This window comes from Stegodyphus dumicola, chromosome X1 (genome assembly GCF_044657685.1).
Source record: "Stegodyphus dumicola isolate Sdum_Otavi_A_Nest chromosome X1, ASM4465768v1".
Lineage (NCBI taxonomy): Eukaryota > Metazoa > Arthropoda > Arachnida > Araneae > Eresidae > Stegodyphus > Stegodyphus dumicola.
The window spans coordinates 186,439,367-186,723,418 of NC_140780.1; the positions used below are offsets into that span (position 1 = coordinate 186,439,367).

General features: G+C 34.8%; 1 protein-coding gene and 1 long non-coding RNA gene across 3 annotated transcripts; one reads left to right on the plus strand and one right to left on the minus strand.

The window, feature by feature from the left end:
- Positions 1–42,670: 42,670 nt before the first annotated feature.
- Positions 42,671–48,448, minus strand: LOC146993366 (uncharacterized). The gene is made up of 4 exons (XR_015038505.1): positions 48,321–48,448; positions 47,195–47,304; positions 45,095–45,126; positions 42,671–42,956 (listed from the first exon to the last, which is right to left on the minus strand). It is a non-coding gene; the product is annotated as an uncharacterized LOC146993366 (long non-coding RNA).
- Positions 48,449–52,457: 4,009 nt separating this feature from the next.
- On the plus strand, positions 52,458–135,701 carry LOC118201354 (eukaryotic translation initiation factor 2 subunit gamma). 2 transcript variants are annotated; one of them, XM_085808515.1, is made up of 13 exons: positions 52,462–52,708; positions 61,339–61,402; positions 66,040–66,101; positions 79,218–79,283; positions 80,783–80,904; positions 103,756–103,850; positions 109,052–109,210; positions 114,504–114,638; positions 120,610–120,704; positions 122,485–122,629; positions 129,651–129,820; positions 135,259–135,431; positions 135,545–135,701. In XM_085808515.1, the coding sequence occupies exons 1-13, from the start codon at positions 52,640–52,642 to the stop codon at positions 135,597–135,599; spliced, it is 1,410 nt and encodes a 469-aa protein (XP_085664641.1). In that variant the 5' UTR covers positions 52,462–52,639; the 3' UTR covers positions 135,600–135,701. The 2 variants fall into 2 exon arrangements, with proteins under 2 accessions (XP_085664642.1, XP_085664641.1); XM_085808516.1 differs by lacking the exon at positions 79,218–79,283 and having other exon boundaries at positions 52,458–52,708.
- The last annotated feature ends 148,351 nt before the right edge of the window (positions 135,702–284,052 follow it).

Genomic DNA, 284,052 nt, shown 5'->3' on the forward strand with positions numbered 1-284,052 from the left:
CTTTTACGGATCCGGTTTTTCTCTTTAATACTATTTCTTATATCGGCAGGCAGAGGGGAGAAACGCTTGTTCACATAAAAAGTATTGGTGGCTTCCTTTAAAGCAGAATTGATGCAGTTGGTAAATTTTGAGACTTCGTGTTCTAAATCTTCTTTGTTGTTGATGCATGGGTTTCCTTGTATGGAGTTATTCAGAATTTCGGAGTATTTGATTCAATTTGTAACTCCTATACTTCTGTCAAGTGAGGGGAGGTATTTATAAATGGGGATATCAAATACAATGGCGTTGTGGTTGGAAGAGAGGGCTGGAATTACAGAGATATTGCATCTGTTAATAATGTTATTTGAGATGAAGAAGTCAATTGTGGTGGCACTATTGTACAGTCGGTCACAAAAGTATTCGAACACCGGTACCCTATCAGAAAATGACAAGATGGCGTTTTTTTCTCTCTTTCCTTCGTGTTATTCCATCCTAGGTGTTTCTTCTTTCCCCATCTTGGAGAACGGCCATGACCGCTCACCACGCCTCTTACTCTGTTTGAATGGGACGCCATTTTGAGAAAAGCGAACGACCCCATCTTGGAAGAACAAGAAATGACCGCTTACCCCGCCTCTCACTCTATTTAAATGGGGACGCTATTTTGGGAAAAAGCGGACGACCCTGTCTTGGAAGAACGGGAAATGACCGCTTACCACGCCTCTCACTCTCTCTCTCTCTTTGAAACGGGAAGTCATTTTGGGGGACTTTGGAATCTTGCACCCGGACCCTCTGATCTTGGAGAATTGGGAAATGAACGCTCTACACGATCTCTCTCTCTTTTTGAATTTAGAAGGTCTCTTTTTGAATTTTTCGGACCTTCTAACCTTGGAGAATGGAAATGAACATTCTATGTACCCTCTCTCTCTCTCTTTAAATTGGGTCACCATTTTGAGACTCCCTAACCTTGGAAAACTGGAAATGAACACTCTACACGATCTCTCTCTCTCTTTGAAATGGGTCGGCATTTTGAGACTCCCTAACTTTGGAAAAAATTAAAAAAATGAACGCTCTACACGATCTCTCTTTCTCTTTGAAATGCGTCGCCATTTTGAGATTCCCTAACTTTGGAAAAAATTGAAAATGAACGCTTTACACGATCTCTCTTTCTCTTTGAAATGGGTCGCCATTTTGAGACTCCCTAACTTTGGAAAAAATTGAAAATGAACGCTCTACACAATTTCTCTTTGAAATGGGTCATCATTTTACGACTCCTCCCCCCAAACTTGTTGAAAAAACTGAAATGAACGCTCTACACAAGCTCTCTTTTGAAATGGGTCATCATTTTGCCACTCCTCCCCCCCCCAAACTTGGAAAAAAACTGAAATGAAAGCTCTACACAATCTCTCTTTTGAAATGGGTAAGCCATTTTAGGATCCTCCCCCTTCTAACCTAGGAGAATGGAAATGAACGGTCTACACCCTCTTTTCTTTGAAATGAGTAGCCATTGTGAGATTCTCCCATCTTGGAAAACTGAAAATGAACGCTCTACACCCTCTCTCTTTAAATTGGGTAGTCATTTTGGGATTCTCCCATCTTGAAAAATGAACGCTCTACATCTTCTCTCTCTCTGAATTGAGAAGCCACCAAGATTGGTATGTATATAATATTTTTATTGTTATTATGACCCTCTTACAATGTGTTACAAAATTTTTTTACAACATTTCAGTTTATTTCAGAAACGCAATCCCATAACAGTTCAATTTCATCCGATGATAATTGATCTAAACAATTTTTGACCCACCCATCCGTATTATTTTCTTCTTCTTCAGGATTCATCAAACTTTGTAAGTCCATATAATCCTTCCATACGGGAAGGGCTGGATCCTCCCCAGATTGTCTTGAAACTCTTGGAGTCTCTTTGGGATGAATGGGGGGATCCACGATGTCTGTACCCGGCTGAGATTTTATCTCCATGACCTCTGGACACGATGGAATTTCTGGACCCGGCTGAGATTCTATCTCCATGACCTTTGGACATGTTGGAACTTCTGGACCCGGCTGAAGTTTTACTTCCTCCATGATCTCTGGACACGTTGGAGAAGAAGAGGATGTTGGAAGAGGTTCTCGACACGTCTGAGAGAAGTTCGAAAGAGGCTGCTTGTCTGAACCCGTCTGCGAAGAAGAAGAAGAAGAGGATTCCAAGTTCCTGAATGAATCTTCCCCGCCAGGCATGTTGCGATAAGTCGACCGTTTTTTAATCGGTAATTTTTTCTCTTCTTCCTCCTCCTCTTCATCTTCGATGGTGATGACTTATCATCTAAAGAGGGGATGGGAGAAAGTGGCCATGGGTTCTTCTCCTCTTGAAACATCATCGGCGTTTGGAAAGGAATCTCCTTTTCTATTTGTTTCTAAAGCGTCCACCGGCATCGATTGACGAGAAAGAGGCTCTTCTGGATCGTGAGGATGAGGTAGCATGTTTTTTGGAGGGATGACATAGTTTTGGAAAAGTCTTAGAATATCTTTCTTAAATTTTGTCCTGTCGGCGATAAAACTTCTTTCCCGGAGAAGGGGCGACGAGGATACGTAATAGAGGAGGGGGAAGCCGTGGTCTGAACAATATGCACTTCGTCCAAAGCCGTCGTTCTCACTCCAAACGTAAAGTATCTTTTAGTGAGGAAAATATTCCTCCATCGAAAACTCGTGCGCGGATCCGTATATCTCCGATCTGTTTGAATAGGCCGTCTCAAAGCTCGATCCACCCGGTTCCAAGTTGGAGATTCCTCTTTCGTTTGTTGAGATTCGAATAAATTCCTATACAGGTTCTGAACGAGCAGGTCGGAGGATTCGACATCCTGGTTGAAAGCGACGATGGCTCGATAAGTTGGTAAATGTGGAAGAAATTTCGCACAATGACATGGCAGAAAGATTTTCAGGTTTGTGATTTGCGTGAGCGACTTCAAATCCTCTACACCCGAAATCGGTTGAGTTGAAAAAGCATCGAATAGCGACATGACTCCTAATGGAATATAAAAATAAATCTCTCTCAGTGCTCTCGCCTTTTTATATACACACAGAGTCTCTATGACGTCATAGTTTCATTCATTTTTTTTGTTTATATATATCTATCTTTTACAAGAAAATCTTATCTCCCTGACCTATTTTTTTTGAGTGGGTTGGAATGCTGAAGTGAAAGTCATCATGAACCAACCATGAACTTCCCATTTTTTTTCAGTTACCCTTTCTATCCCAAGGACATCCAGAGATATAGAGAGGAAAAAGGAGGGGAACTCTCTCTCTATATATATATATATAATAGAAAAAGAGAGCCAAACAGTCGTACTTTTTTAAGGGAAAGTCGATCATCATGAGGAATCCCCAGCTCACCCCATATATCCCTTTCAAATATAAAAATTTATAACTTTCCTTTTATATCATTCAGGGAGTCATTTACTTGAAAGCCTCCGATTTTTCAAAATGTGCGGGGTATCATATCGTGGGGAGCTACCACAAGATGCGGGACCACTTTCTGGTCGACGAAAAAGTTTTCACAGCTCGTGAAATTTCAACTTTCGATTCACAAATTTTGTCGATGAAAGGAGCCAAATATGATTACACGTCTACTTTTCTAACTCTCCCGCAAATGAACCATATCATGAATCGTCTTGAGAAGAAAAAGGGGATTCTCGTTCATTTTAGCGACTGGTTGCACAAATTTCTGCACGAAACTCTCTCGATCGTGAGGACTGGGAATAATCCATATTATATTCTCGAGGCAATCATCTGAACGAGACCACGACTTTTCAAAAAATTATCGAGCCAGAAAAGATAGAATTCTTGAAAAGCTATCCCATCTCTCTCACTGATGATGAGGAGTAGGAGGAGCCTGTTCAGAAGAAGAAAAAGTCTTTCCGAAAAAAGTCTATCCTCATCCATGAGGACGAGGAGACGAAGGAGTCTGTTCGGATTCCTCTCCTCCCTTTTTCAAAACCCCTCGAGGACGAAAAATCAATCCCTTTGTCAAAACCTCTCGAGGGTGAAAAACCTCTTCATTTATCAAGACCCCTCGAGAATGAGAAAAGACCTGTCCTCCCTTTGTCAAGATCTCTCGAAGAGGAAGAACCTCTTGATTTGTCAAGACTCTCCGAGGATACGGGAACCGAAACTTCTCTCCCTTTGTCAAGACACCTCGAGGAGGAGGGACCGCTCAATATCTCAAAACAGGATTCTCCTATATCTCTTGAGGATCCGAGAAAAACAATTCCTACTGAAAAACAATGTAGGGACGATCCTCAGAAAAGACCCTCTGATGAGATTAGGCTTCCTCTTCAAAAAACGACTCTGCAATATGACATCCTCTCCTTCTCAACAGGATCCTAGAGAATTTGCAGATAAATGCATTCAAACCAATCCCTTTATAGCAACCCTTTTGATTGGAGAATCTTTGCATTAGCTTCGGAAAAAATGAGATTCCACAATGTTTCTATGACAGTTTAGGAAAAAGGGAGGAGTTGGGGAGTAAAAAAACTTGTGAAAGTCAATGGGTATGTCTGGCTCAGAATGAAAAAAATAAATAATAAATAACCGAAAGACTGTTATTAAAAAAATGGCGCTGTCTTGTCAATCGAAAATCGAGTCGGCTGGGAAACATTTCTGAGAGCTGGAAAAAAATTTTCTCTGGCTCATATTAAAAAAAAAACTTTTTGTTAATTTTTATAATGTCTTTAGACATTATAAAAATTAACTCTACCACCCTTTTTCTCTGGGGATGACGCCTCATCCTTTCTAAAAATAGATTTCTGAGAATAAAATGAGTCATATCTTTCTTGGAAATCTGATTTAGAAACATGTTGAAACGTGTTGAGGTCTGATTCGAACCAAATAAGAGGGGTTAGTTAATTTTTATGATGTCTAAAGACATCATAAAAATTAACAAAATGTTCTTTTTTTTTTAATCTGAGCTAGAGAAATTTTTTTCCATCTCTCAGAAATGTTTCCCAGCCGACTCGATTTTCGACTGATAAGACAGCGCCCTTTTTTTTTTGAATGGGCTCTTCCTGATCTATTTAAGAATTCCAAGTTTCGCTTCCAAACCATCCATGCTGTTGAAGAGGTCATGTTATATTTTTTTAGGATTTCTGTCAAAATTGAATTGTGCAGGATCCATCTTGCGAATTTCTTCTCTGTGTCTTTAAATAATAATGATACCGAACCGCTTTTTGTAAAGCGCAATGGAAAAAACCTTTTGTGTGGTTAGGACAATTCATGCGTTCGATCCCATTGTATTTGAGAATCTCTTGCGTCGATCCCGAAATGCGACAAATGGATCTTTGCAACCATTTCTCTAGAAACCGTCGTTTCGTTTCTCCTCTCACCCAAATCACTGAAAAGGGTTCCGTCAACATCCTTAACACCCATGGAAAATAACTATATCGTTTTTCTTCTTCGGTGAGCATTTTCCATGGAAACGGGGGTTTAAAAACAAATACCCCTCGAGAAAAGGCCGTCCAACGTGAGTAAGCCAATTCTTTCACAATAAAGGATCCTTGAGAATCGTAGAAACCTTCAAAGTCGAGCACGAATTCCATGTTGTTTTTTCTTTCCAAGGTGACCTTTATTATTTATTTATTTATTGAGATGCGCACGATAACATATTGAAAAAATGTGACCTTTTCCCAGAATTCATGAGACCTGTCACGTGCTCCCTTGCTTATGTCTCTCTATGAAAGAGGAGATCGCAGAGAGAGAGAGCTATCCTTTTTTCTTCAGAACACACACACAGAGAGAGAGAGAGAATTTTCTTTTGTTCAATTGAATATGGACAACCTAAGTGCCAAACCTCTCAAAGGTTCTTACATTGTTTTGGATATGGAGTCCTTTCTCTGCCATGATCCAAAGACTGGAGATATATGTTTCATCTTGAAAGAGCTGGGCTACATCACCTATGATTTAACTTTATGCGGATCCATGATTTTCCTCCCTCCTGTCCATTACGATGACTTATCGTCCCGCAATCGAGCTGCCGTCAACCAGACCAAGCGGAACCGACACGCCCTGCAATGGAAAGAGGGTCGTCTTTCCTACGAGCATCTTCCTACGATCCTGAAAATGCTGACCGAAAATATGGAGGCAATCTACGTCAATGGATACGATAAAGCCGAATTCTTCAGCAAGCTCTGCCAGCGGCCCGTTTGCGAGTTTTACGTCCCGGGGAAAACCGAGTGGCGATACAAGACGAAATGCACGCGACACCAATTTTTCCCTAAGCAGCAGTTGATTCATTGTGCCGAGAACAAGATGAAGAATTATCGAACCCATTTGAAAGAGGGTAGTTACGTTCTCCGGAAACTACACTCTTACCCCCCCGAGAGCAAAACCGTCGAAAAAGAAGAAGAAGAGGAGGAGGAGGAGGAGTCGGCAGTGGAGGAGGAAAACGTATTCGAGGTCGAGGCTCCCCAGGAGAATCCATGTGATGACGAGGAGGAGGAGGATGAACTTTCTACGAAATGTTTAAATTGGGACGCTTTAGAAACCGAAGAATATTGGTCTCAACCTCTATCCCACCTAGATGTGAAAGAGAATTCTCAAGAGTACTCTTTGTGGTCCTCTTCTAAAATTTGGTCTTGGAAAGATCCCCTGAATGTTCATTAATGGAAGAGTAGGGGCGTTTTTATTTTATATATATATGTGAATCTCTAGAAAATAATAAAAAAAGAGTTCCTTTTTCGTGATGTGTTGATTTCTTTTTCAATAACTCCACCAAAGTCTATACGAGAAGAAGAAGAAGAAAAAAATCTTCCAAGTTACACAAAACATATATATATATAGAGAGAAAAGATTTCACAACAATTCATGAATTCCAATCTCTCACACGCTCTGTTCTCTAGCTAATCCCTTTTCCCTAAACTAAGAGAGACGATAAGTACCGAGGAAACCTTAGCAGAACAAGTGGAAAGTCTTTCAAAGAGATTAGAGGAAGTAAGACGGGACTGGTTGACAGTTCCGCCGGCTAAAGAGGAAACTGTCATCGATTTCAACAAACCGCTGTTCTTTCATCCCCTACCCCAAAGAACGAGACAAGTGGACTCGCCATGGAATAGTTCCAATGAAAATCAGAATGCAACTCATTTGAGTAGTTCATTTCAACACATGAATATTTCATAAGTATTTTTTTCCCTAAAGTGTAGGGAAATGGGATCAGTCTTTTCCCCTTTCCATCGTCGGAAAAGAATGGAAAGCAATCTCTCTGAGCTCTTTCAGAAAAAAATTCTCTAACCTATTAACAAAACGCTCGACAATGTCCACACAAGGGGGTGAGAGGAAAACCTATCTGAATGGTCAACACAACATGTAGACTCCTAAAACCATTTCTATCCCAAGTGACAGGATGTTTCTTCTACAACGGCGTATATTCATCTAAAGCCAAACTGGCAATGTTTAAATAGATAAGGGAAAAGCTATCGTTGAAAAAAAATGGCGCCGTCTTGTCAATCGAAAATCGAGTCGGCTGGGAAAAAATTTCTGAGCTGGTAAAAAAATTTCTCTGGCTCAGAGTTATTAAAAAAACCGTTTTTGTTAATTTTTATAATGTCTTCAGACATTATAAAAATTAACTATATATCCTTTTTGTCTGGGAATGAGGTCTCCCCCCTTTCTAGAAATAGACCCTGACTCATTCTTTCTAAGAATAGAATTCCAAGAATGGGGTCATGATCTATTTTTAGAAAGAGGGAGACTTCATTCCCAGAAAAAAGGAGGAAGATAGTTAATTAAGTTCTTAGAATTATATTCTTAGAAATTGGAATTATTCCAAGAATGGTTCATGGAATGATTCCAAGAATGGGGTCTTGATCTATTTTTAGAAAGAGGGAGATTTCATTCCCCGAGAAAAGAGGGGAACATAATTAATTAAGTTCTTGGAATTCTATTCTTAGAAATTGGAATGATTCCAAGAATGGGTAATATCAGTATTTTTTTCCCTTTTCATCGTCGGAGATGAATGGAAATATGTTTTAGAAACATGTTGAGACCTGATTTGAAGCAAATATGGGGAGGTAGAGTTAATTTTTATAATGTCTAAAGACATTATAAAAATTAACAAAAAGGGTTATTTTGTTTGTTTTTAAATTTGAGCCAGAGAAATTTTATTCTCGGCTCTCAGAAATTTTTCCCAGCCGACTCGATCGACCAGACGTCACCATTTTTTTAAAAATGAACTCTCCCTGATTTCTTTCACTATTCAAAGTTTCGCTTCAGTTCAGTCTGTGCTAAATACAACTACTATGTATGGAACTACTTGTGTATGGAAACAGATTCTATCCATCGATCCCCATTTTGTGAAGAGTGGATTTTCTGTTAACGCATTTTTCGCTGTAGAGCCCATTTCTCTCTATTGCTCTTCATGAAAGATATGTATCCATTGACTTCCCATGACCACCCTCCTATAGCCAAGATTGGATTCAAGAGGTTATCGAAAAAAACTGGGTTGAGCAAAGGAAAAAGTACATTGGATAAGACCATTTTTTTATTTCTTTTCCAATGTACAATTTCCTTCACTCAACGCAATTTTTTTCGCCTCCTCCCTGACAGAACGGGAAAAAAACGAATAGGAGGAGGTTCTGTATATAGATATCATCCAAAAATACCATCCCTTTTATATAGATCGTGTGATGCCACCTCTTTTCATCATGATTTCTTTTTTAGGGGAGGGAGGGAGAGGAGTTCGATGATGAAACTCCAATACAGAGGAGAGTTCATGATGAGCTTAAAAAAAGTTTTTTTTCCGGTGTAAAAAATAGCTCTGCTCCAAAGAATTTCAAATAAGAATATAAAAAAGGGAAAAGGGGGGGGAACGAATGAGTCCTTTTCAATATTTCTCTCGTTTTGGAAATGTTCCAAGCCGACCCATTCTTTCTTTCGTAAAGTTCAACCAGATTAGGATTTTTTCCCCTCCGAGGTGACCTTTAACGGACAATCCCTTCGGGGTCCATAAATCATCTGATGTGAAACGGTGACCCTGACGAAATCGAGATAAACCAGTCCTGTGAGTTGTTTTGTGACTTTAACGCGATCCAAGAAAGATTTTTTTATTTTTTTGGAATAGGGGGGAGGATCATGAGGGATTTATAAAAAACACAAAAACATTCTCACGACCCTTACATATCATATCATTTTCATAAACATATTTTTTATATCAAAGTGTTTCTTTCATCACGATCTTTTTAAGAAAAAGGTTGGAATGACCCTGACATTTGGATGGGGTCGCGAGCACGATAGATGTCGCGCGAGTATAAAAGTGTGTGTCCTCCGCGAGATTTATTCAGAACAGAAGAAGACGTGAACTGAGCTGATAAGTCCATTTTGTCCTATGCATATGTATATATAAAATCGATTTCATTCATTTTAAATCATCATCAAAATTCATTTAAAGAACTATATGACTAAAAAGTTTTATTTTTTTTTCTTTCTAGATCTTCCCTGTTATTTTTTGAGATTCTTTTCCTCTTTGTGGGAGAAATAACCGTATTCATTTTTTCATCGCCATGGATTGTCCAAATAACTTTATCGTGCTCGATCTAGAGGGTTTCCAGTCCTACAACCACAAGGCGGGCAAATATACCTACATTTTAAAAGAATTGGGTTATGCGACAAAAGATCTTTTGACCGTGGGATTGTTGACGTTCGGACCTCCTCAACCCTTCAACCAACTCAGTGCCAAAAACCAAAAGACGAATGCCTGGCTGACCAGAAACCGACACGGACTTCGTTGGAGTGAGGGCCATATTCCCTACAACCATTTAGCGCCGATTCTCCAATCGCTCACTCACACCTACTCCACTATTTATGTGGTAGGATGCCAGAAAGCTAAATTTTTCGCTAAAGTCTTCGACTATCAGAAACGCGTAACGGAAATTTATGTGCCAGGTGGAATCATTTGGAGGTATCGAGGAAAATGTGCCCGACATCATCGAATGCGGAGATCGTTGCATTGTGCCGAAAACAAAGTGCGCAATTATCGGTGGCACATTATGGAAGGGGATTTTTATATTAATCACATCTATCCAGACGGAACAGAGGAAGAAGAAGAGAAGGAGCCCGAAGAGAAGGAAGATCCTCTGCAAGCTTTTGATAAGGCCTACGATGAGTTGGAGAAGAATCCGTCTCCGGAAACGTACAACAACCTCCTCCAGAAATGAGAAAATCTGACAGGTTCCCAAGAGCCTCCGGATGAGCCTACGCCTTTCCACTTGATGAAAGCTCCTTCGTGTTCTTCATCTTCTTCTTCTCCTATTTCTACCGAGACGGAGGGTTGGGGAGACTTACCTGAAAATATTCCTCATTACGATCCAGCAGCCTGTTGGGACGACGAACGTCCCAAAGAATCTCCTGAGACTTTAAAATTATCTTTAGAGGATCCAAAAGCTACGCAAGCCAAGGGTCCGACCTCTGCTGAGACTTTGTCAGAGTGTTGGTATGACGAACGAACGACCCATGCTCCAAAATCCACTGCGACTCTGTCAGATTGTTGGGATGACGAAATAGAAGAGACGACCCAACCCAATGGCCCGATATCCACTGAGACTCTGTCAGAGTGTTGGAATGATGAAATAGAAGAGACGACAGAGAATTGGGATGACCGTTCTCAAAAATATTTGAATTCGTAAATTCAGGAAAAAAAACAAGTAGGGGAAGTTTCTCCGCTTTCCCTATAGGATGTAATGGAGTAAGAGACATGAATCAGGAAACCAAAAAAATGTGTCTTGGAAGGAATGAGTGCCAATGCATTCTATTCCTTCCGAGACCCATTTTTGGGGTCACTCTCTCATCCAATCTTGGAAAAGAACTTTGTCATATTTTTCCCCCCTCTATAGATCCATCCAAAAAGAATGAATCATTTAACCTATTAAAAAAAAGCAGATGACTCACCTCTTGATGAGTCCAAAGTTGGAAGAAAATCTTAAAAATGTCCTCCCCTTTAAACAAATTCAAGCCGCTCTCCAGAAAATCTTGTATGTGGATCTGCATTCTTAAACAGCTCACAGTCATCTGATGCGAAACTGGGAATGTTGAAAAAGATAAAGAAGAGTCTATTCTTAAAATAAAATGGTGCTGTCATGCCAATCGAAAATCGAGTCGGCTGGGAAACATTTCTGACAGCCGAGAAAAAAATTTCTCTGGCTTTAATAAAAAAAAAAACTTTTTGTTAACTTTTATAATGTCTTTAGACATTATAAAAATTAACTACCTTCTCCCGTTTCTCTGGAAATAATGTCTCATCCTTTCTAAAAATAGATTTCTGAGAGAAGAATGAGTCATATCTTTCTTGGAAATCTGGTTTAGAAGCATGTTGAAACATGTTAAGACCTGATTCGAACCAAAATAGGGGATGTAAAGTTAATTTTTATTATGTCTAAAGACATAATAAAAATTAACAAAAAGTTTTTTTTTGTTTTTTTTTTAAGCCAGAGAAATTTTTTCCCGGCTCTCAGAAATTTTCCCAGCCGACTCGATTCATCAGACAAGACATGATTCAACTCTTTCTAGAATGAGCTTTCATTTACCTATTTAAACCATTCAAGTTTCGCTTCAAATCACTCTATGTTCTGGAAGCAGTAAGTTATCCATTTCGCAAGTCATTCCCCCCTCCCTCTTTCACTCTTCATAAGGGGTTTATCTAAAGGATTCTGTGTAGGAAATGTTATCGCTTTAAAATTCGGCTAGGAAACATGATTGTTTTCATAAAATCCAGTCTTGAGAGAAATGAACTTTATGCAAAATATATTGTGTTCATCTTCCAATATTGGCTTGATCAAAAAAATGGGTCTGGAAGGAAAAGAGTGCATTGGGAAAAAAAAGACAATCTTTTTTTTTCAATGCACCCGTTTCCTTCCAGACCCATTTCTTTTTTGCCTCCTCAGAACACTCTTTTCTCTTTCCTCTCTTGAGAGGGATTGAAGGAAGAGGCTAGATGTTAAAAGTTCTTTTTTTTTCTGGGAATAAAATTTGGAGGAATAACAAATTTTTTGTTGTTCTTGTTGTGGATGCTTTAGAAGGTGATGACTTACGAGATATTCAATGACACCACCATGGGATCCGTTTGAGTCTCGGCGACCTTTTCTTCACGAGGGTCTGTTTGCGAGGGAGCCGTTGCATATTGCTTCGTATAAGCAGAAGGTTCCGTCATGCCTGGATGCGGCGGTATATAGCGAACTCCCAGGTTTCACAAGGTGATGAAGGGAAAATTCTCCCCGGGATAGAGCAGTCGGTAAACGGGCAGGTTCGGAACGACTCGAATCAGCGGCTGAGTCAACACACTGTACACCCAGGCTAGAAGCTGATTATTCTTAGGATTCTTTTCGGCCAGGTAAAGCATCTCTTCGCTGGAGAGGACATATCCTTCTTGAGAACTGCCAAGACTTTCAAGATCTTTTATTTTTCGGAAGACGTGGTGCTCATAAAAAAACACGGAGAGAATGTCCCAGGTTCTTTTGCTAGAAGTATGAAGGAGCGGCAAAATGTCCGTCGCGTTCCAAAACAATCTTCCGTCATCCACATAACAGCGAACACACACAAACTCATTATATAAGACACGGATCATCATCTTGAATAGAGAAATACGGATAATAGCTACGCACAGCAGTCTCTCTCTGGAAAATAGAGTATGAAGCGCTGTCTTCCACTCGCCTCTATATATACGAGAAGACCACGTGATGTGGGACGTGACTGTTGACTTCTAGAAAAAATTTATCAACTTTGTCTACGTCTCTCTATGACCTTTTAATTTTTTTCTAAATGACTCCCTTCTCAAAGGTCATGAGATAACGTTTGAGAGGAACGGAAAACAACCATCCTTTGTATACATATGACATTTTCCTAAGGACCCCTGTCACCTTCTCGAAAGCTACGTGATGACTGTTTTGTTGTTGTTCTAGAGTTTATCAATTTTGTAGACACTTGACCCCCCCCGTCACCTTCTCAAAGACCATGTTGTATGGAATGTGAAACTTTTGATTTTCTTTTTTAGAAAAAAAAATTTAAAAAGAAAAAACAATTTTATATTCACTTCCCTATTACCTTCACAAATACTCATGTTTTTATACAATTTTATTTTAGGATTCATCAACCTTGTTCTTCCCCTGTTCTACGCTCCGCCCACTCTCTCTGAAGAGTCTATATAAACGGATCGCCAGCGAGCTCTTGTTCATATCAGACGAGTTTTTTTCGTCTTGAGAACGAGAGAAAAAAAACCATGCTGATCAAACTGGAGTATAACGATGACTATTACGCGCATGTGTATGTGGATCTGGGATTCCTGTGCTGTAGTGCTAAAGATATTTTGACTCTCTTGCCTACGAACGGCTCGCATACGACGAGTATTCTCCAAGTATTTTTCTCCTATCGAGACTATTTTCTTCGACTAGGCGAATTGGACAATTACTCCAAAGAATGGAGTCATCCGAACCAGATTGTCCTGACTTCGGATGAAGCGGCCTACGTCGCCTCTAGATCCCTGCATAACAAGTTTCTCTTCTCTTGGAAGTGTAAGATTTTCATGAGACATCTGACGAAAATCGTGGAGGACGGGGAAACTTACATCACTCTCCAAGACACGGTGCAAGACGAAGAAGAAAGAAAAAAGAGCCCTCTTTACTTCCTCACTCAATTCGTAGTCCATCACCTCCCCAAAATCATCCAGAGGCAACGAGCCTTAGTGGAAAGGTACGAGGATAATGATGATGATGATGATGCGCTCTGGTCTCCAGTGTATGGGTGAAAGGGAAAGGTTCTCCGCTTTCCTAATTGAACAGACTGGAGAGTTGAATCGGGAGACCAAAAAAATGGGTCTTGGAAGGAATGAGTGCATGTCAAGATGCATTCGATTCCCTCCAAGACCCATTTTTTGGGCTCCTCTCTCATCCAATCTTGGGAGAGAGAACTTTATATCTTGTCTATCCAAAAAGACATTCTATATTTTTTTGTTTCTAGATGCGGCTGAATTTGTATAGAAATAGTCTAGAAATCAACCCTCAAGATCATTTTCAGTTCATTTCTATATATACAAATTCGGTTGTAATAGATAATAATTAAATACTCGAGATGCGGAATAATTAGATTGTCCGGGGACAACTCTGTCCGGGGTCGACTGTGTTTGGACTCAAGGATGACGTCATTTTATACGGTGGAATTTGTATAGAAATAGTCTAGAAACTGACTCAAACGCCCGTTTTCAGTGGGTTCACAGCATAGATTCAATGGAAACAAAACTCGAGATGCGGAAATCCATCAAGGAAATCTCACTCTTAAAAAAATGGTCATGTCTCGCCAATCGAGTCGGCTGGGAAAAATTCTTGAGAGCTCGGGAAAAAAAATTTCTCTGGCTCAGAGTTGTTAAAAAAAAACTTTTTGTCAATTTTTATAATGTCTGTAGACATTATAAAAGTTAACTCTACCTCCCCTTATTTGGTTCGAATCAGGTCTCAACACGTTTCAACATGTTTGTAAATCAAATTTTCAATAAAGATATGACTCATTCTATTCTTAGAAATCTATTTTTAGAAAAGATGAGGCGTCATTCCTAGAGAAAAAGGGTGGTAGACATTTAGACATTTTTATAATGTCTAAAGACATTATAAAAATTAACAAAAAAAATTTTTTTTTAATACTCTGAGCCAGAAAAAAAATTTTACAAGCTCTGATAATTTTTCCCAGGCCACTCGATTTCCAAGCCAAGACATTTCAAATTATTTCTAGAAGGGACTCACCGTTATCTATTTAAAGATTCCAAGTTTCACTTCAAATGCGTACTAACTCTGATGGAGGCAACACGCCTTTCCTCTTTATCATGGGGAAAACCTTTCTTTTCTTCGTGCAACTACAAACCTGAATGAGGAGGATGGACCCTATTTTAGAACGGTCGATGACTTGAATTTTCATTCTGTTCCGTTCACAACTCGTTGTTTGCCCATATAGACTTAACATGGGAAACGATTTGCTTTCTCCACTTTGTTTTTTTTCCTAGGGTAGAACAACGGGTTGTCCACTGAATATCATGGTAACTCATTGTTCTTCTCTTAAACAAAAAACATGGGTCACGATATGGATGCTCTCTGTGCTTTTTCTTACGGGCGAACAACGGGTTTTTCATTCTGTTCTGTTCGCAACCCGTTGTTCGCCCATAGAGGAAACATGAAGGCTCAGCACTTTTTTCCCACGTGAGCGGTATAGTTTAAAATAAATAGGGTCAACTCATTCAACAGGTATGAATTGAAACGCAAAAATGAGTGGACCCTTTCCAGAAGGACAATACTTGTGCCCAATTGGGGTCGCACCACGGGAAATGATGAAATGGATAACAGAAAATCCGTTCTTAAAAAAATGAGTGATATCTCGTCGATCGAGTCGGCTGGGAAAAATTCCTGAGAGCTGGAAAAAAAAATTTCTCAGACTCAGATTTAAAAAAAATCGTTTCTCTCCAGAAAATCTTGTATGCGGATCTGCATTCTTGAACAGCTAGCAGTCATCTGATGCGAAACTGGGAATGTTGAAAAAGATAAAGAAGAGTCCATTCTTAAAACAAAATGGTGCTGTCTTGTCAATCAAAAATCGAGTCGGGTGGGAAACATTTCTGACAGCCGGGAAAAAAATTTCTCTGGCTCAGATAAAAAAATAAATAAATAAATAAACTTTTTGTTAATTTTTATAATGTCTTTAAGACATTATAAAAATTAACGACAATCCCCCTTTTCGTTGGAAATATGTCCTAATATGCCGTGATGTTTCTCAAAAATCAAACATTCCTATCTTGAAAATCTATGTTTAGAAACATGACAACAGGTTGAGACTTCCTTCTAACAAAAAAAAAAAAAAAAAAAAAAAAAAAGAATACAATTCATTTTTTATGCGGTCTAAGAAACAAAACACAGGTAGCGATCTTCATTCTATGCTTTTCTCTACGGGCGAACAACGGGTTTTCATTCTGTTCTGTTCGCGACCCGTTGTTCGCCCGTAGAGAAAAACGCGAAGGCTCGGAACTTTTTTCCAACTTCAGCTGTATAGTTTAAGATGAATAGGGTACATTCATAGTGACAGGTATGAAATGAAAAGTAAAAAACCTTTCCAGAAGCAGGACCCAGGTAGGGTCACACCACGGAAAATGCTGAAATAAATAATAGAAAAGCCATTCTTGAAAAACGAGTCATGTCTCGTCGATCGAGTCGGCTGGCAAAAATTCCTGAGAGCTGGGAAAAAAATTTCTCTGGCTCAGGGTTAAAAAAAAAATGTTAATTTTTATAATGTTTTTAGACATTATGAAAATTAACGACAACCCCTCTTTTCGTTGGAAATATGTCCCAATATGCCGTAATGTTTCTAAAAAATCAAATATTCCTTTCTTGAAAATCTATTTTTAGAAACATGACAACAGGTTGACACCTCCTTCAAACAAAAAAAAAAAGGAGGGTACAATTCATTTTTATAAGGTCTAAGAGACCAAATGCGGGTAACGATCTTCGTTCTCTGTGCTTTTTCCTAAGAGCGAACAACGGGTTTTCATTCTATTCCTTTCGCGACCCGTTGTTCGCCCATAGACTTAACATGGAGTATTTCTCGATCCGTTTCCTAGGGGGCGAACAACGGGTTGTCGCTGTATTCAATTCACGACCCGTTGTTCGCCCATCGACAAAACACGGGCACCGATCTTCCTTCCCTCTATGCTTTTTCTATGGGGGAACAACGGGTTTTTGTTCTGTTGTGTTCGCAACCCGTTGTTCGCCCATAGACTTAACATGGAGATGAATCATTTGTTTCTGGATATGTTTCTTAGAACATTTGGGTTGTCCACTGAAAAACCACGCTAACCCGTTTTTATCTTAGACAAAAACACGGGCAGCAATCTTCCTTCCCTCTATGCTTTTCCGATGGGCGAATAACGTATTTTCATTCTGTTGTGTTCGCGATCCGTTGTTCGCCCATAGACTTAACATGGGAAGCGATCTTCATTTTCTCTCTACTTTTCCTATGGTAGAACAATGGGTTTTCATTCTGTTTCTTTCGCGACCCGTTGTTCGCCCATAGACTTAACATGGGGAGTGATTTTCGTTCTCTCTATGTTATTCCTATGAGCGAACAACGGGTTGTCATTCTGTTCTGTTCACGACCCATTGTTCGTTCATAGGAAAAGCATGGGGAAATGATTTTCATTTAATTTAGGCACAGAAAGGTAGAAGAACGGGTCGTCCCACTCGATCCAGAGATTTCACCGGCTCCCGTAGGCTGTTCACGAACAGTGGTGTTGAGGGCCCTTCCCCGTCCCCCTCCAAATGTTCTTTCGGAAAAGGGAAAGATTTTTTTTCCCCAGCCTTCGAGATCCCTTTTCCGACTCGAGACCCAAACTCATCGGGAAGAAATATAAATTTTTTAAAGAACTTTCTGCTCTTAAAAACTAATATAAGATACATATTAATTCTAATATTTTTAATGAATTGTGTAAGACGTATATAAATTCCCATGTATTTTACGAGTTGATCTATTATTTCCTACAATGTTTTGTGAATCTTAATGTAACATGAAAGAACTGTATTATTACTTGTTTCTTCTAACCTCTTACAACTATATTGCTTAAAATTAAAAAAAAAAAAAAAAAAAAAAACTTCTAATACATTATGTACACAACTTAGCTAAAACCTGTAATAAGAGAATATGAACTTAATTCATCAAAAGAGTGTATAGCTAGTTTGAGTTAGCTGGATCCGGGAAAATAATTGGATAATATTCATATCACGTAAATATTTGCTAAAATGTGTTTCCTTCTTATCGTGCTACTTCAACCCTTTTGTTTGAAAACTATCCATCTCAAATAATAAGAATATGAGAAGAGATAAATAATACTTAAAAGATTAATAAAAAAACACTGAAATCTCCTGTCGCTGGAATCGTTTAAGAAATTTAGAGTTTTTTAGATCAGTTTGTCCGATAAGCGTATTTCCAAATCCTACCCCACTTTTCGAATTTTTGACGTCACGGAAATATCGACTAGTTTCACCTGGCAAGACGGCCTACCCCACTTTTGACTACTACGGCGCGCTTTCGAAAGAATTGTGCTGCTGAATAGTGTGTTTAGGTGCTAATTGTGAGATTTTAGCAATTTAAATTATTATGTGTGGGAATTCAAGCAAAATCTTTAGTGAATGGTTATTGTTTATCGCCGTAGTGTATTTGAGGAAAGAGGAGAATAATTCACTGCTGATGTACACATTAACAGTATGAAAAATCTGGAAGGTGACACTCGGCAATAAATGTGCTGCATTTCATCGCAAAATTCAGCTCGCCAGTTTTCAAGGAACTTACTTGAGCTATTTTTCTTCTTTTTCCTCCCTCTCCCTGCTCCCTCCATGGGATTCATCCAGGAACCTTTCACCACCATGCCCATTGTGGATTTCCTTCAGGTTTACAGGGAAGTACTGCGAATGCAGTAGAACCCCTGTATAAATGCCTCTGTATCAACGTATCAAAATTCAGCGACGCCAGTAAAACAAACGAGAGTGTTCGAAAAACTTATCCACATCTGAAGCCACTATACAAAAACTGTATGTGTGCCAAACAGCAATTTAAATAAAAAATAAAAAAAAAACAATTGCAGAAAACTTCAGATCAAGGAATAAGAAAGAATTGCAGTGCCTCTATGTGTTTAAAAACTACGAAGCATTCTGCAGACTTTCGTGCCAAAATCAAAGTTGACAAATGGATTAATACATTTTAATGTTTCTTTTAGTGTATATATTTCAAAATTATTAAAATAACTTGAACAGTTGTTTAATTGCTTAAAACAACAATAAAGTTCATTTATAAAGATATGCAAGGAACTTCATAATTCATTGCTTTGGTGAACAAGTGAAATTTACTAAATTACCTAACTTTATAACATTAAATATCTTCGTAACTGTGGTATTATGCTCTGTTTTATAAAAGCTTAACTACTTTATTCATTTGTTATACATTAAAATATTTTCTGACTTATTTACTAAATGCGTAATCAGTTATCAGGATTACCGAATGTATTGAGAATTTCCATACATGCTTGTGCAGTGTAAATGCATGTTTGTGTAATGAACTTTGATTTTCATGAAAGAAAAAGAAATACAATCTCCGAATAAGTACTTTTTTGTTTTCCAGTTCCTATGTTTAGCTGTAAAAGTAAATTCACTTTTAAGTATGTGTCTGTACACTTTTGACGATGTAAATGCTGAAATGTGTGTACAGTAAAAACTCAACAAAAAAAATATCCGGAAAGCTCTTGAAATTTTGAATAGCCGAGCATATAAAAAATGAAATATTGTAATAAGTGAATGGAAGAATAAACTATTAGTCTAAAATCATAAAAACAGTTTATCTTATTTGTATCAACTTGACTATCAAAAGCCAATATTTAATATTATGCACGATTTTGAAAAAAATATATGCTGCTGATCTTTGGAATATGATAACGGGTGATTTTTACAATGGTTGTTATGTGGATTAAGACTGCAAGTTGAGACTTTAAATATGAACAATAGTAATCTGAAAATTTGAAGTAGTAATTTTATATCCAACAATCTCTGCCAAATAAATTCCATGTTTTAAGTAATTAAAAAATACAGAGGCTGTTTGCACACTTTTTAGATGATTTTGGTAAGCGGTAATAAAAAATCGTTTGCTGCAAAAGAAATAATTGCAATTGCACTATGTTTTAAAAAGTCAAAATTATCGTCTGTGGCTTGAAAGTTTTGTTTTTATTCAAAATGGCGAATTTAACAAAGCAGTGGTTCGAAGGCTACATTTACGCTCTTTCCGAAGAGAAATATGCATACTCCGTTATCCAAAAACGATGTGAGAGTCATGGTTTTGTGATATCTAAATCGTCGATAGGTGATATCATCAACAAGAAAGGAATAAAACGTCAAATTGGAGCCTCAAGTGGGACAAAAATTCCAAACAAGTATCCAAGGAAAAAACGGACATCTTCGACTATTGCAAAGGTACGTTGTTTAATGTTAAAAGAAAATCCTCCTAGTCAAAGGACAGTTGCAAAATCATTAAAATGCATTGTAAGCAAAATGATAAACGTTGATTTAAATCTTAAGAAAGCGAAAAAACGCAATGTACATCGTCTTCTTCCAAAGCATATCGCTCAACGCAAGACACGCTGCAGAATCTCATATGAGAGACACTTATCCAAAGAAAAATGGAAAACAATTGTCACAATAGATGAAGCATGGGTATATTTAAATGATTGTAACCAAAAAAGAGTCATTTATTATCATAAAAGGGGAGAAAAAAATTTAAGTACATGGTTCAAAGAATCGAAAGAAAGTTTTTCTAAGGGATTCATGATTGTTGCTGGTTTTTTTTATAATGGCAAGTTAAAAATAAAGAGAGTGCAAAAAAATGTCAAAATTAACTCCAAATACTATCAGGAACATATTTTATCGCCAATTTTTCTGAATGAAGTACCATCGCTTTACCCACAGTGCCATCAATCTGTGAGACTCCATCAGGGCAAAGCTAGCAGTCACACATCAAAATCCACTGTCAATTTCCTAAAAGAAATGGAACAAAAACCTGGTATCAAGGCTATACCCTTCACTGATATCCCTACTAAATCTCCCGATGTGTCACCTGTGGAATTTTGTGCTTTCGGACTTTTAAAAACTGCATTATCCAAACGTTGTCCCAAAACCCTAACAGGACTCTGGAAAGCTGTTCGGGAGGAATGGGATAGAATACCTCTTCTGCCACTTCAAAAAGCATTATTATCCTAGAAATTGCGGTGTCGAAAGATAGTTCAGAATAAGCGATGTCAAATAGAACATTTAAAACACAAGAATTTTATGTAATTTAGTTCTGTGAATACAATATACATCGTCTATAAAATGCGTGAACAGCCTCTGTATATTTTAACCACTTATTATTAATTTTATAAAGTACATTCTATAATTTAAATTTTATTTATTTTCATCTATTTTTAATGTTTGCCATTATAAATTTCATACTATGTACTTTTTTAAGATTTCATAGTTGCTAATTAAACTTCCTTTACAATTCATTTAGTTATTTTATACATACATTTATATTTTATGTAAGAAAGGGATTTATATGCAACAGATATACAGTGAAAATCATTTAACACAAAACAGAGGGGACTGAAATATTTTTTCTTGTTAAAGAATATTGAAAAGGAAAAAAAAATGCATATATTCAAAAAAATTGAGCTTATTAGAGTACATTTTATTTACATAGATATGTATATATGCATGTATTTAATAAAAACTAATGAAACGAAAACATCCACAAGAACTTAATGGAATTTACTACAACATTTTCAAGTTTTTGAAAAACAAAACATTTATTGAGTTTTGGGAAAATTGTAAGGATCTTAAGTTTTACTAACGTTTATTTTATTTTAAATCTTTACTATCACTTCTTATTTTCTACTTTAGGCCATAATTAAAAGCGTTAACTTATTTATGCAAAATTTGTCTGGCGAACGCCAAGTACTTAAGTTGTGGCTTTTTGCCAAGCGAGAGAGAGGAAGGAGTTAGTCGAAGCAGGCCGCTTACCTTAGAAGTTTTACTCAGTTGCTGGTTGCCTTCCAGGCCAGAGGTTTAATCCTCTTGATAATTTTAAACGTATTGTAGTATTAACAGTTCTCTGTACTACATACGGCTTCCTGTTAATATAAGGCCAATCTTCCACGTTTATTATTTCAAAGTTAAGTTAGAGTTTAGTTATATTTTTATATTCTTACGTTTAGACCACAAGTAGTGGGTCTTTGTATTCCGAAGTACGGAAATTATCGTGAAGAGAGAAAAATAAAGGGTTTTGTATACCCTTCTTGTGTATCCTGTCTACTTCTCACAGTTATTGAACATAGCTTTAGTAAGCCCTCTGTTCCGAGTCAGGTCCTTGCATGTTCCCAAAGAAAGTAAGACGGAACATTGAACCTGATAGTGGCGCCCAACGAAGAAGAATAACCATGGCCGAGTTTCAAGAAGAACCTGTGCTGCCTGCAGAAGCGGCTCAGAATCCAGAAATGCCAGCTGCCGCCCTGGAAGGATTTGGTTACATCGTCCAGACCATGCGCGCATCGATGAAACCAGAAGCAACATTTAATGGAAACTCACCGGTAACCAGTTTTTTGAAAAAATTGGATGACCACTTCATGCTCTACCCCGTGCACGAATTTCAAAAAGTTACCTTAGCTACCAGCGCTTTGAGGGGCCAAGCGCTTAATTGGTTCAAATGTATAGGCAGAAGTCTCTTGGGTCAAGCAGGAAGTCCCACCTATACTTACGAAAACTTCAAGACTGCCCTACTAAAAGCTTTCCCTGTTGTAAGGGATCGTGCGAAATTAGAAACGGAACTTTTCAGCATATATCAGCATAGAATCGAAAATCTCTCAAGCTTTATTTTAAGAAAAATTCACGTCTTTAAACTCTTGTATGGAAACCGTCCGGATCCTGAGATAATTCAAGTGATTTTGCCGAGGTTACTGCCCCAAGTGCAAGACTTTATTGAATTAAGAAATCCGACTACACTGGAAAAGTTATTTGAGCTAGCAATCCAGTTTGAAAGTAGAAGAACGGCGCACATTGAAAGAAGACGCCAATATCAACAGCGAAACCAATTTGGTGCGCCAAGACTACAGCAAACTCAAGCACACGGCTGCGGAAGCAAAGCGAATCAGTGGGCAAGTAAACCCGAGCATTCAAAAACAGCCGGCGAACGTCGACAGTTCAATAGCAATCCAGGAAAAAAGTCTCAAGGCCAGTGGAAAAAAAAGGAAAGCACGGAAATGAAAAATAATTTAAACTAAAACGGATTTCTGCTGACGGGAGGGTGCGGAAATCCGAAGGCCACGAAAACCCCTGTTCCTTCAAGTTAAATACAGTAATGGTGAAAAATTTGACTCTTCCGAAGATTGAAGTGTTGGTGAATAATATCCCAGCCACCGCACTCCTGGATACAGGCGCGCAGTGTTCCTGTGTGGCAGAAGATTTTTTTAGGAAGTATTTTCGTAAATATCGTATATATAATTCGGATAATACGACAGTGTTAGCTGCGCAAGGAGAAAGATGTAAGTGTATAGGTAAATTACCGCTGTATGTCCGTATCAAGGACGAACAAGTAAAGGTTATGTTTTTCATAGTAAAGAATCTGCAAACACATATTATCTTAGGAATAGATTTTCTTTCAGAGGCACAAGCAACGCTAGATTTTAATGAAGCGTCCCTTAAGCTGACAATGAAACCAGTTCGAGAAGATAAGGCTGAACCGCCGATGTTAAACCTTGACCACCTGCCTAATGACGAGCAACGAAGAATCCGACAAGTGGTAAGTGAATTTGCTTCGTTATTTAGTGATATTCCAGGATTTACTCAGGTTACTAACCATAGTATTGACACCGGAGATTCAATGCCAGTTCGCCACAAAACATACCGGTATGATAAGAATAAGGAAAAAATTATAGAATGGCATATCACCGATATGCTACGTAAAAAGATCATAACGCCCATCTCAAGTAGTTATGCTAGCCCGGTGGTTTTATGTAAGAAAAATAATGACTATCCTTTGACACATCCAAAAAGGTGGAGATTCGCAATTGACTACCGTAAATTAAACTCCATAACTAAATATCCGGTATATCCGTTACCTATTATTGAAGAAATTCTAAGGAACATAACATCCACAAATATAAGACGACTTTAGACTTAACGACTGGTTATTTTCAAATAGGGGTTAGGCCTGAGGACGTGCCTAAGACTGCTTTTATAACCAAGTCTGGCACTTATGCATTTCTGCGTATGCCGTTTGGCCTTTCAGGGGCACCGGCAACATTTCAGCGATGTATGGACATTGTGTTAAGACCTGTTCTTGGAAAATCCACATTTATCTATTTAGACGATATCATTATTACTAGTGATAATCTCGACCAACATGTACATGATTTAAGACAGGTGTTTTCTTTATTAAATGAGGCCGGTCTAAAAGTTAATGTCGAAAAGTGCAAATTTGCAGCCCCTGAATTAAAATATTTAGGTTACAAAATATCTCAGAAAGGAATCGAGACAGACGAATCAAAAATAATCGCTGTACAAAAGTATCCGACTCCAAACACGGCGAAGAAGCTTTCTTCTTTTCTAGGACTTTGTTCATATTATAGGTCCTTTATAAAAGATTTTGCAGCTATTGCTGAACCATTGTTAAAATTAAAAAGGAAAAAGGCCAAATTCTCGTGGACGGCCGAAGCCAATAGTGCTTTCGAAAAATTAAAACAAACATTAACGCAAGCCCCTGTGTTGAAATTTCCTGAAAAGTATGAGAATTTAGAAATTTCAGCGGATGCTTCGGATTATGCGGTAGGAGCGGTACTTTCGCAAAATCAGCAGCCCGTGTCATTTTTTAGCCGAACTTTAAATCAAACACAAAGAAACTATTCCGCGACCGAGAGAGAGGCACTTGCAGTTCTGTTAGCAGTGCAAATGTTCCGAGTCTATTTTGGAAAGGCGCCAATAACAGTGTACTCTGATCATGCGGCGGTAACTAGCAACGAGATATATACTGGTAGAGAGCTTATAGCAACCTCCGACTGGTTCCAACATTAGTGTCACGTGACTGCTGGTCGAATTCCGAAAGTCCGGAAATACTTTACATTCATTTCTATGGGACGAAAGACGCCTGCTCTGCTTGGTCACATAAAATTTAATAAAAAATGGTTATCCGCTGCAGCGCCTATGTATGTAAAGAAAGTTTTGTAAAAGGGGGACCTGTAACCTTTCATAGCTAAGTTAAAACTGCATGATTTATTATTTTATTTCCAGTATTTTTGTCATTTTACTATCTCTGTTGAATTGGTTGGAAAGTTTCAGCCATATTGTATAAGAAAATTGCCGCTGTATATGACATTTTCAGCATGTATTAATAGCATCAAAATGTAATAAATACTGTGACATTATTTACTGGAATCACCTTTTACAAATAATTGCATTTTATGTTCTTTTTCCGTGTACTCCGTTGAAATAAAAAGCTGCGCCAATTGGCGCTAACTTTTTTTCGCCAAATCGTACGCGTTTTGGTTTCATAAACAAGTACTGCCTGCAATTAAAAAAAAAAAGAGAGAGAGAGAGAGAGAGAAAGAAAGAAAGAAAGGAAAATGCTATTATTATTAAATTATTGAGATAAGATTGTGCAATATGTTTACTTTGTTAAAAAAAGAAAAACTAATTCAAACTCTATAAATGAGCTAAAAATTTGTATATTAGTATATCTTAGCTAATAATGCATGAATAAATCCTAATTTTTTTAAATTTAGCTAATGCATAAGAATGATCTGGTAAAGCAGGAATAAAGTGGCAGTGAATTCGAACTTACCAAACATTATAAGGAATAAAATGGTATTAACTCGTTAATGTCAACAGATTGCGTATACTTAAAAGTGCCACCTATTTATAAATTAATCACTTCAATATTTGATTGCAGAGTTTTTGCTTTCATAGTAATATTTGTTTAATTTAAGATTTTTTAAAAACCTTTTCCTTTAAAACTATTTTTTAGCAACATAAATATATCATAACTATAGAATTTTCTTTAATTTATAATGAGGATTACGTGTGTATTAAGATATTTAGTAGGAGTTAAATTTAAAAAAAAAAAAAATTCTTGAAAACAGGCCTTAACTTTTTGTTGCATACAAACAGTATATATATAGTTTGTCAAAAAAAAAAAAAAAAAAAAACTATATCTGAGTGAACTTTTGCAGGTTTGAATGAGGCTTTCATCATTATATCTTTACTAGTTTTTACTTTCTATTCATAAAAGCTTTTTTTTTTTTTTTTTTCCTTTTCTGTGAAACAGTCAGTTTTATTAAAGCCCTGTATTTGTTAAAATAAAAGCATGTATTTTTAATTTGTAGTTTGTATTTTATTTACACTGTTTTATGTATTGATTTTTTAAAAGTAAATATCACATTCTTTATATATCTATAAAGATTTCCATGGTTTTACAAGCTAACTTTTTTTAAAAAAATTTATATTATCTCAAAAAAAAAAAAAAAAAAAAAAAAAGGTCAAATTTCTCATATCAGAGCCTTATATAGGGTATTGTATTTCATAAAGTTCTTCATGTAGTATATAATAATGTGTAGTTTCTATATTTCAGCCAAATTGTGTGTTTTTGTTTTAAAAAGCTCATTACTTATTCACATATCAAAAATAGGAAATTTGGAATATACTTGACTACCAGTTTGAGTAGGTGATTTTTGGTATTTGTTCCCGATATATTTATAGTAAATACTATATTTAAGTGCACATTTTCGTAATATGTTTATTTAATTGGGATAGAGGAATAAAATATAATATGTATTGTCATGTTTGAATTTATAATTCTGTAATAAAATTTTATTTTGGAAATGTACATTTTACAGCTGATGTGCAAAATATGAAATCTTACTAAATTTAATGTATAGCAGCATACAGTTAAGGCAGTAGCTTCCAAGTTTGCATGAAATTATTTTCTAGACATTGCTAAGTTTATAAGCACTTCAATATGCAAATAACTGGAAAAAAAAAATGGGCATTTACAATCAGTGAAAGATTTTTTTAAAACTAAACATTTTATTTACTATCGTAAATTTCCAAAATGCAAGTACTATTGGTAACACTGAAAGGTCAAAGTTAAATGAAATTGTTCCGAAAACTATTTCTGACTTTAAATTAAGTAAAATTATGTTTACTTAAATATAAGAAAGTAAAATATTTTTCTGTAATAAGATTTCAGTATAATTTATCTTTTTGTATCATAAACTATATTATAACTTTGGATAGTAATAGTTTATAGTTCCAGCTGAAAGTTAACAGTCTGTAAGTATATATTTCATGAATAGCATAAATACATACAATGTGATTTTCTTTTCTCTTTAGGATGCAATGCATTAAAAATAAACGAGATTTTTTTACCTTCTCAAATATTATAACAATAGTGCAATTAATTTTTAAACATTATTCAAAATTAAAGTTTCCTCTCAATTTTTTATTATTTATTTTAGATTTTCTTCCTAAAATTATTTAACCTAAACATCTTAAATAATGGCGCAAATAATTTAAAGCGATTATTAAAAATATAGATAAAATATTCAGGAAAAAAGGGGTTAAGTTATATTTAAAAATAATTGTAAAAAATCGAATAACCTAATTCGAGGCCGTTGTCTGCCGACTGCCAGCAAACGGAAATAAAAAGCACTACTAGCCATATCAGAAGCGCGCCAAACTGGCGATAAACAGCCTAAGCTATCACTCCCCAAGAGCGCCAAGAGCTTAAGTCACGTGGTATATGTTGGAGACATTCTAGCAGACGAATTCTCTGTGGGTGAGCCGTCTACCTGTTACATGAAGTCGTTGGTAACTAGATTGTACTCAGGGAAAAACTTATCCCCAAGGTTAATAAGATGGGCACTCAAGCTACAAGAATATAATCTGGTAATCAAGCATACCCCCGGAAAGGAAAATATCGTAGCAGATGCCCTATCCAGAATTAAAATAGATGAAGAAGGTAATACTGTAAAGGTGGCAATGCTCACAGCATGTACAATAAATTCCCGAGAAACTGTAATAACCGAACTGGGTAAGGATCCTGAGTTTGGAAGCATTTATGAGTATTTAAAGGATCCTGAAAATTTTAGCCACCAAGATATTGTGGCGATAAGAAATAGGGCGGCCCATTACGAACTAATAGATTGTCTATTATTCTATACAAAAACTACGAATTCCAACAACAAATTTCGACCTGTTATCCCAGCTAGTCTTAGATTAAATATCCTGCAGAAGCTCCATGACAGCCCTTTAGCTTCTCATGCTGGTATTCGAAAAACTATCCAACGCGTACGCGAGGCAGTCTATTTTCCTGAACTGCAAAAGTTAACAAGGGCGTATGTCCAGTCCTGCCCAACATGTCAAGCAGTTAATTATATTAATTTCCGCCCGGCCGGGTTTCTAAATAGTATTAAATCCGAATTTCCAAATGAAATAATTGGCATCGATTTATTGGGCCCTTTCCCAAAAAGTCAGTTAAATAAAAGTCGCTATCTCCTTGTTATGGTTGATCATTTTAGTAAGTGGACCGAAATTGTTCCCTTAAAACGAGCCTCCGCGAAATTAGTTACTGATTCTATTTTAAATAAATATATTTTAAAATACGGGACGCCCCTAAAAGTTATATCGGATAATGGTCCTCAATTTGTAAGTAATGTATTTGAAGACATGTGCCAAAAACAGGGCATACGTCATTTAAAAATGGTCCCGTATCGGCCGCAATCAAATATAGCGGAACGGGTCAATAGAAATATAGTGAAAATTATCCGTAGTTATGTTAAAAATTTTCATAAAAGCTGGGATAACTATGTCAATGAATTTGCTTTCGCCCTTAGGACCGCAAAACATGATACAACGGGCAAAACTCCTGCTGAGTTATTTTTAGGCAGAAAGATTATAACGCCGTTAGATAAATTATTTTATGTGCAACAAAGAGCCCCAGAATTTAAAATGGGTGATATAGAAAAACTAATTAAAGAAGCAAAAAAGAATACTGAAGTAGCACAGAGAAAACAAAAGCTGTATTATGACTTGAAACGACGGGGAGTAACTTATAAAGTAGGGGATGAAGTATTAAAAATTAAGCATTCACTTTCTTCAGCACCAGAAGATAAAACTGCCAAATTTTTTCCACGATTTGAAGGACCATATGTCATAGAAAAAATAACTCACGCTGTAGTAGTGTTAAAAGCCAGGAATGGTGAAACCTGCTCCGCAAACATTGATCAAATCAAACCCTACTATGATCGTAATAAAATGCAAATATTTACAGATCTTTTGCAGGATCCGGCACGGCAGACACGGCAGGCACAAGCTCCAGAGGTGGAACATCGACAAGTACAAGGGCAAGCCATTAAGAGGCAGGAGCAAGTGAAAAGAAAGTTTCCCCGCGGGAAAATTAAAGGTAACAAGAAAAAGAAGCCGTTCCACCGTCCAGAAAAGAGAGCTCACGAACACCCCCAGAATGAAGAAGGGAGAAGGACGACGTATGCAAAGAGAGCCAGGAGAAATGACGGCAACTATAACCCGGCTCTAAAACGGAAGATCTACTCATCCGACAGGACTCTCCGCAGCAAATGTCGCCGAACTGCGGAAGGGCCACCAGCGGCGGAGGAAAAGTTACAAGGAAAATTTGAACGGACAGCAACGAGGTCCAAGCAGGAACACGAAAGAAGTCTCCCGGTTCCGCCAAGACCAGCTGCCATCAAACGGCCAAGACCACAGGCAGAGGCGAAAAAGAAGGTATTCAAGGGTGACCGAACTGGAGAAAAAAGAAAGCTTCTAGAGGAAGGCACTGAAGGGCGAGCCCGTACAAGAAGGAGGATAAATCACACAACTATCTGCAATACCTTTAAAGACTGGGCCCAGAAAAGGATGTCCGAATATCACAAAGATAAGTAAAATTTTATGTTACTTTGCAAACTTAAGTTAATCTTTCATTCTTACTGCAAGTGGCAGATTTCAAGAAGTTTTACCTCATGCGAGGTCTACCTTTATCGCCAAAAGGGCGAGAAATGAGTTGTTACCAATTTTGGTATTATGTTTTTCAATTACTCGCGCGTAAAACTAAAGTTGATGTATAATAGGAATATGTAAAGACTTAAATATTGTAAAAGTTATTGTATAAATTTTATTTAAAACATTCTGGCAAGAAAGAAGTTTTAGTCTGAAAGACTTTTTGAAATGTAGTATTTCAATGTAGAAGAATTGGCACTTGCTTTGAAAAGAATAGAAGTTAACAATGTACTACTAATGTATGTTTTCAAATGTGTAAAATTAACGGCATGTTAATATGTTCTTATATACAATGTGAACTGTTATTTTAAATGTTAAGAAATACCGTGATATGGTAAAAGTGAAAGTAATGTTAAAAATTTTTTTTATTCGTGTGACTGTAAAAAGACCAAATCATGGTGAATATGTGTTAAAGTTTGAATGAATGTAGTTAGGCTCTCTGACGCTACACTTCAGAGTTAGCCACTTTCAGAATAGTACCTCAGGGTTTAGAGTTGAAGTTAGGGTGTGTTACGAGGTCTTGGTATGTTGAATTTTAACACGTTAGTGTTTTGATTGTAGGAGGAAGTGTTGAACACGTATACATAAACACATTGGTGTTTGGTGTTCTTTTACAACACATGTCACAGAGCATGGGGAGAGATAATTAAAATAGTCATGAATGAAATAAGAATGTTAAGAGAAATATAAATATGCATGTTACTTGCCATATCATTGTGTAACATTTCATTAAACTAGTTTTCCTTCCCGATCTCTGGAAGGAACCAGATTTGAATAAAAGCTCCTGTTTAGATGCAGTACAGATGAAAAATTGCGTATCCTTGGAGCTGCTATTGTAAAAAGAAATTTCTTTTTTTTAAATTTCTAGTTTCTAGTGAGAAATGTTTGTAAAAGATTGGCCTCGCGTTAGATTCTAGAGCTAAAAGTTTCAACAAGGTCGTTTTAGACCTCAGTTTCAAACTAATTAACTCTGGCGGGAAGTATGTAAGGATCTTAAGTATTACTAACGTTTATTTTATTTTAAATTTTTACTATCACTTCTTATTTTCTACTTTAGGCCAGAATTAAAAGCGTTAACTTATTTATGCAAAATTTGTCTGGCGAACGCCAAGTACTTAAGTTGTGGCTTTTTGCCAAGCGAGAGAGAGGAAGGAGTTAGTCGAAGCAGGCCGCTTACCTTAGAAGTTTTACTCAGTTGCTGGTTGCCTTCCAGGCCAGAGGTTTAATCCTCTTGATAATTTTAAACGTATTGTAGTGTTAACAGTTCTCTGTACTACATACGGCTTCCTGTTAATATAAGGCCAATCCTCCACGTTTATTATTTCAAAGTTAAGTTAGAGTTTAGTTATATTTTTATATTCTTACGTTTAGACCACAAGTAGTAGGTCTTTGTATTCCGAAGTACGGAAATTATTGTAAAGAGAGAAAAATAAAGGGTTTTGTATACCCTTCTTGTGTATCCTGTCTACTTCCCACAGTTATTGAACATGGGTTTAGTAAGCTCTCTGTTCCGAGTCAGGTCCTTGCATGTTCCCAAAGAAAGTAAGACGGAACATTGAACCTGACAAAATAATCTGATATTTTTCTTTGCATTGTCTTTTTTAGCATCAAATTGTTCAACGTGGAACATTTTGTTATTCATTTCACCATTGGAATGTGCGTTTAAATAACTGTCTATACTTTTTATGATATTCCTCATTTGGATGACGTGGGAACAGGAACTGCATTTATTTTATTTTCGTCATCAGAATCTGCATCAATGATATCTTTTTAGCTTTGAACAAACTCCAAAATAACTTTGTCTGCCATAATTGGGGCTGTACACACATTATCATAAACTACTGCAATGAATTCTTCCGATAGTACAGTAGGACAGTTCATTAATACAGAAACTTTCTCAAACATTTCATTAAGTGTCAGCTCAGTTTCAATACACTACTTCTGCTTTTCTTTCGTCGCCAAAGAATCTGATACTTTTGAGAATCGTGTGTAATGAAAATAATTTTCATTCATCCTTGGAGTCGCTGAATTCTATGCAGTGCAACATATGAGCCAAACTCACTAATTTTTACTCACACTGCCATGTACTCATCACTGAATTCCAAAGCTAACTTATGAGAGATGAGATATTTGTGTGGCGTTTGTAGACATGGAAGGCGAAAGTAGCGTAGATAAACAAAACTGGTTCGTGTCACAGGCTATTCTGAGGGTATTTCAAAGCCAAATTAGCCTCTTTTCTACGAAACATGTGAGACCACATCTCTTTCATTTCACAACCCGCTTAAATCTCGCCTGCGATGCCAGTGTTTTCTGTATTTTGTTCATTGCCAGAAAAGATATCTTTTCGCGTTAAGCGATTTTTGTTTCGTGTTAAGAGAAACAAAATGCATGAAAATACATAGTAGTTTGTCGGAACCGTTGCATTATTTAGTGTTAACCGATATTTCGCGTTAAACGTATTCCACTGTATACAGATATGTTTGGACTATGTGTATACAAATAATTTTTTAAAAGGAAAATTTATAATCCTTCCAAAACGTTTTGTGCATTATGCTGCTAAAAATTGATCAGTAAATATATAAAGAAAGAAATTTAGAACCAACTTTTCAGAAAGAATAAAAATTCAAATTCAAATTAACTTGATAAAATCCTGTTTAGACTAGTAAAATCTTTTTAAATTGGAAGATATTTTTAATGATTTTACTCCCCCCCCTCCATTTTCTTTTGCTACTGCTGTTTGATAAGAGGTTCTAGTAAAGTTTTGTGTTAAAATTATTTTGAGCTTTCAAAGATTTTTCACTGCAGGATTTAAATTTTTTCTACATTTTTAACGGCATGTTTTCTTTTTTTTTTCCAAGATTTTTTTTAGATTAGAAAAATATTTTAAATGATTTTCCTTCGCTTTGAGGAGGACTAGAATTTTCGAGTGAACTATTAAGATAAAAAATATATTGAAACGGTTCATCAGCTGATTCTGAATACAGAAAAGCAAGGATTTTGTTTTAGAAGGGGAAATGTAATTAAATTCGACATACCTCCTCTTGACGATATAATGTTAAAGTTGGTTGGATTCCTCACCGTTCTTGTTCACCGTTCTTGTTGTACTACCTTTTTGGTTTTTCTTGTGATGGTTTATTTTAACATGTTAACTGCTGTGGGGGTCACCGGTGACCTGCACTCGACTTGGCTACAGCGACGTGGGTTCCACCGGCAACGCGACCAATAGTAAAATACATAATTAGAATAAATATCGATACTGATAAATTTTTAAATAGTACCATTGTTACTATAATGGTTTGAAGAATAATAAATCGTAAAAATTTAAATTATAAATCACGAAAATGGTCTACAGATGTTTGGAGGTCGCTGGTGACCCCCAGCATGAAGCACAATTATATAGCACTATGTTCTGTAGATAATATTTCGACATAACATATATCGCATAATAAAAATTTCAAGTTGACGTCATGGTCAAATCAAGTAAAATGCACACGGCAGTCAACGTGTTAATTTTTACATTTTAAATTATTCTTGTTCTACATTTATAGGATTTTATGAAGATCATTTGAACTTCAATTGTTTTAGTCTTTGTGAAAAGTTGGTTCTAAATTTCTTTATATACTATATATAAGAACTTCTACACTCCTAGAAAAAATTAATTTATATATTTATTTATCCCAAATTTTCATTTTGAAACATTTTAGTACATGCTTTTCCTCAATATTTTAAAAGTTGATTTTTTGTTGAACTGAAAATATGTAATAGGGAAAAATTCTATCAAAAAACATAACTCAGAATCGAAATAGGGGATAAATAGAGATAATACTAATGTGGGATATTTGATTCTCTTCCCCTAATAGTCATTTGAAACATTTTAGCGAGTTTTTCCATTCAGCTGAAACAGTAAAAATATAGAAAAATTCCCACAGAAACATAATTCGGCTGAGAAACAAAAGAGGCAAAAAAATAGGTTGGCGTCAGGAAACCGATTGGTCTAAAACAGGGCTTCTTAAACTTTTTTTGCAGTCGTGACCCTTTTTTATCATCGATTTTTTTCACGACCCCAAAATATTTACGAAAATTTTGTGGGACACCATAAGCATTGCGAAAATCTGACACACGCGCGAGTGAAACTGTCAATTTTTTCACTTGTATTGATTGTAAGATAGTATTGCAGTTTTAGGTCATTATCTTTAATTTCTCATTTTAAGGCATAGAACAATGTGAAAATTTTAATTAAGTGACAGACGAAATGACAGTGTCACGTGCAAAGCAAGTAAAATGAACATTTATATTATAAACAGAATGCGTTGAAACATTTTTGCTTTTCTCTTTGTCTGTATTGTCTTATCTTTATCTATTTTCAGATACATTGTGTAAAAATATTGGGTAATTGTAAAATTATTATATTAAGTTTAAGAATACCAAAACTACTAAAATTTTTTGCGACCCCCTGCTGTAGATGGGGGTTGCGATCTACAGCTTAAGAAAGTCTGGTCTAAAACAACGTTACAATATTTGATTTTGTTGGAACATTGGATAACTGAGGCCACAGCCAGTGCAGTTATGGCAGGTGTGCAAAATTGTGGAATTTACAGAAATATCAAGTAGCAAAATTTTTGGAATTTAGGAGTGGAAAAGTTTTTAGAATTTAGGACCCACAGAGATTGCATAGCACAACAAAATGTACCTGCTGAAGCTAGGACTCCAGTGTATGATTATATTCTTATAAGGAGTATATGCCTGAATGCAGAGATGCATTTTGAATCATCATGGCTCGGTCGCCAGCCTACACAGCATTGTGTGACACATCATTCATGTAAATAAGAAAATTGACTGCACTTTAGTTAAATAACCTAACTCATTCCTTGTAAGTATTATGCAAGAGTATTCTAATTGTTGAATAAGAATACAACACTTGCTTTCTGTTCATCTGAAATGGGATAGATATTCTAGCAGTTATTTCAGCAGAAAATTGAAAGAACGGATCATTCTGTATTTAGTGTGTAGGGTTTATATTTATTTTAACTAACATTTATTTTAAGTTTAAGCTATCTTTCCTGTCAAGCTTTTACTTTCCCCTGGAATTGCCAAAGCCAGAGTATGTAAATTTTAGTAGAACGCGCAGAGTATTCAAATTTTTAGCAGAAGTAAATTGAGTTAAATAGAAGGGAAACGAGTTTGTAGATGTACTTTCTTGATTCACGAGCGTGAAGGTTGCTTGGTAGAAGTTTAAGAACTGCGCGTTTCGGCCTGTGTGCCTACTTCGGCAGTTAGTTGAATCTTTCAACTTCTTATTCAGAAAGTTTGCTGAAATCACAGCTGTATCTTAGAACGCGGTTAAGCTAGTCACGTTTATAGAGCCTCGTAGATAGTGACTTCGTTAGTTATGCATCTTGTTATTTATTTTTAGTTGTACTTTTCTATTTTTATTCAACCGCCGGGTCGGCGTAGTTTGTGAGCGTCAAGTGAACGCATCTGTAACTTCTAAAGTGGATTAAAAAGGGAGTTAAACCCTTCTTAAAAGTTTGTGTAATTTTCAGTTCTTAGTAGTCACTACTACTGTTGCGGGTAAGTTGGGGCCACGCAACATCACATTGGCACCTGAACACTTTTCGAACTGAAATGGCCGAAAACTGGATGGAAGCTCCTGTACAATTCCAACAAGAAGAAATGGCGAACCAATTAGAAGGATTTGGATACCTGGTCCAGACGATGAGAGCATCAATCAAGCCAAACGTCAATTTCGACGGAAAAAATTCGGTGGCGATATTCTTAGAAGGCCTAGAAAATCATTTCCAGCTATACCCTGTGCCTGAAAGACAAAAAGTTGCCATTGCCACGTCTGCACTAAGAGGACAGGCCTCCCTAAGGTGGAAGAATATAGGCAAATTTTAATTAGGGGAATTCGGAGGCCAAACATATACCTTTGAAAATTTCAAAAGATCATTATTAAAGGCCTTCCCCATAGTGAAAGACCGAGCAAAGCTAGAAGCCGAACTGTATAGTTTTTATCAACGTAATATAGAAGATTTGACGGACTTCATTCTGCGAAAAGTTAAACTGATAAACATGCTGTATGGGAAGAAACCCGACGCAGAGATTATCGAAATAATCTTACCAAGATTGCTACCTGCTGTCCAAAATTACGTCGAAATTCTAAACCCAAGCACCTTGCAGGAACTCTTCGAGTTCAAAATACACAAGCTATGAACATAACATATTAAACCGTAATTCACTTTTCACATTGGACAGCCAATGCTTATCAATTTTCACATAAGTCGTACTTTCCCTTAAATTTGAAAATACTCTATTGTATGCTGGTCTGTTGAAGACAAGCCTGAAATCATTTTTTTTTTTTTTTTCAAAATGCAATTGATAACTTGTATTGGTTTTTTACAAAAGTTTAACCTGGGAGTCATGAACAAATTTGTGGGGGTTCACCAAATTCAAAGAAATTTACTTGACAATAAAAGATATACGGAATTTGAAGAGAATTTCGGATGTTTTTAAAATTTGCTAGGAATTTTAAATTAAACATTTCCATATATTAATTCTCATTTTATTGCTTTTCACTTGATTTATGTGTTATGTTTGATGATTTCCAAACAGCTGGAATCAAATTTCAAAGCAATTGCATACGCGCAGCTAAGATTTAGTTTTTTCGGCTATCTTAGTAGTAATTTGTAATTGTAATACGCATCATTTATAAACTATGTTCTTATTTCTAATCAAATTTGTTGTCAAGTAAGCACATAACATTTTCTAAGCATTGGAAAATTCAGTAGTGTCTCAAAGGATAATAAAAACAATTTTGTTTCAGTTGCAATTTTGTTCATGGTGGTTAAATGGCCCAAAATCCCTTGTAAGAGAAACGGGATGGATGCACCAACATAAAATAAACTTAGAGAAAAACTATTAATGAAAATGCAAACAAAAAGGAAACCATTGACTCTCTTTCTACTTCTAAAAAAATTGAGTAAATGTCAAGAAGAGTTTATTTTATACTGTTTTACATGTTGCATTATCAATGGAAAATGAATATCCATTGTGTGTTAAATGCAGTGAAAACTTGGCACATGGAAAGCATGAAACCTGCGAAATTAAAAACACATTTAGAAACGGTACTTTTCCCATTTTGCCGGAGCAACCAATAAAGTCGCCAAGAATGGTACAACTGATGCGAAACGGAATATCTTCGCTGCCAACCTTTTACACCTCATTTTCAAAACAAGTCGCAGCCATTTCTTATCAGATTGTTTCTTTCAATACTGACATACAACTACATAGAATTTTTACAAGATAAATAAATTTTATGCCTCAAGACCATTCGCGGTAATTAAGACAATTAGACTGCAATCACACCACTCACCCGAAGGCAAAATCAAGGGTTAAATTCATCAATTCTAATGAGAATGCAGTAGCGAAGTAAAGCACTGCGGTTTTACATAATTTCTGAGTAAGCTATTTGTACGAATTGAAATAATTCTTGCATTTAAACTTGTATTCCAAATTAAGATTTAACTTGAAATTAATGTAGATAATTACTGAGAGAATAAGATTTTTGTAGCGTAGTTTACGTGAGATGAGATCACGTGGTGTCACGTGATACGAACAGGCGAATCAGGATGTTGAACTATGAAAACATAGTAAATTCTTAATGTCTTTTTACAAATTTATTATCTTTATTTATTGGCTTTTTACAAAATTTTAAAAGATATTAAAATGTTTATGCCTTAAAAATAAAAAATTCTTAGAACTAACGTTTGTTAACATTTTTTATATGTATGTTGTTGCCAACAAAGTCTGCTTGGCGAGATTTGCGCCAGTGAAACTGAAAATTACCTCAGAAACTAAACATAAAGATTAAGTAAATAAATCAGAAGAATTTTTTTAAGGAATGAACTGAGAAAATGAAAAATTAAAATGTATTTTTGAAAAAATATACAACAGTTCCTGAGAAGGATTTACAGGCATCCTTAAAAGTTTCATAATTAATTGCAAAAAATTTATAACCTCATACAATTGGAGAATCGCTCATTCTTCCTTCAGCAATTAAAATGACATCATTTATGCATGCAGAAAAATATAGTAACTATTTAAAAACAATAGCATTAAAAAGATACCGTTTCTCACCAAATTTTTGGCATATCAGACACTATAGAATACAAAATCCAGTCTTTACTATAAAACTTGATGAAACTACTGATATTACTAAAATGTTTCAATTCATCGTTTATGTGAGATGATATGTTTTTGAAGACGACGCAGTAGAATATTTTTTATGTTGTAATATTTGGGAAGGAAAAGAAACTGGAGAGAAAATATTTGAAATTATTAACAGACACTTTGAAATGAATAATCTTACCTAGACACACTGTGTCGCAGTTTGTACTAACGTAAGCTTTTAAAACTAAGCCAATACTTTGGCAAGGATAATTGAAAAAAAAAAAAAAAAAACAGAAGCATGCTTTTCAGAATTTACAAAAGAAATAATACAGATTTCTTGTTTAAAACAACATATGATAAAATTGACAGAATTTTTTTTGAAAAATTTCCAAATAAGGAATTAGGTTGGATCTGTGACCCATTTTGCCTTTGGTATTTTCAATTCCAATGTATCTCTAAATGAAAAAGAACAATTAATTGGTATTTTAAGTGACGGAATATTGTGTGTTAAGTCTCTAACTTGCCAAAAATTTTAGTTGATTGGAAACTAATATGCCGATTTAAAAGGAATGAATATAAATTATTACGTTTCTTACATCAAATTGTAAACTTTTAGCTTATATTTAAAACTTGTAAAATGCTTATGTTACATTTTTCTGTTATATAAGCATTGAAAGTGGATTTCTCACTGAAATAGAAATAATTTTGCTATTGAATTAACATGGAGAACTTTTTTATTGAAATATTTTTTCTCTGTGACATTAGTTGCATCTACTACACAATAAAGATTAAAGAACTGTTTTTAAAACATTTTGAATTCGTTGTTTTCTTGATCTATGAAGCACTAGATTAGTGGGCTTTTATTACATTATTGACAAATATAGTTTTAAAACAATCAAAAAATTTTCAGCGGAGATAATTATTTGTCAAATATGAATGTGTTTTCAAAGAGGAAATAAGTAATAAGTGATAAAAAAAATTCAGTTAGAACATTCACATCTCTAACAAAGTAATTTGCTTTGATTTAATCTTTATAATACAATATATTTCACAATGATAAGGCAAAATCCAATGCGAAAGGTTATGCGAAGATTACGATGGTACCTAGAGTATTCAGCATTTCGTAGAATCCTATAACAAGATAATAATAATACTAAAATAAATTTTATCTGAATGAAGTTTTCTTATTACAGAAACAATAAAATTATGCAATTACATAAACGAACGCACTTTCAGACAATATACTTAATATTGTTTACATGTGCAAGCCAAAGTTATGTTTATGTTACTTCTCGCCCTTCAGCGCATGCTCAAGAATTACCATCCAGGCGAAACTAGTCGATTTGTCCATGACGTCAAAAATTCGAAAAGTGGGGTAGGGTTTGGAAATACGCGGTCCCGCATCTTGTGGTAGCTCCCCACGATATGATACCCCGCACATTTTGAAACATCGGAGGCTTTCAAGTAAATGATTCCTTGGATGATATAAACGGAAAGTTTAAAATTTTTATATTTTAAAGTGATATATGTAATGAGCTGGGGATTCCTCATGATGATCGACTTCTCCCTTAAAAAAATACGACTGTTTGGCTCTCTTTTTCTATTATATATATATAGAGAGAGAGAGAGAGTTCCCCTCCTTCTTCCTCTCTATATCTCTAGACGTCCTTGGGATAGAAAGGGTAACTGAAAAAAATGGAAAGTTCATGGTTGGTTCATGATGACTTTCACTTCCGCATTCCAACCCACTCAAAAAAAAAAAAAAAAAAAAAAAAAAAAAGGTCAGAGCGATAAGATTTTCTTGGAAAAGATAGATATATATAAACAAAAAAAAAAAAAAATGAATGAAACTATGACGTCATAGACTCTGTGTGTATATAAAAAGGCGAGAGCACTGAGCGAGATTTATTTTTATATTCCATTAGGAGCCATGTCGATGTTTTTCCGACTCAACCGATTTCGGGTGTAGAGAATTTGAAGTCGCTCACGCAAATCACAAACCTGAAAATCTTTCTGGCATGTCATTGTGCGAAATTTCTTCCACATTTACCAACTTATCGAGCCATCGACTCTTTCAAGCAGGATGTCGAATCATCCGACCTGTTCGTTCAGAACCTGTATAGGAATTTATTCGAATCTCAACAAGCGAAAGAGGAATCTCCAATCTCTTGGAACCGGGTGGATCGAGCTTTGAGACGGCCTATTCAAACAGATCGGAGATATACGGATCCGCGCACAAGTTTTAGATGGAGGAAAATTTTTCTCACGAAAAGATACTTTACGTTTGGAGTGAGAACGACGGCTTTGGACGAAGTGCATATTGTTCAAACCACAGCTTCCCGCCTCCTCTATTACGAATCCTCGTCGCCCCATCTCTAGGAAAGAAGTTTTAACGTCGCCGACAGGACGAAATTTAAGAAAGATGTTCTAAGACCTTTCCAAAACTACCCCAGGCCGCATGCATTCGTAAATTGCACGAGAAAAATACGTGCAATTTACGAATGGCCTTTCGTATAAAAAACGTTCAAGTTGAACGTAAAAATATCATAAAAAGTGTCCAGTGGCAATTACTAAATATTTACGTATATTTTTACGTTATACTATACGTAACTTTTACGTAAAATTTAGGTATATTTACGCGAGAGACTACCGTTCATTCGCAACTATAACTATATTTTACGTATAATATACGTAAATTTCAGGGATTTACGTATATTTATCGCATATACGTAAATCTCAATTTTTTGCTTCACGTATGCGTATATATTTAGTAAAAATTTACGTACATTTCCCCGATTTTTTACTGTATATAAACGTATATATTAGGTAAAAATTAAGGTAGATATCCCCGTATTTTACGGTACAAAAACGTATATATTTGATAGTAATTGACCTAAATCTTCCCTATGTTTTCTTTGCATATGCTAATGACTGGTAAAAATTTAATCCGATGTATTCTCCACTTTACTGTGTATAAATGCACATTTTTTGGTAAAAAATTTGCATAAATCTCCAATTACCTTTTCACTGCATTTTTCATAAAATGTACTTATTTTAATCTCATATTTTTTATTTAAATCTATGCAAAAACTTTCTGTATGCTATGATTAAAAGGTAAAATAATTTTTATATCAAATTCTTACATATCTGCCTTTTAGTTATGTACAGCAATATGGAATATATATAACTGGAAAATTTAAATGCACTAGTAAATGAAAAAAAAAAAAAAAAAATTCTATTAAAAAATTACGTAACACTTAAAGGCTGAAAATGACTTTTAATATTTCATTTCAAAGTGACTACAAAATATGCAATAAATTTAGTAAACATCAATTCTGTGTTTTAAATCAATTAATGCCATCGTTCATTTGCATTTTTGTTTACTAAATTCATTTCATAAATTTAAATTTAGTAAAAAACTGTAGCAAACAGTTATTTTCTTATGCCATGTAAATGAATGATAGCATTGATTTAAAACATAGAACTCAAGTTTACAAAATTTATTGCATATTTTGTAGTCACTTTGAAATGAAATATTAAAAGTGATTTTCAGCCTTTTAGTGTTATGTAATTTTTGAATAGAAATTAATTTTTTTGCATTTAAATTTTCCAGTTATATATATTCCATATTGCTGTACATACCTAAAAGGTGGATATGTAAAAATTTGATATTAATTTTATCTTTTAATCATAATATGCAGAACATTTTTGCATAGATTTATATAAAAAATAAGAGATTAAAATAAGCACATTTTACGAAAAATGCAGTAAATAGGTAATTGGAGATGTATGCAAATTTTTTACCAAAAATGTGCACTTATACACAGTAAAGAGGAGAAGACATCGGACTAAATTTTTACCAAAGTCATTCGTATATGCAAAGAAAACATAGGGAAGATTTAGGTCAATTATTATCAAATATATAAGTTTTTGTACCGTAAAATACAGGGAATATCTACGTTAATTTCTATCTAAAGTACAATATAGTTAATTAACAAATTCAGTAAACGATTGTAGCACAAAAGAAAACATCATACGTTTAGATTATTTGAATGAGTGTGCTAAATTTTAAAATTGTTAAATATAGACCAGGAAATTGTTGAAAACTTACCTTTTCCAATAGTTTGCCAAGTTGACTTTGTTATTTTCCTTGAAGATGAATGTTTAATGTCACAAATATTTCATTCATATCTTCAGATAATACACAAATCTATACATATTTATTTATTAAAATTCTTTTTATCCCAAACATGTTAAAGAAAATATTAATTTGCATGCAAGTTAATTGAGTAACTTCTGTTTTAATTACACACATAATTATGATATGTAAAAATTTTACATTTATCAGCCAATCTTGCAATGTATTGTAATCTATTATTGTTGTCTTTTTCAGTTTAAAATCTTATAAATATATTAGATCAGTACTAAAAGTTCACCTCTACAAAAGAAATGCTTTATTGAGGTATTTTTAAAAAGTTCCCTTTTACAATGTAACTGTTAATTTCATAAATAAGTTCATAAAATTATGCAAATTCAAAATTACCTAAATATGTTCTTTATCTTATCTTATATACCAGATAAAATTTTAAAAAGTTAATTTGTTTAGGAATATTTAAGTTTTTAAATATTTATCTCGTGTGACTTTTTCTATAACATCATTATAAATGTACATGTTGATGTGGACATACCAATTATTTTTTTTCATCAAATAGCTTTATGGTATTAAATGATTTAAAAAGAGACAACTGGACAAAAGAAAGCAATTAGAAGTTTTCTAATTTTTTATTAATTTGTTGTCAAATGCTGTGCATTTTAGATTATGCTCATATGATAACGAGTTATTTAAATTATAAAATTATTATGAACATATCCCACATAAATTAACAAGTATAAAATTTCAAGTTGTTTGAAGTATTATGAACTGTAAAACTTGCAAAAGAAATACACATGAAATTAATTTAAGAGTTAGGTTTATTTTACAGGTATTTGAAAACTGCAATTACTGTTAAACAATAAAAACTAACATTAAATCTGAAGAGCATATTTTTTTCAATAATAAAATTCAACATAGACTTCATGCAGCTTCGCCATATTTGTTCTATAGTTCGCTGTCTTTAATATCCTGCTCGATTTTTTTAAAAGTGAATTCTTTGTCACCCAATGTTTTGAGAACAGCTCCTAAACAAGAAAAAGAAAAATTTGTAATAATTTCACACTTCAGATGTTTTCAGTTTTTAAATATAGTTGAAGTATTAAAAGATGCATATAAAATGCACTGAGTATTTCATATTTAAAAATTTACATTTCAGTAATTAAAAATTTAATTTCATACTATCACACAGTAAGCTTCAATTATATACCTTACACAATGCCTATAATTTCAAGTAAAAAATACTTAAGATTTGTTTAGAACTGCAAGGTTGAGAAAGTCTTTAATGGCTATGTTTGTATTTAAGTACACGAGAAAAAACTTAATTTTGTATGAATTATATTGCATTAGCCTTTTCAATTTTACTCCTACATATAGTAAAGAATATTCGCTTTCTTACAGATAACTTTTTCCTAAATAAAGAGTATGCAGAAAACTAATCACAACACTATATACATATAACAGAATACTTCATAAACATATACATGTCATTAACATACATATATGCATTAACAGGCTATTTTACACATTTCAATAAACCAGAAACCAATACACAATCAAAAGTATTATCAGTAAATTCCTCCAAAATCAGAGCAAAAATCTTTAATTATGATAACAATGGCATCTCAGTTTGCAATATAAAATATTTCAAGTCTACATTCATGTGCATTCTAAGCAAACAGAAAGCTGAATAACAATAAAATTATAAATACCATAAAAAAAAGTTAAGAGCCATGTAGAATGATAGCAAGACTAAATGAAGTCTTCCTTCAAAAATCAATTGAAATTCAAAAATTTGCCTTCCTGTTTAACATCTCAAGATAGAGTTACTGCTTACACTAACTAAATATCCTGTCTTGGCAAAATAAAAATTGTCACTTCTGCTGCAGGAAATATTTGCTGCAAACTTTGTATGCAAATAATCCAGTGAAAAAATTTTAATTGTGGCTTGAATATTTTCTTTATTAAATAAATGAAAAATTCCCACATAATATTAATTTATGAGCCACATGAAGCTTTTTACCTCTACCATATCATGCAGCTATTTTAAAATATATACTCTCATATAAAAGCCACAGAATTTTTTTACCAATATTAATATGGTATAAATCATTAATAAATCTTCTAAAAACAGTCCCAAAATTTCTGAATTTGATACCCAAAACATAATTCTACATAACTGTTAATGTATGCATTTGCTTGCACCTACTTAAAATGAATTATACACACAAAAACTTAACATATTAACTTTTATAAATTCTTAATTAGCAGGATGACTCAATTAAGGCAAAATATGAAAGAAATCTACCTGATGGAATAGCTGTAAAAGATATATTTAAAAAAAGCTAATATTGTTTACCTCACACATGGCAGAAATTGAGTAAACTGTATGCAGCTGGATTATTTATTAGGAATAGAAGTTAGATCAAAGTACCAAAGTCACACTAGGGCTTTAACCATTTGGGTGCAAAGAAGCATCTCAATTTAAAAAAGAATAATTTAAAAAAGCTAATAGAATTTTATAACTTTTACAATCTAGTACAAATATTAGACACATAAACAACACTTAATGCCATTATTTACTTGCATATTTTCCTTCTTTGTGTACTTTACTCCTTAATTTTTCAGGATATGATTTAGAATCAGAGTTATGGTAAAAATGTATACTGGTAAAAAAAAATATTGCTGAAACTGATAAGTCCTTTGAATTATATACTATAGTGCAAAGAGGGATGGAATATGTGACTAAATATGATAAATCAGATTACAATAACATTAAACAAATAACATGAAAAACTGAAAAAAGAATTTTTATTTGAAATTATTTTTTAACTCATGGAAAGACAGACAGTATTTCCAACTTATTAAATTCAATTATATTTTACCTTCGTCAAACCAATATTGGTAAGAGAGTTGTATTTAAAATCGGTGCTAAGCTAAAGCTGCTTTCTTGCCTAATTTTATACTATTGAAAATACCGGTAATTGTCAAAGTTATTCGTACTCAATATGTGTAAGATTATTAATGAGCTGCCAAACCGCAGTTAACCATCTAATATACTACATTCAACGTTATTATTTTTCTTTTTGAATGTCAGATTTTCATTATTTCTGCCAATATATCTGTAACAGGACAAAGATTGAGTTAATGTAGAATAGAAAATTACCTTGCAAGTTAGCAGTGGCAGTACTTCATTCTCTAGAAAAAACATTTAAAATTATTATACTTGAACAAAAAATTCATATTTGTTACAGCAAAACATCATTAACACAATAAACCAGAGTTGAATGCAAATCTAGTTTAACTTCATTCTTGAAAACTAGTTTATTACTTTCAATTTAATTTAAAAACAATAAAAAATAAGGTACATATTATGATGACTACCTAGATATCTTGCCTAAACTGGGAATCCTTGTAGGTTATACAGGTTAACCCTAACATAGGTTATAGAGGGCACTAAGATAGAGAGTATTAATCCCACACTAGGGACTCTAACATTTGGTAGGAACAGTTTGAAAAGTGAAACAGATATTTATAGTGAACCAATGCAAAACAAAAACAATAGTTCTTTAGGGACAAAGCCCCTTTGGACTAATAACTACGAGTAAATTAACAGCTTTTAGTTATTTTTTCTTCTTGTAAAAAATAGACATACAGAATATTTTTAGAAAATAACAGTACTTTAAGCATGCATTTTCCACATATTTAACACAATAATTCATTCTAGCTCTGTTGCAATACTGGCAAAGGTTATTAGGACGGGATTCAGAAATGTACAATGAAACCTCGAGATACGAGGAAAGTATGAGAAAAATACGAGCATTAATTTGAGTAACGAGCAATGAGCCAGGCTGTTGGTACGGGTGGTGCCATTTTCCTATCCGGCTCAACTCGGGGAATCCCCTTGACAGATCACTCAGTGTTCTTTTATATACGTGTTTGTGCACTTGTAAGTTAATTGTTTTGACATTTAACGTGAAAATAATTATTTCAAGATGCCTCGCAAGAAGATTGTTGCCTCAGATAGTGCTGCAAAGAAAAATAAGGAGGCCATGGCCGTCGATATCAAGAAAGAAATCATAGATAAACATAAGCACGGTGACGGAATTGGCGAAGACTTGCGGCCTTTCATCATCGAAAATCTATACTATTCTGAAGAAGCAGGAAGAAATTAAGAAACCTGATGTAGCCAAAGGAATTATCGTTTCTTCCAAGCACCATAAAAGTACTCCTAGATGTTGAGAAGCTGTTGTTGGTGTGGATTAATGAGGAGTTAAAATGTTGGTAACAAAGTTAAACTATTGTTATATTATTTACCAGTGTTATTTATTAGGAAAAATTGACTTGATATTAAAATGTTGATATTTTTTGGGGTGTGGAACGGGTTAACTGAATTTCCATTATTTTCAATGGGGAAGCTTGTTTCTAGATACGAGAAATTCGCTATACCAGTTGAATGCTGGAACGAATTAAACTCGTATCTCAGAGTTCCACTGTAGATATGTAAGCATGTGTATATGCATGTATGCGCATATATGTGTATAAGTATACACATACATACATAAAGAATATACACATGCACACATGAGCACCTACATTTAAAAATGCATGCACATAAACACACATTTCTGAATCTGGTCCTGATAACTGAAGAATACCTACATGAATCATAGGATTTACATTAATCAGTTTTATTAGAATTCTTAAATGCAGAGGATTTACATTAATCAGTTTTATTAGAATTCTTAAATGAAATCTTCACTATCCGAAAATTCAGTTTCATTTCCAGCTGAAACTGTATCAGGACAATCTCATTTATATTATTTCCCTCTAACAACTGAACATTTTGAAAACCTTTTCTATTCCATGGAAAACTAATGCTACATTAAACATACATTTTCTAAATCTGAAAATTTTAAGTTAGCTTAGAAACTGTAATCATTCTTAAAAAAGTTTGATTTATGCAGATGTTACATCAATAAAATTACTTTGCTGTGAAAAAGTAATATGGCATTGAACAACACGATTTTACACATCAAGATATACTGAGTGAAAATTCCTAAAATGTTTTATTTCTTGGTATCTCTGCAAGAATTGTATAAATAAGACTACCTCCCTTTTAAAAAAAAAAATGTTTAGTAAATACTATGAAGAAAATTGGTTACATTATTTACAGTTCATAATTAATAGAAAATAAATCATTTCTTAGCTTATCAGAATTTATTTTTATCACGTTCATAAACAGTACTAATTTAAACAAACATACCATTATGATTTCAATAACTATGAAATAGAAAATCCAAATCTGCATCTTTGATGGTCTAGTAGATTGGACGTCTCGTTTACTACAATTCAGCAGGGTGCTGACTCCCCAGACTGTAATATATATATATAATTAATTTACAAGGGAAAAAGCAACAAAAATATAAACAATTTCTTGGTTTTATATAAGCATTTCTGCACATTTACAATTTTAATTTTTTTAACTATCTAGTTATATCAAAATACATGATTTAGTAAAATATAATTTAAATACTTTAAGGTATTTTAGATCAAATACTAATTTTTAAATAAATTTTTTCATGCAAGTCTAATAATCAACATAACTATCAAGTTTTGACTTCGAAAATTACGTTTAGAGAAACTTGAAGCTGCAGTAAATAGTAAATTTATTCAAAACTGAAAGTAAAGCATTCTTACTTTATTTTCTTTCTTTAACTATGGCAGATTTTTAAAACAATAAAATCAAACAAACAAAAAAGAAATGCATTCATGAAAGGACTTATTTATTACTCATGAAAGGATATATTTCAGTAATTACAAGTGCATAAAAATTCAGTACATATATAAAAAAAAATGAACACAGATTTGGAACAAAGTACCTGTGTTTCTATGGCATAAAATTTCCTTTTTTAATAGCACAATATCTTTGAGTTAAAGATTATATATTAAAGCAAATTTATAAAACTAAATTCAAAAATAAGAAATTAAATTATTTTTAGTGAAAACACTAAGCAAATAAAAAATTTTGAATTTCATAAATAAATGAAATATACATGCTTTATTTTTTGGCATAAGGTAGATAACATTTCCATTAAAAGCTATTTCCTGCTTAATTACAATATGCTTTAAGATAAATATTAAAACGTTTGAGTAAAAATAATATAATTATAAAAAGGTGATACACATACAAAGAGGAGTGACACAAACAGTAAGAAACAGACTAGTGCAAAATTTAATAGTACCAAATCGTAAAAATCAATCATTAGGCACGTACACAAAAGAACAACACATGGAAAATCACATTTCCTACACAGACGCTATTTATAAAGTTTTATATAGGTGAAGAAAGTACGAGTATTAAACACTGAAAATATAAAATATTCACTTACTTTCTTCTTCAAATATAACTTCCATGGATTCAGTCACAAACGTCAATCCACGAACAAACAGTATTCTTTACGACTTTACCATTCTTTTCGACCGCCATTGCTGAGTGCTGACTTCACAAATATCCCGCCACAACCGGAAGTAGAAAGTGTCTGCTTTGCCATTGGTCAGTGAACAAGAATTGCAACACTTTTTTTTTTCTTTATAATTAAACATATTAAGAAAGCCTCTAAATTAGCATATGAAATAAACTTACTTTTGCATTACATAAATTTATATTCACAGCATCTCTGTATTAAGGTAATAATTAATTTTTTCTACGAAAAATAGAAATGTCCTTGTATGCGCATGCTCAGTGTATAATCGTAAATCCAGTTAATTTTTATAAGTTAGCGTAAAATTAACTATGCAAATTTTGAGTTCATTTAACTGGACCCTTGTACTTATTCTGTAGATCTCCATATTAAGAATGTCTTTAACTGTTTCAGGAAAAATATAAAATATAATATAATTATTTATTTACATTATTTATTAATTTTTTCCTCATATAAAAATTACTAAAATCGCTATATCATTTTTTCCGTACATTAAACAAAATAAAAAAAATTAGCCTCATATGATTTTTATAACAAAGATTAAAGGAACTAAAATATATGTAAAATATCAGGATTCAGCTTGCAATTTCGTAGAGTTAATATTATTATTATTAAATAAAAATATTAGTATATCTTTGATTATAATTAATAATCCTTTGGTCTACATTAAACTATTGTTCAAGAAGTTACAGGTTTTCGAGCATCTTCTCCTGTATTTATTATTCTATTCCTCGACATGAAAGATTTACTAGTCTTATTCCAATTTAATTGCCCACATTTGCTAAATAAAATAAGGCGAGTATTGTACCAAACTCAGTAAGTACACAAATTTAATATACAGCTTATTCCAGTTAAATGGGTAATAGGATTTTCATAAAAGAAATTAAATTGTGCAAATTAATGTAAGTGTTGATATGAATAAAAATAACAAATTTGATATAAGAAAATAAATAAGTTATTTTGAAGATGTTTGAATTAAGAAAATATAATTTTTTGTAAAAATGCACGTAAAGATTTAGCTCACATGTTAAAATTTATAGAAAAGTTTTAGCCTCATATATGAATGCCCCTTTTTTCATGTTCGTAGACAAGGAAAACAAAGTGAAATGCCAGAAATACACTAAATATTTTGAATTAATAAACTTCATTTTCAACCTTTTTAGACTTCGTATAATATCCGTAAAAGTGGCGAATGAAATATACCATAAAGGCAGTAGTTTCTTTCAGAACATTCGGATTCGTATAATATGCGTAAAAGTGACAAATAAAATATACCATCATGGCGGTAGTTTTATCAGTACATTCGGATTCGTATAATTTTCGTAAAAATGACGTGTGGAAAATAACGATCAAGAGTCAACAGTAACTTCAGCCGTTTTCATTCGTATAAATTTCGTAAAAGTAACGTGCAAAAAATACCATACCCTTATTTCACCAAAATTATACGTATATTTTTGGAGACGTGCTCCCTCCAAAAACGTGCTACCTCATCTTCACGATCCAGAAGAGGTCCTTTCTCGTCGATCGATGTCCGTGGACGCTTTGGAAACAAATAGAAAAGGAGATTCCTATACAAACTCCGATGATGTTTCAAGAGGAGAACGACCCACGGCCACTTTCTCCCATCCCTTCTTTAGATGATAAGTGGAGATGGATCAAACCGTCCTGGCCCGGAACGAGTCAACTAAACGAAATCGAAGTCATCACCATCGAAGATGAAGAGGAGGAGAAAGAAGAGGAAAAATTACCGATTAAAAAAACGGTCGACTTATCGCAACATGCCTGGCGGGGAAGATTCATTCAAGAACCTGGAATCTTCTTCTTCTTCTTCTTCGCAGACGGGTTCAGACAAGCAGCCTCTTTCGGACTTCTCTCAGACGTGTCCAGAACCTCTTCCAACATCCTCGTCTTCTCCAACGTGTCCAGAGATCATGGAGGAAGTAAAACTTCAGCCGGGTCCAGAAATTCCAACGTGTCCAGAGGTCATGGAGATAGAATCTCAGCCGGGTCCAGACATCGTGGATCCCCCCACTTATCCCAAAGAGATACAAGAGTTTCAAGACAATCTGGGGAGGATCCAGCCCTTCCCGTATGGAAGGATTATATGGACTTACAAAGTTTGTGAATCCTGAAGAAGAAAATAATACGGATGGGTGGGTCGAAAATTGCTTAGATGAAATATCCTTGGATGAAATTGAACTGTTATGGGATTGCATTTCTAAAATAACATCGGGAATGTTGTAAAAAAATTTTTTTTGGTAACAAATTGTAAGATGGTCGTAATAACAATAAAAAAATATTATATATATACCAATCTTGGTGGCTTCTCAATTCAGAGAGGGAGAAGATGTAGAGCGTTCATTTTTCAAGATGGGAGAATCCCAAAATGAGTACCCAATTCAAAGACAGAGGGTGTAGAGCGTTCATTTTCAGTTTTCCAAGATGGGAGAATCTCACAATGGCTACTCATTTCAAAGAAAGAGGGTGTAGAGCGTTCATTTCCATTCTCCAAGGTTAGAAGGGGGAGGATCCTAAAATGGCTTACCCATTTCAAAAGAGAGATTGTGTAGAGCGTTCTTTTCAGTTTTTTTCCAAGTTTGGGGGGGGGAGGAGTGGCAAAATGATGACCCATTTCAAAAGAGAGCTTGTGTAGAGCGTTCATTTCAGTTTTTTCAACAAGTTTGGGGGGAGGAGTCGTAAAATGATGACCCATTTCAAAGAGAAATTGTGTAGAGCGTTCATTTTCAATTTTTTCCAAAGTTAGGGAGTCTCAAATTGGCGACCCATTTCAAAGAGAGAGAGAGATCGTGTAGAGTGTTCATTTCCAGTTTTCCAAGGTTAGGGAGTCTCAAAATGGCTACCCAATTTAAAGAGAGATAGAGAGGGTATATAGAGTGTTCATTTCCATTCTCCAAGGTTAGAAGGTCCCGAAATACCTTCTAAATTCAAAGAGAGAGAGAGATCGTGTGGAGCGTTCATTTCCCAATTCTCCAAGATCAGAGGGTCCGTATGCAAGCTTCAAAGTCCTCCAAAATGGCTTCCCGTTTCAAATAGAGAGAGAGAGAGAGAGTGAGAGGGGTGGTAAGTGGTCATTTCCCGTTCTTCCAAGATAGGGTCGGCCGCTTTTTCCCAAAATGGCGTCCCCATTCAAATAGAGTGAGAGGCGGCTTAAGCGGTCATGGCCTTTCTCCAAGATGGGGAAAGAAGAAACACCTAGGATGGAATAACACGAAGGAAAGAGAGAAAAAAACGCCATCTTGTCATTTTCTGTTAGGGTACCGGTGTTCGAATACTTTTGTGACCGACTGTACTAATATTTCAAAGTTCTTTGAAACACTTATTGTCCTGAAAATGCCAAGTATTTCCATAAAAAAATAAGCAGTCATACAGAATAATTCATTTTATAGTTGATATAATCGCTTTTAACTGATTTCATGTCTAAATTTTCTACACAGAAATCCTCTGTCTAAATTTAAGTATCTTTCATCGGACGAAATTTTTCAAAGAGGAATGAATTAAAGTCTTGATTGCGCAAAACACATCTTTAAAGCTAAATGTATTGTAAGAAGTACAAAAAATTTAAACAAGATTCCTCCCCCCCAAATCAGACATTTAAAGTATTTAAACCGTTCAGGAAAAGGATAAACATTGCGAACATAAAAATCTGCTCTTTTTTATATATACTTTAATAAAAGGAAATGTGTTCCTTCTTTTTATAAGAAAAGGAACCCATTTTCTTTCTAAACTTTTGAAGTCGCCAACGCTTAAAAAATGATGAACTACGCCAAGGTAGAAACTCGCCTTTTTTTTTAAAAAAAAGATTTACTACAAGAGTTCACGTACGTAGAATCCGTTCCTTTCGAGAGGGTTTAATTGACGGATCTGAGACTCAATGCGCATGCGTGGTTAATGTTGTTGCGAATAGCTTAAGCGACTAATCGCACCGGTGGTGCGAATAGCATCGGCCGAATTGCTCAGGAGGGAGTGCGTTGACATGGTACTGTAATCTTGTGAGGATGATTCTTTCAAAAATTTTACTGAGAATTGGGAGCAGGCATATTGGTCTATATCCGTCTGTTTGAGTATGGTTTTTGTCCGGTTTCTGGATTGTTATAATCTTTGCTGTTCTAATCTCCTTGAATTTCACCTTCTTTATACTCCTTGCCGGAAATTGACACTTCTTTTTCCTTTAATGGCAACATGCGATTATTTTCATTTGTGTCAAAATGGCCCCCGCCGAAAGCAGCTTCGTGCAAGGTCAACCTCAATTAAGGAAGCAGGATCTTTCAAAATTGGTTTGTATAGTTTACATTTTTGTCAGTTTGGTACCTTGTTTGTTTTAAGAAAACTCTACTATGAAAATGTCATTCTCTATACTGTTACTAAATTCTTTTTAAATTCCTGCAGTAGCCACGTTTTATGAAAATAGCCCGGTTGAGTATTACTCTCACTGTTAATTTTTGTATTTAAGGTGCTGATGCATTAGTTTTACTGTGCTGATCATAGAATAAAACTCAGTTTTTTTTTTATTTAAAAAGTTCGAATCAGATAATATATATGTATGTTTATTCAAAGTGTAGCTGGAAAATGGAGCTAAAAATTTTCGTTTTTAAAGCGTGTTATTATTTGTTATACCTCGAAACACAAGTTTTAGAACACGTGGCTATTTATATTTTATTAACTCCAACTGACAGTAGTATGAATGCTTGAATTGCAAGTACGAAAGTATTCAATAATGTATGTCTTTTACTTAGGTATTAAACGTTAAGCAAAAGTAAAAGAAAGTGTATTGTATGTAATGCATTGTCATATGTTGTTATTGAGCAGGAAGTTCATATCTCTTCTGCTAAAATGATGATGTTTATTTCAAGTATTTGCAAAAATAAATGGGAGTTTTACAAATAATGAAAGTATGTAAACAATTGTTTGTACTTACTGTTATTGTAATATGGGTGGATTGATTCACATTTAAAGAACATTTAAGAAACGATATAATTATTGGGTTTAATCCTAGTATATGGTATGCACGAGATTTGACGACATTATGATCAGTAAACACGGTGTTTATGAGGAGCAGTAAATGAGTCATTTTGGTGTTGGCAACAATTTTCAAAATCACACAGTTTAATCCTAGTATCCGGTGCACACGGGATTTGGCTACTTTTGGGGACTTTATGATGAGCAGTAAAAATGTGACATATACAGTGAGTAGTAAACAGGTCATTCAAAGAATGTATATGGTTATACATAGTATATACTATATATATAGTGTATATAGTATGTTATATACACACATAGTATATAGTGTATAGTATATATATAGACGTTCTTTGGATCATTTTTGGTGTTGGCGATAATTTTCAAAATCGCGCCAAGGCTGCACCGTATACTAGGATTTTACCAATCACACCAAGGCTGTACCGTGCACTAGGATTTTACCAATTATTGTTTAAAATTCAAATAATTGTTCAGCATTGAGAATATGTACATAATAAGACTGAAATGGGGTACATTTGTGAACTTTTAGGTTGATCTTTGGATTATGGTAACTTGGCGAACATTTGGCGACCAACTCTGCTACAGCAACCTTCTACTTTTTTTTTCGGCGCCATTTTCTCTTCACGAAGTAAAGACATGTTTCTTTTCTTTTTCTTTACTGAACACTTTTTCCAACAATCTGCTAGACGAATTACACTTATGCTAGAAATTTTATGGAACAAAACTGCTTAATCATGACAAATATTAACTGCAAAATTGGGAAAAAGTGCAGAATCGCAAACTCCTTGCTGCATTTTTCAGAATCGCACATACACAGTAACCATGTACATGTCGACATATTTTTACTTTAAAAAAAAAATCCCAGAATTGCACAAAAATGGCATTGCGCACACTCCTGACTTTATCCATGTACACTACTTTTTTCTCATAAATTAGAAAAATTTGCACGAAAAAAGCAAGAAAATTTTGTGAATCTTTAAACTCGGTAAAAAGCAGCACATATATGAAATTACCTGATCGTGAAAAAGTATATACCCTTTCCAAGGATGAACATTTCCACGTATAAAATAATTAAAATATCCAAAAGCTTTTACCTCTAAATTATCTATTATATTATAAACGTCAGCAACAAATTTATACGCAAACATTAAAAATAGTTACAAATACTTAGAGTCAAATATTTAAATTATTTCCATGCACGTTTACTTCTACTGGAACGTATTCCAAATTGCTACAAACATAAAATTCACAAAATAACTATCATTTAATTAAAATATAATTAAATTCAAAAACACTACTTAAAATATAAATGAGCACATACATTAAATTAATACATACATAAATACCCGTTTCGAATTCACTTTAGTTACGGCCATGGGATCCAAAAATACACGAACACTGTTTCACACAACACAGAATAAAGCCAAATACAAAATTTCCAGATTTTTTCCCAATTTCCCCCCTTTTCCGATTAAAGAACCGTAATTCGTCCATTAATATCACATGACATATCCCATGATCTCTCGTTTCCCTCACACAAAATAATGCGTAATCGGAACTGAGTACTGCTCACGTTATTACCAAAGTCCCAGGTAGTAACCTTTATCGCCTCCAAAATGTCGCCAAACTACCAGTTACCATATTGTAAAGATCAACCAAATTTTTTGTCTACATTTCAAACTTTAAGCCTAAAATGTCTCCAAAAACGCAGTTTTCGCACATGCAGAAACTACGTTTTGAACACACAATTTAAGCTAAAAATCCAAAACAAAAACAAAAGATTTAGATAGCAAAACCGTTAAGTTTCTAACCAAAACTATTTGACAAGAATCCATGTACACAGCGATATGTTTTAACTTTAAAAAAATCTACGAATGGCGCAATCTATGAATTACACACACCCCTCTTTAATAAATTAACAATAAATTTCAAAGAATAACCATGTACACAGCATCCTGTTTAAACTTAAAAAAAAATCTACGAATTTCACTATTTAGGCTACGAAACAATGCACACCTCGCTTTAATAAATTAACATAACAATAAATTTCAAAGAATACCATGTACACAGCGTTCTGTTTCAACTTTAAAAAACATCGGTGAATCTTCGGATTATGGTAACTTGGTGAAAATTTGGCGACCAACCCTGCTACAGCAACCTGCTAGTTTTTTTTTTTTTTTTGGATGCCATTTTGTTTTCACAAAGTAAAGGCTTTTTTTTTTTTTTTACTCAACATTTTTTCCAACAATCTGTTAGCCGAATTACGCTTATGCTAGAACTTTTATGGAACAAAAGTGCTTAATCATGATGAAGATTAGGTGCGAAATTGGGAGAAAGTGCAGATTCGCCCACTGCTTCTCGCGTTTTTAAGAATTGCACATACACAGTATCCATGTACACATCGACCTATTTTCACTTAAAAGAACACCCCAGAATTGCACAAAAATGGCATTGCGCACATGCTTGACTTTATCCATGTACACATCGACCTATTTTCACTTTAAAAGTCAAAGAAAATGGACAAAAATCCAATTCTTCTTACTCTTGTAAAAAGCGGCAAACAAATAAGTGGGCGATTCTGCACTTCAGCAGCGAAATTGTTTCTAAGTTCTTATTAGCTAAAATCACGATCGGAATTTTCCAGACAATGTCACATGACATGTCTCATGATCTCTCATTTCTCTGAGACAAAATAATCTGTGATTCAAACTGTGTACTTCTCAGATTATTGCTAAAGTCCTACCTAGTAACCTTTATCGCCTTACCAAAATGTCGCCAAACTACCTGTTACCATATTCCAAAGATTAGCCAAAACATCTACTAATTGTTCAGTCTAAACACTACGCACTAATCAACAAAATAAACTAAAATAACTAAAATAAATTTCAAACAATTAAAAAAACAATAATGATTGCAGAAATTCATACTAAAAAAACAATGAACATAACATTCTACAAAATAAGAATAAAATAAAATGCACTAATTAATGCTTTTTCGAACAGCAGAAATACCAATTTCATACCACCACGTAATCACTATCGTATTTATATAACAGACACACACACTATCCAGAAAATTCATACTATGGTTCACAAATCCCTACTTCTATCATGCACAGCCACTAAAAATAATCTCCCAGACCCTCTTTCCACACCTCCAAATACCCACTGCCCCTCAATAGGATGGCCACAATGATATTTCTTTTTGCCGAACTTCAATTCAACAACTTCCACCATTTTACCTTTCCCCTCTATCTTCTCAGACACAGACACGAACCAACGAGCTCCAGCAAAAGATTTTTCAACGTCAACAGAGTTGCCATACAACATGCAATCGCGCCAAAAACTAGCGCAGAACATATATCGCCACATTTGGTGAAATTAGGGCATATATCAGTGTTGTACCAAAATTTTATTTGTGTTTAACTAGATGAAATGATATTAAATTATTTCCATTTCCTCCCTACTTGCTAGTGTAAGATTTCAGTTAGCATTTTGGCAATTGCAGAAATTGTTTTTTAAAGGTATAGTTGATTGCTTCTGAAATTAGGTTAATATATAGATGATGGTAATTGTTGAAAATTCTAAAGAAACTGATTTTCTATAATCGTGTGAAAAAATGATATGAAAGTTAATAAAATCGAAGCAGGTATTAAAATGTCCATTAGCTATTTGAAATCATTGTGTAGTATTTTTTAATAAAAGAAATTACCAATTTTGTTAAACTGTTAGCTGCAATTTTTGAAACGCATCTCAAATGGTGTGGTCATTTACAGAGGCTGATTATATATATACTATTGAACTCTGGGTTTTAATCCCAAACAGGATGTGGACATTTGTGATTGCAGTTGCTGTGTGGAAATGTGGACATTTGTGATTGCAGTTACTGTGTGGAATAAGGCCTCTTATCTGTAAATTTAAAAGGTATTTGTAAGGAAGGAGGGGATGCAGACTCTGGATTCTGTTCTGTCAGACAGTTTAATCAGACCGCCCTTTCGAATTTTGTGCAAATTGATTAATACAGTCCATGAGTGTATATAATAATAATAAAAAAAACACTTTGAGAGTGGGGCTGGAACACTGTCACTTTGCTTTTTGTAAGTGATATCAATGTCCTACCCACTAGTTTTTCAAAACTTATCGTGAACACAGAGGTCACAAGTTCTTTCTGAATCAGTAGCAGAGTAGCAATGAATATGAATGTACCATCTGGGCAAACAGCAACAAAAGTCACTGGATTCTGTAATACAGCTTCTATTTAGCAATTATAGGTAGTGCTTCTGTAGGAATGGTTATGTCTCTGATAACTTCTTTAACTATAGTTATACCATTTGATCGAAATTAAAAGCTAAATCGTAAATAAAAAATTCATTGTTGAAAATGTAATGGAATATAATGAAGATTGGTTACCGTATATTTAAAGGTGCCCCTTTAATTATCGCTAAGTTGTTTCATTTATATTTAGTTGTTTCACCTGAGTAGTTGAATGTAATGGAAACCCTATTATGATGTGATTGGTTGCGTGATTGTGGTGAATTTGACCGATGGGAAAATATTTGTTGGATGTCAGTTAGGAAGTATGTCACGTATTGGGTGCTATGCATAGTAAAATGGCTGCTGGCAGTAAAGTGGGTATTTGGTAGTATAGAGCAGGAGAGTGGAAGTTTTTTTTTTTCAAATAGTTGAGGACAGAAGAAAAGAAATTTTGTTAGATGTAATTAAATGGAATTATAAGTGTCCTGTATGTACGAATGCATAAGGTCGAACATGAAGATCATTCAGATGGCTTTGAATGGGCTTGTCACAGGAAGGGTTCAAATGCTCACTGTATAAATTGTTCCATTAAAAAGGGAACCTTGTTTGAGGAAACTTTCTGGATGCTGTTAAGGAATTTTGAGTGCCGCAGACTGAAAACACAGAAATTTCTAAATAAGGTAAGTGGATATTTCCTTTGTGTAGTGCTTAGGTGCTATAAGATGAATTTCCTTTTTCATGTTATTTCATTGTTTGCTTTAAAATGTAGTTTATTGAGATTATATATTTTTTGTTTGCTCTAGTGTAGAATTTGGTGCTTCTTTGACTTTTAAGTGAAAATATATCAATGTGTACAGGGCAAAGTTAAGGCAGTGCACAATGCCGAGTTTGTGCAATTCCCTGACTTGTTATTTTTGCTTTGCGAAGCGGCAATTTTTGCACAAAAATCACAGCTACACAAAGCCAAAATAACAAGTCAAAGAATTTTACAACCATGTACTGCCAAAAATTGCCAGTTTTTGCCAAGAGGCACCTGTAACTATACTTTTACCTGAAGATTAGCAAATCAACGTGGCTGCTAGTCAGAATGACTGCTACTTTCAGTAAATGCTTTCATGACATTGCCGATGTATATTGCTGGCCACTGTAAATGCACACCCTGAAGGAAGCATGCAAATAACATGAAATTTACAACATGCATTAGCAGAGATGAGATATGCAAATGATTAGAATTTCAGTGCAGACGCACATAACGCGTGCCTGTGGTGCCACTTCAAAGCGCTATTTAAGGCTTAAAGTTTTCAACGATTTCAAGTTTGGCAATTGTGATTTTCTTGTGGTTATAAAAAAAAACACAATAAATTATGCCTTGTAGTAAACAGCGATCATCGTTTGATCAAGTATCCGAATTCGACAGAGGAAGGATAGTGTCCTACCGAGAGTGTGGATTATCTTTCAGAGAAATCAGTAGTCATGTTGAACGAAACCAAACTGTAACGTGGATATGTGACCGCTGGATGCAGAAGGGTACGACGGACTGACGTGTTTGATTGCATCCACCTCAGTGAACCACTTCACGTGATGACAGGAACATTGTGCGCATGGCAGTAACAGATTGCTCAGTCACATCACGAACCATAGCACACCACGTTCAGTTTGTAATGCATCATCCAGTGTCTGCTCGCACCAGTCGACGCAGTTTACAGCAGAGTGGTCTGTCCGCAAGACGTCCGTTGCTTCGTCTACCCTTGACGCAGAACCACAGACATTTCTGCTGCCAATAGTGTGATGAAGGAAGGATGTAGATGGCAGAATGGAATGAAATTGTCTCTACTGACGAGTCACGCTTCTGTCTGCAACACCACGATGGTTGGATTCGAGTCTGGAGACACCATGGAGAGAGGATGCTGAACAGCTGCATTATGCACTGCCATACTGGTCCTGCACCAGGTATTATGGTATGGGGGTAGTATTGGATATCACTCTCGCACTCCTCTAGTACGCATTGCCGGTACATTAAACAACCAGCGCTACATCTCCGAGTTGTTGGAGCCAGTTGTCCTTCCTTACCTTCAGGGCTTGCCCACAGTCATATTTCAACAAGATAATGCGCTACCATACATGGCAGGTATTGTGCAAGGATTCTTCGTCAATCGCCAGATTAAATTGCTTCCCTGGCTGGCTCGCTCTCCGGCTCTTTCGCTGATAGAAAACATGTGGTCTATGGTTGCTGAACAATTGACCCAGATTACATCCCAAGCGGCCACACCAGATTAACTTTGGCAACATGTGGAAGCTGCTTGGTCTGCTGTACCCCAAGAACACATCCAAAGTCTCTTTGAATCAATGCCGAGGCTTTTGGCAGCGGTGATCTCCAACAATGGCGGCTACTCTGGCTACTGTGGCTACTGATTCTGAAAGGAACCACACTTCACACATAAGTCTATAAATTTAATCATTTGATACTTGGTCAACATGTCATCCACTAAATAAATTTTGTTGTGATATCTCTTGTTTTTCTTGGTGTTGTAATTTGGGTGGCCAGCAGTGTAGTACTATTATTTCCATTTAGTGAATTCTTTGTGGAAATTTTTCCAAAATAAATTTATGTGGCCTGAAACTTATGTGATTGAAATCTAATTTTTGAAGTACAGTCAAAAGTCTTTAATCCTGACCTCAAAGCTACAAACTTTCTGCGCATATGCACCTACGCATGCGCATAATACATTTACGCATGCGCGTTTAATGTATAACGGACGGTGTAAGCTAAGTTAAAATTATCTATTTCAGTTATGTTACAGATTGCGTTGTTCTTTAATCTTCGAATTGGATCCGGCTAATTATTTTTTGCAGACTGTTAGAGCAATTTTATAAAAGTAAGCTTGAACTTTCAATTATGTCAAAAAGAATTTCCGATTCTGGAGCTGCCAAAGGACCTACAATGCGAAAGCATGTTTCGATGTCCATCAAACAAAAAGTGGAATTGCTGCAAAAAATGGATAAAGGCATATCCTTTGTTTCTCTAACCATTCCGAAATCTGTTTATCAATTTCATGCTGCTCTGTGGGGAGGGGGGGGGGGGGAACGTCGTGGCGCGCAATGAACTGGAAGTTGATCTGTCAGCCTTATTCTTATCTTCAGGGCAGATGTTTTTATTTTATTTGGCTTATAATTCCTTACTAAATGTTGTATTTCATCTCGATGTACTCAGTCTTTGGTATGATTTAAATCAAATTCCTCGTCATTATAAATATCACGAATACACATCAAATAGTTTTCTGGTTGCAATTTTCTAATTTCGACTATGCGTAATGTATACTTTACGCATGCGCGCGTTGAAAGAAATGTTTAATAAAGTAAACAAATAAATATTAAGCTTTTTTTTTTTTTTTGTAAATTTTGATACCCTTTAGATCATAATTTCTCTTTATTTCATAAATTACGGTTTCATATTTTTAATTTTATAATTTCTGCATGCCATCTTACCAGATTTAAACTGATGATCTATAATCCGGAATCGCCGAAGTCCCGATGAGTCTGGATTAAAGACTTTTGACTGTAATATTATAATTTTTCTTGTAATTTCTTCAGTTATAAGAAAATGCATCTATAATGTGTACTGAATATTGCAGTTTTATTTTCTCATAGTTTTAATTTAAAATTGTGTATTACAGGATGTTAGTCAGTTGTCACCATTAACTGATGAAGTTATCAGCCGGCAAGCAACAATAAACATAGGTGATTATCAAAAAATTTGTATTATTAGTTTTAGCATAATTTCACTAGAATTACTGATTACATTAAATTGTTTTATTTCTGTGTAAAATACTTTTTGTAACTATATATGCGCACATGTACACAGCGCAAAAAAAAAGGGACAGTGTCATATCTCCCATTCTACTGGGCCAATTGAAGAAAGTGAAGTTGCATTTTTCAGGTCCTGAAAGCGCGACTTGGGATATGTATTATATTTATATATAGCATTGTTACAATATAGATAATTTGACACAAAATGGGACTTTTTCTGAAATACATGTCTAAGAATACGAATAGCATTTGGGGGGGGGGGGCTCGAGACCAGTTTGAGCCTGTCTGTGCTCTTATTTTTCAAAAAGGAAAATTTATTTAAAATCGTTTAAAGTCACAAACTGTCTAAAGGAACAAAACATGTAATTTGTAACTCATTATTCAACCAGGTTTAGTGTTTCAAATACTTCACCTTGACAAGTTTTGTTTGAAACAGTAAATGGTGAAGATTAACTGCTTAATGACATTAAAAATGATGCTGAAAATCCCTGATTTTTTTACTATCTACAGATATCACTAGATGTTCCTTTATAAGCCAAAGAAAAAAAAAAAATCTAGGAAAAAACAAGATATTATGGTTTATGATGCATTACCCAAGTTGACTCTGGCTTCAATGAAGCAGCCAGAAGGCAAAAAAACTCTAGCCAAAAGTAATACAGAACTGTAGTCTAGGTAATAAGAGGTAAAGCAAAAATTAAGTAAATACATTTTACAATCTATAAATGTCATTGACAATAGGGTGTAGTCTGAAAGATAGTGTAACACATAGCGGCACATCATAGTCTGGATAATAATACCACCATTGCCACTTGAGGGTAATCACAAAAGCCGCTCGGACACCTACTACAGTTAAGAAAACGTGCATGGCAGAATGTCGATGAACCAAAAATGAAAGTCGCTTGGACCCCTCCCACAGCTAAGAAAACGTGCATGGCAGAGTGTCGATTTGCATGTGATGTTACGAGTGATGGCATTGAATATTTGTAAAATTTTCAGAGCCCGAGGTAACTCGTTCACATGAAAATCGAAACGGCATTTATTCCCGAGTCGTCAAGTGGTTAATATTTTGTTTTTACCTTTATTATTGCTATTTATTTTTCTTCTTGTGTTTTTCAGTATTAATTTTATGATTAAACTATTGTTCTTGTTTCATATTCTCATATAAACATATTCTTGTTTCATAAACTCATACAAGCTTAACTTGACATTTTGTCTACTTTATAATTTTATGCATATATTGCCTTCCTCCTTTTCACTCAGAAAGGATGATAAGGATTTCTTTTACCAGTATACTCTTACTGTATATATTGGTATGCAGATTCAAAATGCAGGTTATTCCAGTTACCAAATTATTGCAAAAGAACTAACAATCTACCTTTACAATCTTTCTTCATCTACCTTTACATAATCAGAAGAAACATTATCGTGTTAAAATTGTTTGAATTTAAGAAAAGCTGTATCAGTATCATCACATTTTTCGATGTGACTGTTGTCTTTGGTGTGCATGCTATTATCACGATGAAAGCAGTTACTAATTGTGCTTTTTTTAACAGCATCTGTGACATATAGCTGTCAGCAGAGTTGTCATAATGTTCATTACAATCTTAAAAAAAAAAAAAAAAATTTGCTGCAAGAGTTTCAGGTTATTATGGCAGGTTGTGCTGTCCACAAATAAGAGAATTTTAAGCTTTTCCCTCAAAAACTGCTTATCTATTTCTTTTAACCAGTTACTGACGACGTCTCGTGCCGTTCATGCTTATGTATTGGATACATAATCAACTGGCAATGTTCAAATTCTTTTAAAACACAGTGGAGTCCTTTAACTTTCCAATTACTTGTAGAATTCCTCACTTTGTAATTCTAAGTTAATGTTGGAAGTGAAGAATCTTAAGAACTGATAAGCAAATAATCGCTCAAGTTCGGGTGACAAGAAACAACAAGATAGAAGGGTAACTAACCCTTTATTATTCCAATAAGAATTAACAAAACTCCGCCTGGGAGTGTACAAACAAGCCGACACTTGGGCTTGAACTTAAGAGACTAAGATTAACTAAAGAAATATAGCCGAAGCTATCAAGATTCAAAACGAGTTGGCCCCTTAACTTATTTGACTACAAAGCTTAGCAAGGGCCTGAGTACGGCCAAGCATAATAACAGCTTTGAGAGAGAGAAAGGCCAAAAAGGCAGATGCACGTAAATCAGAAACTCGGATTCTCTCTCACTCTGTAAGTAACTTCGTGGTTTAAATACCGCTCCTCCTCATTAAATATTCAGCAAGATTCCAAAACTACGTTCTGGCCGGAAGTAGTAAGTTAAGAATTTGAAAGGAAAGGAACTTTAACTTAAAATTTAACTATTAATAAAATTAACAATCCTTACACACTAATAATTTAAGCTTTTTGCTTCTATCCATATCAGCACAGGGTAAAAACTGTAATCCTCTGTTTACTGCTTTTTAATCTCATATGTAAACATCCCCTTCAAAATATAAAGTCTTGTTTGACAAGAGTTTATAAAAAAAATGCAAGGTTAGAGTAGACTGAAGGGTAGGTACCCTTGTATTAATGCAAAGTTGTTGTTTCATTTATAGTAACCTGAGTAGTTGAATGTTCCGTAAATATACTTTTATCTAGAATTGGGTGCTCTTTTGACATTTTAAGTGAAAATATATCGATGTGTGCATATACAAAGTCAAGGGAGTGCACAATGCCAAATTTGTGCAATTCACTTTTTTTTTTTTTTTTTTTTTTTAAGTGAAAATAGGTCGATGTGTATGTGGATAAAGTCAAGGGAGTGTGCAATGCCTAGTTTGTGCAATTCTGTTATTTTTTAAGTGGAGCTAAATCAATGTGTACATGGATACTGAGTTTGTGCAATTCTTTGACTTTGTTATTTTGTCTTTGTGTAGCTTTAACAAGTCAAAGAATTGCACAAACTCGATATCACTGTTCCGCCAAAAATTGCCAATTTTCACAAAGGCGTACCCCTTAAATATACTTTTACCAAATGCAGTTTCTTTTGCATTAGAGATATCTTTCGGTATGTAATTAGAGAAAGGCCCTGGCAGTTTTGTACTGAAATTTGTGCATTTGTCTTTGTACATACGTCATGTTTTATATGTAGTCAGTAACTGAGTATTTTAACTGGTTGATGCCTAATATAGATAGGGTAAATAATTTAGCATCACTAAAAAGTTTGATACTTTTTTTATCATTTTTTAAAGTAAATTAGTTTCTTATAATGTTAAATCATAGTTATTTTGTACAAATTGAAGAAACAATACAAATTAATTTTAAAATAGATAAAGTTTGAACAAATTTATGCTGTTAATTGGTATATAGAAAATTATGTTTGATGAAATCGTTGGTACTTATTGAGTATCCTTTTTTATTTGGTCTCGGGTGTAATTTTTTTGTGTTAAGCATTGCCAGTCACATTTTGATAAATCTTTTCTGTGTAGTTATTAGCTTCTGGCACCATCAGTGGCAAATTAACTTTTCTAGATTATTTGGATAATTTAAATAGGTAATCATATATGTTATTTAATTTCAGGATTTCTTCCTAACTAATGAAATATATGCATAGCTTTTAATGTTAATAAATGTACTTGAATATGATTTATCACAGAAAATTATGATCCAAAAACATTTTTATAAATCTTTTGCTGTTGTAAAAAAAGAAGATTCAAACTTCAATTGCAGTAATGAGTGAAATGAAGTAAAATTTTAACTTTCCTTTAATTTTTTATGCAGTCTAAAATTATTGCCTCTTATTACAGAAATATTTAGATGTACAGCATTTACATTATAAAATTTAACTTAGGAAACTCTGTCCAACCATTTTCAGAAATTCTTTTTTGAAATACTGTGGTATTTCATCTACTGATAAGCTCAGGGGGGGGAGGCAAAAACCTCTGTGTGTTAATATTTCTCACAGATTCAGGTGCCGACATTGTGTCGGGTGATATTTTTTTCTATTTAGTCTTGTAAGTTTTTTGAAATCATCTTAATGAAGAGTAGTTGATGCCTTAGAATAAGTTTACTTTTTATAACAAGTATGTTACTATCATGAAGTAGAATGTATAAAATAGAAATTTGCAAAATGTATATGAAATACAAATTAATTCTGAATTTTCAATGGCGTTTTGGCCAAACTGATTTTTTGACAATCCAGGCAAATGTCCATTTGATTTGTCTCTTAATCTGGCACTGGTTCTGATGTTCTTCAGTTGTCAGTCAGCAAGTGATCAAGTTATCCAGTCAACATGTTTAAATTTTTAAAGTGAATTCTGTTTGAGATGACAGATTCAAGTTCTGTCCATTATGTGGTGACACTTCAATTTCTTTCTGTTTCAACTATGTTTCAAGCTTTCTGAAATTGTCTTAGCAGAGGCAGTAGCTGTGTTCTTTATTTGGATTCTTTTTGTAACTTAGATAGTTTGTGTAATAAATGTTAATTGTTACATTTTTCACCTCATTTTTACTACTCGAATTCTTAAGATCGTGTCATTATTTAATGCTAGAATAACTACATAATTACATTTTTAAAGTTATTTTCATTACTTTTAGGTACTATAGGACATGTAGCGCATGGAAAATCTACTGTAGTGAAAGCAATATCTGGTGTTCAGGTGAATATATTTGTGTAGCTATGGCTTATTTCAGTACATGTACAAGTTGCTTGCAAATTTAATATTTTTTGGTGATTTGGTGTAATGTATGAATGCATATGTTATATGTATTCAGTAACCGAATATTTTAACTGGTTGATGCCTAGTATAGATTGGGTAAATAATTTAGCATCACTTTAAATGTTAGATTCTTTTTATCATTTTCAAAATAGCTTTTTTTTCGTATAATAGTAAATCATTGTTATTTTATACAAATTGAAAAAAATAGTAATAGAAATTAATAATAGAAACTTTTTGGTACTTATCAGTTATACTGGTTAATTTGGTTTTGGTTGTAATTATTTTGGTTTTAAGCATTTCCAGTAATATTTTGATAAATCTTTTCTGTTCAGCTATAGCTTTTGGCCCCATCAGTATCAAATTCTATATACTTACTTTTTTAATTATTAAGTAAGTTCTTAGCTGCTAAAGCGAAGAAAAAGTAGTGAGCAAAATTGATATGCTGACAAATCAGACGAAAAGTGTGAAGCCAGGAAAACATAAATTGCATTTCATCTCAAATGTTATATTTTCTTATAAATGTATTTATACAATACTTTATTACATTCATTGTAAAATAGAACATTTAAATGTTGCTTTTTCTGTAATCACTTTTTTCCTGTGTTTGTTCTTTTTATGTATTGATCTACTATATTTTTAGTCTGCTTTATCTTGATTGCCTTAAAATTAGATTAATGATGAATTTCATCATCTAAAACTTGGTACTAAAGAATACACATGAAAATTGACTGGCACTTCTACTTTTAGTTTCAAATTTAAAGAAAGCAGTATGAAAATTTTATTGTTTTAATCCATTAGTTTAAAGCTGAATTGAAAGTTTATTGAAATGTTTCTGTGATAGACTATTAAGTCTTTTTTTTTTCTTTTCTTTTTTAACTCTTTCCTAATTTTTTTCCTTCATAGAATTTGTTTTAAAAAACATTTAATTTAAAGAAGTTCACAATAATTTTAAAACAGTGTTCTCGAAATGCATTTTTTAAAAATCTAGCTTGATTTTTCTTTATGTATGGTAATTTTTTTCTTTGTCTTTGGAGCCTGTTTTGGACAATATTTAATAATAATTGTATAATATTCAATTTTAATGAAGTGTATATAAATTAAAATTAAATTAATAGACAGATCTGTATTTGTTTATATAAGTTATTACATTTGGTTACTATTTGATAAATATTGCAAAATGATGCTAGGTTATATTTTGGAATAGATCTAAAAAATATTGAAAGCCAGCTGGGGATTATAAAATTCTTTAAAATGGTTAAGTTATACATTGTGGCATTTAGTTGCTCAGTTCTGAACCATGGATGCAGTGCCTCTTCTTAAGTGCTGTACTGGAAATTTAACAACTGATTCAAGGCTATGAATTTTTCTATTTATTTATAGTTTTAAGCAGAAAAATGCATTTGCAGGCTTAGGCTGTGAAATAACATTTATAGTCCTTTTTTAAGCTTGTGTTATGTTATTTAGTGAAAAATAAAGTTTATTAGCAGAAAAATTTGCTTCTTAAGTATTTTTAAATGAAGGCTTTAGTTAGTATCAGAGAAATAGTCCTTAAGTATTTCAGCTTGAATTTTTTTCTGCATGTACACTGAATTTTCTCTTGATTTGTTAGATATAGATGATGTGTAGTGTGTTTCCAGAGTTCTAGAAATTGAGCTTTAGCTTGAGTCTTAGAATGTATAGTCAAAGACCAGTCTTAACATGTCTGTGCTGAAACTACCTATGCATTATTGTTTAGTTCGTTTCAGTTGTTCAACTGATACAGGTGTATTGTAGTGTTGTTTTTGAAACCATGGAAGAACAAAGAGCTTTTTTTTTTTGAGGGAAAGAAGATGTGGGGAATAAAACTTATTAGACGTGTGTGAGGAGTATACTGTTTCCATATTTAAAAAAAACTATCATATGTTCGATTTGAGAATTTCACCATGCCATGAGGAGAGAGAGGAGATAGCAAAAATGTTCTTTGAGGATGGCTTAAAAAATTTATTGTATTAAATGGGGACTATATCAAAAAACTGCATTGTAATTTTAGTGAAATAAAAACATTATACCTTTCCTTGGAAAAATCCTTCATAGATTACAGAATATACTTTAGTGTGTAAAATTAATTGGGACAAAGTGTTTCCCCCTCCCACAAAATTTGAAGGTGGTTACCAGCTGGCACCAGCAGGTTCCTCAAAGCAACTTTATCTGAATTAATATCATCTAGGTGTCTGCCTTGGATTACTTACAGGTTTAGACAATAAATTAGGATTATTGAACCATTTTTAAGTTCATTTTTGTGAGAAGAGAACTTACTTGTGCATATGCTTAACCCTTTGACGCGCGGTGGTCGCGCCTTGAAACCACCAATTTTTGATTTTTTTTCCCTTCTCTTTCCGAAATTTTTGAGTGATAATCAGTTGATTACTGATCTTTTACCTCTAAATAACTACAGAATCATACATGTTTTAAGTCTTAGTTCTTTAAACGGCTGCCTTTTAAAATTTGAATTTCCAAAGTTATTCATCTCACATCATTATTTCTATCATGAACAATAAAAAATTGCAATAATTAAACTGCATATATATATATAAAAAAAACCTATCTATATTTATGACATTTGCTTTGTGGTTTCAGAATGCGACCACTGTGCCGCTAGATTATTGTGTCACAGTGCTCACAATTCTCTAGAGGTTCGGTGGTAACGCCTTGAAACCACTGCTCTTCACAATGGTGTTTGCTTGCTTTTCAAATAGGAATGTTTATTTTTACCTGGATATAGATAAGGGGTTTTGAAACTATAGAGTTATTTTATTACTAAACAGTACATACACTTGCCCAGTGAAAAGATCTTTCTTTTCCAGAAATTTTTCTCTGACCTCAACACACTCAAGGACTGAGGACCTCAACACTTGCTTCCTAAGCTAGTATTGGGATTTTTATAAACTACTTGGTGTGGGTTAAATTTAGTGTAAACATACTTTGCAATAATTAAAAATAGAAATCGCGTAAAAGTTTTATTTAAATTTAAAGTATTTTCTAAATATTTTGGGACGAAATTCAAATAAAATAAGTATCAATGGGAAATGAAGGATCCGTACGGAAAACTAAATAACGCTGGACATATACCAGTGAAATTTAGAAGATCAGGCAGTGTATATTTTGTAGCACAAGAAAGAAACCTCATAGAACAAGATACATATGCAAAATGTGCGTCTATGCATGTACCAAAAAGACAAAACATGCTTTGAACAGTGTCACAAAAAATGTTTTCTTTGAAATTAAAAAAAACAACATAGTTTTTTTTATCCTTACTTTACTAAGTTTTTTATCCATTTATCCGAACGTCATTATGTAGGTACTTATATTTTCACTGCTATAGAAAAATTACGTAAATGTTTACTTTTAATTTTTTTGACGATTTATTTTGTTAAAATGATATAAAAAATTTACATATAATGCAATTCTTACATACATTTTTTTTTAAATTTGTAAATTTCATTGTTTATTGGAAATGCGCATGGAAAAATGTAGGTTTTTTTCCCCGTACTACCTCAGTAAGTTTCAAAGTCCTAGATGCACGCTACTTTCACAGTGCAACCACCACCCACAGAACAATGGGCAAGAGTAGATTTTTTTTAAATTCAGATATTACTTTTCTCTAGAATCATAATATTCAACTTCTAGAGTTTTTAGTTAAAAAAAACTATAAAAATAATATAGCACGCGTCAAAGGGTTAAAGTACATTTTCCATTCATTCATTTTACAGTAGTGAACAAGAATATACACCTAGAAAAAGAGCAAAGATTATTGTGCTTAACAGCTGCACATCCGTAATTGTCGCAAATATTGCTTTCTCAGTTGCTGTTTGAAAATTGACCATTTCACAAATTCTGAGGAGACTGAATGAAGCAAGATGTTTTTCTCCAGAAAAGAAGGGCAAGTTTGGAAGGAGAAGGAAAGCAAATGCAAAACTAACAAAGACCTTAAAAGAGATCTACTGTCTATTGGTATTGATATTCATCCTTCAAATGTGCAGCATAAACTTCTCACTGGTAGCCAGAAGGTGAGAAATCCTGTTAAAAAAACAATTTTTGATATGTCAGATAAAGCAAAGTGATTATTGTGGGCCAAAATTAAAAGTGTGGGATCACAGTTGACTAGAAAACTGTCATTTTTAGTGATGAGACTCATTTATTTGTTCATGATTACACATCTAATGTTGTTAGACGAAGCATAGGTAAATTGATAACACATCAACATATCTGACAAACCTTAAAATACCCTTAAAAACAAGTATTTTGGGATTTTTTCGCTGCAAATGGCAGTGGAGATCTAGTTCCTGTTGACAAAATGAAGAATTCATTGAAGTATGTAGGAATTGTGAAACATAGGATACTACCATTCTTGGAAACCTCTGCAGAGACATTTCAACATAATTTGGCTCCATGCCACAGTTCAAAAATCTGTTATAAGAGTTGTTTTGAAAAATAAAATTATCACACTAGATTGACTTGAAAATTCACCAGACTAAAATCTAATTGAAAACTTCTGGCACATTCTTAAACAACATATTTTCAAAATGGATTGTACGACAACAGAGCGACTTTCTATTATTAAAGTGTGGATTCTTGATAAAGAAGTAAAAAATATATGCATAAGACTAGTATAGTCAATCCAACCACATTAAAAAGTTTATTTGCACTAAAGAGGACATATTTCCTATTAATTTTATTATCACTGTATATGAAGATATGTACACTGGGGGGAATAGTTCTATGTTTCTCCTTCTACTGGGGCAATTGGTGAAATTCAAATTGTGTTTTTCATGTCTTGAACGCACGACTAACATAGGTATTTTGACACAAAAATTTCGACTTTTTCTGAAATGACTTGTCAATTTTTCCCATATTTTGATTCGACGACTCAAATTATGCCTAAATATTAAATTTTTTAAAATTTAGTTCGAAATTTATGGAGAAATTCAAAATTTTATCTTGGCATATTTTTTCAGGTTGCGCCAAGAATAATTTGCTTGGCGAACTTCTTAATTTATTGTAACCTAATTTTCCTTTCCTTTTTTGCATTGCAGACGAGTGGAAAAAAAGTCATCGTTCATACTTTCAAATGATTTTAACAAAGTGTGTAAACCACATTTGGCGTTATTATTGCTCAAAAAGAAGATGCCAAGTTTTAAAATGCTCCAATATGTAAATTCATGTGTATCTTAGAAAATTTTGACTAAAAAACTCTTAATTTTTTGCAAGTGTGCCTAGAAATACATCTGTTTTAAGACAATGTTAAAACTTTTATAGTTTATAATACAAAATGTTTTTGAAAAATTTATTAAAAATATTTAAAAATACAAATTTAAAAAATAAATCATAAAACATATGTAAAATGTATTTTGATTAAACCTCAATTTCGAATTCTAGAAGAACGAATCAAGTAAGTTTAAGAAAAAAAAAAAAAAAAAGAGAGATTAATATATATCAAATTCATTAAACATTGAGGAGCTAAAAGTTTGAGAGCTAAATTTTTTTTTTAAATTTCTCATGCGATTTTTAGAAAACTTGGCAGTTTGGCATAATTTGAGTCGTAGAATCGAAATAGGGAAAAAAACTGGCATATCATTTCAGATAAAGTGATTTTGTGTCAAAATACCTATGTTAAAATATTGCTATATATAAATCTAATATATATCCTAGGTCGTGCTTTCGAGACATGAGAAATGCAAGTTGAATTTTGTCAGCAGGCCCAGTAGAATGGGAGATATAGGACTGTCCCTTTTTTCACAGTGTATATAAATTATCAAAAAAAGTCAATTTGTCCCAATTAATTTACACACTAGTATGTATTGTGCACATATTTCTAGGTGTTATTCAATGTTTCCCTGTCTTGCTTTTTAGAAGGTAATCTTTTTTAACCTTCTTTTTTTTTCTATCGTCAAAATCAGTTTCAAATTTTGAGGATTGTTCATTATTTTTAGGAAATGACAATGACCTGTCTGGTAGCATATTGCATAAATTTAAGAGTAAAAATGCTATTAATTCAGTTTTTATGCGTATTATTTATATTTTCTGAAAGGTTACTGTCTTGGGTTTAACACCAGTTGTAAAATACATGTTTTCTTGATATGTTCTCTGTGATTTTGTTGTCCCTTTGGTTCCTTATGCAGAGTTGCCATCTCTCCCGATTTAGGCGGGAGACTCCCGATTTTCCACTGCTCTCCCGCCAACCCGATTTACAATATATTTCTCCCGACTTTTTCTTATTCTTAAAATTTCTCACGATTTTTATGCAACTTGGCTTAATGCTTTGTTATACAGTCAAAAGTCGTTAATCCGGACTCATCGGGACTTCCGCGATTCTGGATTATCGATTTTTCTGGATTATAGATCATCGGTTTAAATCTGGTAAAATGGCATGCAGAAATTATAAAATTAAAAATATGAAACTGTAATTTATGAAATAAAGAGCAATTATGATCTAAAGGGTATCAAAATTTACAAAAAAAAGCTTAATATTTATTTGTTTACTTTATTAAACATTTTTTTTAATGTAAGTTATTTAGGTTGCTTCGTTTTATGTGATAATACTTTCTCTTTAATTCTATAAACAGACATAATTTCTTGTTCAGTTACAAAGTTCCGCTGTTCAAGTCCTATAATTGCTGTGTCCAGAATACCGACTAATTTGTCAATCGAAATTTTTTCGTTTACAGTAACCTCTGTGTCACTTTGTTCTTTATCGGAAGCGAATTATAAGGACGAAGAATTTGATTTAAATCATATCAAAGACGGAGTACATCGAGATGAAAAACTACATTTAGTAAGGAATTATGAGCCAAATAAAATAAAAACATCTGCCCTGAAGATAAGGATAGTGCTGACAGATCAACTTCCAATTCATTGCCCCCCCCGGGCCGAAACAGATTTCGGAATGGTTAGAGAAACGAAGAATATTCCTTTATCCATTTTTTGCAGCAATTCCACTTTTTGTTTAATGGACTTCAAAACATACTTTCGCTTTGTAGATCCTTTACATATTAGTAAATATATATCGGAAATTCTCTTTGACATAATCGAAAGTTCAAGCTGACTTTTATAAAATTGCTCTAACAGTCTGCAAAAAATAATAAGCCGGATCCAATTCAAAGATTAAGGAACAACGCAATCTGCAACATTAACTGAATTAGATAATTTTAGCTTAGCTTATGCCGTCCATTATACATTAAACGCGCAAGCTTAAACTTATTATACGCATGCGCACACGCATATTCCCAGCCGTAAAGGCCTTACGCGCATGCGTCAAAGGGACGCATGTGCAGAAAGTTTGTAGCTTTGAGGTCCGGATTATAGATCATTCCGGATTATGGGTTTCCGAATTAACGACTTTTGACTGTATGAACAACAACAATAACAAAAAATAAATAAATAAATAAATAAATAAATAAATAAAAATAAAAAAAAGTGATTTTGGATGTCTGAAAGCAATTGAATTTTCTCTAGCTTATATCTAAAACAAAACCTTGCGAATTAGATAACTTCTGCTTTGTGAGTGAGAGCATATATGTATCCGGAAAGGTCGTTCTCCAGTTCTCCAATGAGCATTGTGCTCCACTGCGTGTCATCTGGCATATGTTAGTCAACGAGGACAACGCAAACTGTTATTTGGATGTTCTTTAGTTATTTCGGTCATTTTGTCCTGAGTTGTGTGAGTACACATGCCTTCAGGAAATAGTTTTAGAAATTATCATCTTTTGTTATGTCTGTGAGAAAGGTGAAATACTCGTGTACGTTTCAAAAATCCTACACAGTTGACTTTCCTTCCATTATTTCCTCAAGGAAATGTAATAAATTTGCGATGTGTACCGCCTGTCGTTGCGATTTTTTTATTTCGCATGGTGGAAGGGCAGATGTTCTCAAACATCTGCGTACACAAAAACACAAGGACAACATGAGTTGTTTTGGGAAAAAAAAAAAAAAAACGGAAAATTAAATTTTTCTTCAGAAACAGAGGACCAAAAAGTTTTTAATGCAGAATGTCTGTTCTCTGCCTTTTTGCTGGAGTACAACCTGCCACTAAATGCATTGGATCACGCTGCAGCTTTATTTAGAAAAATGTTTCCCGATAGTGAGATCGCTAAGAAATATTCAAGTGCAAGAACCAAAACAGGTGCAATTGTTAAAGAAATGGGTTTGAAAAATAAATCATCAGTTATTGATTGCAATAAAACAGCTCTGTTCTGCCTCTCTATGGATGGAAGCAATAATACCAATTCAAAACTGTATCCAATTGTTTTTTCTTTTTATAATCCAGAGTCTTCAGAAATTGAGTGCAGTTTACTTTCTGTCCCCACTTTAGAAGGACATTTGACAGGCTTTAGTATACCACAGCTAATTATTAAAACTTTAAAAGAAAATGTAGTCCCTCTGGATAATTGCTTAGCACTTGGTGCTGATAATACACCAGTATTGGTAGGCTTGAATACTGGTGTTGCAGGCATCTTAGGAAAATTCAGATTTGCAGATTATGAGGTGCATCTGTCACCCCTTAAATTTAGCAGCTGAAAAAAGGGCAGCTTCTTTACCAATAAATGTGGATGAACACACTGTTGATATTTATTATTATCTTGAAAGGAGTTCTAAAAAGAATTAAAAATTAAAATAGTTCCAACAGCTGCATAACAGCAGTTTACAATTAGAGAACTTGAATGAAGTTATAAAATCAGCTAAGATTGACACCCAGTGGAGTTTAATTAGAAAACTGAAAGATGCTGATGGAATTTTGAAATATAGTGAACTGTCTAGAATTATGTTGGCCATATTGACAGTTCCCCATAGTAATGCAGAGTGTGAGAGGATTTTCAGTGTTGTTGCGAAAACGAGGACTAAATTTAGATCTAATATTCGTGATGACACATTAGAAAAACTTTTATTAGCGAAAGCAGGCCTACATGGCAATTGCTATGAACAAAATTATGACGTTTCTTTCTTAAAGAAAGAAAAATCTGCCACTGTTTATAACATTTGTACGAAAACTGATTAAAGTTTTTTTTTTTTTCGTTTTCTTAAACGATGCAAGTAATAAAAATGTTTTTTATGTGTAAGGTATTTTTGTGTTGCTTGCATTTAAGAATTAGTTACTATTTAAAATTAATTCATTATTAAAAACTATATTTTCATCATTTAAAGTCTTTTTAACATTGGGAAAAATCTCCCAATTTCTTAAAAAAATCTCCTGATTTTTGAGTGTCATACGTTGGCAAGTATGCTTATGTGTTCATGCTCCGTAAAAGTCACCTTTAGGAACAAGCAACCTTTTTTAGAAAATGCTTCACAGAAGAGTTGCCTCTTAAGCAGCTAAACTCTAAGTGTTTAATAACATGTTTATTTTTTTATTTATTATTTTAAATTAATAACAAATTTATTTAATAATTTTTTATTTACTCATATTTTTATGGAAAGAAGTTAACATCACTCTCATCAAGACTCAAGTGTAGGCAGTGTCTTGTACTTTTGTATCTTTTTAAACAGCAGTCCCTTTTTTCATAACTGAATCTAACTTGAGAATGAGACTGATTAACTGTCCTGCTAAAGAAATATGTTTTCAATAACATATTTACTGACAAATAATTTTTTACCATTCTGGGAAGGTGTTGGCTTAAGTTTCCATTCCATTTTATCATTTCCATCCAGTTCTTTATCAGGGATTGTAACTAGCTCTTGCAGTGTTGACCCTTGATGATCATTCCATACAATCCTTTTTTTTATATTTGTTTTGTTTACTGCATCAAAACATTTTTCTGCATTTTATGCTATGCCTGCTATAATATTATATCTAGGGTTCTGACACAAGTTTTAGAAGTTGATAATTTGTGTCAACAATCATTTACTGTGTAATGTTGCATTATTTATTATAGAATAAATGAAATGGAGCAAACCCTACACTTGTCTCACAAAATCTGACTTATCCCTATATATAGGGTTGGCACTTTTCCTTTAAGTCTGGTTGAGAAACAGGAAAATCTGTCGTACTATTGTGAGCAAGATTGTCTTACTATTGTGAGCAAGATTATTGAGAAAATAAGTCATTCTTTATCACCCAAATTAATTTTAATAGAAAATTGTAAGCTAGCAATATGTTAGTGTTATTAATGACAAGAAATAATTTCCACATTTGCAGCTTTTAAAAATACCTTTGCCTTATTCAGCTCAGAATGTCCCAGAAATATTCTGTTTTCATTTCATATCATCCTTCAGCATTTCGGAAATTTATGCTAATGATTGGAATATTCCAATCATGTCAGTAGGAAATATTTTATGATTTTCAAATGATATTCGTAGAATATTTTTGTAATCTACTGATAGAATATGCCTGAAACATTTCATGGAAGTATTCCTCTACATTAAGAAAAAAATCTAGTGTATTCTTGAAAAGGAATGAGTTAGATTGTTTCTATAATACAACCCTTAAGGAAATTTTTAGATATTAACAAAGTAACTGATTTGTCTTTCTGCTTATAGTCTAAATTTCTAAAACATGTAAAGACTTTTTTTTTGGGATATTTTTAGAAATATTCTTGTCATAGAAAACAGGTGGTCTTATGGACATTTATTTATGCTCTAGTACATGGTTGGAAGATTTTGGAATTTTTCTTTAGTATTCTCATAGTCTTTGTGAAATAGCTCAGGCATATTCATGTATTCCATTATCTCATCTAAACTTCAAAGAGCCGTACTTAAAATCTACTCATATATAAAGATTGCCACTAACAAATACAAAAGAAAATCCCATGAATAGGAAAGTTAGGATGTCTGCCAACCTTAGCTGTGCTGTATTCAAAGGATAATCGAATATCAGAAATTGAATTCTTAAATGCTGTATATGCAGGCAATCAAAATATGAAATTAAACAATAAGCTAGTAAGAATTTTACCACTTTGGGGGGGGGATCTGCTAAATGTTTAATGCTAAACTTTATTTCATTTCATATTTACTTTGTGGATAATTTTTAAGGGCTTAAAAGAGCCATAGGTAATGAGGGATTACTTTAATACTTTGAAGCTTGGAGAAATATTTTTGTTATAAAATTACTATGAATTGTTTCCTCTTTCCATGTGGAGTAGAGATGGGAGTGTTGTGCTTAAATTATGGATGTTATAATATTCTGTAAATGTTATAGTAGCTGTTATTTTAATTAAACATAAATTACCTATATGAAAGCTAATTAGAAAATATTTGGTAAAAATTTCTCTTTAATGCAATTATATATAAAGTAATACTCTTCGCTGTAAATTGTCTTATCTTTTGGTACAATAAATATTTCATTTATAGTTGATTTTATTCTATGTTGACTGAAGTAGTCTTGTGTAACTGTGGCACATCTGTGATGCTCTTGATGTGGTAAACAGTAATTTTTTTAAGCCCTCTAGGAAACAGATTCTATTATTAAATTTGCTATCAAGGAGGCTCAGATGTCTCTAGCTCTTTAAGAGACTTTTATGTGGTCATACCCAGGTGAATGGCTGGCTGCATGGGTGTTTTTTTTTTTTTTTTTTTTTTTTTTTTTTTTTTTTTGTAGTGTTTGCCATGTTTAATGTGAATACAAACCAATCTCCCATAGAATGCCTTCCTAAAAGGCATCTCTACCCTTAAGAAGGTAGCCTTCATGTGTCTTCCCAAATAATCTAACGTAACCACATGGCCTTTTAGTTTATTGTTCCAGAAGCAAATACTTTTTTTTTGTGTGTGTTGGAGATTATAAGAATAATATATCTTAATTTGGCTGACTACAGCTTGCATGCAATATTCTGCAGCAGTGCCAGCATATTTATTAGTGTTATGTATGGTTATTGATTAAGGTTTGTTCATGAAATAGATAGCAGTATATATTAGTTAAAATTGGAGTGTCCATATCACATAGGGAAAATTTTGAAACATTTCTTTGAAACAGCATTAACTAAACTCAAGGCAAAGCTAGTTTTAAAGCTTTGAGAAAGTTTCAAATGGTGGAAAGCAAAAAAAATAAATATTTTGTAAAATATTCTGCCAGAAGATCACTAAAAATCATTTTAACCTAATATATGAAGTCGTGGGGACAACCAAATCTTTGAATTTTTTTTATTTGTTTGGTTTTAATTTTTTTTTTTTTAAATCTCAGATAGTAATTAACAATTGATACATTAGAACTACTCCTCGAATGAAGTATACAAATTTGAACCTTCAGTATTTGGAACTTTTTATGAGAAAATTGCACTTTCAACAGTAATTTTATTTTTTGTAATTCATTCAAAACCGAAGTATGAAGCAAAAGCTAACAGCTAACATGGTAGATGGATTGCATGTGCCTGTCTTCCATACCTGAAGAGACAGATGATGCTGAAAAAAGTAGATTGTAAGTTTTATATTGGACAGCAAAAAATGTACAATGACTACTATTAAAATGACATACAGCATGAACAAATGTATGAAAAGTATAAAAAAATCGTTTGCTTAGCTTTTCTAGAGGATTGTATGAGCAGTATAATACAATTTTGGGTTCTTTTCATATGAACTTTTTTTTTTATATTGAACTGATGAACTTTAATTTTTAAGTTTCGTCTGTGCTTGGCATATTTTTAAAATAATCTTCAGGTAATTTGTAGTTGTTGAATTTTTATGAAAGTTATATGTTCTTCAAGTAATGCATTTTAATTAATTTAATTTCAGGTAATAAAATGCTTTTACATTGTATCTGAATTTATGCATTAATATTTAATATTTTGCAGCTGTAATGTGCTGAATTGTGCAGACAAATGATCCACAGTATTAAAAGAATTGCATGCTTTTTTATTCTGAAAACAAATATTTTATTGATAGCAAACTATTTGTAATTATTAGAACCTTTTAATTAAAATATGCAACATATTATTTAATATTCACATTTATTATCTTTCTTCAAACTATTTCTAAAATTTAAAAAAATCTTTTTTTTTTTTTTTCTAAAACCTTTCTAAAATTTTTTGCTGTTTTGTGTATAATTTTTAATGCTTTTATAATTTCAAATATAGACTGTTTTTATTTCAAATATAGACTGTAAGGTTTAAGAATGAACTTGAAAGGAACATCACAATCAAATTGGGTTATGCAAATGCTAAAGTAAGTATTATTTTAAGATCCAGGGGAAAAACATTTATGTCCATTTTTTAAAACCTGAAGTAATAATGCCATTTAGTTGGCAACAGGAATAGCTTCCACATTAATGATCATTTCAGGAGAAACATATTCATGTCCGTAACTATAACTGAGAAATAACCAAGGAATGCATAGTAGAGAAAAGCAATTTTTTTCCACATGCCAAAAGGGAAGATGCATTTATGTCCAAATTCCTTAATCAGTTTTACTCATGTTCATCCGTGTCTCTTGTAATGAAGACCTGTTGGTTTTGTCCATCATTTCTTCAGTAGTGCTTGTGAGCATGGAAAGTGACAATTCCAATGAAGGCTCCGACTTGAAAACTGGATGAATCAGAGATGTTTTAAGAGCAGTCACATCTGAGTTTAGGATCTGACTGTAAGTGCAAACTTTACCAATGTTTTTCTTTGAGTTGTCATTCTGAAAAACAATGAATTCTTAAAGTGTTTAATAAACTTGGGAATTATAATACCCAAATCATTACTTCCACTGGTCTTGCAATGCTTTTGCCTGTGATTCACTAGTGTCCTCATTAGTGAAATGAGGGATCATCACACAATGTGTTTTTCTCTTACTGAGTATGTTGTTTCCAAGACAACTCAATGATGCACAAGTTTGCATTCCTTTGTTTCATTCCACATCATTAAAAAATAACAGAAGTTTTGCTAATGACAAAAAAGCACAAGTTGACCACAGCAGAAAGCATACAAACTGGAAAATTCAATTTCTGAAAAAACTATTTTTAAAGTAATTAATTTTATTAGCTCTCTCAAGGGAAGGTAATCAGTTTTATTAGCTCACTCAAGGCGAGAAAGTCTCATTATTCCTAATAAAAGAGTAAGAAAACGCACCTGCTTGTAGGGTTAAATGTCACAAAATTGTGAATGTACAAAATTAACAATTTAATATTCTATGATGGATTCAGAGATATTTTTAGTTCCAAGTTTGACATCATATTCAGTTGTTCAAGAAAGGAGACTTGTGATCTTCGTGAAACACTAAATGCAGATATTGATACGCTTGCCAGAACATCAGAAAAACTAGCAGAAGGGCGACAAAGAGCAAAGCTGATTCCTTAAAATTAAAATAATGGGAAAATAATTTCATTTGTGAAAGATCCAATTATGAAAGAAGCAAAGATTTGTGTTTTCATTATAAACAGCAGAAACACAGGAAGGGGGCGATTTTAGTCACCTAAAATATTGAAAGTTCATTTCTCTATTATTTTGTGTATATATATATATATATATATATATATATATATTGTTCATGATACAAATTTCATCAAATAAAGGCTGAAAGAACTTTTTGTATGATTTTATAAAAGTATATTAGTTACATTTTTCTCAAAGTTCTGGTCAGTGGACATGAGTGGTTTCCCCCTCATGGGTCTTCATTTGTATTTTTACCAAATTGTATTATTTATTTTAAAGTATCTGGCTAAACAAAAAACATTCTTTCAGATTTACAAGTGTGATTATGAAAGTTGTCCTCGCCCTGCATGTTATAAATCAGCCCGAAGTAGCAAAGAAGATGATTTCCCATGTGATAGGCTTGGTTGTACTGGACGATTTAGACTCTTAAGGTTTTGACATTTTTATTTTAGCAAAAATTAAGTCTGTACAGTGTTGAAGTGCTTCTCATCTGATATCAAACTAGAATAATTTAAAATTTTTATGTTTCTGTTAAAAAAAGTGCATTTTGTCAGTTTTATTTCAGTAACTACGGTAAACTTTTTACATGCTTAATATTTTGGGCTTTGTCGCTTTTATAATTTAATCCTTAACCTTTACTCTATAGATGTGGCCGAAAGTTATGTTAGTGTGATTATTTCTTTATATTCTAGAATAATTTTGTCATTTTACGTAATGACATCATGTAAACTAAATTGTGACTATTAAAATGTTAATGTACACTTGTGGAGCATTGGAAGCATTGCTTACGAAAGACACATTATTTACAGCTCACTCCAGAGATACTTATTTCCTCCCTTTTTTTTTAAATGATCAATAGAACTCTCATGTTAAAGCAGATCACAGGTTCTGTCCTCACCGACAGTGCTAGTGAGATGAATACATACTTCACCGTCATCATTTTTTGGCAGACATCACCATTAAAAATATTCAATGGAAAAGAACAGAAGCAGGGCTCCTAATACCAACTGTAGGTGCTGCCACAAGACTGAAGAGGTGGAAATCAACTAGTTGTGATATGATGCAAAACATCATCTGCAGCATTGGTGATGCTATGATGCAATTAACCACCTCTTGCAAGCAGACGGAAAAACTACATTATAGTAGTACCGAACAAATGCTCATGTAGCCATACCCAGCTAACCAGTAGTATCACAGCAGCTGAAAACTGCACTCATGGCTGACCAAGCAACTTAACAGCATGTGCCAACAGATCGGGTCACTTTAACCACACCCATTGGTTTGCTTGTGACACTGTACGGGCTGTCTACCAAAATGTCACCACTGTCATATTAAGGTGCTGCAGATGCCACTGACAAAAGACATAGTATTTATGGCTTGCTCCAAAGACAGCTGTTTTTGGAGTGATTGGTAAAACTGTAATGCTACAGAGCAGAAGATAACAGGTTCTGTCCTCACTTAGCAAAGTGATCAATAGAACTCTAGCAAGATGAACATGCACTTTACAATTGTTCTTTTGGTAAATATCACCATTAAAAGCATTGAACATAAATATTAGGAGCAGTTGGTTCATAATACTAATTATAGATGGCACTATAAGAGTAGAGATGTCAAAATAAACAAGTGGCTGCAAAATAAAATGAACTTTTGCTACACTGTATCAGAGTTGCCAACTCTCCCGATTTTCCACCGCTCTCCCGCCAACCCGATTTACAATATATTTCTCCCGACTTTCTGAGTTGTGTGGGTACATATGCCTTCAGGAAATAGTTTTAGAAATTATCATCTTTTGTTATGTCTGCGAGAAAGGTGAAATACTCATGTATGTTTCAAAAATTGTACACAATTGACTTTCCTTCCATTATTTCCTCAAGGAAATGTAATAAATTTGCGATGTGTACCGCCTGTCCTTACGATTTTTCAATTTCGCATGGTGGAAGGGCGGATGTTCTCAAACATGTGCATATACAAAACCACAAGGACAACATGAGTTGTTTTGAAAAAAAAAAACGGAAAATTAAATTTTTCTTCGAAAACAGAAGACCAAAAAGTTATTAATGCAGAATGTCTGTTCTCTGCCTTTTTACTTGAGCACAACGTACCACTGAATGCATAGGATAACGCTGCAGCTTTATTTAGAAAAATGTTTCCCGCTAGTGAAATTGCTAAGAAATACTCAAGTGTAAGAACCAAAACAGGTGCAATTGTTAAAGAAATGGGCTTGAAAAATAAATCTTCAGTTGTTGATTGCATTAAAACAACTCCGTTCTGCCTCTCTACGGATGGAAGCAATAATACCGATTCAAAACTGTATCCAATTGTTGTTTCTTTTTTTAATCTAGAGTCTTCAGAAATTGAGTGCAGTTTATTTTCTGTCCCCACTTTAGAAGGACATTTGACAAGTTTTAATATAGCACAGCTAATTATTAAAACTTGATAATGCACCAGTGTTGGTAGGCTTAAAAGACTGGTGTTGCAGGCATCTTAAGAAAGGAAAATTCAGATTTGCAGATTATGAGGTGCACCTGTCACCTTTAGATTTAGCAGCTGAAAAAGGGGTAGCTTCTTTACCAATAAATGTGGATGAACTCATTGTTGATATTTATTATTATCTTGAAAGGAGTTGTAAAAGGAAGGAAAAATTGAAACAGTTCCAAAAGCAGCATAACAGCAGTTTATAATTAGAAAACTCGAATGAAGTTATAAAATCAGTTAGGTTGATACCCAGTGGAGTTTAATTAGAAAACTGAAAGGTGCTGATGGAATTTTAAAGTATAGTGAACTGTCTAGAATTATGTTGGCCATCTTGACAGTTCCCCATAGTAATGTGGAGTATGAGAGGATTTTCAGTGTTGCAAAAATGAGGACTAAATTTAGATCTAATATTAATGATGACACATTAGAAAAACTTTTATTAGCAAAAGCAGGCCTACATGGCAATTGCTATGAACAAAATTATGACGTTTCTTTCTTAAAGAAAGAAAAATCTGCCACTGTTTATAGCATTTGTACAAAAACTGATTAAAGTTTTTTTTTTTTTCGTTTTCTTAAACGATGCAAGTAATAAAAATGTTTTTTATGTGTAAGGTATTTTTGTGTTGCTTGCATTTAAGAATTACTTACTATTTAAAGTTAATTCATTATTAAAACTATATTTTTGTCATTTAAAAAGTCTTTTTAACATTGAGAAAAATCTCCTGATTTTTTAGTGTCAAAGGTTGGCAAGTATGCTGTATGTAGAAATCTGCTGAATAAGAAAAGCAGTCAAATAGTCAATATTTTAAGAATTAAATTGTTCAGAATGGGCATGGGAAGGGCATGGGAGGCAGACATCCTGAAACACCTTAACGATTGATTGCTTGTCTGAGTGTGACAATATGAATTTTATGTTGAGTGTTGTTTTGAATGAGTAATAAGAATGCTACCAACTGCTGCAAGGTACAGCAAGTACTCTAAGTTAATTAAACTTGTTGTACTTGGTACAGCATGTTAAATTAATTGACCTAGTTCCCATTAGCCTTAAGACAAGTGAACTAATTGTACTCACAAATCACCTGACATGAGCTGAGTGATAATGCAGTTGAGAGAAGTAATTAGTAACTCCAACAGGGCATTGTTTAACTCAGTGATTGTGGGAGCTGACCTATAATCATAGCTTTTTAGTAGAGTTGAGAAATGCTCTAGGGTACACCAAGCTATCTGCCACTCGAAACCATTGAAAGTTTTATTGCACATTTCCTTGTTACTGTGCAACTGTTTGAACATTTTTTACTTTTGAAGGAAAGCTGAGAAGTTTGTTCTGTGGAAACCTGCAAATTGTTCTTTCAGCTGTCATCTCTGTAGTTATTATGGATTATCTGTTTTCCTTTACATTGTAACCCTAGTGGTGTGCAGTGGTTGGCTGTGTTTTATATTTCATGATAAAGTATAAAAATTATACAGGAAAGTTTCCAGATATTTTCATGTGTGATAGTTTACCTGTATCTCTTGGACCTAGAGTCATGATGTTTAGTTGTAAGAGGGCTGTTGTTAGTGTCTGTTAGAATGCCAAACTGAAGAACATTGACAGCAGTGCATAAACTTAGATTATTGGAAAATTTACGTGTTGAAGAAGGGCTGCTTACCCCTTGTCTGCAGCGTCTATCGAACCAGGAGTTACTGTTTGGGGAAGTCATTTTTAGACCCATTGAAGCATCTATGCTATTCTGTGACTTGTTATATTGATAAAACTGTTGAATTTTGGGGCTGCGTTTCATCAACATAATGCCCATTCACATGTGACAGATATTTCTAGGTGATGTCTACATAGCATCATTCTTCTCCTTTTGCCTGCCAGAACTTAAAACCTTCTCTAAACAAACGTGTGGAATATTTTAGGATGTTGTTTACAGCCATCTTACAGTATGTGTGAAAATGTGCAGCTGCTGCAGAATATCTGACAGCCAATTTTGACATGAAAGCATTTGGTATTTGTGTGAGTCACTGTCAAAACAAATATCCTCATATATTGGTTGTGGTTGTGGACCTAAGTTTGCTCAACAAAGTACTAAACAGTTTTAATCACTTCATCTGTATTTCGTGACCAAACAATATATCTGGATGCTTAGGATTTTTTGATGCAAAGTGTATTTATGATTAGTATGAGTCTGGTGTAATCCAGCATTTTATTTTTAGTAATAATCTAAATATCATCATATTAATTTGAATGCTGTTAAGACAGTGTTTTTCCAATCAGGATTCATAAAAGCTTTGAGGACGTCTTCCACTAGAAAATTTTTTTGGGGTGTATTTAATTATAAACTAGGGTTTCATGATAAAGTATTAATAGCATAATTTAATAATAATAATAAAATAAAATGTCATAGAAAAAGTCCAGAAATCGATACTCTTAGCTACTCTAGAAATGGTTAATCAATCAGGGGTAGTCTTTTCTTTCTATACAGTGAGTAATTGGTGTCTTTGTGGTGAAATTTAATGTTATAGTTCTCGTGAACTATGTTTCCATAAGTACCTACAAGAAATAGCGGCTCATGGGGTGAGCAATAGGGCAACTGAAAACCTCCCAGTAAATAAAATTAAAAATACTAATTTTCAATCCATTTAATATTTGTATTGATTTATATTTTAAAGTTTATTTTTCAGTATTCAACCTTTAATGTGTAAAATTACACAAATAGTATATATTAAGATTACTTGTGGAGTTTTAGATATGCCTTTCCCTGAAGTATAGAGGAGACCAAAGAAATGTAAAATGTAGTGCTAGGAGAGGCATTACATTTTATTTAATATTGTTACATGCATACAGGTTTGTAATGGACTGAACACACTTAGAACTGATAAGAGCTTGATAAAATTTGTTTTTCCAAAAGAAACACTTCACAGTTGTGGAACTTTTTTCACAAATATTTGTACAGCTCTTCTCAGTATGACAGAGTACAGCCAGTAGTTATCACTTCAAACTAATGAGAACATTGAATACAATGCAATGAAAAGTGCGTCTAAAGAACGGAGATTCCTTAATACTCTGAACTAATCTGGGGACTGATGCTTTCTCTGGTCTTGTATAATTTCCCCCTGGCTGCCGAGAAATTTCTAGTGCTTCCTATTTCTCAAAAATTACTGGAAGGCATATATGGTTACAGTTGTATATCAGTGTCCTATACAGTTAAAATTACAGTGGCATTTAGGCCAATTAGAGTTATATGGGGACCGGACCAAAATGTCAACAAAAATTAGTCACCAAAATTACCACCAGCTTGGTGATAGCTTGCCAGTTTAGCAAGATAGCTGTTTGCCTCATAGTCTTCCCTGTAACTTTATTTTCCAGCAAAGCTTCACTTTTTAAATTTTTCATGTAACGTTATACAAAATTTGTAATATTGCCCCTTTCTCAAGCACTGCACGTCGTAGGCAGTACCTTAAAAAGCCAATAAATGAAATATAGAAAGCCAATAAATGTAATACTAAAACAATAATTTCAGTGAATAACATACATCAAATACTTTATTCAGTGAATAAATGTTATTCACTGAATAACATTTTGGTGTAATGTTTACATTATGTATAGTATGGGGACTATGTATCAAGGCCATTGTAAGGGACTGATGACTTTAGGCTTTGAATTAGATGGTTTACAGATCTAAACTACGTCATCATTCAGCCAGTTTAGGACTGTGTAATGACCATCCCAGATGATTGTAGCTCAGGAGAAAGCACTTTCTATCGAATCAAGTTCCATAGCCAAACCTTGGCACCTTCGTTGAATCGTTGTCCTGTAGCTCTCGTGTCGTATAGGGTCTTCATCTTCTCTGTTGTCAGGTTGAATCTTGTGCAAAGCTTTACGTCACTTCGTATTGTGCTGGAGATCTTGAATGTACTCTTGAAGTGATAAAGACACATCTGAAAGGCAAGCAAACAAAAGATCACAGGGCATATGAAAGTCATGAGAGAAGAGCATTTTTGATGGGGAATACCCGGTAGCCTTGTGGACAGCACTGCGGTAAGCCAGTAAGAACAGAAGTAACTTCTGATCCCAGTCCAGTTGGTTTCTAGAAACCATCACGGCTGGTTTCAATGCAATGTTTTGATTAAACCCCTCTACCATGCTGTCTGACTGTGATTGTGAAGGTGCTATTTGCATTTTGTCTGTGCCAAGTAGTTTGCAGAATTCTTTAGTTACATCCAAGATAAAATTCGTTCCTTGATGGGAATGTAACTGAAGGGGCACTCCAAACCTGGAATTCCGTTGCTTTGTCATTACCTCTACCTCCGTATAAGCCTCTTGATCAGTGATAGGATACGCTTCAGGCTAATTTGTAATCTATGATAACGAGGACATATTTATTGCCATGAGTAGTTTGTGACAAGATGTCAAATACAATGTGTTTGAACGACGCTCCAATGCTTTCACCAGCTGCATTTCTTCACGCCTTTCCGATGCGCACAGGCATTGCAAGTTTGGCACCACTTTTGCACATCAGCCCTTGCATTAATCCACCGGATTTGCTCTCAAACTCTATGGAAAGTCTTAATTGTTTCATAGTGGCCTCTTGTTGGAGTGCTGTGTAATGTTTAAGAATGTCTGGGATCTTGGAAGTATCAGCTGCCATTGGAATGTTTTTCCATCGTCGTATTCGAACTTATGGTACACAATGCTGTTTTGAGTATGGAGTGAGTCCCAGAGACCAATATATCGTTTTGCCTTGGCACAGTGGTTGGCAAACTTATTAGCCAAAGAGCCAAATATGAACATTACAACAATTAAAAAAAAAATTGGGAGCCAAATCTGCTTGTTTAGTAAACTTATATTACACTAAATAAAGCTAAATTTAATACTTAATAAATATTGATTAATGCGAACAATGTGCTTGCATCTCCTTGAAAAGTTTGAGTAAGTCAGGTTTGTATGTTGTTTTTAATTTTAGGCATGATTCCAAGTTCTCATCAATAAGACGACTTCTCAGTTTACTCTTGATAATGTTCATGCTTGAAAAAGATTGTTCGCATATATATGTGGAACCTAAAAGGGAAACAACAGCAAACGCGAGCTTTTTCACCTGATCGTAAGAGTCGGGAATACTATTCCAAGCGTTGAAAATTAACATGTCTTCCTTCTCCAGGTTATTCAAAGCAGACCACTTGTGTTGTGAACCAAGATCACATTTTTTCTTCTCCAATATTTCCACTGCAACACAAAGCCGTTCGAATTTAGAGCGCCATATCTCCTTGTTTTTTAAATCCAGCAATTGTATTTCAAAGCTACCAATGTCAATTTCAAAAGGAGAAAATTTCAGCTCTGTTATCGTAGCATTAAGAGGATTTTTGACAAATGCTAATGTTGCTCTGCTGTTTTTAAATTCTTGAAACCTGTTGAGAAATGCTTCCCTCATATTTAAAATTATAGTTTTAAAATGGTGTTTATCAATAGAGGAATTATTTTCTTGGCGATGCTTCAGCAGGCTCGAAAAGTGAAACAATGTTTCCCTTTCAAAATCCTGTGCAAAAATGGATAATTTGTTTTCGAATGTTATTACTTCTTTTAACATAAAAAAATTAAGTTTCCTTTCCCTTGTAGTTTACAATTAAGCTGATTTAGATGAGACGTAACGTCTACGATGAAGTAAAAGTTTTGGATTCACTGATCCTCTGTTAGTTCTGGATAGTGAACGCCCTTCTCAAGGCGAAATGCTTTAATTTCCGGAAAAAGGGACGCAAAACGCTTAAAAACTTTCTCTCTTGATAACCAACGTACCTTGTTATGAAGCAGAAGATCAGCGTACTCACTCTCCATTTCAAATAAAAATTCTTTGACTTGGCGATGATTAAGAGCTTTAGCTAAAATGGAGTTGATAATGGTAATCACTAATTCCATAACTTTACAAATTTCTTCCGGGAATGTTTGCACACAAAGCGCTTCTTGGTGACTGATTCAATAGTAAACAAGTATCTCGTGATTAATTTTTCTTTCAAAATAGCAACAACCTCTTTTCTTAGGCCGTTAATTTTTTTGGCCCCATCTGTTGAAATCGACACAATTTTATCGAGGGGAATATGGTGTTTATCCATACACTCGATTACAGCATTGGCGATGTCTTCTCCACGCGTCTGACCTTAGAGTGGCAATAATCCTTAAAAGTTCTTCTTTAGGACCTGAATGAGACATAAATCTTACAAAAAGTGAAACTTGCACTGTATCATTTATGTCACATGACTCGTCAAATGCTATTGATAAATTTCGAATTTTCGATATGCTGGGTGGTTATATACGAACACATTTTAATTGTTCTATCTTTAATGGGTTTGGAAGACAATGGTAACTCTTTAATTCTTTTCAGAATATCTGCTTTGTTCTTAAAATCCCGAAATAGCTCTTCACATGCATTTATAAAACAATTTTTTATGTATTTGCCGTCTCTGTACGGTTTCCCTCTCTTAGCAATTTCTTGGCTACAAACAAAACTTGCCATATTAATATTGCTGGAAGATTGTATCCAGTTACTAAACACAGAAGTTGACGACTCTTGACTCTTCTGAAGTTCCTCAACTGCTTTCTTCCTTGTATCATCGGTAGGATATGTAATGCTAAATGACGCGTGCTTTTTTGTAAAGTGTTTTTCTAAATTTGACTTCTTGTTATGTGCGAATTTCTCCTTACAAATAAGACATGTCAGAAGTCTATTCAAGTTTTGAATAAACGCAAAATTCTCGGTCCACTCAACTTTAAATTTGCAGTTTTCATCTTCCGTTTTTCTTTGCTTTTTTTTTTTTTTTTTTTTTTGGTAGCCATGTTAATTGGGGTGCCTATAAAAATATTCCAAATATATTTTTTCTTATTAAATTGAAGAAAATAAAAATAAAAAAATCTTTTTAAATAATACAATTTTATTAATATATGTAACTGCACTAAAAAGAAAAAAAAAATTTTTTCCATCATCAGAATAACAAAACTTTTAATATGACCAAAAATGGAAGAAATCTTCCAACGTTTGGACAAATAGAAGTTATCGAGAACTCGATTACAAATTTTGTACAGGAACCACAAACATACATAGCATTTGTAATAAAGTCATATAAAAATACCTGTAAGATGTGCAGCTAGATTAAAAAATACAACAACTTTTTAATAAGACAGGACAACAGCAGACACGGTAGATAAGACAAAACTGTTCACACTGCAACTGCTGCTCTGTGATGCCAATTTGTACCTTCACTACTTTATAAAAAGCATGCACGCGCATGCCGGTAGCTTGTACATGGTTTATGTTTACGAAAACTAATAAAATTAAACTCTATGTTCGTTACGTATTTTTACAATGTAAAATTTTAATTACCTATCTATCTTTTTACTCAAACAAAAAATTATACATGTTCTCGATTTATAGAAGAATTTTAATTTATTAAAATAAAATGTAATTTTTTTTATTACCAAGTATTTTTAAATGAAAATATTATTATTCCTTCCGTGGATATTTGTACTAAAGCCACACTTAAGGAGCCAAAGAGCTATGTGCGGCTCTGGAGCTGCACTTTGCTGACCACTGCCTTAGGACTATACATCGAAATGTTCTGCCAGCTATGTTTCCTATTTAACGATTCCATTAAGTTGGGATGGGTTTAATGTTTTCGTCTGCCAACTGGGCTTTCCTGACTTGTTTGTCACTCCGTGGTTCTTGTGTTCATTTATAACTTGATGAACGGCTGAATTTTGCGGCTCATAGTTCAGTTTGACCATAGAACAATATTGGCAGCTTTCTGGGCAGGGTCTTTTAGACGGGGTGTCATCATTTCCATGTGACAGTCCTTTCCTATGACAGATAGTTATGCCATATTCCTGGAATTTTTATCTGTGTGACTATTTGGCCTTCAATATTTTGGAAATTTCTAGCCTGGTTAACAGTGCATGGCCTGTACAGAGCAGGAATTTACTACTGTAGAAGTAATAGTGGAAATGGTGTACTGGTTTAATTATGGTGAGCAACTGTTTCCTGGTGACACAGTAATCCCTATCTGGTGTAGGTAGACATTTGCTCGAGTATGTTATAACATGTTCTTGACCGTTTATTTCTTGGAACAAAACAGCACCAACACTCATTGCTTGCATCCATGTCAAGAAGCATGAAGCTGAGGATATGTCGGAATTGTCACAGATGTTACAGTTTCTTTCAGTTCGTTTAATGTATCCTCACATCCTAGTCTTTTCCCTCTAGAACTTTTGTTTGTTCTCTGTCAGTTTCTGGTCTTGTAGTAGGTGCAGAGCCCCAGAGAACTTTTCAGCTGATGGACATTTTTTGGGCGTTCCCAATCTTTAAATGCAGACACTTTTTCTATATTTGTACACTCACCTTTCCCCAAAATAACTTTCTGTTACAACAGTTGATATTGGCAGGACTTATTATACATTGATTTCCTTCAATTTCTAAAGCACGTTCTTAATATTTTCTAAATGCTCTTCAAACTTTTCCCAACGATGATGTCAAACAGGCTTCATAGAATGGTCACTGTCTCCATGAGGCTTTGAGTTTTGCCAGCTCATTGCATAATTCAAAAGGAATCGTCTGAAATTTCCGAAGTCCTTGTCCAGTAGTAAATGCAGTCTTTTCTCAGTCAACAGGGTGTATCTTTACCTGGCTAGAAGACTTCATTGCCTCTAAATCAACCTTTGAAAATCCCTTGCTTCCAGAAAAAGTGTCTAGAATGTCGTCAGTTCTAGGAAGAAGGTAGTAATCTTTCTTTGTGATCTTCACCCGGCAACAGTCAATGCAAAATCTATTGAACTATTTTTCTTTCTGACTGGCATGATGGGAGAGGTCGAAGAGCTTGATGAAGGCTCTATAATGTTTCTTTCTTGCATGGTTCTTTTGAAGTTTTCCTAATTCTTGGTTAGCAGTCGGTAGATGTCTTAGATATTGCTTGATTGGTGATACCGCATATAATTTTTATGCTGCACCAAACTCATTTTACCTACATCAAAAGATGAGCAGGAGAAAACATCCTAAAATTTTGAATAGTACATTCTGCAGCAGCTTTCTTCATCACTTAGTTCTGCATTTTGCAATAACTTCAGTGTGGGCTTTCTGAAAATACAGACTGGAGGACTGCTGGTTTTCGTTTAATGCAGGTCACGGGGGTACATGCTTGCAACCATTTTGCTTTTCCTAATGACATTGGCCTTATCACTTATGCTGGCAGCTCTCAGTTGGATGATGGTTCTCGATAGGTTGACAAGTGTCAAGGCTTCTACTATTCTTTTTGGGTTTCAAAGGGCCGTTTCAGACTGGAGTTCTGACCTAATGGAGTCAGATCCATGTGTTAACTAGCTCGACTATTCATGCAGCTCATATTTTGAACTCGCTGCACTATGGGGGAAAACTGGATTTGGAGATGGGTTGGCTAAGTCAGTTGTCTTCATTGGCTCAGATAAACCCCAGTCTGAACAGCCCTTTACAGTTCTTAGGATATTCTGTTATGCTGTACCAGCAATTTTTGTTTTCAGCTATGGATCCAGGAAGTGAAAATTCTGTTCTTGCTGGTACCGTGATATTGTCTTGAGTTTTGATTCAGTGCATGGATTTAACTCCTTCATCTTTAGTTCAGAACAGGTTTATGCACTCTGATGCAGAATGCAGATTATATTTCCTTAAAAAGTCTAATCTGAGTATGCATTGGTCTGTAACATTTCCCACATATGCTATGTGATGGGAGGTGGTGCTTCCAAATGTGATGTTAACATTTAACTGTCCATCGATGCTGTAGTCTGGAGGATATGTGGGGTGGCATCCAGATGAGCTTTACCTTCCAGTCATGGAGCCAGATCTTTCCAAATGATGGTAACATTTGTTGTTGTATCAGTGGTCATATTGCAAAGAATTGCATTCATATTTCTCTTGATAACGAGACCATTAGTATCACCAGTCATTTCAGAAACCTGAAGTACTTTAAAATGGTCTTCTCAGTGTCTGGCAACCTACTCTCTATAAGTTGGCCACTCATCTGTTTCCTGCCTCCTTGCAAGCGAGCAGTCTTAGTTTCCATGTCTTGAGGTGTTCTGCATTTACTTTGTAGATGGCCTTCACCAGCACATTTCGGTTATTAGGATCATTTGTTGCTACTCATATTCTGCTTTAGGGCATTTAAATGTCTGATTAACTTCTAGATGAGCAGTCACTCGATTCACTGGCTTCTGGACTCGAGCAGCTGTGACTGGGGGATGGTTTTTCATGGTGTATGGTTCATAATGGTTTCAGTTTCTCCAGCTTTATTTTCAACCTTGTTTATGGCTTACCAGCGGCCAAGCGATAACCTCGCTGAACACTGGTAGTTCGGTCCGAGGTTCGAATCCTGCGAACGGGCTGGCTGCATGGGTGTTTCTGTGGTTTTTCCCTATGTGCAAAGTGTATACGAGCCAGTTTTCCTTAAAAAGTCCTCCACAAAGGCATCCCTCCCTTAAGGCAGATAGCCCTTGAGTGCTTTGCCATAATCTAATAAACCAACCATCAACCTTGTTTATTCTGCCTTCCAATGCCTCACTTATTTTCTATTAAGGTAGTAATTTGTCTTTTAGTTTCCTCTTGACCTGCCTCAATTTGCTTGAACAACTTTCATTTTTTTTCAACGGAATCTTAGCCTGCTCTAGTGTCTTCTTTAGCAGACTTGATGGCTTTTTCCATCTTTTTTTTTTTTTTTTTTTTTTTTTTTGAAATTAGCAAAATCTGTCATCAGCTTGTTACTGCCTTCAGTCCCACATCTGACACCAAAATTTGTTTTGTATGTGCTAGTTCATAATGGAGTGAATGCTCGGAGAGCAGGTAAATTTTAATTTTACAGAAACATTTTACAGTTAGGTACCAGTTCAAACTACTAATTAATGTTAAACACAATACAGTACTAAGTGCATCCAAAGAGCGAAACTTGTACAATCTGTCAATACTCTGAAGTCAACTCTGAACTAAAAACTGAGAGCAGATGTTCTCTGCAGTCATACATAGTTATCACCTAGCTGCCAAGGCTTATCTAGTATATTCTATTTCTCAAAATTACTGGAAGACATCAAAGAGCTGGATGGTTAGTTACATCAAAGGGCTGGATGCATTATATGGGAATGAATTAGTTTTGCAGGGACCTCACAAAAGTGTTGTCAAGTTTTGCGATTTCCTGCCAAATTTGGCAGGCAATTTTTCTTCAAATGTGGCAACAAAAACTAGTCACCCAAACCATCACCAGCTTGGCGATATACTACCAGTTCAGCAAGATAGCCATTTACCATAGTTATAAGTAGACTTGTCCCTGTAATGTTATTTTTCTGGCAGAACTTCATTCACTTCAAAGTTTTCATTTTACATTATACAAATTTCATAACAACATTATTACATATCTGTGTATGCAGGTGTACATCCTTAAATTTAACACCCAGGGGGTGCCTGAGCAAATAAAGTTTGGAAATGCTTAATTTAGGAGACCCGCTGTGATGAAACAGTTACAGTACAAACTTCAGCATCTGGAATACTCGGGACTTTCACGATTCTGGGTTTTAGCTCATTTAAAATTTAATAAAATGAAATCAGGTACTTTGCATAAAATAAAAAAATTCTGAATCATTCTCGCCTGAAATAAAAATGACCTAACACTCAAATGGCGATTTTTTTTTTCTTTTTTCTGGATTTAAAACCATGCTACTGATATTCATTGTGCCATTGATTGATAACACTGGGGAGCAATTTGTAACTCAATTTATGTTGAGTTCGATTTTTAACTTGGCATACTGGATACTTGCATACTTGGATTTCAGAACTATAGTTATTTCACTTTTGCCATGTCAAGTTTTCTGTACGTGATGTGAATGTGACCATTCTCTGTGACACTGAGCGTGAGTCGTGGGAATTACTACTGCTGTCATGTAAACCATCCAATTAGTACCATGTAATGGTGCCTTAGGAGACCAAATTCAAATGTGAAGTCCGAGTTTTTGTTTGTGTACGAGGTTAGCAGTGTTTAGATTTAATTTATGTATGAACTGAAACCTTACCTTTGTCTGCCTGTGCTAGTTTGCATTGTGCTTTAACAGCTGTGATTTGTTTTGTTATATGTATGTCAGTTTTACCATTCCCAGTCAAAGGACAAACATCAGTACATTTCTCAGGCAAGCCTGTTTTGCCTATTTTAAAGTAAAAATATATGCTCAAGACAAATCATGGCCTCCTCATAAAGTGTGCAAGCAGTATGTTTGAGTTTGTGGATGTGGATGAAGTGAACACGATCTGAATTTCCATTTTGTATATGTATGATTTGGCAAGAAACCAAAGATCTCTCAAATGATTTTTACTTTTGTATAGAGAAAACATCACGATATGAAAAGAAAAACAAATGTAAAATACAGTATCCTAGTTAACCATAAACTATACAGCTAGTGCCAGTTTCAAAGCAATACCCTTTTTGAAAACACAGGAATATGATTCTGGTGAATGTCAAATTGGCCATAACGGTTTAACCATAATGATTTGGCACCAAAAAGCCATAATGATTTGAGACTATCCGAAAAAGCTTCAGAGCTGTTCAGCGTCAAGACTGCACGAGAAAAATTGTGTTTGAGGGTTTACTAAGATATAAAGATGTTCTGTTGCTCTTGGCTCTAGTCTGGACAGAGATTTGGTATCTGACGAAGATTAGGGAAGGATTCCCCCACACCCTCAGTGGTTCCTGTTTGTAACTACACTGGGAAATGTCTGCTAAACCAATTTTATTGAAGCACTACAAAACTGTAGATTTCTTTTGTCAGCCACAGACAGTTCATTCTGGATCTGAAGAATTATCTTTTGCCTGTTTGAGTATTATAAGCAGAGGTGAATTTAATAAATGATGATTTTTCTATTGGGTATTGTATATTTGTTTTAGATTGTGGAAATTTGAACATAATAAGTGGCTGGATTTGTTAACTAATGAAATTGATAAGCCTGAGTATTGTATATGCAATGTGAGAAAGAGATAAGATGTTTTGCTTTTGCAATAGAAGTAATGGCTTTTACTTTAAATTCTTCAAGTTCAAAAGAGATTTTGCATTATTTTTCTGTGATGATTTTTTTTGATAGGTTATATGACATTAAAAAAAATCTGTTATTATAAGCAGTCATGTCCCTTGCTTTACAATATGTGATTAAATGATTGGTTGAAAGTGTGAGGCAGACAGTTTTAGAATTATTTTCAAGTATTAAATTCAGATATCTTAAAATATGCTGCCAAAAAATCTTAAGTAAATTATTAAACATTGTGGAGATAAAATAAATGTTTCTACAGTCAAAAGTCGTTAATCCGGACTCGTCGGGACTTCGATGATTCCGGATTATTGATTTTTCCAGATTATAGATCATCAGTTAAAATCTCGTAAGATTGCATGCAGAAATTCTAAAATTAAAAATATGAAACCCTAATTTATGAAATAAAGAACAATTATGATCTAAAGGGTATCAAAATTTACAAAAAAAAAAAAAAAAAAAAAAAAAGCTTAATATTTGTTTACTTTATTAAACATTTCTTTCAATGGTCGTTTTATGTGATAATACTTTCTCTTTAATTCTATAAACAGACATAATTTCTTGTTCAGTTACAAAGTTCCGCTGTTCAAGTCCCGTTAATTGCTATGCCGAGAATACCGACTAACTTGTTAATCGAAATTTTTTCGTTTTCACTAACCTCTCTGTCACATTCTTCATGTCTTTATCCATTTTTTTCAGCAATTCCACTTTTTGTTTGTTGGACATCGAAACACACTTTCGTTTTGTACGATCCTTTGGGAGCTCCAGAATCGGAAATTCTATTTGACATAATCGAAAGTTCAAGTTTACTTTTATAGTATTGATCTTACAGTCTGCAAAAAATAATAAGCCGGATCCAATTCAAAAATTAAGGAACAATGCAATCATCAACATTAACTGAAATCGATAATTAGATAATTTTAGCTTATACCGTCCGTTATACATAAAACGTACACGCGAAAAGGTATTCTTCGCTTGCGCACACTCACATGCGCAGTCGTAAAAGGTCTTACGTGCACGCGTAAACGTGTTGGAAAATATAGCTTATTTTAAACCTTTTACTGCATCATCTCTCCTTGAAATGTTTATTTAGTTTAGTTCTTATTTTAATGTAATATAGTAGTTACTTCTACTTTTTCTTGCTGCCACTGTTTGCATTGAGAACAGACTGTTTCAACCTAATTGAGATGCAAAAATGAAACTTGGTGTTACGTCATCAGAAAAGCCGATTCGTGCCGATAGCTGATTGGTTGCCATGAGTTGACGTCATTCCTACTTCTGCTATAAGTGACTGCTGTGGGCGGCATCCGTGTTCTTCAATGAAGGCGGCAATTAAAACATGTGAGCGGCAATTCCTAGTGCAAATGGAGTTAGGCCGGTTTTAAGTGTTTTCAAGAACTTGATTTAAATTTCAGGTGTTTTTCTCGGCCATTGATTATGGACTTACTGAATGTGTAGCCAGCTTCATTTTTAGGCCGCATAATTACTGTTTAGGACATTTTGTTTGTATAGAATGCCAGTGTTTTGGAGACCAGGTAAAAATATTATTTGATGAATGATGGTTATATTATATTTTTCCTAAGACTCTGATATTGTTGAAATTTATTTTGTGTGTTTTTATTCTTTATTATATTGTTAATAAATTGGTTAAGTTCAAAATCTTTTATTGTCTTCAATGTCTGCACAACATATCTCAGGGAGCTTTTATTGCTACTACTGCTAAATGTTTAATTTCTTTAAACTTTGCATTAGCATCATTTTGGTTATGGGCCACCAGCCCCTGAGTTATTTTTAGTGCAGACTTTTGAAGTTTAAAGTTAAATTGGGGTGCGGTTTTTGTTAAAATTCAAATATGGCTACTGTTAGTGTCATGCATAATATTGCTAAACTTGAGGCATGTAATTACTTTACATGGCCCAAAGATATGAAATTTGTTTTAAATGAAAAAAATGCATGGCTTTTGGTTAAAGGTATTGAAAAATGTCCTGATTTAAATGATGTTAAGGGTATTACAAAAGAAATTATAGCCGACTATCAAAATAGAAGTCGATTGGCATTATCGTTAATTTATATGAATGTAAGCCCTGAATATAGAAACTTGATATGTGAAATTGATGACACGGTAGTGGCATGGAATACGCTTGCCAAATACTTCCAGCCAGATTATCGGTCAAGACATATGTCCCTGTTTTCAGAGTTCTTAAATTGTAAAATTAAGCCAAATGAAAGTATTAGTTTCTTTTCTTCTAGATTAAAATGCGTAACTGAACAGTTAGCTGATATTAATCAGACTGTAAAAGACGTATATATATGTTTCCAGTTTCTTAGGTTCCTTCCAGATAAATTTGATCAAGTAGTTCAGAATGTTTTGAGGTGGCCAGATGAAAAGTTCATATTTAAAAATGTTGAACTTGAAATACTAGCAGAGGAAACGCGTCTTAACTTAAGAGAGATAGATAGGGAAAATTCTAATAAGACTATGGAAGTTCAAAGTACTAACTGTGAACCCAAATTTAAGCAGATTAAAGGGCTCAAGTGTTATAAATGTAGCCGTTCAGGTCATATTCAAAAATACTGTAGAATGAAAGGTAAATTTTCCAGATCACCCTCACCTGCTTCTTCTGTTTCCTCAGATGTATCTAGTAGTAATAAAGCATCTCCTAAGTGTAAGAACAAATCCATGTTGAGTAAAGGTAAAAATAATTACCATTCTCAGTCTCATTTTATAGCTCAAGCTAATGTTAACAATTTGGAAGAAAATGATGATAGTTGGATTTTTGATACAGCTGCATCTCATCATTTTTGTAAAAGTCGTGAATTGTTTGATACTTTTTCTCCTGTGAAAAATGAGAATATGCTAGTAGCTATTGATGGGGTAACTTTTCCAATTCATGGGAAGGGTACTGTTAAAATGAAATTTGGGGATACGGTTATTTTGCTTAAAGATGTGTTATATTCATCTGAACTGAGACGAAATTTAATATCTGGACCTAGGGTGGATATCAATGGAGCAAGATTTTATGGTAAAAATGGGCAAATTAAAGTTACTGATGATGAAAGTGAAACTTTGTACAAGGCTAAGTTGATAGGAAGTAGCTATCATGTATTCCCGAAAATAGTCAAAAAGGGGGGCAAATCTGTAAAATTTGAGGCATCCGCAGTTCAGCATAACAATAATGAATTATGGCATGGTCGGTTTGGTCATATAAATTATGGTGCTATTGTCAGGACTAGTAAGAGACATTCAGTTTGAGGTCTTCCTGTGTTAAAGCACTCACCTAATTTGTTTTGTGAACATTGTCAAATCAATAAGCAAAGACAAATCTCCTGTAGACCCTTAGAAGGTATTCAAGTAAAGAGACTGCTTGAAAGGGTTTTTTCTGATGTATGGGGACCTATTAACATTCCAGGTAGGAATGGTGAACGTTATTTCGTTTCCTTTATTGACGAATATTCTCGTTATGTGGTAGTAAAGTCAGGTGTTTGAAGTATTTGAAAGGCATATAGCACGTGCGGAAAGATCTTTGAACCTTAGGTTGAGATACTTTAGGACTGACAATGGGCGAGAATATGATAATGATCAATTCAGGTCATATTGTAATAAAAATGGTGTAAAGCACGAATTTACAGATGTATACACTCCAGAACAGAATGGAGTTTGTGAGAGATTTAATCAGACAGCTCGCAACAATGTACGTGCAATCTTACAGGATAGTGGAATGAGTTCCGAATTTTGGTCAAATGCAGTAATGTATTTTGCATATTCATTTAATAGAATTTGTCATAAGGGCCAAGATAGAACCCCATTCGAATTATACACTAAGCGGAAACCATCAGTACGTCATCTTAAGGCATTTGGAACGATTGCCTATGTGGGAATTCCAAAGACTAAAAGAAATTCTAAACTTGATCCAAAGGCAACGAAGTGCCGATTGATTGGGTACAGTGTACGAACAAAAGGGTACAAGATTTGGTTGGAAAATGAGCAAAAGGTAGTAGAAACCCTAAACGCTACTTTTAAAGAGTCAATTGGAATGCAGAAAAGTGGCAGTGGAGCTGTACTGGGCACCCTTCCTGATTTGGAATCTGAAGAAAGGGTAGAGTTCCAATCTACTGATACTCCAGTTGGTTGTTTTCCTGAAATAGAGGAAAGAACCGATACCAATGTACCTTCTTCTACAATTGACACTGATACTCAATCTACATTGAGACTAGTAACTTGGCTTCGTAAACCTGTTCCAAGGCCAGACGGCACTCGTACGGATGTGTATTATTTTGAGAGGGGGTGTAATCAAAGACTACAATCGCCAAATGATGTAGAAAGGTATTGCACTGAACATAATATTCAGTATGATCCTACCTTGTTTGATTTCAAGGGAAGCAATACTTATAGTGGTGAAATTGACCTAACTGGCACTCCTTCAACGTCATATACCCGAGATAGCTGACTAGAGGTTTCAATTCCAAACATTTATAACCGGGCAATGCAATCCACAGAAAAGCTTAAATGGATAGAGGCAGTGGAAGAGGAAATGGCCAACATGCGAAAGCATAAGGTATGGCATCTTGTTCCACTTCCTAAAGACAAGACTCCACTAGGTTGCAGGTGGATTTTCAACATTAAACGTGACGAATTTGGAAACATTGTTCGTTTTAAAGCTCGTTTAGTGGCTCAGGGTTATCGGCAAATTAAATACGATACCTACGATGAAACCTACTCGCCTGTAGTCAACTTTTCAGTAATAAGACTCTTTTTCTCCCTTTTAGTTGCACACCTTGGATGGGGAAATATACAATGCAACTTAAAAAGTGCCTATCTCTACCCTCCTTTATCAGAGGAAATTTATATGTCCCAACCTCAGGGTTTTGTAGAGCGAGATAAAGAAACTTTTGTATGTCGTTTAGATAGAGCCTTGTATGGTTTGCATCAGAGTGGGCGATTATGGTACTACGAGTTTGATAGAACATTATGTAACCTTGGGTTTATCAAGTTTGAGTGGTGTAATTGTGTCTATCGTTTTAAAGATTTTGTCATTCTGTTTATGTTGTTGGTATAGTAGTGTTTGGGAAAAGTGAAGTTCAGGCCAAAAGGATATTAAAAGTCCTGAGTTCACATTTCGATTTGAAAATTTTGGGTAAAGCAAGAAAGCTTCTGGGTTTGGAATTTGAATATGAGAACAATAGTGTTTTAATTCATCAGCAATTATATATAGAAGACATAGTTGATCGATTTAAGTCTTTTAAAATACAAATTACTTCCCTTCCAATAGTTAAAGGTGTGAAATACTCAAAGTCCCAGTACACAAGAAGAAACGACTGAAATGTTGAATTATCCTTATAGAAATGTTTTGGGATGTCTCTCGTTTCTTTGCAATCGTACTCGTCCGGATATAGCTTATGCTGTTAATATATTTTCTCAGTTCCAAAGCAATCCTGGTAAGTTTCACTGGGAAGGATTACTTAAACTTTTAGGGTACGTTTCCAATACCAGACAGTACAAACTTAAACTGGTATGCAAGGAACTGAAGCTCAATATATATTCAGATTCGGATTTTGCTTCAAGCAGGGATGATATGGTGTCTATTGGTGGACGAATAGCTTTGTTAGGAGAATCACCTGTATCTTGGCGTACATTTAAAGAAAGGGGAGAGTTTGTCTACTATGGAAGCTGAATTTATCTCCATGACTGAATCAGCAAAAGAATTAGTTTGGTTTAAAAATATTTTGGATGAATGCATTCAGTTTAAAATTGCAAGTAACTATGTTTCAAAACCAATATTGTTTGCTGATAACATGGCTGCTATATATTTTACAAAATCACCCATTGAAAACTCAAGGACAAAAAATATAGATGTGAAACTATTTTTCGTTCGTGATTTATTGAACAGGGAAATTTTTGATTTAAAATATGTTCCAAGTAAAGATAATCTGGCTGATCCCATGACAAAACCGCTGACTAAGCATAACCTGATAAGATTTTGTGGAACAATTTTCTTGTGAAATTTGTTTTTCTGTGTATTTAAATTAAGAATTTTGTTTATTTGAAACTAATATGTTATAAGTCATATTATGATGGATATTAGGTAAATGTAAAACTGTATAGTGTAGAATGTTGTATGAGTGACCAGGGCCCTGGGTAAATGTATTGAGTGTATGATCATACATATGTTTTTGTATTGTTTTGCAACATGTTGGACTTTTACTTATGGTAAATTTATGAATAATGGGATAAGATGTTCCCAAAGGAAAATTTTCTTAAAAATTTTTGAATTGAATGAAACTGTGATATGTATTTATTCCTTGTTTTGAATTTTGTAAAGATACTGGCATTCAGTTTTTATTTCAGGTTGGAGATGATGATGTGGGGGGCATTTGTTGGAAAATATAGCTTATTTTAAACCTTTTACTGCATCATCTCTCCTTGAAATGTTTATTTAGTTTAGTTCTTATTTTAATGTAATATAGTAGTTACTTCTACTTCTTTTTCTTGCTGCCACTGTTTGCATTGAGAACGGACTGTTTCAACCTAATTGAGATGCAAAAACGAAACTTGATGTTACGTCATCAGAAAAGCCGATTCGTGCCGATAGCGGATTGGTTGCCGTGAGTTGACGTCATTCCTACTTCTGCTATAAGTATCTCGCATCGCTCTGGCTCAACCCTTCTAGTTCTCCTCCTTCTAGTTCCTGCTTTCCCTGCACTTGAGTGAGTGGTTTCCAGCCCCTTCAGAAGGATGCATGTATTCCGGTGATTAAAGTGCCTTGGTTCCGGTTTGCGAGATGGCTGTTCCTGGAAAAAGTTCCTTGGTTCATATCCATAAGATGATTGTTCCAGAATAAAGTTCCTTGGTTCTAGAGGCTACCATATGAGTGACTGCTGTGGGCGGCATCCATGTTCTTCAATGAAGGCGGCAATTAAATCACGTGAGCGGCGATTCCTCGTGCAAACGGAGTTAGGCCGGTTTTAAGTGTTTTCAAGAACTTGATTTAAATTTCAGGTGTTTTTCTCGGCCATTGATTATGGACTTATTGAATGTGTAGCCAGCTTCATTTTTAGGCCGCATAATTACTGTTTAGGACATTTTGTTTGTATAGAATGCCAGTGTTTTGGAGACCAGGTAAAAATATTATTTGATGAATGATGGTTATATTATATTTTTCCTAAGACTCTGATATTGTTGAAATTTATTTTGTGTGTTTTTATTCTTTATTATATTGTTTATAAATTGGTTAAGTTCAAAATCTTTTATTGTCTTCAATGTCTGCACAACATATCTCAGGGAGCTTTTATTGCTACTACTGCTAAATGTTTAATTTCTTTAAACTTTAAACTTTGCTTTAGCATCAAAACGCCTATGCGCATGTGTCAGCGCGGCGCATGCGCAGAAAGTTTTTAGCTTTGAGGTCCGGATTATAGATCATTCCGAATTATGGGTGTCCGAATTAACAACTTTTGACTGTATTATTAATTACTTAAATCTACATTAATATTTAATATATATATAATATTTAAAGTTATTTATTAATGCACTTTTTTCAGTTTTATTTTCTAACTGTCCTTAGATATTATTTTTGTGCAATATTTAATGAAGGTTGCAAACTTTTATCTATACTTGACTGTAAGGTTACAGGAAATTTTTATCTATACTTGAGTGCAAATTTATATTGTGCATTTAAACTTCCCAGTGTCCCAGCTGCTGGTATTTTAATTACTTCAGTTCTTATTTCTGTTATTGAACTTTGCTATATTTCTTTCTAGGCATGTGTCTTTTGTTGATTGTCCTGGCCATGATATCCTTATGGCTACTATGCTAAATGGAGCGGCAGTTATGGATGCTGCACTTCTATTAATTGGTTGGTATTTTATAATATTGTGCTATTCTTCAGATTGCTAATCAACGTTAATATGTTTATATTGCCAGGAAAATGTAATTCCTCCTTTGAGGTTACTTTTGCTATTTTATGTAGAATGAAACATTAAGTATTAAGTATTAAAGCTTGCAGAATTCATATACATTTGTATATATCTTAATTTATCATATTGTGTAATTCAGTATAGAGATCAATAGATGATTTGAGTTACCAACTTATTGGATTTTTATGTTGGTGGTAATGAGTGGTACTTCAAAATAGTAAATATTCTGAAATAGAGTTTTATATTGAATTCAAAATTCTAATGGAGCAAGTGGCAAGTCAAATTCTGGATGTTATACAATTCCATTAAAAAGTTTTGATTAAAGTTTAAAACACCAAAACTTTATAATTTTGTGACTGGAATCTTTTCCTAAAATAAGAGCCTGTTTATGTAATTTGTCATACAAATGTGTGTCTTTTTCATAAACATTCACCCAGTCTCGCTCTGATGGAGTGCTTTTATAAGATACATAAAACACTTAAGTGTACCTTAATACTATTTTCTTATTGTTTGTGTTTATTGTTTTGATTAAAGGTTGAGATGTCTCAGTTGGGGAAGCCAGTACATCTTCTTGGAGGATGAGCTGTCCATTATAGTTTTATTACCAGTCATATTTTGGTTTAGTCAGTTTATGTTGCTGGTTATGCCAGTTTGGCAGTATGGTCTTATTTTCTTATGTTACTGTAATACTATTTCAGTTGTGTTATTTCAGTTGTGTAATATAGACTGGTTTGCTTTTACATTCATTTACATTTCATTCACAACCCATAGTGTCGTTCATGTGTTAATGTGCTGATAGATTTTTGACATTTCATAACAGATTTGTGTTTATTTTATGGTAATAAATGATAAAATGAAGTGATATCTGATATATGTTATTTTTTTATGACAAGCCTTTCTAATGTTAGCATTCTGCATCATTTGCTGTTACTTTTTTTTTTTTTAATTTTGTAGTTAATCTCTGAACATTTCTAGTATGTGTATAAATCTGGAACAAAATCTAAAGCAAAACCATGCAATTAAAAATCTGAATAGGATTAAGAAATGCATACCAAATATAATTTGTTAACTGTATAGTTTTAATGTTTACTTATAAAGAATAATTCTAAAGAGAACTTTTAAGTTATTTCATTTTGTTGATGTTAATATTTATGGTTTATGATGATAATTGTATAATTCTTTGTTACTGTGTTTTTTGTAATATATATATTATATATATATTGACTAAATTTATTAACCAGTGTGCTTTGTATTAAGTTCCTTTTCAGCTTTTTATGTACTTAAAAAATATTCTGAGTACACGTTAATTTAGGAAAGAAAATGTTAAATTTCTTTGACCATATTTTCTGCACTTATTATTTTTTATTCATATGCTATAACTTATTTGTGTGTAGAAAGGGAAAAAAGTTCATAAAATTCTGTACATTTTTGTCCAGATATTTTCCATCTATAATATAACTTCAGGAATATTTGTAATAACGTTTTGACTTTGCATGCTAGTAATAATAGCAGTTGCGAGGCTCATGCAATTGTGTAAGGATTTCCTGTTTTTCATAATTTCAGTGTTTGCATGTGATGCAGTTTTGCACTAGCATGAAATTTACCTATTTATGTTACTCAATCTTTCGAAGCTGAATTAATTTCTAATAATAATGTGAGCAGAAATTCTTGCTTAAAATTTATTTAGCTCAATGGAAAAAAAATTTAGATTTTATGTTAATGTTCATTGTAATGGACAATGTTACTAGCAATCTGTTATTGCTGAGTCTTATATGTATTTTAGCTATTGCTGTTTCCATTATATGTTTTTAATTATTATATAGAAGAAATTAGTTCAGTTAAGGAATGAAAGAAGTATTGAATTATCAATTTCCTCTGATTTGTTTAATATTTAATTTGCAAAATTCATCGCCAGTTTGTTTCATCATGAAATTTAACAAAATGCTTTTGTTTACTTGTGAAATAATGTGGCGTATTTACTCAAAAATAAGATTCCCCCATTTTTTGCTATATTTTCATTTTTAAATTTAGTAGGCTCTTAAAAATGGGTATTTTGGTAAATGAAATTGCAGAATGAAAGGAATGAGTAATTATCATACTATATAAAATACACGTACTAAATCTAAATAAACCACAATGTTAATTCCCTAATATATCAGCTGCATAACTATTGCTAATTATAATATCCATGTCTCATAGTCTGTCATAATTTACTCAAAGCTCATTGAAAATGAACATTTGAGTAAAAAAGCAACTTAAGTATTTAAGCAAAAATAAATGAAGTGGAAATCTGTTAGAAAATAGTAATGAAACATAAAAAACTAAAGTGGAAGCATTATCAAGAACTAGACTGCAGTTATTCATTCAGTAAGCTCCTATATCATAAAACCCTGAAGATACTTGAATATGCTAGCAGAATTGCCAACTCTCCCAATGTCTGACCATTCTCCCACCAACCTGATTTCTAACATATTTCTCCTGACTTTCTTTCTCTTATTCTTAAAATGTCTCTTGATTTTTCTGTAGCTTGGCTTTACCCCAAAAAGTGATTTTTGGAAGCGTTTGTTTTTCTCTGGATGAATATTAAAAAAAAAATCTTTTCATCATTGAGATGGCACTTTTCTACTTCGTATATGAGAGTCCGAAACATCGTGTTCCAGTTCTTCAATGAGAATGAAGTGCTCCTGCAGGTCATATGGTATATATTAACCAATGAACACAAAGTAAGATTGAGGCTGTTTATTTCGTACGTCTCATTGGTGAGCAATGGAAGTTTCATATACTTCCTTGAAACAGCTTAAGAAAATGCAATCTTTTGTCTATGAAATATGTAGAATACTTGTGTACTTTTCAAAAATTGTCACATATAACTTTCCTGCTATTATTGCATCAAGGAAATGTAATATTGCAATGTGCATCATTTGTCATTTCAATTTTACAATTTCTCATGGTAGAAGGGCTGATTTCTTAAACATGTGCATATGCAAGGACAATGTGAGTTGAACTGGGGAAAAAATATTTCTGTGAAACAAAGGACCAAAAAGTTATTAATGCAGAATGCCTGTTCTCTGTCTTTTTACTGGTGCACAGCCTATCACTGAATACATCAGATCATGCGACAGCTTTTGTAGGAAAATGTTTCCCTGCAGTAAAATCGCTAAGAAACATTCAAGTGCAAGAACGAAAATGCCTGCAATTGTAGAAATGGGTTCAAGAAATTGGTATGAAAAATAAATCTTCAGTTATTGATTATGTTAAAGCAGTTCCGTTTTGCCTCTCTACGGATGGAAGCAATTATACGGATGCAAAACTGTATCCAATTTTGTTTCTTTTTTTTAATCCAAGAGTCTTCAGAAATCGAGTGCAGTTTACTTTCTGTCCCCACTTTAAAAGAGAACACAGGCTTGAATAATAGCATAACTAATTATTAAATGTTTAGCTAGAATCATCAACCACTTCTTACATTTTTTAAAGAAGAAATAATTGCTTCTAGAGTTAAGATAAAAGGCTTTGTTTAATTAAGTTACTTAAGTAAACAGTCTTTTACTTAAGTTATAAAATACCTTAAGTAAATGGAGATGTACTTATTGCTTCCATTGTTAAAAATAGGTCAGAAATTTTTCTCAGAGACTGAATTTGGGAAGTTTGTTTTGCTTTCACCTCACAATCCAGCAGAACAGTGGCTACTCCATCATGAACTGTATCTGCTGAGTAATTGTAGCCTTACTAATTCAGAAGTCAAACAACAAAAATCAGCATTAATTTACAAAATTTTCACAGGACTAGTTTCGATGGTTTTACCGAACCATCATCTTCAGCTGCAAAACCACAAATGAACAAGATAGGAAATAATGTTTAGATAAGATAAGAAAGCCTGGACAAGAATCTTATCTAAACATTATTTCCTATCTTGTTCATTTGCGGTTTTGCAGCTGAAGATGATGGTTCGGTAAAACCATCGAAACTAGTCCTGTGAAAATTTTGTAAATTAACGCTGATTTTTGTTGTTTGACTTCTGAATTAGTATTTATTCGGCGTGTTATTGTGTCTTAATTGTAGCCTTATAAATTTACAGGAGTTGTGGAAGTAAATTTAATTCAAAGTTATGAAAATTTATTTTTCTCAAAATTTTTTGGATATTTTAATGAACATAATGGTTGAAGAAACTAATAATGTCTATGAACATAAGACGAGTAAAAATCAATCTTCATCCAAAATCAACATACTACCCTAAATGCACTTAAAATGAGGGGATTCCTAGGATTAATTATTCTGCTGAGATGTAATAATTAAAAACTTTGACATGAAAATGTGTTTCATAACTAACAAAATGATAGCAGTTAGATTATCATTCACTGTCGTCATACACTTTCTGAATCATTTATGCTATAGTATTTGCTCATATATTTTATGATTTTTTACATATGTTTAGATAGAGATTTAAGTCAGTTTTTTACAATATTTCATTAAGATGAGTGGAGTATTTTATTGTACGTTTAGATTTTGATTAAAATTTTTTTCAGAATCTCTTGATATTCTGTATTTATATTAGTGTTAGGTACCATTATAGAAAAAATCAAAAAAATAAATTGATAGAAAAATATTTTTAATTAAGTTTTTTTTAAAGTTAGGCTTAGCAACGCGAAATATGTCATTTTACAAGACGGTACTAGTGTAACAATTCGCAGTCTCCAATGTGAGTTGCGCTAAGCAATATGCTGCCTCGTAAGAGGATTAATTGCTGATACATATATGGCACACCCATCCTGAAGGGGTTAAGAAATAGGTATTTAATCATAGATTGTAATCATAAACATTTACAAAATTTCAGATTTATTATTCAGTTTTCTTGGTATTACAAAAAAAAAAAAAAAAAAAAAAAAAAAAAAAATTAACTTGCTCTTTTGTAATGATTTTACTGCCATTTAGGTAAAATTTAACAGGCGTTTAAATGTGGATTTAAACACCTGTATGTAGGTTGATATTGATGCAAAAGTAAATGAAGTTTTTATTGTTTTTGTATAAATATAAATAATAAAAATTTGAACATCTGTTCAAGTGAGTACTGGCTCTGAAAATGTTAATTTTTGAAGTATTCTTTACATGCTTTATTAATGAAGCTTTTTTCCACTCCCTCCAGCTGGAAATGAGTCTTGTCCACAGCCTCAAACGTCAGAACACTTAGCTGCTATAGAAATAATGAAGCTTAAACATATACTTATACTTCAGAATAAAATAGACCTTGTTAAGGAATCGCAAGCTAAAGAACAGTATTCACAAATTTTGAAATTTGTTCAAGGTATGTTTTTAAAGTTGTGAATTTAAAAAAACATTTAATGTTATATATAGTTGTGTATTAATGTGTCTTCCCCCCCAATCTTACTCATTTCTGTATATTAGTTATTGAGTTAAATCTTTGTTGTTGGTGGCAAAGGGGGCTTCATACCTGTGAGTTTCCCCCCCCCTCAAAATTTACTTGTCAAAAGTTATTAAACTGAACTACCAGTTTTAGAACTTGGATGAATTTCTCAAGTTGAAAGTACAAATTTAACGTAATGTGGTTATTGTAATGTGGTCCAGATGTAGCCAGAATTCTAAATTACTTGTGTCATCTTATGAACACATAATCTTCACATATGAACGCATATTAATATAAACTAACTGTGAACATTAAATCTTCCAAATTTTTATCCTTGCTTAATTTATCCTGGTCCTAAGGTTGCAAAAATTAGAGGAATTCAGGAAAAGTTAGTTAGTCTATGAGCAAAAGCAATTAAATGTATTTTTATCCCCCAAAATGCTACCTATAAGGAACTTTTTTTTTTTTTTTTTTTTTTTTTCAAATATAATGGCATGAGTCCTGTTCTGCATGTTAAAACTATTTTTACTACTTTGATGAAAATAGCGGATAATTTGCTAAATGTCATTTCAGAAGATAAAATATTTCTGAGACAAAAAAGGTCAGAAACTATCAGTCACTAATCTTATACAGAAACAGCAAAAAGTGATATTGAAAATGGGCCAAGTGTTCAGGTTAGGTTAATTAATTAAGGAAAAGCAACTTGAGGGCTATCTGCCTGTAGGGAAAGATGTTTTCATGAATGACTTTTTAAGGGGAACTGGCTCGTACTCTGGCTACACATGAGATAAACCAACCATGCAGCTTTGCTGGTATTTGATACCATGTCGTACTACCCGTCTTGAGTGACTACTTAATCCTCAGGCTCATGGACCTAAGTATTCAGTCTAAAGGTAAAAGAAAAGGTTTCTGGTATTCACAGAACTGATTAAATATGTTTTAGCTGCTTGCTTCCATGGATTGGTCTTGATGGAATTCGATTTGCTTCTATTGTAGGTCCACTGTTGAAAATGCATTGTAACCCCTTAACTGCTGCAGAAAACGTACAAGATTCATCTCCCAGTGCAACGGTTTTTCACACAGGCGTGCGTAATTATGCGATGTATTAGGGGAAAAATAAGTGCAGGTTTTACTTTCTAAAAACTGTTTACTTTCTCAAAATAAAGAATAAAAGAAAAAAATGAATGCACAAAACGTAATGTTTTGAGTAAAAGTATAATTAAAAAGATGTAAGTATAATAAAAATGGTGTTTTTATAATACAAAAGATCCCTAAAATGAAGTTTCGATCGAATCATTTTTAGATCAGTAAAGTGTAATATCAGGTTTCAGTGTTATACCTTGTGAAATCAGTAAGCCTAAAAAAACACATATTTCTTCTGAACTGGTTGAATGCCACGATTTTGTTCTTGATTTTTCGTTTGCAAGGTGTTGGTTCATATACTCATCTACAAAACAGTTAGCTTCAGTCACAGTATGAAACCTGAGCAGTATGAGCCCATCAAAAAATAATTCGAAGATAAATGGGTTTGAAATATCCGTTATATCTCTCTTTATTTCTGGAACCTACTACAAAAAGTAAGCGAAAACGGAGGACAACAGAATTTAAAAAAAAAAAAAAAGAAAAATTGCGTTTTACTCAAACACCACCAGCCAATACCGCGCAGTCATTACATTCACAGCAAACACCCCCCTCTCCAATTCCCCCCTCTTTGAAATAGTATCCTCCTTCGCATACTTTGTCAAAGTCATTGTGGTGTTGCATTCCAAAGCTTTGTGAATAATTTCACGGGTAGCAGCGCAAAGCAAATGATAGTATTTTGGAAGGGCATATGGCAGTTAACGCATCGGCTGAGCAAGGCATATATACGCCCACGGCAGTTAAGGGGTTAATTATATGGGTGGTTGATTTGATGGCAAGATATTGAAGATCCTTGAACATTGATAACATAGGTGCTGCAAAGAGTGTGAAATATTTATTCTCATGAAACAAAATTACATATGAAATTTTTTGAGTCGAAGTTCTCTCTCAGAACTCTGGTAGGTATTTTAGGGATAATTTGTTGGATAGTTTACCAAAATTATTTACATTGCCTTATCTGCAACAGCTGTTGGTATGCATCTTTCAGATTCTAATATAATTCCTGAAGGGTTTAATGATATGTCATTATCTACATCAAAATGTCTTGCTTATCGTCCTCAACTTTCACTCAAAATTTCACGAATGGAAAATCCAAGTGCACAAAGTCCTAGAAGTTAATCTCCACCCAAAAAGCAAGCCAAATTTAGCTATTATTTGCTTGAATGTTGAGAAATGTAAAAAGTAGGTAACTTTGTCAAAGACTGTAATGAAACATAAATTAAAAGTAATATACATTTTGCTTTGTTGCTGATATTATTTGAAATTTTGTCGGAATTTTGAAATGTGGTCACAATGATTGCCAGCCAGTTACTTCATAGGAACAAATAATATGTATTGCTTTGCCATTCATTTTTATTTCGTTATGTGCTAAACACAAAACATTCTGCCTGATGAGTTACATTGTCTGTATAAATTTGTAATTTTTATTATTCTTAATGATGCAGGGAAAAAAAAGGGTGTTCTCTCTTTTGATCAGAATCAATTGCTTCTGGTGCTAAAGTCTCTCGACAAAAATCAGTTACTTTTAAAAAATTCATTATTTGAATGGTGTTATTGCTGAAATAAGAAAATTTCTTAAATATTAAGGGTACGAAGTAAATTTAATTATTATACATCAGTGCTACATATCTAAGAATAATAAGGTAATGCAAAATAATCTGGTTGTAAGAAAAGTTTTCCACCAAAAAACATTCTTAATATAGTTAGAAAAAAAAAAAAAAACCATGAAAGCAGTACCTTTAGTGCCTGTAGTAATCATTACCCAAATCTATGATTTTCTGCCAACGTTTTGGTAGTTTTTTAAAGCCTTCGGCCCAGAAATTTGGCCGCAACAAGTCCAAAAACAGATGAACCTCATTTCGGACATCCTGTGCAGAATGGAAGATAACACCAGCAAGCTGTAGCTGCAGGTGTTAAAAAAAGTAGAAAGGAGTGTCATCGAAGCTATATGGTGCAATTGTGGCAAAAGATCCCATTCGATTCCATATAGTGTCCAGTTGGTGAATACAGACACATGTGGCCTTGCATTATCTTGATGGAATATTACCATTTTGTGCCGGAACTCAGTTTGATGTTTCTCCCTGATAGCAATGTCAGCAGGGAGTAGTATTTTGCTGTAGTCCTTACTATCGAGGGTTTTACCTTTTTCCAGATTACTCTTTGTGGATAATATCACAGCAGTCCACTAGATCATAATCTTTTTGTTAGCACTTTCCGATGCTGCCGAGGACCTCACCGGGTGCAGACTAACCCCGTTTTCGACCCCTGTTTCATCAGAAGTGACAATCCAGTCTGGAATTTTGTCCTTGCGTTGATATTTGAGTAGGTTAGTGCACGAACGAGTACGTCTGTCCTTATCTGCTCATGCTGCACCCAGCAATTGAGCTTGTATGTCAAGTTTATGTGATGCATAGTGCAACTAGTGGATGTAGCACTAATGTCTAACTCCTTAGCAAGCTCTCGAGTGGTTGCATACTGATCTTTTCCATGAGTTCTCACAGGCAGGCCTCGTCAACATCAGTAGGCTGGCCAGTGTGCTTGGCTTCTTGAATGTTACAGTTCTTGTATTTGAACTGCCAGTGCTAAACCTTCACTGTGTCATATGATAAAGCATTAGTGCCTAAAGCTGTACTCATGTACACACCACGTTTTGCAACAGAACTGGAAGTAAATGATGGTTCTAATCTGGTAGCATGATAGTTCCATTTCAGACACCTTGTGCTTAATGATAACAGTATATTTTGCAAATATCACAACATACTGTTCTAAAGCAAGTGTCTTTCTTTCAAATGCCAAAAATCATTTCACAAAATATGATTGAGCATGCGAATGCGAACTGTCTGGATATTTGCAGTAGTAGGAAACTATCCTTCAAACCGGATATATTGTATCCTATTGTATATGACCATTTCCATTTTGTTTGCTGTTTTATGTACCATTACAATAAAGCATTATACGAAATAACATTAACTGAGGTCATCTCATCATTTAAATAATGGGGTTAGAGAAAAACGGGTATAAAATTAAAGTATTGTTCAAGTGTTTTGTTATTTAAGTTCATTAAATATGTTTTTATGACAGTACAAAATGAAAACTTATTTCATACAAATATTGCAATATAACAAATGAATATATAGAAATAAATAAAATTTTAAATCACCTTTTATGTTTTAGATCTTTCATACTTTTCTGCATTTCCAAATTACTTGTTTGTTTTTCTTTAATAAAGAAGGTATCTAATGTCATTTGCATATTCTTTTGTGCTCCGTAAGAAGTTGTCGATAATGGGACAAGGCATCCATAGCGCTCTGTCTTGCTTTTGATTTCTATCAAAACCTGCATCATTTTCAATAATCCATAATTTCCGCTATGGAAGCTAAACTGTTTTTAGAATAAAGTAGACCAAAACTTCTTTTTGCTATAGCTAAGTGCCTATAACTGAGCAATCTTCAAGGTGTTGTCCTTTATCATGACAGCCCTTGGCCCCACATTTCAATGAATGCTAGACAAAAACTTATTGGGGTTAATTGAGATATTTTGTATCAGCTCTTCTATATTCACTAAACCTTGCTCTCTCGAATTTTCAATCTGTTTAGTTAACTTTAAAAGTCTCTGAATGGTTGGAGCTCACTCCTGTAGAGACTGTCAAACAGCACACTGGTAACTTTTTTATGAATAAACTTAATGAGTTGTACACGAGAAATTTTCCAGCTGCCTTATAAAGGTTAAAATATCATAGAATAAAATTGGGCTTATGATATTCAATGAAAGTTTCTTATGTTTTTATACTGCTTAATTTGTATTTATCATAAAAAAAAAAAAAAAAAAAAAAACTCCAGAACTTTTGAATGACCCTTTCTTTCCTCAACAGCTCTCCTAATGAAGCAAATCACTTAACCTTAGTGTGCAAACTGAATGATAAATAAAATTTTATATATGAAATACATTTAAATTCAACTTAAAATTCTTTAGAGAGATTCTTTCTGTAAAGCATTAGAGTATGGCTGAATCATATGTGTCTCTTGTAGAAAGTAATTTAGTAGAATAAGAGTTCATTAACTTTCCAATTTTTTATTTTACTTTTATTTATTAGGAACTGTGGCTGAAGGAGCACCTGTAGTACCAATTTCAGCACAATTAAAGTATAATATTGAAGTTATATGTGAATATATTGTGAAAAAAATACCAGTTCCTCTGAGGGATTTCACTTCAGAACCAAGACTGATAGGTATATTTTACTAATTACTAAAATCTGTAAACGTTTGAATGGAGAGCAGTTTTTTTTTATCTCTATCTAAATGCACTTCTAAAAACCATATTTGTTGTATTTTTTTTTTGGTAAAATTGGTGGGATGTACTAAGATTTTCTCAAGCTCTACAGTTTAAAACATTTAATTATAATTTTTTAGTGTCTTCAACTCATTATTTTTTCATTCCTGAAGACATTATGCAAAACCTCGTTTCTGTTCTTCACCCCCCCTTTTAATGGTTAATTTGAATTCAGTAATATTTCATGTAATGTCGGTCGTACTTGATTTTGTCCAGTAGTAATAGTTTAATTTAGTATATTAATATTTGATGTAATTTATCCCCTTTTTAAAATTATATTGTAGTATATTTAGAACTGATAGAAGAATCACTTCTTAACTTCATATCAGCTGCCCAAATTTCAACATTGTGTGACTTAGGTGGGAAAGGCTAAATCAAATGCTTTCTTAACATTCTTCCCCCTTCCCCGGAAAAATTAATCCAAGTATTTGGAAACTCCTCTGTTATGTTCAGTTTTTACAATTGGGAGAAAAAAAAAAAAAAAAAAAACAGCGGTGTTTTTTTTTTTTTTTTTTTTAATTTATAGCTTGTTACAAAATAGTCTCGTTTGTATAGTGTTTGTAAGCATGATGAATTCCAGAAATATGCATGTAATCCAAAGCAGTTGGATCACTTGTTCTGCAAAATTAAAATAGTCATATAAAAATGATTAATTAAAATATAAAGTCTAAATATATATAAAATAGAGAAATTTATTCTGCACTTTTTACTCTCGTTAAGAAATTCATCACTTGCACTGCTACAGCCTTATTTGTGTAGTCTTTTTGTGCCTCTATCTGTTTCTATCTTTTGCTCCTCCTCCTCGGATAACTTATGCAAGTTATGTAATCACTGCTGTCTGTTGGCTGTGTTGAATCTTTCTTTCTAGCCAGTTTAACAATCTATTCAGTGATTAATGCATTTACCTTTCATTGAGAATTTCTCTGAAAGTGATATTACATTGTCATTAAATGGATTCATTGCTTGTATTTCTACAGCCTTATTTAAATGGCATTTATCTACAAAATTTTCCATTTCTTTCTACATTTTATGTGTCTTTGAGGTTACTTGTGCATGGCAAAGCTCATGAGGGCTGTTTGCCTTAGGGCAAGGGTGCCGTTTTAGAGGACTTTGAAAGTGACCATGAAGCCAGCCCATTTTCCTGGGTTTGAACTGGGGTCAAAATACCAATATTCATTGGTTTTAACCACTCTTAGGTATATTTAATGTCATTTGGATAAATAAATTTCTTCTTTCTCTCCTCTAGAGTTTCTTACTGGTGCAGATCTATCATTTCAGTGGTTGTGAACTCCTAGCAATGTTTCTCCACCTGCTCTTTGATGTTATCCTCATTCCTCTTCACTCCTGTAGTCTTCCCCATGGACGCAATTCCGTCAACAATTGGAAGTCCTATTCATGAGCAAATCCCTTTAAAATTCCAAGAATACGTGCCGTTTTCTTCAAGCAGAATTAAGGGTTCTTTTGATTGTCTTGAATCATCACTGAAATAGTGCATTGGTGAAGCTTTTCATGTTTGAAACACCTGCTTATCCATGCAATGTAGTGTTAGGAGGAAGAAACGAGATTTTAATAAACGAGATTCCTCCAGTAAGTCTTTTTTTTTTTTTTTTTTTTTTTTTTTTTTTTTTTTTTTTTTTTTTTTTTAAGCCCAAGAGGAGAGTTCATAATCCTCAAGGTTTTCAATATTATATTCCTTTGTAGAAGTTATTTCTTCATTGAAAGACTGAAGACTTAAAATTGATACACTCAGCTTAGAAACAGTCCAAGCATTTCTATTGACCTTAAAGTAACATTAAACTCACACTATCATTTTGTAAAGGGTGGTGTATTTTTCGAATGATACGTGAGTACGGGCTTTGCTTGGAAATCCTGGTTTGCACTAATTTGTATATATATGCAATATAATTTCTTTGTGGTACTTTTTTTCCAAAAAAGCCTTCTCTCATTTGCAGTTAACTTTCCGTGAGAGGAAACATTTCAAAATCTTGATCTTCTGCAACTGGGCAATCAACACCTCAGTTGCCTTAGCATCTGAATTTGCAGCTTCTCTGTGCTTCATAACATTATGGATGCCATTTTTCTTCTTAAAGTTATCAAATCATGCCCTGCTTGTCTTTAAATCCTCCTTTTTTTCTGTTGACATACCTATTTGAATTTCTACAAAAGTGCTTGAAGAATTATTTCTGTAAATGTCGCCATGTAAATAACATACTTGAACTCGCACTTTTTATTAAAAATTTAGTTGCAAATACATGTTTGTATGCATTTTTGAAAAATGTGTGTTTCTTTAAAAAATTGTAATTTTTTTTCCACGTTTTTGCTTTTTAAGTTTTCAACCAAATTTGACAAAACTTGCAAAAGATGTGACTTATCTTCAAGAGAAGCATCAAGCTGAAATTTGAAATGAAAACACTGAATTTTCAGTTGTACATGAGCATTTAAAAAAAGTAATTTTTTACTGCACGTGCACAAAACACATTTTCTTTCACAGTTTGGAGCCAAATATGTAGAACAGCAAAGATAAGAATTTCAAGTGAAGAATAAGGATATTCGGAAAGATATCGATGTTATGATGGGCTTTATTGTAGTTACTTTCTGGAACTAGTTGGATGGTAATAGTTTTTTTTTTTCAAAATTGTCATTTTCTTAATTTAGAAGTTCTTCATTTTTTCACCCAACTCATTTATTATGCTAAGACACTTTCCCTGTGATATATAACATCTGACACGTTTTGCTTATTATAGTGTCGGACTAGGTCACTAAATGCAATGGAGTGTCTGAAACCTCTGCCTAAATGTGTCTGATGATCAACTGAGTATCTAATATATGAATTAAATTAAGGAGGTTTGATGTCCTTCTATTATTCCTGGTATTAATTGTGTGTGTAGGGAGACAAAAAATGGGTGTTTTTTATGCAAATGCCTGGTAATTTGACAGCTTTTTAAATGAATATTTTTTACCTTGAATTGGTTTTATCCAAAGTGCATGTTTTCTAGTTGCTGCTTTTGATCTTTTCACACAATTGAGTTATTCCAGTTCTGTTTTTCAAATTATTATTTCATTCTTTCAAAGCTTTCTATAGCCCACTTTATCTTCCTTAATTTCCAGTTAATTCCTATTAAAATAGTTAAAAGTTGATATTAGGAAGGATGGACTAAGAAACCAGATATTTTTTAGTTTATAGTATTCATATGAGAGCTTAAATGTGTGTAACACAGGAGCATATTCTTTTGAGTACAGTAGTGCAAGAAGAGTAATTTAGTTATATTTATAAATAACTGTTAATTTCATAAGAAGTCCTAAGCAACTAATTATTGGCTGCAGTAATGCATGCTTACATTTATAGGATTATTATGAAAATAGAGTAGTGTACATTTAGATGATTTTATTATAATGTTTTTAGCCTGCTCTTTCCAGGCTGCATTTTCTTAATTACAAACAATTTATTTTATTTTTTAAAACTGTACTAAATCTGCTATTTCCAAAAAAAGAGAGTGAGTAGGGTTATTTACCAAAAAATGGTGGAAAATATTGCAATAGTTACAAATTGCAATTTTATCAATTTAAAAAGTTATTTTGTTGTTAGTAATCAAGTTCATGCAATGCAATATTGTCCTTATGTAATATGTTCTCTAGCAATCTATGATATACGCATGTTCGCATATCAAGTGTGTGAAATGTTTTGTGATATTCTGCACAGGCATTGAAACTTGTTTACAATTTTTACTTAAATATTTGTTTTATACTTGGCAAGGAAAGTATAGTGTTTTCCTTTTTGTATGACATTAAATTTTCTGTAATATTAAGAATATTGTGATTTGATTTTTCTGGTACATACGTATCAGTACAACCACCTTAATGGAAGTTTCCAAATATTGAGAATGTGTCAGAATCTGGCAGCTATGTGTGTAATGATTCTTCAGCTTTAACCCCTTCGCGCCAGGTAGCGCAAACGCTCTCTTATCGCAGAGGCCGGCAGTGTCTTACGCGAGCGTCTGTCCAGGGCCGGGGGCTTTTTGCTATTAAGCCTAAATCCATGAAATTTACGAAGTATCAATGCATTGTCTAATAATGCTCTATAGAGTGTTTAAATGGCATATGCTTTATAGATATTTTTATATATACTTTAATTACCTTATTTCTTGTTTAAATGCATATTTTACACATTTTATTTTCATTACTCACCATTTTATGACTTTTAACATTATGCAGCTGAAAACTAAATATATTACTTAAAATTCTCTTTTTGTATGAAAAATTTGAAAACAGGGATCTACACACAGTCCTATGTTACATTTTTAAATAAAATAATTGAAAATTATTTTATTTAAAACTGGTTGAAGCTTTCCGATTTTTTAGGCATTGCTGCTAGTAAAATGTAAACATCTAAGAATTACAACGTATCGATCACGACTCATTACGCTATTAAAAAATGGCGTTGCAGGCATGGGATTCATTGAAAAGTGCATTTTGATTGTGGGTTTCTTTATAATTCTCATCAAAATTGTTAGAGCAAAGAAAAAAAACATTTCTTCCACTGTAACAGGTAAATACTTCGAAGAAGTTGCTCCAGATTCATCCTCAGGATATTTACTCCTCTGATACAGATTAGTCTCTTCAGTAATTAAGTTCATTATTGTATCATCAAAATAATACCTAAAGAAATCAACTTCTTCTTCAACCGAATTATCCACTTTAATTCCAAGAACAGCTTTAAATGGTAATTCCGATAAATTTTCTATTGTGGATGACCATGGAGAAGTACTTGCTTTCGACGTACTCGGCATACAGATGTCCGAAATGTCCTCATCATCATTAGATTCGCCAGATTCTTTATGATCAGAATATATCATAGTATCACTATCACTACTATCAGAATCTGTTTCAGAATCAATATCTGAAATATTTTGCATCATTTCTGCTATTTCATGCTCTGTTAAACATTTTCGACGCTTCAACATTGCAACGATAAAAACAGAAAGAATTCATGTCTAACAAGATCTAATTATTTTCTAAAAACTGAACTGCAAACAAAAATACCCAACGCTTTAGCGAAAATAAAACTTCTCTACTTACAATAAACAACTACCACGTACGAATTTAAAGAGACGTCATAAAGCATGCCATTCGAAAACATTTATTTCCCCTTTTGTTTATATAATCAAAAACACGTGTATGTGATTCAGCTCTAATGTACATGTATCTGAAACCATATGGACATACAGTGCCATCTTGTGGCAGAAATTATAGTTTTTAAAACGTTCCAGGACACTGGCACAAATACGTGACAGTCGGGGCTGAACGGGAAAACGCTCTGGCACACCTGCGTGTTGGCCGGGAAGTGAGTGTGTTCATTGCTGGCACGTAGACGTGACAGTCGGCGCGAAGGGGTTAAAAAGCAACATCAGAGTTTTCATGGGTGTTCTTTTTGCTGTACTCCAAGTTCCAAAAGGTTTTACAGATAAATCTTGATATTTTTTCTGTCAGTTTTTAAATTATGCACTTGTGGAACGTATTTGCTTGCAATGGAAGTAATATATCTACTGGAGTACAGAGTTGTGTTGCAAATTTACTAAAGAGCACAATTGCTTTGAATCTGTTTTTAAAGTCATCCATGAACTATCCATCAGGACAAAATAAATAAGAATGTTTTTATGAGTTTTTTATTTATTTTCAGATAAAAACGTAATTAGAATGCAAAATATGCATAAAATAATATGTGTATGTAAATAAAATCAGTATTCTTTTGGGGGTAAAAAATCACCAAACTATGTAAAGGTGGTTGGACTAATACGTAATTACCAATTTATTTATTTATTTATTTAATGTTGCATTTGAAATTAATTTGAGCCTAAAATATTTAATTACAGTAATTCGTTCATTTGATGTAAACAAACCTGGTTGTGAAGTTGAAGATTTAAAAGGAGGAGTTGCAGGTGGAAGTATTTTAAGAGGTGTACTAAAGGTGATTAAAAAATTATCTTCATTATATGATTGGCTTTAGTCAGGTGCTTATGTATATTACACAAAAAGAATTAATGTTTTTCATAGTTTTTATATTAATCTTCTACAAAATTAGCTATATCAGTATAATGGGTTGGAAAGAAATTATACCCTGATAAGGTGGCTCAAATGAAAGCCCCATGCATTGCACAGGTTAGCATTGAAGATGCATGGAAAATTTGAATAACATACCTTAACAAAAACAGTTGATCTGTGGATTAATGAAGAATCTCTAGCAAACAGAGAAATGAATGTGGGGTACTCTGCCTTTGCATGCTGTTTAAATTTCATCAAGATAGCACCTCCGTAAATGTTGCAGAAAGCCTCAATGGTCTTTACGGTTAATGCCACAACCTATCATCAGTGCTGCCATTCAGTTGAATGATTCTGGAAAAGAAGCTTTAATTTTTTATACCATCCTAAATGTAGGAGATCTACAGCAGTGGATATGAACTTGCCAGAGATGTTAGTGGAAACCAGTCTTCAGGTAATAGAAAAATTAACTGAAAAGTTCTGAATTGTCCATATGAGCACCATTACATGTTTTCACAATTAGGTAAAGATCATCACAATTAGGTAAGATTAGGGAAAGAGGAGTTATGAGACCATGTGAGCTCAGACTTAGCAGAAAAGGTGCTGTGTGATTGTATGCATTTCTGAGTTTTTATGCAAAGAATTTGGACCATACTTTAAGTGCATTAGGATATATGATGAAAAGGCCTATATAACATTGCTAGGCCCTGGAAATGATGGGTTGGGAACACAGACTCATTACCAACCTTAAAACAAAGTCAAAATCTCTATGAAGTTTTCCTGTTGGTTGGTGGTATATGCAGGATGTTACTGAGTTCTCTGAAACAATATTAATATCACTGTCATTTTGAACTGCTGGCATTTTTATGCATGCAACTTTAATGTCAAAGCAGCTAACACTGCTCAATCACCAGGAAGTTTTCTTAACAGCAGGGTAAAGTTTGGCCATTTATATGTAGACTTACCTGCAGAGCCTATATCAGACTCAAAAATCAAATATTTTAATATCCCATAAAACAGAAAATTTGCAGGAATTTTGTTTGCATTATTAGATTATGATTACTACTTTAAAGTCTTAGCTTGAGTTGATTGCCAAGTTTTAAGTCCTTTCATGTTTGCATTAGTTGAAGGGAATTTTGGGGCATTTTTTGCCTTGCTGCTGATAGGCTAAATTATCTGCAGCAGTATGTGATAACTGCAAGAGTATTTAGATCTCAGAGTAGAATGTTATGCATTGGGGTTAATTTTTCAGACTGATTATGCAAGAGCATTTCTTAAAAAAAGCATCATTTAGTGTCAAAGCAAGGCTTCTGCGAATTGCTGCTATATGTGTGGCTTAATCTGTAGGCTTTGGCATTAGTAACTATCATTGTTTCTGGTCAGTAGAGCATTTTTTAGTTGGTCAGTTATAAAGTAATTGTTAATATTGAAAACGTTTACTCCCTGTTTTGCATCTAAATATCCACATTTGTACAAAGATGGCATCCAGTAGCTATTCAAATGATGGAAAAAGGTTTTGGCTGCTGATAGTGCATTTTAGATTGATTTGTGCTCACATATAAGGCAAGTAACTATTTTTATTGCTTTTAATTAACACAAATTTTCTTTCTAGCCCTTTAAAATATATCTTTGTCTCGATTTCAGTTTTTATTTGTTTATATGTATTCATTTGTACATATATGCACATAAATATTTTCTTCAATTATTAGGTTGGTCAAGAAATAGAAGTTCGACCTGGCATTGTCACCAAAGATGATGAAGGAAAATTAATGTGTAAACCCATTCATTCAAGAATTGTATCCCTTTTTGCTGAACAAAATGATTTAATGTATGCAGTCCCTGGGGGTTTAATAGGTATGTTACTAGTTTCAGCTGATAGTGCCTTTTATATTGTCATTTTATACTGATTGTATTAATTATACATAATATTTATTCACATGTCCTTTCACTAATGAATGCTTGTAAGTTTGGTATCTTTTGTAGAATTTTTTAGCATACTTTTTGTTTGTTTATTTCTGTCCCAGTAAATTTTGATTTTATTATTTTGCATTTTAGCTGTATTAAAAACAGTAGATGACTTTTGTATCAGAGAAAATGAATGTATTATACATTATTTAAATAAAATTGTGTTTGAGCAAAAGAAGAATCTATTAAAAAGATCATTTTTGAATTAAAAATGTGAATTAAAGTTATTTAAAGAAATGGAGTTCTAATTATAATGATTAACTTGGAGTCAGGAGCTAATAATTGATGACTCAAAATTTTTATTTTAAAGTGAATAGGCTGAAGACAAAACTATTGAAGATATTACACGCAAAGTGTTAAAATTCCTCCATTTTGGATGGATTGCCCAGAAATCTGGTTTTTTTCAAGTTGAGGTGTAGTTTAAGATATGTGGAATTGCTTCGGAGGAAACCAAATTTAACTACTTAGTATCACAGTTAGAACTCAAATATGTTGGGAACATCTAGGATATCGTAACAAATACTTTCGCTACGAGATATTCAAAATCCAAAGCAAGGCTTCTGGATTTATTTAAGGAAAGTGAAAGTACTCGAATTAAAAAACTTATTACAGGAATTGATTTCGGCAACTTGAAGCTCAGTTATTGCAAAAATTAAAATCTTTTGTAACATTGGATGTTTTAAAAAATGTAATCAAAATGTTATGGTTGGAGAAATTGCCAGATTCTATGCTTAATATAATACTTGTTAGTGACGAAGATTTACCCAATTTGACGATTATGGCTGATAAAATTTCATATATTACACATTCTATAATGAGACTTGTGGTGTATCAACAGCTGGTAATTGCCCAAATACAGAACTGTTAATGAAAATTCAATCTCTTGATCAGCAAATTGCCCAAATGACTGTTCATCATATATAGAGACCATGATTTAGGAACAACTCACAGTCCGGCAGACAATCTCACAAAGATTTATTCCTAAAGGAAAACACTGTTTTTATCATTTCCATTTTGGTAACAAATATCATCAGGATAAATGTACTCAGCTGTGCAGTTGGCCAACTGGTAGGTCATCCAGTCAAGGAAACGACAGTATGCAGCAGAAGAGGCGGCAAGCTCTACTGTCGATAATGTTCTAGAGTGTCACGAATTTTGCCTATTTATAATGGATAAAAAAATCGAAAAGTGCATTCCTTAGTGGATAGTGGGGCAGACATTAGCATTTTACCTGCATGTACTCGAGACAAACAATGTGTGGATTTCAAGGTGTATGCAGTGAGTGGTACCAAAATTGAAATGTATGGTATAAAACTGTTAGGCATGAATTCCAGTTTTCATTTATAGTGGCCAAAATTAATAAAGGTTAAGTAATAAGGTAATAATGGGCTCTACCATAACATAGTTACTGGGAAGGGAGTACTGCTGTGGCTTGAGCTTATGCAGAAACAGAAATTCAAATAATGGTTAATATTGTTTTGTGTTGTTTTTGGAATGGCAACGAAAAGATTATTGAGTTTTATAATTCTAAAAAAAATGCTTAGGTTAATGGGTGTTTATGGTTGCTAAGAGCTTTAATAAAGATTATTTTTAATTCAAAAATGTGGATTAAAGTTATTTGAGGAAACATAGTTCTAATTATAAACATTAATATGGAGTCGGGAGCCAATAAAACCTTAGCCATTGTTTGAAAGAATCTGAGTGTTAGTTTGACTTTTTAAATAATTTGAATATTGAGTAAAACTTTCAATAACCTTTTATAAGTTTTAAAACTGAGGTTAAATTGCAATTGTGCATTTTTGCCAACTACCAACCACAATGGACCTGTTTATACAAGGCATTCTTTCGATAAGCTTTTGTAAAAATGGAGTTAATGCAAGACCTTTTATAAGCTGTTCAGAAACTGATTTCCTTTTTCTTACTTTCATAAGTCACTGCAATTCATGATGTCCTAATTGTGAATATGATAATTTTGTAATCAAATGGCTGGATATATATATATATATTATATATTTATATATGGAATAGATGTAGAACTGATGTGTCAGATATGTTTTCTGAACTTGTGAAAAGTGATTAGCTTAATGTATGATTCCGTTTTTTGTGCTACCTTTAAGAATGCAGGCAAAAGCATTTGAAGCCATCATACCTGTTCAAATTTACCTCCAGTCTTACTTTTCTCTGAGGCTGCTTTACTTTCTAATTATGGTAATTCTGAATGATGGACACTTTTTAAATATATTTTAAACCTATGTAACTAAAGGAGCTGTGTGTAGTTTAAAGTTCCACTGAACTGCCTAACTCACATAATTATTTAAACATATATAATCCATTTGTTGCGACTATCGAATTTCTAATGCGTGACATTAAAGAAAACAGCTCGGTCTTTATATCACTGACTGGAGAGAATATAATTGCTAGATAATTTCAACATCAGTAATAAAACTGAAATCCGATATTGATTGATTGGGGCTGTATCATCCATGGCTGATTTGTGGTAAAATTTAAAATGTGTTGCCTTTCATTAGGTCATGAAACATTGTTACTCAAACTACATTCTGCTGATTGATAAGAGTACTCCTTTGAAAACATTATACTGTTACATATTTAGTAGAAATTCATTGCAATAAAGATACATAGATGCATTTCTTCCATAAATGCCAATTAGTTTAAGAAACCAGAAGGGAAGTTAGTTGAAATTTGTTTTTGGCAGATGCTTGGCATTAATTGTGGTGACTTTGATAAATTGTTTAATAGATATCAACCCTGAGAAGCATTAGGTTTGTAAAGTCAGCAAGGTTGAATGCAGGGTTGCCATCCTACCTGTAAAACCGGGAAACGTCAGTCAATTTAAATATTTTAGTCAAAATCTGGAAAAGTTAGGGAATTTCATACTGAGATCCCTCAAAAAAGCAATTTTTCTGCGAACTTCAGAAGAGAGAACTCTCTTGGGAAATCATGTATCTCATGAACGTCATTAGGAAAGCTGGCATTGAGCAAATTTTCGTAGCACCAATCAAAAAGCAAGTTTCCATCATCTTTGGTTTCCAGTAACCTCGAAAATTCAGAGATGCACATGTGCAGTGCTTTTAAACAAAAGTAAATGCCCCCCAATTCTTGTATCAAAACAAAATCTTTTAAACTATTCCTTAAATGCCTTATTTTTCATTTTGCAATAAAATAAAAAAAAAATTATCATTCATCTAGGCTAACCATTTAATGTATCTATATTCGCCAAAATATCATCGATTTTTTGTAAGTCACTTTTTAATCCTTAGGTAATTAACTTAATTTTAATTATGTTTGTATCATTTAATGTGTCTTCTTTCTTCTAAATTTATTTATTATTAGTTAATAATACTTTCGAATTTCAGGCAATTTTCTCTGCCATACTTGTGAAATTAATTATAGCAGTAATATGACATATCATCACGAAATGTAGTGCACATATTTTTTACTTAAGTATGCTGCTAAATAAATAAAAAATACTTGAATTTACTTTAAAACATCATTAAATAGAGTTCTTTCTTTAGCTTCAAAATGTCTGTAGAAAAAGACATTTTAAAATGCAGATTAGGCAGATTCTAATCTCAATCCACAGTGGAGAAAACAACTTCTATTATAGTTATAAAAGTAATGCTTTGGGGAATATACATATTATGTATTGGTATATAATTGGCAAATTTTTGTGTTTTCGAGTAGTACCATAATTAATTTATCCTCAGCAAAGCCAAAATGCACTTTTCGAATAGCATGGAATTTTCTTGAATCACACCTGGAAAAGTCAGAGAATTTCATTCGCCTGTTGGAATGGGAACCATTATGACATCACATGGAAATTATTGTTGCGCTGCCTAATATTACAGGAACAGAAACTATAATACGTACATAAAATAAACTTGTAATTTTACTCATTCAATATTTCCATTAAAGATTTGGGGAGAAGATATTAATCGCATCATAACTTTAACATATAGAAAGATTTAGGAAACCATATTGTATCTCAAGCATACAAATTTTTTAACACACATACATGTATACAAATTTTTAAATAAATATTTAAAAATAAAATTATATATACACTCACGTTTGTGAAAATTGCAACACCAAGAAGGAATCGTCATAATTGAATGCAATTTAATACACAGTTGAGTGGTAGTGGTACAAATAAATGATTAAATGTTCAAAGCAAACAAACAAGAACAAGAGATCAGAATCAGTATTTTGTGTGGCCACCACGCGCCGCAATAAGTGCTGCTACACACCGTGGCATGGAGTCAAACAAAGTTTGAATGTCTGACTGAGGAAGAGCATTCCATATCGTTTGTACGTGTACCCAAAGTTCGTCTGCAGACGCAACAGGACGAGGATCACGAGCAAGACGCCGACCAATGACATCCCACACATGTTCAATTGGCGACGTATCCGGGGAACACGCAGGCCAAGGAAGAAGCTGTACCTGCTGCGCTGCAAAGAAGGATTTAACAATCCGAGCAGTATGAGGGCGGGCATTGTCCTGTTGAAATACAGCGCCTGGCAAGCTTTGAAGGAAGGGAACAGCTTCGGGCTGTAGAACTTCACGGATATACCGGTTGCTGTTCAGATTGCCCACAATTCGTAGCAATTGAGATCGTCTATGATATGCTATGGCGCCCCAGACCATAACTCCGGGTGTTCATCCACTGTGGCGTTCGATAATGCACTCCGGAAGGTGGCGTTCACCGGCATAGCGTCTGACACGAATGCGGCCATCATGGTACCACAAATTAAAGCGGGATTCATCAGAAAACACGACATGCTGCCAATCAGCATGCCAGTCTCTATGCTGATTGGCCCATTGTAGCCGCAGGCGGCGATGGTCGTGCGTTAGGGGGATCCTGTATAAAGGAGTCCGTGCACGCAGTCCGCACTGCAGCAGACGTCTACGAATTGATGAAGCACACAGTGAAACACCTGTTGACCACAGTGCTGCCAATTGTCTAGAGGAAGCTGTACGGTCCGTCCGCGCCATGCGGACCAGGTGTCTATCATCGCGAGCTGACATCACATTTCGGGGTCCACTCCCGGATTTCCGAGTTGTCCGACACTCGTCCGTCCACTGCTTCCAAACGCGCATCACTGTGCTGCTGTTACGCTGCACACGAGAGGCTACTGCACGATACGACAATCCAGCTTCACGAAGGCCGATGATTCTCCCTCGTTCAAACTCTGTAAGTTTTTCAAATCTCGCTCTCTTTCGTCGACGAGGCATAAGTACAGATTGAGTTAACGTTTACCACTAGCAGATAACCACCGATAACCATACACGCCTCGCTACAGCCGTCTATTTATTCGGATCCATCAGCCGTTCAGAGGGCGCTGCTCAGCATACGCATGCGCTATGGATTTGCAATTCTAATCATTTGCATATCATGCACTACTTTGCATTTCCTGAAAATTTCAGCTCACTCGCGTAAGTCCTTCATGGTGTTGCAATTTTCACAAACGTGAGTGTATTAAATGGGTGCTGACAAGAAAAGTAAAATTACGTTTCACATATATATGTATCCTTAATTGCTATCTGTTCCTCTCTCTCTTTGCATATATGTATGCAGTTGTACTTTCTTGTGGTGATAGAAACATCTGAAGAGGTTTCTTTATATTGGACAACACATTTAATCACATTTAAATATGTATATACTATATTTAAATATGTTACACACATAGAATAAGCTCAGTTATCTTTAACATAATACAGTTGTCTTTCATTGAATATGCCTTACGTCCAATTGCCAACTGAACATGTCAGAATTTTCACGAGATGCAGCTGAGTGCCATCTGGCGTTACATTCTCTCGACCATTCTGCATTTGCTTGAAAATTTCAGCTGGATAATGTGAATATGCTAAGTAAACTATGACCTTTCAAGTGTACTTTATTATCTAAACAGAACTTTTGATTATAATCTCTGTACTCCAGACGTTTGATTAAAAAATTACACTTGGATTTATTTATTACTTTTAATTTTCAAAGAGATTACCAAAGAATGTTTAGAATAGAGGTTATGATATTTTACAGTAAAATTTTTTCTATGATTTTTATTTTATTAACTGATAAATTATTTATGTGCAAAATTAAAAATAATAAAAGTAGGTGATTTGATTTGATTTATTTAATTATGGCAAAGCACACTAGGGCTATCTGCCTAATTGGAGGGATGCCTTCGTGGAGGACTTTCTAAGGGAAACTGGTTCTCGTATACATGTTACACATGGGGTAAAACCACGAAAACGCCCATGCAGCCAGCCCGTTCACGAGATTCGAACCTCGGACCGAACTACCAGTGTTCAGCGACGTTACCGCTCGGCTGCTGGTGAGCTAATAAAAGTAGGATTGGATTGTTTAGCAGTGTTGGAATAAGTCAGCACAGTAGAATTGGAACTGCCTCAAAATATTGCCAGTTTGTTTATTAATTCTTTTGAGACCATCTTGGCTGTTCATTACATTCTAGTCGTGACTAAAAGGTGCAATCTACTAAACTTTCTCTCTTCTAAAGAACCACTGGTGTAATGCATTGAAATATAGATGTAGTTGAAATGCAGAAAGTATTGAATGTGTGACTTCAGCATTGAGGTGGTAGTATAAAATTAATATATTTAATAAATATTAATACACCTTTCCTGCATTATAAATTTTTCAGTACTTTTGAGTTGTGATTTACTTTTAAGTTCAGAACCTTTCATCACAGTTGTAGCTATGTAAAAAGTAGAAAGTATGCTAATATTTTTTAATTCCTTCTTTTTATTGTTGAACTGTTTATTATGTGATATATGCCGTGTCTCTTTGCAAGCAAAAGCATAAAAGAATGGTCACATGTTATTATAAAAAAGCTTTTATTAAAAATAACCTTAATAATTGTATTGCATATGCAGGTGTAGGAACTAAAATTGATCCAACTTTATCTCGAGCTGACAGAATGGTGGGTCAAGTTCTTGGTGCTGTGGGAGCACTGCCCGAAATTTTCACTGAACTGGAGATATCATATTTTCTTCTTCGTAGGCTGCTTGGTGTTCGCACTGAGGGAGATAAGAAAGGAGCTAAAGTAATTTTTTTCCTTTGTTAAGTAAATGATGTGCTTTTTGCTACTCTAAACTGTATAATCAGTAAATTTGCTATCATATTCATCATTTACAATTCAAATTTACTTAAAATTCAGTTATATGTTCAGTTTTCTCTTCATTGTATAGTTTAGAATTTACAGGCCCCTAAGTATCGAATAAGCCAGTGAAGCTATCAAAGGCCTGTAGTATGGCCGAGCTTAGAGAGAGAGAGGCAAACGTGCAATAGACAGAAACTCTGAGGCTCTCTCTCGAAGTTGGTGGAACTTCGACTTAAATACTACTCTTCCTCATTTGCATTAAACGTGATTCTAAAAATATGTTCTGATAGGAAATTGTAAGCTGAAAATAAGATGGACATGAAAGTAACTCTTTAACTAAAAACAACTGTTAAAAACTTAAACCTTACGAACTAAAAGTTATAGTTGAATTGAATATGTTTGGAACTCCTTTAAAAAAATAAAAGCAAGTTTGCCATATTTTAGCATTACAGAACAAAGTTCAAGATCTGGACATCTAGATCTTTTATCTGTCCCACCCCAAAAAAGTTGTTTTTTTTTAAAGCCCAAGGGCATTAACCCAGAAGGGGTATTAATTTTATTTGGGCATTTTGCCTTGGTTCACTATAAATGTCGGTTCACTTTTCAAATTGTTGCCGCCAAATATTAGAGCCCTGTGTTGCATTAAAAGAAATTAAGTAATGAAGAATCTGCATAAATGTATGTATGTTTCTCGCATTGTGATAAAACAATGGTACCTAGAACCATCAAATTTTGAATAATGTAATCTTCCACTGAATATGGGCATCTGGAAGCTCTAATTTGAAAGTTACTTTATTATCTATTTCATATTTTGTAACACTTAAATAAATTTTTGATTATCAAACTCAATGATTTCAAAATGAGCAATGGCAATACTGTACGGAAAGAAAAACATTTTTATCTCCAACATACAAGACTGTGTATCGGAAATTCTAAAGAAATGCTCATTTCAGAATTATTTTGCAATATTGCTGTTGAATTGAATTTTATGGCTTAAGTGCAAAGAGCATATTTAATAAATAAAGGCAACACGCAAAACATTAAAAAACTAACGTAATTTTACGTAATGTAAAATCTGAAAACATTCAAAATTTTTTTTTTGTTGTTGTTTTCCTTTTTCAGGAATTTAATGCACAGTACTTATCCTAACATAATAAGCCATACCACCCAGCTGGCAAACCGGCAACTAAAGAATTAAATAAGCTAAAAGACGAGTGGGAAAATTAAATGTAAAACTGAACTACTTGTCCTCGGACGAAATCCATTGACCTTGCCAAACTTGGTCATCTCAACCTTTATTCAGAATAGGGACATACGTACAGTAAAATAATATACACTAAATCAAAGAAATCTTCAATTAATAACAAAGCGGGTGAAAAATAATAGATATACATATTTACAATACATCAACTCTGTTTTGGGTGTTCACGGAAAGCATCTGCATTATCATAAGTACTTTACATATATGTAAATATATATTACTAGTAACAATTTAATATTGAATATATAAATTTTAAGCATAAAATTACGTAAGATACAATAATACGCCGAACAAATATTAATTTAGAAGTCAAACAACAAAAATCAGCATTATATTTTCAAATTTTCACAGGACTAGTTTCGATGGTTTTATAACGCGGATTTTTGTTGTTTGACTTCTAAATTAATATAAAATTACTTATTGGATAAGTCAAACAAGTGTCAACTTAATATTTGTAAACTTTGCAGGACTAGTTTTGATAGTTTAACTATAAAACAATCTGCCTCATCTGCCTAAGTGGAAAAGAATGAAATAAGATAAGGTGATAAGAAATTTAACATTACAGAACACAAAGGAGGCATATGTTATCAAAAAGGTAACACAGAAGTCCTCTGTTGCCACACACTGTTGGTCCAAAAATCACATTCTCCATTTTTCTGGAGCCAAAATTATTCAAAAAAAAATCTTCCATTTGTGAACTGGATTTTCTAGAGTTGCTTCCAATTCGAAAAGAAAAAAGAAAAATTCTGATCTAGTTAACAACCCTAATCCCAATCCATCTTTACCTTCAGCCTTTAAGGAAATTATGTTTCATTTTCTGTTTGTTTCATCAATAGATGGTGCCAGTAGTTTAACTTCTGTCAAGCCTTTGTTATCGTATTGCCATATCTTCTTCATTTGCACTTAGGCAGTTGAGGTAGATGGTTCTGTAACCATAGAAACTACAAAATGTACAAATATTGCACTAAATCTTGTTGTTTGACTTCTCCAATAATTATTATTAAGTGTGTTATTTTAACCAAAATGTAATTACTTACTGTTAAATCATTTTATTTGTACAACATAAAACTATGCAACAAATATTAATGCAAACAACTCTCTGCAGCATCAAGCTAATTCAGTATTCATTAGATGAACATAAGTCAAATTAAATGATAAAATGATGGTTAAATGCAAAATGTTCATTTTTGTTTAAATTTTTCCTTATTTTAGCTATTCATGAATAACACCTTTGCTCTAAAGCAGTTATAATATTCTGTTCTGATGTTTTTTTTAGTGAAGGGATAGTCAGTCCAAGGCTACAACTGTATTTAATATTCTTTTTGAGAAATATATCCGTTGTCTGTTGTTAATTTTTTCAACAACCTATTGCAGCTTGGCCTTCTTTCGTTTACTTTAATCAGAACCCTATTGATACATCTCCCAGTTGCATCTTAATCCCATTTCTTTTGCCAAAAAATAAGTACACAATATGGGAATGGATAATATGGTATTCAAGAAAAAGGAAGTATGCCATAAATCAATTTTTGTCCTGATTAGCTGAAATTTATTGTATTTCCATTTCAAGAAGGTGAAACTACATTATGTTCCTGCTGCCATGTGCAGTTCTTGGATAATTGGAACAGAAATTTCCCAATCCTGCCATCTTACCTGAATAGTAGAACTTGGTTAGTTTGTCATTTTGCTACTGCTGTAAGAAAACTGCTGGAACTGTTTTGTGTCTATAGAGAGTATATGGTTGTTTCCATTTTTTAAATTTCTTTCTATATCCACTTTAATTTAGCATTTACTGTTGCTTTATGTATTGGTAATTCGTGTATCTTAGTTCAGATGTTGGAAATGATAGTGATAATGTTGCCTTCGCCGGGAATCAAACTGCGGACTTCTCAATTACGTGCTGAGCGTGCAGACCACGAAGGCTCACTAACAAGGCAGGCAAAACGCTTTATATACTCCCCCTTTTAATCCTTTGTTGCTCAGTGTTCCACTATGTGAAACACCCAAATTGAATCGCTTCTGAAACCGTTAAATTCAACCGTAAATGGATAAAAATGCCCTTATTCAAACTTCAAACTTGTAATTCAAACTTCTCTTTTTAAATAGTCGATGGCAGCATATCACAGAGACCCAGAATTTTCATTTATGATAACTAATGTAGGTAGATAAATAATCATTGCTCAGTGTTCCACTACATGGAACACCCAACTTGAATCGCTTCTGAAACTGTTAAATTCAAACATAAATGAATAAGAATGCCTTTATAATATACTTCGAACTTCTCCTTTTAAATATTCGATGGCAGCATATCACAATGAGACCCAGAATTTTCATTTATCATGTGTTATTAAAATCCACTTATTTTCTACTAATTTTCTATATTTTTTTGGTGATACAAAAATATTTGTTTGAAAAACAATTTCTGTATAATTTTGATGGCTGTACTCTACATTATTTGTTATATATATTTTTTACATCTTTCATACAAAGAAGCATGCACAGAATCATTGAATAAAACGAGGTGTTCCATTAGCGGGAACACTGCACCTTTAGCGATCTCATGCTATTACGCATCAGAACATCTGTCTTAGGAGAAAACATCTGTTGTATACGTTTCCTATTTACGTTGTTTTGGGGGAATGAATTCAAACAAAGCAGTCTTGAGGGTTGAGATGTGGTTTGTGCTATGAAAGTCCTAATATGGGCATCTTCAAATTTTTGTGAGTAGTTTTCAGGCGGGAATTTTATCAGTAGTTTGAGTTATCTTTACTTAGGGAAGCTGCGTGAATTATTTTGCTATCGCTTTTTGGTCTCATTCCCGTTTATTTACTATAATTGTGTAGATATTTTTTGTGTATGTATATCTTATAGCCTATTTTTCTTTATTGTTAACATTAATTGCAGTTAATTTTTATTATTAATTTTCTGTAAATGGCCACGGAACAGAAGCTGCACAAAACAAGTTTTTTGTTCAAAACCTGCAAAGTTGGTTTATGCTTCTATCAAAAAGATGTGACATGCTTTGAAAATTTCACGATGCTACGAAATCGAAAAATTTGTAAATATTTTTGTATATAGGACGTGTATAATTTATCTCATTTATCCTTATATATTCAAGAAAGTTGTGTATAGCCAGAAAACCATGTATACAGCTATAATACAGTGTTTTTTCATTACTATACAAAAGCTTCTACTCATTTCCGTGCTTCACTGCAATGCTCGCTTAGTTGCACTTTTAAGAGCTCTGGTGGTGCAGTGTTCCACCTCATGGAACACCCACAGAATTGAAACGGTAAATGCAATTTGTACAAAATTTTATGTGTATACTCCTTTAGGCCTATATAAACTGAATACAACTTTTCTTGTTGAAATACCGACTTTAAAGTGCAGTGCACCACAAAGGGTTAAAGGGCAGCTGGGGTTTTTAGGGAAACCAATCACCAAACCCTGGGGGAGGAGAATCATCATTCAACACCTTTTTTAGTTTGGACATTAGACAGAGACGGACTTAGAGACATTGGGTATTTTTGGAAGCAGGCAAGACGAAAAATTAACAACTTCGCCGGTAATCAAACCGTGGACCTCTTAATTGCGTGCGGACCACTACACCACGATAGCTCGTTAATATGGTGGGAGAAGCACCTTACAAACTTTAGTTAAATTTTTTCTTAAATAGCAGTAGTTTTAACAGATTTTTCTTTATGGTAATCTCATGATATCATATAGTATTGTTTGGAGGGGGTTCTTTGAAAAATAATCTTTTTAGAAAGAGTTATGTTTTCGGCTATCCTGTTCTTACGAAATACTGAACATATATGGAATAATTTTTCCCAGATGAAAGGGGCTGTCCCTTAAAAAATGCATTGTGTCCTTTTTTTTAATTTTAAATTAACACCATGTTAAGGTTCTATTTCTTAAAATGTGCATATTTTGTTCAATGAAACTAATAAAAAAACATCAAAGTAAATTTTTGTGATTTTTTAAACCTTTACTTTGAAAATTTCAGTAATTTATCTATCTAAGAAGGAACTGCGTATGTTTGTTGATTTTAATTTGAAAGAATATCTTTTTGTATATAAATACTTTTCTTTAATGTTGTCATCAATTATTTTTCCTTTTTCAGGTTCAAAAACTAGCAAAGACAGAAGTTTTAATGGTGAATATTGGCTCACTTTCGACGGGGGGCAGAGTCTTAGCAGTGAAGGCAGATTTAGCAAAAATTAGTTTAACTAATCCAGTTTGCACTGAAGTTGGTGAAAAAATAGCACTTAGCCGCAGAATTGAAAAACACTGGAGGTAATAATTCTGTATCTAAATATCTGTTTACATATAATTGATTTATATCTGCTTCAGTTTTTTGACTTTGGTCGTAACATGTTTTATATATGGTGATCTTATTTATTTTTCAGGTTAATAGGATGGGGTATGATACGTAGAGGAGTTACAATTAAACCTGTTACGTAGACTTTATTGTATGAATGACTATTTTGTTAAATCAGACATAAAAGAATGGACTATATAAAACAAAAATGACAAATAAATAGATCAATATCATGAAATCTTTAATTTTTGTGTTACTGACTTACTTTTAAAATGTACACCTTCCTACATAGGAGAAATTTATTTTTCAAAACTGTGCCAAGATCAGCTGGATAAATTTTTGTTTAAATAAGCTTTATTGTTTTTGAAAATTTTCACTCAGAATTTTTTATGGAATGTTGTAAGTTGTAATTACTTTCTGCCACTTTAGTTGAAAAAAATCTACAAATTTTTGCTTGGCCAATACCTTTCCCATGACATTTTATAAATTTGAAATTTTAATATGTATGCCCAAACAGATTGATCTAGATCACAATGAGATGTCAAATTAACACTTAAATAATCACACTATACTATTTATTTTCTGTTAATCGTGGTTGTATGTTTGCTGATTGATGTGTGATAATAGATTGGTATGAAGAGAGAAATTAGTCAGGGTTGCCACTCAGGAGAATGAAATTCCCTGACTTTTCCAGGTGTGTTTGAAGAAATTTCCAGTGTATCCGTGTAATTAACGTTGGCTGTGCTAAGAGATAAATTAATTATGGTATTGAAAACGCAAAAATTTCCCAATTACATATGACTTATATCCCTTAAGCATTACTATTGTAATTATAATAGGAGTTGTTTTCAACACTGAAGACTGAGATTAGAACCTGCCCAATCTGGAATAAAATAAGGCCCCCCCCTTTTTTTTTTTTTTTTGCAGACATTTTGAAGCTAAACGAAAAAATTAAATAAGGAGGGCAGAGGTGCTTTCTCAAGCCAAATGGCCAGGTGGTGTATATAGATTTGATATCTATTTCCAAATGATATTCCAAAACACAGCTATGAGAGGGAAATCCCTGCATAGTTTCTTTTCAAAAAAAAAAAATCTTGCAGGTCGTCTCAATGTTTTTCGTGTGGTTTCAAATTCACCTTACCTGTAGGTGTTTAGTATACATCAGAAACCCTATTATGCCAGAGAGCCCTTTGTATAGAAGGGCTTGATCAAAGCTAATATAGAGAAACCCAAGGAATTTGTTTCTAGGCACAGAAAACACCGGACATCGTCCCAGGAAGTGAAAAGGTGTTTCCTCTTCTTCTCCACAAGCTGGGCAGAGAGGAGATTCGACAAGACCACATTTGTGGAGATGCTTGGCCATATAAGCATGTCTGGTAACAATTTGAATTACCTGGCCTGGCGTAAGGTGGCCTACTGAAGTGTATGAGTTTACCTGATAAGTGTACTGAGCACCAATTTAGAATGAGCACAGTCTGGTAGTTTAGACCATATATCATCATGTTTGTTCTTTATCCACCTTCTTACTTCTTTTTTAACAGTTTAATATGAAACTGGGTAAAATGGTTCTGGGCCAGACATGGGTAGTTGCGAAGCATCTGTAGCTACTTTATCAGCTAGTTCATTTCTAGCAAAATCACAATGACCTGGGACTCAGACTAAACTAATGGTATTATGGGCCTGAGCCAGAGAATTGAGATCTTGAGTACAGTTCAAAACACAGTTTTGTAACTTGACACGATTAGCCAGGGCAAGGATGGCTGATTGGCTGTCAGAGAGAATATATATATTCTTATCAACTGTATTTTTGGCTAAGAACCCCCTGCCGACCATATTGGTCGTCAGAACCTCGGCTTGGAAAACGGTTATTAATTTACCAAGGTATAGATGATATTTAATGAAATCTTCTTCAGATCCCTTGGTTCTTATAATAGCTCCAGCTCTGGTGAAGTTGGATTTTGATCCATCTGTGTAACATTCAATTGATCCTGTTGGAATTAGGTCAATTAGAGATTCTATCTCATTCCTTTTTGGTATATAAGTTGAGAATAGTTTATCTGGAACAATTGTTTTAGTAATTGCATCTTTGGGCATATAGATTATAGGAATCTCATTGCCCAAGTCCAGGCATATGTCAATGTGGCTTTTTCAGGTGGCTTTTAGGACCGAAACCTGCCCTTTGACACCTTGTGCCATTTTTATTCAACCTATATATGGCTTTAATTGCTTCTCCACTCAGGAATAATTTCAAGGGTGGAATTTGCAGTAAAAATTCTAATGCAGCAGTAGGGATACTGTTTAAAGCTCTACTAATGCATAGGCAAGCAAGTCTTTGCACCTTTTGTAAAATGTTTAAATACGTATGTGCCTTTGTTAATAACATTGATCCAGACCACGCATCCATAAGAAAGCATTGGCCAAACTATGGCAGTATAAATCCATAGAGTAGATTTTGGGTTAAGGCCCCATTGTTTACCAACAATTTGCCTGCAAAGTACTAGTACATTTGTGGCTGTTTGTGCCTTTTCTTTTATATGGGTGATCCATGTGAGTTTACTGTCCAGGTAACATCCTAGGTATTTAATGCATTCCTTACGTCTGATAATCTGGTTACCCAGATATAAATCTGCCAGTTTCCATTTCCTTCTCCACGTGAAAACTATGACCTCAGATTTTTCAGCAGAGAAAGATAGGCCATTTGTTTCACCCCAGTGTGAAACTTTATTCAAGATCTGCTGAGCTTGATTGTGTAGGGTTCCAATATCAAAACCCTGTAGTAACACAATAAGGTCATCTGCATAAGCCTGTGACATGCCAGGTTCCTTCCGTAGAAGTACTAAGATTGAGTCGAATACCAGGTTCCACAGGAACGGAGAAAGAATACCACCCTTTGGACACCCTTTAGTAATCTCTCTTTACTTCACAGTCAGTGAGACTAACGCAGATATTCCTGTTTTTAATCATAAAGATGACTCATCTAGTTATCATAGGGTGAATATGTCTTCCAATAAGGGCCTTATGTATTTTCTCAAAACCAATGTTATCAAAGGCTCCTACAATATCCAGTAGAATCCCAATGGCAAAGTGTCCGTCTATAATTGTTTTTTCTATTCTCCACACGAGTTGGTGTAATGCCAACTCAGTGGAGAAGCCAGGCCTAAAACCGTGTTGGTCTAAGCCAAAAGTTTGGTTCAGATTATTATTTGACTGGAGGTGTCAGAAAATCAATCGCTCTAACAGCTTAAGCTGGAAGGATGTTAGTGTAATCATTGTAAATGAGTTTGGTTTCTCATATGTATCTTTTCCTGGTTTGGGAAGAAACACACCTCGTGAAGTTCTCCACACCTTAGGAACATATCCTAAAACCAAACTGTATTCTAATATGTCCACGAGAATGTGGCCAGAAATATCCCAGCCTTTCTGAAGCAGAATTGGGTAAATGCCATTGTTCCCTGGAGATTTAAAGGGAAGAAATACATCTAGGGCCGCTTTAGCCTTTTCAATGTTCACTATTGTCTTAGCAAAATCCAAATCTAATGGATTATGAAGTAGTTCCAATGGATTTTCCTGGGGGTCAGAAGTGACACTTGTGTCCCCCAGATGAAAATTCAACTTGGTCGAAAGTGTATCCAAAGGGTTTATAGTATAACTGTCATCTGGTCGCATAACCGATGAGAGTTGAGACTCCTGAGATCTTTTAAGAATCTTATGTACTCTGGCAGTCTCATGGTAGGACAGAATATATCTGCAGAACGATCTCCATAAGTTGTATTTAGTTTTCCTGATTTCACTTTTAAATTTCCTTTGTAGAATTTTGAAGTTAGACCAGTTAACTTCAGATTTATTTCTGACTGCTTTCCTGTGAGCTCTCCGAACCTCTAGGCGGAGGCTTTCAAGCTCCTTGGTCCACCAAACTCTCTTGCTAGGAGAGTACTTCCTTCGTTTGAGAGGCCATGATGCATGATAAGATTCAATAATGATATTTGTCAGATTGTTTGCTTGAGTATCAAGCTCGTCGACTGTACAATTATTGTCTAAAACCTGAAGGTTAATGACATTAGAAACCAGGGAGTCCTTTAAGTTCCATGAGTTTTTGTCCTCTAGGATTAGTATCAGAACTGCCCCATGATAGGTGGTGAGCGTTAACATCACCACCAATAACCATAGGAATATTGTTTATTTCACAGAAACTCACAAGATCTATAAATTCTTGTGGAATGTTGTCATAAGCCATGTAAACCGAGCAAAAACAAATGTTTCCTCTCAGTGAACTGTTTATGTCCTTAGTTGAAATAGCAGTTAAGTCCTCTGATGTAAATTGAGATAATTTCATAGCCTTTATATTTTTAGAAATGTAAATGCTAGTTCTAGGTCTTTTATTAGGTCCCTCTGACGAAAAGAGGTGTGCGTTCATGGGCCTACCAAGGATTTTACCTTTGTACACCCAGGGTTCTTGGATTAAGGCAACAAAAGTGCCTCGCTTACCTAATTGAGCAGCTAAATTGTATGAAGCTGCTCTGCTATGTTGCAGGTTTAGCTGACTAATCTTAACCATTAAAACATGTTAAATGAGAGAAAAGAACTTGGATTTTAGGAGAGACTTAGTTAAAAGCCGCATTCTTAGCCCACGACTTCAAAGGAAGTAGTGACGGGAAAACTATTCAGATGTCTTCCCCAGAGCCTCCAAAGAAAGCTCTGGTTCCGACTCCCTTTCGGTCTCCCCTTCTGTAAACTGTTTCCTTGGAGGATCCTTGGGCGGAGGAATTGATTTCTCTTATTGTCTTGGTTCCTTCAGCTGTACACAGCCACGGGTACCACAAAAAAGTTTGAAATTCTGGACCTCCAGATAATCCATAAGCTCAGGTTCCACTCCCAGCACCAGAGTGTTACCTCCGTCTCCAGGGATAACTGCCTTGATGGGGATCTTCTTAACATCCAGGCCCTTGTTACAGGCATCAAGGAGCTTGATGTTATCTTTTGGTGACCTGTTACCAGGAAACCAAGCGAAAAACTTTCATGGGGGGGGTCTGTCCCCGGGAGCCATGGCGTGATAACCGGGATGGTTTTCTTAAGGGCCAGGTAGATCATTGATTAAAGTCTAGGACATCCACAGTCTCCTGGTCCTCACATGCAATGTTGAGGCCATTCGGCTGCAGGACTGTCTTGTGGACCCTGCAGGTGGTGATGGAGCCATCAGTAATTTGGTCATCAATTATAGAAGTGATGAAGAAAAAATATTGCAATTGTCCTCTTCTTCGTTTTTCGGACTACAAAGTTGGTCTACGGTGTCAACTCTGCCTTTACATTTGTTATAGTCCAGGATTATGTGAGCATTTGGAATTTTGTTCCCCCCCCAGCGTGCCGACAAGTGCCTTTGGTAAGAAAATATTGAGCTAGTGGGTAGCTTGTATACCAATTATTGGTCATCAGGTTATGGTTGGAACCTTCGTACGCACCAATTAGCCATTTGACAATGTCAATACTTGAATTAGAAGCCTCGTAAAGTCCTGGGAGTTGATTGCTACAATAAATATCAAGCTTCAATGTATAACACGTTCGTGAGTCAACAACTGCAAAAATTTTCAGACCGTACTTTGCGGGCTTGTTGGGGATGAATTGAATAAAAGAGCATCTCCCGCAAAAGGGTTCCAACTTCTCATTGATTGTGAGTTTGTAACCCGATGTATAAAAGTTTTGAATATTCTGATTGAAAGATTCAAAAAATTCTCTTAGTGCAGCAAGCTTATCAGTTTTCTTTCGCACATACCTTGTGCCTTCGTCGAATCTAATAGCAGCACACAGGTTTCTGAATCGCTTGAGACCCATGGCCCCTTGCGAAATTTCAATTCCAGTACCGTCTTTTCCTCCAAATTGAGTTTTGACATTTTTTTTTGGCACCCTAATAAGAATAAAATTTCTAAAAAAGGCCAACATTTCTGCTCTATTAGTATCATACATGATTCTCTTTGGGATGTTTTGGAGATATCTGCAGTCCTGTTACATTTGAGATAAATATTTGTACGTTGTACAATAGCATCAATCATATTTGTATTTATAATTCTTTGGAAAGCAGAAAGCTCCTCATTTATATCGTCACAAGTTTTCGCAATTGGGAATAATTTTTTCATCAAATTTTTTCGAGGCATTCTGGCGAATTTGCTCTTGAGGAGAACTTTATTCCACTTATAAGTTTCCTTTTCTTCTTTCAGAAACTTTCCTCCAACTTTCTTCTTTTTGTAAATTGTTTTTACAAAAAAGTCCTTATATATTAAATCACTTATGTCATTTTCAACATCACTAAAATCGTCATTTGTTGGGGAAGCATTTTAGGAAGGAAAATGAGGATATTTAGAAACATTTCCCTTAATTTTTGAGTCACTTTCATGACCAGAATTTTCGATGACTTCCAATTCATCGACATCAGATGCGCTATCCAAATTGTCAGTGTCTTCATCAACCTAGACTTCTTCTAAAATGTGTAAATAATATTCAGGAGGTACAATATTCTTTCTGTACATACTTGGAGGAGCAGCGTACTGCGTTTGCCTACGTGACATGTTCAAAATAACTGCTTTCGGAATGAAGGCGAAAGCCAGACTGACCAGAAATACCAGATGCATTGCACTTATGAAATGTTTCTAGGAGGGTAGAGGAAGGGAGGAAGCTCAGGAAGTGGTTGTCTAAAAATGACAGCCCAAAAGATGGCACTGGCGTACTCTGTACGCTGGCTCCTCCATTGCAGGGTTAACTATGAAATTCTTTTAATACTTATTTATACATTATAAAAAAATTAAATGTTCTTATTGTTTAGAAACTTAACATTACGTAAAAACTGATAAAGTGCAATGCAGTATAAGGATAATAAGCTGATGAAAAAAGGGCAGGTCTTCTACAAGCAAATCAGCGTACAATTGGCGTAAAACCTCCATTCCTAATACAGGGTAACTGCAGAGTTCGTACAGTCCTCAAAAGTCCTTAATTTTGGCCCAGATCGGCTAGAAGGTCCTTAATTTTAATCATCTGAAATTTGTCTTGTTTTTATGACTGCTATTTTGAGTGTGAATTATCATTTTGAAGGCATATTTCTGATGATGGCTTCATGGGTTATAATTTCTTCCTATTTCTAATATAAAGGGTGTGGGATACTGGTGTTTCTGAGCGAGGAATCAAACATAAGCATTTCAAAATTATTTCATTTTTTCTAAACAACTTTCCACTTTTAGGGATGTGAATTCTTTCATTTAACGGCTCTAAATTTGGCGATTTTTAAGATCAATTTCTAAAGAAAATTTTTAATTCGAAGATCTGAGAATTTTCCGACGATTTTTTTAGGCATTATAACATTGATAAATTTAACTCAAATAATGGTAACATATTGAAATTATATTTAAGGTATAACAGTAACATAATTTTTTTTTTTCTGTCATATAAAGTGACATGACTTTCTGTTTTGGTGACTTATTGTACAGTATTTTGAATTTGAAAAATAAATGCTCTAAAGCAGTTTACAAAACGGTTCATAGCAAAAGCAAAATAGCTATGTAATTAAATAAAATTTCTTCCTCTTAATTTTTTCATGGTAAGACGTTTTCCCTTGTAATTGTCTCAGAATTGTAAGAATATGCATCAGTTTTCTCTATAAAATTAATTTTACACTTTTTCCACTGATTTTTTTTTCAAAATATTTCTGGCCTTTTTTCTGTTACAGAATTGGTAGGGCTAATTTTTCTTTTGGATTTTAAACATTGCAATTTGGAAACTTTAGAAGGATTTGGAGGCAAGATTTACAGATCCACAAATTCCAGAAGGCTCCAGAAAAATGTCTTCATTGTATTAACACATAATGGGTATATTTTACAGAAAGTTGGTGATGAATTTCTTACATTTTGGGAATTTCTGGTAGGACAATGAAAACATGATCTTTGAATGTTGTACTTCTGATACTAGTAGTATATTATCCCTTTATTTTTCTCAGCTTTTCACTAGACACAAGTACGGAAAATATCAAAAATATTTTTTAATACTTTCACATAGACAGGCATTTAAAAGAATTTTTCTATTAATAAAGAAATTGAGAACAAACACAACATAAAAAATTCACCATATATGTCTCAATGGATCATACACAAAGCTGGTGCTAGGCATTTTTCCACGTGATAAGTTTTGCCATTTCTAGATTTTGTTGCTCAATGTGTCACTAAATTCTTAAAATTCTGCCTCATCGGCTGTGAAACCAGCCCTTACCATGTATAATTTCATACTTATTCTGAATGGTTAGCTATTTCTTTACATTCTAATTGCACCATATATTAGTTCCTGCCAGCTCTGATAATTTGTATTATTCATCTTTGTGCTATCACTGTTAACAATTAAATTTGTTACGACAATAGAGTTATTGAGTCAGCTTAGATTAAAATTAAATTGTGTAGTGTTTGGCTACTAGTCCACATTTTTAGCTTGAATTTCACTGTTCCTGTTTAATTGCATCACCATAAGCTGTAATTGATTTTGCCAACATAAGAACACGCCTGTATGTTCTAAGTTCTTTTTAAATAAGAGGTTTATTTAAACCTGTATGTGAGTTTGTAGTTACTTTTAGACATAGTGATAATTTGCTTAATGTCTGTTAGAGATTTTGGGCTATTTATCTTTTATCAGTCAAGTAAAACCTTGTTGGGATTAAGAGAAAAGCAAGTTGGGAGATAAAGCATGTAGAAACTGGTGAGAACATTGGTTTGTGTATTAAAACAGATTTCTAGTTGTTAGAAAAGATGTGTAAAGAGAAGAAAATTGATATAAATGAAGCCAAAATGTGTGAGAGGGCTTCAAATTAAAAAGATACACATATATTTTGTTGTGTGTTGTTGCTACAAAGCATAAATGTTTTGTAGCTTTTAATGTGGAATTATCTCAATACTGTTTAGGAATCATTGTCATTAATTACATGCATTTTAAACTGTGAAATATTATTAAATTGGGATATTAATAGTACTCTTTTTAACAAATATTTTTTAAAAATAAAAACATTTAATAGCCGTCATATAAATATATAATGACTAACTGTATTTAACTACCTAATTTAATTATTTGTAACTAACTGCTAACCTTTAAAAGTTGTCTCTGCATATTAAAGTGAGTAATTGCCTTTCCTTACTGTGGTCAAAAGATACAGCACAAAAATGTGAAAATTAATATAAAACGTATTCTTTGCATCTAGTGAGACTTAAAATAATACAAAACAACTTATTACCTCTGGCGCATTAGTGGCTTATTGGAACCTTAAAATATATTAACTGGGTTACAATCTCAAAAACTACATAAAATTAGAACATTAACTGCGTTAGACAGACTAAGCACAACTAACTTTCAAAACTTGCCAACCATGCCTACATTAGGCTTTCAGGTTTGTTCTAATCACTCTCTAGGCAAGCAGCAGCCAGTCTTCTGTTATGAATCATGCTGATTATGATTTTATTTCTCATTTTAACCTATACTATTTGACATAAAATCTACCTGCTATTTACTAAACCTTCTAGACTAAGTACGTGACAAAATGAGACATAAAAGAAAATATCAACATGAAGCTAACTGTTAGTAAAACATAAATAAAATGTCCCTAATCTTTTTTCAAATATGTTTTAACTATTATACGTGTAAAATATTTAATGCTGCTTAATAAATTTTATAAAGTGGATTTTATTTTCAGATTTGTTTTATAGTTACATTTATTAAATAATGTTTAATAAGAATGCATCTTACTTACTGGTCTATTTTATACTTAGAGTGTTATTGCAAAAGTGAAGTTCAGATATTAAGTTAATTGAATTTATTCAGCTCCCATTTGTTGATCGGTCCTTAATTTTTTTCATTAATGGTCCTTAAAAGTACTTAATTTCCATGTGCAGAAATGTGTACGAACCGTGGACTGGTTTTTAGCATTGTATGAAAAAAATCTAAGCTTCAATTTGGTTTAATGGCCATGGAAGTTTTTTGCATCACATACAATAAAAATATGCCAAAATAAAAATTCAAATTAGGACGAATAACTCATATAATTAAGTTAGTTAAATTTACTTGTATATTCATATAATTTATTTACTTATAAATTTTTAAAAAACAGAATTTTACATTAGTAATTTTAGATAAAAAAAAAAGCAGAGGAAAAAAATCAAATTTGAAAGTAAAATTGACCTAATTAGGATTTTTTAGTCTTCATAATGATATTTGTTGAGAGAAGGACTTTTAAAATATTTAAAAAAACCTAAAAATATCCTTTGCTTGTTGTACATGATCACAACAAAATTTTATAACAAATTTTCATATTATTGAACATTATCTGAAATAGTTTTACTTAAATTGTGCTTTTCATTCTAAAAGGCCTCTGTTGCATGTTTAAGGGCAACTGGCTTTTTTGAACGGAACTAATACATCCCATTATACTTGTATTAAAAAAATTAAAAGTACAGTCTGTGATATGAAAAAATAAAAATAACTCTCTTAAAAAAGTTACATATTTTCATAAGGTGGGAACCTTCAAAATTTATCTTTATATATTCTGTGTTAACTTATAATTAATTATCCATTAATTTTCACATTCATGTATCATATTTTCATATTACTTATCTGTATTAATTTTACTCCTTATGTATATAAATCATAATTTTATTGTAATTATTCAGATACTGTTTAGATCAGATAGGAAAATGCTAACCAGCTCACAACCACTCAAGGGTGGAAAGTCTGGTCCTAGTCAACATGAATATGTCAATCAATTCATTGTCATTGGCCAGGGTGCTACTCTCTTGCCAGCAGGTGTTTGAAAGTGACTAGCTGGGAATCACAATGGGAAGAGAAATCACAGTCTATGAGCACACCTGCTTCTTTTATTGAATATTATGTTCATTATTTCCAGATTACTCACCAGATTATTTCCAGATTTTCTTGTTATTTTAAATTTATTTACATATTTATTTTTTCCCCCAATGGCAGATTGTGAACAGCTACGGTGTAACACAGTCCATTAATCTATACAAGGCCAGATGTGGTGGTCTCTTTATTATGGAGATACTTAATAGGTGGGCCACCATCGCCTTCTATGAAGGGTCGGGACAGTTACAACCATGCCGTCTCTGGGATTCGAACCCAGGCCCTTCGGTATCGCAATCAGGCTTCCCTAACCACTTACCGTCTGGGCGGCTTACAACTTTATATATTTATTTACTTACTGGATTGGTGGTCTGAATATTGAATGTTTGGATTTTCTTCTTTACATTCTATATTGCTTTTAAAGGACTGTTATGATTTGTAACTTACCTCTCATCTAAGGATTACAAGAGCCACTTCCTCATGAATGTTCTCTTAAATTACTGGACTGCTGTTAATGACCTGCTCCCCCCCCCAACTTATCAGATGTTTTCCATTAATAGACCATTACTAAATTCCTTACCTCCTGTAAATTACTGATGTTAGTTCAACCTCGAATAACAGACTCTCCTTGCATGGAGGTAGAAAGTAAGAAGGAAAGGCCCTGACCGGTTTTCCCTAATACACTGCTTTGAAACACTGGCAATCTCTTCGTGGTGACCAAAACATTAGGTGATTTACTATTAAGTTCAGTGGGTTTTGACACGATCAGATGTAAATATTTTTTGATTCAGAGTCCTAAGTATATGAAAAGAATACACTTTTAAACATTTCATTCTGAATGGAATTAAATGCTATACTTTTCACAGAGCAGTTTGCTCAGAACAGTTTAATTTGAATGAAATATTTTCACAATTTTTTGTTAATTACATTAGAAAAAAAGTTTAAGATAATTCAGTTTTATTCGGTTAAGGATTACAAAAATTAAGATAAAAGTTTATTGTATTATTAAAATTACACATTATTTCTTTTCTATTTATCAATCTTCTTCATAAAATACTTTCTCAAATATGACATGATCTTTTAGCCTCTGAGGTATCTTTTAAATCGAAAAATCTTAGTCAATTTATAATTAATGCTATTTGGTCCATTTCAAATTAGAATACCTTTTATTTTAATAATGAAATTCGTTAAATAGTACTTAACATTCTCTGAATATTTCTGAAAGGGAATAAAAGAAGGATTTTTTTTTTTAATATTATGTAAAACTTGTAACTGAGTTATTATAAAATGTAAGGGACTAATTCTTTTAATTATGCTTATCAGATCTTTTTTTACCTTTAAAATTAAAAGACTTGCGTGGGAAACATTTAACAATCTGGGAATCAATAAGAGGACCATTCATGGTTGAACCTCCTTTGGCAGGATACACAAATGTTTTCACCTCCATCGATTACCTTATTTTCAAATTATTAATAAGCTGTTGTGATGATGTGGCATGTTCACATGGTCACATCATCTTGACCGCTCATGGTACTTCCGCCAACTTTGCAAATGTATCCATCTTCTGTTCCACACATTTGTGTAAAACTAGATTATTTTACACAAATGTGAGGTTACAAATCAGGGAAAAGTCAACTTATTGGCATGTCTATGTGTATATTTAATAATTTTGACAAGGATTGCAGCATCAGGTGGTAATTTTATTTTTTAACTAACCCAAATAAGTAAAAAGTGTAAAGTAAATAAATAAGTAAAAGTGTAAGTGATTACATATAAAAATAAAATGATGAGTTTGAAATGAGCAACTATAAAGCCTCTTCTCTAAGACTTTTTAAAAAGTACATGTTACAATAATATGTGAATGACAAAAAAAAAAAAAAATTTATTTAAAACATTTTGGCATTTGGAACATAAAATAAAAGTAGCGAATGCTCTATCAAGGGTATCGAAAGATGCATACAATTTTAAAGGTAATTTATTTTTCATTCTTTAAGCATAACATTTTCCCTAAAAATCTATATTTTTGTAGTTCAACAGCTTAGAATTTTATAAAACAAATTCATAATCAAAATCGCTGTTGTTAGTTATCGAAAAATAACCAAGATCTGACTTTTTCGTAAATGTCACTAAACTATACAAATTGCTATTATCCATTACACAATGAATGTCTCGATTTGTATGGAACTTCAGAGGAGCTTCTAAATGTCTACAAAAAAAAAAAAAAACACCCCATCTGGAGACCGAAGCTTCGGAGCAGTGCTTCATTCTTAGTGCCGGACTGGCCCCTCCTTCCTTTTTTACCTCCATGCCCTCCTTGTAATGGGAAGGGGGATGTGTTAGATATCGACCATTTAGACAAAATATTGAATGCTTGAAGTGGAAAAAGCATTTTCTTCTAGATTCATTTTTCCAGAAATAAAGCATTTAAAAGAGTTACAAAATGTGTGTGGTAATGCAGGGTTTTGTTTTAAATGTTTTTTTAAGTCCCTCATTGATGCAAATTTAATTTTTCCTTTAATTTTACGCATAGTTGTTTTTGAGCTGGTAATGTGACTCTGTTCTGAATAGGAAACATATCAGTTCTAGTTTGATTCAAAGTATAGTTAATGATTCAGCTTAACATCTAAACCCAAAAGATAGTCATGAAGAGAAAAGCAGTTGGCAGAATAAGGAAAACAGTTGATATAGCTAATACAGCAGCAAAAGTTTCCAGAAACTCAGAATGTAGTTGGAAAGGTTTACACTGGGGGGGGGACTGAATCTGGATTTCCTCTGGAAATGTAAAACTAAGGAAGGTAAATGCTGTCTGTGTATATGTGTTGTCCCGCATGATGTGTACAGAAACAGTATTATTATAAATGGATATGTATTGCAGATTAAAGAGTTGTTTAATGAATAATCAATTAAATTTGTTGAATACTAGCTAAAGCAAATGTGGTGATAGTCCCTTTTGTCTCTCTCTCCCTATTAGGCAGGAGGAAGAGGGAAGTTTGATCTGGCCACTTGTTAATTGCAGGTTCAGCGCCTGATAATCTCGAGTCCTTATCATGCAGAAGTGTGTTTGATAAAGCATTTATATCATAATAGTTTCTTAGGCTAAGTTTCTATCTGGAAACTGTAATGCACCATTATCCATTCTGACAAATATTCATTTCGCATTTCAGTTTGGCAAACAAATCGTTTTATTTTGATTTCATCCATGGACTAGTCATTATTTAAGATTACAAGTCAAACAAAAAATAAAAATACAAAGAAAATGTGCAATATGTACATTGATGGACGAGTTGATGCATAATGCCCTGGCTTCACCAAGCATTTACAAAATTGTTTAGGTGGCATAAATATACATCACCTAAAAAACTTTGGAGACTGAATATTATGAAGTTTTGCTTTTCATCTACTATTCTCTGTATGATGTCTCTAATCTTTTCAGGCAATGTGGAAATTTAATTGCATGTGAGAGACAAGAGCAATTCTTGAAAGAATTTGCTTGCTTCTGCTAGAAGTGGACGGGTCTTAATGTGGTGGTTGGCATTGGCAAAACTTCTTGTTGTCGCAGGTGCATTTGTCTTTTGTTTTTTTGGAAACTGTTTGGAAATCTGGAGATTTTTCATGGTTTGTCGATATTTAGTCTAAGCAGAAATCCATAATTAGTCTATTTATTGACACTTTGGGGCAAAAAGGCAAAAATGAGAAGGTTAATGTTACTGTTGTTTCTTCTTCCCATATTTCTTGCTATATTTGTAATGTTTCCTTGATTTTGGCTACTCCTCGCAATTCCGGAACTTCTGTATGTACGTTTTACATGGTGTGTTTATTCTCTGTCGACTTTTCTGATATTGCCTTTGTAGGCATTTATCAAATTGTATAATCTTTTGAATAAATCTGTAAGACTAACTATACTCCTTGGTGATTTTAGCTCTGTTAGACGTTGGAGAGAGTGCTAAATATATAGACAGCTAATTCTGTAAAGTTATGATTTACATCTCTGGTTGACTTGTTTGCCTTAGTCAGAGAAATGTCTGCTTGAGAGCTTCCTGCTTGAGAAACTGTAATTTTCTCATTCAGATGAAATTGTTATATGCAGATTTCTTCCGAGTTTCTGTAAATTTCAAATGCTGCCCCTACTTTTCTTTTATTTATGATCCATTCTTAAATTTCTGTGTTTTTGCTTTGTGGTGGCTCTTTAGCCTACTTTATGAAGTCTCGTCTTACCGAGTGTATGTCCATTGCCGGAAGTGTCTTCTTTTGCATTATTCTAGAATATGAGATTTCCTATTGAGAAATTTTCTTTGAAGCACACTAATTGGTAATATTTATCTTTCATTTGGGCTTTGAGGTTGAATTGTATAAGACCTGCTTGAATCTGAAGGACTGATGTTGGAGCTGTTAAGAATTCTTTCGTAATGCACAGAAATGATATTCTCTGGATTTGCAACAGCTTCTGTTTCATTCATTCTGTTCCTGCATGCCCATATTGAAGAACCATAGAATATCATTCTTTTGGTTGCTCTTAGGTATAGAGTCTTTATTAACTTTCCCTTCAGATTATGGAAACTATTCTGTTTAATTTATATGTTAGTTTCAATGTTCTTTCTTTGATGTTCAATCTATGTATGATTCTTGTCTAGGGTGGAACCTTAATATTTAAGTATACAGTCAAATACCGAAAATTCGCCAACTCCTGAAATCTGTGTTGCCTCTCAGAATATAAACATTCAGTTTATAGGTTCCAGAAACCGCAACATTGAGTACGAAATATCGAAGCAAAAAATACTTACTGAATAATGATGTCATAATTACCGAATAATAATGAGTCAAAATAGAAATACCAAATTATTGATATAAAAAAGTTTAAAAAAAAATAAAATAAAATAAATAAGTTTCTTTCGCTCTAATCTGCGTCGAGGTAAAAAAAGCAGACGATTCACTCAATTCTTTGTTCAAGTTCACGATTCACGTTGTTTTATTTTCTGAGCTTTGTTATTTCATTTCAGGAGATTGTTTATTGCTGCCTTTTCTTTATTCGGATATTTTGTGGATAGATTAAGAATATTTTTAATACAATGACAGATAAGAAACGCACTCGTGATTTTACTACTTGCAATGTTGAAAAACGTAAACACGTTGCATTGACGGTAACGCAAAAAGTGCAAATTCTGCAAAAGATGGAAGCAGGTGCTACTCCTCGATTTATAGCAGAATGGTATGGAATTGCGACACGATTGTGTATGATATACGGAAAAATGAAGGAAAGCTGTTGAAATTTTACAGCAACAGTGATTCTAACACCGGAAATCTTTGCATGAGGCGAAATCGGCAAACCTCGATGCTGTGTACATATAATACAATGAATAATCAATTTATATATGTAATAATAATTTAATGCATATAATAAATTATTGCAATAATGTATATAATAATTTAATTAAATGCATCTAATACGCCTTATTCATTTTGCACTTTTAGCCCGAATATTATGCTTTATTTTTTCTGTCCTGAAATCCGCAAAATCCTAAAATTCGCACAACCTCTGGTCCCAAGCTTTGCGGATTTCTGGAGTTGTACTTTATTATATTTTGGGATTACACCGTTATGCCATTTTATTCTTGGTAATGGTCTTTGGTATTTGTTTCATTTTGAATTCTCAATTAGTTTTATTATATTGACAGTAAATTTTAGTATGTAGCTATCACTGCATTTTGTGTTATATCCAGTGTCTTGTGGGCTTTCTTTTCTAGTCCTAGTCTGTTCCTACCTACGATTTCATCATTAAAAGTCATCAAATAGATTTGGATGGAGGCATCCACATCCACCCAAGTTAATACTAAAGCTTCGTCTGCAGATACATTCCACAAAATGGGTTCTTGCTTGGAACTCTGGGCGGGGGATGGCGCCTTTGTTATATTCATGAGTGATATAGACACATCCCTGTTGTATTTGATTTATCTGTTGTGAGGTAGGTTTTTTTAGAATTTTGAGAAGATTCTCTGGACAGCTAAGTATGTCTAAGGAAATCACACAGGTATGGTGGTTATTATTCCTATTATCTTGAATTTTTTATTATGATTTATACAATATCTGTTGTACTTCTGTTGGGGGTTAAAAAAATCTTTGGTATTTAAGATTTTATTTTTCACACGAAATTGTGTTAATCTCTATTCTTGGAATCTGGCTAAAACATTTCTTCTCAGATAATAGAAATATGGGTCTATGTGTTGGAGGATGTTCTTTCCGTTCCTTGTGGAATAGTATTAAGTTTCCTACTTTCCACACTTTTGGATAACTCCCTTTTTCTAGACTTAAGGATCTTCTGGAATGTTCTTCATTTGTTCAATGTCATTCTTCTACTATTTCAGTTGAGATTTCATCCTATCTTGGTGCCTTCCGTCTCTTAGAAGATCTTACAATAGATTAATTTTTTTCCTCTGGGAAGGTGGGGTCATCTTCTGTATTCAGAATATTGTTTTCTTATTTCTTTTTGTTCTTCACCCTTGTCTTGCAGAAAATGAATAGGTATTATGTGTTTGTTTCTTTGATTGTGATAGTCCGGTCATAATCTCCCTTTTTCATTTTCTAAATTTTAAGGTGCCATATGCTTTGCTACTGACTACATCATAATAGGTTTTTAAACGGGAAATTAATTTGTAGACTTCCCTAGAATTGTAGTTTGTTTAAAAAGGTTATTTTTATATTTGGCTGGAATTTGTGCATTTGTTTTCTTTCTTTAATTTTCATGTCACCTTTCTACCATTAAGCTATTAGTCTACCAAATTTCAATGTTTATCTTACCATATATTTTTTGTCAAGTTTGAATTTGTATGCCTATTTGAAACATTAATTATTATTTTATCTGCATCATCATCTGAGGAAAATTCTTTCTCTTAGACAAAGAAACTCTTATGGTATTATTTCTGAAGTATATGGCATGATGGTTACTGAATGCTTTTCTATTTTAATCAGAGTGGTATCCATTCATGAGTTTCTTTATTGGTCCTTATTGTTTGGAATCATTAATCACTAAGATGTTTTTTCAGAGGCCAAAAATTCCCCTCCTTCCCTCTTGTACATATTCTTGTGTCTGTGATTTCCAGGTTTCAAAGACTGCTTAAAATCTCCACGTATCATGAAGATTTGGTCTTCATTTGTATTAACTATTTCTTCTAATTTTACTTATTTGTCTAGATCACTGTGTGCATGACAGTATGTGGAAACTAGCATGAAGGGCACATTCCATCTGTCTTTGCAGCTTCTAATTATTCTGCAGTGAGCATTTCTGAGACTGGAATGCTGTGGTCTTTGATTACAATAACAAATTTTGTTGAATGTTTAATGTAGTAAATTTTGTTGTTTATTAAAAATCCACTGATATTATCATTAATGACTTATGGTTCTTAATTTTGTGCGATTTTTTAGCTCTTCGGTGTTTTCTGAATCATAAGTTTGCATTCTTGGAGTTCTGGAGATCTTTCATTTACCCATACTTTATTTTTCGTTTTAATATTTCAAATTCTCTTACTTTACTTACACGTGGTATTATGATGAATTTCCAGATTAAAGTTAAATGTTAGGTTTGCTTTTTTGCAATTTACAAACTTCTGAATTTTTGGTTTGCATTCTTTCTCGAGGTGTCCCATTTTTTTGGCATTTGGAACAGCAATGCTTGACACTACAGTTCCTTTCTTATGCACAAGTCCCATGTAGTTAATGCATTGTGTAACTTTGATTTATTCTCTCTTTTTTTTTTTTTTTCTTTTTTTTCATTGAAGATTCACATTTTCATTATTTTCTTGAACAATTAGGTTCTAATGACACTAGGAAATTTTTTTCAAATTGTGCTTTCATGCTGAATTTTACTTCTATTTCTTCATGCTTAAATTCATGATTTGGGGGTACTGAAGTATTCCAATAGGTCTTCTTCATTTTTATCTTCCTTCGCATTGTATATGGATATCTTAGGATTTATTTTTGTTGGTCTACGTTCCACTGTTTAGTTTTTCATCTTCCTTAATTATGTAGATCATAAGACTGTTTTCTTTTGTAACCTCTATAATCACACGTCTGTGTCTTATGCTTTCAACACTCTTTATTTCTATGTTTAATTTGGTGGGATTCAAGTTTTTGTTTTATTAATTTCTCTTTAACATAATCTGAGAAGGCTCCTTCATTTTTGGGTACACCAACAGAAGATGATCCGCAAATTTAGAGGTTCTTGAACACAATCTACTCCTTTGCCGTATGGGCTTACTTATCTTGTCCCTTTATCACTCTTGTCTTTATGGCTTCTAGTCCTTGAAGGTAATCTTCCATATTTAGTGTTGTTCAAGTTGCCCATCCATTTTTGCTATATTTAGACTTTGTTATTTATATTATCTAGTATATTTAGACATTTTTGCTTAGTTAAAATTTTTAAGATGTTTACAAAGTAAATTGTAACCTATTTAAAATCATGGCAAAACGGCTGACTAAATGTGTCTCAGAAATGGCTGAAAAGGAACAAAAGGTTTCAAAAGCAAAGCTCTGTGTGGATAATGTTGTTTCCCATGTCTAGATATGACCAAAAACATAAAAATATTCTATTCCGTCATCAGGGGCACCGCTTCACACATCAGCGAGCCTGTCCTTAGATCAAGAAATAATTAAAGATCAGACAGCTGATAAATTTTTCTTTAAAATCGAAGTTAGTTATGGGAAAAATGACTGATGTGGCTTCAAAGAGGTTAGAGTAAAGCGCATTTATTCTAATTCCTTGTGCTGTTTGAAGTACACTAAAACAAAAAATGATGCACCAAGAAGAATTTATTTAATTGTAATGAATACTTTTCAATCCAATGCACAAATGATTAAATTTCGATAGCCAATGAATGAATACCTGGAGTTACAAAGCGTTGCAACTGTTCATCTGAATTTGCATAAAAGAGGGGGAATTTTAATTTTGCAGCATAACTTCCATTCAGATTTTATTGTATTAATTCCTTGCAAACAGGTTCATGCATAGTATGAGTATATATCACCTGTTGACAGTACATGCAGTGAGTGTAAAAGTTGCAGGAGGGTTAAAATGAAAAGTTTGCTTAAGGGGAGTCATCACCTTTACACATTCAAAAAATCGCCTTTATTTATTTATTTATTTATTTTTTAGAAGCTGTAGACATTTCTGAGTCTATTAAAACAAACGGCGTTAAGATATTCGAATTAGAACGTTAAAAATTATGAAATAAAGAAAACGATTGAGGTAAATATTACCAGATCGGGCATTTAAATCATCACCTGTCGTTTGTTTATATTTGTACACGCAGCTGCTTACGAATGTTGACTCGTACATTGCTTTAATTTTTACTGTTAACATCATGTATATTGGTAAAAATTGAATGTGTCGGACAGATTCAGAAAAGAATGGACACTAGATTACGAAAGCGAAAGCAAGAAATGAAGGGGAAGAAACTTAGTGAAAGTAAAACTCTCAGTGGAAAAGGTGGCCTTACGGATGATAATATAACCCAATTGGCAATATATTATGGAAATGCTACTAGAAAACATTGCAGTTCTGTAAAAGATATGCAAAAGGTAGTGTGGGCAATATTTTATCACAAACGTTCAACCGACGTGGAACCCAGGACTTAATTTCAAAAATTAGAAGTACCGGAGCCCTATAGAAGACCTTCAGGAAAAAGGAACAAGAATAAATAAAGAATAAGATGATTAATAAAATCATTAACAATTAAAATGATTAAATAATTAATGGTTAAAGTAATTAAATAATTAAAATTTAATAAAATGCAGAGATAAATTAGAATTTAATAAGCAGTTTTCAATATAATTTTATTAGTAAAAATAAAGTTTTCAAGATCAAATTTCTACTGAAATTATTGTTCAGTTGCATAAAAGAAGTTCTTATTTAGGGCTCCGGTGCGCTCCGGCTAAAATTATAAATTATCCCCAAAACTGAGAAGTACCGGAGCCAGGCTCCTGTGGGCTCCGGCGCAATTTAAGCCCTCTCACAATTTTTGCCCAACAGGGTTGGATTCGTGGTGTACATATCAAAGAGCGAGTGCGAGTGAAAATCGGAAATCGTGCAAACATAAAAATTCAATTCCACCACCTGTAATGGATGCTACCAAAGATATACTATTTAAAGATCTTAGCGTGCGATAGGAGGACATACACAGAATCCAAATGAATCGTTGAATGCTTTGATTTGGAAATTGTGTCCTAAAAATTTCGGGTGTGGTTATTATATTGTTAAGACAGCAGTGAAGAAGACAGTTACAACGATGGTCAAGCTGGGCGATTACATACTATGAATGAACTTTGATACCGAGTTGGTGATAATGCAGTCAAGTTTGCAGCAGACACGTCGTATTCAGTCAGCCGAAATAAAGTCAGAGACGTCTACAATAGGATGCTCTCAGAGCAAGAAAAAGAGCCAAACTTGTTGCAGTAACAGCTAATTGAAGAACTGGAGGGTATGGTGTGTGCAGTTGGGTAGTTTTAAACTGTTTTAGTTTATTTGAAAAAAATTTGAAACTTTAAAACCATTTTTCTCAATATCGTGATTTTCATACTTGCGCGCACTCTATAAAAAAATCTATGATGGCTATTGATTTAAAAATTTCAGGGTAAGTACATGATGATATTGCTGAAAAAATGCACCTTTTTCTTTGAAAAATTATTTTTAAGTATTTATATAATTTTACTTAAAAAATTTTTAATGCTTTTTCTCTTTTCTAAGATCTTATTGTAATCGTGTTAATATTCTTTGATATTTTAAAATTTAAATAGGTGAAGAATCATACCTAATGCTATTTCATTACAAAATCATAAAATTATTACTGTAACTAAATTTGTATTACTGTAAGTTTGCGCGCAATGCTTCAGTATAAATTTTAAATTTTCTGAAAATACAGTTAGTTTCTTCTTTATGAAACAAATACTTATACACTATTAAGTAAAATAAATCAAGAAACATAATTCTCTATGTATAGAGATGACACACTGAAAATTTCATATATGGATGACCAAAAGAATTTGATTTATTAAAACTCGAAAATCACCTTAAATTCTCACTTTTTGTGTTGCGCAAAAGTGATGACTTCCCTTAACATTTGGATTAAAGCAATGCCATCATTCAATGATGCTTGCATTGTGGAAGAGTGCAGCATCAAGCGGACAGCAATTGATCTAGCTCAGTGTTTCTCAAACTTCCTTGCCCCATATATCTCTTTCATCATTGCTAGATCATTCCGCACAACTTCCTTTCCTAAACTCAAAGAATACATATACATTTATTTAAATTTGATTAATTTTTCATGTGTTTTATAAATTAAATGCCAAACAGTATGGAAAATGTTCCTATAAAACAAAACTTGAATAAATATATATATTTTTTTATATTCATGAACTAAAATAAATACTTAACAGCAAAATAAAAAACTGATCGCATTTTCTCCTTCAAAAAACTGGTTAAGAATTTCCCTTGGTTAAGAATTTTTGATCTAGGAAGATGTCATACCGTAAGGGCACTGATCATCAGAGTGGATATCACTGTGCTATCAATCATTATCAACAATCCGAGGTATAACCAGGATGCCTGTGCTCATAACGTTCATAACATTGATTACCCCTCGCAACTACGCACCAACAAGAAAGTTTGGAGTGATGCCAGGCTTGCTCGATTGGGAATGTCGTGAAGTAGTGTGTGTGGGATTATGGCAAAGCCTCGAGGACTATCTGCCTAAGAGGAGGGATGCCTTCGTGGAGGTACTGGTAGTTCGGTCCGACGTTCGAATACCCCGAACGGGCTGGCTGCATGGGCGTTTTCGTGTTTTTCCCCATGTGTAACGTGTATACGAGCCATTTTCCTAGAGAAAGTCCTCCACGAAGGCATCCCTCCCCTTAGGTAGATAGCCCTAGTGTGCTTTGCCGTAATTAAATAAACCAAACCAAGCCTTCGTGGAGGTCTTTGTAAGGGAAACTGGCTCGTATACACGTTACACATGGAGAAAACTACGAAAACGCCCATGCAGCCAGCCCGTTCGTGGGATTCGAACCTCGGACCGAACTACCAGTGTTCAGCGATTTTACCGCTCGGCCGCTGATGGGCCTCTCGTGAAGTAGAATTGCCTTGCATGATGAATCCTGCATTTGAATTAAGCTACAATGACTAACGAATATATGTCTGATAACAAAGGAGCAATGGACTGACGTTTTGCCTACCATGCAGCCTGAGAGCAGAGAATTACGATCTACAATGCCTTTTCATTTCACAGTTTGATTCCCTTGGCTTACAGCATATAGATACATTGACAATGTTCTTTGCCTGTTGCATTTCCCTTTCTTCCAAGGATAGTGCCCAGCTGTATATAACAATCATCTATGCTGATAGTCTTCACGGTTGTCAAATGATTACCTGGGGTCAATCAACTAAATCCCTAGAGCTCTTCCCAATAGCGCAAGTTTGGAGTCTGTTGAGTCTGTGCATCTGACCATCCCAGGATGTTACTGTTCTTACTCAACGATTGGAGAGTATATCCTGAATAAATCATTTCTTTCAGTTATTTTCAAATTTTAATACTTTTGGAAATATATAATAAATACTAATGTAAACAAAAAAGATGCACTTCCTTAGTGCATTTTTTTCTATTTATATTATAAACTAAAATTTTTAACGGATGCTGTGTACAAAATTGTTCACAAAAGGTATAATTTTTCATTATTACTTTAATAGAGATCAGTGTTGATGATAATTGTAAATCGAATGAAACCAACATAGAGGTCTTTTCTTTAACTGACATTTTTGTAGTGGATTTAAAGGTGCGTATTGCAGGTTTTAGGAAACTATATGTAAAAGTATCAAATTATGAAACGTGGCATTTGATAAAGAATAATTATAGTGAAAAGGGACCGTAACATTGAAGAAAGTCCAGAAATAAAAAAACTGGTGCACTTTACTGTAGATATTTATGACCAGTGAGCTAAAAATTCAACTTGAAAACAGAATAACAGTTAAAATGTGACAAAAATAATCTTATTCAACACAGAATAACTTATGTAATGTACACATTTGTAGGTATGCTAACCTTCAAGGAGGGCTATCAGTAATACTTAATTATTTTCACGACATTTGGTTGTTCGCCCAAATGGGAGGAAAGCTATTCAACAGCATAAACTGTATGTTGCACCACATTCAAGGCACATTACTTAAACATTTGCACAAGAAACAACAGATTAAGAAAAATTAAGTTACCTTTCCTCTGTTATTGTGTTTTGGCCGTCATAAAATCAACTTTGTTGCACGTTTTGCTACAGCCAAATCTTCATGGCTAAATTTTCCGATAACAAACGCTATTGGGAGTAAAAAGACTGCTTTATCTAAACGAAAAGTGCATTCGCAGTCTCTGTAGATAAATTAGGTCTAAACCAAGTTTAAATCTCTTTCACAATGTTGAAATCAATGCTGTAATCCGAATTACTATCAGTAGTGAACACAAATGGTACATTTTTTAGGAGTTGTACAGTTTCTTTTCTTGTACAGTCCACCAAGCACTTAACCAGAATAGTTGCTTTATTCCCTCTGCCTCCAAAATGCTGTGGGTATGGCAGGATTGAGGAATATTAATTGAAACAAAGAATTTGCATGGTCAGCAGTTGCAGATGGAATATTTGTGTTACACCAGAAATAATAAGAATAAAGTTCTGCATTTATGACAGAATTGCTCTTTTACCCAAAAAAAAAAAAAAAAAAAAAGTACTACCTTCAAAGCAAATTTTATTTTCTTGTAGTCCTGGTGTTCATTAGATTGCACATGCCCCTGCAGCTGTTACGAGTGACCAAAAAGTGACAACTGCAAGTAGTAGACATGATTTTCTGAAAATTTTGAAGCAAGTAAACATGACCACTCTTCGCTGTAACTTTTGTAATTTTAAAGAATATTTTGCCTCTTTAAAAGGGACATGATAAATATATTTATCAACAAATAAAAATGCACACATGTGCAGTTTCAACAAGCAACATGGTAAAGCCTGACAGCTTGCATAAAACATGCATGTGACATCCGTACAACCATTGTAGTTAATCTGAAGTATTGATCATGACATCAGCATATTTAATATGCTTTGATCATGTGTTTTTTTGCTCACTAGCATAGAGCAGGCATCTGATTCAAACTTTGCATTTTTTTGTAACATCCATAATTCTTAACAGGCGTAGAAATGTAATAATTCGCATCTCTACATATGACTAAGTTCTTTTATTAAAGCCATGAAATAAGCTGTTATTTATGTGACTTGGATATGTTTGTTTATTCTTTTTAAAATTCATGTACTTATTACATACTATTATTATTATTTGTGTTACTTAAATTATTGAATTCATATTATAGGAAGTTTTAAGTTTTTTGTTCATTATAAAAATTGTTTATAAACATTTCATATTCCTTTAATAGACATGCATGTTTGGAAATTATATTCACTGTTCGTACTGAGACCATGTTTTAATTTCTAAAATTAGAAGTGCCGGTGCCTTATGGAAGACTGTCAGGGAAGAACAACAAAAATAAATATAAATAAAAAAAAAAAAAAAAAAATCCGAAAGCTTTCAGATTTTACATTACACTCAAAGGGGCGTTTTTATAACGTTTTGTGTGTTACCTATGTTTATTAAATATCATGTTTTTCGCACTTAAACCATAAAATTCAATTCAACAGCAATATCGCAAAATAATCTTAAAATGAGCATATCTTTAGAATTTTCGATGCAAAGTCACGCGTGCTGGAGTTTTTTTTTTTTTTTTTTTTTTTTTTTTTGTACAGTGTTGCTCGTTCGCCTTTCCATCCATGGCGTTTCATAATGCCCGCCTCCCGAAGTCATCATGGGCCACAGTTGACGAGGAATGTCCGGCCGCTCTTCAAAAAGACTCCCGAGGCCTACAATGACTATCTATACGGCGACACGAAGTCTGCCTGCTTCGGTATCCCCATTGCAGCCGAGGATTCGGACATCTCAAGAACAGACGGATCCTTCAAACTCCTAATATCAAGGGATCCAACCATTCGATTGCTTGCCTGGGACGATCTTACGAGTCTCGTCACTGCCCGCATCAAACGCCCTCCCTCCCTGGCTGATATGTCTGCCTACGTCTCCGCATCAGATGAAGGAGACTTCCACCAAAGAATCTGTAAGGAGAAATCTGTAAGAATCTTCCTTACAGATTCTTTGCTTCCACCTCCCTACCTCCAACCCATGGAGGTAGGAAAGGAAGGAGGGGCCAGTCGGCACTAGAAGTGAAGCACTACTTTGAAGCTTGGGTCACCAGATGGGGACGCGACGTTAAATACAGACTTATTCCGTGCTTTTCCCCATGATAACAGTTCACTTGCGCATGCGCAGAAATATGGGGTTACTTTAAATGTGTCATATTTGGCGCTTTATCCCGAAGAAAATACGTTTCAGTTTATTTAGGAAAAATGAGCAAAGCATTGCCGAGAGAATGGATGATCTATACTAAGTTTATATAGCTTTTTTTAATTTATGTTATTTATTCTCATTTTTAGAGCCTTTAATCCAAAAAATTGTTTGAAAATTTCAGGCTGTTTATGTCATAGAACATAAAATTTCGTTTCGAAAAGAAAAATAGAGAAAATTAACAAACTTTTGAAGATGCTTATTATTAATTTATGGTAACCATTAATTAATAATAAGCATCTTCAAAAGTTTGTTAATTTTCTAAATTAATTTTAATTAATAAACTCATATGAGAATAAAGTGAATTTTTTTAAAAAAAGGAATCGTTTGCCTAAAGAAAAAAATTACTCATGTATTTAGTAGTAAACTTGAGAAACTTTATTTTCAATCAAAATTTTATGTCAGTATGTATGTAAAAGTAAACCAAACAGAAAACGTAAAATACATTCAGGAAGTAAATATGCATGATTTGTATGTATAAATCAAAATATATTATCTATATTTCAGGGGCGTAGCTAGAGTTTCCAGCGCCCGGGGACAACTGAAGAATTTGCGCCCCTTTCTGTGTGCCAAGAATGGAAAACATTTCATTAAAAAAATTCGCAGCATCAATTAGGCGCCCCTTGGATGCTGCGCCCAGGGACAGATGTCCCCCCTTGCCCCACCCTAGCTACGCCACTACTATATTTTGTATATATACATTTCTGAATGTGATCCCAATAACAGAAGAGCACAACTCTGATTTCTATAAACACTGGAAATGTAGAACTCAAATTCAATATTAATTTTCCTCAGTTGAGCTTTACATTACTCTAATTTTTTAAACACTCTGTTTAGTTTCAGTTCATGAAAAACTGTATTTTTCTGTACAATTAAGCTTTTGATTGTAGATAATTTTGTCGTTTACTCTCCCTACAGACAAATAAATATAAGTAGCCACACATATTTCCATAAGATTTCATTCTTTATATTTATATATTGCATAACATCTGAAAGTACCAAGAATAAGCTGTGTAAAGCAGAGTACATTTTAAAAAATTTATAGTTTAAATTAAGGATTCCCAGGCTTTTTCTTCATTAACCCTTTTATATTTTTCTCTATAATATATAGCATACAACATATCAATACAAATAATTGTGCATACATAGCTTAAGTATTATTGAAGTAGATTAAGAATATGCATAAGAGATTTGGAAAAAAAAATGATTTTTTAGATCTATGCTTTATTATTATTTTGAACTTTAGAGATATAAATAAGATGCAAAATAAACTTGCAAAAGATCCAAAATCATAGATTATAATTGCCCCAGAACTTGATTTTAATGAATGTAATGGCTGCACTTGATGTATTGAAATAATTTTTTTAATATTTGGCATAAAATTGCTTAATTCTTAAATCAGCTCGTTTAGAAATATTTAGGTTGTTTCTTGCTTTCCATAGTAAGTTGTTGACTTAACTAAAACTTCTTTCCAGTAAGTAAGAGGAAGAAATATTCTATAATATTGGTTTGGTAATGTCTTTAATTTTGGGATATTTCTCTCTGATGATTTACCAAACTTAATGCACTCGTATGTTTTGAATATAACTTGATTTATTTGTATAATAAGGTTTTATATCAGTGTACAATTACTTATCTTTTTTTATTAATCCTTTTTTTGACAGTCAGTGGAATCTTAATTGTGATGATCAATTGTCATTGCATATTTGGGTATCGAGTTGTTGACCATCATAGAGACCCTTTAAAAATTTATCAAGCCAAATGACTTGATCTAAAGTCTAACTAATAAGAATTATTTTAAAACGTTTTTAATATTAGAATTAATTTTAAATTGCTAAAGGTTTGCATAATATCTCTTCATAAATCATTTTTATAAAAACCTTTTAGTAATTATTTTATGTAAGATCAGATTGGATTGGATTATGGTAAAGCACTTAAAATTCGTATTGAGAATAAAAGTATTTGTGGAAGACTTTTTAAGTACAATGTAAAAAGGACAAAATTGAGCCAGCCTATTTATTTGCCAGAAATATAATTAATGCTGAACTACCAATATTTCAAAACTTTAACTATTCCACCATTTAAATTTACATCAGCAAATATTGCTAAAGATAAAATTTAAAATAATTGCTCAACCTACTATACTTATCTCAGTATAAAATATGAAGAATGTATAATGAATTAAATTATTTACAGATTTGGATATTGTATTCTTCAAAGAATGAAACCAGTCTATACTGTTTATATGACAATTAATGCTTATATATTTTTTAATTATATCCAAAGAATTCACTTTTTTTCTGCGGGATATTCATCACTGTTCTGAGGCGATATCAATATTGCATGGCACACTTAGATAAGAACTGAATTCAGTTTGGGCAATCCCTAGAATTAGAATTTGTGCCTTCTGGATTGATTTTTCATTCCTGAAATTATGTCTGATTCTTAATCCTATAATTACTGAATGACCTCTGGCATTAAATTCACAAGCCTGCAGTTTTTCTGTCATTGAATTTTCTTTGAATCTTCAATCTTACCTTCAGTTCTAGTATGGGCAGAGACCTGCTGCAGTTACAGGATTTCTTCAATTAACAAATGATGTCAGATATTACTTTACTTCATAGGCTGCTTTAGAAAGCTGAATGTTATTATATATTTCCTTTATTGAAATGTGTTAGATAGAGATTTGAATAAGTTAACAGATGTAGATTGAGGCAATGTACAGTGCATCAGTTTTCTTATGTATTATTTTTACTTCTTTGTATGAATTAAAGAAAGTACTGTAATCACAAAACATGTCAGGTATTATATTTCAATAGAAATATCACTTTAGATAATTTTTTTACATATGGACAGAATAAAGGATTTTTCTCCTCCAAAACAGAAGGGAATGTTTCATGACATCTGTATGCACATACATGTCTGGCATAACCAGAGTCGTAGCTAGGGTTTTCAGCGCCTAGGAACAACCGAAGATTTCGCGTCCCCTACTGCTTGCCAAGGATGGAAAACATTTAATTCTAAAATGTCGTAACATCAGTTTGGCGCCCCTTGGATGATTCTGCGCCAGGGGACAGCAGCCCCCCCCTCTACCTACGCCCCTGGGTATAACTAAAAAATTATTGGCCGTAGGACATTAAAATTCTGTATACAGGACTGCTATAACATCTACTTGTGCACATCTTTTTTACTGCAGTCGGTAAAACTGAAATTGCACCTCAGCTTGAGTATATATACTGAATACACCATAACCGGTGGGTGTATATATATATATTGAAAGATTTTTCAGAGCAATAATGAAAATTATAAATACGAACAAAGATAGAATTGTAATTCGGCACCGAGACTCATATTTTGGACTTGATTTTTTTTTTCTGGCCAGTCCCATTTTTTTATCATACGGCTGGCTTGTGCTGGCTAGGAGGATCCGGGCTGTGCCCTTATAATAATAATAATAATAATAATAATAATATATATTCTGAAAGCATATACTATACTTAAAGTATATATATCTACCTCTTACCGGGCTTAAAAGTACCTCCAAAGTCTATATTTTCACAGTCGTTGGTCGTAGTCATAAACTTCCAATGACAAGTGTATATGACAAAAATATTGATGTTTTAGTAACGTTAAACTAAAAAATTAATTTTCAACAAATAACGAAATCTAACTAAATTCATAACAGTTTATGCTTGTTGTTAGTTTAACAATAATTAGCATCAGTTTATTGTTCTAAATATCTAACAATATTTAATAGCAATTTATTGTTGCAACAAAAAGTGTATATAATTAAATAGTGTGTACAAGGGAGTGATGTGCTGTCCAAATCAGATTTTTTTAATTAAGTGACATGAAATGCATCCCATTTCATTAGTGCATGCTATTCTAATAATTATTCACTAAGACATCATTGCATTCACTAATGAGATTCCTATATCAACGAGTTTCATAATTTTGGTGTTTCAGGAAGAATGAAAATAAAATGTGCAGAAGATACATACATACTGTACACATACACAATAAAAATGAGGAAATACCCTCTTGTCTGGATAGCATATGTTTTCACAAGAACTGAAGTCATGCTTTGTGTTCTTGTTTAAAATATTATTTAATTTCTAGACGATTTTAGCCAAATAAACTGTAAAAAATATATTGAATTTTTTTATACTGTTATCAGGTTCAATGTTTCTTCTAACCTTCTTCGGAAACATACAATGACCTGACTAGAACAGAGAGCTTACTAAAGCTATGTTCACTAATTGTAGTAAGTAGACAGGATACAGACGAAGGGTATACAAAACCCTTTATTTTTTCTTTATATACAATGACTTCCGTACTTCGGAATACAATGACCCTCCACTCGGGGTCTAACTTAAAAGATATCAAAATAAAACTAAACTCTAATTTAACTTTAGAATAAGATTGGCCTTATAATAACAGGAAGCGTATGTAGCACAGAGACTGTGAACACTACAATACGTTTAATTTATCAAGAGGATTAAAACCTCTGGCCTGGAAGGCAAAGTAGCAACTGCGTAACTTCTAAGGTAAGCGGCCTGCTTCGAACTCACGGCTTCCTCTCTTCTGCTTGGCAAAAAGGCCACACTTAAATACTTGGCGTTCGCCAGACAACTTTGCATAAACTCCTTCACGCTTATAATTCTGGCCGGAAGTAGAAAATAAGAAGTGATAGTAAAGATTTAAAATAAAATAAACGTTATTAAAACTTAAGATCCTTGCATACTTCCCGCCAGAGTTAATTAGTTTGAAACTGAGGTCTAAAACGACCTTGTTGAAAACTTTTAGCTCTAGAAACTAACGCGAGGCCAACCTTTTACAATCATAACTTAGCTAGAAACTAGAAAATTTAAAAGAAAGAAATTTGTTACAATAGCAGCTCCCGGAATATACAACAATCTTTTTTTCTTTTTCATCTGTACTGCATCTAAAACAGGAGCTTTATTCAATTCTAGTTCCTTCCAGAGATCTGGAAGGAAAACTAGTTTAATGAAATGTTACAGAATGACATTGCAAATAACATATAGAATATACTTTTCTTAACATTCTTATTTCATTCATGACTATTTTAATTATCTCTCCCCGTGCTCTCTGACATGTGTTGTAAAAGAACACCAAACACGAATGTGTTTCTGTCTACGTGTGCCACACTTCCTCCTACAATCAAAACACTAACGTGTTAAAATTCAACATACGAGACCTCTTAACACACCCTAATTTCAACTCTAGACCCTGAGGTACTATTCTGAAAGTGGCTAACTCTAAAGTGTAGCGTCAGAGAGCCTAACTACATCATTCAACCTTTAACACATATTCACCATGATTTAATCTTTACAGTCACACGAATAACAAATTTTTAACATTACTTTCACTTTTACCATATCACGGTATTTCTTAACATTCAAAATAACAGTTCACATGTATACAAGAACATATCAACATGCCGTTAATTTTACACATTTGAAAACATACATTAGTAGTACATTGTTAACTTCTATTCTTTTCAAAGCAAGTGCCAATTCTTTCTACATTGAAATAATACTACATTTCAAAACGTCTTTCAGACTAAAACTTCTTTCTTGTTAGAATGTTTTAAATAAAATTCATACAATAACTTTTTACAATATTTAAGTCTTTATACAACGCTATTATACATCAACTTTAGTTTTACGCGCGAGTAATTGAAAAACATAATAAGAAAATCGGTCACAACTCATTTCTCGCCCTTTTGGCGATAAAGGTAGACCTCGCATGAGGTAAAACTTCTTGAAATCTGCCACTTGCAGTAAGAATGAAAGATTAACTTAAGTTTGTAAAGTAACATAAAATTTTACTTATCTTTGTAATATTCGGACATCCTTTTCTGGGCCCAGTCTTTAAAGGTGCTGCAGACCGTAGCTTGGTTGATCCTCCTTCTTGTACGGGCTCGCCCTTCAGTGCTTTCCTCTGGAAGCTTCCGTTTTTCACCACTACGGCCACCCTTGAACATCTTCCTTTTGTGCTCTGCTTGTGGTCTTGGCCGTTTGAAGGCAGCTGGTCTTGGTGGAACCGGGAAACTTCTGTCGTGATCCTGCTTGGACGTCGTTGTTGGCCGTTCAAATTTTTCTTGTACTTTTTCCTCCGCCGCGGATGGCCCTTCCGCAGTTCGGCGACTTTTGCTGCGGAGAGTTCTGTCGGATGAGTCAATCTTCCGTTTCACAGCCGGGTTATAGTTGCCGTCCTTTCTCCCGGTCTTTTCCACATACGTCGTCCTTCTCCCTTCTTCATTCTGGGGGTGTTCGTGAACTCTGTTTTTTGGACGGTGGAACGGCTTCTTTTTCTTTTTACCTTCAGTTTTTCCGCGGGGCAATTTTCTTTTCACTTGCTTCTGTCTCTCATTGGCCTGCCCTTGTACTTGTCGTTTTCCCACCTCTGGAACTTGTACCTGCGGTGTCTGCCGTACCGGATCCTGCAAAAGATCTGAAAAGATTTGCATTTTATTACGATCGAAGTAGGGCTTGATTTGATCAATGTTTGCGGAACAGGTTTCACCATTTCTTGCCTTTAACACTACAACAGCGTGAGTTATTTTTTCTATAACATATGGTCCTTCAAAGCGTGGAAAAAATTTGGCAGTTTTATCTTCTGGTGCTGAAGAAAGTGAATGCTTAATTTTTAGTACTTCATCCCCTACTTTATAAGTTACTCCCCGTCGTTTCAAGTCATAATACAATTTTTGTTTTCTTTGTGCTACTTCCGTATTCTTTTTTGCTTCTTTTATTAGTTTTTCTATATCACCCATTTTAAATTCTGGGGCTCTTTGTTGCACATAAAATAGTTTATCTAACGGTGTTATAACCTTTCTGCCTAGAAATAACTCAGCAGGAGTTTTGCCCGTTGTATCATGCTTTGCGGTCCTAAGGGCGAAAGCAAATTCATTGACATAGTTATCCCAGCTTTTATGAAAATTTTTAACATAACTACGGATAATTTTCACTATATTTCTGTTGACCCGTTCCGAGATATTTGATTGCGGCCGATACGGGACCATTTTTAAATGACGTATGCCCAGTTTTTGGCACATGTCTTCAAATATATTACTTACAAATTGAGGACCATTATCCGATATAACTTTTAGGGGCGCCCCGTATTTTAAAATATATTTATTTAAAATAGAATCGGTAACTAATTTCGCGGAGGCTCGTTTTAAGGGAACAATTTCGGTCCATTTACTAAAATGATCAACTATAACAAGGAGATAGCGACTTTTGTTTAACTGACTTTTTGGGAAAGGGCCCAATAAATCGATGCCGATTATTTCATTTGGAAATTCGCATTTAATACTATTTAGAAACCCGGCCGGGCGGAAATTAATATAATTAACGGCTTGACATGTTGGGCAGGACTGGACATACGCCCTTCTTAACTTTTGCAGTTCAGGAAAGTGGACTGCCTCGCGTACGCGTTGAGTAGTTTTTCGAATACCAGCATGAGAAGCTAAAGGGCTGTCATGGAGCTCTTGCAGGATATTTAATCTAAGACTAGCTGGGATAACAGGTCGAAATTCGTTGTTGGAATTCGTAGTTTTTGTATAAAATAATAGACCATCTATTAGTTCGTAATGGGCCGCCCTATTTCTTATCGCCACAATATCTTGGTGGCTAAAATTTTCAGGATCCTTCAAATACTCATAAATACTTCCAAACTCAGGATCCTTACCCAGTTCGGTTATTACAGTTTCTCGGGAATTTATTGTACACGCTGTCAGCATTGCAACTTTTACGGTATTACCCTGTTCGTCTAATTTAATTCGTGATAGGGCATCTGCTACGATATTTTCCTTTCCGGGGGTATGCTTGATTACCAGATTATATTCTTGCAGCTTGAGTGCCCATCTTATTAACCTTGGGGATAAATTTTTCCCAGAGTACAATCTAGTTACCGCCGCATGATCAGAATATACTGTTATCGGCGCCTTTCCAAAATAGACTCGGAACTTTTGCACTGCTAACAGAACTGCAAGTGCCTCTCTCTCGGTCGCGGAATAGTTTCTTTGTGTTTGATTTAAAGTTCGGCTAAAAAATGCCACGGGCTGCTGATTTTGCGAAAGTACCGCTCCTACCGCATAATCCGAAGCATCCGCTGAAATTTCTAAATTTTCATCCTTTTCAGGAAATTTCAACACAGGGGCTTGCGTTAATGCTTGTTTTAATTTTTCGAAAGCACTATTGGCTTCGGCCGTCCACGAGAATCTTGCCTTTTTCCTTTTTAATTTTAACAATGGCTCAGCGATAGCCGCAAAATCTTTTATAAAGGACCTATAATATGAACAAAGTCCTAGAAAAGAAGAGAGCTTCTTTGCCGTGTTTGGAGTCGGATACTTTTTTACAGCGATTATTTTTGATTCATCTGTCTCGATCCCTTTTTGCGATATTTTGTAACCTAAATATTTTAATTCAGGGGCTGCAAATTTGCATTTTTCGACATTAACTTTTAGACCGGCCTCATTTAATAAAGAAAACACCTGTCTTAAATCCTGTACATGTTGGTCTAGATTATCACTAGTAATAATGATATCGTCTAAATAGATAAATGTGGACTTTCCGAGAACAGGTCTTAACACAATGTCCATGCATCGCTAAAATGTTGCTGGGGCGCCTGAAAGGCCAAACGGCATTCGCAAAAATGCATAAGTGCCAGACTTGGTTATAAAAGCAGTCTTAGGCACGTCCTCAGGCCTGATCCCTATTTGAAAATAACCATTCGTTAAGTCTAAAGTCGTCATAAATTTGGTTGATTTTATGTTCCTTAAAATTTCTTCTATAATCGGTAACGGATATACCGGATATTTCGTTATGGAATTTAATTTACGGTAATCAATAGCGAATCTCCACCTTTTTGGATGCTCCAAAGGATAATCATTATTTTTCTTACATAAAACCACCGGACTAGCATAACTACTTGAGATAGGCGTTATGATCTTTTTACGTAGCATATCGGTAATATGCCATTCTATAATTTTTTCCTTATTCTTATCATACCGGTATGGTTTTTGACGAGCCGGCAATGCATCTCCGGTGTCAATACTATGGTTAGTAACCTGGGTAAATCCTGGAATATCACTAAATAAGGAAGCAAATTCACTTACCACTTGTCGGATTCTATCTTGCTCGTCATTAGGCAGGTGGTCAAGATTTAACCTTGGCGGTTCAACCTTTTCTACACGCACTGGTTTCATCGTCAGCTTAAGAGACGCTTCATTAAAATCCAGTGTAGCTTGTGCGTCTGAAAGAAAGTCTATTCCTAGGATTAAGTGTGCTTGCAAATTCTTTACTATAAAAAACATCACCTTTACTTGTTCGTCCTTGATACGGATGTACAAAGGTACTTTACCTACGCACTTACATTGTTCTCCTTGCGCCGCTAATACTGTTGTATTATCCGCATTATATATGCGGTATTTGCGAAAATACTTTCTAAAAAAAACTTCTGCCACACAGGAACACTGCGCGCCGGTATCCAGGAGTGCCGTGGCCGGGATATTATTTACCAAGACTTCAATCTTCGGAAGAGTTAAATTTTTCACCATTACTGTATTTAACTTGTAAGAAGAGGGGTTTTCGTGGCCTTCGGATTTCCGCACCCTCTCGTCAGCAGAAATCCGTTTTAGTTTAAATTATTTTTCCTTTCGGTGCTTTCCTTCTTTCTCCACTGGCCTTGAGACTTTTTTCCTGGGTTGCTATTGAACTGTCGACGTTCGCCGGCTGTTTTTGAATGCTCGGGTTTCCTTGCCCACTGATTCGCTTTTTCTCCGTAGCCATGTGCTTGAGTTTGCTGTAGTCTTGGCGTACCAAATTGGTTTCGCTGTTGATATTGGCGTCTTCTTTCGACGTCCGCCGTTCTTCTACTTTCAAACTGGATTGCTAGCTCAAATAATTTTTCCAGTGTAGTCGGATTTCTCAATTCAATAAAGTCTTGCACTTGGGGTAGTAACCTCGGCAAAATCACTTGAATTATTTCAGGATCCGGACGGTTTCCATACAAGAGCTTGAAAACGTGAATTTTTCTTAAAATAAAACTCGAGAGGTTTTCCATTCTTTGTTGATATATACTGAAAAGTTCTGTTTCTAATTTCGCACGATCCCTTACAACAGGGAAGGCTTTTAGTAGGGCAGTCTTGAAATTTTCGTAGGTATAGGTGGGACTTCCTGCTTGACCCAAGAGACTTCTGCCGATACATTTGAACCAGTTAAGCGCTTGGCCCCTCAAAGCGCTGGTAGCTAAGGTAACTTTTTGAAACTCGTGCACGGGGTAGAGCATGAAGTGGTCATCCAATTTTTCCAAAAAACTGGTTACCTGTGAGTTTCCATTAAACGTTGCTTCTGGTTTCATCGAAGCGCGCATGGTCTGGACGATGTACCCAAATCCTTCCAGGGCGGCAGCTGGCATTTCTGGATTCTGAGCCGTTTCTGCAGGCAGCACAGGTTCTTCTTGAAACTCGGCCATGGTTATTCTTCGTCGGGCGCCACTATCAGGTTCAATGTTTCTTCTAACCTTCTTCGGAAACATACAATGACCTGACTAGAACAGAGAGCTTACTAAAGCTATGTTCACTAATTGTAGTAAGTAGACAGGATACAGACGAAGGGTATACAAAACCCTTTATTTTTTCTTTATATACAATGACTTCCGTACTTCGGAATACAATGACCCTCCACTCGGGGTCTAACTTAAAAGATATCAAAATAAAACTAAACTCTAATTTAACTTTAGAATAAGATTGGCCTTATAATAACAGGAAGCGTATGTAGCACAGAGACTGTGAACACTACAATACGTTTAATTTATCAAGAGGATTAAAACCTCTGGCCTGGAAGGCAAAGTAGCAACTGCGTAACTTCTAAGGTAAGCGGCCTGCTTCGAACTCACGGCTTCCTCTCTTCTGCTTGGCAAAAAGGCCACACTTAAATACTTGGCGTTCGCCAGACAACTTTGCATAAACTCCTTCACGCTTATAATTCTGGCCGGAAGTAGAAAATAAGAAGTGATAGTAAAGATTTAAAATAAAATAAACGTTAGTAAAACTTAAGATCCTTACACTGTAAGGCAAAGCTTCCTTGGTGATCCCAATTACTCGAGCAAATGTTTGCACACCTGAGTATAGAGCTATATATAAATTAGAAAAATTAATTAAAACATCTGTGGATGTTAAATCATTAAAAAAATTATTCCATAACACATGCAAATCTAATTTTAAAGGCAAAGTCAAATATTCATATTAATGAGTTTAAATTGATTGAAAATCAATTAAAGAGAAATAGAAACCAATAATATTGATGATTTTGTATAAATTCTTTCTGTTATGGAGAGCACAATGCATACTTATAGTCCAAAGAAAGGCGATCAGGTTGAACATTTCGATAATATATATTTAGATTTAAAATATTATTGAAATAGTCTCAAAATCATCCTAAGATTATGTTGATACCCTCTGTACTTGTATCTGACACTGAATTCAAGAACAATTTTTATGAGATTGTTAATAAATTATACCTGTAAAAAATAAAATTGAAATTATTTTGCATAAAACAGCCTTATTTTAAATTATTTATTTGGTTTCTAAATGGTATATTTCATAAAATGTTTTCCGTGAAATACAAGTCTTTCAAATTTCAGTGATAATATTCTGAATGTTCTACATATATTCCTCTTATTGCACGATACATATCCAAGCAGTACTCCAACTCAGCTCAGATGTATTGTAATATTTCCTAGCTGAAACTGTAACTACAGCAGTTATAAGTAACAATAAGGCATACAGACTATCTCCCTATGTCAATAAAATGCCACCCAGATGGGAAAATGGTTAATGATGCTAACTGCTGTAACAAAGGTTCCAGTTTCAAATCCTAGGAAAGCCATGAATGTTTGTAATCGTTTTGAATGCACCTGCACACAAAGGCACACTCAAAGTACATGGTAAGCTGAAGTCTTATCGAGAGGTTGGTGTTGGAGACCCTCGGACCGCAACCTAGGATGCTGTCCCTCCAAACTCTATCCGGGACAGAAACTTAGCAGTTAGCAAATGCCTAACTGTATTCACAGGTGCCAGCTTTGTTTCAGCCTGTACTTGTGTCAATAAGATGTTGCAGTAAGTAATTCTGAAGAAGGCATGGATTATTGTAAGCATATAGTGATTGTGTAGTAAGGGTACACTCAACACACACAGCAAGGATAAATCTCCTTAAGAAGTTGGTGAACGAAAGACCCTTGGAATTCCATTCACGGTGAAGCTCAGCAATTAGCAAGACCCCGCAATGCTTAATATGCCTACTTGGATGCAAAGTGCCAGTCTTGCTTCAACCTGTGTTAATAAGGTACTGCATTTTCTTACTGGAATGTGAATTTTCAATCATCTTTTATTTGAGGAAACAGCCACAGTTATGATAAATAATAAAATAAACTTTTTCACCTCAAACTGCTGTGAGAAGCCATCAAAATAAATTACTAGTCTAGGCAGTTGATTTAATACGATTAAAAACTGTAGTCTTATGTGATAAAGATACTGTATATATATTTTTATTATGATAAGAGTATATGTACTTATGCACATGTAAGTATTTATTTATAATAAGAGTTATGTATTTTATGTATATATTTAGTTATATATGTATTTATATGATAAGAGTTATGCATTTTGTGTACAAAATAAAATTTTTCAACTCAAGTTGCTGCGAGAAGCCATCAAAATACATTATTAGTCGCGGCAGTTGATTTATTAAAATTAAGAACTATAGTTTATGTGATAAAAGTACAGTACATATATATATATATTCATTAATACTACACATTCAGCTTTTGTGATAACAGTTATGTATACATTATTGCAGTAAATGGAGAAATCAATAAAAGTATCTCATTTACATTTCATACATTGTTTTTTTTTTCTGAAAGTACTATGAACTCAGAAAAAATTTACATTTATATTTTATTAGTATATTTATTGAAGTGCATATATGAAACTAAGCAGTTCAAAGGTTCACTTTCGGAATAATTTATTAATATTTCTTAAATGATTAAAATGTCTTACAGATGATAATATATACAAAGCGTTCTGAAGAACAACGGTGTAGACTTATTCTTTATCAACCACGGGGCGAACCAACATCAATAAAAAGAAATTGAAAGGAAATCCATAAATTTATCAAAAAGCAGCAGTTAACACTTTTAAAATCTTAAATACGATGAGGAAATTCATTTATGAAGACTTTATTTATAAGTAATGAGGAAGTTTATTTATGGTTCACACGTGAACGCACTGTCATTTTGAATGAAACGTTTTCAGATAATCTTGAAATACTACTGGAAGATTTCCCAGACAGTCTGTTTTCAAATTCCATATTCATTTCATTTAGATGAATAATAGCCGATTTATAATTTCTAGCCTTGCATACGCAAAAATACGGTTTACTTGCACGTAATTTGTCATATCAATCACGCTTCGCATCACACCGTAATACGAAACTGGCGGGAAAATGAGATTCTTTTGGCGCAATTTATGGCGAAATTTCGTACAAGGGGAAAGCAAGGATCAAGTCTGTATTTAATGTGACCGCCAGATGGGGTGTTCTTTGTTTACATTCAGAAGCTCGCTTGATACGGTTCTGATAGTATTTCGACACACGGCAGTTCCATACAAATCGAAAAAGGGACACTTTCGCATGAAAGAAACATTCATAGTGTGATGGATAATAGCAATTTGTATAGTTTAGTGACATTTACGCAAAAATCACATCTTGGTTATTTTTCGATAACTAACAACAGCGCGATTTTGATTATGAATTTGTTTTATAAAATTTTAAGCTGTTGAACTACAAAAATATAGATTTTAAGAAAAATGTTATGCTTAAAGAATGAAAAATACCTTACGGTACATAAATAGAGTATTCGCTACTTTTATTTTATTTTCCAAACGCCAAAATGTTTTAAATAAAACAAATTTTTTTCACATCCATCTATTATTGTTGCATATTATTGCAAAAAGCATGTATCTGCCTTTGACAAAATACATGAATATTCATTAAATTATTTATAAATGTATTTGAAATAAAGAATTTATTCACTTATAAACAACTGTGAAAGTACTGTGAAGAAATCTAATTATTAAATGTATCTAATTTATAATGATTATAAATTTTATCTAAATATATAATAACCTTAATATTGAATTGTAAACATAAATTGAAATCCTGTTGACAAATACGTTATAAAACTATTTAAGCAAGAATTGTTCTTATTGAAAAGCAATCTGTTCAAAGGTATTGTAAAGCAAATGCTATGAGATGCGCACTTAAGAACGTAATAAAGAGTTTTGGAATATGTATTGTTGAAATGAAGGGTTAAAAAAAATCTGATAAGTATAATTAAAAGAATTATTCCCCTTACATTTAATAATAACTCAGTTACAAATTTTAAATAATACTTAAAAAAAAAAAAAAAAAAAAAAAAAAAAAAAAAAACTTATTTTATTCTTTTTCAGAAATGTTCAGAGAAAGTAAAGTACTATTTAAAGTATTTCGCTAATTCCTAATAATTCTCTAATTTAAAATGAACTGAATAGAGCATTAATTATAAATTGACTTACATTTTTCGATTTAAAAGATGCCTCAGAAGCCAAAAAATCATGTCATATTTAAGAAAGTATTTTAAAAAGAAGCTCTATAGATAGAAAAGAAATAATGCATAATTTTATTAATTTTTTTTTCCTAATGTAATTAACGAAAACTTGTGAAAATATTTCATTCAAAGTAAACCATTCGGAGAAAACTGTCCTGTGAAAAGTACAGCATTTAATTCCGTTCAGAATGAAATGTTGTTTAAAAATATGTTGTTTTCATATACTTAGGACTCTGAAGTGTTGTCGGAAAAGAAAATATATACATTTATATGTATATTTACGACGTAATTACAAAATATTTACATCCGAACGCGTCAAATCCCATTGAACTCAATGGTAAATGACCCAATGTTTTAGGGATCGCCGGTGCTTCAGAGCAGGGTACGGGAGAAACTTGTTTAGGCAACTCCATCTTACTTCCTACCTCCATGCTCCAACCCCACATCATGAATCTGGTCTGCCATGCTCGCTATGAAATCGTTGAGTTTGTTAATCAAAAATTCGTTAAAGTGTTACAAAATATGAAATCAATAATAGAAAAACAAGCATGATTGAAAAAAAAAAATCTGAAATCTTTCAGATTTTAAATTACGTCCAAAGGGGCGTTTTTTTAACGTTTTGTGTGTTACATTTATTTATTAAATATCATGTTTTTTGCACTTGAACCATAAAATTCAGCTCAATAGCAATGTCGCAAAATAATTTTAAAAAGAGCTTATCTTTAGAATTTCCGATACACAGTTCCGCGCGCTGGAGATAAAAAGGTTTTTCTCCCCCGTAGAGTGTTGCCATTGCTCGCTTTTAAATCGTTGAGTTTGTTACTCAAAAATTCGTTAAAGTTTTACAAAATATGAAATCAACAATAAAACAAATTTCAAATTTGGTCTTCCACATGCCCATATTCGTAGGAGGATTACGTCATTAAAAATTCGATGGCTCTATGTACCGTTGTTTTATCACAATGCGAGAAATACACATACATTTATGCAGATTTTTCATTATTTAATTTCTTCAAATATAATGCAGGACTCTAACATTTGGTGGCAACAGTTTGAAAAGTGATTAAACGCAAAATCGCAAAACGAAAACATTAGTTTTTCAGGCACAAAGCCACTTTGGACTAACAAATTCCAATTTAGGGCTTCCAGATGCCCATATTCGGTGAACGATTACGTTATTCAAAATTTGATGGCTCTAGGTACCGTTTTATCACAGTGCGAGAAACATACATACATTTATGCAGATTCTTCATTATTTAATTTCTTTAAATAGTACACAGGGTGATAATATTTGGTGGCAACAATTCGAAAAGCGAAACGGATATTTAAAGTTTCCGACGCAAAATGCCAAAACGTAGCCCTTTGGGCTAATAAAGTGACTAGTAAAATAATCGAACAATTAAATTATTAATATTAAATAAATAATGATTAGAATGATTAAACAATTAATATTAATATTTAATAAAATGTAAAGAGATATATAAAAATTTAATAAGTTACCAAATAAATGGTAAATAATTAAATATTGAAATAAGGTACTATACCTTGACATTTATGGGTTTCGGAAGGAATTAAAATTTCACATAAGGAATTAAAATTTCACATAAAATATAAGAAATAGCTCAACCGGTCTGCAGCTTAATTTAAGCTCTGAATATAATTCACTTCTTCAAGGGATGATAGAAATAAAGACCATTCTTTTTCCAACACACCAATGAAAAGCGTTAAATTGGTTAAAGCCTGACTAATGAAAAGAGAGAGAATGTTATAAACAGTTAGAGAATATGGAGAAAATTTTAGTGTATGACTTGTATGCATAAAAAACAAAAAGAGAAAGAGTCTACCATTTTCTGACCACGATCTTCTCTCAGTATAATTCTAGCTATCAAGCAGAATATGACAGGGGAACAGATTTTCACGGAATCCGAGTGTTAACTGAATAAAAAGTAACACGTGACAGTTAATCCCCCGTCTTTGGTTACGTCGTTCTCAAAAGTTTGCAGGTCCTCTTTTCTGCAGGATGATACTAGCGTTGAAATAAAAAACTTACTCGTTGATATAAATTCTTGGTGCTTTCTGGAGAATAAGCTTTTGACATATGGATGGTGGTTTTCCTTTGCTTAAAAGTCTCGACCTCCATCCAAGGGTTTGTTTTCCAAAGAAAGAAAAACATGCATTTAAGAAGTTAGAATCGATTTTTAATATAATTTTATTATTAAAATGCTAAACTTTTCAGTTACATTAGAGAAGTGCCGAAGCTTTCTTATTTAGGGCTCCGGTACGCTCCGGCTAGAATTATAATTTATCCCCGAAGCACCGGCACAATTTAAGCTGTGACTGAGACTGAATAACTAGTTACTAATTTGATTGATTCTTATACAGCATCACGTGTTTAGTGATCGGAGAAACCAGCAATATGAGAAAAAAACTCTGACATGATAAAATCTTGTAGCAGCCAATATATTTTTTGCTGAATAAAAAGTAAACGTTTTGTGTATACTTACTTAGAAATGAATAATGAGGCGTAGGAGGTACAGAAAAATCGGAGCATGAAAAAAATAAATAAATAAATGCCCGTGTATTGTATTTGAGTAAGTCAATGAGTGCTTACTAGAAACCTATTCTTGTCAAATAAAAATTATGACGAAAGGGAAATTTCATTAAAAGAGTTATAATTGTACATTTAGAATATTGCCACATATTCTTGAATTGTCACAGTGAGATACTGCAGGAAATTTTATTAAAATTATCGGCGAAGATTGCTCAACAGGAAAAGGAATTTTGTATCAGGGTTCCTACGGTCCTTAAAGTAGTACTTAAAACTCGTTAGGTTTGTTGGAAAGGATTTTTGGTCCTTAAGTTTGGCCAAGGCTGGCAAAAAGTCCTTAATTTTATCCATCTGACATTTTTTTTCCACTACTGCCATTTTCAAAGTAAATTAACATTTTGGATGAATATTTTTTCGCGATGTATTGACAAATATGTATTTGATGTGTTAACGTTTGAATATTTTCGTACTTTTCAATATAAATGGTGGATACTCGAGTTTTAGAAGTACGAGGCACTGCTTCGATTAAGACGCAAAAATTTCGAAGCAATTCTTTTTTGCCAATGAAGAGTTCATAAAATATTGCATCAAAAGCAACTTTTCTTTTTTCGGATATTAGTTATATATATATATATATATATGCAGTGCTAAATCTGGCGATTTACCAACATTGTGGTGATTTCAAAATCAGTTTGTATACAAAATTGTTTATTCGGATATTTGCGAAATTTTGACGGTTTTTTTCCTACAAACATAATAACACTGATAAATATCCTAAACATAATGGTAATGAATTAAAATTCCTTAAAAAATAACATTAAAATAAAACATTTTTATTTTCTCCTGCCATATTTTAAAGTGACATTACTTTCCATTTTGGTGACTTCGAAATATTTTGAACCTGAAAAATAAACAAGATATAATAAATTCTATAAAGCAAAACACTTCTTAGAAAAAACAAAAAGGCTACTGTAATTATTTTAAAATAAATTTTATTTTTTTAATATATTTTTTCTATGTTAATAGTGTTTTTCACCATGTAATTGTGTTAGAATATTTAAATGTGTATCATTTTTCTTTTGAAAATTCGCTTTTCACTTTACTTTTCTGAATATGTTTTCAAAAATCTTTTGGCTTTTTGCTAATACAGAGTTGGTAGAGATAATTTTTTTTTCGGATTTTAGATCTTATACCTCGGAAGGTCTAAGAGCAAGATTTATAGATTATTATTTTGAAGGCAAGATTTATAGACCTATAATTTCTTGAAAAATGTCTTCATGGTATTAACATGTCATGGATGTGTTTTGTTAGAAATTTGTGATGAATTACTTATCTTTGGAAGAACAGTGAAGAGGAAATTATTTGAATTTTCTCCTTTTGATCCCAGAAGTCATTCTCTTAATATGTTTATCTTTCCTTTATTTTCTTATCTTTCCACTAGACACAAGTATGCAAGCAATCAAAGAAATTGCTAAGTTGTAACTCAGTTATTATATAGTATTTAATGTAAAGTCCCAATAAGCCACTAAAATACCAGAGATAATAGGTTGTTTTGTATTTTATTAAGTCTCATTAACTGCAAGTTGCTGGGTTCTAAATTCTAAAAATTGCGCCACAGTGCCTCCGGAGCCACACTGGCTCTTATATCATTTCATATTTATTATCAATATTAATATTATTAAAGAAATAAAATTAGCTGTTTCTTTTATGCGTTCTAAGTACTAGACGTTTTTTAGAATAATGAAAAGCTTTAATTAAGTCTTAAAATTCTAAAATGGAGAAGAAATTCATTAAAAAAAATTGATTTGGTAAAAGAGAAAATTATTTTTCAAAGGTACATTGCTGAAACGTTAACTAATTAGGAGATGAAGCAGAGACTAAGGGGAACACTAATTTGTTTATTGAAACAAATAAACTTGAAAAAGATGCTAAAGAGAAGAAAATCAATGCAAATTAGCCAAAATATCTGGAAACTTTAAGTTAGAATGGCGCATAAACATTTTTTGTTTGGTTTTGCTACAAAAAATAATTTTTTTGCAGCTTTTAATGCGTAGTTATATTAATACCATTTTCGAATCAATATCATAAATTATAACTACTATAAACTGTTCTTAGTGCTTTTTGATGGATATTTTTTTAGAAATAGAAAAAAAAAATTATAATTGTAACTGTGTGAATCTGTTATGACTAAGAATATCTAAAGACGTAGTTTAATTATTTACAACCAACTGTTCACCCTTAGATATTACTAAGACCCTTAGACTTTTACATATTTAGGGTGAGTTATCTCCTTTTCCCAATCCTTATTATGTATGTAAGATGCAACACAAAAAATGTAAAAATTAACATAAAAAATTGTTACTTGCAGCTAATGAGACTTAATAAAATACAAAACAACCTGTTATCTCTGGTATTTTAGTGGCTTATTGGGACTTTACATTAAATACTATATAATACTGAGTTACAACTTCAGCAAATCTACACAAAGCTATGACTTTAGCTGGGTCAGGCAAAATGCAACTAACTTTCAACACTTACCAATGCCAGGCGTTTACATCTGTTTTGATCAGCAGCACTCTGTCTTTAAGCAACCAACTGCGGTGGCAACAGCCGAGCTTCTGTTATGAGCTATGCTGATTATTATTTTACTTCACTGTTTAACTTATGCCACTTGACATAAAATTTGCACATACCTCTGGACTGGGCGAGTATGTGACGAAATGAGGCATGAAAGAAAGAATCAATATAAAGCTAACTGTTACTAAAATTTAAATAAAATGGCCACTAATCTTCTTTAAAATATCTGGGATTATTATTAGTGATAAATGTAAATATTTCAAGAAATTTTTAAATTTAATGCCAATTATTTGAAAAAATTTGTTAAATTAATTTTATTCTTGAATTTATTTTATAATTAAGTTAAATATTAGATTATGTTTAATAATAATAAGTGATCGGGTGTAAGTAATTACTTTAGTTTATTCAGCTCCCATTTGCTTGATAGGTCCTTAATATTTTCCATTCATGGCCCTTAAAAGTCCTTAATTTCGTACGAGCCCTGTGTGTATATTTTAAGATAAAACTAAATTTGACTACTTTTATAATTTTTAAATATTTGATACGGGAAGGATTTACTTACATCCTGCAGCTTTATTTTAGTACGTTAATATTTAACTGGAATGCTGTATTTTTGTAATCCAAAATTATAAAATGAAGCATTTTTAATTTTTGCACTGTAATTGAATTTTCTGAAAAAGAGAAACATTATTGACTTATTTGCAGCTTTATTTATTATTGCTGAATATTGTTGCGACTTAAGTGAAGCTTATTTATTAAAACTACATTTTATTAAGACACAATAACACGCCGAATAAATACTAATTCAGAAGTCAAACAACAAAAATCAGCGTTATATTCACAAAATTTTCACAGGACTAGTTTCGATGGTTTTACCGAACCATCATCTTCAGCTGCAAAACCGCAAATGAACAAGATAGGAAATAATGATTAGATAAGATAAGGAAGCCTGGACAAGAATAAGCAAGTGGCGCCATCTGTTGGCGAAACCAGAACTAAAACATAATTTCTCTAAAAGCCGAAGGCAAATTTGGATTGGAATTAGGATCGTTAACTAGAACAGAAAGATTTTTATGAATGTGAAATGCCTCTAGAAAATCCAGTTCTCCAATGGAAGATGTTTTTTGAATAATTTTGGCAGCAGAAAAATTGAAAGTGTGATTTTCGGACCAACAATGTTGAGCAACAGAAGACTTCTGTGTTTCCTTTTTTCTAACATATGCCTCATGTTCTTTGACGCGAAATTTTAAGGCTCTCTTAGTTTTGAACTTGAGACTTGCAATTCTCTTCCGTTTCTCGACATTCGGGTCACACGTAACACATCCAACTTCAGTACTACAGTTTACCGTAAACCTTCATCGGTTTGCCTTCCACCACACTTTAAATCATGTCATCCGACTAAACAAAAGTTAGCTTCATTTTATTCCTATGTTTTCCGTGCTCTTCAAGTTTGCTCCTCCAAACTAGCCCTTGATGAAGAACTAAATTATTTAAAAGCAATAGCTATTGACAGGGGCTTTTCACCCAACATTATTAATCAAGCAGTTAAAAAATTCTCATCTCAACACACTAAAAGTCACACTCTTATTTTAGGAGATTATAAAAATTCTGTTGTCATTCCCTTCTTTCCATCAATTAGCTATAAAGTTGCACATATTTTGCAGAAATTTAACTTTCGAGTTGTTTATTCTCCCATCAATAAAATTCCAACTTCTATACTCAAGGACCCCATTCCGGATATGAATTCCTGGGGTATTTATAGGATTCCTTGCCAGTGTGGTTTAATTTACATTGGCCAAACTAAGAGAGCCTTAAAATTTCGCGTCAAAGAACATGAGGCATATGTTAGAAAAAAGGAAACACAGAAGTCTTCTGTTGCTCAACATTGTTGGTCCGAAAATCACACTTTCAATTTTTCTGCTGCCAAAATTATTCAAAAAACATCTTCCATTGGAGAACTGGATTTTCTAGAGGCATTTCACATTCATAAAAATCTTTCTGTTCTAGTTAACGATCCTAATTCCAATCCAAATTTGCCTTCGGCTTTTAGAGAAATTATGTTTTAGTTCTGGTTTCGCCAACAGATGGCGCCACTTGCTTATTCTTGTCCAGGCTTCCTTATCTTATCTAATCATTATTTCCTATCTTGTTCATTTGCGGTTTTGCAGCTGAAGATGATGGTTCGGTAAAACCATCGAAACTAGTCCTGTGAAAATTTTGTGAATATAACGCTGATTTTTGTTGTTTGACTTCTGAATTACATTTTATTGCTCAAGAGAATGCTGCGGAACATTACTTAGTCACTAATAGCTTACCAAAAGCCGTTTAGTTTCGTTTTTAGGTATAGACCAGGGGTGGCCAAGCTCCTTAATAGTCCGAGCCATTTTTCAAAATTTGAAATTTTTCGCGAGCCGCAGTTAAATATGCATTTAAAAGGTATGGAAAAAAGGTATTAAAATTTTTTTACAGTAATTATATTTATCAAAATCATATAAATAAAAGTACAAAATATGTGTATTGAATTTAAATATTAAAAATTAAACACATTTATTTTACTTCTCTTTATACTTCTTTAAAATTTGGTGAATGATTGGTGACAGCACTTCTCAGTAATTCTTTGAGATGCTGGTTAGTTAATACTGATCGGTGTTTGTATTTCACAAATTTTAAAGTGGAATAAAATGATTCACATAAGTACGTTGTTCCGAATGTTGAAATACTTCGACAAGCAGCCTTTTTTAATACAAAATACTTCGATTCTAGTACAAATTTCCAAAATTCTGTAATCGGCGTCGATTTACATTTTAATTGTAGAGCTTGATCTTTTTGCATCTCTATTAATTCTCCAGATTCATTCTCCAGATGCTTTTGGGGTCATAATTATATTGGAAATGGAAAACTCACCTTGAATTTTGTTAATTTCAAATGGATTCAGAAAACAATCAAGAGACGATGGACGGAAATGAAATTTGTTACAACGTTGCACTTAGTCTCTCATATTTGTTGTCTGCAATTTAAGACATTTTGAAACACATACGGAACGATAATAATTTTTTAAAATATAATAACACAAAAATGAAAAGGGAACTGGGTTACTTTTATCGAGAGCCACAAATAATTCTTCAAAGAGCCGCAGGTTGGCCACCCCTGGTATAGACATTCAAATGTATACCAAGCTGTGCAAATTATAATGTGCAATAATAAGCATTTAAGATTTTAACATGAAGGAAGAAATCGCTTATATTTCTAGACATATAAGGAAATATTTTTCTAAAGTTTAACCCTGGGAGCTAGTAAATTCAGCTGCTCACTGAATAGATATTTACCTTAGGTACAAAAAGTTACAAGTTTATAATTGTTCAAAGTTATGTCCAGTGAAATTTATTAAGACAAGAATTCTTGGCAAAATGATTATTCTTTAATATCTGATAGATAACTTCCGATGGACTCAAAAGCATGCTGCGATCAGTGGGGTTAGCAAGTTGCTGCAACTTGTTTTTGAGTCTATCATGAGCAAGCCATAAAACAGATTATTATTTTATAGTTTTTCTACACCGCAGTAGATTGCATCATCTCTTAGGTAAAAAAATTGGCTCATACTGACAAAATGGCAGGGTAGCCCTGATATTTTGAGCAGCATGCCCACTGGAGAAACAGTTATATTTTCATAGAGTATTTGCATGACACTACTCTGAGCTTCAATGCGTGTCAAAAATACCTCAGAGTCGTAGATCCGGACTCTTTGGGACTGTAGCTGATTACGGATATTAGAACATCTGTTTAAAATAAAGAGATGATATGTAGAATGATGGCATAATGTGACACTGTAAAATTTAAAATATAAATCAGTGGTTAATGAAATAATTAAGCATTTATGACTTTAAAAGAATCAAAATTTAAAAAAAAGTTCAGTATTTATTTGATTGCTTTATTAAACATTCCTTTCAATGTAAGTTGTTTCGCTTTTGGGGCTAATACTTTCTGTTTTAACTCCATAGACAAAAATAATTTCTTGTTCAATTCCTGTAATTGCTGTGTCTAGAATTCCCATTAAATCCCTTGAAAAATTTTCGTTCTCTCAACAATCTCTTTGGCATTTTCTTTACTATCAGTAGCGATATTATTCATTATTGGTGATGCATCATGAGGCTGGCGATTAAAGACATGTTGTTCCACTAAATTTTGTCTTCATTTGCACGCTGACGAAGTTAAGGGAATAATTACACTGAAGTGACAAAAGTCATGGGATACCTCCTAATATTTTGTCGGTCCTCCTTTTGCCCGGCGAAGTGCAGCAACTCGACGTGGCATGGACTCAACAAGTCGTTGGAAGTCCCCTGCAGGAATATTGAGCCATGCTGCCTCTATAGACGTCCATAATTGTGAAAGTGTTGACCGTGCAGTGTTTTAGGCACGAACTGACCTCTCGATGATGTCCCATAAATGTTCGATGGGATTCATGTCGGGCGATCTAGGTGGCCAGATCATTCGCTGGAATTGTCCAGAATGTTCTTCTAACCAATCGCGAACAATTGTGGCCCGGTGACATGGCGCATTGTCATCCATAAAAATCCCATCTTTGTTTGAGTACGTGAAGTCCATGAATGGCTGTAAGTGATCTCCAAGTAGCTAAAGGTATCCATTTCCAGTCAATGATCGGTTCAGTTGCACCAGAGAACCGAGTCCATGCCATGTAAAAACAGCCCAGACCATTATGGAACCACCACCAGCTTGAACAGTGCCTTGTTGACAACTTGGGTCATTGGCTTCGTGGGGTCTGCGCCACACTCGAACCCTACCATCAGCTCTTACCAACTGAAATCGTGACTCATCTGACCATGCCACGGTTTTCCATTCGTTTAGGGACCAACCGATATACTCACGAGCCCACGAGAGTCGCTGCAGGCGATGTCGTGCTGTCAGTAAATGCACTCGAGTCGGTCTTCTGCTGGCATAGCCCAAGGAAGACAAATTTCGCCGCACTGTCCTATCGGACACGTCCCTCATACGTTCCACATTGATTTCTGCGGTTATTTGACGCAGTGTTGCTTGTCTGTGAACGTTGACAACTCTACGCAGACGTCGCTGGTCTCGGTCGTTAAGTGCAGGTGGTCGGCCACTGCACTGTCCATGGTGGAATGTTATGCCTGAAATTAGATACTCTCGGCACACTCTTGACACTGTGGATCTCGGAATGTTGAATTCCCTAACGATATCCGAAATGGAATGACCCATGCGTCTAGCTCCAACTACCATTCCGCGTTCAAAATCTGTTAATTCTCGTCGTGCGGCCATAATCACGTCAAAGCCTCTTCACATGAATAACTTGAACACAAATGAAAGCCCTGCCAAAGCACTTCGCATTTATACATTTTCTACGCGATACTACTGCCATCTGTATATTTGCATATTGCTATCCCATGACTTTTGTCACTTCAGTGTATATTAATTTAGTTATTTATTATACTTACACCTATTTCCCGCACATGTTTAAGGTTTATCTGAATCTTGAATAAATAAATACTTACATGTATTTAAAACTTATCCAGGACTAGAGCTAGACAATTTGTGGCCCGGTGTAGCCTCTGCAGGCCATAAATTGTAAAAATTTTGCCATCCCTTAACTTTGTTGCTTGGTACTTCTCTAAATTCTAAATATTTTGCCTGCTCTAAATTCCGCCGTCTGGTGCGACCATACTATACTGTGGCACCGGGTCTTGGCTTTATCTGAAAATCAAATCACTGAATCTCAAATCAGATAGAACAAAATTTTGGTCTATGAGTATCATTTAAAAAATTCTATTTTTTTGCATATGGAAAGAAATTTCTGTTAAACTTCTCCTTGTCAAGAATTCGCAGCGCGGTTAGCTGAAGTTTGTAATCATCGTCAAGCATGTCAACGTAAAAATGCTCTTTGAGTAAATATTTAAATAAGATGTTTAGACATCGCTGCCTGAGTCATTTCTCAAACTGCCATGTGTTGCAAGTTATGCAGTGATAAAAGTAAAAAATAATAAATAATTATTCCTTAGGTTGGCGTAAGGAATATAAATTGTTGCGTTCTACAGGTTCGTGGATTTCGTGTAATTGATGGCAACACTTTTGAGGAATCAAAACACGATTTATTCGTCAGTATTTCACAGGACAGTGCCAGAGGTATTTTATAGTCATCGAAAAACTACGACAAACACGCGGAAACAATCAGCAACACAGCCTTCAGGCTATAACGTTGAATACAGCTTCACGGCAAAGCATTATTAAAGTACAGCTCTCAACTCGGTATCGCTCTCGGAGCTCAAGACACTCAAGTTACTCTTCACGATAAAACTGCTACTCTGCGTACAGGTTGTATATTTATAGCTTTTGACCTGCCTTCGATAATATTCTCGGGAAGACCGGTAAAAATTCGTTCTAGTATGTTCTCGCTCCGTCTATGGCATATTGCCAGTTTGTCGCCAAATGGTCGCTTTGGCGCCAAATGTGGAAACCCTACCACTTTCTGGCAAACCTGCACCCGCTCGCATATTTCACAAGGGCACAACAGCGTAGCCACTGAGGGAGAGGTTTCGAAAATGGACCAATGAGCTTCTTTTGCTCTTGTGACGCTAAATCTTCGTGCGTGTGAGCGTATGTTGTTTACATTTTAATTTGCATTTGTTTCGCAGTTATAAATGTATGCCGTAAAAGTAGAAAATCTCGTAGTGCTTTCATTTTATGAGTTTAATTAATGGCTGATATTTCACCTTCGCGATTTTTATCAGGCATTGATATTCAGATTGATGTTCATGGCATATTATCGCTCTTTACACCCAGAAAATAACTCAAGCTACAATTAGCCTCAATTATTATGCATTTACTAACAAATGTGGATTAAGAGAATTCATATGTATAGTTTTTTGTTTTATTTTTTGTTGAACTGAGAAGGACTGGAAGTATTACAATAAATCTAATGTTGTCTTATGTCACTGCTTGCATTCTTTTGCTTTTGAAAGTGTAATATTCAGAATACATATTGTGTATGATCTGATTATATCCATTGTTAACATTAAAAGTTATATGTGAATAAATTGTATATATTCGTTGTGAATAGATAAATTCATTCTGTTTGATGAGTATTTCTTGTGTAGACAATATATTTAAGAGTGAGCAGTTATTAAGTGTGAAATTTAACACACTAAATGCAAATTTGTGAATTACGAATGCAAATTAGTGAAGTTCACTTTGAATTAAATTCTGCATTGGCTATTATTATAGAACATCTGTTTATATAGATTGCAATAAAAAGTGTTGATTTCTATTTACATATATTATCAGGTTCAATGTTTCTTCTAACCTTCTTCGGAAACATACAATGACCTGACTAGAACAGAGAGCTTACTAAAGCTATGTTCACTAATTGTAGTAAGTAGACAGGATACAGACGAAGGGTATACAAAACCCTTTATTTTTCTTTATATACAATGACTTCCGTACTTCGGAATACAATGACCCTCCACTCGGGGTCTAACGTAAAAGATATCAAAATAAAACTAAACTGTAATTTAACTTTAGAATAAGATTGGCCTTATAATAACAGGAAGCGTATGTAGCACAGAGACTGTGAACACTACAATACGTTTAATTTATCAAGAGGATTAATACCTCTGGCCTGGAAGGCAAATAGCAACTGCGTAACTTCTAAGGTAAGCGGCCTGCTTCGAACTCACTGCTTCCTCTCTCTTTCGCTTGGCAAAAAGGCCACACTTAAATACTTGGCGTTCGCCAGACAAACTTTGCATAAAATCCTTAACGCTTATAATTCTGGCCGGAAGTAGAAAATAAGAAGTGATAGTAAAGATTTAAAATAAAATAAACGTTAGTAAAACTTAAGATCCTTACATACTTCCCGCCAGAGTTAATTAGTTTGAAACTGAGGTCTAAAACGACCTTGTTGAAAACTTTTAGCTCTAAAATCTAACGCGAGGCCAACCTTTTACAATCATAACTTCGTTAGAACTAGAAAATTTAAAAGAAAGAAATTTGTTACAATAGCAGCTCCCAGTATCTACAACAATCTTTTTTTTTTTTCATCTGTACTGCATCTAAACAGGAGCTTTATTCAATTCTGGTTCCTTCCAGAGATCTGGAAGGAAAACTAGTTTAATGAAATGTTACAGAATGACATTGCAAATAACATATAGAATATACTTCTCTTAACATTCTTATTTCATTCATGACTATTTTAATTATCTCTCCCCGTGCTCTCTGACATGTGTTGTAAAAGAACACCAAACACGAATGTGTTTCTGTCTACGTGTGCCACACTTCCTCCTACAATCAAAACACTAACGTGTTAAAATTCAACATAACGAGAGCTCTTAACACACCCTACTTTCAACTCTAAACCCTGAGGTACTATTCTAAAAGTGGCTAACTCTAAAGTGTAGCGTCAGAGAGCCTAACTACATCATTCAACCTTTACCACATATTCGCCATGATTTAATCTTTACAGTCACACGAATAACAAATTTTTAACATTACTTTCACTTTTACCATATCACGGTATTTTTTAACATTTAAAATAACAGTTCACATGTATATAAGAACATATCAACATGCCGTTAATTTTACACATTTGAAAACATACATTAGTAGTACATTGTTAACTTCTATTCTTTTCAAAGCAAGTGCCAATTCTTTCTACATTGAAATAATACTACATTTCAAAAAGTCTTTCAGACTAAAACTTCTTTCTTGCTAGAATGTTTTAAATAAAATTTATACAATAACTTTTTTGCAAGATTTAAGTCTTTACACAACGCTATTATACATCAACTTTAGTTTTACGCACGAGTAATTTAAAAACATAATAAGAAAATCGGTCACAACTCATTTCTCGCCCTTTTGGCGATAAAGGTAGACCTCGCATGAGGTAAAACTTCTTGAAATCTGCCACTTGCAGTAAGAATGAAAGATTAACTTAAGTTTGCAAAGTAACATAAAATTTTACTTATCTTTGTAATATTCGGACATCCTTTTCTGGGCCCAGTCTTTAATGGTATAGCAGATAGTAGCTTGGTTGATCCTCCTTCTTGTACGGGCTCGCCCTTCAGTGCTTTCCTCTGGAAGCTTCCGTTTTTCACCAGTACGGCCACCCTTGAACACCTTCCTTTTGTCCTCTGCTTGTGGTCTTGGCCGTTTGAAGGCAGCTGGTCTTGGTGGAACCGGGAAACTTCTGTCGTGATCCTGCTTGGACCTCGTTGTTGGCCGTTCAAATTTTTCTTGTACTTTTTCCTCCGCCGATGATGGCCCTTCCGCAGTTCGGCGACTTTTGCTGCGGAGAGTTCTGTCGGATGAGTCGATCTTCCGTTTTAAAGCCGGGTTATAGTTGCCGTCATTTCTCCTGGTCCTCTTCACATACGTCGTCCTTCTCCCTTCTTCATTCTGGGGGTGTTCGTGAACTCTGTTTTCTGGACGGTGGAACGGCTTCTTTTTCTTTTTACCTTCAATTTTTCCGCGGGGCAATTTTCTTTTCACTTGCATCTGTCTCTCATTGGCTTGCCCTTGTACTTGTCGTTTTCCCACCTCTGGAACTTGTACCTGCGGTGTCTGCCGTGCCGGATCCTGCAAAAGATCTGAAAAGATTTGCATTTTATTACGATCGAAGTAGGGCTTAATTTGATCAATATTTGCGGAACAGATTTCACCATTTCTGGCCTTGAACACTACAACAGCGTGAGTTATTTTTTCTATAACATATGGTCCTTCAAATCGTGGAAAAAATTTGGCAGTTTTATCTTCTGGTGCTGAAGAAAGTGAATGCTTAATTTTTAGTACTTCATCCCCTACTTTATAAGTTACTCCCCGTCGTTTCAAGTCATAATACAACTTTTGTTTTCTCTGTGCTACTTCAGTATTCTTCTTTGCCTCCTTAATTAGTTTTTCTGTATCACCCATTTTAAATTCTGGGGCTCTTTGTTGCACATAAAATAATTTATCTAACGGTGTTATAATCTTTCTGCCTAGAAATAACTCAGCAGGAGTTTTCCCCGTTGTATCATGCTTTGCGGTCCTAAGGGCGAAAGCAAATTCATTGACATAGTTATCCCAGCTTTTATGAAAATTTTTAACATAACTACGGATAATTTTCACTATATTTCTGTTGACCCGTTCCGCTATATTTGATTGCGGCCGATACGGGACCATTTTTAAATGACGTATGCCCAGTTTTTGGCACATGTCTTCAAATATATTACTTACAAATTGAGGACCATTATCCGATATAACTTTTAGGGGCGCCCCGTATTTTAAAATATATTTATTTAAAATAGAATCGGTAACTAATTTCGCGGAGGCTCGTTTTAAGGGAACAATTTCGGTCCATTTACTAAAATGATCAACCATAACAAGGAGATAGCGACTTTTGTTAACTGACTTTTTGGGAAAGGGCCCAATAAATCGATGCCGATTATTTCATTTGGAAATTCGGATTTAATACTATTTAGAAACCCGGCCGGGCGGAAGTTAATATAATTAACGGCTTGACATGTTGGGCAGGACTGGACATACGCCCTTGTTAACTTTTGCAGTTCAGGAAAGTAGACTGTCTCGCGCACGCGTTGGATAGTTTTTCGAATACCAGCATGAGAAGCTAAAGGGCTGTCATGGAGCTCTTGCAGGATATTTAATCTAAGACTAGCTGGGATAACAGGTCGAAATTCGTTGTTGGAATTCGTAGTTTTTGTATAAAATAATAGACCATCTATTAGTTCGTAATGGGCCGCCCTATTTCTTATCGCCACAATATCTTGGTGGCTAAAATTTTCAGGATCCTTCAAATACTCATAAATACTTCCAAACTCAGGATCCTTACCCAGTTCGGTTATTACAGTTTCTCGGGAATTTATTGTACACGCTGTAAGCACTGCAACTTTTACGGTATTACCCTGTTCGTCTAATTTAATTCGTGATAGGGCATCTGCTACGATATTTTCCTTTCCGGGGGTATGCTTGATTACCAGATTATATTCTTGCAGCTTGAGTGCCCATCTTATTAACCTTGCGGATAAACTTTTCCCTGAGTACAATCTAGTTACCGCCGCATGATCAGAGTATACTATTATCGGCGCCTTTCCAAAATAGACTCGGAACTTTTGCACTGCTAACAGAACTGCAAGTGCCTCTCTCTCGGTCGCGGAATAGTTTCTTTGTGTTTGATTTAAAGTTCGGCTAAAAAATGCCACGGGCTGCTGATTTTGCGAAAGTACCGCTCCTACCGCATAATCCGAAGCATCCGCTGAAATTTCTAAATTTTCATCCTTTTCAGGAAATTTCAACACAGGGGCTTGCGTTAATGCTTGTTTTAATTTTTCGAAAGCACTATTGGCTTCGGCCGTCCACGAGAATCTTGCCTTTTTCCTTTTTAATTTTAACAATGGCTCAGCGATAGCCGCAAAATCTTTTATAAAGGACCTATAATATGAACAAAGTCCTAGAAAAGAAGAGAGCTTCTTTGCCGTGTTTGGAGTCGGATACTTTTGTACAGCGATTATTTTTTATTCATCTGTCTCGATCCCTTTTTGCGATATTTTGTAACCTAAATATTTTAATTCAGGGGCTGTAAATTTGCACTTTTCGACATTAACTTTTAGACCGGCCTCATTTAATAAAGAAAACACCTGTCTTAAATCCTGTATATGTTGGTCGAGATTATCACTAGTAATAATGATATCGTCTAAATAGATAAATGTGGACTTTCCAAGAACAGGTCTTAACACAATGTCCATGCATCGCTGAAATGTTGCTGGGGCGCCTGAAAGGCCAAACGGCATACGCAAAAATGCATAAGTGCCAGACTTGGTTATAAAAGCAGTCTTAGGCACGTCCTCAGGCCTGACCCCTATTTGAAAATAACCATTCGTTAAGTCTAAAGTCGTCATAAATTTGGTTGATTTTATGTTCCTTAAAATTTCTTCTATGATCGGTAACGGATATACCGGATATTTCGTTATGGAATTTAATTTACGGTAATCAATAGCGAATCTCCACCTTTTTGGATGCTCCAAAGGATAATCATTATTTTTCTTACATAAAACCACCGGGCTAGCATAACTACTTGAGATGGGCGTTATGATCTTTTTACGTAGCATATCGTAATATGCCATTCTATAATTTTTTCCTTATTCTTATCATACCGGTATGGTTTTTGACGAACCGGCAATGCATCTCCGGTGTCAATACTATGGTTAGTAACCTGAGTAAATCCTGGAATATCACTAAATAAGGAAGCAAATTCACTTACCACTTGTCGGATTCTATCTTGCTCGTCATTAGGCAGGTGGTCAAGATTTAACCTTGGCGGTTCAACCTTTTCTACACGCACTGGTTTCATTGTCAGCCTAAGGGACGCTTCATTAAAATCCAGTGTAGCTTGTGCGTCTGAAAGAAAGTCTATTCCTAGGATTAAATGTGCTTGCAAATTCTTTACTATAAAAAACATCACCTTTACTTGTTCGTCCTTGATACGGATATATAAAGGTACTTTACCTACGCACTTACATTCTTTTCCTTGCGCCGCTAATACTGTCGTATTATCCGCATTATATATGCGGTATTTGCGAAAATACTTTCTAGAAAAGACTTCTGCCACACAGGAACACTGCGCGCCGGTATCCAGGAGTGCGGTGGCCGGGATATTGTTTACCAAGACTTCAATCTTCGGAAGAGTTAAATTTTTCACCATTACTGTATTTAACTTGTAGGAAGAGGCGTTTTCGTGGCCTTCGGATTTCCGCACCCTCTCGTCAGCAGAAATCCGTTTTAGTTTAAATTATTTTTCCTTTCCGTGCTTTCCTTCTTTTTCCCCTGGCCTTGAGACTTTTTTCCTGGGTTGCTATTGAACTGTCGACGTTCGCCGGCTGTTTTTGAATGCTCGGGTTTCCTTGCCCACTGATTCGCTTTTTCTCCGTAGCCGTATGCTTGAGTTTGTTGTAGTCTTGGCGTAGCAAATTGGTTTCGCTGTTGATATTGGCGTCTTCTTTCGACGTCCGCCGTTCTTCTACTTTCAAACTGGATTGCTAGCTCAAATAACTTTTCCAGTGTAGTCGGATTTCGTAATTCAATAAAGTCTTGCACTTGGGGTAGTAACCTCGGCAAAATCACTTGAATTATTTCAGGATCCGGACGGTTTCCATATAAGAGCTTGAAAACGTGAATTTTTCTTAAAATAAAGCTCGAGAGGTTTTCCATTCTTTGTTGATATATACTGAAAAGTTCTGTTTCTAATTTCGCACGATCCCTTACAACAGGGAAGGCTTTTAGTAGGGCAGTCTTGAAATTTTCGTAAGTATAGGTGGGACTTCCTGCTTGACCCAAGAGACTTCTGCCGATACATTTGAACCTGTTAAGCGCTTGGCCCCTCAAAGCGCTGGTAGCTAAGGTAACTTTTTGAAACTCGTGCACGGGGTAGAGCATGAAGTGGTCATCCAATTTTTCCAAAAAACTGGTTACCGGTGAGTTTCCATTAAATGTTGCTTCTGGTTTCATCGAAGCGCGCATGGTCTGGACGATGTACCCAAATCCTTCCAGGGCGGCAGCTGGCATTTCTGGATTCTGAGCCGTTTCTGCAGGCAGCACAGGTTCTTCCTGAAACTCGGCCATGGTTATTCTTCTACGTTGGGCGCCACTATCAGGTTCAATGTTTCTTCTAACCTTCTTCGGAAACATACAATGACCTGACTAGAACAGAGAGCTTACTAAAGCTATGTTCACTAATTGTAGTAAGTAGACAGGATACAGACGAAGGGTATACAAAACCCTTTATTTTTCTTTATATACAATGACTTCCGTACTTCGGAATACAATGACCCTCCACTCGGGGTCTAACGTAAAAGATATCAAAATAAAACTAAACTGTAATTTAACTTTAGAATAAGATTGGCCTTATAATAACAGGAAGCGTATGTAGCACAGAGACTGTGAACACTACAATACGTTTAATTTATCAAGAGGATTAATACCTCTGGCCTGGAAGGCAAATAGCAACTGCGTAACTTCTAAGGTAAGCGGCCTGCTTCGAACTCACTGCTTCCTCTCTCTTTCGCTTGGCAAAAAGGCCACACTTAAATACTTGGCGTTCGCCAGACAAACTTTGCATAAAATCCTTAACGCTTATAATTCTGGCCGGAAGTAGAAAATAAGAAGTGATAGTAAAGATTTAAAATAAAATAAACGTTAGTAAAACTTAAGATCCTTACATACTTCCCGCCAGAGTTAATTAGTTTGAAACTGAGGTCTAAAACGACCTTGTTGAAAACTTTTAGCTCTAAAATCTAACGCGAGGCCAACCTTTTACAATCATAACTTCGTTAGAACTAGAAAATTTAAAAGAAAGAAATTTGTTACAATAGCAGCTCCCAGTATCTACAACAATCTTTTTTTTTTTTTCATCTGTACTGCATCTAAACAGGAGCTTTATTCAATTCTGGTTCCTTCCAGAGATCTGGAAGGAAAACTAGTTTAATGAAATGTTACAGAATGACATTGCAAATAACATATAGAATATACTTCTCTTAACATTCTTATTTCATTCATGACTATTTTAATTATCTCTCCCCGTGCTCTCTGACATGTGTTGTAAAAGAACACCAAACACGAATGTGTTTCTGTCTACGTGTGCCACACTTCCTCCTACAATCAAAACACTAACGTGTTAAAATTCAACATAACGAGAGCTCTTAACACACCCTACTTTCAACTCTAAACCCTGAGGTACTATTCTAAAAGTGGCTAACTCTAAAGTGTAGCGTCAGAGAGCCTAACTACATCATTCAACCTTTACCACATATTCGCCATGATTTAATCTTTACAGTCACACGAATAACAAATTTTTAACATTACTTTCACTTTTACCATATCACGGTATTTTTTAACATTTAAAATAACAGTTCACATGTATATAAGAACATATCAACATGCCGTTAATTTTACACATTTGAAAACATACATTAGTAGTACATTGTTAACTTCTATTCTTTTCAAAGCAAGTGCCAATTCTTTCTACATTGAAATAATACTACATTTCAAAAAGTCTTTCAGACTAAAACTTCTTTCTTGCTAGAATGTTTTAAATAAAATTTATACAATAACTTTTTTGCAAGATTTAAGTCTTTACACAACGCTATTATACATCAACTTTAGTTTTACGCACGAGTAATTTAAAAACATAATAAGAAAATCGGTCACAACTCATTTCTCGCCCTTTTGGCGATAAAGGTAGACCTCGCATGAGGTAAAACTTCTTGAAATCTGCCACTTGCAGTAAGAATGAAAGATTAACTTAAGTTTGCAAAGTAACATAAAATTTTACTTATCTTTGTAATATTCGGACATCCTTTTCTGGGCCCAGTCTTTAATGGTATAGCAGATAGTAGCTTGGTTGATCCTCCTTCTTGTACGGGCTCGCCCTTCAGTGCTTTCCTCTGGAAGCTTCCGTTTTTCACCAGTACGGCCACCCTTGAACACCTTCCTTTTGTCCTCTGCTTGTGGTCTTGGCCGTTTGAAGGCAGCTGGTCTTGGTGGAACCGGGAAACTTCTGTCGTGATCCTGCTTGGACCTCGTTGTTGGCCGTTCAAATTTTTCTTGTACTTTTTCCTCCGCCGATGATGGCCCTTCCGCAGTTCGGCGACTTTTGCTGCGGAGAGTTCTGTCGGATGAGTCGATCTTCCGTTTTAAAGCCGGGTTATAGTTGCCGTCATTTCTCCTGGTCCTCTTCACATACGTCGTCCTTCTCCCTTCTTCATTCTGGGGGTGTTCGTGAACTCTGTTTTCTGGACGGTGGAACGGCTTCTTTTTCTTTTTACCTTCAATTTTTCCGCGGGGCAATTTTCTTTTCACTTGCATCTGTCTCTCATTGGCTTGCCCTTGTACTTGTCGTTTTCCCACCTCTGGAACTTGTACCTGCGGTGTCTGCCGTGCCGGATCCTGCAAAAGATCTGAAAAGATTTGCATTTTATTACGATCGAAGTAGGGCTTAATTTGATCAATATTTGCGGAACAGATTTCACCATTTCTGGCCTTGAACACTACAACAGCGTGAGTTATTTTTTCTATAACATATGGTCCTTCAAATCGTGGAAAAAATTTGGCAGTTTTATCTTCTGGTGCTGAAGAAAGTGAATGCTTAATTTTTAGTACTTCATCCCCTACTTTATAAGTTACTCCCCGTCGTTTCAAGTCATAATACAACTTTTGTTTTCTCTGTGCTACTTCAGTATTCTTCTTTGCCTCCTTAATTAGTTTTTCTGTATCACCCATTTTAAATTCTGGGGCTCTTTGTTGCACATAAAATAATTTATCTAACGGTGTTATAATCTTTCTGCCTAGAAATAACTCAGCAGGAGTTTTCCCCGTTGTATCATGCTTTGCGGTCCTAAGGGCGAAAGCAAATTCATTGACATAGTTATCCCAGCTTTTATGAAAATTTTTAACATAACTACGGATAATTTTCACTATATTTCTGTTGACCCGTTCCGCTATATTTGATTGCGGCCGATACGGGACCATTTTTAAATGACGTATGCCCAGTTTTTGGCACATGTCTTCAAATATATTACTTACAAATTGAGGACCATTATCCGATATAACTTTTAGGGGCGCCCCGTATTTTAAAATATATTTATTTAAAATAGAATCGGTAACTAATTTCGCGGAGGCTCGTTTTAAGGGAACAATTTCGGTCCATTTACTAAAATGATCAACCATAACAAGGAGATAGCGACTTTTGTTAACTGACTTTTTGGGAAAGGGCCCAATAAATCGATGCCGATTATTTCATTTGGAAATTCGGATTTAATACTATTTAGAAACCCGGCCGGGCGGAAGTTAATATAATTAACGGCTTGACATGTTGGGCAGGACTGGACATACGCCCTTGTTAACTTTTGCAGTTCAGGAAAGTAGACTGTCTCGCGCACGCGTTGGATAGTTTTTCGAATACCAGCATGAGAAGCTAAAGGGCTGTCATGGAGCTCTTGCAGGATATTTAATCTAAGACTAGCTGGGATAACAGGTCGAAATTCGTTGTTGGAATTCGTAGTTTTTGTATAAAATAATAGACCATCTATTAGTTCGTAATGGGCCGCCCTATTTCTTATCGCCACAATATCTTGGTGGCTAAAATTTTCAGGATCCTTCAAATACTCATAAATACTTCCAAACTCAGGATCCTTACCCAGTTCGGTTATTACAGTTTCTCGGGAATTTATTGTACACGCTGTAAGCACTGCAACTTTTACGGTATTACCCTGTTCGTCTAATTTAATTCGTGATAGGGCATCTGCTACGATATTTTCCTTTCCGGGGGTATGCTTGATTACCAGATTATATTCTTGCAGCTTGAGTGCCCATCTTATTAACCTTGCGGATAAACTTTTCCCTGAGTACAATCTAGTTACCGCCGCATGATCAGAGTATACTATTATCGGCGCCTTTCCAAAATAGACTCGGAACTTTTGCACTGCTAACAGAACTGCAAGTGCCTCTCTCTCGGTCGCGGAATAGTTTCTTTGTGTTTGATTTAAAGTTCGGCTAAAAAATGCCACGGGCTGCTGATTTTGCGAAAGTACCGCTCCTACCGCATAATCCGAAGCATCCGCTGAAATTTCTAAATTTTCATCCTTTTCAGGAAATTTCAACACAGGGGCTTGCGTTAATGCTTGTTTTAATTTTTCGAAAGCACTATTGGCTTCGGCCGTCCACGAGAATCTTGCCTTTTTCCTTTTTAATTTTAACAATGGCTCAGCGATAGCCGCAAAATCTTTTATAAAGGACCTATAATATGAACAAAGTCCTAGAAAAGAAGAGAGCTTCTTTGCCGTGTTTGGAGTCGGATACTTTTGTACAGCGATTATTTTTTATTCATCTGTCTCGATCCCTTTTTGCGATATTTTGTAACCTAAATATTTTAATTCAGGGGCTGTAAATTTGCACTTTTCGACATTAACTTTTAGACCGGCCTCATTTAATAAAGAAAACACCTGTCTTAAATCCTGTATATGTTGGTCGAGATTATCACTAGTAATAATGATATCGTCTAAATAGATAAATGTGGACTTTCCAAGAACAGGTCTTAACACAATGTCCATGCATCGCTGAAATGTTGCTGGGGCGCCTGAAAGGCCAAACGGCATACGCAAAAATGCATAAGTGCCAGACTTGGTTATAAAAGCAGTCTTAGGCACGTCCTCAGGCCTGACCCCTATTTGAAAATAACCATTCGTTAAGTCTAAAGTCGTCATAAATTTGGTTGATTTTATGTTCCTTAAAATTTCTTCTATGATCGGTAACGGATATACCGGATATTTCGTTATGGAATTTAATTTACGGTAATCAATAGCGAATCTCCACCTTTTTGGATGCTCCAAAGGATAATCATTATTTTTCTTACATAAAACCACCGGGCTAGCATAACTACTTGAGATGGGCGTTATGATCTTTTTACGTAGCATATCGTAATATGCCATTCTATAATTTTTTCCTTATTCTTATCATACCGGTATGGTTTTTGACGAACCGGCAATGCATCTCCGGTGTCAATACTATGGTTAGTAACCTGAGTAAATCCTGGAATATCACTAAATAAGGAAGCAAATTCACTTACCACTTGTCGGATTCTATCTTGCTCGTCATTAGGCAGGTGGTCAAGATTTAACCTTGGCGGTTCAACCTTTTCTACACGCACTGGTTTCATTGTCAGCCTAAGGGACGCTTCATTAAAATCCAGTGTAGCTTGTGCGTCTGAAAGAAAGTCTATTCCTAGGATTAAATGTGCTTGCAAATTCTTTACTATAAAAAACATCACCTTTACTTGTTCGTCCTTGATACGGATATATAAAGGTACTTTACCTACGCACTTACATTCTTTTCCTTGCGCCGCTAATACTGTCGTATTATCCGCATTATATATGCGGTATTTGCGAAAATACTTTCTAGAAAAGACTTCTGCCACACAGGAACACTGCGCGCCGGTATCCAGGAGTGCGGTGGCCGGGATATTGTTTACCAAGACTTCAATCTTCGGAAGAGTTAAATTTTTCACCATTACTGTATTTAACTTGTAGGAAGAGGCGTTTTCGTGGCCTTCGGATTTCCGCACCCTCTCGTCAGCAGAAATCCGTTTTAGTTTAAATTATTTTTCCTTTCCGTGCTTTCCTTCTTTTTCCCCTGGCCTTGAGACTTTTTTCCTGGGTTGCTATTGAACTGTCGACGTTCGCCGGCTGTTTTTGAATGCTCGGGTTTCCTTGCCCACTGATTCGCTTTTTCTCCGTAGCCGTATGCTTGAGTTTGTTGTAGTCTTGGCGTAGCAAATTGGTTTCGCTGTTGATATTGGCGTCTTCTTTCGACGTCCGCCGTTCTTCTACTTTCAAACTGGATTGCTAGCTCAAATAACTTTTCCAGTGTAGTCGGATTTCGTAATTCAATAAAGTCTTGCACTTGGGGTAGTAACCTCGGCAAAATCACTTGAATTATTTCAGGATCCGGACGGTTTCCATATAAGAACTTGAAAACGTGAATTTTTCTTAAAATAAAGCTCGAGAGGTTTTCCATTCTTTGTTGATATATACTGAAAAGTTCTGTTTCTAATTTCGCACGATCCCTTACAACAGGGAAGGCTTTTAGTAGGGCAGTCTTGAAATTTTCGTAAGTATAGGTGGGACTTCCTGCTTGACCCAAGAGACTTCTGCCGATACATTTGAACCTGTTAAGCGCTTGGCCCCTCAAAGCGCTGGTAGCTAAGGTAACTTTTTGAAACTCGTGCACGGGGTAGAGCATGAAGTGGTCATCCAATTTTTCCAAAAAACTGGTTACCGGTGAGTTTCCATTAAATGTTGCTTCTGGTTTCATCGAAGCGCGCATGGTCTGGACGATGTACCCAAATCCTTCCAGGGCGGCAGCTGGCATTTCTGGATTCTGAGCCGTTTCTGCAGGCAGCACAGGTTCTTCCTGAAACTCGGCCATGGTTATTCTTCTACGTTGGGCGCCACTATCAGGTTCAATGTTTCTTCTAACCTTCTTCGGAAACATACAATGACCTGACTAGAACAGAGAGCTTACTAAAGCTATGTTCACTAATTGTAGTAAGTAGACAGGATACAGACGAAGGGTATACAAAACCCTTTATTTTTCTTTATATACAATGACTTCCGTACTTCGGAATACAATGACCCTCCACTCGGGGTCTAACGTAAAAGATATCAAAATAAAACTAAACTGTAATTTAACTTTAGAATAAGATTGGCCTTATAATAACAGGAAGCGTATGTAGCACAGAGACTGTGAACACTACAATACGTTTAATTTATCAAGAGGATTAATACCTCTGGCCTGGAAGGCAAATAGCAACTGCGTAACTTCTAAGGTAAGCGGCCTGCTTCGAACTCACTGCTTCCTCTCTCTTTCGCTTGGCAAAAAGGCCACACTTAAATACTTGGCGTTCGCCAGACAAACTTTGCATAAAATCCTTAACGCTTATAATTCTGGCCGGAAGTAGAAAATAAGAAGTGATAGTAAAGATTTAAAATAAAATAAACGTTAGTAAAACTTAAGATCCTTACATACTTCCCGCCAGAGTTAATTAGTTTGAAACTGAGGTCTAAAACGACCTTGTTGAAAACTTTTAGCTCTAAAATCTAACGCGAGGCCAACCTTTTACAATCATAACTTCGTTAGAACTAGAAAATTTAAAAGAAAGAAATTTGTTACAATAGCAGCTCCCAGTATCTACAACAATCTTTTTTTTTTTTCATCTGTACTGCATCTAAACAGGAGCTTTATTCAATTCTGGTTCCTTCCAGAGATCTGGAAGGAAAACTAGTTTAATGAAATGTTACAGAATGACATTGCAAATAACATATAGAATATACTTCTCTTAACATTCTTATTTCATTCATGACTATTTTAATTATCTCTCCCCGTGCTCTCTGACATGTGTTGTAAAAGAACACCAAACACGAATGTGTTTCTGTCTACGTGTGCCACACTTCCTCCTACAATCAAAACACTAACGTGTTAAAATTCAACATAACGAGAGCTCTTAACACACCCTACTTTCAACTCTAAACCCTGAGGTACTATTCTAAAAGTGGCTAACTCTAAAGTGTAGCGTCAGAGAGCCTAACTACATCATTCAACCTTTACCACATATTCGCCATGATTTAATCTTTACAGTCACACGAATAACAAATTTTTAACATTACTTTCACTTTTACCATATCACGGTATTTTTTAACATTTAAAATAACAGTTCACATGTATATAAGAACATATCAACATGCCGTTAATTTTACACATTTGAAAACATACATTAGTAGTACATTGTTAACTTCTATTCTTTTCAAAGCAAGTGCCAATTCTTTCTACATTGAAATAATACTACATTTCAAAAAGTCTTTCAGACTAAAACTTCTTTCTTGCTAGAATGTTTTAAATAAAATTTATACAATAACTTTTTTGCAAGATTTAAGTCTTTACACAACGCTATTATACATCAACTTTAGTTTTACGCACGAGTAATTTAAAAACATAATAAGAAAATCGGTCACAACTCATTTCTCGCCCTTTTGGCGATAAAGGTAGACCTCGCATGAGGTAAAACTTCTTGAAATCTGCCACTTGCAGTAAGAATGAAAGATTAACTTAAGTTTGCAAAGTAACATAAAATTTTACTTATCTTTGTAATATTCGGACATCCTTTTCTGGGCCCAGTCTTTAATGGTATAGCAGATAGTAGCTTGGTTGATCCTCCTTCTTGTACGGGCTCGCCCTTCAGTGCTTTCCTCTGGAAGCTTCCGTTTTTCACCAGTACGGCCACCCTTGAACACCTTCCTTTTGTCCTCTGCTTGTGGTCTTGGCCGTTTGAAGGCAGCTGGTCTTGGTGGAACCGGGAAACTTCTGTCGTGATCCTGCTTGGACCTCGTTGTTGGCCGTTCAAATTTTTCTTGTACTTTTTCCTCCGCCGATGATGGCCCTTCCGCAGTTCGGCGACTTTTGCTGCGGAGAGTTCTGTCGGATGAGTCGATCTTCCGTTTTAAAGCCGGGTTATAGTTGCCGTCATTTCTCCTGGTCCTCTTCACATACGTCGTCCTTCTCCCTTCTTCATTCTGGGGGTGTTCGTGAACTCTGTTTTCTGGACGGTGGAACGGCTTCTTTTTCTTTTTACCTTCAATTTTTCCGCGGGGCAATTTTCTTTTCACTTGCATCTGTCTCTCATTGGCTTGCCCTTGTACTTGTCGTTTTCCCACCTCTGGAACTTGTACCTGCGGTGTCTGCCGTGCCGGATCCTGCAAAAGATCTGAAAAGATTTGCATTTTATTACGATCGAAGTAGGGCTTAATTTGATCAATATTTGCGGAACAGATTTCACCATTTCTGGCCTTGAACACTACAACAGCGTGAGTTATTTTTTCTATAACATATGGTCCTTCAAATCGTGGAAAAAATTTGGCAGTTTTATCTTCTGGTGCTGAAGAAAGTGAATGCTTAATTTTTAGTACTTCATCCCCTACTTTATAAGTTACTCCCCGTCGTTTCAAGTCATAATACAACTTTTGTTTTCTCTGTGCTACTTCAGTATTCTTCTTTGCCTCCTTAATTAGTTTTTCTGTATCACCCATTTTAAATTCTGGGGCTCTTTGTTGCACATAAAATAATTTATCTAACGGTGTTATAATCTTTCTGCCTAGAAATAACTCAGCAGGAGTTTTCCCCGTTGTATCATGCTTTGCGGTCCTAAGGGCGAAAGCAAATTCATTGACATAGTTATCCCAGCTTTTATGAAAATTTTTAACATAACTACGGATAATTTTCACTATATTTCTGTTGACCCGTTCCGCTATATTTGATTGCGGCCGATACGGGACCATTTTTAAATGACGTATGCCCAGTTTTTGGCACATGTCTTCAAATATATTACTTACAAATTGAGGACCATTATCCGATATAACTTTTAGGGGCGCCCCGTATTTTAAAATATATTTATTTAAAATAGAATCGGTAACTAATTTCGCGGAGGCTCGTTTTAAGGGAACAATTTCGGTCCATTTACTAAAATGATCAACCATAACAAGGAGATAGCGACTTTTGTTAACTGACTTTTTGGGAAAGGGCCCAATAAATCGATGCCGATTATTTCATTTGGAAATTCGGATTTAATACTATTTAGAAACCCGGCCGGGCGGAAGTTAATATAATTAACGGCTTGACATGTTGGGCAGGACTGGACATACGCCCTTGTTAACTTTTGCAGTTCAGGAAAGTAGACTGTCTCGCGCACGCGTTGGATAGTTTTTCGAATACCAGCATGAGAAGCTAAAGGGCTGTCATGGAGCTCTTGCAGGATATTTAATCTAAGACTAGCTGGGATAACAGGTCGAAATTCGTTGTTGGAATTCGTAGTTTTTGTATAAAATAATAGACCATCTATTAGTTCGTAATGGGCCGCCCTATTTCTTATCGCCACAATATCTTGGTGGCTAAAATTTTCAGGATCCTTCAAATACTCATAAATACTTCCAAACTCAGGATCCTTACCCAGTTCGGTTATTACAGTTTCTCGGGAATTTATTGTACACGCTGTAAGCACTGCAACTTTTACGGTATTACCCTGTTCGTCTAATTTAATTCGTGATAGGGCATCTGCTACGATATTTTCCTTTCCGGGGGTATGCTTGATTACCAGATTATATTCTTGCAGCTTGAGTGCCCATCTTATTAACCTTGCGGATAAACTTTTCCCTGAGTACAATCTAGTTACCGCCGCATGATCAGAGTATACTATTATCGGCGCCTTTCCAAAATAGACTCGGAACTTTTGCACTGCTAACAGAACTGCAAGTGCCTCTCTCTCGGTCGCGGAATAGTTTCTTTGTGTTTGATTTAAAGTTCGGCTAAAAAATGCCACGGGCTGCTGATTTTGCGAAAGTACCGCTCCTACCGCATAATCCGAAGCATCCGCTGAAATTTCTAAATTTTCATCCTTTTCAGGAAATTTCAACACAGGGGCTTGCGTTAATGCTTGTTTTAATTTTTCGAAAGCACTATTGGCTTCGGCCGTCCACGAGAATCTTGCCTTTTTCCTTTTTAATTTTAACAATGGCTCAGCGATAGCCGCAAAATCTTTTATAAAGGACCTATAATATGAACAAAGTCCTAGAAAAGAAGAGAGCTTCTTTGCCGTGTTTGGAGTCGGATACTTTTGTACAGCGATTATTTTTTATTCATCTGTCTCGATCCCTTTTTGCGATATTTTGTAACCTAAATATTTTAATTCAGGGGCTGTAAATTTGCACTTTTCGACATTAACTTTTAGACCGGCCTCATTTAATAAAGAAAACACCTGTCTTAAATCCTGTATATGTTGGTCGAGATTATCACTAGTAATAATGATATCGTCTAAATAGATAAATGTGGACTTTCCAAGAACAGGTCTTAACACAATGTCCATGCATCGCTGAAATGTTGCTGGGGCGCCTGAAAGGCCAAACGGCATACGCAAAAATGCATAAGTGCCAGACTTGGTTATAAAAGCAGTCTTAGGCACGTCCTCAGGCCTGACCCCTATTTGAAAATAACCATTCGTTAAGTCTAAAGTCGTCATAAATTTGGTTGATTTTATGTTCCTTAAAATTTCTTCTATGATCGGTAACGGATATACCGGATATTTCGTTATGGAATTTAATTTACGGTAATCAATAGCGAATCTCCACCTTTTTGGATGCTCCAAAGGATAATCATTATTTTTCTTACATAAAACCACCGGGCTAGCATAACTACTTGAGATGGGCGTTATGATCTTTTTACGTAGCATATCGTAATATGCCATTCTATAATTTTTTCCTTATTCTTATCATACCGGTATGGTTTTTGACGAACCGGCAATGCATCTCCGGTGTCAATACTATGGTTAGTAACCTGAGTAAATCCTGGAATATCACTAAATAAGGAAGCAAATTCACTTACCACTTGTCGGATTCTATCTTGCTCGTCATTAGGCAGGTGGTCAAGATTTAACCTTGGCGGTTCAACCTTTTCTACACGCACTGGTTTCATTGTCAGCCTAAGGGACGCTTCATTAAAATCCAGTGTAGCTTGTGCGTCTGAAAGAAAGTCTATTCCTAGGATTAAATGTGCTTGCAAATTCTTTACTATAAAAAACATCACCTTTACTTGTTCGTCCTTGATACGGATATATAAAGGTACTTTACCTACGCACTTACATTCTTTTCCTTGCGCCGCTAATACTGTCGTATTATCCGCATTATATATGCGGTATTTGCGAAAATACTTTCTAGAAAAGACTTCTGCCACACAGGAACACTGCGCGCCGGTATCCAGGAGTGCGGTGGCCGGGATATTGTTTACCAAGACTTCAATCTTCGGAAGAGTTAAATTTTTCACCATTACTGTATTTAACTTGTAGGAAGAGGCGTTTTCGTGGCCTTCGGATTTCCGCACCCTCTCGTCAGCAGAAATCCGTTTTAGTTTAAATTATTTTTCCTTTCCGTGCTTTCCTTCTTTTTCCCCTGGCCTTGAGACTTTTTTCCTGGGTTGCTATTGAACTGTCGACGTTCGCCGGCTGTTTTTGAATGCTCGGGTTTCCTTGCCCACTGATTCGCTTTTTCTCCGTAGCCGTATGCTTGAGTTTGTTGTAGTCTTGGCGTAGCAAATTGGTTTCGCTGTTGATATTGGCGTCTTCTTTCGACGTCCGCCGTTCTTCTACTTTCAAACTGGATTGCTAGCTCAAATAACTTTTCCAGTGTAGTCGGATTTCGTAATTCAATAAAGTCTTGCACTTGGGGTAGTAACCTCGGCAAAATCACTTGAATTATTTCAGGATCCGGACGGTTTCCATATAAGAACTTGAAAACGTGAATTTTTCTTAAAATAAAGCTCGAGAGGTTTTCCATTCTTTGTTGATATATACTGAAAAGTTCTGTTTCTAATTTCGCACGATCCCTTACAACAGGGAAGGCTTTTAGTAGGGCAGTCTTGAAATTTTCGTAAGTATAGGTGGGACTTCCTGCTTGACCCAAGAGACTTCTGCCGATACATTTGAACCTGTTAAGCGCTTGGCCCCTCAAAGCGCTGGTAGCTAAGGTAACTTTTTGAAACTCGTGCACGGGGTAGAGCATGAAGTGGTCATCCAATTTTTCCAAAAAACTGGTTACCGGTGAGTTTCCATTAAATGTTGCTTCTGGTTTCATCGAAGCGCGCATGGTCTGGACGATGTACCCAAATCCTTCCAGGGCGGCAGCTGGCATTTCTGGATTCTGAGCCGTTTCTGCAGGCAGCACAGGTTCTTCCTGAAACTCGGCCATGGTTATTCTTCTACGTTGGGCGCCACTATCAGGTTCAATGTTTCTTCTAACCTTCTTCGGAAACATACAATGACCTGACTAGAACAGAGAGCTTACTAAAGCTATGTTCACTAATTGTAGTAAGTAGACAGGATACAGACGAAGGGTATACAAAACCCTTTATTTTTCTTTATATACAATGACTTCCGTACTTCGGAATACAATGACCCTCCACTCGGGGTCTAACGTAAAAGATATCAAAATAAAACTAAACTGTAATTTAACTTTAGAATAAGATTGGCCTTATAATAACAGGAAGCGTATGTAGCACAGAGACTGTGAACACTACAATACGTTTAATTTATCAAGAGGATTAATACCTCTGGCCTGGAAGGCAAATAGCAACTGCGTAACTTCTAAGGTAAGCGGCCTGCTTCGAACTCACTGCTTCCTCTCTCTTTCGCTTGGCAAAAAGGCCACACTTAAATACTTGGCGTTCGCCAGACAAACTTTGCATAAAATCCTTAACGCTTATAATTCTGGCCGGAAGTAGAAAATAAGAAGTGATAGTAAAGATTTAAAATAAAATAAACGTTAGTAAAACTTAAGATCCTTACATACTTCCCGCCAGAGTTAATTAGTTTGAAACTGAGGTCTAAAACGACCTTGTTGAAAACTTTTAGCTCTAAAATCTAACGCGAGGCCAACCTTTTACAATCATAACTTCGTTAGAACTAGAAAATTTAAAAGAAAGAAATTTGTTACAATAGCAGCTCCCAGTATCTACAACAATCTTTTTTTTTTTTCATCTGTACTGCATCTAAACAGGAGCTTTATTCAATTCTGGTTCCTTCCAGAGATCTGGAAGGAAAACTAGTTTAATGAAATGTTACAGAATGACATTGCAAATAACATATAGAATATACTTCTCTTAACATTCTTATTTCATTCATGACTATTTTAATTATCTCTCCCCGTGCTCTCTGACATGTGTTGTAAAAGAACACCAAACACGAATGTGTTTCTGTCTACGTGTGCCACACTTCCTCCTACAATCAAAACACTAACGTGTTAAAATTCAACATAACGAGAGCTCTTAACACACCCTACTTTCAACTCTAAACCCTGAGGTACTATTCTAAAAGTGGCTAACTCTAAAGTGTAGCGTCAGAGAGCCTAACTACATCATTCAACCTTTACCACATATTCGCCATGATTTAATCTTTACAGTCACACGAATAACAAATTTTTAACATTACTTTCACTTTTACCATATCACGGTATTTTTTAACATTTAAAATAACAGTTCACATGTATATAAGAACATATCAACATGCCGTTAATTTTACACATTTGAAAACATACATTAGTAGTACATTGTTAACTTCTATTCTTTTCAAAGCAAGTGCCAATTCTTTCTACATTGAAATAATACTACATTTCAAAAAGTCTTTCAGACTAAAACTTCTTTCTTGCTAGAATGTTTTAAATAAAATTTATACAATAACTTTTTTGCAAGATTTAAGTCTTTACACAACGCTATTATACATCAACTTTAGTTTTACGCACGAGTAATTTAAAAACATAATAAGAAAATCGGTCACAACTCATTTCTCGCCCTTTTGGCGATAAAGGTAGACCTCGCATGAGGTAAAACTTCTTGAAATCTGCCACTTGCAGTAAGAATGAAAGATTAACTTAAGTTTGCAAAGTAACATAAAATTTTACTTATCTTTGTAATATTCGGACATCCTTTTCTGGGCCCAGTCTTTAATGGTATAGCAGATAGTAGCTTGGTTGATCCTCCTTCTTGTACGGGCTCGCCCTTCAGTGCTTTCCTCTGGAAGCTTCCGTTTTTCACCAGTACGGCCACCCTTGAACACCTTCCTTTTGTCCTCTGCTTGTGGTCTTGGCCGTTTGAAGGCAGCTGGTCTTGGTGGAACCGGGAAACTTCTGTCGTGATCCTGCTTGGACCTCGTTGTTGGCCGTTCAAATTTTTCTTGTACTTTTTCCTCCGCCGATGATGGCCCTTCCGCAGTTCGGCGACTTTTGCTGCGGAGAGTTCTGTCGGATGAGTCGATCTTCCGTTTTAAAGCCGGGTTATAGTTGCCGTCATTTCTCCTGGTCCTCTTCACATACGTCGTCCTTCTCCCTTCTTCATTCTGGGGGTGTTCGTGAACTCTGTTTTCTGGACGGTGGAACGGCTTCTTTTTCTTTTTACCTTCAATTTTTCCGCGGGGCAATTTTCTTTTCACTTGCATCTGTCTCTCATTGGCTTGCCCTTGTACTTGTCGTTTTCCCACCTCTGGAACTTGTACCTGCGGTGTCTGCCGTGCCGGATCCTGCAAAAGATCTGAAAAGATTTGCATTTTATTACGATCGAAGTAGGGCTTAATTTGATCAATATTTGCGGAACAGATTTCACCATTTCTGGCCTTGAACACTACAACAGCGTGAGTTATTTTTTCTATAACATATGGTCCTTCAAATCGTGGAAAAAATTTGGCAGTTTTATCTTCTGGTGCTGAAGAAAGTGAATGCTTAATTTTTAGTACTTCATCCCCTACTTTATAAGTTACTCCCCGTCGTTTCAAGTCATAATACAACTTTTGTTTTCTCTGTGCTACTTCAGTATTCTTCTTTGCCTCCTTAATTAGTTTTTCTGTATCACCCATTTTAAATTCTGGGGCTCTTTGTTGCACATAAAATAATTTATCTAACGGTGTTATAATCTTTCTGCCTAGAAATAACTCAGCAGGAGTTTTCCCCGTTGTATCATGCTTTGCGGTCCTAAGGGCGAAAGCAAATTCATTGACATAGTTATCCCAGCTTTTATGAAAATTTTTAACATAACTACGGATAATTTTCACTATATTTCTGTTGACCCGTTCCGCTATATTTGATTGCGGCCGATACGGGACCATTTTTAAATGACGTATGCCCAGTTTTTGGCACATGTCTTCAAATATATTACTTACAAATTGAGGACCATTATCCGATATAACTTTTAGGGGCGCCCCGTATTTTAAAATATATTTATTTAAAATAGAATCGGTAACTAATTTCGCGGAGGCTCGTTTTAAGGGAACAATTTCGGTCCATTTACTAAAATGATCAACCATAACAAGGAGATAGCGACTTTTGTTAACTGACTTTTTGGGAAAGGGCCCAATAAATCGATGCCGATTATTTCATTTGGAAATTCGGATTTAATACTATTTAGAAACCCGGCCGGGCGGAAGTTAATATAATTAACGGCTTGACATGTTGGGCAGGACTGGACATACGCCCTTGTTAACTTTTGCAGTTCAGGAAAGTAGACTGTCTCGCGCACGCGTTGGATAGTTTTTCGAATACCAGCATGAGAAGCTAAAGGGCTGTCATGGAGCTCTTGCAGGATATTTAATCTAAGACTAGCTGGGATAACAGGTCGAAATTCGTTGTTGGAATTCGTAGTTTTTGTATAAAATAATAGACCATCTATTAGTTCGTAATGGGCCGCCCTATTTCTTATCGCCACAATATCTTGGTGGCTAAAATTTTCAGGATCCTTCAAATACTCATAAATACTTCCAAACTCAGGATCCTTACCCAGTTCGGTTATTACAGTTTCTCGGGAATTTATTGTACACGCTGTAAGCACTGCAACTTTTACGGTATTACCCTGTTCGTCTAATTTAATTCGTGATAGGGCATCTGCTACGATATTTTCCTTTCCGGGGGTATGCTTGATTACCAGATTATATTCTTGCAGCTTGAGTGCCCATCTTATTAACCTTGCGGATAAACTTTTCCCTGAGTACAATCTAGTTACCGCCGCATGATCAGAGTATACTATTATCGGCGCCTTTCCAAAATAGACTCGGAACTTTTGCACTGCTAACAGAACTGCAAGTGCCTCTCTCTCGGTCGCGGAATAGTTTCTTTGTGTTTGATTTAAAGTTCGGCTAAAAAATGCCACGGGCTGCTGATTTTGCGAAAGTACCGCTCCTACCGCATAATCCGAAGCATCCGCTGAAATTTCTAAATTTTCATCCTTTTCAGGAAATTTCAACACAGGGGCTTGCGTTAATGCTTGTTTTAATTTTTCGAAAGCACTATTGGCTTCGGCCGTCCACGAGAATCTTGCCTTTTTCCTTTTTAATTTTAACAATGGCTCAGCGATAGCCGCAAAATCTTTTATAAAGGACCTATAATATGAACAAAGTCCTAGAAAAGAAGAGAGCTTCTTTGCCGTGTTTGGAGTCGGATACTTTTGTACAGCGATTATTTTTTATTCATCTGTCTCGATCCCTTTTTGCGATATTTTGTAACCTAAATATTTTAATTCAGGGGCTGTAAATTTGCACTTTTCGACATTAACTTTTAGACCGGCCTCATTTAATAAAGAAAACACCTGTCTTAAATCCTGTATATGTTGGTCGAGATTATCACTAGTAATAATGATATCGTCTAAATAGATAAATGTGGACTTTCCAAGAACAGGTCTTAACACAATGTCCATGCATCGCTGAAATGTTGCTGGGGCGCCTGAAAGGCCAAACGGCATACGCAAAAATGCATAAGTGCCAGACTTGGTTATAAAAGCAGTCTTAGGCACGTCCTCAGGCCTGACCCCTATTTGAAAATAACCATTCGTTAAGTCTAAAGTCGTCATAAATTTGGTTGATTTTATGTTCCTTAAAATTTCTTCTATGATCGGTAACGGATATACCGGATATTTCGTTATGGAATTTAATTTACGGTAATCAATAGCGAATCTCCACCTTTTTGGATGCTCCAAAGGATAATCATTATTTTTCTTACATAAAACCACCGGGCTAGCATAACTACTTGAGATGGGCGTTATGATCTTTTTACGTAGCATATCGTAATATGCCATTCTATAATTTTTTCCTTATTCTTATCATACCGGTATGGTTTTTGACGAACCGGCAATGCATCTCCGGTGTCAATACTATGGTTAGTAACCTGAGTAAATCCTGGAATATCACTAAATAAGGAAGCAAATTCACTTACCACTTGTCGGATTCTATCTTGCTCGTCATTAGGCAGGTGGTCAAGATTTAACCTTGGCGGTTCAACCTTTTCTACACGCACTGGTTTCATTGTCAGCCTAAGGGACGCTTCATTAAAATCCAGTGTAGCTTGTGCGTCTGAAAGAAAGTCTATTCCTAGGATTAAATGTGCTTGCAAATTCTTTACTATAAAAAACATCACCTTTACTTGTTCGTCCTTGATACGGATATATAAAGGTACTTTACCTACGCACTTACATTCTTTTCCTTGCGCCGCTAATACTGTCGTATTATCCGCATTATATATGCGGTATTTGCGAAAATACTTTCTAGAAAAGACTTCTGCCACACAGGAACACTGCGCGCCGGTATCCAGGAGTGCGGTGGCCGGGATATTGTTTACCAAGACTTCAATCTTCGGAAGAGTTAAATTTTTCACCATTACTGTATTTAACTTGTAGGAAGAGGCGTTTTCGTGGCCTTCGGATTTCCGCACCCTCTCGTCAGCAGAAATCCGTTTTAGTTTAAATTATTTTTCCTTTCCGTGCTTTCCTTCTTTTTCCCCTGGCCTTGAGACTTTTTTCCTGGGTTGCTATTGAACTGTCGACGTTCGCCGGCTGTTTTTGAATGCTCGGGTTTCCTTGCCCACTGATTCGCTTTTTCTCCGTAGCCGTATGCTTGAGTTTGTTGTAGTCTTGGCGTAGCAAATTGGTTTCGCTGTTGATATTGGCGTCTTCTTTCGACGTCCGCCGTTCTTCTACTTTCAAACTGGATTGCTAGCTCAAATAACTTTTCCAGTGTAGTCGGATTTCGTAATTCAATAAAGTCTTGCACTTGGGGTAGTAACCTCGGCAAAATCACTTGAATTATTTCAGGATCCGGACGGTTTCCATATAAGAGCTTGAAAACGTGAATTTTTCTTAAAATAAAGCTCGAGAGGTTTTCCATTCTTTGTTGATATATACTGAAAAGTTCTGTTTCTAATTTCGCACGATCCCTTACAACAGGGAAGGCTTTTAGTAGGGCAGTCTTGAAATTTTCGTAAGTATAGGTGGGACTTCCTGCTTGACCCAAGAGACTTCTGCCGATACATTTGAACCTGTTAAGCGCTTGGCCCCTCAAAGCGCTGGTAGCTAAGGTAACTTTTTGAAACTCGTGCACGGGGTAGAGCATGAAGTGGTCATCCAATTTTTCCAAAAAACTGGTTACCGGTGAGTTTCCATTAAATGTTGCTTCTGGTTTCATCGAAGCGCGCATGGTCTGGACGATGTACCCAAATCCTTCCAGGGCGGCAGCTGGCATTTCTGGATTCTGAGCCGTTTCTGCAGGCAGCACAGGTTCTTCCTGAAACTCGGCCATGGTTATTCTTCTACGTTGGGCGCCACTATCAGGTTCAATGTTTCTTCTAACCTTCTTCGGAAACATACAATGACCTGACTAGAACAGAGAGCTTACTAAAGCTATGTTCACTAATTGTAGTAAGTAGACAGGATACAGACGAAGGGTATACAAAACCCTTTATTTTTCTTTATATACAATGACTTCCGTACTTCGGAATACAATGACCCTCCACTCGGGGTCTAACGTAAAAGATATCAAAATAAAACTAAACTGTAATTTAACTTTAGAATAAGATTGGCCTTATAATAACAGGAAGCGTATGTAGCACAGAGACTGTGAACACTACAATACGTTTAATTTATCAAGAGGATTAATACCTCTGGCCTGGAAGGCAAATAGCAACTGCGTAACTTCTAAGGTAAGCGGCCTGCTTCGAACTCACTGCTTCCTCTCTCTTTCGCTTGGCAAAAAGGCCACACTTAAATACTTGGCGTTCGCCAGACAAACTTTGCATAAAATCCTTAACGCTTATAATTCTGGCCGGAAGTAGAAAATAAGAAGTGATAGTAAAGATTTAAAATAAAATAAACGTTAGTAAAACTTAAGATCCTTACATACTTCCCGCCAGAGTTAATTAGTTTGAAACTGAGGTCTAAAACGACCTTGTTGAAAACTTTTAGCTCTAAAATCTAACGCGAGGCCAACCTTTTACAATCATAACTTCGTTAGAACTAGAAAATTTAAAAGAAAGAAATTTGTTACAATAGCAGCTCCCAGTATCTACAACAATCTTTTTTTTTTTTCATCTGTACTGCATCTAAACAGGAGCTTTATTCAATTCTGGTTCCTTCCAGAGATCTGGAAGGAAAACTAGTTTAATGAAATGTTACAGAATGACATTGCAAATAACATATAGAATATACTTCTCTTAACATTCTTATTTCATTCATGACTATTTTAATTATCTCTCCCCGTGCTCTCTGACATGTGTTGTAAAAGAACACCAAACACGAATGTGTTTCTGTCTACGTGTGCCACACTTCCTCCTACAATCAAAACACTAACGTGTTAAAATTCAACATAACGAGAGCTCTTAACACACCCTACTTTCAACTCTAAACCCTGAGGTACTATTCTAAAAGTGGCTAACTCTAAAGTGTAGCGTCAGAGAGCCTAACTACATCATTCAACCTTTACCACATATTCGCCATGATTTAATCTTTACAGTCACACGAATAACAAATTTTTAACATTACTTTCACTTTTACCATATCACGGTATTTTTTAACATTTAAAATAACAGTTCACATGTACATAAGAACATATCAACATGCCGTTAATTTTACACATTTGAAAACATACATTAGTAGTACATTGTTAACTTCTATTCTTTTCAAAGCAAGTGCCAATTCTTTCTACATTGAAATAATACTACATTTCAAAAAGTCTTTCAGACTAAAACTTCTTTCTTGCTAGAATGTTTTAAATAAAATTTATACAATAACTTTTTTGCAAGATTTAAGTCTTTACACAACGCTATTATACATCAACTTTAGTTTTACGCACGAGTAATTTAAAAACATAATAAGAAAATCGGTCACAACTCATTTCTCGCCCTTTTGGCGATAAAGGTAGACCTCGCATGAGGTAAAACTTCTTGAAATCTGCCACTTGCAGTAAGAATGAAAGATTAACTTAAGTTTGCAAAGTAACATAAAATTTTACTTATCTTTGTAATATTCGGACATCCTTTTCTGGGCCCAGTCTTTAATGGTATAGCAGATAGTAGCTTGGTTGATCCTCCTTCTTGTACGGGCTCGCCCTTCAGTGCTTTCCTCTGGAAGCTTCCGTTTTTCACCAGTACGGCCACCCTTGAACACCTTCCTTTTGTCCTCTGCTTGTGGTCTTGGCCGTTTGAAGGCAGCTGGTCTTGGTGGAACCGGGAAACTTCTGTCGTGATCCTGCTTGGACCTCGTTGTTGGCCGTTCAAATTTTTCTTGTACTTTTTCCTCCGCCGATGATGGCCCTTCCGCAGTTCGGCGACTTTTGCTGCGGAGAGTTCTGTCGGATGAGTCGATCTTCCGTTTTAAAGCCGGGTTATAGTTGCCGTCATTTCTCCTGGTCCTCTTCACATACGTCGTCCTTCTCCCTTCTTCATTCTGGGGGTGTTCGTGAACTCTGTTTTCTGGACGGTGGAACGGCTTCTTTTTCTTTTTACCTTCAATTTTTCCGCGGGGCAATTTTCTTTTCACTTGCATCTGTCTCTCATTGGCTTGCCCTTGTACTTGTCGTTTTCCCACCTCTGGAACTTGTACCTGCGGTGTCTGCCGTGCCGGATCCTGCAAAAGATCTGAAAAGATTTGCATTTTATTACGATCGAAGTAGGGCTTAATTTGATCAATATTTGCGGAACAGATTTCACCATTTCTGGCCTTGAACACTACAACAGCGTGAGTTATTTTTTCTATAACATATGGTCCTTCAAATCGTGGAAAAAATTTGGCAGTTTTATCTTCTGGTGCTGAAGAAAGTGAATGCTTAATTTTTAGTACTTCATCCCCTACTTTATAAGTTACTCCCCGTCGTTTCAAGTCATAATACAACTTTTGTTTTCTCTGTGCTACTTCAGTATTCTTCTTTGCCTCCTTAATTAGTTTTTCTGTATCACCCATTTTAAATTCTGGGGCTCTTTGTTGCACATAAAATAATTTATCTAACGGTGTTATAATCTTTCTGCCTAGAAATAACTCAGCAGGAGTTTTCCCCGTTGTATCATGCTTTGCGGTCCTAAGGGCGAAAGCAAATTCATTGACATAGTTATCCCAGCTTTTATGAAAATTTTTAACATAACTACGGATAATTTTCACTATATTTCTGTTGACCCGTTCCGCTATATTTGATTGCGGCCGATACGGGACCATTTTTAAATGACGTATGCCCAGTTTTTGGCACATGTCTTCAAATATATTACTTACAAATTGAGGACCATTATCCGATATAACTTTTAGGGGCGCCCCGTATTTTAAAATATATTTATTTAAAATAGAATCGGTAACTAATTTCGCGGAGGCTCGTTTTAAGGGAACAATTTCGGTCCATTTACTAAAATGATCAACCATAACAAGGAGATAGCGACTTTTGTTAACTGACTTTTTGGGAAAGGGCCCAATAAATCGATGCCGATTATTTCATTTGGAAATTCGGATTTAATACTATTTAGAAACCCGGCCGGGCGGAAGTTAATATAATTAACGGCTTGACATGTTGGGCAGGACTGGACATACGCCCTTGTTAACTTTTGCAGTTCAGGAAAGTAGACTGTCTCGCGCACGCGTTGGATAGTTTTTCGAATACCAGCATGAGAAGCTAAAGGGCTGTCATGGAGCTCTTGCAGGATATTTAATCTAAGACTAGCTGGGATAACAGGTCGAAATTCGTTGTTGGAATTCGTAGTTTTTGTATAAAATAATAGACCATCTATTAGTTCGTAATGGGCCGCCCTATTTCTTATCGCCACAATATCTTGGTGGCTAAAATTTTCAGGATCCTTCAAATACTCATAAATACTTCCAAACTCAGGATCCTTACCCAGTTCGGTTATTACAGTTTCTCGGGAATTTATTGTACACGCTGTAAGCACTGCAACTTTTACGGTATTACCCTGTTCGTCTAATTTAATTCGTGATAGGGCATCTGCTACGATATTTTCCTTTCCGGGGGTATGCTTGATTACCAGATTATATTCTTGCAGCTTGAGTGCCCATCTTATTAACCTTGCGGATAAACTTTTCCCTGAGTACAATCTAGTTACCGCCGCATGATCAGAGTATACTATTATCGGCGCCTTTCCAAAATAGACTCGGAACTTTTGCACTGCTAACAGAACTGCAAGTGCCTCTCTCTCGGTCGCGGAATAGTTTCTTTGTGTTTGATTTAAAGTTCGGCTAAAAAATGCCACGGGCTGCTGATTTTGCGAAAGTACCGCTCCTACCGCATAATCCGAAGCATCCGCTGAAATTTCTAAATTTTCATCCTTTTCAGGAAATTTCAACACAGGGGCTTGCGTTAATGCTTGTTTTAATTTTTCGAAAGCACTATTGGCTTCGGCCGTCCACGAGAATCTTGCCTTTTTCCTTTTTAATTTTAACAATGGCTCAGCGATAGCCGCAAAATCTTTTATAAAGGACCTATAATATGAACAAAGTCCTAGAAAAGAAGAGAGCTTCTTTGCCGTGTTTGGAGTCGGATACTTTTGTACAGCGATTATTTTTTATTCATCTGTCTCGATCCCTTTTTGCGATATTTTGTAACCTAAATATTTTAATTCAGGGGCTGTAAATTTGCACTTTTCGACATTAACTTTTAGACCGGCCTCATTTAATAAAGAAAACACCTGTCTTAAATCCTGTATATGTTGGTCGAGATTATCACTAGTAATAATGATATCGTCTAAATAGATAAATGTGGACTTTCCAAGAACAGGTCTTAACACAATGTCCATGCATCGCTGAAATGTTGCTGGGGCGCCTGAAAGGCCAAACGGCATACGCAAAAATGCATAAGTGCCAGACTTGGTTATAAAAGCAGTCTTAGGCACGTCCTCAGGCCTGACCCCTATTTGAAAATAACCATTCGTTAAGTCTAAAGTCGTCATAAATTTGGTTGATTTTATGTTCCTTAAAATTTCTTCTATGATCGGTAACGGATATACCGGATATTTCGTTATGGAATTTAATTTACGGTAATCAATAGCGAATCTCCACCTTTTTGGATGCTCCAAAGGATAATCATTATTTTTCTTACATAAAACCACCGGGCTAGCATAACTACTTGAGATGGGCGTTATGATCTTTTTACGTAGCATATCGTAATATGCCATTCTATAATTTTTTCCTTATTCTTATCATACCGGTATGGTTTTTGACGAACCGGCAATGCATCTCCGGTGTCAATACTATGGTTAGTAACCTGAGTAAATCCTGGAATATCACTAAATAAGGAAGCAAATTCACTTACCACTTGTCGGATTCTATCTTGCTCGTCATTAGGCAGGTGGTCAAGATTTAACCTTGGCGGTTCAACCTTTTCTACACGCACTGGTTTCATTGTCAGCCTAAGGGACGCTTCATTAAAATCCAGTGTAGCTTGTGCGTCTGAAAGAAAGTCTATTCCTAGGATTAAATGTGCTTGCAAATTCTTTACTATAAAAAACATCACCTTTACTTGTTCGTCCTTGATACGGATATATAAAGGTACTTTACCTACGCACTTACATTCTTTTCCTTGCGCCGCTAATACTGTCGTATTATCCGCATTATATATGCGGTATTTGCGAAAATACTTTCTAGAAAAGACTTCTGCCACACAGGAACACTGCGCGCCGGTATCCAGGAGTGCGGTGGCCGGGATATTGTTTACCAAGACTTCAATCTTCGGAAGAATTAAATTTTTCACCATTACTGTATTTAACTTGTAGGAAGAGGCGTTTTCGTGGCCTTCGGATTTCCGCACCCTCTCGTCAGCAGAAATCCGTTTTAGTTTAAATTATTTTTCCTTTCCGTGCTTTCCTTCTTTTTCCCCTGGCCTTGAGACTTTTTTCCTGGGTTGCTATTGAACTGTCGACGTTCGCCGGCTGTTTTTGAATGCTCGGGTTTCCTTGCCCACTGATTCGCTTTTTCTCCGTAGCCGTATGCTTGAGTTTGTTGTAGTCTTGGCGTAGCAAATTGGTTTCGCTGTTTATATTGGCGTCTTCTTTCGACGTCCGCCGTTCTTCTACTTTCAAACTGGATTGCTAGCTCAAATAACTTTTCCAGTGTAGTCGGATTTCGTAATTCAATAAAGTCTTGCACTTGGGGTAGTAACCTCGGCAAAATCACTTGAATTATTTCAGGATCCGGACGGTTTCCATACAAGAGCTTGAAAACGTGAATTTTTCTTAAAATAAAGCTCGAGAGGTTTTCCATTCTTTGTTGATATATACTGAAAAGTTCTGTTTCTAATTTCGCACGATCCCTTACAACAGGGAAGGCTTTTAGTAGGGCAGTCTTGAAATTTTCGTAAGTATAGGTGGGACTTCCTGCTTGACCCAAGAGACTTCTGCCGATACATTTGAACCTGTTAAGCGCTTGGCCCCTCAAAGCGCTGGTAGCTAAGGTAACTTTTTGAAACTCGTGCACGGGGTAGAGCATGAAGTGGTCATCCAATTTTTCCAAAAAACTGGTTACCGGTGAGTTTCCATTAAATGTTGCTTCTGGTTTCATCGAAGCGCGCATGGTCTGGACGATGTACCCAAATCCTTCCAGGGCGGCAGCTGGCATTTCTGGATTCTGAGCCGTTTCTGCAGGCAGCACAGGTTCTTCCTGAAACTCGGCCATGGTTATTCTTCTACGTTGGGCGCCACTATCAGGTTCAATGTTTCTTCTAACCTTCTTCGGAAACATACAATGACCTGACTAGAACAGAGAGCTTACTAAAGCTATGTTCACTAATTGTAGTAAGTAGACAGGATACAGACGAAGGGTATACAAAACCCTTTATTTTTCTTTATATACAATGACTTCCGTACTTCGGAATACAATGACCCTCCACTCGGGGTCTAACGTAAAAGATATCAAAATAAAACTAAACTGTAATTTAACTTTAGAATAAGATTGGCCTTATAATAACAGGAAGCGTATGTAGCACAGAGACTGTGAACACTACAATACGTTTAATTTATCAAGAGGATTAATACCTCTGGCCTGGAAGGCAAATAGCAACTGCGTAACTTCTAAGGTAAGCGGCCTGCTTCGAACTCACTGCTTCCTCTCTCTTTCGCTTGGCAAAAAGGCCACACTTAAATACTTGGCGTTCGCCAGACAAACTTTGCATAAAATCCTTAACGCTTATAATTCTGGCCGGAAGTAGAAAATAAGAAGTGATAGTAAAGATTTAAAATAAAATAAACGTTAGTAAAACTTAAGATCCTTACATACTTCCCGCCAGAGTTAATTAGTTTGAAACTGAGGTCTAAAACGACCTTGTTGAAAACTTTTAGCTCTAAAATCTAACGCGAGGCCAACCTTTTACAATCATAACTTCGTTAGAACTAGAAAATTTAAAAGAAAGAAATTTGTTACAATAGCAGCTCCCAGTATCTACAACAATCTTTTTTTTTTTTTCATCTGTACTGCATCTAAACAGGAGCTTTATTCAATTCTGGTTCCTTCCAGAGATCTGGAAGGAAAACTAGTTTAATGAAATGTTACAGAATGACATTGCAAATAACATATAGAATATACTTCTCTTAACATTCTTATTTCATTCATGACTATTTTAATTATCTCTCCCCGTGCTCTCTGACATGTGTTGTAAAAGAACACCAAACACGAATGTGTTTCTGTCTACGTGTGCCACACTTCCTCCTACAATCAAAACACTAACGTGTTAAAATTCAACATAACGAGAGCTCTTAACACACCCTACTTTCAACTCTAAACCCTGAGGTACTATTCTAAAAGTGGCTAACTCTAAAGTGTAGCGTCAGAGAGCCTAACTACATCATTCAACCTTTACCACATATTCGCCATGATTTAATCTTTACAGTCACACGAATAACAAATTTTTAACATTACTTTCACTTTTACCATATCACGGTATTTTTTAACATTTAAAATAACAGTTCACATGTATATAAGAACATATCAACATGCCGTTAATTTTACACATTTGAAAACATACATTAGTAGTACATTGTTAACTTCTATTCTTTTCAAAGCAAGTGCCAATTCTTTCTACATTGAAATAATACTACATTTCAAAAAGTCTTTCAGACTAAAACTTCTTTCTTGCTAGAATGTTTTAAATAAAATTTATACAATAACTTTTTTGCAAGATTTAAGTCTTTACACAACGCTATTATACATCAACTTTAGTTTTACGCACGAGTAATTTAAAAACATAATAAGAAAATCGGTCACAACTCATTTCTCGCCCTTTTGGCGATAAAGGTAGACCTCGCATGAGGTAAAACTTCTTGAAATCTGCCACTTCCAGTAAGAATGTGTATGTGTGTATGTGTGTGTATTTAATTATGGCAAAGCACACTAGGGCTATCTGCCTAAGGGGAGGGATGCCTTTCGTGGAGGACTTTTTAAGGGAAACTGGCTCGTATACACGTTACACATGGGGAAAACCACGAAAACACCCATGCAGCCAGCCCGTTCGCGGGATTCGAACCTCGGACCGAACTACCAGTGTTCAGCGACTTTACCGCTCGGCCGCTGGTGGGCCCTGCAGTAAGAATGAAAGATTAACTTAAGTTTGCAAAGTAACATAAAATTTTACTTATCTTTGTAATATTCGGACATCCTTTTCTGGGCCCAGTCTTTAAAGGTATAGCAGATAGTAGCTTGGTTGATCCTCCTTCTTGTACGGGCTCGCCCTTCAGTGCTTTCCTCTGGAAGCTTCCGTTTTTCACCAGTACGGCCACCCTTGAACACCTTCCTTTTGTCCTCTGCTTGTGGTCTTGGCCGTTTGAAGGCAGCTGGTCTTGGTGGAACCGGGAAACTTCTGTCGTGATCCTGCTTGGACCTCGTTGTTGGCCGTTCAAATTTTTCTTGTACTTTTTCCTCCGCCGATGATGGCCCTTCCGCAGTTCGGCGACTTTTGCTGCGGAGAGTTCTGTCGGATGAGTCGATCTTCCGTTTTAAAGCCGGGTTATAGTTGCCGTCATTTCTCCTGGTCCTCTTCACATACGTCGTCCTTCTCCCTTCTTCATTCTGGGGGTGTTCGTGAACTCTGTTTTCTGGACGGTGGAACGGCTTCTTTTTCTTTTTACCTTCAATTTTTCCGCGGGGCAATTTTCTTTTCACTTGCATCTGTCTCTCATTGGCTTGCCCTTGTACTTGTCGTTTTCCCACCTCTGGAACTTGTACCTGCGGTGTCTGCCGTGCCGGATCCTGCAAAAGATCTGAAAAGATTTGCATTTTATTACGATCGAAGTAGGGCTTAATTTGATCAATATTTGCGGAACAGATTTCACCATTTCTGGCCTTTAACACTACAACAGCGTGAGTTATTTTTTCTATAACATATGGTCCTTCAAATCGTGGAAAAAATTTGGCAGTTTTATCTTCTGGTGCTGAAGAAAGTGAATGCTTAATTTTTAGTACTTCATCCCCTACTTTATAAGTTACTCCCCGTCGTTTCAAGTCATAATACAACTTTTGTTTTCTCTGTGCTACTTCAGTATTCTTCTTTGCCTCCTTAATTAGTTTTTCTGTATCACCCATTTTAAATTCTGGGGCTCTTTGTTGCACATAAAATAATTTATCTAACGGTGTTATAATCTTTCTGCCTAGAAATAACTCAGCAGGAGTTTTCCCCGTTGTATCATGCTTTGCGGTCCTAAGGGCGAAAGCAAATTCATTGACATAGTTATCCCAGCTTTTATGAAAATTTTTAACATAACTACGGATAATTTTCACTATATTTCTGTTGCCCCGTTCCGCTATATTTGATTGCGGCCGATACGGGACCATTTTTAAATGACGTATGCCCAGTTTTTGGCACATGTCTTCAAATATATTACTTACAAATTGAGGACCATTATCCGATATAACTTTTAGGGGCGCCGCGTATTTTAAAATATATTTATTTAAAATAGAATCGGTAACTAATTTCGCGGAGGCTCGTTTTAAGGGAACAATTTCGGTCCATTTACTAAAATGATCAACCATAACAATGAGATAGCGACTTTTGTTTAACTGACTTTTTGGGAAAGGGCCCAATAAATCGATGCCGATTATTTCATTTGGAAATTCGGATTTAATACTATTTAGAAACCCGGCCGGGCGGAAATTAATATAATTAACGGCTTGACATGTTGGGCAGGACTGGACATACGCCCTTGTTAACTTCTGCAGTTCAGGAAAGTAGACTGCCTCGCGCACGCGTTGGATAGTTTTTCGAATACCAGCATGAGAAGCTAAAGGGCTGTCATGGAGCTCTTGCAGGATATTTAATCTAAGACTAGCTGGGATAACAGGTCGAAATTCGTTGTTGGAATTCGTAGTTTTTGTATAAAATAATAGACCATCTATTAGTTCGTAATGGGCCGCCCTATTTCTTATCGCCACAATATCTTGGTGGCTAAAATTTTCAGGATCCTTCAAATACTCATAAATACTTCCAAACTCAGGATCCTTACCCAGTTCGGTTATTACAGTTTCTCGGGAATTTATTGTACACGCTGTAAGCACTGCATCTTTTACGGTATTACCCTGTTCGTCTAATTTAATTCGTGATAGGGCATCTGCTACGATATTTTCCTTTCCGGGGGTATGCTTGATTACCAGATTATATTCTTGCAGCTTGAGTGCCCATCTTATTAACCTTGCGGATAAATTTTTCCCTGAGTACAATCTAGTTACCGCCGCATGATCAGAGTATACTATTATCGGCGCCTTTCCAAAATAGACTCGGAACTTTTGCACTGCTAACAGAACTGCAAGTGCCTCTCTCTCGGTCGCGGAATAGTTTCTTTGTGTTTGATTTAAAGTTCGGCTAAAAAATGCCACGGGCTGCTGATTTTGCGAAAGTACCGCTCCTACCGCATAATCCGAAGCATCCGCTGAAATTTCTAAATTTTCATCCTTTTCAGGAAATTTCAACACAGGGGCTTGCGTTAATGCTTGTTTTAATTTTTCGAAAGCACTATTGGCTTCGGCCGTCCACGAGAATCTTGCCTTTTTCCTTTTTAATTTTAACAATGGCTCAGCGATAGCCGCAAAATCTTTTATAAAGGACCTATAATATGAACAAAGTCCTAGAAAAGAAGAGAGCTTCTTTGCCGTGTTTGGAGTCGGATACTTTTGTACAGCGATTATTTTTGATTCATCTGTCTCGATCCGTTTTTGCGATATTTTGTAACCTAAATATTTTAATTCAGGGGCTGTAAATTTGCACTTTTCGACATTAACTTTTAGACCGGCCTCATTTAATAAAGAAAACACCTGTCTTAAATCCTGTATATGTTGGTCGAGATTATCACTAGTAATAATGATATCGTCTAAATAGATAAATGTGGACTTTCCAAGAACAGGTCTTAACACAATGTCCATGCATCGCTGAAATGTTGCTGGGGCGCCTGAAAGGCCAAACGGCACACGCAAAAATGCATAAGTGCCAGACTTGGTTATAAAAGCAGTCTTAGGCACGTCCTCAGGCCTGACCCCTATTTGAAAATAACCATTCGTTAAGTCTAAAGTCGTCATAAATTTGGTTGATTTTATGTTCCTTAAAATTTCTTCTATGATCGGTAACGGATATACCGGATATTTCGTTATGGAATTTAATTTACGGTAATCAATAGCGAATCTCCACCTTTTTGGATGCTCCAAAGGATAATCATTATTTTTCTTACATAAAACCACCGGGCTAGCATAACTACTTGAGATGGGCGTTATGATCTTTTTACGTAGCATATCGTAATATGCCATTCTATAATTTTTTCCTTATTCTTATCATACCGGTATGGTTTTTGACGAACCGGCAATGCATCTCCGGTGTCAATACTATGGTTAGTAACCTGAGTAAATCCTGGAATATCACTAAATAAGGAAGCAAATTCACTTACCACTTGTCGGATTCTATCTTGCTCGTCATTAGGCAGGTGGTCAAGATTTAACCTTGGCGGTTCAACCTTTTCTACACGCACTGGTTTCATTGTCAGCCTAAGGGACGCTTCATTAAAATCCAGTGTAGCTTGTGCGTCTGAAAGAAAGTCTATTCCTAGGATTAAATGTGCTTGCAAATTCTTTACTATAAAAAACATCACCTTTACTTGTTCGTCCTTGATACGGATATATAAAGGTACTTTACCTACGCACTTACATTCTTTTCCTTGCGCCGCGAATACTGTCGTATTATCCGCATTATATATGCGGTATTTGCGAAAATACTTTCTAGAAAAGACTTCTGCCACACAGGAACACTGCGCGCCGGTATCCAGGAGTGCGGTGGCCGGGATATTGTTTACCAAGACTTCAATCTTCGGAAGAGTTAAATTTTTCACCATTACTGTATTTAACTTGTAGGAAGAGGCGTTTTCGTGGCCTTCGGATTTCCGCACCCTCTCGTCAGCAGAAATCCGTTTTAGTTTAAATTATTTTTCCTTTCCGTGCTTTCCTTCTTTTTCCCCTGGCCTTGAGACTTTTTTCCTGGGTTGCTATTGAACTGTCGACGTTCGCCGGCTGTTTTTGAATGCTCGGGTTTCCTTGCCCACTGATTCGCTTTTTCTCCGTAGCCGTATGCTTGAGTTTGTTGTAGTCTTGGCGTAGCAAATTGGTTTCGCTGTTGATATTGGCGTCTTCTTTCGACGTCCGCCGTTCTTCTACTTTCAAACTGGATTGCTAGCTCAAATAACTTTTCCAGTGTAGTCGGATTTCGTAATTCAATAAAGTCTTGCACTTGGGGTAGTAACCTCGGCAAAATCACTTGAATTATTTCAGGATCCGGACGGTTTCCATACAAGAGCTTGAAAACGTGAATTTTTCTTAAAATAAAGCTCGAGAGGTTTTCCATTCTTTGTTGATATATACTGAAAAGTTCTGTTTCTAATTTCGCACGATCCCTTACAACAGGGAAGGCTTTTAGTAGGGCAGTCTTGAAATTTTCGTAAGTATAGGTGGGACTTCCTGCTTGACCCAAGAGACTTCTGCCGATACATTTGAACCTGTTAAGCGCTTGGCCCCTCAAAGCGCTGGTAGCTAAGGTAACTTTTTGAAACTCGTGCACGGGGTAGAGCATGAAGTGGTCATCCAATTTTTCCAAAAAACTGGTTACCGGTGAGTTTCCATTAAATGTTGCTTCTGGTTTCATCGAAGCGCGCATGGTCTGGACGATGTACCCAAATCCTTCCAGGGCGGCAGCTGGCATTTCTGGATTCTGAGCCGTTTCTGCAGGCAGCACAGGTTCTTCCTGAAACTCGGCCATGGTTATTCTTCTACGTTGGGCGCCACTATCAGGTTCAATGTTTCTTCTAACCTTCTTCGGAAACATACAATGACCTGACTAGAACAGAGAGCTTACTAAAGCTATGTTCACTAATTGTAGTAAGTAGACAGGATACAGACGAAGGGTATACAAAACCCTTTATTTTTCTTTATATACAATGACTTCCGTACTTCGGAATACAATGACCCTCCACTCGGGGTCTAACGTAAAAGATATCAAAATAAAACTAAACTGTAATTTAACTTTAGAATAAGATTGGCCTTATAATAACAGAAAGCGTATGTAGCACAGAGACTGTGAACACTACAATACGTTTAATTTATCAAGAGGATTAATACCTCTGGCCTGGAAGGCAAATAGCAACTGCGTAACTTCTAAGGTAAGCGGCCTGCTTCGAACTCACTGCTTCCTCTCTCTTTCGCTTGGCAAAAAGGCCACACTTAAATACTTGGCGTTCGCCAGACAAACTTTGCATAAAATCCTTAACGCTTATAATTCTGGCCGGAAGTAGAAAATAAGAAGTGATAGTAAAGATTTAAAATAAAATAAACGTTAGTAAAACTTAAGATCCTTACAATATAACTGGTGTAAATATTTTTCTCATATGCATAGTTTTATATAAAGATAAGGCTCAAATGTGTATCACATATTTCTTTCGTCTTATTTATCACTTATTAAGTAATATTTCGCATGAATATTTTTGCGGAGTATCCAACATGTGTTTGTATTTATTTTAAATTCTTTCAACCAGGTAGTGAAATCTTCATAATTGCTTATATTTGATCTAACTTCGCAATGAAAATTTTCAGAAGAAATAGATGTACAGAAATTTGTACAGAAAATTGCGGGCGAAAAATATTTTCAACCATCTTGCTTAAATCTTAAAGCGAGCGAAAGGTCATGTGACATAGCAGAAATATTACTGGATGCTCATCGGTCCATCCTAGAAGCCGCTACCTCGGTGGCTACACAGATGTGCACTTGTGAAGTATGCCACCCGCTCTGAGGGGATGCTAGCTTATCGAAGGTGAAGATTTTGTAACACTGCCCCCCCCAAGGACTGCACGTCCTGGGCGTACAATCCTTGGTCAGAAAACAAATGCAATACAAACAAAGGATAACAAAACAAATAAAGTAAGCAGAAATAAAAGAAACAAATTTTTACACTATTTACAAGTTATGTACACAAATTATACAGGGAAATTAATCAGTAATAATTATGGGTACCCGTAGGAATGAGAAGCACTACGTACTATGGCCATAGTATGGGGCTAAACTGTCATAATGAACAACCTTAGGTTTGGAGTTGGGGGACTTACGCATCCGTACCACGACGTCATCATTCAGTCTGTTGAGAACTTAAAGGGCCCCTCCCAATGTGACTGCAATGTGGGAGAAATATCCTTACGACAACTCGGATTCCACAGCCACACCTTGTCGTTTTCCTGAAACTGGTGTTCGGTGGCTCTTGGGTTGTATCTCTTTTGCAGCTTGTCCGTCGAGATGTTGATCCGCTCCCGGGCAAACCTGTGTACCGTTTCTAACCGGGCCTTCAGGTCTTGCACGTACTCTTCAGGCAAGAAATGTACATCCGGAGGGCAGTCACTAGGCAGACTGAGATCGCGACCGAAGAGTATGTGGGATGGAGAATAGCTGGTGCTCTCGTGGACGGCACTACGGTAAGCAAGCAGGAACAGGGATAGCTTGCGATCCCAGTTTTCTCGATTCTTGGAAACCATGAGTGAGAAGGGATTCAAGATTGTATGGTTGAACCTCTCCATCGTGCCATCAGACTGCGGATGTAACGGGGACGTCTGCGTTTTATTGATTTAGTAGTACAGAAACACACGCCCCCAATAGCACGGCGACGTCGCTATGACATTGCAAACGTGTCACACTGCTACGATCTCAATGTCACAGTAACGTTGTGTGTATCCCTTAATGTTCGCTTTTTGCGACGTCGATGTGAAGTTAAATTGAGACTTTGATGTGAAGTCACACTATGACATTGATGCGTAGTCACGCTGCAACGTTGTTGTGAATTTACACTGTAATATTGTTGTGAAGTCACACTGCGACGTTCATGTAACGACTCATTACGGCTTTAATATAACGCCATACATTGACATAAATGTTAACCTAATAAAATGCCCTCAATGTAATGTCACTAAAGATACATAAGCATGTCAAGCAACACAGGATTATTTTTTAATGATTAGCGTTGTCATATCCTTCTTGTTGGGCTTGTAGATTCTGGATATGTATTTAATTCCTACCGTAGACGTATCGTAATGTGTGCATTACATAAAACAGCCATTTTAACGGCACAAAACTTTATTAACACACAAATAAAATAATAAGTACAAACGATTAACACAGTATAACTGCGTATTTTGCATCTAAGCTGACATACAGCACGTTTCCTTCGTTACTTCACTACTACCTACTAACTAACCACTCTTCTCTAGTAAGTCTCATGAGAGAGAGGCGTTGCAGGCCGTTCGGCTAAACTGCGCATGCGTGGTCATCACGTCATGACACCTCCCCTCGAAAAGATTTGATTGCGTCTTTCAATGACCTGTCAAATCCACATATATAAACATTTCTTGAAACAAAATAAAATAACATTCATGAAATTTTCTAACTTAATTAACCAATTCTTACCATTTTAAATTAAAATTACTTCAACATAAATTCAGTAATCCTATTCATTTAAAAGGATGTAACATTCAATTAACTTTTCAAACTTAAATCCTTCACATAATCATAATCATATAAGCAGTTATCATATAAACGAGACAATACAAATCAATCATTTAAAATTAAACATCATACTTTAAAGTTATTACATAACGTTAGGAAAAAAAAAGTTTACCCTTTTAGCTCAAAAAAATGTTCAAACTAAACAGTCAAAATGTCTTATAGTTCATAGTTCATAACGTCAGTCATGCTTCCAGTGAGAGGCAGTCAATCGAGATAACGAATCTGCATTAATATGATCTTTTCCTTTCCGGTATGTAATCACTGCATGAAATCGCTGTAATGCTAAAGACCAGCGTTGTAAACGAGAACTTTGTGAAGAACATTCGGGGAGAAATCTGAGAGGGTTGTGGTCACTAACGATGACTATCTCAGAACTAAAGATATAAGCTTCAAACTTCTTCAGGGCAAAGATAACGTCAAACGCTTCCTTTTCAATTTAACAGCGTAATTTCTTTGTGGTCTCGGTCAACTTTTTACTAGCGAAGGCTATTGGGTGTTCTACACTACTTTACGTAAGACCGGTAATACGATAATAGTCCTAAAATACTTTTTACATCTTTCTTAGTACGGGGAATTTCTAAATTCTGTATGGTTTCAACTTTTTCTGGGTCAGGTTCGTGTGAACCGGAACCAACTACGTGTCCTAAAAATTTGATTTTATGCTTTGCAAAGTCACACTTATTGAAATTAACCGTGAAATTTGCCTTTTCTAGCGTACTTAAGACTTTGTTAAGATGTTTCAGATGTGTATTCCAGTCATCAGAAAATATAATCACGTCATCAAAATAAGAATCGGCATAGTCTTTTAGTCTACACATAATGTTGCGGTTCCATTTTGTTGACACATAAACTACTGGATGCTCACATTCACTTTCTGATTCAACGATTAGCTTTAGCTGTAAAAGCTTATCTTTTTGTCGATCAACTTCGCGTTTTAGAACTTCAGGTATTCGATACGGTTTCTGCTTTCTTGGCATACTTCCAGGTTTCATTTTGATGCTGTGTTCTCCCACATTGGCGATTTTCGGAATACCAGTTCTTAGGCCTTCCTAAAATTTCCATAAGTTCTTTCTTCTTATGCTGTTCAAGGTGCGTAAAATCACATTCCTCATTAGAATAGTGTTCTTTTGCTTTCCGTGGAACAATTCTTGGAACATTTTCAACTTCACCAAAATCAATATCTGTATCATATATCACACCGACATTATTCACAGCGGTATTGAACTCTTGTATCTTGTTTGCATGAACGTGCTTCGATGAATTGTCAGGCATTTGTACTATGTAACTATAATCAGTATGCATTTTGATGATCGTAGCAGGTCCTGTCCATCTGGCATAAACTTTGTTTTGGCTATCAGGGATTAAAACTATGACCCTGTCACCTTCCTTAACTTCTTTATGACGAGTCTTTAGGTTACGATAGGATGCATAAGCTTGTTGCTTTCCAACATCTGTAAGTCCTGTGTATTCAGCAGCTTTTTCCAATTTCGTCTTCAAATCATTCAGATAATCGGTAACTGAACTTAACTGTCCATGAGGAACAGGAGTTGCATTAGTCCATGACGTTTTCAAAATAGACAAAGGGCTATTAGGACGTCTTCCATAAAGCATTTGGAACGGACTAACACCAGTCGTAGCATTAGGAACTTCTCGATAAGCCCAAAATAAGTACGGTAGATGTTTTTCCCAATCTTTGGAATGTTCTCTAACGGTATGATGTATCATTCCCTTTAAAACAGCATTAAATCTTTCTACCAGGCCATTTGAACTTGGATGATAAGGAGTCGAGAACCTTGGGGACGATCCGATCCTTTTCAAAAACTCTTGAGTCAACGAAGCAGTAAAATTAGTTCCTTGATCTGAAGCAACAATCTGAGGAATTCCTGTGCGTGAAAAGATTTGCAACAATGCATCGCATGTTGCTTTGGCATTCAAATTCTTCAATGGCACCGCTTCGGGCCACCTTGTACATTGATCAACAGCACACAGAACATATTTGTAACCTCTACAGCTTGGCTCTACAGGTCCTAGGATATCCACATTAATTACCTGGAATGGTTCTTTAGGACGTGTTACTGGCGTAATCGGAACTTCATCAAATGGACGCTTTTTCGCTTGAAGTTGACAAGAAGTACAAGCACTGCAGTGTTCATTTACATCTTTCTTGATTTCAGGCCAATAGAACGAATATCTCAAACGTTCAGCTGTCTTCTTGATTCGCAGGTGACTTCCCCATAAGCTAGAATGAGCTAAGTCCAAAATTTGTTTTCTTCTTTCTTTAGGAACGACTAACTGGTAATCTCTTTCTCCTAGATCTTTATGATACAAAAAGTTGTCAGTAACAATAAAGTTATTACTTCCGTTCTTAACATTTTGCCAGCATGTTTTTAAAGATGGGTCATTCATTTGTTGCATTCGAAACAGTTCCGAATCCGAAACACATTGATCGTGTCTCGTGCTACCTTTGGAATCATCCTTACCTGTATCTTCATATACAAGAGCACAACATTCTATTATCTTCTTAACAGTTTCCTTACATTTTTCATTAATTAGGTTTTCGCTATCATGTTTAAGTATTTCGTCAAAATTTTCAGTTTCATGAAAAGGCATTTCACCGGAACTATCAGTAGTAATGTTTACATTTCTACATTCAAAATTAAACTTTCTTTTATCATCTCCCTTGAACTCATTAAAAGCACTTAACGACAAGAGTAAATCATTACATAACTTATCCACCATTGCACATGTTATAAAAATAGGTGACATAAATTTATCATTTTCAGAATACATTACTAAAGGTAGGTTAATGAAAGGAGCTTTTAAAGCTTGACCGAAAGCTGACGTGAGGATAACACTTCCGTGTGGTGTACGGTATTTTTCTGGTACAATGTCGGCCTTGACAACGGTTAACTGCGCGCCTGTATCTGCTACTGCATTAATTAATTTACCATCACATATAAGTTTAACGGTTGGCAAGTCATCTATAAATTCTTTAACTTCTTGATTTGCAGTAAAATATTTAGAAGAAATCTTTGCAGTTACGGCGTTAGAATTATTCTTAATTTCTTCTTTAGCAACCCTTTCCTTATCTTCATGCAACAATATATTATGATACTTAGAATTACATTTTGAACATTTTAATTGAGAAGGGCAATTTTTTGTTCTGCAGTTCCTTTCGAAACAAAGAAAGCACCGATTAGAAGCCCTTAAACTCTTTTTCCTTTCGTCCGGAGACATAACGCATTTTTCCGAAGCATGATTTTTGCTTTCGCAAAATAAGCAAGGGAAAGTTCGAACAACAGCAATTTTGCTTACATTAGGGAAATAGCTGGCGCCAAATTTGTTGGCGTTGAATGAATTCCGAGTGTGGAAGTTGTTTCGCTTTTCATTTGGTTGAGAATGCCTTCCAAGAGAATTAGCGTGACTCTTAGAATAAAATAAATTTAATGAATTTCGTTCGCGACCTTCCATTTCCCGTTTTAGAAATCTCATGAGGTTGTCGACATTAAAAGTTTCCTCATCTGCGTTTTGACGAGCAAAATCAAGCGTTATATCCTGAGGTATGCATTTCATTAACAAAGGGTATAGTAACTTTCCATACGATTCGGTCTTGACCCCTATCGAATTTAGTGACCTTACTTGTACATTGCAGGTATCATATAATTCCCTCAAAGAATTAATGTCATTAGAACTTCGGACAGGCCGTAAATTTAAAAGTTTATGCATGTAAGAATTAATAAGGAGATCTTTTCGACCATGCCTCTCTTTGAGAATTTTAAAAGCTTCGTCGTAGTTTTCTGGAGATAAAGAAAAGCCTTCTGTTGTTTTTAAAGCTGCACCGCCTAACAGGCTAAGCAAGTAATTAAACTTATCCCTTTAGATAGTTTTTCGTTTTGATTTATTGCCGTGTCAAAAGAATTGTAAAATGTCTGCCACATTTCAGCATTCCCATAAAATTTATCAATCATAATCTTTGGCAATTTAACATTATAACCAGAACTTTTATCAACACCAGAAATAGATAAATTGTTACTATCACTAGAATCATTAGAAATCAGCGAATTATTGCTATTTCTTTTTTCTTTCAATAATTTTGTGCCTCTAAAGCTCCATTTCGCAATCTTTTCTTCGTATTCCAAGGCACTTTCGATTTCAGTTTCAATCTCATTAACATCAGTCAAAGTTTTAATTTTTTCATCTAACGCTCTCAAAGAAATAGCTTTTACTTTTAAAATTTCCAGTGATTCTTCAAGGTCTTCAAGGTTACCAGCTGCAATTAATGATTCAATAGCATTTGTTACTTTAGTAATGGCTGAACGAATAACTTTCCGTTCTTTCTTAGATTTCGTTAGCTCTTCAGCCATTTTTGTAACCTTGAATTCCACTTTACCCCAAAATAAATTGAACAAATTTCTTACCTTTCTGAAGACTCACTTACGCATTTATCCGTGAACTTTTCAGAATGACATATCCTCCTGTTCTGACACCACTGTCATATCCTTCTTGTTGGGCTTGTAGATTCTGGATATGTATTTAATTCCTCCCGTAGACGTATCGTAATGTGTGCATTACATAAAACAGCCATTTTAACGGCACAAAACTTTATTAACACACAAATAAAATAATAAGTACAAACGATTAACACACAAGTATAACTGCGTATTTTGCATCTAAGCTGACATACAGCACGTTTGCTTCGTTACTTCACTACTACCTACTAACTAACCACTCTTCTCTAGTAAGTCTCATGAGAGAGAGGCGTTGCAGGCCGTTCGGCTAAACTGCGCATGCGTGGTCATCACGTCATGACAAGCGTGATGCACATTTATTTTAGGGAACAGGTAACTACAAGAATGTTTTAGTGATCCAGTAAAGAATTATACTCTTCAAGATATATTCAAGGTATTCAAATATATTTCCATAATATTCAAAATTTTTAAATTATTGAAAATATTCAATATAATCATTTGAAACTTTCTCATCGTACTAAGGTTGTATCTCACCATATTAAACTTATATAACTGTAACCTATTTATGTTTATTACATATATGTATGAACCATAGTGTACAGAAAATGCTGGACATAGTATATATGATGAAAAGTGATCATATGGACATTTTTAAGCGTATTATATTGCAAATACTTTTGAGTATTACCTGTTCAGAAGCTACGTAATTTTGCTCTCATTCCTTAGGATTTAATATTTAAGACACTTCTTATTTTTCCGAAATTTTTAATTGAATTAAAAATCTGAGTTCTTATTATAACTTATTAAAAATGTAACTATATTTCTTAATTTAACACTTTTTTCCCTCCTCTTTCAAAATAGAAATATTTTAAAACAAATATTCTTTGGCTTGCAATGTTTATAATAACAATATTTCATATAATAATAACTATATTTCTTAACTTAATACCTTTTTTTACCCTCATTCTAAACAGAATAAACAGAAATACTTTTAAAAAATGCTAGTTGGCTTGGAATATTTTTTTTTTTACAGTTTAGCTTTTAATACTGATTTCTGTTTCCAATTTCTTTCTTCCTTAATTGCTTTCCTTCCAGAAAAGAGCTAAATTATTTTGATAATTGGACGGGAAAAAAAAAAAAAAAAAAAAAAAACAGTTTTAGTACTATTGTAGGGTTTATATTTATTTTAACTAACATTTATTTTAAGTTTAAACTATCTTTCCTGTCAAGCCTTACTTTCCCTGGAACTGCCAATGCCAGAGTATGTAAATTTTAGTAGAACGGGCAAGGATTCAAATTATCAGCGGAAGTATTCTGAGTTAAATAGAAAGGAAACGAGTTCGAGGTGTGCTGTTCTTACTTCACGAGCGCGGAGGTAGTTAGCCAGAAATTGAAGAACCCCGCGTTTCGGCCTGTGTGCTTGCCTGGAAAAATTGTTAATCGTTCAAGTGATCTTCAAGGTTGCTGAATTAGCAGCGGTATTGTAAAACGCGGTGAGGTTAGTTACTTTTAGAGAGCCTCGTAGTTAGAGTCTTGTCATTAGTTTCTTTTCAGGTTATTATTTTTATTTTACCGCCGAGTTGGCGTAGTTTGTGAGCGTCAAGAGCACGCACTTGTAATTTATACGTTGAATAAAAAGGGACTTAAGCCCTTAACAAGACTATGTCATTTATCCAATTTCAACAGTCACCTCTTGGTTGCGTGCAAGTTGGAGGCGCGCAACGCTACATTGGCGCCCGAGCAGTTATCGAACTAAAATGGCCGAAAATCGGATGGAAGCCGCTGGACAACACCAAGAAATGACAAGCCGATTGGAAGGATTTGGATACCTGGTCCAGACTTTGAGAGCGTCAATCAAGCCAAACGTCAATTTCGACGGAAAAAATTCGGTGGCAATATTTCTAGAAGGCCTAGAAAATCACTTTCAGCTCTACCCTGTGCCTGAAAGACAAAAAGTTGCCATCGCCACATCCGCACTAAGAGGACAGGCCGCGCTATGGTGGAAAAATATAGGCAAATTTTTATTAGGGGAATTTGGAAGCCAGACATATACATTTGAAAATTTCAAAAAATCGTTAGTAAAGGCCTTCCCCATAGTGAAAGATCGAGCAAGGCTGGAAGCCGAACTATATAGTTTCTATCAACGGGATATAGAAGAATTGACGGACTTTATTCTACGAAAAATTAAGCTGACGGATATGCTGTATGGGAAGAAACCCGATGCGGAGATTATTGAAATAATCTTACCAAGATTGTTACCCGCTGTTCAAGACTACTTCGAAATTAGAAACCCAAGCACATTACAGGAGCTCTTCGAATTGGCGGTGAAGTTTCAAAATCGCAGAATAGCGGAAAAAGCTAGAGGGGCAACGTATTCTCAAAGTACCCGATGGAAATCTTCAAATGAGGAAACCAGAAATGGAAATCGCTCTTATGGGGGAAAGAGCTATCAAGCTAACTCATCGAAACTCGAAGGACAAGGCCCAAAAAGAAAATTCGAAAATAAACATCCGCGTACCCAGAAGGCACAAATTGAAAGGAAAGCTTTAAACGAGTAGAGGGGCCTGTGAAAGGGAGGGTCCAGACCCCGGAAGTTTTAAAAAAACCCTCAAAAAGACATTTAAATACGGTCATCGTAAAAAACTCACATCTACCAATTATACAAGTCCTGGTTGGCGATGTACCAGTAGAAGCCCTCATCGATACAGGAGCAGAAGGAAATTTTATGAGCGAAAATTTCTTCAAAAAGAATTTTTATAGGGTACGATTATTTAAAACCAAAAATACGGAAATTATAGCGGCGCAAGGAAAAACATGTCACTGCATCGGGAAATTATCATTAAACATACAGGTAAAAGAGGAAAGCCTCAAAGTATTAATTTTTGTAGTGAAGAATCTGCAAAATCCTCTTATTTTAGGTATGGACTTTTTAAGGGCCGCGAGGGCCAGGCTGAATTTTCAAGACAGTTCCGTGGTGCTGGAGAGGGACCAGAGGGTGGTGGAACCTGTGGAGAAACCGCAAGTGGACCTTAGCCATCTGAATGACCATGAAAGGCAAGCCATACAGCAAGTGGTGAGTAATTTTTCTAACTTGTTTTCAGAAATGCCGGGTAGTTGTCAAATAGTTACGCATAAGATACAATTAACTGCCGAAAAACCTTGTAGGACTAAACCTTACCGTTATGACAAACAAAAAGACGTAATCATCGAAGAACATATTCAGGAGATGTTAAAGAATAAAATAATAACGCCCATAAATAGTGAGTACGCGAGTCCAGTCGTACTATGTAGGAAAAAGAACGAGTTTCCTCCTTCAGATAAAAGGGTTTGGAGGTTTGCTATCGATTACAGAAAACTAAATAGTATTACTAAATTCCCAGTTTATCCTTTGCCGGTTATAGAGGAAATTATTAGACAGATCAAATCCACAAGATACATGTCTACTTTGGATTTAACGTCTGGCTACTATCAAATAGCTATGAGACCCGAAGACATACATAAAACCGCGTTTATAACAAAATCGGGCACTTGTGCATTTTTACGCATGCCCCTTTGGGTTGTGTAGGGCCCCATCAACATTCCAGAGAGCTATGGACATTGTTCTAAAGCCCGTCCTAGGAAAATCGACTTTAATCTATCTAGATGATATAATTATAACGAGTAGTACGTTGGAACAACATACTAAAGACCTAGAAGAAGTTTTTAAATTATTAAAAGAGGCCGGTCTTACAATTAACGCCTCAAAATGCAAGTTCGCAACTAAAGAACTTAAATATCTCGGTTATAAAATTTCGCAAAATGGTATAGAAACGCAAGATTCAAAAATAAAAGCTATTAAGAATTTCCCACCGCCCAACACCGCCAAGAAACTTTCTTCTTTCCTTGGGTTATGTTCTTACTATCGGTCTTTCATAAAAGATTTCGCTAATATTGTTGAACCACTCTTAGTAATCAAAAGAAAGAGAGGTAAATTTACGTGGACAGCGGAAGCAAATACAGAATTTGAAAGATTAAAAGAAGCGCTCATCAATGCCACTGTTTTAAAATTCCCGGAGGGGGACGAAAACCTGGAAATTGCAGCAGATGCGTCAGACTATGCGGTAGGTGCGGTTCTTATGCAAAATAACCATCCGCTAGCATTTTTTAGTAAAACATTGAATCAGACACAAAGGAATTATACAGCTACAGAAAGAGAAACATTAGCCGTATTAATGGCTGTACACAAATTTCGAGTTTATTTCGGCAAATCGCCAGTAACAGTCTTTTCGGATCATGCGGCTGTTGGTAGACTTTACTCGGGGAAAAACCTAACGCCCAGGTTAATAAGATGGGCTTTAAAACTCCAAGAATATAATATCAGAATAAAATATAAACCGGGTAAGGAAAACAATGTAGCTGACGCACTTTCTCGTATAAAACTGGACTTAAATGCGCTGAAATGAAAATATAAAGGAAATGAACTTAAATGTGCTGTGTTGACTTCAAAAATTTTAGATTCTAGAGATACGATTATCACTGAACTGAAAGCTGATTCTGAATTTGGAAATATCTATGCATATTTGAAAGACCCCGAAAGCTTTGAGCACACAGATATCGATGCGATAAGAAATAGAGCAGAAAACCATGAAATAATAGATAATTTATTATTTTATACGAAAACAACAAACGAAAATCTTGCGTACAAACCAGTCATCCCAGCCTCGCTTCGATTAAGCATTTTGAAGGAATTACACGACGTGAAAACAGCGGGTCATTTAGGGGTCAGAAAGACTTTAAAAAGGGTACGCGAGGCGGTATATTTCCCGCAATTATACAAAATAGTAACTGCGTATATCAGGTCCTGCAATCAATGTCAGTTAATAAATGATATTAATTACAGCCCGGCCGGGTACTTAAATAGCATTTGCGCTACATTTCCGAATGAAATTTTAGGCATAGATCTTCTTGGTCCATTCCCTCAGAGTGAGTTAAATAAAAATCGTTTTCTTTTAGTAATTGTAGATCATTTTTCAAAATGGACAGAAATTGTTCCACTTAAATGCGCGTCAGCCAAAACAGGCGCAGATGCATTCTTACACAGATACATTTTAAAATACGGTACACCGATAAAAGTCATTAGCGATAACGGAAAACAATTCATTAGTCAAATATTTGAAAACATATGCACTGGACTTGACATACGCCATATCAAAATGGTTCCCTATAGACCACAGGCAAACATAGTAGAAAGAGTGAATAAAAACATAGTAAAAATAATTCGCAGTTACGTGAGCACACATCACAAGCGCTGGGATGGCTACATAAATGAATTAGCTTATGCTTTAAGAACGGCAAATCATGATACTACGGGAAAAACCCCAGCAGAATTATTTTTAGGCCGAAAGTTAATTACGCCTTTAGATAAATTATTCTTTGTGCAACAAAGAGAGCAAGAGTTTAAACAGAAAGATGTGCAAAAACTTATTGATCATGCGCTTAAAAGCTCGGATACGGCAAGAAATAAGCAAAAAGCATATTATGATAGAAAACGCCGTGAAGCAGATTTTAAAGTTGGGGATAAAGTATTGAAGCGGAAATTTTCTTTATCAAGTGCCCCAGACAATTTTACGGCAAAACTAGCTCCAAAATTTGAAGGCCTTTATGTAATTCAGGAAATCAAAGGAGTCGTATTATACCTTAAAAACGAGAGAGGGGAGATCTGTAAAGCAAGTCCCGACCAGGTGAAAAAATACTATAATCCAAATGATTTTGAAATCCTTAAAAGTTTCTTGCAGGACTCAAGTCTAAACGAAGTAGAAGGTCCAGAAATAACAACAACTGTTCCACCACCCAAGAAGCAGAGAACTGAAGAGAGACCTAGCCCTTCTACAACCCGGACGACGGTACCAAAAAGAAAAAATAAAAACTTTCAAACTCCAGCATTTAAGAAAAACAAGAAGGCAGATGCACCGCGTAAAGAAACCGTGGTAAAGAGAAAAACACCTCGTACAACGTATCGCAGGAGAAATTATACATGAAGGAGAACGCTTCCAGGGCCAGAGAGTCAGGTGCCAGCAAGGCCGCCGTTCCGGAAACTGAAACGGCAGCAGGAGGAACAAAAATACCAGGAACAACAGAAGAAATTCAAGAAGGACTCCAGACCGGAGGACGTCAAGACCAGCCGTCCCATGGAAAAACGGAAACGACAACAACCCGACGATTACTCCGCCAAGAGGCCAGCATGCAGAGGACGCAAAAGAAAAACTAATGTGGACGACACTCGGAGGTCAGTAAGGAGAAGATTGACGTCCGTGAAACCTATAACTTGGGAACAATATTGCCAGAAAAGAATGACGGAGTTTCAATTATCGAAAACTCAAAGATAAGTTAAAATCTTCTATAAATTGTTTTTTCTCTTTTGTTCCGAAATGTTATGCATAAGAACGAAGTTCTATGTTTTGACGAAAGTCAATATGTCTCGGTTGAGACTTAGTTTTGTTTTACTTTATTTAGCTAAGGCAAAAGTATTATTTTCTTTAAGTATAAAAGCTAAAAACAAGCATTTTCTGTTGGTCGAAAGACTAATTCTGTTATGTTAAAGCCAAAAATTTGCCGAAGACAAAAAATAATTTCGTATTCTTGTATTAATAAGAATTTTAGTTTCAGTGCCGCCAGCTTGGCGAAGAATGAGTAAAGTAAAAATTTATTTTCTCTTATTCATTTTATGGTAAATTGTAAAAATCATATGTATTAAAATTTTGTAAATGTACGTAAATACTTCAATGTTATGTAAAAGTAGATTTAGTCTAGAAGCATAAAATTTTAGATGCTAAAAGTAAAATGCTCAAAAGCAATGAATTTAAAATTTAAGTATTAAACTGTAGATAAAGTCATGCTTTAGAGTGAAAGCCTGCATGTTTAAAGATGAATGAGGGGGAAGTTAGAATGAATGTGTTTTGTAGGGTTCTCCACCTACACTTGAATTTTTAAGAATGTTAAAGTAGCTCATCGAGTTGAAGAATGTCGAGTAAGGTGTGTCTATTTGGTCGTTGAATTCTAACAAATCATGGTGGTTAGGGGAAGTGTTGTAAGACTAAAACACGAATATTCCCGTTTAACACCACACATGGTGGAGAGCCAGGGTAAAGTTAAATTAATGCTTGAAAAATTGAATGAATGTGAATTAAGCAATAACTAAGGAAAACGAATCGTTTAAAAACAAAAATTTATTGTGTCAAGAAAGTGTAAATTATAATGTATTTAGAAAGATACTGATACTTATTCCTTCCAGATGCTGGAAGGAAAAGCACAAGATTGATTGATGAAGTCCAGGAAAAGTTGAAAAGTTGCTGTAAGAAGAGAGAGTTATAAGTATCCACAGAAATTTAGTATACAATTTGTTACATAAGATTTTTTTTTTTTTTTTGTGTAAACGAGGTTCTCGAGAGTTAGTTCAGAATTATAGAAACTTACAACAGGTCGTTTCTAGGACCTGCTTCCAAGTTTTCCAAATTCTGGCAGCTGCAAATGTAGGGTTTATATTTATTTTAACTAACATTTATTTTAAGTTTAAACTATCTTTCCTGTCAAGCTTTACTTTCCCCTAGAACTGCCAATGCCAGAGTATGTAAATTTTAGTAGAACGCGCAAGGATTCAAATTATCAGCGGAAGTATTCTGAGTTAAATAGAAAGGAAACGAGTTCGAGGTGTGCTGTTCTTACTTCACGAGCGCGGAGGTAGTTAGCCAGAAATTGAAGAACCCCGCGTTTCAGCCTGTGTGCTTGCCTGGAAGAATTGTTAATCGTTCAAGTAATCTTCAAGGTTGCTGAATTAGCAGCGGTATTGTAAAACGCGGTGAGGTTAGTTACTTTTAGAGAGCCTCGTAGTTAGAGTCTTGTCATTAGTTTCTTTTCAGGTTATTATTTTTATTTTACCGCCGAGTTGGCGTAGTTTGTGAGCGTCAAGAGCACGCACTTGTAATTTATACGTTGAATAAAAAGGGACTTAAGCCCTTAACAAGACTATGTCATTTATCCAATTTCAACAGTCACCTCTTGGTTGCGTGCAAGTTGGAGGCGCGCAACGCTACATTGGCGCCCGAGCAGTTATCGAACTAAAATGGCCGAAAATCGGATGGAAGCCGCTGGACAACACCAAGAAATGACAAGCCGATTGGAAGGATTTGGATACCTGGTCCAGACTTTGAGAGCGTCAATCAAGCCAAACGTCAATTTCGACGGAAAAAATTCGGTGGCAATATTTCTAGAAGGCCTAGAAAATCACTTTCAGCTCTACCCTGTGCCTGAAAGACAAAAAGTTGCCATCGCCACATCCGCACTAAGAGGACAGGCCGCGCTATGGTGGAAAAATATAGGCAAATTTTTATTAGGGGAATTTGGAAGCCAGACATATACATTTGAAAATTTCAAAAAATCGTTAGTAAAGGCCTTCCCCATAGTGAAAGATCGAGCAAGGCTGGAAGCCGAACTATATAGTTTCTATCAACGGGATATAGAAGAATTGACGGACTTTATTCTACGAAAAATTAAGCTGACGGATATGCTGTATGGGAAGAAACCCGATGCGGAGATTATTGAAATAATCTTACCAAGATTGTTACCCGCTGTTCAAGACTACTTCGAAATTAGAAACCCAAGCACATTACAGGAGCTCTTCGAATTGGCGGTGAAGTTTCAAAATCGCAGAATAGCGGAAAAAGCTAGAGGGGCAACGTATTCTCAAAGTACCCGATGGAAATCTTCAAATGAGGAAACCAGAAATGGAAATCGCTCTTATGGGGGAAAGAGCTATCAAGCTAACTCATCGAAACTCGAAGGACAAGGCCCAAAAAGAAAATTCGAAAATAAACATCCGCGTACCCAGAAGGCACAAATTGAAAGGAAAGCTTTAAACGAGTAGAGGGGCCTGTGAAAGGGAGGGTCCAGACCCCGGAAGTTTTAAAAAAACCCTCAAAAAGACATTTAAATACGGTCATCGTAAAAAACTCACATCTACCAATTATACAAGTCCTGGTTGGCGATGTACCAGTAGAAGCCCTCATCGATACAGGAGCAGAAGGAAATTTTATGAGCGAAAATTTCTTCAAAAAGAATTTTTATAGGGTACGATTATTTAAAACCAAAAATACGGAAATTATAGCGGCGCAAGGAAACATATGTCACTGCATCGGGAAATTATCATTAAACATACAGGTAAAAGAGGAAAGCCTCAAAGTATTAATTTTTGTAGTGAAGAATCTGCAAAATCCTCTTATTTTAGGTATGGACTTTTTAAGGGCCGCGAGGGCCAGGCTGAATTTTCAAGACAGTTCCGTGGTGCTGGAGAGGGACCAGAGGGTGGTGGAACCTGTGGAGAAACCGCAAGTGGACCTTAGCCATCTGAATGACCATGAAAGGCAAGCCATACAGCAAGTGGTGAGTAATTTTTCTAACTTGTTTTCAGAAATGCCGGGTAGTTGTCAAATAGTTACGCATAAGATACAATTAACTGCCGAAAAACCTTGTAGGACTAAACCTTACCGTTATGACAAACAAAAAGACGTAATCTTCGAAGAACATATTCAGGAGATGTTAAAGAATAAAATAATAACGCCCATAAATAGTGAGTACGCGAGTCCAGTCGTACTATGTAGGAAAAAGAACGAGTTTCCTCCTTCAGATAAAAGGGTTTGGAGGTTTGCTATCGATTACAGAAAACTAAATAGTATTACTAAATTCCCAGTTTATCCTTTGCCGGTTATAGAGGAAATTATTAGACAGATCAAATCCACAAGATACATGTCTACTTTGGATTTAACGTCTGGCTACTATCAAATAGCTATGAGACCCGAAGACATACATAAAACCGCGTTTATAACAAAATCGGGCACTTGTGCATTTTTACGCATGCCCCTTTGGGTTGTGTAGGGCCCCATCAACATTCCAGAGAGCTATGGACATTGTTCTAAAGCCCGTCCTAGGAAAATCGACTTTAATCTATCTAGATGATATAATTATAACGAGTAGTACGTTGGAACAACATACTAAAGACCTAGAAGAAGTTTTTAAATTATTAAAAGAGGCCGGTCTTACAATTAACGCCTCAAAATGCAAGTTCGCAACTAAAGAACTTAAATATCTCGGTTATAAAATTTCGCAAAATGGTATAGAAACGCAAGATTCAAAAATAAAAGCTATTAAGAATTTCCCACCGCCCAACACCGCCAAGAAACTTTCTTCTTTCCTTGGGTTATGTTCTTACTATCGGTCTTTCATAAAAGATTTCGCTAATATTGTTGAACCACTCTTAGTAATCAAAAGAAAGAGAGGTAAATTTACGTGGACAGCGGAAGCAAATACAGAATTTGAAAGATTAAAAGAAGCGCTCATCAATGCCACTGTTTTAAAATTCCCGGAGGGGGACGAAAACCTGGAAATTGCAGCAGATGCGTCAGACTATGCGGTAGGTGCGGTTCTTATGCAAAATAACCATCCGCTAGCATTTTTTAGTAAAACATTGAATCAGACACAAAGGAATTATACAGCTACAGAAAGAGAAACATTAGCCGTATTAATGGCTGTACACAAATTTCGAGTTTATTTCGGCAAATCGCCAGTAACAGTCTTTTCGGATCATGCGGCTGTTGGTAGACTTTACTCGGGGAAAAACCTAACGCCCAGGTTAATAAGATGGGCTTTAAAACTCCAAGAATATAATATCAGAATAAAATATAAACCGGGTAAGGAAAACAATGTAGCTGACGCACTTTCTCGTATAAAACTGGACTTAAATGCGCTGAAATGAAAAAATAAAGGAAATGAACTTAAATGTGCTGTGTTGACTTCAAAAATTTTAGATTCTAGAGATACGATTATCACTGAACTGAAAGCTGATTCTGAATTTGGAAATATCTATGCATATTTGAAAGACCCCGAAAGCTTTGAGCACACAGATATCGATGCGATAAGAAATAGAGCAGAAAACCATGAAATAATAGATAATTTATTATTTTATACGAAAACAACAAACGAAAATCTTGCGTACAAACCAGTCATCCCAGCCTCGCTTCGATTAAGCATTTTGAAGGAATTACACGACGTGAAAACAGCGGGTCATTTAGGGGTCAGAAAGACTTTAAAAAGGGTACGCGAGGCGGTATATTTCCCGCAATTATACAAAATAGTAACTGCGTATATCAGGTCCTGCAATCAATGTCAGTTAATAAATGATATTAATTACAGCCCGGCCGGGTACTTAAATAGCATTTGCGCTACATTTCCGAATGAAATTTTAGGCATAGATCTTCTTGGTCCATTCCCTCAGAGTGAGTTAAATAAAAATCGTTTTCTTTTAGTAATTGTAGATCATTTTTCAAAATGGACAGAAATTGTTCCACTTAAATGCGCGTCAGCCAAAACAGGCGCAGATGCATTCTTACACAGATACATTTTAAAATACGGTACACCGATAAAAGTCATTAGCGATAACGGAAAACAATTCATTAGTCAAATATTTGAAAACATATGCACTGGACTTGACATACGCCATATCAAAATGGTTCCCTATAGACCACAGGCAAACATAGTAGAAAGAGTGAATAAAAACATAGTAAAAATAATTCGCAGTTACGTGAGCACACATCACAAGCGCTGGGATGGCTACATAAATGAATTAGCTTATGCTTTAAGAACGGCAAATCATGATACTACGGGAAAAACCCCAGCAGAATTATTTTTAGGCCGAAAGTTAATTACGCCTTTAGATAAATTATTCTTTGTGCAACAAAGAGAGCAAGAGTTTAAACAGAAAGATGTGCAAAAACTTATTGATCATGCGCTTAAAAGCTCGGATACGGCAAGAAATAAGCAAAAAGCATATTATGATAGAAAACGCCGTGAAGCAGATTTTAAAGTTGGGGATAAAGTATTGAAGCGGAAATTTTCTTTATCAAGTGCCCCAGACAATTTTACGGCAAAACTAGCTCCAAAATTTGAAGGCCTTTATGTAATTCAGGAAATCAAAGGAGTCGTATTATACCTTAAAAACGAGAGAGGGGAGATCTGTAAAGCAAGTCCCGACCAGGTGAAAAAATACTATAATCCAAATGATTTTGAAATCCTTAAAAGTTTCTTGCAGGACTCAAGTCTAAACGAAGTAGAAGGTCCAGAAATAACAACAACTGTTCCACCACCCAAGAAGCAGAGAACTGAAGAGAGACCTAGCCCTTCTACAACCCGGACGACGGTACCAAAAAGAAAAAATAAAAACTTTCAAACTCCAGCATTTAAGAAAAACAAGAAGGCAGATGCACCGCGTAAAGAAACCGTGGTAAAGAGAAAAACACCTCGTACAACGTATCGCAGGAGAAATTATACATGAAGGAGAACGCTTCCAGGGCCAGAGAGTCAGGTGCCAGCAAGGCCGCCGTTCCGGAAACTGAAACGGCAGCAGGAGGAACAAAAATACCAGGAACAACAGAAGAAATTCAAGAAGGACTCCAGACCGGAGGACGTCAAGACCAGCCGTCCCATGGAAAAACGGAAACGACAACAACCCGACGATTACTCCGCCAAGAGGCCAGCATGCAGAGGACGCAAAAGAAAAACTAATGTGGACGACACTCGGAGGTCAGTAAGGAGAAGATTGACGTCCGTGAAACCTATAACTTGGGAACAATATTGCCAGAAAAGAATGACGGAGTTTCAATCATCGAAAACTCAAAGATAAGTTAAAATCTTCTATAAATTGTTTTTTCTCTTTTGTTCCGAAATGTTATGCATAAGAACGAAGTTCTATGTTTTGACGAAAGTCAATATGTCTCGGTTGAGACTTAGTTTTGTTTTACTTTATTTAGCTAAGGCAAAAGTATTATTTTCTTTAAGTATAAAAGCTAAAAACAAGCATTTTCTGTTGGTCGAAAGACTAATTCTGTTATGTTAAAGCCAAAAATTTGCCGAAGACAAAAAATAATTTCGTATTCTTGTATTAATAAGAATTTTAGTTTCAGTGCCGCCAGCTTGGCGAAGAATGAGTAAAGTAAAAATTTATTTTCTCTTATTCATTTTATGGTAAATTGTAAAAATCATATGTATTAAAATTTTGTAAATGTACGTAAATACTTCAATGTTATGTAAAAGTAGATTTAGTCTAGAAGCATAAAATTTTAGATGCTAAAAGTAAAATGCTCAAAAGCAATGAATTTAAAATTTAAGTATTAAACTGTAGATAAAGTCATGCTTTAGAGCGAAAGCCTGCATGTTTAAAGATGAATAAGGGGGAAGTTAGAATGAATTTGTTTTGTAGGGTTCTCCACCTACACTTGAATTTTTAAGAATGTTAAAGTAGCTCATCGAGTTGAAGAATGTCGAGTAAGGTGTGTCTATTTGGTCGTTGAATTCTAACAAATCATGGTGGTTAGGGGAAGTGTTGTAAGACTAAAACACGAATATTCCCGTTTAACACCACACATGGTGGAGAGCCAGGGTAAAGTTAAATTAATGCTTGAAAAATTGAATGAATGTGAATTAAGCAATAACTAAGGAAAACGAATCGTTTAAAAACAAAAATTTATTGTGTCAAGAAAGTGTAAATTATAATGTATTTAGAAAGATACTGATACTTATTCCTTCCAGATGCTGGAAGGAAAAGCACAAGATTGATTGATGAAGTCCAGGAAAAGTTGAAAAGTTGCTGTAAGAAGAGAGAGTTATAAGTATCCACAGAAATTTAGTATACAATTTGTTACATAAGATTTTTTTTTTTTTTTTTTTTTTTGTGTAAACGAGGTTCTCGAGAGTTAGTTCAGAATTATAGAAACTTACAACGGGTCGTTTCTAGGACCTGCTTCCAAGTTTTCCAAATTCTGGCAGCTGCAAATGTAGGGTTTATATTTATTTTAACTAACATTTATTTTAAGTTTAAACTATCTTTCCTGTCAAGCTTTACTTTCCCCTAGAACTGCCAATGCCAGAGTATGTAAATTTTAGTAGAACGCGCAAGGATTCAAATTATCAGCGGAAGTATTCTGAGTTAAATAGAAAGGAAACGAGTTCGAGGTGTGCTGTTCTTACTTCACGAGCGCGGAGGTAGTTAGCCAGAAATTGAAGAACCCCGCGTTTCAGCCTGTGTGCTTGCCTGGAAGAATTGTTAATCGTTCAAGTAATCTTCAAGGTTGCTGAATTAGCAGCGGTATTGTAAAACGCGGTGAGGTTAGTTACTTTTAGAGAGCCTCGTAGTTAGAGTCTTGTCATTAGTTTCTTTTCAGGTTATTATTTTTATTTTACCGCCGAGTTGGCGTAGTTTGTGAGCGTCAAGAGCACGCACTTGTAATTTATACGTTGAATAAAAAGGGACTTAAACCCTTAACAAGACTCTGTCATTTATCCAGTTTCAACAGTCACCTCTTGGTTGCGTGCAAGTTGGAGGCGCGCAACGCTACACTATATTTATAGGACATTTACCTATTTTATTATTTTGTTAAAAAAAATGAAATGTTTCGTTTAGAACTAAAAGCTTTTAGAAATCAACACAATCATAGTTTCCAAATTAATTAGCTACAATCTTCGTTTCCAAAATAACGATTTGTTGCTTAATCTATAATACTGAACAAATAGTTATGAGAACAAAAGTCAGTAGCTGGGAAACGTGGTTGTGGAAATTAAATAACAGGAAATACATATTTATACTTAGTTATATTAGTTATACAAAACGGGCATTATCTTTCCCTATTATTACTTCATTGACAAATTACAATTTTAAGCTATAAATTTAAGATGCATAGCTTCTCTTACACTTCATAGCTTCAATAAATTTAAATAATTTAATTACGGTAAAAATATCGTATAATATGTTTTATTTGATGATTAATGTGAATCATTTGTTTTAAATATTTGAGCATTTCCTAAACGCATTTTTCTATTCTCTTAATAAATAGAGTATTATGCAAAAACATAACAAATTTGCATGAATTAATAATTGCAGTTCATTTAACAATTATTGCTACCAAAGCTGACTTACGGAAAATCTGTATTACGCACTTCTGAGATTATACACTACACTATGACCTTCATAGTAATGCTTAAATACTGTTCGTAGCTCATACGGTAAACTGAATGAAACTCAGCTGTTTATGCGTTAAAGTTCACAAGTTCCTGTATTTAATCAACACATATGGGGAGTAAACACATATTGTATACTGACTTGAATGGTAGTAGTATCAGGTTCTGTGTTCCTCCTTACTTGCTTTGGGAACATTAACTGTCCTGACTCGGAACAGGGAGCTTACTAAAGCTATGTTCAATAAATTTGGGAAGTAGACAATACACACAGGAAGGGTATACGAAACCCTTTATTTTTCTCTCTTTACAAAGATTTCCGGAACTTCGGAATACAGAGACCAACCACTTGTGGTCTGAAAGTAAGAATATAAAAAATATTAACTAAAAATCTAACTAAACTAACTTTGGTTTAATAAACAAGTGCCTAACTCCAAGATTGGCCGTATATTAACAAAAAGCCGTATGTAGTACAGAGAACTGCTAACACTGCTATACGTTTAAAATTATCAAGAGGATTAAACCTCTGGCCTTGAAGGCAACCAGCAACCGAGTAAAACAACTATGGCAAGCGGCCTGCTTCTAATAGCTCCTTCCTCTCTCTTGCTTGGCAACAAGCCACAACTTAAGTACTTGGCGTTCGCAAGACAAATTTGCATAAATAAGTTAAAGCTTTTAATTCTGGCCGGAAGTAGAAAATAAGAAGTGATAGTAAAGATTTAACATAAAATAAACGTTAGTAAAACTTAAGATCCTTACATACTTCCCGCCAGAGTTAATTAGTTTGAAACTGAGATCTAAAACGACCTTGTTGAAAACTTTTAGCTCTAGAATCTAACGCGAGGCCAATCTTTTACAAACATTTCTCACTAGAAACTAGAAATTAAAAAAGTCGTTTTTACATTATAAACTCCTTGGTCAAGATTTTTCATCTGTACTGCATCTAAACAGGAGTTCTTAGTTGAAATCTGGTTCCTTCCAGAGATCTGGAAGGAAAACTAGTTTAATGAAATGTTACACAATTAAATGGCAAGTAACATGAATACTTATATTTCTGTTTTAAAATTCTTATTTCATTCATGACGTTATTTAATTATCTCCCCGTGCTCTCTGACATGTGTTGTAAAGGAAAACACCAAACACGAACGTGTCTATGTTCAAGTGTTCAACACTACCGCCTGCAATCAAAACACTAACGTGTTAAAATTCAACATAACAAGACCTCAGAACACACCTTATATTCATCTCTAAACCCTGAGGTACTATTCTGAAAGTGGCTAACTCTGAAGTGTAGCGTCAGAGAGCCTAACAACATTCATTCAACCTTTAACACATATTCACAATAATTTGCTCTTTTTACAGTCACACGAATAAGTTAAAATTTTTGGCATTACTTTCACTTTTAACATATCACAGTATTTCTTAAGGTTTAAAATAACAGTTCACATTGTATATAAGGACATATTAACATGCCGTTAATTTTACGCATTTTAAAACATACATTAGTAGTACATTGTTAACTTCTATTCTTTTGCAAGCAAGTGCCAATTCTTCTACATTGAAATAGTACATTTCAAAAGTCTTTCAGACTAAAACTTCTTTCTTGCCAGAATCTTTTAAATAAAATTTTATACAATAATTTTTTACAATTTTCTTAAGGTACCTTTCTCAAAGATTATCAATGCTTTTACAATATTCAAGTATTTACACATTCCTATTATACATTAATTTTAGCTTTACTCGCGAGTAATTGAAAAACATAATACCAAAATAGGTAACAACTCATTTCTCGCCTTTTTGGCGATAAAGGTAGACCTCACATGAGGTAAAACTTCTTGAATTCTGCCACTTGCAGTAAGAATGAAAGATTAACTTACGGTTTCAAAGTAACATAAAGTTTTACTTATCTTTGTGATATTCGGACATCCTTTTTTCTGCCCAGTCATGGAAGGTAGCGAAGACTACGGTTTGGTTTATCTTCCTTCTTCTGCGAGTTCGCCCTTCGATTCCTTCCTCGACGAGCTTTCTTTTTCTTCCAGTGCGGTCACCCTTGAAGACCTTCTTTTTAGCCTTTGCCTGTGGTCTCGGCCGTTTGATGGCAGCTGGTCTTGGTAGAACCGGGACAACTCTCTCTCGTTCCTGCTTAGATCTCGTTGCTGGCTGTTCAAATTTTCCTTGTTTCTTTGCCTCCGCAGCTGGTGTTCCTTCATCAATTCGTCGACATCTGCTGCGTAGACTCCTATCCGATGGGTAGATCTTCCGTTTTGGAGCCGGGTTATAGTTGCCGTCATTTCTCCTGGCTCTCTTTGCATTCGTTGTACTTCTCCCTTCTTCATTCTGGGGATGGTCGTGCTCTCTCTTTTCTGGTCGGTGGAACGGCTTCTTTTTCTTGTTACCTTCAATTTTCCAACGGGGAAACTTTCTTTTCAATTGCTCCTGCCTCCTAATGGCTTGCCCTTGTCATTGTCGTTGTTCCACCTCTGGAGCTTGTGCCTGCAGTGCCTGCCGTGCCGGATCCTGCAAAAGATCTTTAAATATTGGCATTTTATTACGATTATAGAATGGTTTTATCTGGTCAATGTTTGCGGAGCATGTTTCACCATTCCTGGCTTTTAACACCACTACAGCCTGAGTTATTTTTTCTATGACATATGGTCCTTCAAATCGTGGAAAAAACTTGGCAGTTTTATCTTCTGGTGCTGAAGAAAGTGAATGCTTAATTTTTAACACTTCATCTCCTACTTTATAAGTTACTCCCCGTCGTTTCATATCATAATAAAGTTTCTGTTTTCTCTGTGCTACTTCAGTGTTCTTTTTTGCTTCTTTAATTAATTTTTCTATATTGCCCATTTTAAATTCTGGGACTCTTTGTTGAACATAAAATAATTTATCTAACGGCGTTATAATCTTTCTGCCTAAAAATAACTCAGCAGGAGTTTTGCGCGTCGTATCATGTTTTGCGGTCCTAAGGGAGAAAGCTAATTCATTGATATAGTTATCCCAGCTTTTATGAAAATTTTTAACATAACTACGGATAATTTTCACTATATTTCTGTTGACCCGTTCCGAGATATTTGATTGCGGCCGATACGGGACCATTTTTAAATGACGTATGCCCAGTTTTTCGCACATATCTTCAAATATATTACTTACAAATTGAGGACCATTATCCGATATAACTCTTAGGGGCGCCCCGTATTTTAATATATATTTATTTAAAATAGAATCAGTAACTAATTTCGCGGAGGCTCGTTTTAAGGGAACAATTTCGGTCCACTTACTAAAATGATCAACCATAACAAGGAGATACCGCTTTTATTTAACTGACTTTTTGGGAAAGGGTCCAATAAATCGATGCCAATTATTTCATTTGGAAATTCGGATTTAATGCTATTTAGAAACCCGGTCGGGCGGAAATTAATATAATTAACTGCTTGACATGTTGGGCAGGACTGGACATACGCCCTTATTAACTTTTGCAGCTCAGAAAAATAAACTGCTTCGCGTACGCGTTGGATGGATTTTCGAATACCAGCATGAGAAGCTAATGGGCAGTCGTGTAACTCCTGGAGTATATTTAATCTAAGACTAGCTGGGATAACAGGTCGAAATTCGTTGTTGGAATTCGTAGTTTCTGTATAAAATAATAGACCATCTATTAGTTCGTAATGGGCCGCCCTATTTCTTATCGCCACAATATCTTGGTGGCTAAAACTTTCAGGATCCTTTAAATACTCATAAATGTTTTTAAATTCAGGATCCTTACCCAGTTCGGTTATTACAGTTTCTCGGGAATGTATCGTACATGCTGTGAGCATTGCCACCTTTACAGTATTACCTTCTTCATCTATTTTTATTCTGGATAGGGCATCTGCTACGATATTTTCCTTTCCGGGGGTGTGCTTGATTACCAGATTATACTCTTGTAACTTGAGTGCCCATCTTATTAACCTTGGGGATAAGTTTTCCCTGAGTACAATCTAGTTACCGCCGCATGATCAGAATACACTGTTATTGGCGCCCTTCCAAAATAGACTCGGAACTTTTGAACTGCGAACAGAACTGCAAGTGCCTCTCTCTCAGTCGCGGAATAGTTTCTTTGTGTTTGATTTAAAGTTCGACTAAAAAATGCCACGGGCTGCTGATTTTGGGAAAGTACCGCTCCTACCGCATAATCCGAAGCATCCGCTGAAATTTCTAAATTGTCATCATTTTCAGGAAATTTCAAAACAGGGGCTTGCGTTAATGCTTGCTTTAATTTTTCGAAAGCACTATTGGCTTCGGCCGTCCACGAGAATCTTGCCTTTTTCCTTTTTAATTTTAACAATGGTTCAGCAATAGCTGCAAAATCTTTTATAAGGGACCTATAATATGAACAAAGTCCTAGAAAAGAAGAGAGCTTCTTCGCCGTATTTGGCGGCGGATACTTTTACACAGCGATTATTTTTTATTCGTCTGTCTCGATTCCTTTCTGAGATATTTTGTAACCTAAGTATTTTAATTCAGGGGCTGCAAATTTGCACTTTTCGACATTAACTTTTAGACCGGCCTCATTTAATAAAGAAAACACCTGTCTTAAATCCTGTACATGTTTGTCGAGATTATCACTAGTAATAATGATATCGTCTAAATAGATAAATGTGGATTTTCCAAGAACAGGCCTTAACACAATGTCCATACATCGCTGAAATGTTGCCGGTGCCCCTGAAAGGCCAAACGGCACACGCAGGAATGCATAAGTGCCAGACTTGGTTATAAATGCAGTCTTAGGCACATCTTCCGGTCTAACCCCTATTTTAAAAAAACCAGTCGTTACGTCTAATGTAGTCATATATTTGGTAGAAGTTATGTTCCTTAGAATTTCTTCGATAATAGGTAACGGATATACCGGATATTTAGTCATGGAGTTTAATTTACGATAGTCAATTGCAAAACGCCCCTTTTCGGATGTGTTACCGGATAGTCATTATTTTTCTTACATAACACAACCGGGCTAGCATAACGACTTGAGATGGGCGTTATGATCTTTTTACGTAACATATCTCGAATGTGCCACTCTATAATCTTTTCTTTATTTTTAGCATATCGGTACGGTTTGTGGCGAACTGGCAGTGAATGTCCGGTGTCGATACTATGGTTAGTAACGTGAGTAAATCCGGGAATATCACTAAATAACGAAGCAAATTCACTTACCACTTGTCGAATTTTTTGTTGCTCTTCCTTAGGCAGGTGGTCGAGGTTTAATGTCGGTGGTTCTATTTTTTCTTCTCGAACTGGTTTCATCGTCAGCTTAAGGGACGCTTCGTTAAAATCCAGCGTTGCTTCTGCCTCTGAAAGAAAATCTATCCTTAAAATGACATGTGCTTGCAAATTCTTTACGATCAAAAACATAATCTTTACTTGCTCGTCCTTGATACGAATGTATAACGGTAATTTACCTATGCACTTGCATCTTTCTCCCTGCGCAGCTAACACTGTCGTATTATCCGAATTATATATGCGGTATTTACGGAAATACTTCCTAAAAAAATCTTCTGCCACACAGGAACACTGCGCGCCTGTATCCAGGAGTGCGGTGGCTGGGATGTTATTCACCAACACTTCAATCTTTGGAAGAGTCAAATTTTTCACCATCACTGTATTTAACTTGAAGGAAGAGGGGTTTTCTTGGCCTTCGATTTCGGCACCCTCCCGTCAGCAGAAATCCGTTTTAGTTTAAATCTTGTTTCTTCCTTTCCATGTCTTCCTTCTTTTTCCGCTGGCCTTCAGACTTTTTTTCTGGCTTACTATTGAACTGTCGACGTTCGCCGGTTATTTTTGGATACTCGGGTTTCCTTGCCCACTGATTCGCTTTGCTTCCGTAGCCGTGTTCTTGACTTTGCTGTGGTCTTGGCGCACCAAATTGGCTTCGTTGCTCATACTGGCGTCTTCTTTCAATGTCCGCCGTTCTTCTACTTTCAAACTGGATTGCTAGCTCAAATAACTTTTCCAGTGTAGTCGGATTCCTTAATTCAATAAAGTCTTGTACTTGGGGAAGTAACCTCGGCAAAATCACTTGAATTATCTCAGGATCCGGACGGTTTCCATACAAGAGTTTGAAGACGTGAATTTTTCTTAAAATAAAGCTTGAGAGATTTTCAATTCGTTTCTGGTATATGCTGAAGAGTTCCGTTTCTAATCTTGCACGATCTCTTACGACAGGGAAAGCTTTTACTAAGGCAGTCTTAAAATTTTCGTAAGTATAGGTTGGACTTCCCGTTTGACCCAAGAGGCTTCTGCCTATGCATTTGAACCAATTAAGCGCTTGGCCCCTCAAAGCGCTGGTAGCTAAGGTGACTTTCTGGAACTCATGTACTGGATACAGCATGAAGTGGTGATCCAATTTTTCCAAAAAACTGGTTACCGGTGAGTTTCCATTAAATGTTGCTTCTGGTTTCATCGATGCGCGCATGGTCTGGACGATGTAACCAAATCCTTCCAGGGCGGCAGCTGGCATTTCTGGATTCTGAGCCGCTTCTGCAGGCAGCACAGGTTCTTCTTGAAACTCGGCCATGGTTATTCTTCTTCGTTGGGCGCCACTATCAGGTTCTGTGTTCCTCCTTACTTGCTTTGGGAACATTAACTGTCCTGACTCGGAACAGGGAGCTTACTAAATCTATGTTCAATAAATTTGGGAAGTAGACAATACACACAGGAAGGGTATACGAAACCCTTTATTTTTCTCTCTTTACAAAGATTTCCGGAACTTCGGAATACAGAGACCAACCACTTGTGGTCTGAACGTAAGAATATAAAAAAAATATTAACTAAAAATCTAACTAAACTAACTTTGGTTTAATAAACAAGTGCCTAACTCCAAGATTGGCCGTATATTAACAAAATTAACAAATTATGTAATACAGAGAACTGCTAACACTACGATACGTTTAAAATTATCAAGAGGATTAAACCTCTGGCCTTCAAGGCAACCAGCAACCGAGTAAAACTACTATGGCAAGCGGCCTGCTTCTAATAGCTCCTTCCTCTCTCTTGCTTGGCAAAAAGCCACAACTTAAGTACTTGGCGTTCGCAAGACAAATTTGCATAAATAAGTTAAAGCTTTTAATTCTGGCCGGAAGTAGAAAATAAGAAGTGATAGTAAAGATTTAAAATAAAATAAACGTTAGTAAAACTTAGGATCCTTACAGTAGTAATAATTAATATATAATAATTGGAGATAAATTTAAAAACTATTATTAAGAATGAAGCGATTTTCGACGAGAAAAATACCAGAGATGCATGAACTTCGAAGAGCGAGAAAAGTCATTGAAGATTCTTTGCTCTCCACAAATTTATGCAAATCAGTGCATTTGGAATTATTTTAATACGATTTTTCAGAGCAAATATGAGGATTCGGAAAATGTGTTTTGATGTAAAAATGGGATAACATGAGAAACAGGCATTATTGCTATCCTTCTCCTTTAATATAAACATGATTCAGTTTTTCTACTTAATTTAAATAATATGAAGATATAATATTTCACAATGCATACTTTCAAAAAGTTATTACTTTAATCTAAATGAATCTGTACAACACAGAGCCGTACCGGTTTTGGGTGAATCCGGCACTTGCCAGTAATGGGGCATATATACTGCATAAATACGGATTTGGAAAGTAAATGAAGATGTTTAGGAGAAGCAGTCATGACATTAGTTTCAGATATTAAAATCTGATGATAAGGGGCCCTGATGCTGTTGTACTTTCTTTAAAGTACTTCATTTTTCTTTAAACTGGACTTTCTCTAAAGTTTTCATTTGATTTCTTTATTGAAATCAGAAATGATTTCAAACTGTTAAGTTGTCAAAAAGGCATCAATACATGTTTTATTAATGATTTTATAGTTTTTTTACTAGACGGAAATTATAGAAACAGTTTCCTTAGTATACTTTTAACTGAAGGGAAATAGATTATTTGATATCTTTAATATAGAAAATAGTTTTTTAATTTACTTTTAGCACAGTAACTATGAAAACACATTTACGCCTTTCATTTTAGAATCTAAGAAAAATATAACTGAATTTCAGTTATTTACTTAAGTTCAAATTGAAATTGGCTATAGTTATGAAAACAAAATTAATTTCACTACTTAATTTTGTAGTAATAAATTTACAAATTTTGTTAAAATTAAAAAATAACGAAAATATAAAACTCTTTTTCTTACATTAAAAGAAATATTTGTTTGTCCTACAGTATAATGCGCCCACCAGCGGCCGAGCGGTAACGTCGCTGAACACTGGTAGTTCGGTCCGAGGTTCGAATCCCGCGAACGGGCTGGCTGCATGGGTGTTTTCGTGGTTTTCCCCATGTGTAACGTGTATACGAGCCAGTTTCCCTTAAACAGTATTTCACGAAGGCATCCCTCCCTTAAGGCAGATAGCCCTCGAGTGCTTTGTCATAATCTAATAAACCATACAGTATAATGCAGCGCAATTATACGGAGTTTTCAGAACTTTCGATTGACTCTCCAGGAATTGGCTTTCTGTTGTAAAAGTTCCAAAGAAATTTATTTGTTTATTTAAATGCGGCAAAGAACTGAGGTCTGTCCCAATAAAAAATAATTCCATGAAGTTATATTTTACCTTAAAATCAGTTTTTTTCTTCCTGTATGGCAAAGACTTCGCTTTAATTAATCAATGTTTTATAATATGCGAATTTCCAAGTTATCACAATGAAATTTTTAAATTCCTTTGTGAAAGATTCCTTTCTTAATTTTTCTAAACTTTTTAAATACGATTGCGGAAATTAGTATCTTCTCATTGTCTACACTGGTGTGCAAAAATTAAGGACGAAGTCGAAAAATTAGCATATCAGCTGAACGAAGAGGCAGAGCGGACAGAAAGACCAATCAGGAGATTAAGTAAGGTGATGTACGGTAGCACATGCGCAGATATGCAGGTAGACGTAATGGGGGAGTGTCTGAAATGTATAAAGCATGTTGTCGGTGTAGGATCAGTATTTCTGGCAAAGAGATCGCACGCCGTATAGCAGTTAAAATCACACCGAGTTGCTGCCTCAGCGAGAAATGGCAAATAATCAATCTGTTAGACGACATCTGGATGCTTTTACCCGAAGTCGAATCATTGGAAAGTTGGAGGAAAGCCGCAGTGTGACAAGTGTGGCTGCAGAGTTCGGAATTGCTCACAGCATCGTTTCACGACTTTGGAGACAATTTCAAACTACAGGAACAGCTATCCGGGGGTTTAGTAGTGGTCGTCCACGAGGAATCACACCCGCAGATGACCGGTATATTGCCTTACAGGCCAGAAGAAACAGGCGGCAGACAGCGGGAGAAATCGCTAGACACACGACACTGGCGACTGGACGACCGATATCGCGTTTTACCGTGGCCAGAAGACTGCACGGTGGTGGTCTGTTTCCACGACGCCCTGTACGGTGTGTACCTCTAACGCCTGCCCATCGGGAGAAGGCGTTCTCTGTGGTGTCGGGAACACTAGAATTGGAGAGACAATGAATGGGGACGAGTACTCTTTACAGATGAGAGCAGATTCAGTCTGAGTAGCGAAGAGATGTTCTCATCGCATACTCATCTGGAGAGAGCGGGGAAGCCGCAATCATTCCTCGAACAGCATTGAAAAGGACAGGTATGGAGGTGGCGGTGTTCTCGTTTGGGAAGGCATCATGCTTGGTAGTCGTACAGACCATCACATCTTCGACGCAGGTTCAGTCAACGGGACCCGTTATTGTAACGAGATTCTTCTTCCATATGTGCGTCTTTTTAGAGGCGCTATGGGTCCGCAGTTCCTTTTCATGGACGACAATGCACCATGTCATTGCACAGTAGCTGCCGAACAGCTCTTAGAGAGTGAGGATATTGAACGTATGGATTGGCCGGCACGATCTCCGGATCTCAATCCCATCGAGCATGTATGGGATTTTCTAGGCAGACGCTTGGCAGCTCGTACCTTACCACCAGTAACGATTCCGGAGCTTCGATTGGCGCTGCAAGAGGAATGGGCAGCAATGCCTCAACAACTCATTGACACCCTCATTCTCAGCATGGGCAGACGCTGTGAAACCTGCCTAGCAGTCAGGGGAGATCATATCCCCTATTAAAGACCGGATGTTTCTTGCTGGACACCCATCACAGGGATGTTTCGGCCTTCAGTCGCATTGCGCTCCGTGCTACTTTTTCAATAAAGCTTCTTTTTATCCCTCTGATTTCTCTTTTAGTAAGTGTTGCTTACATTACTCATGTCCTTACGTATTGGGGACCTTACGGTATTAAATGTGTTGATTTAGAAAGCATTTGTACAAAGTTATATTGAAAAAACCGTCTCGTCCTTAATTTTTGCACACCAGTGTATTTCTGCAGTGATACACTAAAGCAAAACTAGATGTGATAAGTTTAGATAATTAAATTAGACGTAATTAGAGGGTTAGATGTAATTTTTAAGTTTCTAATAACAAAATAAAATATCTTGTTTGCAGAAGCGAAATATATTAATTTAAATTAAAATTATTATTTCAAATAAAGTTTCTCGGTGAAGCTAAAATATACATTTCGATTTATAGTAATTTTCATTACATCTATAAAATTGTCTACAATAGGTTAAATTTTCTTAAAATACAATTTGAAATTCGGTTTCTTTATAACATGAAGTAACTTGTACTTTTAGAGACAAACTAATATTAATTTATACTCTTTTCTCACAAGTGAAATTTTAACAACCTTCATATACGTAGCGTATTCGGAAACTAAGTACCGTTTCATTCTAGCGCCGTCGCAGCGCTGTGGTAGGCGTCCCGCGCATGCGCACTAGTCTTTCTTGTTCACTGACTTCCAACTGTCGCCATTTTAGTTGCTCTATATTGTGTTTTCAGTTTGCTGTGCACATTCAAAATGTTTAAGACAATTAGTTCTCCCGCTGACTGTGAGATTCGTGCCGTGATTAAATTTTTGAACGCGAGGAATGTTAAACCGGCCGAAATTTATCGTCAAGTGACAGAAGTTTACGGTGAATATGCGATAAGTGATGGAATGGTGAGAAAGTGAGTAAGAATGTTTAATGCAGGTCGAACAAATGTCCACGCCGAGGCTCGGAGTGGTCGGCCTTCTGTTGTCACCGATGATTTGGTAAGGAAAGTTAATGAAGCAATTCATGAGAACAGGCGCTTCACAATGACAACTCTTTCAGAGGCATTTCCACAAATTTCAGGTACTGTTTTGTTCGAAATTGTGTCTGACCGCTTGGATTATCGCAAACTGTGTTCCCGATGGGTTCCAAAAATGCTTACTGATGTTCACAAAACAAAGCGACTTGGTAGTGCCCTGACATTTCTCACGCAGTGCAGTGATGAGGGAGAAAACGTTTTAAACCAAATTGTGACAGGTGATGAAACTTGGGTGTGTCATTTCACACCAGAATCGAAACAACAATCGATGGAGTGGAGACACACTCATTCTCCGAAAAAACAAAAGTTCAAAGTGACAATGTCATCACAAAAAATCATGTGCACTGTCTTCTGGGATAGGAAAGGCGTTTTGCTTACTGAATTTCTTCCCAGAGGTGAAACCATTAATGCGGCACGATATTGTGAGACTTTAACAAAACTAAGGCGTGCCATTGAAAACAAACGAAGAGGAATGCTCAGTAAAGGAATTGTGTTGCTCCATGACAATGCTCGGCCGCATACTGCAGGTGTCCCTCAATCGTTAATTCGACAGTTTCATTGGGAGCAGTTCGATCACCCGCCGTACAGCCTGGACTTGACGCCGTCCGACTATCACTTGTTCCTGCACATGAAGCGCGAGCTTGGTGGCAAGCGCTTTGGATCTGACGATGACACGAAAAATGCTGTGGAGTCGTGGTTATCGAAACTGGCGGAAGTTTCTTTGACGATGGTATACAAAAACTGGTCACCCGCTATGACAAGTGTTTGATTATTGGCAGAAACTATGTTGAAAAATAGTTTAAGACATGTATTTTTATGTAAAAATAAAATTGAATTCGAAAAAACTGTTTTACTATTTCTTTTTTTTTCTTTCAAAACGGTACTTAGTTTCTGAATACGCCTCGTATAAGTAACGATGAAATATAATTTCCTTATTTTTATATTGTTATCGTTTAAATAATTTATGTATCTGTTTGAAAAATTAATACCATAAATATATTCTCTTAATTTCTCAAGTAGCAAATACTTTTGCACAGTTCCTTTTTATGTTTTTTGGTAATGTGTAAAGTGAATACGAGTTAGTTTTCTTTAAAAAGTCCTCCACAAAGGAATCCCTTCTCTTAAATAGGCAGCCTTCGCATGTTTTGCCGTATTCAAATAATTTAACCTAAACTAGGAAATATTTTTTTCTAACTAGATCTCTTAATAAGGAAATTGAGTTACTTTAACAACACAATTTAAATACATTATATGTAAAAGTGTGACATAGTTTGCGAAAGGAAAAGATCTAATATAATAAAATTTAAAAATAATTTCAGAAATGTACACTGCTCAAAAAAAAAAAAAAAAAAAAAAAAAAAATGGGACAGTGCTATATCTCCCGTTCTACTGGGGCGATTGACAAAATTCAAACTACGTTTTTCATGTCTCGAAAGCGCGACTTAGGATATATATTAGATTTATATATAGTACTATTCTAACATAGGTATTTTGACACAAAATCGGACTTTTTCTGAAATAACATACCAATTTTTTTACATATTTCGATTCTACGACTCAAATTATGCCAGAATACCAAGTTTTGTAAAAATCGTACGATTAGTTTTTAAAATATTAGCTCTCAAAATTTTAGCTCCTCAATGTTAATTGAATTTGGCAAATATTTATTAATATCTCTTTTTTTATTAAACTTTTTGATTTTTTCTCTCACATTTCGAAATTTTGGTTCATTCCAAATAAAATTTACCCATTTTTTGCGTTTTATTTTTTAAATTTTTATTTTTAAATAATTTCTATAGATTTTTCGAAAAAAATTTTGAATTATAACCTATAAAATTTTTACCATCATCTTAAAGTAGGTGTATTTTTAAGCATATCTGCAAAGAATTAGACTTTTTTACTCAAAATTTTCTAAGATATACACGAATTTACATAATTTCGCGTTTTGAAATTTGGCACCTTTTTTTTTTGAGCGATAATAACGCCAAATGTGGTCTATGGATTTTTGTTACACTGAATTGCCACAGCTATTTTTAACCTTAAACTTCAAGTAAAATTTTACGGAGAATTAATTATATGACATTTTTTCCCTCAATGATGCGTAATAAATATTTATTAATACTATATGAAAGGCTATTTTTTTAAATTATAGATGATATTATTCAAATTTTTAACTATTTTTTTTTAAATTTCTCTCGTATCTTTTCTTTTTTTAAAAAATTTAAGAGTAAGTTTTTGTAAGAGTAAATTTGTACCTTCGGCGTTTTATCGTCTGCTACTTTACTTCGTTTAAATCGAATTGTCTAAAACTGAGAATTTTCGTTTGATATTTATTTGAATTTTATGACATTAACTGCATAATTTATTTCTAAACAAACTGTTGCTTTTGAAGTGGCTGAAAGAGCGGCTGATACTATTATCCATATTTTTAAAGCACAATATATTTTTATAGAAACATAATATTTAGAATAATCATTTTTTATAAAAGTCAAATTATGATATAAACATACAACCCTCTAGAGACTGAATTAATAGAAGTTCAATGGTTATGTAGAAATGATCTGCAGCTACTTAATGGCTGGATAAGTCAGCAGATTCTGTGGACAAGTAACAATAATTATATAAACGACACCAACATTCTGGATTCAATAAACAACGAGGATACGATGTTTACTAAATGAATTAAGAAGTTTTAAAACATAAAAAATCAACTCATATTTTTCCTAAAATGTATTTTTGTGCGTAGCGTATTTTCATTATATCCTTAAAATTCTAATTTAGAATGTAATTGTCAAGAACTGAATCCTAATCATCAGTAATATAATAAGTAATTATTGCTGTTATTAATAAATCCTTCTTATAAAGTAATTGCAAATATTTCAAAAAACTTTCTGTCTGAATGCAAACATTTTTCTATGCAAATATTTTTAATTTTATATTAATCAAGATTGCGCACCATATTACTTATTTCCACTTCAATTCTTACCGTCAGTTCTAGTAGAATTTACAAATCAATTATATTTAATTAAGGATTGAATTGGATTATTTAATTATGGCAAAGCACACGAGGGCTATCTGCCTAAAGGGAGGGATGCCTTCGTGGAGGACTTTCTAAGGGAAACTGGCTCGTATACACGTTACACATGGGGAAAAATACGAAACCGCCCATGCGGCCAACCCGTTCGCGGGATTCGAAACTCTAACTGAACTACCAGTGTTCAGCGTCTTTACCGCTCGGCCGTTGGTGGGCTATTTAATTAAGGAATGACCATCTAAGTTAAGAAACAGCGTAACGTAACAACATTTCAATTATTGGTTCCGTATCTTTCATGTTACTCCCGATTAGCTAGCTACATGATTTTTAATGAGTATTCGGATTTTACTAGTAACTTCACCTGGATTCGAGCTTAAACTAGGTTAGTTGGTTAGTTGAACATAGAAAGAACATGGGAGCTATTTGATTAAGATGCTTTCATAGAGAATCTTTGTAAAGAGAACCTAAAAAACTACGAAAACCAACCATGCAGCCTGGGTTAGACTGAGCAGCAAACAATTAGTATTTAACAATCTTTTCTTTTTCAAATGCTAGGCGACGGATGAGGCTCCAATTAAATCTCCAATTTAATATTTTATTTGTAAATATTTAAAATGTTGTTGTATTCTTTGACACAAAAAGCAGAATTTAAGTTTTGTTAACTCGTTAGTAAACTACCAAGCCGTAGTGCAAATGACTATTCAATTTCTTTGGCAATAATTGTATTCACTTAATATTCTTGGAATATGAGCTAAAGAAGGAACATTCTCGGAAGATTAAAGAAGTGTTTAAATCCAGTGATATTAGGTTTGTCTTACAAGCTCAGGATCAAAACGATTCTGCAATTGCCCGAGTAGTTGACTTGTAAATGGATGTGAATTAAGCAGATGACTTTTAATCTTACGTTATTCAGCCAGAAAACGTATTCCAAATGTTTTGTATTGCATGACAATGCATCTTTTCATTATTCAATAACCAGTCGGAGAACCGCTTGTGTTCGGAAAATAAGTATGTATATTCAATCGTCCTGCATGTTCTTCAAATTTGTCTTCTTGTGATTTTTTTTCTTTCTCAAAAACTAAAGTTGCCTCTCAAAGGAAGGTTTTTTGACATTGAAGAGACAAAATTAATATGACATCTACTTTTAGAGGCATGTGAAAAACAGATCTCTACAAACCTTCTCTTCCATTACATGTTGTGCAGTCAGACAAAAAGTTACATCAGCGTAAATCCTATAATCTATTTTTATTACCCTCTGATTACTTTATTAACATACAGTGAATATGTACTAAATCTTTTACTTCAGCTTAAGTAATTCGGAATTTTTGACGGAATTGTTGTCGGAACTAGGACTTAGAAGATAAGTCAAATTAAATATTTCGATAACCCAGTAAATTCAAGTTCGAAATTTCAATATGTTATTTTCGGAGGGAGGGGAAATGTTTTCAGTTTTGGTCCATTATACTAAGTATATATTTGCTTCGATTTTTTATTTTTCCATAAAAGCGAAAATTTTACGCATGGTATACATATAACGCATAGCTTCAAATTAAAATTTAATAATATACAGAGTGGTTATAATTAAAGTTCCACATTGAAACGGTCATAAAAGGAAAACTACTGGATCAAATGTTATCAAACTTGGAAATCGTGTAAAGGAGGTCATGGGAATTTATTTTCCGCGAAAAAAAGGAAGTTCGAAACCTCACCACCAGGGAGGGAAATGGCGCTGTATGCAATATTGTTAAACGACATATGGGTCGGAATCTAACTTAACCTTTTGTTAAACGGTTTTAATATGTTGTATACCCTTAAGAAACTTTGAAGTAGGCAAATTATTATTTAAAGACGTTAAATTCGATAAATGTCGAGTGCGCCATCCCTGTAAGTGAGAATTTCGTCCGTGAAAACCACGAATTAGCGATTAGAAAATGTAAGATTTCAAATCACTCTCACAAGTGTGTACAATCTGGAAATCGTTTTCTTACAGATCGCTAATTTGTAATTTTTTAAGCCTGAATTCGGCACTAAAACATGAAGATACTGATTCAAAACGCTTTTAATCGATTTGGGCCAAAGAAATCTCTCATGTTATCTATCTAGTTCCATTGCATTCTCCTACTGCATTCGATTGCATAACAGTCATTTCACACCGTTTACTGTTGAATGACAGCTAGTTTTATAACTGAACCATTTTTTTTCTGAAGAGCAGTCGACAGCTGGACCACTGCGATTGCAGTTCCTTAGAGCCAATATTAAAATGTTTCGTGATACATGAACTGCAGAAACGTGGCATTTTAGATACTACGATTTTTATGCAGGGCTGGGCACCACCTCAAGAGTGTCGCATAGTTACTTAGGCAACATTTCACAAATGAACGTCTTACAGGCCAACACTTCCCCTCTTCCCACCAGACCTCAACCTCTGTGACTTTTGTCTATGAGGTTATCTCAAAAGCACTGTTTATGGTGATAATCTAAACAATTTGGCAGAAATGAAAAATGTGATACACTGATAACATTCCTCCTGATATGCTATGTGTAACGTGTATACTAGCCAGTTTCCCTTAAAAAATCCTCCACGAAGGCATCCCTCCCTTAAGGCAGATAGCCCTCGAGTGCTTTGCCGTAATCTAATAAACCAAACCAAAACCAAACCTGATATGCTAAGAGCTGCTGTTGAGAATGCAGTAACATGATTTAATTTGCTTTCGGAAAATGCTGGACGCTACATTGAACATGCTTTGTAACGCGTTTCGGAAAATATTAAACACATTTTAAACAGATGTTTTCGTGTCTTATTTCATTTAACAATATTGTATACAGCGCCATTTTTCCCCTGATGGTGAGTTTTTGAACTCTTTTTTTTTTTCCGCCGAAAATAAATTCTCATAACCTCCTTTACATGATTCCCAAGTTTGATAACATTTGGTCCGGTAGTTTTCCTTTTATGACCATTTCAAAGTGGAACTTTAATAATAACCACCATGTAAAATAAGCTTTAAAAGTCTGACAGTTTGGTTCAAGTCCCAACTTTAAAAAATATATATATAAATATAAATTTTTATATTAATTCTCTTAGAAAGCATGTTTTAAGAAGCTAATTTTTTCTCTCGCGTTATAGATTGTATAAAAAAACATGATCTTTAATATGATTTAGATTGTTTCAGCCGATATAAGAATCGGGTTACTCTGTGGTACAGAATAAACCCTGCTGGACTGTTTTATTTCTTTGTCATTTAGCAAAAATCTTTTAATTAAATTATTTATCCTTTGGACATCGCTTTAAACTTTATTTATAGCTAAAATGACTAGAAAATGAAAAGCTGTCTTTAGCTGAAACGCAATTCATATAATTGATATTTTAAAAAATTGACAAGAATGCAAAATGTATGGAAGTCTAGCAGTCGAAAAATCTTAATTTTCTTGTGTGAGCACTGAAAATAACTGTAGAAGGAAAGAAGAAAATAAGGGAGAAAAGTAAGCAAAAATTTGCAGGGAAATTTTGCTGTCAGACGTACCAAGATGTTCAAAAAGTTGGACGCTTTCGAATATACTTTCAGGATACTTCAAAGAATTTAGGTGTTCAAAGAGAAAACACTTGGACGAGTACACCAGCAAATACCATCAATTGAGCTTGTGTTAACAGAAAAGGCAAAACGATATCATTGCAGATTAAAGTGAAGAGCGACTGGTTTTAAACTATATGGTTGTGTAAATTACGTTATAGAACATCATATCGTATCATAAATGGTGAATCAAATGATTTCCTCAGTCGAATTATTTGAAGATTCAGGAGTTCAGTGATGTATGTGGATGTCACTTAAAGATGTTTTTTTCCCTTCCTGATGAACTAGCGGCCGAGCGGTAAAGTCGCTGAACACTGGTAGTTCGGTCCGAGGTTCGAATCCCGCGAACGGGCTGGCTGCATGGACGTTTTCGTGGTTTTCCCCATGTGTAACGTGTATGCGAGCCAGTTTCCCTTAGAAAGTCCTCCAGGAAGGCATCCCTCCCCTTAGGCAGATAGCCGTAGTGTGCTTTGTCATAATAAAATAAACCAAAACCTTTTGATGAAACCAGTCTTTCCTTTCATCTCATAGCTTCAAAATGTTTAGCCTCTAAAGACTGATAAAGGCTCTGACGAAATACTTCGTGAAGAACTTTCTAAGGGAAACCAGCTGTCATACGCGGTACACATGAGAAAATCCACGAAAGCGCCCATGCAACCAGCCCGTTTACCGGGGTTCGAACCCCGGAGTGAACTACCAGTGTTCAGCAACTTTACCGCTCGGCCGTTTGTGGGCCTTTATGAAATGGAAGGCGATAACTTTATTTAAAATGATTGTCAGAAATACCAAAATGTTTCGAAAAGTTGGATACTTTTCAATATACTTTCAGAATGCTTAAAGAAACAGAGAAGAAAAATAAATTTTTTCGTAAAATTTAGTATTCGTATTTTTTTAAATTTAAAACTTTTCAATCTTATGATATTTGATTCTTGCGATTTCAAAAATAAAATATTTGACTAAAATATGAATAACATTTTAAGATACCAAATGTAGGATAAAATTGTGTAAAGCAATGGGCACAATGATAAAACTGTTTAAAGCAGTGTATGCAAGTCATCCTAAGTTAAAATATCGGTTATACATCTCTCTTATTTATATATATTTTTTCTGAACGGAACATTGAAAGGCGTGTAAAACTGTGCTTTACTGTATTTTCTCTTTTAATATAGTATGCAGTTTTCAAACGCATCGTAGTCTGGGTTACAAAGTATTCTTCCGAAAAAAACGCAGTTCAAATAAATAAAATCAAATTCTGGAAAATTGATATTAATAAATATATTTAAAATGCTCAGTTCGAAGGAATAAATAGAAAATTTTAAAACAATTATCTGAAGAGACAATGCAACACAAACAATTAAAATAAAAGTCTAAAAATTTAAAAATGACCTAAAATAATAGCTATGACGAAAAATATATATAAAGAAAACTATTTGAAAAAAAAAAAAAAAAAAAATAAACGCTGCACCTTTATTTACGCAGTTCGAATAGGTAAATAGAAATTTTTAAAACAGTTATTCAAAAAAAAAAAAAAAAAAAGAAAGAAACGTGCAACTTAAACAATGAAAATGAAATTCGAAAAGAAAAAATTACTTAAAATAATAAGTTATAATTAAAAATGTAATATAAAGAATATTATTTGGAAAAAAGGAACGATGGTGACTTTTTTTCCTAAGGAAACTAGGTTGCCATATATTAAGAAGTTCGCCAAGTGAAGTATTCTTGGCGCAAACTGACAAAAAAGTGCCAACATAAATTTGTGAATTTCTCCGTAAATTTCGCTCCAAATTTTATAAAATTTCATATTTAGGCGTAATTTGAGTCGTAGAATCGAAATATGTAAAAAAATTGGTATGTTATTTCAGAAAAAGTCCGATTTTGTGTCAAAATACCTATGTTAGAATAGTGCTATATATAAATCTAATATATATCCTAGGTCGCGCTTTCGAGACATGAAGAACGCAATTTGAATTTTGTCAATCGGCCCAATAGATCGGGAGATATAGGACTGTCCCATTTTTTTTTTGAGCAGTGTACATACAGGAAACATGTAGAAAAATTCAGTGTTTTAAAGTAATACGCCATTTGTAAAAAAAAAAAAAAAAAAAAGGCCATAGAAAATGTCTACTAATGGGGGTAATTATCTTGTTTTTGAGCATATGCTGAATGTGGTCTTCTATAATCTTGACTTTAGCGCGGTCATAGCGGAACGGATTGGTTTTCACTTTTTAAGTAGATTTTGTGCTGCACTATCTGGGTCAGACCAGGTGTTTCAGAAAATAAATCAGAAAACTTTCTTACCAAATCTTCCATTTTTTTCCTGTCTTCTGCTTACACATGTGAGAGATTCAAGACTGAAGGTTTCAAAGCTTTCATGGTCCTTGATTGCATGTACAACTCCACTGTTTCTTCCTGGAAATTGATTTTGGCTTCTACTGTCTTTAGAAAATCGGTGCCTAAAATGACCGCGGCCTGTAAATTACACGCAACAAAAAATATTGATTTTTGAACCTCATTCTTTATTTCACATTGAACGTCGCTTTACCAATACACGCACAATGTTTGCCTTGCGCTGCAATAACCTTCGTATTTTGAACTTTAAACAATCTGAATTTCTTAAAATGTTTTCGAAAGAAATTTTCCGAAATAAAATTAGCTTGCGCCCCAACGTTCACCAAGGCTTCTGTTGGCACACTTTTTAGTAGGTATAACTGTATAACTGGTAAGGCCAAACTTTTTATTATTACCATGTTTAATTGTATTTTCGAGGGATTTTTATCCGAGCGGGGTGACTTTACCCTCCTTTTATCAACCCGCTCTAGTTTAACTGTTGCTTTACCGCCACCGGTTTAGAATTTTGCGACTTATTTTGGCGATCGCCTTTCTTCTTATGTATCTAGAATTTTATTCCAGCTGTTGAACTCCTTCTTTATTCTGAATTCCGCCTATAAAGCTGTCTGCTTAATCTCTGGCCATAACCTCTTGTACGCGTACTTTCTGCAACCCGCCTACTTTCAAATTTTACTGTCAACCCAAACAATTATTCTAATGTGTTGGAGTACCTCACTTCGATGAAATCCTGGACCCACGGCAATAGACGGGGCAAAATAATCTGAATTATCCCCGCATCGGTCCTTTTCCCGTGCAACAGATTAGTAATTTGGACCTTGAGTAAAATGAATTCAGTTAACTCCTCAATTTTAACTTGGTACTTTCCGTACAATTCAGATTCGAGTTTCGCTCTCTCTTTGACCATGGGGAACGCTTTTACGAGAGCAATTTTGAAATTTTCGCTTTTGAAATTTTAGGACTCGCTGCCTCTTTCATCCAGTAGGAATTTTCCGATTCCTTTAAACCAGCTTAGTGCCTGTCCCCGTACGGAGGTTGTTAAATCTAAACTCTGGATTATCAGCGCTTTTACATCTAAACTCTAGAATAATCTAAACAAAAACGTAAATAGAATTCTGATTTGCATTGAACTAGAACCAGAGCAAGAACTAGACAGATTGTATGAAAGAAAGCGCATAATGTTCATGTAAGCGTAATTTAATAATTGTATATAAATGTATATAAATATAATCTGTTTATATTTCACAGAAGTGTCAGTAGTTTGAAGAATCTTTGAATTTAGATATTTCAGCACACGGTAAAAAAAAAGTTCGCTCTTTATAGGCAAAAGTTATGTAAAGTTACAGAAATCAAAAAGTTACAGAAGAATTTCCTGTAATGGTAACAGGTTGAAAGCAAACTGTAGCGGTAACAGCTAATTTGCTTGTAGCATTACAGATAATGTTTCAGTAGCCGCGCGGAAGAATCACGTGACTGACTGGAAATTAGCCAATCAGGAGAAAAGTGTTTGAAAGCTAGTTGCAGAAAAAAACATGGCTGAATGCATGTTGGTTGTATAGCGCAGGTAAGTAAGAAAATGTTTACAATTACTGCTTGAAATATTTTTTGTTCATTTTATGCAGATTATTCTCATGCACTTTGCACTGTTATATGTAGTGAGTAAGTATTTAAACGTTTAAGCTTTGCGATTAATTAATATCAGTGTTCGTAATGTCTAATGAGTTGAAAGAGTGCAAAATATTTATTCCAAATGCTGATCTAATAGTAGTATTTTGTCATTGTGCATCCCATAAATTACGCCTTAAATTGCCCGTATTATTATTTAAAACTAATTATTCCAAAATTTAATCACTGTTTGTGGTATTTAATTGAAATGGTAATGTGGTTGTTGAAAACAAAACTAATCATGTTAGCGTTCTTTTCCAATCGTCTGACCAAAGAACGTTTGACATCTTTTTCCCGGCAGGCCTTGCGAGAAACGTTTATATAAACATTTAGAATTCTGAATGTAATGTATATATTTTTTGCTTATTAGGTTTAGTTTATTCTTTTTCTAGGATTATCTAATTAGGTATACCTGGTTTATAATTCAGTCTAATATGTTTATGTACGAGTGTGTTATGAAGTAAAATTACAAAAACTTGAACAACGCGGTCGAGAATCTCGGTTATTCCTTTAGTGTAATAATATTTTTTTCAGTGGTATTAATTTCTTACGAAAATATTATAATTCCAAAATGAAGTAATTATATTGATTAAAAATATGCCGTATCATACTTTTCGTAATGTTTTATTTTACTAACTAGGTGCAACTTAATTATTCCATATATTTTAATATACCAATATCAACAGGGGAAAAATGGAAATGACCTAAAATATTTTTCTAACAATTCGTTAAACTAATTATAAAACAAAACTAAAATTTTGTGCATTATTTCCAAAAATATCATTTCATTAATATTTTATAAATGACAACATATATTATATTGTATATATAACTACCATTGCATACTTATAAGTTTTTAAACATTTAATGTAGAATTTATGTTGATTTTATTTTGCCCAGTTTTAATACAGTTTTGAAGTATGATAGTCTTGTTACTAGGATAGCATGAATCTGCTAATACAAGTTTAATACATTTCTTGACGAATGTTTCTCTTATTCATGTAATATAATATATAAATCATAAAATAAGTTTTCTTAAAAATAAATTATTATTGTTTATTGGAATTTAAAACAATTCTGTATCTGTATGTTGTATTAAAAATAAAATAATAATGAATTTTTAATGAAGCATTGATTTGAGCATTAACAATGTAAATATATATATATATACACACATGAATAAATGGAAATGCAAGCTACTTTTCCTTACAAAACCGCCCATGAATATATACTTCCCTTTAGGCTGATAGCCTTTGCATGCTTTGCCATATTCTATCAATCCAAATGATGCAAATATGCAGAAAATTTTACTTTCTTTGAAAGTTAATACCGGAAATAAAATTCAGTGCATTTGTAAACTACATTAGTTCTTTTATAGCTTGGCATTTAATCGCCCAATGATTTACTAGTCCAAACTAAGGCAGAATTCAGATATCGTTCAAATAAAAGAAAATTAATAAGGTCTGATTTTTAGACGTATATATGAAGATTTAATTTTTTAAATATTATTTTAAGTCAACCAAATTAATTTCAAATTTAAGTAAGTATTCATGCCTTTCAGTAGCATTATTTTTGATATCTTAAATTAAATAACTGAATGCAATATTTCTTGTTAATAAAAGAAAAGCAATGTTATGAAAGACTAGCGAAGTGGATTTGCAAGTTCTAATTACGAAAGGTCCATGCTTTAAGGGGTCATTTTTAAAAATACTTAATTTAAAAAAAAAATATTTAACGTAAAACTTCCAAACTTCACACATGTGGAATATTAATTCTATATATTTCATCTCATTCTTATTTTATTAATTAATTTCATAGCATTTCGTGTGACACCAGTAGTAATTATTAATTAAATTTTATGCAGTTTCTGATCTATGTTTTGATTTTGTTATTAATTACGTTAGTTTACATAAGATTTAAAATTATGTAAGGTACAAAAACCTTCTGCATCTATTAATATATGCTGAAGTGAATGAAATTATGCCAATCAAATTTTTTAAAATCAAAAACAAATTTCTGTGGAAAATTAAAGTTATAAATTCTAAATGCAAACAAAGGAGTGAACTTGAAAGTTATCAAATAAGCCAAAGTGTTGGTCATTTTTTCAGTTTTGCAGAAGAATTTTTATACTTTGCAGAATGGGAATATCATGTTTGGTTTTGTTAGTATTGATTATTACACCTGAATTATTGCAACTTACATTGCAACATGTAATTTAGCTTAAAATTTATTTGAACTTAATTTTCTAATTTATTTTTATCATGTATATTTCATGTGTCATAAGTCTTTGAAATGAACTTAATTCTCATCCTATTTATTTACACAATTTTTTTAAAGAAGAAAAAGTCACATTTGTTTTGCTTAGTTGCACACGAAGATACATGTCTATATATAGACAGAGAAAGAGGAGTTATGTTTACTTGCAGACTTTTTCCTCCTTTTATATTATAGTATGAAAATCAAGGGGGAAATTAAGCAATCAATTTAATTTTGAAGGATGTGATTACAATAAGATCATAACCAATCAAAAATATTCATGAATGAACTACTGGTAACTATCATAGTATTATTATTTAAAAGAAACCTACATTCCAATAAGAACGCTTAGTAACATAACCATTTAAGTTATCTGATAAAAGTAATTTTCATTTCTACTTCCCTATAGCTTGAATTTCACTCTTAGTATTGCCCACTGCTACTCCCTAGACCTCAAAGCATTTAATGCATCTGGAACTGCAATTTGTGCCGTCTTCTACAGCATGCAAGTTATCACCGTTTAGTTTGTACTGCCACGAGCAATGATCTTCAGAATTACCGTATTGCGTTGCATATTCCACCCCACCCAGCTTTAGAACCAGATTCTGAAACTTAAAAAAATATTTACATAATTTTCCCCCTTTTAATGCATTCAGAAAATGAATATCCCAAGATTTTAAAATGGATTTATCAACATAATGATTGTTTTCGTCATACTAACAAAGGCAAACTTTTGCACACTTAAGGCCCCGTTGAATCTTTCTCTTCTAACTGTTGAATATTATGTCAGCCTAATACAAACAATGATCTATGATAGTGAAAGCAAATACCAACTGCCATTCACTGTGCAATTTTGCCATATCAGCTGGATGTTCACCCTAGCAAGCATCGGACCACAACCTTCTCTAATTATTTATGTATGATCTGAGGCCTAAGGATTTGCAAGAACAACAATGAGAATGACAGAAGTTCAAATTATAAAGAAGAAATGAGATAACTTATTAGATGTTGCAATTATGTGTATTCTTATTGAAATAGAGGTTTCTTTTAAATAAATAATATTGTGATAGTAGTAGTTTATCCATGATTTCTTTTCATTTGTTATATTCCTGCTGTGACTGTGTCCTTTGGAAATTAAATTATTCGTTTAATTTTTCCCTCTTAATTTTCGGAAGATAAAATTAGTAAAAATAAGTGGGAATATGGCATCAAGAGCATTAGATATCCCCATTTTCTTGAAGCTGTTCACTATTATTGTTTCATCAATGATAGGCCATGCGCCCAAAATCCACTAGCAAATCAGTTAGTAAGATGAAAACGACCACTATGCGGACAAAACACTTAGGGTAACTTGTTTTGTAAGCGCCTTAAGGAAGACAAACATTACCTAAATCATTAAAACATATTCAGAATCCTGTGCTAAAAAAAAGCTAGGGGGAAAATGTTGTCCGAGTCCCAGTGATTCCTTTAAACGAATATGTAATATTGTTTTAGAAATTTAAGGTAATAAATATAATATTTTTCGAATGCTAAAACAGTTCGAGAAATTTATTCAAGTTCTGAATTCTGAATATAAGTATACTGTATATTATATTTAATAACTATGGTGGCTTCATTTATGAAAATATTTGAATATTGGCTGTTTTTGTACAATGAACCTTCTCTAAGCTAGCTATACGTGATTCCTGAAAATTTTGATGTTTAAATGAATAGTGGGCATCCTAGAGAAGTTATGTTTACTAATTAGTTATTTTATGAGGAATGCTGGTTAAATTTAAAAAGTGATTGACTGAGGTAGCTTGTCGTAATGAGACGGTTCACTGTAATTCAATTTTTTAAAGAATTTAAGCTGTTCTTAATTAATTAAGATATTATAAAGAAATATGATTAAAAGTGTTATATAAGCACATGTTTAAAACATCTATTAAAATAATTTTATAAGCTTAAAGAGCATGATTATGATTTTAAAAGAAATGTTTTTTTTTCTCTATTTAGGAGACATGCTTTACAAAGAGGGGGGAAAAACCATTCATTTTTTCCAAGCAGTCGAAACGAATTTTTATGAAATGTTTATTAAATTATATTATGTTATTTTTTAATTAATTCTTTTTTTTCAGGCTTTATGTAAAGTTTATGAATTAAGTAATAAATTATTTTTACTTCTGTATTTTAATTAGCATATTATTTGCTTCATAGTGTTTCACAATAAAATTATAAATTCAATAAACTTCTTAATTAACATGCTGTAATATAGAGAGAGCATAAAGTTTGTTTTCTGTTGTCACATGTTTATTTCACAATTTTGTATGCGAATCTCGAAATTTATAATAACTTGGAATACTTTTTTAGTATCACTTTCGAAATGGTAAATATTAAGCTTAGATTTATTACATATTATGTTTGTAAAAAATTGTAGGTAAAATTAAAATGCATTAAATTTTAAGCTAATCTGAAGTATTAATTTTAGAAATAAATTTCTTAAAGGCATAATTGCATTAAGAATTTTAAGGGAAACAAGGCTTTAAAAATTAAGGTCAGTTGGCAAAGTTTTATGCTTATTCAAAAAGCATGACATTAGGTTTTTAATGAAAGACTTCTATCTGTTAATTCAAAGGAAATTATTTGAAGGTAAGTAAAAAAGTTATGCATTATTTCAAATAATAGCAGACTGTTGACAAACACTGAGTGCAGATAAGAATAAAAAGATTAGTTAGACGTTTTAATTCAAGCGTATGAACAAAATTTGAATTCCTTTGCTATGTTGAATTCTTTAATTTACTGAAAATGTCATTTTTTAGAAGGAGAGAATATATTTTTGAAATATGAAGAACAGCTGTTCTGAGTTCTTCATAGAAATATTTCACAAAATGTCTTTTACTGTAATAATATGATCATATCAACATGCAGCACGTTTACTCATATAAGTTAAATCTAAAGCAACATGTGTCTATTTTAGCTAAAATTACTAAAAAGAAAGATCTAGAACATATCTTATTAACTGACACTAAAACATGCAAATAAAACATACTATTTTTTTCAGCTATTTTACAGGGCAAATATAAGGAGTAGCATATCAATTCGAACTTTTAAATGAATCAAAATGATAATATGAAAGGCCTTTCAATAATATGAGACATAAGTTTCTCTTCATAAAACAAAAATACTCTGCAACAGACTAATGTTACTTTTTGAAAAAGAACATTGCTGTTGAAAGCACATCTTTTAAATTAATTCTATTCTGAGGTCAAATTGACTAATTTAAAAAGTCAAACTATTATGCTTCACTTGCATATATCTGTATAATGATATATACACATGCAGATATTGTTTTACTCAAAACATCTTGATTTCAATATATTTTATTATAATAAGCATCATTTTAGACAAAAAAAATCTATTACTTTTATAGACATATCCTTTAGTATTATCTATGAAAAATATATTCTACACACATAATTACTTAATGGGATATTAGAAGGAAATAATCTGAAACCTTTACACATACAACCATTGGAATTTTACGTAAGAAAAGTATCTTCTACTCACATAATAATACAAGCAAATAACCTGTAACCATTACAGATATATTGTTTGGGATTTTACATGAGAAAAACATGTTCTTTTTACATAATTATTTGCTGTAATATTACACACAAATAATCTGTAACCATTACAGATATATCGTTTGGGAATTTACATGAGAAAAATATGTTCTACTTATAACTATATGCTGTGATATTACAAGAAAAAGATCTGTAACTATTACAGGCAAAACTCTTGTAATGTTACAAAGAAAACACCTGTTTCTGTTACTCAAATAACCCATGGCATCCCAGTTTCCATGAGTTTTCTTAGTAACCTTACAGATTTTTTTTTACAGTGCAATCAGAATGGATGTATCCTCGGCCATCCGGAAGATAGAAAATGTAAGATCATTTTTCTTGCATTTATAGAAAATTTAGAAGTATTAGTTTTGAGTGAGAATCTACAGAGGCCGTCGTTATACTTATCTTCTGAATTTCGGGATGGGATGTAGTAGGAAATGGTTTTCCAGTTGTTCTAGGAAGCTAGTGACTGACGTTCTTCCGTCGAATCTCACTGCGGGTTTCATGGAACCCCGCATTGTTTCAACGAGGTATTCGAACCCTTCCATTATATTATCAGAAGCCGGTGGAGTTTACGATGTTGATGGGGCTAGCTCAACTGAAACCAGGGCTGAGCCTAGCAGGTGTGCAGTGCGTATACCGCACGCGGGCGGCCAAAACAAGTGGCGGCGGCAAGCCACATATAGTTCTATCAATCAAGCAAAATTTTTTATGAATTGCTCAAAATAAAGCTTATAATAAGTCAAACATACTGAATTTTAAATAGTTATTGAAAAAATTAAATTAAGTCCTAATTTCCCGATAGTATAGCATAGTTCAAGGAAAATAGAATGCTAGTGCATAGTGTGTCGGCCCATTGTCCATTAATGTCTACTTTTTACACACATCCTTCATTTAATAGCACAATTCGTGTCACAGACGGCAATACTGCAATAGAAAACGTTTTTTTACTTATCAGCGGCACTGTGGGTCGATGCTTAACAATGGCGTCTCAGAAATAATTTTTAAATAAAAGATTACAAGTCTGCCAAAATACTGTTCTACGACAAATTGTAAATGCTGAATGGTATGTAAGGAATAATAGAATACATGCACTCATTATTATAACTTAGCTAAAAAATTTCATGAAAGGCAGCAAAATATTGATAATACCTGTATTAAAATCTTTGATTACGACTATAACAGTTTGGAAAATATGGGTAGGCCTATGCCCCAACTAAATGTATGGATCATGTAATATGCAACTCTAATAATTTGACATATGTCTTTATTTATCTATTTATTTTCATTCCTCTTATCTGCTACACTTCGAATTTTCTGTCTGCATTCTCACTTTTGCGTATGCTATAGGTTTATGTATATATTTATTCAAGTTCATGTTTTAGTATTTGATAATTCTTAATGGATTCAATTTGCCTATGTTTGCACTACCTCATTCTTGTCACAGTCACCAGTTCCTCGACTTTTCTGCTCGCACTAATTTAGACAGCAACTCCATTGTTATTAATCCGTTAACAAGTATTCCTATCTGACCTCAACAAAATTATTAAAAAAAACCTACTTGATTTATCTTTCGGTTATTCTATACCACCTTTCGAAATGATCAAACTGTTCTACAAGACACCAGTACCTGGTGTCTCAAACACCGTTCTACAGAGGGAGAGCTCCAGTGGTAAATTTTTTTTTTTTTTATATGGTATTAAGAGGCATATAATTACTATTCTGGGTGCCCATATCGATGGGTTTTACTAAAAAAAAAAAAAAAAAAAAAAATGTGAAAAAATATAAGGTATTTCTCCCACTTCCCTAGCGTGCCTTCGTGGTGTAGTGGTCAGCACACTGATGCGGTAATTCAGAGGTCCGTGGTTCGATTCCCGGAAAAGGCGGTTGCTAATTTTTCATCTCTCCGGCTTTCAAACATCCTAATGTCTCTGCAGTGGTGCCCGAGCTAAAAGAGTGTTGGATGAGGATTCTCCACACCCAGGATTTGGCGATTGGGTTCCCTAAAAACCCCAGTCGCTCTTTAAAAGGGGGAGTATTTAAATTATTTCTCCCGCCTTTCTACCGTGCCTTCGCGGTGTAGTGATCAGCACACTGAGCCGGTATTTCAGAGGTCCGTGGTTTGATTCCCGGCTAAGGCGATTGCTCATTTTTCATCTCCTCTACTTCCAATTAGCTTAATGTCTCTACAATGGCGCCCAAACTAAAAGGGGTTGTGGATGATGATTGTCCGCACCCATGATTTGGCGACTAGGTCCCCTAAAACCCTAGTCGCCCTTTAAAATTAGGCATATATGAGGTATTTCTCCCACTTCCCTAGCGTGCCTTCGTGGTGTAGTGGTCAGCACACTGAGCCGGTATTTCAGAGGTCCGTGGTTCGATTCCCGGCGAAGGCGGTTGCTAATTTTTCATCTCTTCGGCTTTCAAAAATCCTAACGTCTTTACAAAGTCTAACTTTAAAACCGTTAAGTAAATCGAAGTGGGAAAGTCGTATCAATGCTATTAGATCTCTAAAACAAGACCTAAAAAACATTATTGCCGCATTAAACACTTTAATTTGAGATACCACCAGAGACAGAAAAACAAAAATGTGTGCTGAATCAGTAATTAAGTCTTGAAACATTTAAATTTTGTGTTCAGTTTTAATTTGGCATGATTTATTATCCAGAATTCTCAAGAATTCATGATCTGACGATAATTTTTAAACATTTGTAGATTCAGCAGCAACACGTGCTAGAGATTTGGGTACTGATACTAAATTTCCCATCTCCAAGCTCATGAAAAATATCCGTTTGTTTGATTACGAGGGCAACGATGAACCAGTTTCAAATCTCTTCCAGTAATTCAAGACTGCTTTCTATTTTGCAATTCTTGATAACGCGATCTCTTCGGTAAATAAAAGATTTACCTTATTATCCGAATGCCATTCAGTATTTCGCTTTGTGTATGACACATGTGTAACATTTCTAATGATGATCTCATGAAAGCCTGCATAGACTCAGATATTAAGTTGCAAGTACAGGAAGAAGGAAGTATTGTGAAAGATATAGACGGTATACAATTCTTTAATAAAGTAACTTCATTCAAAGATATTTTTCCAAGTATAAAACAGCCAATTGAGATATTAGAATTAATAGTAAAAAATGATCTTATTCTCTGTTTTCCAAATTTTACTCTAGCAATAAGAATTTTTTTAACCTTTACCTGTTTCTGTGGCTTCGGATGAAAGACGTTTCAGTAAATTAAAAATAATTTAAAATTGCTTGAGAAATAATACAACACAAGAAAGGCTTTCAGATTTGGCCATCATCTCTATTGAATCCGAAATCTCTGAAAAAACGGATTTCACCGAATTTATCGATAAATTTGCTTCTCAGAAAGCCAAGAAAGTTATTATACAGTTAATTATTAGGTAGTCTTTGTAGAAGGACTGATTAATATACTTTTCGTTTCACGAGATTTATGCTTTAATACTTTTTTCATTAGATTACCGTATATTCCGGCGTATAACACGCACTTTTAATATAAATTATAAGATCGAAATTTATGTGTGCGCGTTATACGCCGGATATAAAAATGATAGATTTAAAAGTAAGGAAAAGATAAGCATACAGAAATTAGATTTCTGCATGTAGCAAAGTGCTATTTATTTAAAAGAAATGATACAGCTTATGAGTTTAAAAATTTTCAGTATCGGATAATATGAAAAGTTCGTTATATTTGTCTTCCGTCATATCTTCAGACGCATCATCAAATTCTCTTTCATCATCACCATCACCATTACTCTGAACCATAAATAAAGAATCAGCTTTCGTTACATTTACATTATTAGAAATACTGTATTTTTTAAATGACTTTTGAATTACTTCAGTTTCAATTTCATTCCACTCTTTCATTGTCCATTCACACACTATTTCTAGACTGGTATAAAGCATTTGCCTCCTTTTTGTAAATGTTTTTCACCTTCTAATATCCACGTAATCCACTGTCATTTTAAATTCTCGTTGAATGTTTTATTGATACCCACATCTACTCAACTACTACATGATACTAATGGCATGAATCCGCCTGGAATAATTGCCTGCCATGTCTGTATTAGTCTTTCACCAATTACTTCATATTATCCATTAGATCGAATATGAACATTTCCCAAACTAAAAGACTTTCTGAATTCTTTAAGGCAACTTGTGAACATGAATGAAAACACCGTTTGGGAAATTATATTTGGCATCATCTTTCTTTTAAAAGTAACCATGGGTTTTAATTTTTGTACCGTCCACCAAAACACGATGGTGAGGTGACATTTTCGTGACCTGTTGTTTTATGTAAACCTATTTTTCTTTTTTTTTTTTTTTCCCTTTCACATCAATTACACACATATAGTTCTCCGTGTCGCTTTTCAATTTTGTATCCATTGTTTGAAAGCTTGGAAAGAATCTTCAAATGAATGACTTTTCAAAGAATAAGAGCATCGCACATGTATCTTTTATGATTCTTCGTAAAAGTGTGTGCGTTATATGACGAATACACCTAAAAATTAAAAAATGTAGTTTGAATTCAAAGGTGAGCGTTATACACCAGTGCGCGTTTATACCCCGGATATACGGTATATTTTCTGAGTATATACTGTTGTTTTCCATTTCTAATTATAAAATGTCTATTTATATTTAAAATGTAATGTTTTTTTTTTGTTTGTTTATTATTTTGTCGCTATTATAACCTATTAGCAGGCCAAAAAATAAAGTTTTGCACTTCAAATTTTATTTGCACTTTTATTAATATTTTACTTTTTACTCTCATACAAGTAGATGAGTTTATAATGTCAATGTTAAGTATTTTCTAGAGGGGCGCCACATTAGGTCTTTGCATGCGGGCGGCCGACACCCTAGAATAGGCCCTGACTGTAGCATTTTTTCAGCCATGACTTCGGATTCCGTTGGGCGTCAATTGTAGGATCGTACTCTTTTTGGTACCATAAACTCTGCTAGATCCTACTAAGGAACCTGGCGACTGGCACAGGCGTAAAGAATACCAGCATAGAAGAAGAGTAAAAATAACTCTTTATTATAAATCAAACTATGAACAGAAAAGGCACGTACTTCGTGCTTACAATAACACCAACAACTCGCGGTGGAATTTAAGAACCGTTGCACAATAAATTAAGAGATAAAGAGTAGTGCTGGACTAACAGTTTAAGTTAAGGCTAACTAGGTTGACTGAACAACCTACCCGGCGTGATAATTATTTAAATGGCCTGAAACGGCGTATCAGCAACTCCGCGTAACAGCAAGGACAGACGCGTAACGTGCGCTGGCTAGCGAAAACACGCTCTGATTAAACTATCAGATTCACCCGTTTAAAAACTGACTTCATTTAACTTTGAATTTGCAGGAACTGCGAAGGGAAAATGAGAGAAGTTCAGGAAAGGTACCAAAATTAAAATAGTTTGTTATGCTTAATAAGGGAAACCGTACAAGGTCATTCCTTATCCAGCAGTAGCAAAAACCGCAGAACTTTCCGGATGACCCAATAGAATGTTTTGCGTATAAGCGATATTTTAATTGGCTTCATTTAATTTGTTCTGAATGCGAATTTCAATTATATGCAGTACACTGCAAAGAGCCGGCCGCGTTACTAAAGCAGCATACTCTTTACCAAGGTTCAGGCGTATAAAAAGGTTTGATCAGGGAGAAATCTTGGAGCATGTGGCACCAGTAACTCATAAGTCTGCTGAAAAACAACTATTCCTCTTGTTTCTTTGTTTCGTAATTTGAAAAAAATGGTAATAGTTTGGATTGAGAATCAAGTAAATGTAAAAGACCCAGTTGTGGATGGTGCTGCTGTTCGAAACAAAGCTTTAAATTCGCTTAAAAAAATGACTAATCTCCAGAGAAAACTGACTTTCAAGCAAGCGAATTTTAAACTTGAGAATTTTAAGGTCGTTTTAATGTGCTCAGTGTAAAGCCTCAGGAAGAAGCTGGTTCTTCAGATAAAGAAGCAGCACAGAAAATTCAAACTTCAGTTTTTGAAATTAATTGAAGATTAAGAGCACGTTCCGCAACAAGTTTTCAATGCTGATGAGACGCCCCTATTTTATAAGATAACGGGAAACGCATTACGAAGACATCAAAGGTAGCCCCAGGTTTTAAAACTTTTATAAGGATAGACTTGTAGAGTCATTAGGTTAATTGGAAGCAGGAAAGATGAAAAATATCCAAACGCCTTCACCGGGAATCGAACCACGGACCTCTGAAATACCGGCTCAGTGTGCTGATCACCCCGAAGGCACGCTAGGAAAGCGGGAGAAATACCTTATACTCCCCTTTTTAAAGGGCGACTAGGATTTTAGGGAACCCAGTCGCCAAATACTGGGTGCGGAGAATCACCATCCACAACCCTTTTTTAGTTCGGGCGCCACTTGTAGAGTCATTAGGTTAATTGGAAGCAGGAAAGATGAAAAATATGCAAACTTCTTTGCCGAGAATTGAACCGCGGACCTCTGAAATACCGGCTCAGTGTGCTGACCACTACACTACGAAGGCACGCTAGGGAAGCGGAAGAAATACCTTATAGACTCACTTTTTTTTTTTTTTTTTTTTCTGTAAATGCATCAGGCATCTTGAAGTGCAAACCTGTGTTTATTTATCAATTTAAAACACTTCGTGCAAGGGAAAAAAAATGTTGAGCAATTGTCGATTGTGTGGAAGTGGAATAGAAAAGTTTGGGTAACAAAAGCACACTTTAATGACTTGTCTGAGATTTCATTCATTAAAGAAGTCAAACATTACTTAGAGCAGCAAAATCTTATCTTTAAAGTTTTAATTTTTGATAATGGTCTGGGACATGGTGTTGAAGCCCTCACAACATTGCA

Coding starts and splice junctions, on each gene's coding strand:
- LOC118201354 (XM_085808515.1), top strand. CDS start 52,640: ATGGCCCCCGCCGAAAGCAGCTTCGTGCAAGGTCAACCTCAATTAAGG. Junction 80,905..103,755: donor GGACGATTTAGACTCTTAAG/GTTTTGACATTT, acceptor ATTTCTTTCTAG/GCATGTGTCTTTTGTTGATT. Junction 109,211..114,503: donor AATTTTGAAATTTGTTCAAG/GTATGTTTTTAA, acceptor TTTATTTATTAG/GAACTGTGGCTGAAGGAGCA.